At 41.2% G+C, this 288,358-nt stretch overlaps 5 protein-coding genes and 1 long non-coding RNA gene across 10 annotated transcripts; 3 read left to right on the top strand and 3 right to left on the bottom strand.

The window, feature by feature from the left end:
- The first annotated feature begins 45,780 nt into the window (after positions 1 to 45,780).
- On the top strand, positions 45,781 to 47,486 carry LOC118785650 (transcription factor Sox-1a). The gene has a single exon (XM_036540472.1). It carries the CDS (start codon positions 46,021 to 46,023, stop codon positions 47,044 to 47,046), a length of 1,026 nt encoding a protein of 341 aa, XP_036396365.1. The 5' UTR covers positions 45,781 to 46,020; the 3' UTR covers positions 47,047 to 47,486.
- A 47,988-nt stretch (positions 47,487 to 95,474) lies between these two features.
- LOC118785582 (probable phospholipid-transporting ATPase IH) lies at positions 95,475 to 156,657 on the bottom strand. Of its 2 annotated transcripts, none has more exons than XM_036540361.1 (31): positions 156,210 to 156,657; positions 127,868 to 127,990; positions 127,345 to 127,434; positions 127,098 to 127,178; positions 124,835 to 124,942; positions 123,096 to 123,224; positions 121,854 to 121,957; positions 121,450 to 121,500; positions 120,435 to 120,499; positions 119,652 to 119,733; positions 119,097 to 119,247; positions 118,800 to 118,997; positions 117,954 to 118,127; positions 116,316 to 116,482; positions 116,081 to 116,152; positions 114,617 to 114,690; positions 114,163 to 114,266; positions 112,498 to 112,679; positions 111,791 to 112,042; positions 110,957 to 111,131; positions 110,534 to 110,636; positions 110,181 to 110,326; positions 109,392 to 109,451; positions 108,753 to 108,880; positions 107,833 to 107,968; positions 107,255 to 107,278; positions 104,914 to 104,979; positions 104,687 to 104,790; positions 103,794 to 103,959; positions 98,780 to 98,886; positions 95,475 to 98,083 (listed from the first exon to the last, which is right to left on the bottom strand). In XM_036540361.1, exons 1-31 carry the CDS (start codon positions 156,246 to 156,248, stop codon positions 98,032 to 98,034), a joined length of 3,513 nt encoding a protein of 1,170 aa, XP_036396254.1. In that variant the 5' UTR covers positions 156,249 to 156,657; the 3' UTR covers positions 95,475 to 98,031. The 2 variants fall into 2 exon arrangements, with proteins under 2 accessions (XP_036396254.1, XP_036396255.1); XM_036540362.1 differs by lacking the exon at positions 95,475 to 98,083 and adding an exon at positions 102,709 to 102,797 and having other exon boundaries at positions 98,810 to 98,886.
- An 8,189-nt stretch (positions 156,658 to 164,846) lies between these two features.
- Positions 164,847 to 169,146, top strand: si:zfos-905g2.1. The gene is made up of 8 exons (XM_036540852.1): positions 164,847 to 165,503; positions 166,187 to 166,293; positions 166,628 to 166,829; positions 167,126 to 167,304; positions 168,090 to 168,152; positions 168,395 to 168,499; positions 168,598 to 168,877; positions 169,088 to 169,146. Exons 1-8 carry the CDS (start codon positions 165,194 to 165,196, stop codon positions 169,144 to 169,146), a joined length of 1,305 nt encoding a protein of 434 aa, XP_036396745.1. The 5' UTR covers positions 164,847 to 165,193.
- Positions 169,147 to 169,894: 748 nt separating this feature from the next.
- On the top strand, positions 169,895 to 171,718 carry LOC118785337. The gene is made up of 3 exons (XR_005005283.1): positions 169,895 to 170,094; positions 170,265 to 170,380; positions 171,156 to 171,718. It is a non-coding gene; the product is annotated as an uncharacterized LOC118785337 (long non-coding RNA).
- Positions 171,719 to 172,029: 311 nt separating this feature from the next.
- Positions 172,030 to 179,502, bottom strand: zgc:113423 (uncharacterized protein LOC569178 homolog). Of its 2 annotated transcripts, none has more exons than XM_036541233.1 (12): positions 179,401 to 179,502; positions 177,657 to 177,821; positions 177,338 to 177,462; positions 177,075 to 177,155; positions 176,591 to 176,662; positions 176,365 to 176,469; positions 175,573 to 175,933; positions 175,130 to 175,342; positions 174,592 to 174,713; positions 174,222 to 174,459; positions 173,125 to 173,328; positions 172,030 to 172,435 (listed from the first exon to the last, which is right to left on the bottom strand). In XM_036541233.1, the coding sequence occupies exons 1-12, from the start codon at positions 179,411 to 179,413 to the stop codon at positions 172,293 to 172,295; spliced, it is 1,842 nt and encodes a 613-aa protein (XP_036397126.1). In that variant the 5' UTR covers positions 179,414 to 179,502; the 3' UTR covers positions 172,030 to 172,292. The 2 variants fall into 2 exon arrangements, with proteins under 2 accessions (XP_036397126.1, XP_036397127.1); XM_036541234.1 differs by having other exon boundaries at positions 176,591 to 176,659.
- Positions 179,503 to 187,040: 7,538 nt separating this feature from the next.
- Positions 187,041 to 280,135, bottom strand: nhsa (Nance-Horan syndrome a (congenital cataracts and dental anomalies)). 3 transcript variants are annotated; one of them, XM_036540991.1, is made up of 10 exons: positions 279,663 to 280,135; positions 201,262 to 201,414; positions 199,744 to 199,880; positions 199,504 to 199,551; positions 197,741 to 197,785; positions 193,958 to 194,153; positions 192,893 to 193,024; positions 189,457 to 192,498; positions 188,394 to 188,520; positions 187,041 to 188,258 (listed from the first exon to the last, which is right to left on the bottom strand). In XM_036540991.1, the coding sequence occupies exons 1-10, from the start codon at positions 279,940 to 279,942 to the stop codon at positions 187,640 to 187,642; spliced, it is 4,779 nt and encodes a 1,592-aa protein (XP_036396884.1). In that variant the 5' UTR covers positions 279,943 to 280,135; the 3' UTR covers positions 187,041 to 187,639. The 3 variants fall into 3 exon arrangements, with proteins under 3 accessions (XP_036396884.1, XP_036396885.1, XP_036396886.1); XM_036540992.1 differs by having other exon boundaries at positions 199,504 to 199,548; XM_036540993.1 differs by lacking the exons at positions 197,741 to 197,785; positions 199,504 to 199,551 and adding an exon at positions 196,817 to 196,879.
- Positions 280,136 to 288,358: the final 8,223 nt, after the last annotated feature.

Here is a 288,358-nt window from a genome sequence, read left to right as displayed (position 1 = left end):
TGACTGCAGTAAAGTAATTTGTCACTCCACAGAACAATCTGTAGCAGAGATGTTCTGGTGGAATCCTGGGCAGTCTGTATGTTTGTGTGTGCTTGTGTCTGTGTGTGTGTTGTATGTTCATGTGTACATGTGTGTTTGTTCATTGTGCCAAAGGTTATTCCCATTTCCTGTGCTCCTGGCTGGTCTCCTGAAAGGTCAGGGGTTAAAATGATACAAAGGCGGTCCCTTTTCATGGTCCATTCGTCTGACAGAAAATACCTGCAGCTCCATCTTCCGCACCAGCAAATCTCTGGCCCCGCTTGGCTGATACAACTCCAGGATGCCCCTGAGCTCTCTCTGAGAAGATTCTGTCTGCACCTAATGCCCTGAGCTACACAACTAGAAATCAAACGAACAGCTTTTTATCAGTTATTGTTACTTTACAATTACAGAATTCAACATTGCATAATGTCTACTACTTAGAGTTGGAAATAATATATCCAATTTTATTAACAGCACCAGATTAAAAATTGGTCAATAAATGTATTTTTAAAAAATAAAACCACAGGGGGAGACAGAAAAAAGAGTCTTTAATCCTTGTATGGATGTGCAAAATACAAAACAAATGCACATGTGACAAATACTTTTGGGTAAGTAAATGAACATATGGAAAATGTATTAATACAGAATACAAATTGCTCTTTCGGTTTTGTAAACATAACTTTTAAATAATCCTTGACACACTTGTACAAATATTTTAAATGTAGGTGATGTGCAGGACTACTGTACTGAATTATTGTAAACATCGGGTGCAGTGGTAACCCTCTTACTAGGTGCTATTACAGTGTAACAGCGCTATAATTAAAAACAGAAATAAGACATCAGAGAGTAACCTACTAACCTGGCAGTCCTTCTCACCAGTTTATCAATATCCACTGTTACCTGTAGTGGTTCCATGAGCACTAGGATTACACAAGGGTGGTACATTACAGGGAAATAGCTCCAACAGCTGGCAAAATGAGGCATTTCAGTCCTCATGCCCAGCCAGCCTAATGGGAACCACCTGGCTTCCATTTGCCTTGCCAGCCAGCCTGTGAGAACCTGCTTCTCTGCTTGTTTAGTGTGTGGAGAGAGTGGGAGAGAAGTGTTGTTCAGCTGTATGGATTTTTACCTGGGCTGCCTGTAGTCTTTAGCCTCTACTTCTGTTTTCTAAGTTTTGTTTTGCCCATTGGTTTGGTTGCACCAGTAAATGCTTAGGGGCCTAGTTAATAGTATGAGATAAAGAGGCATTAAGTTAAGCTGCCCAGTGTCCAGGTTTCATTTCATTTTTTCCCATTAAGTATTTTGTAAAATAGAGGTAAATTATATAATATATCTTCACTCAGTTTTACCACTTTGGTCTTCATGTACCTTCTGTACCAGGTGGCAAACCACACACCCTTTCTTAATAAAAAAAACTCTTGCATGGTGTCTGAGAAAGGTGCTCAGGTCTAAGTTTCAACACTTTCAGATACCTGACTGTGTATATAATCATAACTTCCTCTTGCTGGAAAACTGTAGCACAATTATTGAAAGTTACATGTCAAGTCTTGACATTCTGAATGCCCATACAGACCTCTAATGGGTCCCCTAAATAAATGGCCCAAACCTCTAGCTAGATACCTACCTTTGAGTGTTTGAGTTATACTTAGGGATATTTTAACTAATTTGTGATATCTATCATATTGTCAGTTTGGCTAGGTGCTATTAGGTTAGTTGGCTGGTTGAATGGAGTTGCTTTGGTTGCTATAATCCAAGGAATCTCGGTATACTGAGTTAGTTAAAGCTAGAATTTTCTAGTAGCAAGGTAGCTAAAATATATTATTAGATAGTTTTGATCACCAGAGGTAAAAACTCGTGTTGTCTATGGCTAGCTACATGGATAGCTAGCATCTCATTTAGCTAGCAAGAATTTTCATCATCATATTTTTGGCTGAATTCTACTCTATTGATTCTTTGTTCTGCCTTGGTTCATGTCTTCACCCTGCATCAGACAAAAATGCTAAATGTTTTTCTTTTTTCCTTTTTTCTTTGCATTACAATGAAAGCACAACAACCTTCTACCATGTCAGTTCAGCACACTTCCATTTTTACCCCTTAGTTCCAGAGCTCAGTGACACGAATATCTGATTGCATTTAGAATTTTGCAGAAAAAAAAAACGTGGCCATATTTTCAGAGAGAGGGTTGTGCATTCTATGTGGATTTGAATGTCCTTCCTCTGATTGGCCAGCCACATGTATAAATTTCCATGTAAGCAGAGTAAATGCAGCTATCCTCAGCATAATGGCTGCTGTGTGCATGTTGTGAGAGAATTTTTTGTTAATCTTTAAACAGCTCAATAACATCACAAAATGATGTGTGACACAGCTCATGCTTCTTCTGAAGAAATATGAACACAGGAAGAAATAACAATAAAATAAGGTCATCCTCCTGAACATGTTTGAGATTTAACTCCCAGTTACATGACAGAATTTAACAAACATTCACGGTAACATGACATGGATGTTCATCCATGGACGTGTATACATATTTTACATATGCAGCAATAAAGTTAAATTTTACAGACAGCACAAATATTTCTCCTTCATTATGCACACAACCCAAAGGAGTCCCATTACTTAAACAGAGAGGTTCGGCCTTTCAAAGAGGATTTGTACAGTTGATAGAGCTCCAGTGGATTTCTGCTTACCAAACTAGAACATCTCATCTCTACAACACAAGTTTCATCAGCATTCTTGTTTTTCCTCCTTTTTTCTTTCTGTCCTAGGGCTATTTATGTGCTATTATTTTCTGCCGACACTGAGGCATATGGACCAAGCTTGACGCAATCATGAGCACACAGGTGGTTCCCGGGAGAGTGAACAAGAGGGTCTGCTCCTGACGCCTGATAATCATCCGCCGAAAATGAGAGAGAGTGAAATTCTATGCAGACTAATGTGTTCTATACAATTACTGGATTAATAATTTTATTCTATTACGGCTTCGCCAAGACAGAGGGAGAGGACATCGGCTAGGAGATCTGCAGTTGTAGTATATTTCTAAATGCCAGGCAAAAGAGTGAGCAAGGGGTCAGGAAACTTAATTATACCATAACTAGATAGAAATTGCCAAATGATAAAAAGAAACATCCAGACAGATTCAGGAGGAAATTACAGCTTTAATGATATTGCAGAATGCCCATTTTTTTCATACAATTCTGAGGAGAGACACAATCTTGGCTCCTCAATAATAATAATATATAGATATAAAAAAATTACATATTTTACGAAAGCCAGTCACTTCCCATTGTATTTTATGTTACCACTGAGCAGGGATGAGAATATGTAATGACATTATCAAGGGAATTTTTTTTCCCAGCTTGATGGAATTCCATGAACAGATATATGTATTCGTTATATTTTCCTGCCCTTTTCTTTCCCTCTTTGTGTGTATAAACAGATGGAGTCTGACGAATCTGATTTGATGCTGCCCCAGCTTACTGAGGGGAAAAAAGTCCAGACCAAGGTTTCATATAAATACAACAGTGTTCCTGTTTAGTTACAAGTGGTTATAATAATATAGTTATCAGTCATTTTCAGTTTTAATTAACCTCAGCACAGTTATTTTCTGATTTTAACATTTTCCCTGGGTTTTAATTTGGGATATTCAAAATATTACAAGCAATCCGGGCTTAAACTAAAATTTCATAGGTTAAAAAAATAATTTAGCAGTTTTGAAGTAGAAATACATTATCACATTTTTATAAACTGCATGTTTGCCATTTATAGTAAAAGCCAATAAAACCCTATGTGACCCATTGCCCTCAAACCTGTCAAATCATATTAGACTAAAAGCTATAAACGGCAAGTCTTTGGGCTGAATTCAACACAAGTGCAGCTCTTGTGGTCATGTGACTGATGACGTGTGGTCAAAAAAGAATGACGTCAATGAGAGCCGACCCTGTGACAGAGTTAATCGTTGCGAAGGCAGGGACACCATGCTGGTCGCTGTCTCAAAACAGCAGTCGCAACCCAAAAGCAAAGTTTCAAAACCAGGGGTGTGTAATTGCTCCCAGAGTGTTTTTAATAATGATCTCTGCGTCTCTTCAAATGTACATCTGAGAATGGGGAAAAAAGTGACATTTTAATGCAAAGCCCCAGGAGACGAGGGGGTTGATTTTGTATTCATGCAATGCAGATTAATCAAGTGGCCTGCATTACCCAGAGCTAGCTGCCACTCTCTCTGCCAATCTGCATATCTGCATATTACTGCTGGGCCCCGGCTGTAATTTCCTACAGGAGAAGATAATGATCACCTTGTTTAAACAGAGAGGGGCCTTTGTCACTACAGTGCTGATATTTCATACAGGGCGAGGTGGCAGGGAACTGCTGATTAACGGCAGACCAAGCAAATTCTACACTCATTACCTATGGGGGTGTTGGGGGGGGTTAGATTTATAGATTTATTTGATTTAATTTTGGTTATTACTATGACAAGCCATCTGTGAAATGCAATTCATGCCACAGAGAGGGTGAGGATAGCTCCTGACCCTAAAAAAAGTTGCAAGGGAAATAATGATATGAAATTATGAGATACAGGTGAACTTCTTTATGCAAACTCCATTTTGAACCTAGGAAATTTTTACTCAATACCCATGACAGTCATTTTATATAGGATAGTGTCTGAATCAAAGTGCCTTCTGAGGAACTTTACCTTAACTGTGAAACTGCAATAAAGGAAATGATTAATTTGCTCTGCCCGTTTCAATTCATTTCTAACAGGGCACCAGCGCAGGAGATGGAAAGGCAAATGTTGCACACACCGTGGCTCCGGTTTTCTGACTTTGTGGAGAGTGGCAGACAAAGGCAGCTTGCCACATTTCAGAGGAGTTTCACATTTCATCTCTGTGGCTGTCCCTCAGGTTGCGGGGAATGTGGAAACAAAATTGTTTTTGTCACAGAGCAGTCCCATAAGCCCCCCCTCTTGCATGCGAAAATTGCTTTCTTAATTAAACCCCATCAGCAGGGAAATGTTGTTTGTGAAAGGAGGGTGGGCCACTGTTGGCAGACTGAGAGAAGTTCTTTTTTTATTCCTATGACAGACAGACACCCATTTCTCCCCATCCTGCACCAGCCTGCCCTAGGGAGCTGGAAACAGGTGCTGAATTTGTGCCCTGTAGTGGTTTGTGTTTCTGTTTGTCACTGTCTGAGGGGGTATTGCTATTTTGACTTTGTTTTACAAGACTGGGACTGCAGGAGCATACCCCATGCTTTCTGTCCCTGCCTTCCTTCCCCTTCACTGCAGAAGTCCCAGGAAAGTGGAAAGTGGGGGCTATGAACTTTTGCGGGTTAAGGGAAAGGTGGACCTGGGAGAAAAACTCACAAACCCTCTGTTGCTTGTACCCACCCTTCTTTTTAAACTTCATGACAAGTATCAAAATGAGATTCATTGATCATTTTTACACTTTCCCACAATTACTCATGGTATTTAAAGTTATTTTTTCACTCCCTAGTTACATTGATGTGCATGAGTACTCAAAAGGTGCGGGTTGATTTTTATGGTTTTCAGACTACCTCATGCACCCTGAAGTGCAATGAACCTCACACTATTGAAAAGGTGGAATACTTTCTGATACAGAAAATGTTGCCTTGGCTGCAGTGATGGATGTTAATGAATGTGTACATTCCTCCTGGGATAATGTTTTCTGTGCATTTTGGTGCTGCTGTCCTTGTGCTTACAACTGTGTTGTACCAGTTCCAGGTTTGGGTACAAGGAAAACCACCATGATGAGAGAAGGCCTACACACAAGAGTTGTTTTGATAGATTACGCTGTTTCTTCACCATCTTCCTTGCCAAACCACTTATTAAATTTACACATTAGAGCAAACATAGTTATAATACATAGGTATTTCATGGACATGGATCCAAAATTAATTAGTTCTGATGTACCCCTGAAATTTGGCACATTCCACAAACTGCATAAGTGAACAGAATGTTTAGAAGGTTGTACATAAATGCTGAATATGTGAGCATGAGTTGCTGTTAAGCAAATCAACAACATCAAATGTCTAGATCATGCTTTTTCTTGGTTCCAGTAAGGTCATACTCTGTATGATCTAATGCCTGACTGGCTTCAGTATTGGGATTATAGGCCTTATCTAATGTAATTAATCCGGCTTCAATGTTCGTGCTTTTCAAAACACCACTGGCTGACAGATTTTTGTTTTTGTGGCCCTCCTCTACATGCATTTGGTCTCAGTTTCTTCACAATGTCCTCTATCGTTGTAGACATCGCTTCATGGATGCTTGTTTAATGTGTCAGAAAAATATATAGTGGCCTGGTATCACCACTCACTTACCTGCTTTCTTTCATTTAGCTTCTCTGCACTTGCCATTATCATCATTAATATTGTGATCCTGTGATGTACTTCTAATGGGTGAGAGTGAGTGCAGCTGTAGACCTTATCCTCTGAGAGGAGATCAGTATGAGAAGAACACTTGCATTTAAGTGACCTCCATTGGAAAATACATTTTAACATAGACTTCATAATTCATGTACTGAATTTTTAACCAAAATGTACACTGTATATCACCATTCACAACAGAAGCTGTGACAAAATGTTTGTGTACAGTTTAGATTTTTTCAGAGAACTACACTTGATTCCTTTTTAAATGACCTCTGAACAAGGAAACTGGTGGCATTTTTTTTTCTCAGATTCCATATTTATTCACCTGTTGTGGGGTAACAGTTCTGTGTTCTGGGTGTTCTGGGCAGTTGGTCTGTGGGCTGTTTTGCAATGAATTAAAAGGCCAACATAGAAAAGAGAAATCAATGACAAGTCCAGCGTGTCATTTGAGTGCGTTTCCTCACGGCAGTTGAAGTGAAGGGGAGTGACAGCTGTCTCTTTGTTGTCTGGGTCTCTGGAGGTAACTATGGCCTTGACCAGGATTTTAGGATGCAAGCACAGCCACACTGCTCCACAGGGGGACAAAACCCACCTGGGTCTGAGCTATTGTCATTGCTATGGTGATAAAAAAAAATGCAGCCAAGAATTGCTGAACTGACTTAACTGAAGCCTGACAGGACTGGCATGACATTTCAGTAACAATGAAAAAAAATCTTTGCCACTTCGAACCCCATAGAGTTTGGACTAACTTTCATATACCTTGTCTGTACAAAAGAGTGAATATTATAATTTTGGTTAGGTTGGTGACCATTCCATTTTTTAAGGTTGTGAGACATTAATGGATTTAAGTAAGCTTGACGCAACATTAGTTTTTAATAATTAATGAATTGAATTTCAATTCATTTCCTGAATTTACCAAATTGAAATGAACCCTCTCTTAGCTCTCTTAAATACAAAACCTAATGAAGATGGTAATTGCTGATAACTTGGATCTGGTAGAAGATGCTTCCTACACAGCTTAGTTAACAAACTGGGTTCTTTGTACTCAAACATCAGCTCAGGTTTCAGGATTACTAATAAAAATATGATGTAAGAATAAAATCAGTATAATATTTGGATGTTAGGACACTTTCTCAAACATAGCAGATATACCAATCAGTCCCATGAAGGCTATTTTCATGCGTAAATGCTAGCTTCAAAGAATGACTTCCCAATTCCATTGAGAGGGATTTGGAAACAGGTTGTACCCACATGCTGAGACTTGATTAAATCCACCCAATCAATAATTAAATCACAGCAGTGGGTGACAGGGGTCTATTATTGCTTATTGAGTTGATCTGGGTTCAACCTGGGACTTTCTCCCCTGTGACTCCAAATGGGAACACATTATATCACAGAGTGCAGGGGACACCCGTCGCCAATGGAATCATCTTGCAGTTCAACAGGCCCAGACAGTGCTGTTTTGACAGATGCTACATCCTCTTCTCATGCAAAAAAGCTTTGATTTAACTGATTCTGTCAAATTAGTTGAAAAACAGAAGAGGCTCCAACCAGGCCCTATAATACAGGCATTTCCTTTTGGCTGCTGGTAAGATGTACTAGAGCAAATCTGCTTTTTAAAGTTTGATAGTTTGAAAATATGCAGTGGTGGAGGGCATGAAAATAATTTCACCCTTATATTGCTGACCAATTGTTTGCACAGTGAGGTATCTGTTAAATGTATTTCACTGCATGCTTGTATAATCTGTAGTGCTACAGGCAGTTTTATATTCATTCCTAACATCCTGACCTACACTGTTCTGGTTTATGACAATCCACCTCTATGACATTTGTAAGAATGCCATAATTAATTGTTTCATGACATAAAATAAGATTCATAGAGAGACTGGGCAGTGGAGGCAAGAGAAAAAAGAAAGAGAAATAAGTAAAAGTAAAAAAAAAACCCTCATATTATATCATATTGTATCTTGTCTTATTTAGGTTATATATATTGATATTCTGTACGTGTATACACTTTTGCTTGTCCTGTAAATAAAGGCATATCGCATATCTTCATTGTTCATCCAATAATAAAATAATAATAAAAAAATATCTGTAAGCGATGGTGAGAAGCTAAATGCAAGTTTCAAGTGCAGAAGTAAGATACTGACAGAATGTTTTTTAGAATGTTTTTTTTCTTATGGGTGTTTTTTTTTTGTTGGTGGTATTTACTGTCAGTATAAGTAAATTCTTGTACGTTGATCATGCAATTTTTGTTTACATATTGACACTTTCTAGCTGCCATTGGCACGCTGATTTCTATGGTTGTCCTTTCTACAGGATTATTTCCTGCTTTATGGGTAATAAAAAGTTGTAAATTCTATTTTGCAGGAACATTTTAAAGAAATAAATGTATTTCTCATCTCATCTAATCCCAGATCTGAAAAGATATTTGTCATTTTTCCAAATATAGCATATAGGAATGTTTTCAGTTTTGCATGCAGAGATGAAATAATTTTTAAATGTGATTTTTTTTCTCCCATATGGCATGGATGACAGCATTATATATGTCTGTACAAGAGAGTGGGAGAGGGAGATGAAAGTAATTTGCCACGTGTTGAGAGATCATGAACCGAAGTGAATGAACCTAGGTATACTTAAATGTACAGTACAGATGTTCAGTTGTTGATTACAGGAGTCCTACTCTGGCACAGATTATTCATTCATCCATTATTTTCTTGTCATGCATTATGCTCTTGTGCTGTGTACGTATGACAAGGAGAAAAGGAGAGGGAGGAGGATGGTAATAACGCCATAAGGATCTGACAGGAGTGCAGTGCGGCTGGTTCACATGTCAGGGGGTGAAAGCAGGATGATTTCGATTTTAAAAATGAATAACAATGTAAGGGGTGAAAAAGGACGCCCATTTCTAAACTGTATTTTTTTTTACACATATACAGAGGTGACAAGACCAGTGGAATTAGTTCAATTAAAAGCACTAATTGCTTCACTAATTCCCCACTAATTTCACTCCTAGGGCATTGGGAGATGATGGTATAATAGCAGGAGATTCACGTTTAACCTTTTATTCTTCATGCTGATTACCTTATAATATGTAACCAACTCCACCCTGTGTCTTTACTGTGAGAGGCATTGCAAATGTTTTAACTCCAGTGCACTACACACAGTACACAGTAGCTTCAAGGTATGCTGCTCTTTGTTGAAGTCTCCTGCTAACTCTCATGAAATTCAGAATAAAATACTTAAACTTGACAATGAACTATTTTGTGATTAAACAGATTATTGTTATGTCTTTCAACAAAACAAAAGGCAATACTTGAACAGATTCATGTCTTGTGGTGTTCTGTTACTATGAAGTATCAGCATTGTCCATGCTTTGCACCTCTGCTCACCTGTTCAGTCAAATTTTAGCATGTAAATGAAGTTTTGCTTCAGCACTGTTACACCTATACCTGCAAAAAATATGTGGATATAATGTGGTATGGTCTGCATATCACATTCCTAGAAAAATCTTGATGAAAGTCTTCATGTACTCCATTCGATATAGTGGCAGAAGCCCAAAATGATCCACAATTTGATCAAGCATTGCAATAAATCCCTCAATGTTTGTGTTTCAATGGACAATGGTTTGCTTTTTCTTTGTACATGTAAGTGTGCACTTTTCTTCAGTCAAAGAGTGCAAGACATAATGTGATGATGTACTTTGATTAATAAGATGTATGATATGTCCTTGAGTTCTCCCATCCTAACAGAGAGAACACTGGACTCTCTCTCTGGAGTCTTATTGTTGCTTTTTTCACTTTAAAATTTCCATATGGCTGATAATTTTACTATACGACTTTGGCTTACTGTGCGAATGAACAATAAAATGTACACTGTGGCAGAATGGCCTTGGATGCATCTCCACTATGAAAAGAAAATACAGTCGCAGCACAAATTACTTCTGAATCCAAGATAAATAAATCAAGAAAAAAAAATCACAAACAATGTCATATAACTCCTCCTGAAACTGTATGTGTAGATTTCCTAAATTCTTGCACATAGCATGCCCTAAGAACTCACAGGCAAACCTAAAGAGAAAGAATAAAATTAATATGATGATGTTATTCTGCCAGCTGGGAACAATGTTCTAAGATTTTAGTTATTTAAGTATCAACCCACAGAAAACATTGCTGATTCCTCTGCTACATTATGTACATGAAGTGCTATTTTGTGATTGGCCTCTTGGTGTATAAGACACATTCAAAGCCATTTTAATTCATAATTGGCATTTTAACAGACTGGCCCCTTTGGGTTTTGAGTCTCAAACTGATTGATGTCGATCTGATGGGGTCCCAGTTAAACTAATCTGGTGGAGGATACTGGGAAAGGGTGGGCATATCACTTTTTCATGAATCAATCAATGAATGGTAATTGGACATGTCTAGTGTAAATTAGCTCTATATAAAGAGAGGATAATCAATCAGGAGTCAAGTTGTAGTGAGAGCCTTATTTTAAGTGAGAGAAGCTCTACTTGCTCAATTTCAGATTGATCTTCATACGACCATGTGATTGGACAAGTTGTCATGTGACACCTTTGCTAAGTTGCATTGGAAAGGCACGCTATTTTGTACATTTTGTAGGCACTGCAGACATTAAGCAAATGTCCTTGTGTAAGAGGTTTCTACAGCTTATTTATGAATTTCACCATATGAATTTTGTGCACAATTATGAATATATAAACTTAAAATTGCTAATGGTCTGGTCTGCTAGAGTAGTGAGAAAAGTACAGGCTGCTGAAAAAGAAACTGCCAGCCCAGGTATTGTATTCATCACAGTATACTCATTTTGCAGAATCACAATTAAGGACTCTTGACTCTGTGTTATGCACCAATCTGTAAAGAATATTGTAATATTTTGTAATATTATGTTATATATAGTATAACATAATATTGCAAAAATATTGTAATATTGTAGTCACTACTAATACTGTAGTCCTCTGCAGGTTCCTCTCACCTGGACAACATGGAACACTGTAATGCTGTTGAGCCTAGATCTACAGATTGATCAGTTTGTCAGGCCTGTGTGGTTCACATTTACATACATTCATTTGACAGACACTTATCCAGGGTGAGTTACAAAAGTTCATTGAATAAGGCTCAGCATGTAGCCATATAGATACTTTATCACTGGTGCCAGACTTGTAATATATTGCCATTGTGAGAAACATTGGCACATCCACAATAAGTGCTGTCATAAAGCATACAAATATGTAATACTATTGTTATTTTCAACCACCACGATTGGGGGCCAGAGTAGAGAAGGGATCTAATTGAGATGAGCAACCCTGCACAGGAGGGCAAAGCACAATGGATTAGCAGTCCATCACCTTAACCACTCAGTCACGTTGTATGCTGGTTGGGTAGTGTTTTTGTGTCTTTCCCTCGGCTGTCACAAACAAAGTGTACAAAGTACATCTTGATCATCATTTGATTGTCCAGCCCAGAGAATCCAATTGAAGACTTTGGGATCCTAGTTTTAGACAAGTGAACATGCAGCTATATGAATGTGTCAGAAGAAGTATGAAATGCCCAACCTGAAACTGCAGATAAGAATTGCCACGGTTCTCTGGATAAGGACATCTACCAATGAAACAAATAATACCAAATGAAGGAAATTATGTATTTGCTCACATTCAGCCGGTGTCACATGTCTCTGCCTTTATTCGCAACAGCTGTGACTCGCTGTATAATTGTTTTTGTGCTGCTAATTGTCAGACCTTAATTAGCTTTGTGGAGCGAGGTGAATGATCCAGTTCTGCTGGGGTTTTAGGGTTTTTTTTTTTTTTTTTCATTTGGTTCCACAATGCCAGGAGCAGCCGTGGCCTCAACACAAAATGTAAATCTGCCGTCCTGTCTGCCATTGTGTGCCCAAACCTTGGAGAAGAGGAGAGCAAGAGCTTAAATGCAAATCTAAGTTTCATTGTGTTCCCAGTTCAAATCAAGGTCATTGAGGTTTCATTCAAAGCCCTTGTCTGTAATTCTTTTCAGACTTTTTTTTTATTAGGCACTTTCTACGTGAGATCAACTATCCAGCTCTGATGGGCTCCTTGATTCAAGCAGTTAAGAAGTTGTTGCCAGAATTTAATGCAGTGGAATAAGTTTTTCTTTTCAATTTTGTGGATCATGAAAAAAAAATGTAGCTTTTCTTTTCTCCTTTTTTATAAGTTGTGGTTCACATTTTATTGTGTCTCTAAGATACTTTAAAGCTCTCAGGAGCATTCAAATAAAAGGAGAGGCCACTGATATGGCAAGGCAGTTGTGCTTGTGACTCAAGGTTAGGGGTTTATAGGTACTATTTATTAGGGAACTAAATACAACAATGTTTACAGGAGAAATGTAAGAATGAACCTGCCCTGGCGGGAGATTTTCAGTATAATGAAGCAGATAACAAATAAACACATTGTAATCTTACAGTTCAACCAGAGGGAAAGGTGGAGAGTAAAAAAACTTGATGACACACATTTAATAGTTGAATCTAATGAAAAGGGCAGCTTTCAGGGGAGGATCTCCAATTGTGTAACAGCATGTCATTGTGGAATATAACATTAAAATAAATTCATGAAAAATTTGGACATTTTAGTTGATTTGAAAATGGAAATCTCAAATGAGACTTCAAGAAAAGCTAACACTTCAACCACTTCAGTGAAATCAAATATACAGTGCGAAACAAAATAAAACTGATCACTTCACAAAACAACATTTTGCACAGACACTAGTAGATTTACTTTGTCTTAGAATATACATGATGGCTGGCCTATTTGTGCAACATCAGTGAAAATGCTGACAAGGATCTTAAGGCTTTATTCAAAGTTTATTCTGAAGGACATCCAAATACTTAAAAGAAAGGAAATAGCATAATTTTCACAAAGACCTCTGAAGATCATTGCCCCCCCTTCCAACCCCCACCCCATAGTAGTAACATCTGAGCATAGTAAGAATATAAAGAGTCCAATATGAAGGCTCTTTCCCAGGAGATCATGGACAGGTTCACTCAACTAATGGGTGATGGGCAGTGAATGGCAGGCTTGCTCTGAAAACGTAGCCTACCACTGGTGAACAGATATGAAAACACCCTGGCTTTCAAGTGAGGGCTAAGGTCCCATTTTTTTCAGACCCTGCACCTTGCTGAGACAGTCCTTTCAGCATGTCAGACCCATGGTCACATTTTAATTTTTATCTTACCTGCAATTTCTGGCTTTGTTTGTGTTGATCTTCACCTCTTCTTCATTTTGATTTTTTCCTTTCTTTTTTCTTTTATCCTCTAACAGTATTTCCTCTTGCTCCAAATCTCCTATTCAGATTTCCATTTCACAGTACTTTTCATGATAACTCTGACACATTATGTAATTGCTGCATTTCTAGCCAACAACAATTGTATTCTCTCTAGTTATCTTATAATTCCAACAGTCAAGTATTAAGATTACTGTTGTTGATACCACTAATGGAAACTACAGCTAGCGACGATTTAATTGTTTGTTAATAGCCTTGCTATTTCAGATAGTAAATGAGAAAGTCAGTCAACCAGTCTAGGTGCATTTTCCTTTGTTACACAACACAAATCAAATTGTAATGATCAAGGGAACACAGTGGCAGTTGCTGAAAAATGGACTTTCAGGCCTCTCTTTTGAAAAATGACAGCTGACGATGAGTTCCTAGACATGATGTTTTGCTAAGAAATGTGTTGTTCCAAAGACATATATATGTATATACAACATTACAGATAAATTGTATAGTGCAGAAAAGGGGAAATTTAGAGGTTCCCTTGCTGCTACTTGGATGGTTATCATTAGGCTAGACAATTGGGCAAAGTCTGGGAATGCCAGCTTCTTTTCTTAGGATTAGTATACGTTTATTTATTTATTTTGCCCCAAATGAAACAATCCCAAGCATGCTCTTTTTTCACAATTTCATCTTATCTTAAAACTGGATTTCTGTTTGACTACACAGGGCATAACTTAGCAGAACAATTGGAGAAACATGGCTACTGCATTTAAAGCACAAAAAGATGATGTCAGATCATAGTCTCTTGTAGCAGGGTGGCGATCAGCAGTCAGATCCTGCCTTGAGGCACTGCAGAAGCACTTCACCACAGGCTTTGTGGTGGGAGCATAGGAGCTGTCCAGTACTGAATGGCTGCAGACAACATGCTCAAAAACATCTTTCTGTGTAATGCCATATGGGCTGTCAGTGAGGGCTGCATGAGCATGTGAGCTGCTCAATGCTAACTAAAATAACAACTCCCCCCATCTCTCTCTCTCCCTCTCTCTCTCTCTCTCTCTCTCTCTCTCTCTCTCTCTCTCTCTCTCTCTCTCTCTCTCTCTCTCTCTCTCCCTACTTCAGTGACAGAGAATCCAGACACCTGCAAAGCATTCTTGGTGACCAACCTCAACACAACTTCACTAGTTACTGAGTGACCTTCCCCCTTGTCCTTCACAGCCACTCAGGACCAACCAACTGCTGAGACCTAGTTGCATTCTTCATTGCTGGATACTAACTCAGTAAATCTATTAAAGCAGTGTACCACCAGTGATGGTTGTTACTGCTCTGTCTGTACCTCCATGTGCATTGTATGCATTGTAGCCCACAGCCTTGTAACACTGAGATTTTATACATTTCATTTAATTTAATCTCATTTCATTTCCAACCAACCAGCTCAATAAGCTGTAAACACTAAATGGGTACACTGAATATGTCCAAATAAATTCACCATGGGATTATTTTGGGAAAATGTTTAAACTAACATTTAAACATTAACATTAACACTGTATTGGATACCTCGATTTTAGAGGGCACTTAAGACAAGGGCACAGCCCCTAATAGGTCTGTGTACAAATAAGGCAACATGAAACTTTGGTGCTGTTAGGAAACAGTGTCTGTACTAATTGCTTGATGCCATGCTGCCGCCCAGCCAGAAATGCATCATCCTCAATTGCACTGCAGACAGATTTACAAAAGTAGTTTTCAAAGTGTTTTGAGGTTGAAAGAAGAGGTGGTGCCATTAATTTATCCAGATCATCGCACCCTGTAAATTAGCAGTGATAGATGGTATTGCTACCTGCAAATGTAATTGACCATACAGTAGCAGCCAGTCCTAACCCTAACAAAGTAATCGAACATTTCTGCCTTACCTTGTAATCAGAAATTTTTTCTTCATTAAATAACTATTTTGCATAATTATTTTCCAGGTTCTTCCTTTTTACCTGAGTTACAACTCCACACTAACAGAATGAAGGACGTGCAGGGGGTGTTTCCGAAGTAAGCAGGATCCTTCCTCTTTCTATGGTGCTGTAACACTCATATTTATGTATTTGGACCAAAGTGGAGAATGCTGCTCTTTACGTGCTGTGTATAAGCACCCTTTTTTGTTGTTGTGTGTCCTACTGCAAACTGTCTGTCTGCCTGTCTTCATTTCTAAAAAAAAAAAAAAGACAAACTACATAAATATCACCATTATCAATTACCACACCACCTGCCCCTACCTCAATTACTGCATGAATTCCAATGGCTGTGTGTCTTTGTTCAGCGCTGCTGGGCTGGGTAATAATAATAACAGCAGAGATGTTCACATTTAGCGTTCACTCCATTTGTAGAGAGGTGTAGAAAAACCCTCAGTGTTCTTTTCAAATTGATAACTATGATCAAAGGTTATGCCGCACTCCTGTCGGGGGAGTGGGGGGATACATATGAATTAGGAAGGCTGCTGGACCGACTATTACAGCTTCATTACTCCTGGAGGAGGTTAGCGTCCTCATGAAAAAAACAACATGCGTTTAACCCCCAGAGCAGCTTGGCTGGAGCGCTCAGCACAGAGAGGGATCAGAGAAGGCCATGGACAGTGCATTTTATGGACAGTTTTCCTTCAGAAACAGGGCTGTTTTACTGTTTTAAAAAATGCAATAGATCTCTTTTATCGAAACTAAAAAAGGCACCGACAAGGGTTATCCCTTGATCAAACATCTCTGTTTTTCCTGTAAAGCTAGCAATGCTGAAACCACTCAGCGTGGTCTCTATCTTATTCAAAGGTATACTACTCCTCAACATTTTACATATACCAGTACTTAACAAAACTGTTCTTATTCCCTGAGTTAGCTATCATTGTTGTTTAGGCTGCTGGGGCTAAATTGCCTCTAGCTCAACTGGTAAAAACTTTAGTAACTGGGTTGAGTGGCAAGAACAAGGATTTGGATCTCACTCACAGAGGCACAAACCACTTTTTATTACACCTGCTCTTAAATTGTTTACTTATTTACATTACTTTATTGTCTTTTGTCTTTATCCTGAGAGACTTACATAGATGCAGGTTACATTTTTATCCATTTATATGGCTGGATATTTACTGAGGCAATTGTGTGTTAAGTATCTTGCCCAAGGGTACAACAGCAGTGCCCCAGCAGGGAATTGAACCGGCAACCTTACGATTACAAGCCCTGCTCCTTACCAATACGACGCACCGCTGCTTACTTGACTACAGAGTGATTTCACAGGTAAATGGCTTAACCTAAACTGTGTGCGAAAACTATGAACGCTCTTAAATGAATGCCATGTTGTTCTGCCTCGTGGTAACAGTATGCAGTTGGTATGGTTGTCACAGGAGTTTCACACCCTTGCCCCTGAAGCCCTCACCCCCCTCCCTCTGTTCCCCATCACCCTTAAGTAGCTCCGCCACCTCTCAAACAGGCCCTTCTCCAGCCTTTAGCTCTCTGATTGTAGAATTCTGTGCCCAAGGACATGTGCCATTCAGACGCCTTGTCAAGATTCACACCCCAGCTCCAGATGTCTCTGAATGCCAGGGCTTTCAATTAACGTTTTGATCATGTGAGGCACCTTGAGCGCTAGCACACTGAAAAGAAGCAGGGAATCGGTTTTCTATGGCACAGAACCATGCAGTGAATGGAAGGGGGATTTGCAAAGGCGATGATGAGGTCTTCAAAGTTTCTTTGTCTTCTGCTCCTTTTCATACCTTCGGTTTCTATTTCCTTGTTTGTTTTATGCCGTTTTCTTTGAGCATTTGCCCTGTGGTTCTGTGTCAATACATGTAATCAACAACTGTGAATAAATAAATGATCTACAGGACAAAAGTCAAGTAGAAAAGATATTTCACTGAAATATGCTGCTGGCACTGTATGCCTTTGTCATGCTGCTCTGTGGATGAACTGATGTTTGCAGTCAACCCATAAAGTAGAATAATTTACAGTCTGATATTTCTGTTGGTGGTGACAGATTCCCATGTTTTGTGTATTTTTTCCCAATTTGGCCATTTTCAGAAGTTATTTTCATGCATGGGCATGCACAATCCTCAAATACCTGTACAAGAAACTATAATAAACAACCTGTATTAATATTCACCACTGAAATGGTTTGATGGAGTATTGATGGAGTATGGATGGAGTACATTTACTTGGGAGATGAGATATAAATAAAGGAGGGAGCTGGAGAAAGGTGAACATCTACTATGACAGTTTTCAAATCAGCTAAAGAAGTTGAGTTCAGTTTGATTCCTGGAGCACTTCAACAACGAGAAAGCAAAGGTTTCAGGACGTCTATGTGAAGCCACAACGACAACAGGCTCTTACAGATTTATTTTGACCAAAGGATCACTTTCCTTCCAATCCCTACATATTTATAAATCTGTTCCACAACATTTTGCATTTTCTTTTCAACTCCAAATTAAAGGTATGGGAATGAGCCAGACCTTTTATCTGCAGGCTAATAAACATGGAGTAATGCTCGAAATGAGGGCCAGGGTGTCCGGGAGCTGGGAGCCGGTATTCTTCTCCCCCGCGCCAACACCTGGCCAAATTATTCATAAATTCAATGAGGCCACTTTGAAAGCAGCAGTTCAAAGGCTTATGGGAATAGCGGGACAAGGTTTTCAAAAAATAAAGTGCACTTCAGCGCTGGCCTCAGCAGGCAGAACCATTTCCAGGGAGAGATGGTGGTGGGGTGGGGAGTACTGTGCTGGCCCCTGTGATTTCTCTACTCCCCTTGTTTATTTTCCTCTGAAGAGTGGCAACGTCAGGAATAACAGCAGCAGTGTTCGCTGTTCCTCCCTGCCTCATTTTGACTGAACGTCTCCTGTTTCTCCACATAACTCATTAGCTTCATTTAAGTTCCTCTTTGAAGATTGTGTTTTGTCATTGGCAGCCTACAGCACAGGACCTGGAGATAATCATGGTGGGCTTGAATGACACTGTCAGACCAGTTCAGTGGTCCTTATCAAAGGCTTCTCTGTGGCTGGATTAATAGGTCTGTTGATTCACTGTGTTTAGGTGGGACTTTGTCATTGCAGATAACAAAAAGATTCCTTAGTTCATTTTAACTCAGTGGATTACTAGAAGGCCTCCTAGTTCTGTATTCAGTGTGGTTCTTATTCCTGAAGTGCAGTGTTAATCACTACCTAGGGGAGCTATGCTTTGCATGTTGCTTATCAATTTGTGACATCATTTAGCCAATACACATTTGAAAACGATTTTGGCCATTTAGATATTTAAGTCTGTTCAATCCTTGCAAGAGAGACAGACAGAGAGGGGGAGAGGCAGAGGGGTGAAGCAACTGTCCTGTGTCCCTCCTCCCAGCAGGTGAGAACTGTGTTCCTGTTTAATACTCCTAGTCGATGTTTTTAGAACATCAGCTAACGATAAATGTCATCATAGTTTAGCCCCATCAGACTAGACAGGGCCAGTGACCTGGGGTGTGTATTTGTCTTTGATTCCCGCCCTGTCTACTCACATGTGAATAGTATTTCATCAAGGAGTGGGACAGGAGAGCAATTGTCATGGCAATTTGTTCCGGCTGGTGTGATGTCATAGTTGACAGGCATGTGGATGTAGCCCTACACTGGCCTCCTGCGACTCAGAGGCAAACACATGCACCCTCAGGGACCAACACAGGCCAGATAGCAAATTAAAACAATCATCAGGGTTAATGAGGCGTCGCCCACAGATCAGCAGGCGCTAATGAGCTCCAGTCATCGCTCTTACAGCAAATATAATCACCAGGATCGCATTGCCACAGGTCCCTCTGAAATCAGATGAATGTTTTATATTGTCTCAATTATGCCATCAATGAATCATGAAAGACAAACTACAAATTCTTAACTACATGATTGTAACACCATTTATTATTTATCTGTGAAAAGCAAATAGAAAAAAAACAGTAATTTTTCTTATTTGATGTTTGAAAAAATACGCATATATTTTCAATGTTATTTAATGAAAACTATAAATTATCATCAAATTATCTCTAACTTTTTATTGTTACTCAAACTTTTTATGTTGTATTATATTATATTATTGTTATTTTATCCATCTCCAATTTTCTCAAGTCAATCTGCCCCGGAGCCCACCAGTTTGAGTGTCTTGTACCAATTATGGCTCATTCAACAGGTATTCAGACCCAGCAGTTATTCAGTATGTCAATATATGTGTGTGTGCTTTTATGGTTCAGCCCTTATTATGATTTCCTTATAAATCCCCTTATAAATCAAAAATGCTACTCACAAGGTACCTGACTATCAAACAGTTCAGACTTGAAATATGTATCTGATATTTTGATAAATGGCCTACAGCTTTTCAGAAGCAATTCAAGTTGCAGTGAATAGCAGCAGTGCCTACTTGGAATTCAAACATGTCTCTGGTTACTAATGCCTCTGGTCTAATTCCTGAAGTACTACATGCTATTAGCTTGGATGTGGATTTTTTTTCAGTTTTTATTGCAATGATTCACATGAAGAGCTAGAAATGGTTTGTGGAGGTCTGCTTTGGCCAATCAGCCATTAAGATGAATAACCACAGTTACTTTGCCTCAGATGCACTCTGACAAACCTTCTAATCTGACAAAGAACTAAAATACACATTGATGTTTTAGGATGTATTTTGAATAAGGAGGGAGTGCATAAATAAACATTTCTGAGTGAAGTAAATTTCCATAATAAATTCCAATTAACACAACAGCTATGTATCAATCAATGATGGCCTGCTAATCTCAACATCTCATTACATGGCTGCACAAAACGCTGTATATATTATCATAAAATATAGTGTTTAATACCATAAATCATTCATAACAAACATGATGGAAATTAAACATTATATGTACTGAATTGAGAAAGGAATAAAATGTAGAAGACGTGCAATCAGGATGATAACGTGGATGAATTAAAAAAAAAAAAAAACAGAGGGAAACGTTTCCCCTTTTCTTCTCTACCTGCTTGAAAGTGACAGCGGCCCAGCAGGTAAGCACCAATCGCATTATCTGTCAGGGTTCCGCCGCATGTCAGCTCACCCCCTCCAACCCCCACCCCCCACCCCCACCCATCTCCTTCCCCCTTCCCTTCCCGCATTGTGTTTGTCTATCTGATCCCTTGGCCTTTTGTTGCTCTTTCAAAGCCCCGATCCGACAGTCATTATTTCCCCCTTTATCTTCTTCTCCTTCCCCCCTGATTAGGGTGGTTGGATTTGACAGTTGCCCTGCGCGGAGATCCTATCCATTACAGTGTCATCGCAAGCTGCTGCCGTTTCACCCGAGGTGTAGTCTCAACAGTAGATTCTCCACAAAAATCAGCAACACCCCCCCCCCCCCCCCCACCTTCCCCTTCTCTGGCTAATTACCCTGGCCTCTGAATTAATTAAATATGCGTTCGGAACAGCGGGGAGGAGGGCTAATTAATCTTGTCTTGTAATTGCAGGGCTCAAACGTACAGTTTTTATGGGGTCCAAATAAATGTTGGGGGGGTATGACGTGTTTGTGTCAGATTGGTCAATAGTAATCGGTCCCAGTGAATTTTGATAAATTGCCTAACTTTTTCCAAGGACAATGCTTACTTATTAAAAGCAGTATTTTTGTTAGAGGGAAAGCAATCTATATTATATAGATATAGGTGATATTCAGATAATGTAAATGAAATATATGTGTCATTACTACTGTGCTGTGCACAGTAGGTTGTATGTCATATGTGGGCTTAATTTTTACAGACCCCCAGACAGTCAATTTCTTTTAAAATTTATCTGTATATTACATTATGTACCCTACATTTATACTGCAAGAGCTTCCCCACAACAAATGAATGAAAAAGCATAAAGAAATCAAATGTGTGTTCTTCCAGTGGGCTCAGGTAGAAACTCATCAGCAGATTCCTTTTCTAGATTAGGTGGACATGTGTCTGATCTTCTGTGCTCCACCTTATAGCGCTGATCATTTTTCAAAAGCACTGCCAGTTGTGTCAGGTATATTGGTGTGATAGGGGTTTGGGTTATCCTAGTCTCCAGAGTTACTATGAGAGGCAATAGGATGATAGCCTAGATGGTGTGCTGCATTCTGAAGGTCCTTTCACAGCTGGTTAGCATTAACAAAACCACCCCTGACATAATGGGATACGACTGGGACAATCCACTGAAGGGACAGAAACACAGCCCTCTTTTCCTCCTGTTGCCAGCACAGTATGGTGAATGTTCCCTCAAGGCCCTTCTCATCCTCACATGTGTACTGGTAATTCTCCCCTTTCACCACACTGGTTTTGTTCTATGCACCAGCATCCCATTTCACAAATGATAACAGTCTTTATTTATTTGTTGACCAGATGTCTTCATCCAGGCAAACCCATTTTCTTGCATTATACATATTATCCATTTTCCCTGTCCTGTGTTAAAGACCTGTTCGCTTACAAAAGATATCATTAGATTACCTGATTATTGATTAGATTATATGATTATTTAATATCAGCATCTATCCTGAGCTTGATTTTTTTCTTTTTTTACTGTTTTTCTGGAAAGAGTCAAACATATGAGTGATGTTTTCTGAAGGTTTTGAAGACATTGTCAGGCATATTCAACCAAACACTTTCACTGTGTTTCCATACCACCCTATATGCAGTTCAAGTGAAGACTCCTATTCTAAGAACCACTCAAGGCCATGCTGCAATCAAGATTTGCACCTATGATCTAATGGCCCCATGAATCCAAAGCCCTAAGCACTGAAAGATAACAGACTGGATGACACTGGAAAAAATACATGGTGATTGCCACATGCACATGTCAATGAATTGGATTGTTAAAGCAAACCAACATTCATATTGACTGAATACACAGAGTGGTGTCTACAAGGAAATGAATGTCAGGGATAAAGGTGTATGCTGTCAGTATATTTTCTACTTTTTAATGGACTTTTCTCCTGATTTTAGAACACACATTAACAAGGACAACAAGATCCTATGTGAACTCTGAGAGGTATTCTTTTTGTGTTTATTTTGCAACAGGCAGTATGTTGGCAGTTGACACGCAAGGCTATCTGGGGAGAATTTTGTTATGACTTGAATTTATACTGAGTCGGTGTTTTGCATGGTTTTGTTTGGCTATCGGCTTCTGTGCTCTCTGAATGGTCCATGATAAGCGATATGGGGCCCCCCATGAATGCCTCATTGTGTTTCAGGCTTGTTGGTGGGGGTGTGGTGTGAGATGCACAATGTTTGTGGAAACCAACATTTGCTGATGTCCATCCATTCTGGAAAAAAACTCATCCTGCCTCTGCTCAGAACAGGATTTAGGGCTTCTATTTATTTCACTATGCACACATTTGTATTAAGTGTATAAATGTAAGGTACAGTAGTGCTCATTTTATAACAAGGAGTGAAAAGAAGAGACAGAACAATGAAGAGAGAAAGAACATGGGACTATACAGGAAAAAGTATTAATACAGTACTGCAAAGCCTGTGTGCATGTCCACATTACTCATAATTTTTTTGTACTGCAATTGTACAGACATGTCTTCCCTTTATCTCATTATCTCGAGATAACGAGCTTTGTTATCTCGTGATAACGAAATAATTAAGTCGTGATCTCGAGATAACGGCATAAAAAATATTTGCAAGAACGGCCGTTCTCGGCTTCCGTATGAATGTTATTTTCTACATATAAGCTTTTTTACCGAAGAGAATATATTCGGACCATTAAAGCAAACAAAATTTTCTGAGCCTGAAATAGGACACGTAAATTTAGCGTTACCACAACAGCTTTAATTCAAAATTGTAAAACAAAATTATAATAATAATAGCTTAATAATAATAATAATAATACAATTATTATACGATTTTATATTACAGTGCTCAAATTAAAAGTGCTTCCCTTTTTCTTAAATGCTATTAAAAATGAATAATGCAACTTCAATAAAAGCTGGTCGAGTAGCAAGATGTTATGTTACAACTTTGTCCAAGTCATCATCATAGAATCTGACCAAGACATTGAGAATTCTGTCCATGTCGCGGTTTGTCGACTCATAAACGTTCAGTGAATACATCTGTTTTGACAGCTTGTGCGATAAACATTGCCTAATGTGGCAGGCAATGCCGTGAGTGGATAGGTAGCTGGCCTGTGTATTTGACACGCTTAGTTTGGAGAGTGCAGTTCTGTCCTGTGAGAATGTTTTGCACAGGTCAACTAGCGCTGGCGCTATCCTGAAAGACAGACCGCTACAAATGCAGCCTACAAAAGCGGACTTTATGATTGCACACGCGGTCCTGGATGGATCAAGAGGCAGCAGCTACAGTGACCACAGCTCCCGGCAACGTTGAAGAAGAGCCCGAACAGCTGCTTTGTATGAGGGTTCTGTATCATGCCGAGACAATGGCTGCCTACATCCTAATACTCATAACTGCCATGCTATATAGTACGCAAAAAGCAGTACGTCACAATCCGTAGGGTATTCGAATACTCAGTAGGCATTTAATAGTAGTCGAACAGTACCCGGATGACCTACTACATCCGTTGAAATTTTGAAGAATGCAAACGTACTACACTACGCTATCCCATAAGTCAGCTGGAGCCCGAATAACCGAAGAAGTAGAATTCCCTGGGAAAAAGAGAACGACGATGCCGGTGTAGTCAACTTAGTTAAGCTAACAAATCAATTGGCTTGTTACGTAACATTGCCTTTTCGTTTTACCTCAGGTTGACAGTCAGCTAAGTAAGCAGACTGATTTTTAAAACAAGTAAACATGCAAACATCCAGGTCAAAGGACAGGTAAGATGGCGGCGGAGTACGTCCGAATTGTGTCCTTACTACTCACTCGCATACTCATAGAACGTACTACAGTAACGGTCGGGTAGTAGGTTCTTAACCGACGTTAGTACATACTGTGTATTCTGATGCAGCCCGCGTCAGTAATAGTTTTTAATAGAATTGCGTTCCGGTTTGGTATAGCTAGTAATAACTCATTGCCTGATTTAAAATCTCTGCACGCCGGATTTCCGGCCTGGTGCTGGAGATCTTTAACCCGTGTCGGATGATAACCACTTTGTAATCATCAAAATTTTGACGAGTAACTGTAATTTAATTACATATTTTTTTTCTCAGTAACTGTAACGGATTACAATTACATTTATTTTGTAATTTAATTACGTAACGCCGTTACATGTAACTAGTTACTCCCCAACACTGTTGGTGTGCCACACCCACATGCAACTCCCTGGGCTGCCCAAACCACTGCCTGACAGACACATGGACAGTGTAGGATGTGGAATGCTCAAATTTTCAGCTGCATCTCTTTGGTTGGTTCTAAGAAGACTGTCCTAAGAGTCAGGGGGGCAGTATTTGTCTGTGGCAGAAGGTACTTCCTTTTTCCAGCTATGTAGACAGGCATCCAAACATAGCAATCCACATCCATTTTTGAGTACGTGGTATAGCATGGTGTGCACTTGTTTTGAATTATGAATAGGTTTGCCATGCTTAGTGTGTGCCATTGCACTGGATTAAGTATTTTACATGTTGTAACATACATTACATGTTCTTCGTTCTTATAAATGGAATATTCCAAAGGTGATAGGAAAGGAACAGCTCTTTCCTAGTGTAGATGATTGTGTGCTTTTAACTCTGTAATTCCTATTAAACCAGTGCACTGTATGTATGAAACAGGATTTTAATGTTTAAAAGTTAGATCTCAGTTTTAGCTGGAGAGATGTTGAAGGTAAAGAAGGCACAGATGTACGCACATGTTGTACTTTGTCAGTGATGGTAACTGTCCCACCCTGTACTGTCATTATATCTGTGCTGTTTGTTCAGAAACAAATCTTTGTCCACGTTGTCTGTGATGCTTGACTTTTGGTAAATAATTTGCATGTTGTTGGCTCTGACTGCACTCTGCCAGGCCCCCCGAGAGGACAAAAACAACGTAACCCAAGCCCTATAATGGGCGCAAATGCAGAGAATAAAGCGTGCCTCTGTTCCCACATGCCATCCAGATCCCAGTGGACATTTGTTTACTCTGGGAGCACAATGGGAATCATAGTCCCTTCCACTATGTCTTTTATTGGAGTGTTCTGGGCCTGAATGTACAGCCGGACCTGCCTGGGTGAGTGAGCTCTGTGAATATTGCCTAGACTCTCTGCTTTGTTCAGCATTATTCCCCACAATAGATATCACTCTTTGGGACTCATTTCAAAATAGAGAATCAAAATAGTCATTCTTTTTTGTCATGCCACCCCACATTCCCCCGCGCCCCATTCATCCTCCTTGATTATACGGACAAATTAAATAAACCGCTCGATTGCCCAAGAGGCTGGGGTGAGCAGGGGATAGCCAGTCTGCCGGAGAGGCGAACAGGGCAGGCAGCTGGCTGGATTGTTGCCTTTTTCCCCTTTCCGCTGCTTCTCAGTCTCTGGATTTCAGTTTTTGGGAGAGTTTTACAGGGGATAGACAATAAGGGAAGCCGGTGAGATACAGCAGCAGCTGAGGGGAATTTTGCTGTGTCTCTTACAGCGGGGAAGCTCAGAGGACCTCCTCTGTATCCCCCAAAAAACCCAACAGGTACCCATTTTTCACTTTGATTAGAGATGGTTTATTCACGCGAGGGTTTGGAGTGCACATTTGCAAAGTGTGGCCCTTCCAGGAGAAATTCTTAAGTGTTTCTGCATTGCTGAAATTGATCCAGGTGAGGCTGACAAATTCTCCCCGTATCATGGGAAGGGTCAGTGCTCATAGGAGGACAGATTAAGGGAGACGCTCTTGTCATGGTTAATCAGATCAGTTGCTTAAAGCTGAACAGTTTGGGACAGGCTTCAGATCAAGATCCGGTCAAGATGATATGATTGATAAATAAATAGAACTGAGAGGATTGGGGTGTTTTTCTTCAGTGATCTGTCGGTTTGTGTTTAATGAATCTTGGTAGTAGACATTACTTATATTTAAAGATGTTTGCAGTGAGGTTTAAGATTGTGTTTACATCTAATTGTGTTTAAATGTGGAAATATGATTGCTGTCCTTTTTCGTTGTACTGGTTATTTTTGATGTAATTTCATATTCATGTTATTATCTTATGATTAGAATATATCTTTGCTTCCTGTATTATCATGTGAAATAAAACAGGATTCAACAAATATTCTGCAAAAGAGGGTGCTCCTGCAATAATGGAATCTGAACGAAAGAGCAAAGTCATTACCTTGGTTTATAATAAATAAATGTGTTTCCCTGAAATGTACTGAAGCAAATTTAAACATTAATGGTTTCTTTAATTTGCATAAAAATAGTATATTACTGTCTGGAGTCCTGGACGATACCGGTTATTAATTTGTAGAGCACATCCCTTGTGGTTTTAAACACATTGCTAACTTTTGTACAATAATTACTGGCCTTATCTACAATTGCCAGTTTTCAGTCTCTTCTTTAATTTGTTTAGCCTTTTCCTTCTCTTTTTAAATTCAAAATACATTTTGGACATGTATTGCAACAATTTGGAAGAAGAAAGCAGTGAATGGAGGCACGCTGTTTTAGTGAAGCGGGCTTCTCCTTTCGAAATAATGAGGAGGGTTCTGGTTTAAGGAGCTGCCAGGAGGTTACTTGCTGCCTTTGTATCTTCTAAAGGCATCTTAGAAGCAGCAAGAGTCGCTCATGAAAAAAAAAAATACAGGCGGTAAAGAAAGGGGGAGGTAAAGGGCAGGTGGAGGGTAGGGGCTTTGAAGGCTCTGGCCTCCTAGGACGAGTGACCTCATTCAGAATGCGGGAAATTGGAAGCATGGGGCGCAGAGCGCTGTCCAGCCAGGTCACACTGGCTAGACCCTCACACACAGTCCCGCTGTGGCCAGGCCTGAGCCAGGAGAACTGGCAACTGCTGCACTGCACTTTTTAATGCCCTGAAAAGAAAAGCCTGCAGACTCACACGTCTGAGACCTTTACCTCCGTCGTCTCAAAAGAGGAGGGGAAGATGAGGGGAGCAGAAGAGCAAGATCGCCACTAAATAGCCCAGGGGAGATCCTGAAAACCCAGAGGTCAAGAGGGCAGGTGTCTGTGGTGGCCCCTGTGGAGAGGGCAAAGATTGCGGGGTCAGTAGCGCATGGTGCTGCTTGCCTTTTTAGCTAAACAGCTTCCTGTGTGTGCTGTGGCCATGTCAGATCTAATTTGCAGTGTGTTGTTCTGATTGGTTTTGCCTGTGCCTGTCAGGAGGGGGTTAAATCACATTGCAAGATGTAGACATTATCATCAGATTGCTGCTGGAAGGATACTAAATGACAACTTAATAGCCAGCTGATTTTTTCACACAAGTGAAGGTAAAAAGTGCACTTTTCAATAATAGTTTGGAATTTGGCATGTGTATTCATTTAGGTCAACATTATGTTTGCCTTCAGGATTGGAGATTTTTTCTAAATTGTTTAGGCTATGCATTAAAGCCATTAAGAGTGCCTACCTGTTCTGTTTCCCAAGATGAATCAATCGGAGGATCTTTTTTGTTTTCTTTTTCTTTTTTGTTTAGTTTTTTCCTGTCCTATCTTTTTAAACACAGATCTTTTACTTAGGGCAGAGGAAAGGAAGGGTTTTCCCATGTTGGCTTGTGAGACATTAGTGTAAGATGCTGGCTAGGTAGTTTCATGGTGTGGCAACATAATGTAGCGGCAGGTAGGTATATATGTATATTTCTATGCCGTCTTTGCTTTAGTAAACACACACTATACTGAAAGCTGGTTCAGAAATGTATGTAAATAAAATGCTGACCGTTTTAAAATGCCTGTAAATGGTCAGGCCCCCAAAGAAATGAAATGGTTGGACAACTAGAGCAGAACGGGTTGAGAGAATCCTGTCTTATCTGTTTATAAATGGGGGTGGGGGGGTTCACGAAAGTTTCTGGATTAGAGGAATGTAATATTCAGTCTGAAATTCCTATGATAATAAGCCATGCTGTAGGTGGACTGGCTGGCTGTGAACATGCATATAGAACTGTGTCATTGCCCCAGAGATAACAGAGGGTCATTTATGAATGGTTCCACAAAACTGCTGTGCTTGCATAAAGACCATTCCATAAATATTATGAAGCAGCAGTGACTGGTGTTTACTGAAAACTGCATCCATGAAACTCTTCCCTATGCTGTATGCATGCTGTACATTTATATATCCATGGGTAGTGGATAGTCTAGGTGAGACAATATGTATGCTTGTGAACAATAAACCATTAAAACATCTGCACAGCATAATTCAGGTTATTGCACAGGATTAGATGAGAATGTTTGTTGTTTTATTCTTGGGATCACACTGCCCTAGGGCAGCTGTCACATTGGCGCTTCATGGTACGCTGGGCCTGAATGGGACTCTTCCTATCAAAACCGGGCATCCCCCCCGTGATATCATCTTCGGCACTGATCTGAAAGGCTCATTAATTATGGCCACAGTGTGTTCCTACAGGCTGGTATTTCATTTAATTAGTCCGGCCGGGCTCTCCACTTGCCCATGTTGTAGGTATTGTCGGCGTGTTCCGGCGCTAACGCAATTACCGATCGCTTTTAGATAAACTGGAATATGATTAAGGCTGGGTTGACTGTATCATAAGCCTTATTAGTTTCATTTGAAACCTTGAGATAAGCGGGAAACTTTCATTCGCAGTGTAATGGGATTACACTTATTAGCCATAGGGCGCGTGACCCCTGTGCGGGGATTAGGGGAGCACAGAGAGGATTATGAACCAGCCGCACTGCACCAATGTGCCTCACACAGCAAATGCAGATACAGGCTCTCCCTTCATCCATAATGGCCATTGAATATACCTCTGTGGTGAGACTGAAAAGTAATGTGCCTTTTTATTCAGTTTATGTCAAAACATTGCGAATTACATGTAAATCTGTCTCTCCTGCCTTATTTTTTGGTAATTTTCTAGACTTGGTTCCAACAGTAATGTGGTCCATTAAATAGCATTCTTTCCCCCTCTAAATAGAGTTTCATAAAAAGCAAAGTTTTAGTTTCTGCATGTGAATGACTCTCTGCTGCTGCACTTCTCTAATTGAGACAAGCAGGAGAAAGTGAGGTAACATCCAGGTCCCGGTAGCCAAAGCCAGCTAAAACTGAACTTTGAGTGTCCTTTCGAAACATCCTCCAGTGTTGCAACACTACTCGGAAGAACCTCGCGAGTGCGTCAGCAGACTAATAGAAGCTGCAAAGTGCATCTGCTAACGAGCCTAAACAGCAAAGTGGTTAACGAGCGGACCTCGTCTCAGCAGCCGGCACATAGCAACCATTGTGCCTGGCTGAGTGCAAAGAGCTTCTTTCATAGCTTCTGACCCAGGGCAACAAGATGGGTGCATTAAAACACATTCGTGATTTGGCCCTCCTGTAATACCCATTAGTGTTACGAACTATTACTTCAGTAATGAATGACACAGTCCCTAATTATAAATGTACTTCGAAATGCTGACATTATTAAAGGCAAAAAGCTGACAGACCCATTAACAGTAGTCCTCTAAGTGACCTGCCTGTGAATTGTTAAGACCATTACATTCATTATATACGAATCAAAAAAGTTGTTGCGATCAATTGATCAATGCACCGATGCTAAAAAAATCTAATCTTAATTGCTAAGTTCATAGAAAAGAATGATTTTGTACTTACGTATTTTTATATAATATGTACGCAGCATAGTAAAATATTTCCCGTCGGGATTAGAGCACCCTATCAGATTTAAATATGTGGTTTGTAATCTTTACATTTGATTATTTTTAATATAAATGTTGTTTTATCTGTTATACAGAAGAGGAAGTGTTTTTATACACATGGGTATTGGATATTGTTATTTAGTCAACGTTGTATCCCACTGCCAATAATGTCCGGTCTGTGTTTACGATGAGACAGCTCAAGTCCTTATCTTTTTGAGTGTGACCATGGAGGATTACAGGTCATAATCCTCACCAGTGAACAGGCTTAGGATCTCACGAGAGCTCCCTGCAGTTTTTACTCCAGAGTTAAAACAGCATTGGTAAATTTGGTTTCCTTGGTTGATTAATTCACTCAGAATAAGTTTTGAAAATTCCCAGAAATTTCAACCAACACAAACTAGTGATTCCTGTTTTATGCATGGATTTTGAATTTAACACATGGTCACCAGTGTTTATTAATATGTCTGTTTCCTATTAAGTGTGCGATTGCATCTTTCTGTCAAAACAGTTACAAGGTGTTGGGGAAGTTTGTCATCCACACTTGCACTAAACCTGCTGTAAAAACTGCCTACCAGGTTCCCGAGTAGCTCAGCTGGAATGGTCTTGACTGCAGGATGAACCTTATAGCCTGGGTTTGAAACAGAGAACTGGCAATGACCAGCTGCATAAGAAGGATGCGCAAATACAGGCTGTTTGCGTGTATTTGTGCATCCATGTGTGCATGTGTGGTGGTGTTCACGTGTAGGTGTGAGCGTGTACTAGCAAGTGTCTGTGACCGTATATACATACATTTGTGTGTGCGTGGAGGTGGTATACGTGTAAGTGCCTGTTTGTGGTTTGGTGTTTCTATGAGGTGTGGTGTGTGTGTGTGTATGTATTTATGTATTAATATGTATGCAGGTGTGTTCATAAAGTTTGTAGAATACATTCACACTGCAATGAAGGAGCATACACCGTATTAATACATGGCTTAATCCTCTGTCATCATTCTGCAAGCAAGAGAAAGCTCCATGTGGACTCCACTGTGGTGGGTTGGAAAGAAAGTAGATCAGGATAGATTGAATGCTCCTTATCTCCCATCAAATATGAGTGGTTCTCAGCATCACTGGCCAATGACACTGTAAAGACCTTCAAAAAGCCAAATGCCACTTAATGCCTATTCTCTGTAAGATGGTCTGAGATAATTGTTCCCTTTTAAGTGAGCATGAACGATTGTAAAATTATCCTGTCAATTATTGTTTTATTTAATAGAATAACACTCATCTAACATTTCATCTAAATGTAGGAATCCTGCTTGTTGCATCACTACATGACTCAAATGTCTTTGTTCATCAGGAATGTGTGTCCTTAATGAGTTGGTATTACTCATCGAGCCCAAATTTTAAGACCAAAACTGCCCCAATGCTGACACAAATTTTTGGCCTTGGGATCCATTTAGCTTACAGGCTGCATGGAGAACACTCAACTTTGGCATTTTCTTTTTTATCCCATCATAATTACATAGGGACAACATGCTATGAAGCATTTCACCAGACTTTAGAGTCAGCTATTTTAAGTAATGGTTTCATGTAAACACATAAGTAACCTTAACTTATACATTTACACTTAAAATATCCACCCCACCTGACCTGAGCCAAACCTCTGGGATCAGATCCTTTCAAGCTCAGGTTGGGTTTCAGGCCCCCAGTTGATCAATTTACATGCATCACATTCTCTTATGGCAGGGTTTCACATATTACAAATAAATAAAAAAATACATAAATGAAACAAGTCATAGAAGGACTTCAAAACAACTCTCATATGTTTGACCCACAGTCAATATTTTGATGACTATCTAACAAAATTGAATTACTTTTTAATGTTCTAACTATCTGCCTCCTGTTTTGAACCATTTATTGTTCATTAATAAGTAATAATACTGGATATTACTACTGTCCACATGAGCAGATAAACACTAATGGCACAGAAGATGCCATCAAGTAAAATAATGCACTTTTATGTAATCAATTCTTATCAGTGGTTGACTGATTTAAAGATCCACTCTGGGATGAACTAGTTTACAGAAGCTACAGAATGCGTTTTCTGTCCTGATTGTCGTAATCACTATCTTGGGGCATCACGCTATTAAAGTGTGAATCCCATACCTGCTAACTCCCATTTATGTTGAAACTGTCACTGTCATTACTGCTCTTACGAACAACAAAATTGAGAAAAGTCAAAAGCCTCACGAGTAGCTTTAATAATGTTAGCACCCACAGAGCATGTTGCTTTAGGAGCTATAGGTCGTGGTACAGCACTGTGTGTGAGAGGTCGTTGATTCAGAGATTACACAGTAAACAGCAGGGCACGTGACAGGCCTCTCATTCTCTTTCTCTCTCTCTCTTCCTCTCACCACCACACGTCCACACCTCCCAGTGTGGATAGCCACCATGTGTTTATCTGTGGGTTCTTTGATCCAGTCACAAGTGTAGCTGGTAATTTCACCCCTGTGTTTGGGTCCTGCTTGGCTACATCAGTTTTGTAGCTTTGAGAGAAAGCCTTTGAAGTGTAGAATGACCTCAGATATATAGATTGATATAGGTGAAGGTAATTCTGTGTATTCCTTCATCTTTTGGTTGGTGAGAACAATAGGAAGTGGAAGATGTCACCATGTTTTGTTCATTTGCCAAAATGCTGCAGTATATTAGCTTGCCCTAGGGTAGCAGTGTGGTGTTGTGGTAAGAATGAGGGCTCATAACTAAAAAAGAAGGTTGCTGGTTTGATTCCCCATTAGGGCACTGCTGTTGTACCCTTTGGCTAGGCATTTAACCCACAATTGCCTCAGTAAATATTTACATTTATTTATTTAGCAGATGCTTTTATCCAAAAGATATCCAGCTGTATAAATGGATAAAATTGTAACCTATGTAAGTCACTCTGGATAAGAGTGACTCCTAAATGGCTGTAATGTAATGTGATGCCCTGTACAGTAGTTAAACTTGTACATGTGAAAGTGTGTTTTAAACACATACTGTGCAATCACAAACATATGTTGCGGGTTTTCACAAAGGAGCTCACGTTATTTTCTTTTGCTCTGCATTCATGATCATTTGTTAGATCATTCCAGAATAGACTGATGTATCTACTACCATCTTTGTGGTACCCTTTCTGGTTTGTCATTGGCCTTTTAGGATAAGGAAATGTACCATTTGCACATAAGTAACCCTCAACCCTGAATGCAAACTAGCATTGACTCAAGCTTTCAGTCATCCTTCACATTATCTTGTTTGAGGAGAAACAAGATAGTCCTTGGCCAACTGAAATGCAGAAGCAGTCCCTCTTCAATATGTAGATACATCATGTATGATGTGTATCTTTTTCCAGGTAAGGTGATTCACATATACATTGATAACATGTGCTGTGCCTTAGCAGTATTCTACTAACTTGATAGAAGGTTCTCCATATTTTCCATTACGGTGTCCTTACCTTTAGTCCTGCACTTCCCGGGGTGGCACTTTAATTTAATTCATATTACTACATGTTGTTTTTCCTGTCGGTGGCATAAAGCTTAAAGCACAGCATAATTCATCTAAACATGGAACACACTTCTCATCTGGATTTGCAATATCCACTTTTGCATCTAATGTAATGATTTTACATAGCCTCCAAGCATTCGAAGAGAACAGCAGCTCAGCCTGTATTGTTCCTTTCACCATACAAATGATGTGTATATCTACAGCTTTAACAAAACTTGCAAACACAGCTTAAACACTGACACATGTCCTATAGGTGTATTGCATTTCTTACCATAAATCCTCTTTTAGAGGAGTTACAACTGTGGTTTAAAAAAAAAAAAAAAGGTATGAAAAAGTTACCCTCTAGTTAGTCAGTTCAGCTGGGAATTGATACAGCATAAATGACCCATAAAACTAAATACTCAAACATCCGGTACAGAAAAAGGCAAGCAGGTTTGGGTTTGCACTGAAGGTTCCCCCAAACTCAGGGTTTCAGCAGGCCCCTGAGAAGGTAGAGCCCATGACAGCAGTCTCCACGACCAGCTCTGCCCTGAAGGAAATGTTTAATCAAAGCCCCATTGTGCTTTCCTCCTTCTGCGTTCTAATGGGCAGGGCGGTGCGCGTGTTTGATTTAAGGTCCCCTTGAACCGTTTGTTAAATCTCGTGTAGAGGAGGCCTTCTCTGAAGAGGACAAGAAGATTTATGCCTGTTTGAATCCCAGGTCTGAATGAAATGCGGGACCCTCTGCTTTAATCCGTTTTTCCCCCCTCTTCTAGTAACGCTTTCAGGCCTGACACCGTGTACCCTCTCTTTCCACTACAAAGGGGCAGAGGCGCAGAGGCACCAAAGCGGGGACCCTGCGATAGCACTCTCTGACAGGAACAAAGCATCATACATGTTGACTAAATGTACTCCCTCTCAATTTACTTAAATGTATTTATTTATTTATTTATTTTTTTATGACCACTCACTACAGGCCTGATTTATCCTCTCACTTCGTGTGACAGGAGAAAGGAACACTTAACTGCTTGCTAAAATGTGTTACGCAGCATAAGGGACAAACCACAAAGCAGGAGGATCGGTTGATTTTCTTTCTTATGTCAATATCTTTTTTCAGGTTAGGGTTACTGTAGTTGTCAGTGCTCCGCCTCCTTAGCTGTGGTGTTTTTGTTTTCCTTGTCCATGTGCTTTTGTTTTCCTTGTGTTCTAGCCCTGCCCCGCTCCCTGCCCGGTCTCCACCCGCCTGATTGCCTGCACACCTGCTTACCATCCCCTCGTCAACCCTGCCCTTTATCTTCCCTGCATGTCCCTGTCCTCTTGCTAGTTCGTTACAGAGTTTTCTTACCTGTTTTGTTCCCGCCGTTGCTCCTGCCTGTTCGTTTTCCTTGGTCTTCGATCCTGTCTGTGCCCGACCTGGTTTTCTGCCTGACTCTTTTGCCTTGTTTGCCTGGTTCCTGACTCTGCCTGACTCCACGATCGCCTTCCCCGGAATTGCCCTCGGACTGCCTGCCTGGTTTAGACCCTGCCTGTTATCGTTTTTCGCTGCGCTGTTACCTCCTTCGAATAAAGTCGCATGGAAACTGAAACTTGCGTGGTCCACTCCTGAGTCCTTGCCTGAGCCGTGACAGTAGTTGTGGTACGCATGACTCAGACCCGTCACTCTCTGGTTGGAGGTCCAGTGTTCTGAGTGTTGATGCCGAATTACTTGCAACACAAGAGGGGCCAGAACAGTAGATGGCTCTACGTTTGATTGCTGGCGATGTACAGCTGTGGCTGTGGCTCCACTTTTCTAAGGAGCAGACAGAATAAATCTCAGTGGTCCAGCAGACTTCATCTGAATATGCTGCAGTGACACTGAAGACAATGTGAAGCATTCACTCTCCCATAACTGAGACATGTCCAAACCAAATACTTCATACAGTTTTTCAAGATTTCTGTGTCAAGGCCCAGGAGGCATTGGAAGCATCAAGAATAAAGGATGTTTTGAACAATCCCATTTGAAGCGAGAGCTGTATGGTAACATGAGCTTTATCCAACTACCCATACAATGGAAATTGAATTATAGGATGTGTGTGTTGTTTTTTGTTTGTTGATTTGTTTTTGCAAAAAAGACCCAGTTTTATTCACTTGTCAAAGCACTAAGACTAATACCGGACAATATAATGTATTTGACAATATACTATATAACTGTATGGGCGTAATGATTAATATCAATGGGTGGAATAGGAAAACTGTTTATCAGGAGCCACAGTTAATTACAACATTTACCACTTTATTAAAAAAAAAAAAAAAGAATTTTGAGAGAATCCACTGATTCAAGTGCAGGTAAAGAGTTGACCAGGGTTCTTTGTTATACCATTATTCTCGGGGAATACTTGTTTGTTGGTTCCGTGTTCACACAGAAATTATACACAGGCTCAGACAGGAAACATCAGAAAGATTTCTGTACTTAGTGCACTGTTGTGCCCAGAAGCAGAACGGCAGTGTCCCACCAAACGTTAACCTGTGGCCTCTGCTCATGAGTTCACTGACCTACTCACCACTGCAAACTGCTGCAGTTGGTCAGTGCAGACTGCAGAAATGCCACAAGCATTTTGCCACACATGAAGACTGGACATGACAGCCTCATTTTACATCTTTTTCAAATCATTGGGAGTGCTGTCACCTATAGGTAGAGTGAAAGGCTTACTGCAAGGTGGTTGCCCATTCATGTTTCTTGTCATCTTTTCCATTTTCCAGACACCTAAAATTCTTACAGTAAGCAGTTTGTATTCCCCTGGAACATTGTGTGATAATTGCTGTCTGGGGCAGCACTTTATAAGCTAATTATGTATAGAGTTACCTTTACCTGGCTTGCATTGAGAGGTGCTTCCCTTTAGAGAAAAAAAAATAATAATAGCCATCTGAAATCTCAATCACTTCTCTGTTTGAAAAGCTCCATGGTTTGGAGGGGGGTCAGGTTTATCCCACTCAGTACACAAGGGCAGGAGGGAGAAGCTATTTTCTCCAAACCCGATTCAGACACTTACATTGATCCTGCGCAAAAAAGGTGCACCTGTTTTTTTTCTTTTTCACTTTACAGCCATTGATAGGGTGTATGATAACACTGATGTTGTGTTTTTAGACCGAAAGATGATTGAGGTATGTCTCTGGATAGGACCTGAAGTCAATGTATCTGTGTTCTGTGGCAGTCATGACTAGTGTGTGTGTCTGTGTCTGTGTCTGTGTGTCCGTGTCCGTGTCTGTGGTTGTCTGTGTGTTTCAAGCCATTCTAGAAAGAAGGCACTTTAAACAATACTGATCGGCATGAATAAGGGCAATGACCATCATTTGTGATCAGAAGAGATAGTTCTTTGCTGGTCTGTAAGGTTTGTATAAATTTGTGTTTCCAACTGCAAATATGACATCTGTTACGCGGAGTACTGTTCTCAACCTTTCCTGAGCTGCTTCGTGGCAAACAGCACAAACAGAGACAGGCTGTCAAAGCCATGTGGCTGTCAGCTGTGCTCTTCTGTTCACTAAAATGCAGACTGCAGCTTTCGGGCCTTGTTTACCTTTGGTCTGTGGGTAAATCCATAACAGTTTTAATCTACTGCACAGATAAAACAAAATAGTAGAGTGTATTTGGTAGTGTCTGCTTGAAGCTTTGACCACCCCCCCAAAAAAAAAAAAAAATAAATAAAAATAACCGGCAATGTAAATTGTTGTAATAGGGCATTAGGCCACCATGAGCTACCAGAATAGCTTCAGCGCATATTGGCAGAGATTCTACAAGTGTCCGGAACTCCACTGAAGGGATGCAGCACCATTCTTCCATGAGAGATTACATAATGGGGTGTTTTCATAGTTATGGAAAATGCTGTCCCAGGTGCCACTCCAGTATCTCCCATAAGTGTTCACTAGAGTTGAAATCTGCTGACTGAGACTGCCATGGAATATGGTTGACATCAATTTCATGCTCATCAAATTTTTCTTCAACAAAGGCTGAATGTAGCTTTATATTTATTGTCGTTTACCTTGCCCTCTAAGGGGCTGAGTGGACCTAAACCGTGCCAAGAGAATGCACCCCATAACATAACAGAGCTGCCAGATCCCTTCACCATGGAAAACAAGATCTTGATCTTGTAGGATTCTTTTGGTGTGTACAATGCATGCATTCGTCTTCTTGTTGAGAACAGGGTGAAGGATAACCAAATGATTTTTTCCACTGCTCTGTAGACCACTACCTGTATTCTTTGTACTGCTGTGCTCAAAAATATATGTATTCCTCTTGTGTGAAGTTCTCAATAGACTGTTCTTGATGAAAACTGCCTGCTCATGTCCTAGAATGGTATTTGCAGTCAGCTGATTGAGTTTCTCATCCATTTTTCCCTGCAACTTGAACCAATGCTCAGACATTACAGTCAAAGGTGTTTGCACTATTGACCACAGTTTCACCTTGTTGATGATGTCTTTCGCTCCGTCCTCCATGCCAACAGTAACGTGGCTACTGTTACATTAAGTTGAGTTGTCATCTTCACTGAAGCTCCTGCCAAACATGGTCATCACCCCTCTCTCAGAGTAACCGAGATCTCTTCTTTTTGCCATGGTAGCCAAAATAATTTGCAGCTGTGCCTGTCTGACATTTTTATACAAGACTTGATATTGGGATGGGATGCTAATTGCTCGGTTAACCACACCTGTATGGAATCACCTGCTTTCATTACACTTTGTATTCCTCATTTTCGCAAGTGTTTCCCTTATTTTAGCAGCTACCTATAGATAGATGGATGGATACTGTGCCCACATACATTGGCAAATTTAACTGAACTTTCTTGAAAACACTGCATACACTTAGAGCAAAACTGACAAATGAATGAAGAGTGTTGAGGTGATTGAGATGTGAACTCCATACTAATATTGCCGACGATGTTGGATTTTGAAATATTAAAGGAGGAGACGTGCTGCCGGTAGGCTCCACCCCTGTCTCCTGGGAGCATTGCAGCTGCTTTCAAACCAACTTTTCAATTCTATTCATCCGCCATGAGGGGACAAAAAGTGCCTATTTATTAAAATATTTGTTTTGTATTGTTCAAAGTCACACAAAGGCACTTCATTGTGTAGGAAGGGGCCCTTTTTATACCGGGAGAAACAATAACATGAAATTGTCTTTTAAATCTATCGATAATACCTTTCAGTTCTCTTTCTTTCCCTTTCACTGTGTGTTGAATAACTGGCGGCATCGGAAGCTGAGCACTACTGGCCTTGGTGCACTTAGCCGGTAGAGTCTGGTCGAGATGGTGGGTTTACAAGATGCGCTTTGCTAAATGTCTTTTTAGGGATATACAGTAGCAGTAGCGAGTAATGTGAATGTGTGTTGGGGAGGGCAGCGGTGTGTGGTGTGGGGGGGTTGGGGGGTGGGGGTTCCGCAATTGAAGGACAATGGAACTCGCGTAAGTCTGCACGACCTGAAATACAATTATTAGCCTCTTCTGTAAATGTAGCCTACTTTTCTGTCAGTCTGTCTCGGGGGGCATTGCAAATCGGGACGCTTTTGAGCGTAAGGTTCAAATTCGGGAATTAGCTTCTAACTTAATTTAGTTGAGTTCGAGTTTGTGTGTTTGCGTCCATGCATGCATTTACGAAAATAAACAACGAACAAAACGGTTAGTGTTTATAAAGATGTTCCTTCTGGAAACACTGTCAGGCGCTTAGTTGTGTGTGCGTGCGAGTGTGTGTAGCCAGCCTGTGTTTGTAAAAGGAGTAACAGTCGGAAGCATTAATTCGCTTTGTGTTGTGTTTTGTGTAAGGATTAGACTCGTCCTTGGTTTCACTGAAAGCGTGAGCACGTGTTGTACATCCTTACAGTAACGCAGCTTATAATAAGTCTTCTAACCACGCGGTTCTGGTTAGGGTTTTTAGTGTAACCCTCGACATATGAGTTGTTGCTTTTTTCATAACTGGTGAATCTTTCTGCATGCATATATCATGGAAACATTGTATTATGTTTTCGCAAACCAATGTTCATGTTTTTAATATCCTTAGTTAGAATTTGGTTCAACTCAAACGGCATGTTAATCATATGTCAATCAGTGTAACATGTGGCGTACGTATCGATGTAAAAGACTATGTTAAGGATATCGTCGAGCAACGCTGAATTTGTCTTATCTTTGCTTGCTTTTAAACTCATGCAATATGTATGGAACACTACTACGCCACGGATAAAGGCACCATCAGTAAAACGCGTCCGGCGACTCAGTTGTACTTAACTTCTCAATAGCGAGGGAAGACGTGGTCTCTAGCTCTGCGTCTCTGCGTTCTATTTCCCGCTGCATATGAAATTAGTTAAGTGTTTTGAAAGACTTCTTTGTCGCCATTTTCATTTTATTGATCTGTTGTGAAATTGTATAAAAGTTTTCAAAAGCACTCAAATTTGGTACTGCCGAGTCTGACCACTGAATGAATAGGTTTGTCTATCAACGGCGACTGTGAAAATGCGGAGAAACCGACCGACAGATTTAGCCCTGCTGATGTCTTTGACTCACAGGTCACACGATATCTACACGAGTCAATTAACATAGTAAACCTCAGTAATAATAAATAGGTAGACAGTGAGCAAAGATATGCAGAGACAATGTGAACAGCATGGGATCACCCACGTGGATGTGATTAATTGACCACTTCAGAAGTCTGCATCTGCAATATCCTTGTGCTGGGGTCGTTAAAGTAGCCTATATAAATTCTGAAAATGCTATGCTTAATGTGTTTACACCAATTAAAGAATACGTCTAGCTGAACATTTTTAATATCATAGTACAATCTGTGTATAGAGTTCTGATATTCAGGCAGTGTGCCTGTTTGATTAGCTGCAGGCATAGATATGTATCTCAAGCCCGTAACTCTTATGTGTTCTGAATATAATGTGAATGTACAAATTGGAATTAATTGTCCCACCCTCCGGCCCTCCCCGATAATGTTTACGACGCGCACTGCCAAGCAACCGCCGGCACCTGTCAGATGGTAAGCATTATAAAAAACGGGGCCTTCTCAAAAGTTCAAGAGACACTCTGCATTTACTTTAGAGGGATATGGGATGTGAGAATCACCAGATAAGGGTTTTAGAACAGGCAACTAGCGTCCGTGGCTGAACTGAACCCCAGAAAACGCGCTTGCAATTCATTTACTATAAAGCTGTATCCTGGAAACGGAAAATCATCTAAAATCTTCCCAGTTCTCTCTTTTGCTTCTCCTGGCTGTGTTGCTTGTCTTTTGAAATGCTAATCATTTCAAAAAATATGAAGTGGTTATGGTCGATTAACGCAACCGATGAATCTGTGTTAAAATACTTCATCACTATTTATTCCTTGTAAATAGACAATTTGTTAACTAGTAAATGAAATTATTTCGTAAAATCATTACAATTACAGTAACACTTCCATTGAAATGTGGCCGTTTTCACTGGAAACCCATAAAACAAACATCGAAGCTCCAGTGCTCAGTAGTGTTACGTGACACCTGGTAAAAGAAACAAATGCAGAATGTTTGTAGGCACAGTGATATAATTTAGGGGGCTTGCTGAAATTATTGTGGTGAAACATGAAAAGCAGCGAGAATGTCGCATGCGACAGTCACTACTGGAAATGGAGTTTAGAAGGTCCTGGCTGTTGTTCCCGATCGAAGGGGGAGGGGATAACGGCAGCGACCCTTGCACTCTACGCGTGCACGAACACTAAATGCATAGTATTACGCCGGATTCAGAGAACTGGATGACATTTCTAAGCGCGTCCTGCCCTGAAAGGACCGTGTAAATAAGTAAACAAACGTGTACGTGGATAAGCAGACACTAAATGTTCCGAGGAAGGGCAACAAATTAGCAGTGATGTTTAAATCCCGAGGGCCCTGTTTCCTGTCTTTCAATTTAAGAGAAAATTAATACATTGTATGTTTACTTTTAAACATCTATAACAAATCAACGCAAAACAGTATTTATTGGTAAATGTAATCTCTGTTTCTATTTTCAGTCTGATACAAATGTAAATAAAAGTGTTAAGGGGAATTATGATCAGTATTATCATCACCATCATCTTCACCATCGTCAACATCTTGAGGGATTTCAGTTTAGACATTGTCCCAAATGAGTTTCATCCGAACAGTATAGATGCAAGCTTTTACTATATTAAAGAAGTGTTATACATTTTCAGTACGACAGTAAATTTTTGTCACCTTGGCTGAAACCGTCTGCTTGGAAAATGAATAAATGTTGTGGAGTAAATGCGAATGTATGCATTATGTTTAAACTATATCACCCCACGGATGCAAAGCTGCTTCAGATTGTATAGTAAAACTTGGTAAGACCCAGAAAGTGCGCAATAGTAGGAACATTTAAAATAGAGGTTATTCATTCATGTCATGTTATTGTATAATTGAAATGTATCTATTTTAAGAACATAAAGCACACAACAGTGATTTTAATTAAAAACATTACCCATATATTTTCCAGCGCTGGCACTATGAAAGCAATTAATCATTTTCGATAAAAGCGGACGTGCTCTTATTCATTCAGGCTTCATAGTGCCGACAATTTCTGAGCATAATATCAAATTTAGATAAATATGGCATTGTTATTAATAAGCAACTGCTCTCCGTGGATAAATGAACTGTGATCACTGGGCATCGGTTCACGGAAACTCAAGTGCAGTTCAGCTTTGCTTTGATATTTTCTATTTATATTCAAGAAGAAGAAGAAAAAAACTAACCTCTCTGTGGCCAAACGGCACCTGCACGTTTTTAGGTAAATTAAATTTTTATATGTACACTAATCTTCTGAAACTGTCTTTTTTGCCCAGAAACTGCTGGGAAAAAATAAATAATGGTTAGCAATACACGCCTGGTATCCGAAGATGATTTCAATTTGTAACATAAAAATCGGATGCTCTGCTGTGTCATTATAATCAAGTTTAAGTAAGTTTAAAGTTAAAATAAGTTTACTCGACACACAGCGACAGTAAAGTAATTATTTAGAGTTGTACGTCCATGACACGTCAATAATAATTGTTATTATCAGGTCTATACCTTGATGGACGAAGCTCCATTTTATCCTTCATCTTTGAGAAAGCACGAATACCCTGCGTGAATATTAACGAGTATGTGATCGCTAGATGGTAACCAAATTATAAAATTCAACGGAGCTTGTACTGAATTAACTGTATAGGCTAATTCCATATAGTATTAGCATTACCCTAATTAAAAGTTATAAACTGTGATGTAATGATTAAATCGTTTGTTATGCAGTAGGAAAGTAATGCTGTGTTGTCCCTTCAATTAGTTGTTGATTGGGGTTTAGGGGGGAGATCAGCTGTGAAATCTGAATTATACGTATGAACGTTTCTCACAGGGTGAGCTGCGATTTCCACATTTAGCGCTCTTTTACAGGCTTTCAGACCAAATTAATTTGTCTTCGTTGGAAAAATCTACTAGTTTGACCTACCGACAGAAGTGGAGAGCATTTATTGTTTTTCTTATTACGACTTTGGCCACCTGAGATGGATAATGAGGAAACCATCGTAAATAGTCTTCACCGGGGTATTTTTCACTCATTGGTACAGACGCATATTAATTTTTGTACGGTACTTGAATGGTCTGAATCTCCTTGATTTTTTTTTTTTTTTGAAAAAGTTGTAGACTGTAGTTCAATAGACGTTTGCATATTCTTGTATTCGCTCGTTTATTTTCGTGATGTAATTGCCTCCTTTATGATTCGCCAAGATGAGGCTTGTTGAGACAAATCCGCCCTTTGCTTGTTGAGGTTTTAGTATTAGCTTTGGTCTTTCAATTGTGGGGCGCTGTCTTTCAGCACCAAGCCTTGCACTCACACCGTTTTCGCCTCCGGTAGACGGCGATAACAGTTTGCTGTGTGGTGCAATAGCCGCAAAATGATTCCTTTGATATTCCACTTCCAAATGATACTTTTACCCCTCTTATTAACTAGCCTCCTGACGGTATCAAATGGCTTGCTTGGGGAAAATTCTGGCTACGGCTGGCATGCGATTGAGCGTGAGCAGAGCTCTTCGGAAAGACTGGTGTCTTTAGGATAAAACAATCAGAGACTTCCAATGTTACAGGTAATAGAGGAACTGTTATGTTTAAAAATAATACATATACAAAAAATACATTATCTATTTGCCTTGCTAGATGCGATGTAATAGGCCTACTCATTTGGGGTATATTTTTAAAACAAGGTTTTCGTTTTGTTACAATAATCCCCGAGTGTGACATGTCAAAACAGCAAGGACATTCTTTCATTTTAGAATGCTAAAACTTTTAAACATGTACATAGTTTGTACATGTCCACGCGTAAAATAAGGGTGCGCCTAGTATTAAACAGTCTGTTGCACTTTCTGTGTGCGTTCCGTCGTTTACTGTGTGTAAATATAATTTGTACCTACATATAAAATAGATACATATTACATGTGCCTTCGCGCAGAAAAAGTCACTTCAAACGACAGTCCGTTTGGTTAGCAGAATTATGTGCAGGGAACAGATCTACACTTTCACCGTCCCATTCAATGGTTGTCCATAGTCGGACAGGACAAAGAGGGCTCGGCTGGCACGTGCTGTGGGCGTCAGTCACCTGTTTCTTAGCAACCGTCACAACAAGAAAGCAGCGGTTGCTGCATTTTTAAGGCTTTCGTTGATTTCGAGTAGTGGAAAATAGCCTATCGGTCGTCGATAGCGGATTAAAACGACTATACTTAATGCAGGACGATTGTATAATAACGCATGCTAAGATTCGGTACATCAAAAATACAGGCTAACATACAGTTAATTTTTTAAACAGCTAGACTGGTTAACTAGTCGAATATAGCCTATAGATGACCAATGCTAAATTTAGGCAATCTAAATTACCCAGCTTGTTAACTGACGTTTTCTTTTTCTTCTTAGAACCTCAAATTTAGCAAGATAAGCGCCGGTGTCTACTGGAATTAAAATGAACATGTAAAAATACTGTTAAACTAGAGGCTACCAAGTCTATGATGAAAGTGTACGCCAAGCAGGTTGTCTTTTTGCAATCCCTAAAAACGCGCCTTGTTGTATGAATAAAACAAACATGTATGAACAGCCTGCGTAGACAACTAGTTTGCAAGTAAAACGAAAGCAAGACTAACATTCGCTGTAGTATGTGTTTTAGCCACGTAGCCGACATGTTCTGATGTAGGCCTATCTCTTAGGTAGGCTATATACTCTGTTATTGCAAACAGATTTTCTTTTACCAAGGTATGATATTAAATCACTTGCCTACAGTTTGAACGTAATTAATATTTTTTTGAATACAGTAGCCTATCATTATAGATAAAGCATTATTGTATTAACGGATTCAAAATCATGGCAATTTGTCTTACTGTGGTTTAATTATAGGATATACAGGATACACTGTAATATTTAATAAATGTGTCAGATCTTAGGAATGTGATGAATACGATCGGTGTACTAGCTTCGTTGGTTTGCCACCCTTTCGCTAAATCTCCATAATTTCTTCCTCAGAAATTCATTTCTCGTTCACAACTCAGTAGAATGTAACTATAGCTTATGCGTTTCCAGTCGTAAGTCTACAACTGCAGCATTTCCTACCTGTAGCTATTCAGTTAAGTGTATCTGTGAAAATACAGCGTGGAAGTAATTGTTTCATAAATTTCTTTATTGCATTGCATTTGTAAAACATTAGTGTCTTGCTTGCTATACTTGGAAGGGAAAAACTTCTAACTCTTTTATTACTATTTACCTTCCGTGTGAGAGGCCGAAATGAACCCATTCACACTCCGCCTTCTGGTTGGTTCTCACCTCTCTATCTACGTCACCTGACCAAAGCCATGCAAATCACATCATTTCTAAAACGCCATTGGCCGCCTCCAGCGCATTTAATCGCTGCCAAAGCGCGTCTCATGGCTGCTGCACTATTAACTTCTGTACACCGTTAGAGAAAGTAGCTGAAAGACGTTTTTTCATCACGTTTGGATGTCAAAAATAAGTGGAGAGGAAAAAAGTGCCCAAGAGAGAACGTCCAAAGAAGACTCGTTGTCATTCTGGATTACATTACTTTTTTGCTCTTTTTTTCTATGAGGCTTGATCGTTTGGGCCAGTAAAGCCAGACTTGAGCCCCGAAACTGAATGTTTCTCTGCATTGGTTGAAAAGTTAAAGCCAGGTGAATGTATAGCATGATGATGGAAACGGACCTGCACTCCCCAGGACCGCAAACGAATACAAATTCGGGGCAAACGTTGCCAAACAATGGGAACAAAGCAAACCAAGAGAGAGTCAAAAGACCGATGAACGCCTTTATGGTGTGGTCTCGCGGTCAGCGGCGGAAGATGGCTCAGGAGAATCCCAAAATGCACAACTCCGAAATTAGCAAGAGGCTGGGCGCCGAGTGGAAAGTTATGTCGGAGGCGGAAAAGAGACCCTTCATTGATGAGGCGAAGAGGTTGCGGGCCATGCACATGAAAGAACACCCGGATTACAAGTACAGACCCAGGAGGAAGACCAAGACGCTGCTCAAAAAGGACAAATACTCTTTAGCCGGGGGTCTGCTTACCGGGGGTGGCAGTGGAGGTGGAGTTGGTCTTGGGGTCGGAATGAGTCCAGCAGGGGTCGGACAGAGGTTAGAGAGTCCCGGGGGTCACGGCGGCACGGCTGGTGCCGGCTATGCACACATTAATGGCTGGGCAAACGGTGCCTACTCGGGGCAGGTGGCGGCAGCGGCAGCAGCGGCGGCGATGATGCAAGAAGCGCAGCTAGCCTACAGTCAGCACCCGGGCAGCGGGTCGCACCATCACCACGTGCACCACCACCCGCACAACCCCCAGCCCATGCACCGGTACGACATGACCGCCCTCCAGTATAGCCCCATCTCGAACTCTCAGACTTACATTAGCGCCTCTCCGTCGGGGTACGGGGGGATCTCCTACACGCAGCACCAGAACTCGAGTGTCGCCTCCTCAGGTGCCATCGGCACCCTGGGGTCGCTGGTGAAATCGGAACCGAGTGTAAGCCCTCCCGTCACCAGTCATTCTAGAGCGCCGTGTCCGGGGGACTTGAGAGAAATGATAAGCATGTATTTACCCACGGGAGAGGCAGGTGACCCGTCTGTTCAAAGCAGGCTTCATACATTACCACAACATTACCAGAGCACTACAACAGGGGTAAACGGAACAGTTCCATTGACACATATTTAAAAAACGAGACAAAAAATACAAACGGCAACGAGCATAAAGAAACACGTAACCAAATATTTACCTCTTTTTTTAGGTCATCACTTACCTACCTTTTGTACAGAATGTTTTGGTGTTCATGTAAATTGAAGGTTAATATTGTTCGGATCGCCTTTTAGAGACAGAAACGATATTACATAGAACGCATTTTTAGAATGGATTGTTCTATGTTGTCCACATCTGAGCGCTAAATGTTAAATTTTAATTCACTCAATTGACGACAATGCCAAGTTTTGAAAATAATTACAATGATAATAATAATAGGCCTGCGGTTTACCTGTGAGTTCAGTCTACCGATTCTCCTCGATTTTTGTGCGAATCAACCAGTTTTAAAAGCTATTAACATACCATATGTAACCATGTACTTTGAATAAACATGAAAATGTTTTTACAAGTTTATACAATTTTCCCCTTTCCCTTTTCCACATACGTTTGTAAACGTAAGTTTCTGTATCTGAATTTAATTTTTTGTTGTAATATTTCTTGCAAATTGTATATATTTTTGAAATTCTAGAGGTTGTCAAGAGACTGCAACTGTAAATAGTTTACTAAATGAATTTCTGCCAGAAAAGAACGAAATCCTGACATTGCGGTGAATTATGAGTTAAATAAATTTTACATATATGTTGCCCTGGTTCCGAAAAAGGCTGTTATACGTTTCATTATTTGTGTTATCTTGTGTTACATGAATACAGAGTCGGCTCATTTTATGGTAATGTGGATTATAAATCAAATAGCTCATTTGATTTTGTTCAGTTGGCAAAGATACCCTACCCACGCATCCGGTAGTGTTTATTGTCACATTTACTATATATGTTGACCCGATTCTGTGCGGTTAAAGTGACGACAAACTTTAATCTTAGCCTACATGGGGCGCGTATAAACCTTACAAATGGCAGATACGTGTAAATACTAGGTTAATTAGTAATGATCGACATAATTATTCGTTACAGAATCACGACGGCTTGATCCTTTGGTTCAGTGTGAATAGGTAGGCCTCCACAAGTGAGAAGAATCCCACTGAAAAGTATTGCGGAAAAAGTCCAATATGTATTTTTAAAAGTTTGCTGAAGCCTGATTTTCTTCTCATGTAGTTATAATATAGAAGTTGTATTGAAATGTCAGATATTAATATTGAAGTCTGATTGAGGTAAAAGCCTCACGTCGCCGCAATTCCAATTCCGAGATGAGCAAATACATGCATATTTCAGTTATTTATTTGTATTGGTTTCTTTATGTAGATTCGTATAGTTTTGTTGTATTTATAAAGCTACATGACGATCATCTGTCTTTATTTTAAAATGTCAAGCTAGCACTTTTGTGTCTCTTGCGGTTAGATGTAGTATATTATTATTATTATCATTATTATTAATAATAATAATGATGATGGTAATAATAATAATAATAATAATAAACTTACCGTTTACGGTTAAATGTTGTTTTAAAATGTTTGAAAGTTCTTAATGAACACGACAATTATGATAGTAGCTTTAAAGATCATCGATGCAGTTCTGCTGGAATGGGGATTTTTTTTTTTCAAGTAGATTTTTGACCTTGTCAATTTACAATTTAAAAACGTCCTTGTCTTGGGAGTGTGCAAACCGGAAAATAACAGGAAAGGATCAAGACCTACTTTCATACCTTCTGAGTTTAATTGTCGGAGTGCGAAATTTCGAGACCTTTTCAATACATTTTTTTTCTTTTGAAAAATTTACAATATCAAATCGTACTGTCTGCGAGAGTAGTCCTGTCTTGTGCATACTTAAGCAAAAGATATACCTTAACCATTTGCGAAGAATTACAGTAGCCTACTTCTGACTAATTGAAGGGCTGTGCAAGCGTTTGATATTTTGCTAATTCCGTGTACTTTCCTTTGAAATGTGAATTTTGTTTGTAAAGTTCGTTTTTACCAAATCTATGCAATGAAACTGAAACAGACAACGTGTTTTTATTAGTTTTGTAGGAGAACTCAATTGATTTTCTAAGTCCAGATTTCTCCGTTGGGGAGCGTGATAACAAGGCCCTGCCATGTTAATTGCTAAGGAATTTTAGGTTTTAAATTCACTTTATAAGTGTATTGAATGAGAAGATTAGCCTGAGGTAGGATTAGATACACGATTGTATCTAAAATTCTGAACATCAGAAAGGCAGGGAATAAACAGTGCATATCAAACAATTTCTGTGTTCTACATTTTCCTGCATTTTCTTGTTCGATTGGAATTTTAGAAAAGGATAGGGATATCCATGCCATTCTGTTCCTTTTGCAATGCTTCCGTGGAGTAAGACTGGAATACATGCAATAATTAGCGATTCATTAGTATTTCTTAAAAGATGCACAAAAACACGATTTGCGGAATGTGAATGTGCATACAACAATGAACATACAACTATGACGTCCCCTTATAGATCTGAGCAGTTTTTAGAATCCATATTTTAAGCAAGGCCTAGGACTGAAATGATGGGAAAAGTCCGCAGGTCCCATGATTTTTGAAGAAAAATTATGAAATTGACCCCTGCTCTTATTTTATTCATGGCCGCCATCCACTGTTGAAAGAGAAAGGCTTAGTGCTTGTGAGAGTGGTGAAAGTTTACTATATGATAATGAATGAATGAAACTTTGGAACGAAGAAAGCTGTCTGCTTGTTTGGGAACTACATGTCAAAGTTTCATGCCCCAGGCTTGATCTCTGCACAAAGAATGTCCAATCGAAAACGGAGTGCGGCAGATGCAAAGAAAATCAGATTATTAACTGTTCAGTGGACTCTATACTGATATAACCAGAGCTGCATCGTACGGGTATTATTATTTTAATCCTTTCCTTTTAAAGAATTTCAATTTATAATTTATAGAAGTTACATGTTAGTGAAACACCTTACTGTGCAAAATGTGTTTTTCATTGCGTTGTCCTATATGTTTTCTGTAAAATATATGGAATTCTACGGCTGAATAAGGAGGTCGTCAAGAAAATTTCGGTCGTGTTAGCTGTCAGGAGGGATTAAGATGAATGAGACGCGTAGTGGAGAGTGTTTTTTGTGTCGGGGAGAATGGGATTAGAGAGCAGAAGGACTAACCCCAGGGTCAGCGGCAAGTCAAAGTCTTTCACAATTACACCGGAACAGTGATGTCATCCCCCGAGCTCTCCAGCAACAAGTGCTACAACGAGGCTTCTGGGTCCTGGCTCCTGAAGTGCTTGTTTCCTTGGTAGTTACATGCACACGACACTGTTTTATCATTAATTATTGAGATCAATCTCGTGGTAGAAAAACAGTGGCGGGGCTTTGGTCATAGACGTAAGCATGAACGCTTACTCACATAATGTCCATATGTGCGGTAAAAACAGTAAAAAAAAATCCTAACTGAATTCATTGAAGCTGTTTATCGACCACTAAACAGCCTCCAGTGAGTACAGACAGGATTTATTTACTACGTAAACGATCAGTTTTGCCATGTTCTGAAAGAAAGAATAGGAGTCAAGACTGTTGTTTAGAACAATAGTTTATTTGTAGCAGTGTATTTTTTAGCGGTTGCGCCAAAAGAGCTATTGATTTTAATTTACCGTTTCTACTTAAGTATTGTGAAATTCAACAGCATGCACATACTTCCCACTCTGCTTGGGCCAATGAAATGAAAAGGAAATGCCACCAGTATTTCAGATTAATTGATGAAATTCACGATTATCCGAAGAACACCCCTTAAGATGTTAAACGAACCGTTTCACTCAAATGCTTGTCAGTCTTGCCGTGCCGTTTGATATCGTTCTTAAACAAGATACCAGAGGCTGCTGAGGCAGGAATTATTTTCTCTAATGTAGTATGTCTGAAGTTGCAAATGCGGGAAAATATACGGTGTAGAGAAATGATGGAATTGGGTGTTGGAGCTCTGAGATTGCTATTCAAACGAATTGCCTGATACAAATGTACGCCTTCCCCTGTAACTGCTAATTACATGATGCCAGAGCTGGTTGTCTTAGTTAAAGCAAGGTCAAATCTGCACTTGTATCACAACTGATACAACGTTAATTTATTTGTTTTGTTACATATTTTTAAATAAATCCCTAACAGTAATGTAAGCGGAAAATAGTGAAATGCCACGATTTTAATGTTTTAACTGTTTCTCTACTATACATATGCGCATAATTATAGAAACAATGTATGTAAAACATCATGAGAGTACGTTATAAATAACGTATTAGCAGAAATAACTTGGACTGGCACCAGCTAAACGTGCTCATGGTCAGACGACCAATATAAAATGTATTTTCTACGTGAGAGTATCTGTCCATACTTTCCCACATACCTATCCGAGAAGGTTACCCGTCCAGCCGCTATTGTGTCTAATTCGCAGACATAACGCTACACGGATTTGCACTGAAAAACACAAAGGCGGAGCAAGTCATGGCACTTTGCCAAATAAAGGGGAAACGTTATGGTAAATTTCACCAAAATCATTTAGTTCTTTATAAAAGTGGGAAAGTGGGAGGGTACGCTCCCCTTATCTTGCAGGTGCCGATATATTCAGCACTAAGAAGCCATCACCGTTGGCTCCTATTTGCTATTTGTAAACCCCGGTCTCTTACACTCGGTGTCCTAAATGTGGATAATTAGCATCAGTTTATCACGCCTCTGCATATTTTCTCCTCTCCTCGAAAAAACGCAGGCTGCCATTGGTTGCCATTCTGTCAGAGAAGATTACAGAGACAGATTGCACAGAACGAATGTGCTGAACGAGATTAGAGAGGAATAGAAATAACAACTGGGCCAATAAATTCCTCGCGAGGCCCTTATCGTGCAATTACACGTTGACATGTTTAACAATCTTGCACCCTCTTAATCCACCGCCCTTCCAAGAGCTGGAATGCTGTACCGCCTGTATCCGATGTGCATTTTGCAGCCATGCAAACATTAAAATCTTGGTTTAAATTCGGAGTTTGCGTGAAGGGAGACCATCAACAACAGTAAGGATAGAGAACTTATCTTTTCTGTAAATATTACTGGGACATGTTCTAAGGCAGTGAGGATACTATAATTGTGAAACTGCTATTTAACTGATTATTAATTCAAGTTAAAACCAGTCATATTTTAACAACATCTTTTTACTGCGGAGATTTTGCTAGATGAGGTTGCGTGCATCAGTTTTTGAACGCCTTCTGAAAGCGCCTTTGAAAAATACCGAAGCAGTAGGAAGTTGTTAAAAGAGTGCGGTACAACAAACTCCACATTTAGTATCCATTAAACGAAAAACAGTAAAATGATAATAGTGCATTTGGCAATAAATAAATAAATAATAAAAATAAAACAAATGTAACAACGTAAAAGGAAATGGTATGGACAACCCCAACAGTCCTCAACTTGGCAAAAGTTTTTGGACTGTCTATCCAATGAGAGACGAGAGACATTGTTTCCTTGCAGTCGTCATTTGTTAGAGTTCTTCTTGAACTTTTTTCTCTGCCCTCCGCAGCGGGTCCGCGGCTGCGAGGCCTGTGTCGGAGTGATTGTGAGCCACTCTGCTGGAATTTGGCAGGGCCGGGTCTTGGAGAGTAGCCTCATGCTGACTGCCATTCAGCGGGCCAGCTCGCTGTGAGGTTGGGAAGTTTCTCTGAGCTGCGCACTCAATGGCTTCTCAAAGCCGATTACAAGCCTCAGAGAATTCCTGAAGGGACCGAGAAGCGACGCAGGTGCAAGGGAGCCGAAGGAACCCTTCACAACAGTGACAAAATGGGACAAGCAGGGGAAAAACCGGGACCACACAAAACCAAGCGCTCCCCGGGAAGCGCTGGGGCCTTTGGGAAATAAAAGGAAAAGGAGCAAGATGGAGGAAGGGAGATACCTTTGTGAATGACCGACCTCTTGGAAATAAATGGGGGCAAAGCATTGTCAATGCAAAATTAGAAACAAATGGCTCATTACTCTGTAAAGTTCGTATTCACTTTTCTGAATTACAGCACTAATACTGGCAAACGAATTGCCGTATAACATTAACCAATAATTGAAAAAGCATGCATAATTATTTGCTATACATAACGCAAATATAAACATTTACATATCGACGGTCGGACCTGACCTTCCTATCTGAATGCGGATTAATTTCCTTGTACAATGATGTAAAAGATGTGTGCCTACATGAAATGAAATACATAAGTGCAGCTGTTTGTTACACAGCCTTGCAACAGGAGAGTTTGGCTTTCACCGTGGTTTAATTTTTAAAATATTGGCAACTCAAACGGCAGCTGGGTTTCCCCTCTCAGAATGTAACGTTTATTCTGGAGTTATTTTGCTGTTCTCAGAACTTGTTATGAATCATTGAAAACCTTTCTTACTGATGAAGACCCAATGTCTTTATTTTACCATGAACTTCGAAGGGCATATCTAACAAAATGCAATTGAGAAGTAATATCAAAGTTGAAACTAGAATGTTGGTTCACCGGACTGTTTACACAAATACTAATAGTTTTGAAAAGGCCAAGGAGTTCATAATTATGCAGTGTCCGAAAAACACTATTATTACGGTTACCAAAAACAAACAAAAATGACTTTATCACTGATTTTATTGACATGCAACGTAGTCGATACCCGAGTTTTATTCTAATTGCGCAGCTAAAAATCACTTTGCTATAGTCTGATTCCTTTAGGCCTACCAACAAACGTGCTTGCGCCAGATTTCGCCAGTTTATAACTATCAATTACTTGGGAAAAACAGAGGATCCCAGAGGAGCAGTAATCTGTCAGCCAGCAGTCTCATTTCCGCTACAGTGAATATTAATAGCTGCTAGGAATGCGTGAAGAGTTAAGTGTGCTTGGCAATTCGTTCTTCCTCGTTCACCAGAGGACACAGTGACTTTATTAACTCGCCAAACGATAACTTTTTATTCACATGTTCCTTGGTTTTGTGCAAACAAATGCCCACATCAACTCTTCATTTGTTGAGACCAGACTTTGTACCGTTGACGCCTAATTATCTGTACAGATATATTTCCATTCAGGGTAGTGACCATTCTACCAAAACGCGTTAGACATGCAAGGTAAAGAACGATGAATTTAAAGTCAATCTGACATTTTTTAAACTTTGTTTGGTGGACCTATTCACCTTTGTAATGTTCATCGTCGTGTTTGCGTCAAATCTAAATTTCCACGATCCTCCCATACGAAAAGTAGCAGTCTTATTTCCCTTCGTCTCTGTACTACTTTAAGTTAATGCAGTCTCCCTGGAAAGCTAACAGCGGATAATTGTCTTCATTGTCCCCAACGGTCTCAATCACAGTCAGTTAAAACTTGTGTCCGAATGGTGGGCGGGGTACTTTTTATTGACGAACATATGGTTAGTTCATCCATAATTAATGTTGTATCTTTCCCCCTTTAAGGATCATTGGAAGACCTGACATGGATTATCATATTACACTGAAATTGCTGGAGAGTTCAGTAGTTACAGGGAGCCGTGTTCTTTGCTAACAGGTGTCCTGTAGAGAGGGGGCAATGGGGCAGTAAACGGCTTTAAAAACTGTCAGCAGCGTCCAGTGTATGATTTTTTTTCTAGTTCCCATGCACGTTCTCTCTAATAGAATTTCCCTAATCCATCTCCTCTCCGCCCTACCTGAGCCCTGTCAACCCAGCTATTTCGGGTGATTAGAGAACAACGGAGGTTCCCTGGACTGGCCATGGTAGTCAATCAACCAGAATAGACTATGCAAATGGAGGAGAAAGGCGAGGAAATGGCAAACAGTGGTCTCAATTGTCTGGCAGATTTCACAGCACCATGCAGCTGCACCGCTACAGTTGTCCGGGACACTCCTTCGACCCTGGCTTGACGCTGTCAGATGATCGGGGACAAAAGCATGATAAGCAAATTCGTCCGACTGAATTAACCGCCTTCATTAATATAGATATGGAATTTTAAAGCGTAATGTAACAGTATAATTTGGCCGTTTTGTTTGGCTGTGGGAAAATGTTTAAAATAGAAGCTATAGTAAAAGTTGTGCACACGTTTCTAACTGCGTCATTTTAGGCGATTGAATTTATTGGACTGTGTATGTGTTTCATTTTCATACAAAACGCATTGCCTCCACGGAATGACTCTCGGCTTCTGTTCTTGGTCGATTGTCTTTCAGTATTATACAGACTTTTACTTCATAAACAGTAGAACCATACTAATGCTCGCGCAACATCCGATATTATGAAATTACATGTCCCAGAGGCACAATTACCTATCTGCCACGAAAACAGTCCATTCTGTACGATGTAGACCTATTTGCATTTATGTTATACGCCGAGAATATCATGATGTATGATATTTACTTTGTGGTGCGTGTTTGCGTCCTAGCATTCTTTCTGATAATTTTCTAAAGATTACTTCTTCCGATTTAAGGAGCTGTCCAGGTGCTGAAGTGCATTTAAAGCTAACGCATGAAAAATGCGACCCCATAGTTCTAGAAACTGTTAAAGGGCACATTGGGTTCTGCTGCTAAAAATCGACACTCAGTAGAATGTTTAGCAGGATTTAACACACGATTTTTAAGTCCCTGCTCCAAACCCCGTTCGATTACATAGAAGGCGGAGTGGATCGACGCGAGAACTTTGGCAGTTGACTTGTTGAGTAAGGGTGCAGTGTAGGGTAATGTATACATAGCCACAAACAAAATTCTAACAGCAATTAGACGTTGATTGTGCTTACGTATTTCATCTTAACACAAGCATGAATTTGTAGGTAAATCCACTCGCCTTGCACACCAGGCTACCATGCGTTCCGCATTGGACGCAAAGACAAAGCTGTTTTGGGAAAGAATCTGGCCTCTATGTATAGTACAGATATATTTACGCGATTTATTTGACTGTGGGGATTTTAAATATTGGCATGATGTAGAAAGAGATGCAGCTGTATAGTGAATAAACTGTTATTCTGACATATTCCTTCTCCTCCTGCTGTAAGGATTTAATGTTTTATATAATAATGCGTAAAACAATCAGAATCTGAATAGTTGTTCTGTGTCGTTTTGATGTTCGTGTTGACTATGTAGAATTAACAGGGAATATGTTACATACCGATGAACTCTAACGACAAGAAAACCCCTTGCTTTTGCAATTTTGACTTCATCCACATTTATAGGGATTTCATATTACCAAATGTGTTGGTAATGGTAAAGATCCTCTTTATTGTCTTTTATGTTTCGGATGTGCTATACCTAATGTAGAAGAGTTAAAGCTTTTCCGGTGCTTTGACTATATTGCAGTGTTCTCAATTTGTGCAGTCCTTCTGGAATTCCCATTTCGGATAATGTGATGTTCAGATGTTGTGCAGCTCTCTCTCTCTCTCTCTCTCCAAAAAGAAGTGTGAGTTTTGTGATACAGAGGAAGATATTTTTCCCTCGTTTGATGACTGCTCAAATGGATCTGGTGGAAATAATGAAACAATGAAAAGGCTGGATACGTTAAGCTTACATATTGCTCTTGAGTCTTTGCTTATTTTTTTGTTTAAATACAGGAAAGAGGAAAAAACAACTGTGTATTTCTGAAATGGTGAAATTGCCACAGATAAATCTAACAAGGCCTAAGAGACAGGGAGTCTCTGGTATTGTTTTAATTTTTAGACAATGACAGTGATCAGACTGAAACTAGTACATGCCTTGTACAGATAAAAATGTACAAAATAATAAAAATGAATTATACTGAAATGGACCGTAAACAATTCAGTTTGTCAAACAGATGAGAATGGAAACCTATTACTACGTTTATAAGAGGTTTAGCAATGTCTTTTCTGGGTTTCCATTTTTTTGATGTAGTTTTGGTTTGTTTTCTTTCACTGAATTCTGCAGTGTATATACAGTATGTATATACAATACTCTCTGAAAATCATAACCGTTGGACAGATCAAAACTGGTAATTTTTATATTTTTCTTACATCAGTCCTCTTTCTCTTTTCATTACCAGAAAATCCACCTATGTTGTCTCCTACATAATCCTGTTAGTTGTGTCATTAAACATTCAACAAAGGAAAGATTTGTGGTGTATAAAAGTTGATTAATGCTCTTATTCTTGTCACCAATGAAACCGTTATTCAGCAAAGAATGGGCCTATTTTTCAATAAACACTGCTATATAAATTATCCCACAAGTGTGTCCTTGTTCAGCAGCCCTAAAGCAAGATGCAGTGTTTATAGAACAATTAGAGATGAAGTTATTGTTTGTTGATTTATCATGGTGCTTTGACAGTGGAATGACTGCATTCAGGTGCATGAAATATTAATGAACAAATAATGATAGCAGCCAATGAGTTTATATCCATTTTACTGACATATGAAGGCTTTGTTCATGGCAATATAATTTTAAATGGCCCAATCAGTTAACACTAGAAAATTATTATTCCAAGGAAAATTGTTTCATTTAATTTGCTCATCAGCCAAAGAATTTGCTGGATGACAGTCTTGAGCGGCAAATAGCTATCGTGTCCTATCTGGCATGACCCCTCCTGGGGAAAAACGTTTGCACAACGGAAGAAACAAAATACATTTTCATTGCGAATGTTCTCTTGTCCTCGGAGTCCTGCTGTTTGCTGTGATCTTTGTTTGATTGAAAGCTGTGATTGTGTTATCATGCCCAGCCACTCTGCATAGAAAGAAAACAACAACAGGTACTGTACAGGGATTGTGGCTACTTTGGCAGATCCTCGATTAGTAGTGAAGAGACAGTGGGGCCTTGTGAACCCTAAAACGGGTAGTAGAGTCATCGCTTTTTGTCACTGGGTCACTGATATGGGCCAATCGTTATCGTTATGTTTTGCGATAGAGTACATTTTTTGATTGGCTCATCGGAGTCACTGAATGATATCACATGGTAGCCCCACATATTATGGGCTTCATGAAGCCTCACTCTCCTGTCATTACTGATTAGGTCCTTTCTCCCTCTAGTGGTTAAACAAAGGAGCTTGCATTAGTCTGGGGGAGCTGCACAATGGGTCAGTAAATGAGAGGGATGCTTTCCTTTCTGGAGCTGATTAGTCACAGACAAAAACAATGATAAAGGAATTTTATGTTGATAGGTCAATCATCAATTTTCCTTTCCAGCTGTCTTTGTTAATTTAGTTGGCAGAAACAGTCTGCTTCGGAAGATGACAATGCACACATGCACGCTCACCCATGTGAGCACACAGTCTTGGTGCTATTGTGATATTTGAAGGATAGTCAGCTGCAGCTCCGAGACTCTTGACAGTAACAGCGCATCAAGTAGAGACTAATTATGCGAAGAATACAGGATGCAAACATTACATTTTAATGGGAGGGTTCTTTTCTCTTTTACTGTATGTGGCACAGAGAGTCTTGGGTACTCACCTCCCCAGTCCTGCTCCTGTGCTTTGCTTTGTTTTCTGTGGTATAAGTTTTCGTTCATTTGAGCAATTATACTCAAACAACTCACTGCTGTATGCTAATGTCTGCAGGCAGGCAGGCTGTGGAGGTAGTTTTGCAACAAAAAAATCTATTTGTTACTGTTCAAGCACATGTCACAAATATAACTCCAGCAGAACTGTCAGCTGTAAGATATGAGTGGATACTGTACCTCTTCTTCCTTGCCCACGGGAAAGTGCATCATCCAGGCATCCTGTCTGTCGTTCCATCTACTTTTTTTGTGCATACAGAAATGTCTTGTTAAAAAGAGATTGCCAGAAAGTGGGGTTTGTTAGGTAAGATATGTTGTTCAGTTGCCCTGTGAAGTATTGGAATTCACAGGGTCATTCTACCAGTCTGTAACAGCAAATAAGCTGCCTATGGTAATATCCCAGCATATTTCTTTTTTCCAATTGTCAGAGGATTTTGGACCATGCCTTGAAGGCGCATTGACTGTGTAATTGGTGATTAGCCAGTGGGTCAAACCTCAATTTTTTTCTCTATATCCCTCTGCCTTTGCATCCTTAGAATCTGTCTGTGTAGCTGCCAAAAATTAAAAGGTCACAAATTAACGTCAATTATGTTGTCGACTATGTAATTCTATATATATATATATATATATATATATATATATATATACACATATTTTTTTTTACAAGGAAGCCGGCAGAAAGCACAGATGTTAGGCTGGCTGGGGTACCCGGGGGATGGCTAATTAACACATCATAATCCCCTCACCCGCAGGTTAAAGCAGGGGGACAACCTCCAGGATTGCGATGCCAGTTGATGCCCACACAGTGCCGATTAGCTCCACAAGTGCCAGTCCCAACTGCCAGGCATTGTCACTGCGCTGGGCATGGGCACGGACATGCAGTCGCCTGATGGTGGCTACATGCACAGAGTCCCAGAGATTTCTGCTGAGAAATGATCCACAGAGTTGAGTGACCCCTATTGTGCTTCCTTGCATGAGCTAGACAGTTCAGTGGTCAGGGTATGACATGCTGAGGCATAATTGAGTCAGTCACATTGTACTATTAACCCGAATCAGTCCAGGCAAGAAGGTTTTGTAAGGTTTTTTTTTTTTTTTTTTTACAATATTTTCTTGCAAGTGTATATCCTGTGATTTTTTTAACAGTATGAAAAACATGATTAAGTTAATTATTCATACAGTTGGAATGGTTGTTCCAAGTCTCCACAGATTTTCCTCTGCAGGTAAATGGGAACAGTGATGATAAATAACTATGTGCATAGGGGGCCATTCCCTCTCTGCGTGTGTCATGCAGCCCACCTGACCTCCAGCTGTTCTTGTCAGGGCACAGGCATGGACTCAAATGCAGACCAGGCGTATTCAGGTTCCAAGCAGCTTTATTCGAATCACAGGGCAAGTTCGTGGTGGCAGTACAGGAAGGGTAAAAAACCAGGAAGGCAGTCTGAGCTGGGATCAAAACAGGAACAGGCTGGGTCAAAACCAGGAAGGCAGGCAGATCAGACAACCAAGCCAGGACGGCAGGCAGGGATGAGGTAGGAAGTCAGGCAGAAGTCGGTACGGGATCAACAACGCGAGTAACAAGGTGGGAACGTAACAGAGGAAACACTGAGACGAACTGGCAACAAGACAGAGACAAGCAGGGAATATAAAGGGCTGGGGCTGATGAGGAGATGGGATGTAGGTGGGCAGGCAGGCAGGCAGGTGGAGGTGATCAGGAAATCAGGTGGGCGGGGACAGGCCGGAGAGCAGGGCAGGGCTGGAACACAAGGGAACTGCAAACAAAAGCACATGGTCGACACTGACAGGGAGAAACACCAAAACAACAGCTAGGGGGCCGAAGTACTGACAGTTCTTTTCAGCTGCTCCAGAACAGCATGACCCAGTTCATAGGTAGTGATAAAAAGATATTCAGTCATAGCCAACACTATGTACTTTGCACTCTTCAGACTGCTTGACCTTTCAATTTTGCTGAAAAAAAAAAATCACTGGCCACATGAATAAGCGGAAAACACAGACACACACATACACACACATGCACACACACAACACCTCTTTACTACAATTGTTCTTTTGTTTCATTAATTTTTGGGGATGTTTCACAAACAGAAGAAATATTTTATGATACCCAATGGCTTCACATCAAATGATGATGAAATGTTATTGTACATGTTTTCTTCTGTGTATATGTGTGTATGTGTGTATGTGTGTATGTGTGTGTGTGTGTGTGTGTGTGTGTGTGTGTGTGTGTGCATGCTTGCACATCTGTGCTGTTTTCCTGTGCCACTCAGCACATGTTGGCTTTGGATATCCCTTAATGTGTGTGAGCGTATGTTTGAAAGAGTTTTTGCAGGAAGAGCATGTATGTGAAGGGGAGGTGGTATGCAGAATTTGCTTAAGCAGAGAGGCGTGCTCATCAGCAATAGTCTGACTGAAGATTTCCGCCAACACCCACCTCCACTCACCGCCTGCCTTGATCCACTTTCATAGTGATTATTACAGTGGCCACAGCGAGGGAATCACTGTCGTGACAAATGCGCCATGGATCCGGGATTAAAACCCGGCAAGCGGTAAATTCAGGAGGTGTGTGTGCTTTCTCATTATTGCTTCATAATCAGACTCTGTGCACACATGTTTCAGCTTAGCATAAGTTCCTCTGACTTACGCTTGTCTTCTTTTAAACTCCCACTCTTTCTGTTATTTATATATTTATTGCTTTGTGGTTTTGAAGGATCAACTATGCTGCTTGTCAGGAGATATTCTTGTGTTAGGCCTATAAAAATAGCATACTGTCTGTCAGAGAAAAAAAAAAAAACAAATCAACAAAGGAAGGAAAAGTATCACATCCAGAAAGCAATTGCCTACACATTACACAGGGCAAAAAATAATAACTCTTGCCATTAACAGCAACTCAAATCACCACCAGTCATCAGATCTGTGTAAAACATATCATAGCTGTTTTATGAAACAGCTATGGGATGCTGAAAATACCTAGCTGATAACTATTTCTTTGTGGAGTCATCAACAAAGAGCAGCAGATGAACTCTGAGGGGATGCTAACACTAACATTCTAGTTGTTCTAGCATTGTAATTGGCACTACTTTGTAAATGTCAGGAGCATGCTTCACTGAAGTCTTCACCATATTTGTTTTTCTTGATTTAAAATGTTTTTTCCGTGTTGGCTGTACTAATCTGATTGAGCATGCTACTCCATTTCCAATTTCCCCCAGTTCCACCCTTTTGATTTGCATTTTAATATTTAGAGACATTGATTTTGGCTTCATCTTTAGCCCAGCAAGGCCAGTCATTCATAGGACATTGACATTTGCTTTGCAGTTACAGAATAACTGGCATTCCTGAGAAAGTATAAAGGGAGAAGGTGGGAAGTGCAGACCTCTTTACTGGTTAGTAAAGAGGTCTTATAAACTAACAATCCTGTTTAAGTTTTAAAAATCAAGTGCTTCCTGCATTAATGTTTGTTCCAGGTAATGACATTTCCTTCAAAAACACACATTTCCTCCATTGTAGTTCTGATAAATGGGATCTCAAAAAGACTCCAAGTTTCTGTAGGGACATATTATTAAGTGATACCTTAAGATGTGGGTTGGGGACTCATTATTAGCAGGCAACCTGCAGATCCCCACGACAGACAAATACAGAATTCCCCAGTAACCCTGCTGAATTTCAAAACACTTCAATTTCCTGTAACTTCTAAAAGCATGAAATTATTTGACTATATTATTTGCTTATAAGCAAAAAATAATATTATATGTCTAATGAAACTGTACTAAGTTCTATTCTATTCTTATGATGACTGTTTTTTTAGTTCAGTTTTATGTTGTGGGGTAAAAAATTACTCCACTTGGTTATTATTGTCCACAAAATATGTTGGTCATTTAAGGGTTAATCCAGGTACTCCTGTAATGCATTTGACATGTTACAGAGATGTATGTTTTTGTTATGTTTTTGAAAAAGGGCACTTTTTATATAAGCTTGGCTTCTAGAAATTCAACACATTCCAGTGACCACGTGGCAATTCAAATGGCAAGTGTCACTTAAGTAGCATTTTTTATGGTATGAAGAAAAAAATATTTGGGTATTTTCTGTAGTAGCTACTTTTTAAAGTATTTGCAAGGTCACATCACATCATTTTTTCTAAGTGGTACAGGGAGAATGACATACTTTACTTGAACTTTTTTAAACTACAGTATGTCATTGCTGACAGTCCTTAACAGTAGTGCTAGGCAGAAAAGGGATCGTTTTGATATGAAATGACACAGACAGAAGAAGGACAATGCAGCTCAGGCCGATGAGCTGCTCTGTCTACCTCTGTGTGTTTTCAGAGATGAATGATTCTTTGGATCATTAAATGATGTCTCACAGTCACACTGTTGTCTATGTGTGTTTCTGTGTGCTTGGGTGTGCTGCCTGCTGTGGTTCTGTGTATGATCTGAATCAAAGTATGCGTGTAAAGCTAGAAGAACCAAATCAATAATCAACACTCTTCTAGAAAAAAAAAAAAGTTAATGAAGAGCTAACCTAATACACTTGACTGACTCACCAAAACCAAAATGAAAAGAAGGATCCTGAGTTGTTCTATGAAGAGCAATATCACTGTCATCAGGGATGACTGATATTGGCTGTAAGTGGTGGCTGGAGACCATTTTGTACCACTCCTACATTACAGATAACACAGCATCCATTACGATCATCTGGTACTTGAGGGAGTTATAAGAGTTTCCCTGGCAATGTGACTGACAGGCATTACTGCCAAACCGATGTTGGCCAGTAGTGATTTCCACAAGCCAAGGGGTTGCTCTCCAGATGAGAACCTGCAAGAATTATTATATTATTGCAATCTGCATATTATGTTTCAGAAGATAAAATAAAGACTGTACTCAAAGCTGTGTAATTCTCACTAGCATTTAGTAAACAGATACTCGGAGCCAGAATACAGTCGACACAATATAGCACTGCATCTAAGGATTTTTTTTTTCAGTGAAACATGCAGAGTAGCAATCAGAGCAAACAAATTCCAACTCATGCTGTCTGACAGGAAGTTTCAAGTGGCATCTGTTTTCTTTTGGTTCATGTGTTGATTTAACAGATGGCAACCTATATGGCTTTTATTCAAAATGTTTAATCTATTTGATTTAAATTTCTTAGAGTTTATTTTAAACCCACAAAATTCTAAACCTTTTTACTTCATTTTAAACCACCCAAACTTTAACCTGAACTGTTATGATGTAGGTGTCCTTTGATGGTTTGCAGCCTTATTGTCATTTTTTAATAAAAAAAAATGGCTGTCTGCTCAAGTTAATAAATTAGCCAAGTGTTTTTGTTGTGTGCCATAAGCATTGCTCCATACCATGAGTCAGGACTGAAAGGCAGGTGAGCTCTTCAAATAATTCATTCAGATCAGAACTAGGTTTTCTATTCATGTTAGTAGAATTCATGCTGATATTAGACAAGCAGAAATCAATTTTTCATACACTTTTCAGCTAATATGCATGGGTATTTATGGCCATAGTGTGATCTTAAGATGAGACCCTTGCTTGTTCTGGATAGCGAGGAACAGATTGTAGCTTTTCATATGGTACAGAGGTTGGAGAGAATCATTTAGCAAGACTAGTGTTTGCACCATAATAAAATGTGCTGTCCAAGGTCACTTGCTTGTGTTTCTGCAGTCCCACACTCCAGTAGTTCAGCAGTCTCAGTGTTTTGTGTTTTCAGAATCATTTAAAAACTTTTTGCCATGTAGAAATTACAACAAGAATAAAAGAGGTATAGATTTATTTTATACAGTTGTATAGGAGTTAAATAAAACCACTACAAGAAGAAAATCAATGAGGGATCTAATTCAACATCTAAAATCTGGTTCCATTTAAGAGCAGTTCAGCATCAATTATGATAGTTATTGTGTTGATTCATTGGATTTGAATTTTTATTATAAGTGAACATATTGTTCACTCTTTGCCAGTAAAACACAAAAAAATTGATCACATTTTTTATTTGCAACAGTGCAGTGGGTAACTCATTCAAATGACTTTGCAAAGGCTGTCTCTGTCAGATTATCTCAGAATAAGGAAGACAGCTAACAGTCGCTAAATGGCTTACTCTCAGACAATAAGAAATGAGGTCTGTCAGCCATAAAGTCATTGATGTTTAACGTGACATCCACTGTGCCAAAATGTTTCTTCTTTACCTTCATCCATTCCAAGGATTTAAAATACATTTCTCTGCTCTTTCAACACATCCATATGGTTGAGAAGTACAAGATAATACAAGAGAGGACTAAGTATCACAGAGGGTGCATATTAGCTTATGAGGCAGGAGGTCCACAGAGTTAAACCCCAGGCAATAAGAAGAGGCAGGCCCAAAATGTTGACTGAACTCACTGATGTGAGTCCAGATCCTTGAACTTAATGTTTTGTTTAGCAAAATAGTTTGGTGGAGTTACCAAAATGTGAAATCTATGAAGCAAGGTAGCACCCGCCCAAGTGTCTGTGAAGCATAATAAACCGTTGACAATGGCACTTTCTCCTGCTCTAACTGTTCAGCGGTCTACAAAATAAAGGGATTTATTTCATCTTCAGGGGCCCTTTGTCTTCACTTAAGAAGAATAAACAAATAGGTTTACATTTGTTGTGCTATCCCACACCTATCAAAAGGATGGACCTGGATAGGAACACCCAGAAGTGGGAGAGGCCCCTTATTGAGGCCTTTCCTACACACAGGCAAAAGTGTTTAGTCAGTGTTTGTGTATAATTTCACTTGAAGATTAAGGCACTCAGGATTTCTGCACTCTATCACCACTTGCCACTGCTCATTCATTCAGTAGATGGTTTATGTCCAGGGCAGCTACCATTACACATTACATGGCTGACTTTTAGCTACTGGAAATTTAGCAATGCCTCCCCCTAGATCCTGGACAACACCCCCATGTACTCATAACGTTTCCTTCAAGGACAAGGTTTGAGGTCACAAAGCCAGCATGAACCTGACAGAGAGGGTTTTGAGAATTACAGAGGAAGTCAGGACAAAAGACCAAGAACATCCTCCATTTAACGGAGGATAGTAAGATGAGGAGGTGACGTTATTAAGAGGATCTTCATATGTAACATGGCAGCATGGCTTTTGAGAACCATTTTGTTTCACAGCCACAGAGCATTTTAAATTCTTGGAAAAACATCTGAAGATGTATTAGTGTGCCTTCCTCCCTTTTCCGCATGTGCTAAAGTGAAGTACAAGGTTTTTTTTCCCCGTCTTCAAATTCTAAAGGTACTTTGGGAGCGGATTAGCTCTTGTAGGCACAGATGAGCAAGGCTTGCTGATTTTCTACCAAGAAAAGAAGTAAGGGAGTGAGAGAGTATAAACAAGAGAAACAGCAATACCAAGTTGTACAAACAAGACCTGAGGGAGACATGGCAAGTACCTCCAAACAATAATTATCCCTGAGGGAGGAAATTTAACTTCTGCTTCACTGCTGGGGACAGGACTGTCACTTTAACTGCATGTGTGCAGTGTTCTCTTTCTCTCTTTCCCTATCTAAATTCACAAATAATATATTTAATTAGCTTTAAATAAGGGCAAACGCAAATGCAAAAAAAAAAAAAAAAATTGAACCTGAAAAGATGATTATAAAATAATGGTAATGACTTCTTTACTCTCTTAGCAACTGCCTGGTGACTGCACTTCAACAGTTCCAGGCACGCACACGTTTCCCAAATATTCCCTAAATACCAACAGGTAATTGTGATTCTATTGTTTTATGATGGAAATACAATTGATCATTTTGAGATTGTTGTGTGATTGTTGTTACTATGATACAGTGGATGTTATTACAGTGTTTATATTGGTAAATACAGAAGGTATTGAAATCTGTATAATTACTCTTTACTAATTTACTTTTAATACAAAAAAAAAACAGATAGCCTCATACTGTATCCAAGGGTGAAAGTGAGCTGTTAAAGCGCCCTGACTCCTGCATTATAGCCATTGCTTATCTAAGTTGATTTTGAGTTGCATGCTTATCGACAGAAAGCAGGCAAATATGCACACCAACCCCACAAAAACTTAACGTCTGAACAGCGCCCTGAGGAGAACATTTGAATTTGTTTGGGAATCCAATCTAATGGGGGCAGTAGGAGCATTCAACGGACCGTTTTCCCAGGGTAGGCTCTAGAGTACAGTGACGGAGACCGATTCTAGCCACAAATTGGATCATTTATGATGCAGATAGACCAGCTCTGATCTGCTGTGATTATTTTTGTTTCAAGATTAGTTTGTTTGATTAGCAGTATTGTGATGTATTTTGATTTTGTGTTCTAGGGAATATTGTATCATAGTATACTTGGCTTCTGTCAGATTGATTGCACAAGTTAACTTGTGGTACAGCTCTAATTGTGTTATGCTCACACTCACTGGTCTGGGAGTGTTGTTAACCTGGTCTGACACTGTTGCTTATTAAATTGAATGGATACACTTATGTTCTATTGTCCTGGAAGTTTCTCTGGATAAGAGTGTCTGCTAAATGCATGTAATGTAATGTAATGTAATGTAACGTAACTATACATTAAATATTCACCTCCACCATACAGTCCTGGGGAGACAGGGCAAACAGCAAACCTGGCACAGAGGTAAATGTGTGCTATTAACTCATCCAAACAACATTTTGGTCAATGAGTCTCCAGAGGCACTGCACAGCTTTCTTCCTCATGAATACACAATCTTCTTCCATCACATCTGAAAACAGCCGCATGTCAGTCATTCAGATGTGCACAATGCACTAAAGTTTAGTTTCCTGCCACGTCCTCTGTGACACCCACTCCGTAACAATTTCCTTACTGTCCTATCATTTTTAATTATAACACCAAGCAGCACAGGACCCGGAAAAATCAATTACCAACACGATCCGTTGTGCTTTGGGAGCGTCTTTGAGACATCACATTTCATATTTCTGTGAAGAAAAAAAAAATCAATTATACCTGAGTGACTCATAAGAATGCAAAATCTCAATTCTTTAATAACCTCAGGGTCTGTGAGAATAAGCAAAAGCCAGATTGACCCACCATGTCTTTTCTTCAAGGGCAACTTTTATTTCTGTAACTTTATCATTTTTAATTTATATTTTTTCCTGGCCTTAAAGATATTTATGATTTTAAATTAACCTAATTTGTTTAAAGAAGTTGAGTCTACATATATGATGACAACAATATAAGATATGAACTGAAATATTTGCATTTGCAAAGGTAGCAGCAATGCTGGCTTTATTGTTGTTGATGATGATGGTGGTGATGGTGATGATGATGTGGATTATTATTATTATTGAAGTTGTTCTTGTTAAGGAGGCAACAGCAAAAGACAGGGGGTTTTATCTCATCATTAAGACTATTTTATCTGCTGTATTGGATTTCAGTCCATACTGGATTTTTAAAATCAAACATCACCTTCTCTTTCATGCTTCAAACTCAAAAAAGCTCAAAACTGAAAATACAGAGCTCTGCTTTATTTAATCTACAATATCAACAAAAATGGTATAGTCATTATTTACATTTACATTTACATTTATTTATTTAGCAAATTATACTCAGGAACAGTACAGTCAGAACAACTGTATCACTTTATGTCCCTCATTACCTGACACAATGCCATTATTTATTTTGTTTAGGTGAACCAATGGTTGGGCTGGTCTGAAATATGGTACGTTTGTTCATTTTGTGCAAACTGTCCAAAGATTGTTCATTACAAGTCCGCACATTTACTAGTATGGCTGCTGAAAATATATACCTAAAAGTCCCAAAATTACAAAGGCATAGACTATAACATTTTGCCATATAGACTGACAACATGCTTGAAAACTCTGCAGACAGGCTTATAAGAAACATTATGAAAATCATGATGGTGGCCAACGTGTTGGTTCTATGAAATTTGAAATTTGATACAACTTATACAAAATTTCATGGTGATCAATGGATAAACATACATGAGGTTTGAACAAATCTGCTTATTGTTTTTTGTTGACTCACATAGCATTTAAACCTGATGTTCTGGTCAACTGCTAATTGAAGTGTCACTTAGAACACAATTTATTTAGATCAGTTAGAACTTTTACAGTAATTAGAAGTTTTCTATTAAATAATTGGCTTCCAGTGAAAATCAAATTGCAGGTATAAAGTCATGCCTGAAATTATAACCAGCCGACATGGAAATTAAAAGACAGGAATCAAGATTGTACAGATGGATTTGTCAGCACACCAAATTCTGTGCTAGTCAATCACATGGTCACCATGCTGGACTGTCCTGTCCATGCAGAACATGCTATTCAGCCCTGGTTGTCTTCTTCCTGGACTACTGCAACTTCCTCCTTGCTGGCCTCCCTGCATGTGCAATCAGACCCCTGCAGCTCACCTAGAATGCTTCTGCTCGTCTGGTTCACCATCTCCCCAGATTCTCCCATGCCTCTCTGCTCATGAAGTCCTTCCACCGGCTACCAGTAATGGTTCGCATTGATTTCAGTGTGGTGGTGATCTGCTACCTGGTGGTGATCTGCTCCCCCTTAACTTCAATCCATTAGTTGACCAAACACACTCGCCAGGTCACTCCATTCTGCAACTTCAAGATGTCTGGCTTTTCCTCCCCCAAATGTCCCAGTCATGTCCTTTGTCTGTTTTTATCTTACTGTGGTGGAACAAACTGCCCATTGGAGGTCAGAACAGTAGACCCCACTTCTTCAGACTCTACCTTAGTTTCTCTACCAAAGCATAATTCACCTTTCCTTATTTCTGAGGATTTACTTTAGGGTATGCACTGCACTTATGTATCATAGTGTGTATGTACGAGTGATCACAGCAATGTGTGTACAGGGCGTAAACAGGTTCACACACGGTCAGTTGTGTCCTATATGTATCTTTCATGCCACTTTATCAGAGGCACTCTATACACATTCTTTGTATAGAATAGAATGTCTGCTAAACAGCAAGACACTGGTATGTAAATATTAAAGAGCAAATGACAAGACTGGTTCCACCCCACCTGCACTAAAGACCCAGGGTGTTGTTCATTTTATTGCATTGTCCTTTTTAATTAATGTGTACCTGTATATAGTCATGTAGTTTGATGTGAAGTTAAATTGGAAGCTGGTACAGGTATTACTAAGTGTATTTCAGTATTACAAGTACAGAAATATTTCAGTATGAAGTAATGGTGTGTGGAGTGACTCAAGCAACGATGTTGATTTCCTGTGTCTATAAAGAAGACATTAAAAGACTAAAAAGCCTAAGAATCTGAAAGGCTTAATCTCGAGCATTAAGCATACACTTCGAATGAGAGGAGTAAAAAAAGAAAACATAGTTCGTGCCTTCAATATATGTTGGCCAATCTATATCTATATATAGATTTGCCCTCCTCGGAGGAAGTACACGGCCAAGTCAATAAGTGCAGCTCCATTTTACAGTAAGAGTTTAGCCATGCCCCCACCCTCTTCGCTGCTGAGGAAAAATGAGAAAGTGATCACACAGGCAGCGTAACAATGGGCTCCCACAGAGATGCTCTGCCCGGCTCTCCACTGCTGGGAGGAATGGAGGCAGCAGCGGCATTATTCTCTGCCCTCAGTATTTGCAGCCAAGCCAGCCCCCCCTCCGCTCGCCCGGGCCTCTAAGTGCAGACTAAGGGAATAACTGACATTTCCAAAGTTGTGACCTTTGTTTTTACATCGACTGAAGCAAACATTTAGGGAGGGGGGGAACCCCCATCAACACTCCGTCGGCTAAAATGTAGAATGGCCGAGTCTCCTCTTTAAAAAGTACCCGCTCTGCAATTCTCTGTTTTCCTTCCCAAGGACTCTGCAGGTCTGCCTTCACTACAGCCAAGGTATCAAAGGCGGCATGGCAACCATGCTCTCGGGAGTTCTTGAGGTGCAAATAAATGAGAGGCATGTTATTTATTCTTTTTTAGTTTGGTGCTGATGAAGTGAAGCTTCGCGTGTTTTTTTTCTCAGGGATTTACATTTACTTCTCAGTCTATGCAAACATGTAGTTTTGTTCTTTTCTCACTAAAAATTAACTGTTAATTATTTTTATTTGAATGAACTGTTAATTTAATACTGTTCCGGGTGCTGATATCGTGTGACAGGTATTTTTATTCATTGGTATTCAGATTTTCAAATAAACAGTTTTTCCTCCTTGCTCAAATCTGAAGAAAGCTCAGACCAAAAGAGAACCTCATGTTAGCATATATGTAGTGACATAGCCCTTAAACAGAGCATACTATTTACTTAAATAGTAGACAAACATTTCACCTGTTGAAGAAGATGTAGATGTCTGTGATATAAAGAAGCATGAGTCAGGGGCCCTGAAGGAGCTGAATAATGAGGGAGTGTGGGAAAAGTCTGTGCTGCTACACTGGTTTTAATTTGGTGTGAGCTATTAATTAGCTGTTAATCAAATGCTGAACAATTGTTCAGCAAGCCTCTACTTTATTTGTAAAAACATATTTCCCTTAACATCATAAAAATGTCCTCATTTATGATACAGAAGAAATCCTGTGTGATGAATGAATACATGTGTAATGGGTTTGACACATTCAATACTGAATGGATTACACCATTGGAAAAAAACTGGGAGATGGCAGAAGCTCCTCTGGATAATTACACAAATTTCACATTTTCATTTTTTTTTTTTTTGTAAGGATAGAGAAATATAATAACATTCCAGTAAAAATACTAATGAAAAGTGTGAAATGGTAAAATAAGTCCCTACCCTATCCTTCCTCTTTGGTCCTGGCAGTGCACTTGCTTTTAAAGTGGATAGGCCCAATCTGTCCTGTGGCTCAGTACCATCTGGAAATGATCGACGTACATTAATTTGAATAATTCCACTACTCCAGTGTAAACTAATGGGAAAATGCCACTGTGAAAGTTCCTCATGAAACTTTGATGAAACTTGCTTTTTTTCCTCTACAGAGTTGCTGTGCCGCAGTGAGTCAACACCTGTGTGAACAGGCAAGGAGGAGAAAATGCAGAAAGTTCTTAAAATGTCAGAGTAGCTAGCAGCATAGCACAGCAGCTGTGGCCAGATGTCTAACTAGCATTGAGCCTGTGACTTGTAGCCTGGATAATAACATCCTGACTGCCCCTGAGTGTCAGGAGATGAACCTGCCACTGTTCCTGTGGCTGCTCACCACATGTGTGGTTGCATCATAAAGCAACCACGAATTAGACAGCTAATTTAACATATTTACGACAGATTTCATCCTCTGTTAACAATGATTAAAAAGTTTTTTCCCCCCACATGAGTTGGCTGGCAACAGTTATGTAAGATTAGCTTGATAACTTAGGCCTACGCTTCGGATATGGCTGATGGATGTTCATGGAGCTTCTTTTTTGGCTAAAATGTGAGCAAGTTAATGGTGGCATGCTAGCTATGTTAGTTTAATTGTGCTTGCTGTGAGGAAATACCATTATTTATTTGCGCATTAAGTTAATGAAGACAAGTAACATGGAAAAGTCTAGGCTTTCAAATATGCACATTATTTATATTATTATTTGGTGGAAACTCCTTATTTCATATAATAAGTAAATGCAATGGTGCTGTGTTAGAATGTATTTGCAAAAATGTATGCCTTGTTTTGGTAAACTAAAGCAGTTTCTCACTCATCAGTCTTTTGAAACAAGTTAGGCTTTGTCTGGTAGAGCCTGTTGTGATGAAACATGATGACAGATTACCATTAATTGACAGATTTCATCCTCTGTTAACAATGATTAATTGATAATCACCTTTAATTGATTAATTGACAAACACCTAACCACCAGATAGTCCTAGGCCAGAAATGCATGTCATTTGCATCCCTAGTCCTGATATTTACTTCATCTGGATTGGCTGGAAGTGCGCATTTGCTGTTCCACTGACATGTCCATATTGTCAAAAGATTAGTGGATCTGTGCAGTGCACAAGAACAGATGCCTGTAAACAAACAGATTGTTTATGTAGATAAATTATACTTTTCTGGAACACTTTTCTGAAGACTGCCTCTGCTTTTAAAAATAGAGACTAATTCAGAAACTCTTCACAGAATGGTGAATGCAAAGGCAAATGAAGCTAAATGACATGTTAGAATTCAATTGTTTTCTTCGTGACTGTCATAATTTTTCCTTCACTTCAGCATTCACTTGTTGAGACTTTTTTTTTTTTAAAAAGACCATCCTGCAGCTCCCCTTTTCTGTACCCCCTTCCCTTTGGCACTTCCTTGGTTCTGTCAGGCAGAACATAATTGAGTCTGAGTTTGACAGAATAAAGGTGAAGCAGAAAAGCTGTGAGCTCTCACACGGCAGCAGGGGTGTAGGGGTCGGCTCCAGCTCTTCTCTGATGTGCATCAGCTGTGGGTGTGGTGTGGCATGTGGGTGGGGCTTAAGGGTAGCCCAGGGACGGACAGTGAGGGAGTGATTGACTGGAAAAAGAAAATGCAATGTTGTGACCAACATCAGTAGAAAAAATGCAGCGGCGTCAGCCTACGCCAATCATCCATTCACCTGTCGCTCCCCAGGCAGCAGGGTGGGATGGAGAAGTGAGAGAGGGAGGAGCGAAGCAGTGCATTCCATCACTGCGACAAAAGCAGGGGGAATTTCTCCTGCATTCTTTTACACTTCATGCATGTGTGGAGCCCCTGTCCCATCATCCTCACCATGCAACAAGAAGCATTAGAGTCCCCAGTAAAAATGATTTCAGAAGCAGAATCTGAGGAAGCAGACAGCAGAAGAGATCACCCCTCACAAAGGGCGAGTTGTCAAAAACTGTGGGAAAGTGGAGAGGAGAAGAGGGCAGATTGGATTTTGACTGATAAGAATTTGAGACTCTGTTCCATCAACAAGCAGTACCCCCCTCAGCAGACAGAGAGTACATGTTTAATTCACTGTCTGACTGATTCCATGCTCTATGGAAGCTCCCTCACTTCCTGGTTTGTATTGAGAGGTACTCTCACCTCATCTTGAGATATTTTATTTTTTCATGAATTTTGATCACATGTGTTAAGCAGCTTTCATATACACGGGATGACAGGAGGTCTTGCTGCTTGTGTAACACTTTAGGGAGATCGTAGCATGGATTAATATGTTGACTTTTTGGTTGTGATGTTCACATTTTATTGTAGTTCTTTAATTAGTCTATATAAATTATGGCAATGTTGGCTGTGGCATTGTCATATTGACACCTTTTTTGTAAATGTAACATAATAATTTGCATATGTCCTGATGTTCATACGGCCTTTTTACATGCATATACATACCTTGGCATAATGTAAATGGAAGAGCAAATCCTTTAAGTAAAACTCTACCTGTGTCTGTATATGCAGTGTAGTGTTGAAATCATTCACACCAGATACAGGAGATAGACACGCTATTATCTAACAACATAGTCATCTTGTAATACAACACCTTTTAAAAGGATCTATGGCAGTCATACAACAACTTAATGCAGTGTATGTATATCTGGGCGGTTCAATCTGCTGTAAAACATATAGACAATCAGATATGTAGAAAGAGAAATAAAGTGAGAGGGAAAGAAAATATGACACTGGAGAGACATGGTCGATATTGACTGAGATGCGGGACAGGCTGGGCAGGTGAATAAGGAAAATGTAGATTGTCAGATTTTCTTGTGGAAGGGAAAAAGACGATCATTACAGCAGCTTCTTTTTTATTCATTTGATAGATTGCAATCAGTACAAGCCTCCAGATTCTCCATTAGTTTGGCCTCATTTTGTTCCTTTTAACCTTAAAGTTCTCTAGCCCTAGCTTTTAGTGTGACAGGCAGTAAGGACCTGGAGAGGGCTTGTAATAGTCCATTCACAGCTGGGTGCAGCTGCACCAGGTGAGAGACTCTGGAACACTGTTATCGGGACATATATTGGTAAAGAAAATCATCGATCTAAGGCCACGGTAACCTCAGCTTACCGCAGTCAACTTGACAGCTCCCTGGCTATGGGAAAGAGCTCCGGAAAGTTCTGAGTATTTTTGGTCCTCTTATGTGTATTTCTTTAGTTTTCTTCCTCTCCCACATGTAATCATTGAAACACACATATGTATTGGTATCACCCACAGTTGGGTACAAGGGTACCAAATGTAAGATATGGTATTGAAGTTCCTCAGTTTATCTTACATGTAACATTCATACTGTTCTTCATTAAATGTGCAGTTTTCCAACTGCCTTACATGTGCCATCATCCCTACAAATGACAATGTCATAAATCTATGTTTTGATGACGCTGGTGCTGAACCTGCTGAGATGTTCAGCTCCAGCTATGGACTGGTGGCATATTGTCCCATGTTGCATACATACTGCCATGATGTAAGATCAATCAGCACTACTTAGCCAGGATGCATCAGTTGAGATTCCCTTCCAAACCTCCAAATCAAAGCTGTCCTCTTGAGACCATTGTTCTGGCCACTGACATTCCAGAATAGAGCCAGTGTATAAATTATGAACTGATTGATTAATTACGATACAATACGATTAGTAGCCCTATCAGATCAGGCCATGTTACAGATTGTTTTGTAATTCCTGCTTTCACTAAAGGATCTAAAAATGTTCATCTTAACAGAGTGTGGGTCCCATCTTATGTCTGTAAAAATAGATCCGTTAGATTAATCATTAAAGCCAAGTATCTGAGAAAGACAAAATCCATTTCTCATGAAAGTGCAGCATGACAGTGGTTATCAGTCTTTTTCCTGGAATGCTGGAGAGACTTCTGTTTTGTATGAAACCTTTACTACTTATTTGGATCAATCATTATGCTAAAATAATGTAATGATGCAGGTGACCATTACCCCAGAGTACTCAGTATTTTCCTAACAAACATGTGGAACACCAGGGAAACCACAGCATAGCCCTGGATATATGGGTTATTTGATGTGAGGTCACCTTCCTAGCCTTAGAGGGCAATTTTTCCAATTGTGTTCTCCCACTGTGGATATCTCGTCATTGGTGGCAAATGATATAGCTTGGCCTTAAACCTGGGTCTGAGCTGTAGGACTCGGTGCGCATGTAGCAAGTTTTAACCAGCGGAGCCTCTACATATGTATACAGTATGTGAATGGCTATTTGTCTCTCTATGAAGAAAAATGATAGCTCTTGGGATCTCAACAGTTTGTTGTGAAGACTGGATGCAATCTCAGAAACATTGTTTCTGTAGGGCTTGTTTCGCTTAGGATAGCTTGCTAGGGGTTTTATCGTTGGATATCAGTAGCTTGCTTACTATTGTAGTGTGGCTTTACGATGATGGATATTTAGGTAGCCAACTAATTGTCTTATGTAAAGGTGATGTAAAGGTGATGTGAGCATTCTGTTCCCAGCTCTTTAATGACAAACTAAAGAAACAGATGAAGTACCTCAATGTTCATGACCCGCAGCCAGTGTCTTGGATCCACAATGTTATCTGTAATGGCTAGTAAGTCCAATAAAGAAGACGTTGCTAACACAGTGAGTGTGAGTGACTGAATCCCTCACTTACAAAGGGACCATGGTGCAATGCAGCAACCACAGCTCCTGTTGCTTGTGTTCCCCCATTCACCTCTTTGTGCTGGGAGTCAAGAGGCATTCTGGTATTCTGTCATGCACCTACACACCGGCTGCAGTGTAGCATGGCTGTAATTGTAACCCATGTAACCTCTGACGCTCTGGATAAGAGCATCTACTAAATGACAATAATGTAATGTAATGTATACATCTACCTGCACAGAGGCACACATGGACACAGACATTTATACACTAGCACAATCATATACACACACTCAAATGTCATTGTACACACAACCACACATCCACTTGTGCCTTACAGCCCATGAATTACAGCAAACAAAATAGTTTCTCAGTAATGTGGGAATATTTTTTACACATTATTGTTGACCAACAAAATCAAACCAAACAGACTTCTGTGAGCGTGATGAGTACATTCTGATGGCACGTCCTCCTTAGTTGCTGTGTTCTTTCCAGGTTTCCCTCATGAATCCCTTCTCCTTTTCATCACAGTGATGTGAAGATGATTGATACTCATCGCTTCCCACAGAAGGGGGGCCTCTCTATCAGTGACAGGGGAGCGAGATGATCAGCGTACAGATGAAAAGATACCACTAATCCCTTAATAAGCCTGTGGTGGAACACCACTAAGTCCCCCTGTGTGAAACACGATCTGCAGAGTAATTCAATGAGTGGGAGTGAGGAGACCAGAACGGAGGACGCAAACAAACAAAACCATGTCTTCATGTCTAACTGACTTTTCTGGAGTAAAATTGCAGTTAATGAGCTTTTGTCTCATAAGTGGTCCTAAAAGTCTTCCAGGTGCCACATATCTATCCTGTATGTCTGGCTTAGGTCTTTAGGGTTATTAATACCCCTGTGTAAAACCCGTCTGATTCATTCTCATTGTTCACCAAATTCCCCAGTTCACTTGAATGGAGCCTGTTTTGTATCTTACTGTCCATCACGCAGGAAGGAGGAAACTTTCTTAGATCTTGGGTTGAGTGACAGGGGGAGGAGAACTGGTATTTCACCAGCTGGGATGCACCCTTACATCCACCTGTACTCTGCCACCCATCCCCCAGCTCAGACAGCCTGACAGAGAAACAGCACCATCAGGGACAGATGGAAATCACTACTGCACTTGATTTACAGATAAACACCCCCCTCTTTGTCTACCACAACTGAGAAGAGAAGCAAGGTGAACCTTTGGAAAGATAGCACCACAGGTAAGAAAATGAACATCTACCACAAAGCCAAAAGCCCCTTTAAGCAGAAATGGGTGTGTTTTTGCCCATGGCCTGCTGGACAGTATGCTTTGATGCCGGGGCTCTTGGGACCTTCACATCAGTCCAGAGTGAAAGGCATGTCAAAGAGTCTTGCTCTTGACTGTCCGTTAATCCGATGCACTGACCTGGGGTGGCAATACTTGGCTGCCCTGGCTGCTGTCAGTTAAGACTTCAATCTAAATGTATTTTGAATGCAGACCTTTCACATATTGTTTGTCTGCCTCCATGATTTATTGAGATTTCCAGCATTCGTAGCATGATACTGAGAGATTAGCTCATTTTGAAAAACCATGAGACTCATGACTAATTCTTGGGAGTTGGCAGTACTGCAACATAGGTGTGCAAATAAAAGTCATTGCTCATTCATGACATGAATATTTTTGGAAAGGTAGGAGGAGGACTGGTAATTAACCAAGTGTACTGACTGTGACTGTCATTCCAAACTTGGATGTTAATTCAGTGTCATTTCATTGTTGAGTTCACCATCCCTTTTACAAGATGAACTCTTAGGCACTGGCAACTAACCATCAGTAGGGGGGCATGCTCATCAATAGGTGACACAGCAGCTTTGTTAAGGCTCAAAAGACGGCGAGGAATGTAAGTGCAGTTTTTGTGCCAAATACTGTTCACTGTGTATGGTAATAAGCGGTTTTCCACCATCATGGTATTTGCTACAGTGCAGTATAGTTCTACAAAAGAATGATTGATATATATATATATATATACACACACACACACACACACACATACACACACACACATATCCAACAATTGTAGCAGTAAGAGAGTTTTACTTATTCAGTAAAATAAACACAATTTACCTTGTCTCAACTGTATAAAAAACCTACATAAGAAAAATTCTCATTCTACAGATGAAAACACCTCCACTTTACATTAACCTCTGCTAAAACAGAACAAACAAGGATGGTGAAGGTTAGGAAACAGTGTCACTTTGTCCGGCATCTAATAACTCCTATTATCCAGGGTTCTGTTTGGTGACTGCAGGCTCAATGAAGAAGGCATCCCTTTTATATTGCTCTTGCTATTTTCTGTCAACAAAGGGGTAAAAAACTCTTAAACACTGTGTACAGAGCTGCCATCAGAGTGCAGGCCCAGCGGTGTCAGCTGAGCAGATCTGAGCCCCATAGCCTTGTACCCAGTGCATTATGTGCCTGGGTACTGCCTTGTTATATTCTGAAGCCCCTTTGACCCACCATGCTCCCCACCTACCCCTGTGCCCTTTTCACTCCATTTCTGGGTGAAGGATTTCTACCCAAAAAAAAAACTTTGCCAAAAGCTAAATGTCCTCCATGAAATGGCCTTTCCCAGATAAAGCACAGATACAGCTAGGCAGGGGGGCTCACAAGGGTGTTTGATGGACACATCCAGATATACGTCAGTTACAATGGGTGTAGGGGGAGCTACCCGTGACCCTCTGAGCACCTGGTAATTAAAATTGCTAATCAGAAGCAATTACCCCGACAAGCTTCCCCTGGCTGGCCAAGTGGTGTGACCCTCTCCTTGTGAGGAGAAGAAAAGAGAAGAATGTCGCCTATCTCTCAACGAGCATGTGGGAGGAGAAAGCTCCCCTATGCATTCCCGTCCTGAAGAGGGGGGGGAAAGGGGATGCTGACAAAAGAGCCGAACATCTGCTGGAGGGCGATGGAGTGTGCCAAGTCCGCCGAGCCAGGTGCCGTGGAGAAACGCTCGCACGGCAAAGGTACTCCCCCTCACGGAGTAAATACGCTCTCCCGATCAGCTGTCGTTTTTGTTTAGCACCTCCTGACATGGAGGAGGGCATACACTAATTAAAAACTTTTCTTTAGAAATCCTTTAAACCAAAATTAAGTGAATATATACGTTGCTGTTTGAGGGGCAATTTGTTTGAGAGGCGGCCTGAAAAGCTGCTGACGGTTGCTCCCGCTGTTCAGCCCCGAGCTGGAGCCGGATGACCTGGCTCAATTAGCTGTGTAATGAGCTCGAGCTAGGAGGCCCCGCGTGAGAGTTTTCCCCCGTTTCCCACAGACTGGACGACAGCAGCACTTTAACCTCGCACTGAAAGACGCAGACAGGAAGAAAAGCGACTCCCGCACAATACCCCCTCGGCTCGGTAACGTATTTCACAGGCTAATTAGGTGCACCCCGTTTCCATAGACACCCTGAGTCGGACAGATACGGTGCCTTTGGAGATGAGGGAAAAAAAAACAACGATAGTGAAATTGGTATTGTTGTTGATTATCTTATTCTTTCTGTTATAATTGATATATTCACTGTGGATGACCCATCTGACCTATTATTATTATCCATACAAATCCGCATCTGAACATGATGGAGCATATGAACTTGAATTAGTATATGAAATCCAATGGCCTGATCTGTTCCCAACAGCTTCAGTTTGAAGTCCCCCTCCCTTCGTTTCTTTTCTTAAAAAAAAAAAAAAAAAAAAAAAAAAAACTAGAAGTACTGCTCAAGAAATTTAATCCCAAGAACAATTTTGCTTTCTATTAGCAGTGGCAAATCAAGAATACAACAGCCTAAACATGTCTATTTAAACATGATGTTATGTTCATAATATTAACATTAAAACATTTTAGCTCGCAATTAATTAAATGACAAATGTTGAAGGCGAAAAATACTATAATCTTCCATTCAGTAGCACAGGCAAAAATTTTATGGAATGTCTAGACATGGCTGTTTCTTTACAGCACAGAGATGTTCAGATGTGTTTATGTTTCCAGACCAATGTTAATGTTCCTGAATCTCTATGCCACTGATAAAAATGAGGATTAGCATACTGATTATAGAGATGGAATCCAGGAATTTGCAGGTCAATTTTTCATTCAATTTATCAGTCAACAAATTAGCATAATAAACAAAACATGATTACAATGTTCGGAAATGAAGCCTGGTTCTTCTGTATTCATAATCCTGTCTGGAAACGCAATGTCAGTGTTCTTGTTTGCATTTCGGTGCATGCCCTGGTGTATGTAGCACATTTTTTATAATGAATTTTATATTGCTGTAATTATTTACTGTTTGACAGCAAGCGAGGAAAGTATAAGGTACGTGACTGAGATATTCATGTGGAATCAGGTGAGGCTGTCATTGGAGAATGGGTGGTGAGTGTGGGGGTTACGTTTCTGACAACCAAAAAGAAACCTGGACCATTTTTGACCAGGTGTTTGATTGGTTCAATCAGTCACCTACAATGACAGATGAAATGAATAGTGTGATTTGCCTGTTGTGAGGAGGTTTGAGGCTCTACATCCTGGGAAATGTATCACAGAAGGATCATTAACAGTAATCCACAGATCATTCACCAAAACATGACATAGCCTAAAGAGGATGAACTTTCCCAAAATCCACATTCTGCCATTATATATCAGAATTTCCATCAAAGTTGGATGCTGGTTCCATGAATTGTCATTTGCACAACATCTGCTGCACAATCTCCCAGCTTTTCATTTTCCCATGCTTTCAGTCACAGCGGTACTACTGCCACTTAAAAAAATGGATATGCAAGCGCGGTCTATGCAAATTTTTCCCTCAGCACCTGTAGTTTCCAATTACTAAAGAGGTATTGTGCAAGGTGTCCAAATTTTCGGTTATGAGGGGGAGGATATGAAATTACCGAACCGCTGTGCTGGAAATTGAAAACAGAAAAGCTGTCAAGACAGGGTATTCAGTTAGACTGAGCCTTCTCTAACTCAGCTGCCTTTTCAAAGAGGGAGCAATTTCAGCCTGCGCCTCTGTGTCTTGTGCTGAGAGGTGGGGAACATGGATATGGTTGCCAGGCTTCTCTGAATTTTCTAAAGATCAGAGTGCACTGCTTTTATTTATTTATTTAATTTTTTGGACACAGCATTTTCTGGCCCTAACTTCTGCCAAACTAGGGAACAACCTCGGGGGATAACTAATGTTCTTCTTAAAAATACAAATAGCAAAATGAACAGAGCTGAACATCTGCGCTCAAGTCTCATGCATAGAGGATTGTGCCTTAGACTCGCACTTGGTAATCTCATGGATTCTGAGGGTTAATTTCTTTCTTTCTTTGTCTTTATGTAGGGTTGAACTTGCTGCTGTTGGTCTGCTACTGTTGTTCTTTGCTGATTGATTGACTGTTCTTGCCCAATGTGCAAAATGAGAGCTTTTCGGAAGGAGAGACAATGCACGTCACAGTCAGGCAATGCATAAAAGATGATGTCACCTTCACTCCCCCTGTGCTCTGTATGAGGTCAGTGTCCTCCTCCTGCTATATGGGCTGGTTCCCAATCCAGAAAGGTACCACTCCACTAAATTCTCCCCTTCTGCTCCTCTGCTTCCCATCCTTGTCACCTGCTGTTGGTTGGTTATGCTCTCCTGGCTAGATTGCTGATCTTTCCTCAGTTACAAGTGATGTCTTGGCAGGCCAAACATGGGTCATCTCACAGTCATGACTTTCACTGTGGACTAAAGCCAAACTCTAATTTCTACATTCTCTAAATTAATAGCCCTACTTGTATTTTGCTGGCATATTTTTCCTTGTCAAACTCTCCTCTGGAGCAGTTCAAGGCTTCTGTGTTTGTGTGTGCTCTATATTGTGCCGATTACAAATTCATTTTAGTTAAGGTTATGTGTCTACAATATACAGGAAAATTAATCAGATTTTCTCATAAGTACTACTTTTGTTATGGTTTTATAAACAGAGGGGGGATTTTATACTTTGTCTCTTACAATAACTAGCTAATTTAGTAATCAGATAACTTACAGACGAGAGTTTTTTTCTGTTTATACACACTCCATTGTGCTCTGAACCCCTTTGAACAGGTTTGAAACTGGCTATGTCATCTGTTAACAGTGACGGGGAGCCCACAATCGCAGGATAAACTGGCTTCATTCTGCCAGGACATAGAAGCGGGAAGGCTGGCCGGGGCTTCCTAATTTATCTGCTGTAGTGCTCTCTAATGGCTCATGAGCTACCTGTGAAGTCCTTTGGAGACATCAGTGGGGATGTGCCCATCCTCCAATTGACATCTGCCCTGCTGTGGTGCCCTGGAGGATTTTCAGTGTAAAAAATAGCTGTTGGCTGTGTCTGAGTGTACTGGAGGGTACAATCCACCTTGCTTCAGCACTCCTACATGAGAACAGAGGGTGTGTGGAGATGCAAGCTTAATGTAATACAATTGGTGATTCCAAATTTGGTGAAAAGGAGGGACAGCATTAAAAAATACAAAGAAAGACTGTACCCTTTTAATACCATCTCTCCCATTCAGAGCAAATACGTAACATTAAGTAGCGTATGACTTTAGCAGGGCTCTTTATTATCCCATTGGGTCAGATAAAATTTTATTTTATGTCTCTTTCTAAATGACAGCAAAGTCAACTACAGAAGGTACTTCCGGTGCTACTTTCACGTTGTTCAAGTTGTCATAGGCGTAAATTAAAGGTACATTTTACACTGATGGGTGTTAATACATGAAATAGTTGCAATCAAGGTTCATAGTGGAAGCTTTTATCTTTAGAGTCTGACACAGTGTTGGATACTCAGTATACTACAGGCAAGATGACAAGCCTAGCTGGGTTAAGTGGTCTGCTCTCATCATGAAACTTATTATTTTCATATGTTATGCAAAAGTATAATTTATTATCCTTAGGCTGGTAACCTCCTGTGAGAATTTCAGCTGACAAGAGACAAGAGCCTCCACCTTCTCCAGACCACAAGTCTCACACACTGCTCTTTGCTGACCTTGAGGTTTTTAGATTGCTGTGGTCTGAATTACAACAAATACTTATTCCATTTGAACTGCAATCTCAAAAAACTACATATGTCCTGCTAACTACTTTCAAATCTCTGAAAAAAGTACGCCTGATTCATGACTTCCCTTTCTTTAAAAAATGGATTGATGTAAAAATAAGCTTCAGACATAATTTATAATTAAACTAGTGTATTTTTTAATTAAAGAGAGTAAATAGGCATGATTTAGCTCCCAGCACTTGGAACCCGTTCAAATAAGATGTTAAATTGGGTAACTTAATTGGATTAGGAGAGTTACGGATTTTAAGAAAGCACTTAGCAACACACGGACTCCCCTCTTGATTGGAGATACATTGAATGATGTAATTATGTATTCATTTCCTCCTGTGTTTTAGCTGGCCTCAATTATTTCCACACAAGTAAGTGTCATACCCACCAAAGGGGCTTTTATAATCATCCTGTCTCCCTTAGCTCTTATTTATAAGGTGGCCCTGTGGTATCGTGGTTGTTTGGGAATGTCCACTATATATACATATAATATAGTGAATGTTTTTCAATGTATTATCCATGAATTCAATCTAATTAATCCAATATCAATAATTAGGGTCTTTATACATGAGAAATTTGTGACAGAGGGCAATGCTTTTCTGTTATTTACAGCAGCAACAGTGCTGAAGTTGCTAAATAAATCACGGCCTTGTGGGTTTGGGTCTTACATATGTCATTTAGTGTACAGTGCTTCAATGACAACAAAACCATCCAGTGTGGAATTGTCAGGCTTCAGTCATGCACGTCTTACAATTAAGGATATGAAAAGAGGAGAAAATGCGAATGGAGCCACACATCGAGAGGGTGCGCCCAGACCGCGTAATGGAATTTCTGCCCAATTTACTCTATTCAGATGGAGGTTAAGGGTGTTTTATTTTTCTTTGCCACCCTGATTTGAGTTATAATAAGGCCTCCAGATGACTGCCGTCCCTTGGAATCTAGAAATGAGCGGGGACACGGACATGAGCGCACAGATGTCATTGTCATCTCCCCTGACCAGAAATGCGGCCACACCACTCCAATACTGGAGGCCGGGCTGGTCAGAGGCCTTTTCTGCTGTGCCCATGAACGTGATTCATTTATGGTAAAATCACATCGAATCAGTGGCTTTTGTGGTAAGAATGTGTACCTGAAGGTTATACGTTCACAGTGGTATCCTCTGCCCCTCTGTTTGAATAGGCCTGCGAATAAGGCTGACAGAAAAACTGTATGGTCATGTTAAAGGGGCGTACATTAGCCTACTAGACAAACTAACGCCACAGGGTAAGCTCTGACCCCATGTGCACTGTAATGAGCCAGCACATTGCAATTTACGTGGCGCCAGTTGGCACAGATATAACGCATGTATGTCGAGCAAACTGCTAAGGACAGCGGCCACAAACAAATGATCTGTTTTAATCGAGCCATGAAACATAAAATAAAAGACAATTCAGCTGGACCACGACTGTGAACAAACAAATAAAACTGATCAACAGCTACATTCCAATAAGCTCAAAAACACGCCTGGTTAACAGAAGTATCTTGCAATTTTAAAAACCTTTTGCGGTCACTCGGCTCCCCCAACGCTTCTTATCTGTGGGCTTCAGCTCATATCGACGCAATAACGATACCTGTAAACCCGGTCCGCACAATGTTTACTGAACCTTCAAGACTTGCTTTAAGTCAATAATAAGCGAGCAGCATAGCAGACACAAAGAGACGTAAAAAGAAAGAGTGTAATGACTCAAAAACAATCTTGGCAAATAACAGAGCAATTTCAGCGCTAATAGAAGCGTTTCACACCTGAATAATTCTGCTCACTCCATTAAACATACTCAATGCTGGCCCCGCTTGAAGATTACAACTTTCAGAAGTCAACGAAGAGACGCCCTCATGGATGCGGCTGCTGTGCTCATTACGATTAATTACTTTAATTCATTGAAACTGTAAATAATACCGTCTACCGCTGAGAGTGCTCCGCAGAGCATGTTTGACGACAGGACACACATGCACGAAATTCATGCGACGGTTGCACTGTCATTATTTGTGTGGAAACCATTTATTATACCCCTCTCCATTACTTAGGCGACGTCTTAATTTATGTATCTGTTATAAAGTTTTACATCTCAATGCATCTGACATCATCTGCACAACAATGAAATGAGGCAAAAGTAACAGGTGGAAAAAATACGTTGTTTAGGCTACCCCTGAAATTAGCCGGCTTCCTCTCCGGCGAAGTTGCAAAAGGTGCTTGGAAGTTGCTGTTCCATACCTGACAGCATGCGATATCTGATTATTTAGTAACTAGTTATTTGTCTTTGTCTGTGGGAAAAAAAAAAACTTTGACCAGGTAATTAAAGCAATTGTTTATGTTATTTCCACATTTTCATATTGGTCTTTCTAACTGCCCAACCGCATGTTGCGTAACCTGCGCAGTGAAGTTTCCTCATAGTATGTGTGAAAAATAAAACATAAAATTAGTCGCCAGCTAATTTCTTCCTCTTTATTGTGGCTTCTGGTACCGCAGCAATCCAGATTTTTGCCGATAATATTTGTATAAACGAGGTAACTGCAGCCTTTGTATAATGGTGGCACAATCTTAAAAAAAAAATCTAATGTTGGTTGATGGTTATGAGGATTGAAAATGAAACTTTTTAAACCTAATAACAACAACACTGTAGCTTCGTTTGTTATTGGCAGTTACTTAATGGTCATTTTAAAACCTTGACATTTAACGTTTTCCTCACTATATGCATGTGCGATCAGTCATTTTTTTCGCATGAGGAGTCCCACAGAGCCTTGGAGGATAAACCTGTCTCCACTGACATCATCTGAGGAGCTCAGTGATGCCTGAGTTATAGGATGCCAGAGACTGGTGAGTTGAGGGTACCCTGCCAACAAATCCACTGCTAATGCTTCCACAGACTGAAGCTCCCTCTCATTGTCAGTTGACGCAGTTGGGTCCTAACCTGGGTCATGCACTTAGCGTACACTTGGAATGACCAGATAACCTGACTGAGCCACTCAGAATCTGTATTAGAACAACAGGTCATGTGTGTGCAGCTCTTTTTAGTGAATGTAAGTAAATTTTTAGTCTCATTTACTTAGTCAAATAGCAATGCAACATATCTAACTGATAATGTAGTGGACTAATTTCTTTGCCATAATGGAGACATTTAATCAATAAAGGTTGTAGTCAACTATGTCTCTCTTCTGAGACTGATTTGATTTGATTGTGATGAGACTGAGATTTGATGGGCATTTAAAATTAGCATATGGATCCATTTTATAAAAGCAATAATACACTTGAGGGTGTGCATCATTGTGATTATTGGCACTCTGTGATGCCAACTCAGCTTTGCCTCATACTACATCACCTTCGTGCCAATAATTGCAATAACTCACACCCTCTTGTGTATTAAAGCTTTTTCAAACATGAGGAAATCTGGCAGGGACATTTCAAGGATGTCTGAATTGTAACATCTTACTTCTGTCAACTTGTTGACTTGCAGTGTAGACATTGCCTCGTGGTTTCTTGGTAACTACTAGGTAATGATCTTAAAATAACTTGATGAGATGGTACAGCTGTCTTTTAAATCCACGTTATCATACCTTTTTTCCCCTCCTGCTCTTCTGTAAACTTGCCTCAGTAGTGTCTCTGGTGCCTCAGTTTTTTCTGACAGCTCCATTAATCACAGTAAACAGTCTTTACTCTACTCTGTCTGTATTCTGCCAATCCATGGTGTGGATTGTTATGACAGCCCTGTGCACTTTATGGTCCTGTCTGAATAACCACCAAACCAAATAATGACATAGTAGCTGACAAAATACAGCACACAACTGGGACAAATGTTTTTATTATCAGCAATAAATATCTTAGATCCCGAGATTGCCTTGGTCTTATTTTAAATAAGCAATCAGTATCTTAAAAGAACCAGCAATTATTCATATTCATTTGCTAAATTCCCAAGTAGTTAATGGTTATTATTGTGGAATTTACATTTTTATGTTACTGGAAAGAGCAGGAGGTGTGATGTTACAATCTACTTTTTCATGTGGCAAAGATACTTTTGCTTGAAATGGCTTTCTTATCCCTTTCTATAGCTACTACAGTATGTTGAAAATCCCAGGTCATAGTTTTATTCTCAACATGGAAGCACAATCTTTTGGAGTGTATATGAGCCTCATTAAGAGATGATAATCAAAATAGTAACCCTGATAACCCTGAAAAGATGTGTTATGTTTCCAGAGATTTGAATTAAAAATATAAAATGAGTAAAAAAATTCACTATGTCTATGTGAGTCTGTAAAATCAGTTGAAGTAAAAAAAAATGTCGAATATATAGGACAAAAATATGGTGTGTTTGTGATTATTAATATGATCCCAATTAGGAGGTTTTTTTCCACATTTAGTGACGTAGTCTTCAGGACATCATCATTGACCCACCCTTCACAAAAGCTGTAATATGCAAGCCTTAGGGATGACATAGTTCAACTGTATCCTTGTTTCAGTAATGAAAGAAACATCTTCAAAAAACTGCACACAATTAATATCTGTAATATTGTACCGGCGATGTAATTCGTTGATTTGTGCTACTTAATTGTGCATCCCAGTTACCATGGTAACCCGACAAAATCAATACAATAATGGCACGAGAACCCCATTTATAAACAATGTTATTGTATGGTATAAAGAAGATCTAGACAGGGAGCTTTAAATGGCATCCAACAGTGATGTCACAAATTTCACAATAAATCCATGTGTTTCTTTATATCCTTTTTGCATGTGTGTGAAAATGCCATATCGTTATGAAAAAAAATATGAACATGTCATAGCAATTAGAATAAAATAATAATGTTCCAGTTGATAAACAGTGTATTAGTTGAAAATTTTAATAAAATTGATTCAATTTAAAGACAAACCACATTATATTTATCTTGATCCCAAACCTCTGGTACTACCATCAGCTACAGTTAACTGCATTATCAGGCCATCTACAGATATTCTAAATTCCCTGACCATAGCTGTGTGTGATTGTAACCCTGGACTGTAACCCACCTTCTCATGGGATTGCACTGTGGTGCTGTAGAATCTCCCGCACACTCTCTCTCCAACCGCTATTGACCCCTCTTCATAATCAGATACACTGTGTTTCCTCAGCCTGGAGTGCCACTTCAGTTTGCCTTTTGATAAACTGCTATAAAGTCTGATTAAATGTCAGATAAACATTGTTTCAATAGCACATTGTCTATGCGGTGTGTTCTTATCATACGGCAGAAGGGAAGACAGCAGTGTTTCTCTTGGGGAGACTCAGCATTGTCTGTGCAATGTGTCCAGAACAGAAGTCAACAGTGTAACTCTGAGAGAGATTAAACATTGTCTATGTCATTCTGTTAGAACAGAAAGACAGCGGTGTTTCCCTTGGGTGCAAATTAAATCTCCTTGCAATGAACAGTTATCATAGACTGATTTGGATTTTGCAATCCTCAAAATAGGGGAAAAAATGGTATGGTGCATAGTGGCAAAGTCCTGCATTTGTGTTTCTTTCATAACATTAAGAGGTCAGTGCTTGCTAAAAATTAATTAAAAATATATATGTTTTAAATGCCTTAAAGCATTATTGTTTACCTAAATTGAATAGCTTCCCCCCCCATTTGAATCCAGCATCTCTGTTTTTCCCTTTTTTGGAATCGCTAGTGTTCATTACACTCCTCTCACTGTGGCAGCCTCTACACTCTTGCAGGAGTGATGAGGCAAGATGAATGCAATCCTACTTCACACTGCAAGTCACACAGTACACTGCAGTTACTCCTTAGCTACACCACAGCATCACTCAGGCAACTCAGTGGCCCCTGACGACTCACAGGGTGCCTGAGAGAAGTGAGAAGAGGAAATACTGGCTGACCTATCCAGCCCTTTTGCCAGCAAAACAAAACTAATTTGTTCTGATGCTGTGGGCTTCCAGTGACTGTCAGCATATGATACAGCTGGTTGCGCACATGGGGCATAGGGCCCTGTTTGTACTGAAAGTAAGCGCCTTGCCAACTGAGCCACTTGGGAGCTCTATAAATAGAGTTAAGGACAATGGGCAATGTTGTTCAATTGAATCTGGACCCTTGAAAACAGATTTATCTGTCTCTGTAGGATCTACAGTGTGACTAATCCAAGGGTCATTCTTTGACCTTATGTGTCATAATAGGTATCTTGTGGAGCTGATCTCTGCCTTGTGCAATAGAAGGGTAAGGGACAAAAGCAGCAAAAGTCAGGAAGAGTCATTCTCCAGCCTGTCTTCATTTATTTCCCCAGTGCTCATTGCTGCTGTGTAATCACTGCAACCGGAGTTAAAATATAAATAGGCAGTTTGCATAAGCGCACACACACCATGCATGCACACACAAACACACACAGGCCAGTGTGCAGATCCTAGTGTGATGCAAGGCAGCTGAATTAAAAATGGCAAGGTTAGTGTCACTCTTCTTTGGCGAACATGCTCAGGTTGTTATTTCCCTGGTTTCCAAGTGTCTCCATTTGCTCTACAGGGGGCTTTTGTTGTTGCCCCCACTACAGAGGGAGGGTGGAAAAAAACAGGACTTGGCAACAGCAGCTCCCCTTCTCCCTCTTCAGCTTTCAGTTCTCCCCACAATCCTATTTCATGGTGCCAGGCAGGCGTTCATCAGAATCTCGGCAACGTACACCATCTTCTGTGGCACATTAAAGCCTACCCCTCACTTTCCAAGGTTATTTTCTAAGGACGCTCTCTCACTATCCAATCCTGTTTAATAAATATACTTCACATTTCAACAACTGGTAACTGGAGCCCCTCTCTGTGACAGCAAGTATAACTGATGAAAACAGCCATAGTGCACCTCCAGGCCTTGTAGTTAGTGCCAAACTTTGCTCAACTGCCTATAGGTCAAATCCCCAGCTGTCATGACAAAGATTTTAACGTTGGTACCCATTGCCCATCTGCTTGACATTCAATACTAGCAGGGGAGAATTAGGGGGTGAAGGTCCTGTGTACACTGGAGTCATGTCTATTGAGTCTATGTGCACATCAGTCACTTCACACAACAGAAAACGGAGATGTTCTCTGACGGTGTGTTCTTTATTGCAATGGTACATATATGATGTTATTGTGATAACAGATGTTTTTGACTTGAATGCATATTGCAAACATCTGTGTACAACTTAATGTGTTAAATGGGGTCTGGACCTTTCGCAGCTCCACTGGCTCTGGATGATTAATCCCTAGTCCACTGATCCTGTCCTCTCTCCCACGTGAAATAATTTCTGTATTACATCTTGAAGTTGGAATAGAAATCACATAACATTGCAAATCAGCCGGTTGCAAAATGCTAAAAGCCTGTCTATAGAAATGCTCATCGTCCTCTCCACAAGAGCACAGCATATCACGCACTAGTAATTGGCACAGCTGTACCAGCCGTGCCATGAACCAATGAAAAGTGGGAGTATACTGACCCCTAGTGTCAGAGCAGTAAAAATGCATCCTGACTCCATATCTGTGATCTTTGCAGGTTTACAGGGCAAAAGGTCTCATGTGACCATAACAGTTAATTGCAGCACATTAGTACGTCAGGCTTTTAATGTTGTGAAATTAACACAGCTCAGCTCATATTTCTCTGTTTTTCTGTATCTGTGGGAGACAGCTGGGATAAATTCCAATCACATTATCATAAAGTGGAGGACCTTTCATGAAGATAACAAATGCTAATTAATCCTATTCACAAATTTCCAGTTCACAGCTACCCCTCCTAAATTGTATCACAGCTGCACTTCTCCAGTAAACCAAAACAGTCTTGAAGGTTTAAGGAGTTACAAATCTCTTTACCATGCCCTTAATTTCCCTTTCAGAAAAGGGCACCAGACAGCTTAACATCGACTACTTGGTTGCACTGTCTCAAAAATTTAAATAACTGTGTTATAACCACAAATTATGACGTGGGACTCACAGGTGGTTTGAATGATATGAAGATGACTGTGCTAGCTTACTCATCTGGGTGTATGTTTTTGAACAGCCGTGCTTGAAACATGTTATGTATAGGTTTACATATACATAACCTTTTGCCATTTTCCTCTGTTGTTCATTGTAATTTCTTATTACAAGGAATGGATGTTTCAAATATGAGTACAGGGGATGTGGATAGCATAGTGGGTAAAAGATAATCAGAATCAATGGAACCAACTTAAGAGGTGCAGAGGTTCATAGCCCAGTATAAACAAATAAATGAATAAATGAATAAATAAATGTGCAGGAAATAGCAGGAACTGACCATCTAAAATTAAGCGAGAATATCTGGCCTAATTTTCTGGGGGAAGATGAGAGAATGTGTGAAGTGGGATCTTTTGACAAAATTATCTTACTGAGGTCAGTACTAGCAACCTACTTAAATTTGCTAGAACTGCTAGCACAAAAGTCGATGATGAAGCAGACTTGTAGTTATTAGAAAATGTAACAAGATTTAAACAGAATCCAGACACCAGACAAATCAAATTCACCAAGTGTCAAATTCCATATATAGGCAATTTACAGTAGGATTATTTTGGCAGATGCCTAAATGTGTGCTCAATGAGAAACAGACCACACTCTGATAATAGCTGTAATAGCTAACCCAATTCTATCTGCATTTAGAGATTCTGCCGGGTTGACAGAAAGGAAATTCTCTGCTGTGATACAGGTAAAAAGTACTGTATATAAATGAGAGGAGGTTGTATTGATGTTATGCAATGGTTTTATAACATTATAAAGTTCTCAAAAAAGCACAGAGGGGACTCCTAGTTGGCTCAGTGAGAAAGCTGCTCCTCTTGAATCCCCCATGAGGGTCAGGACAGTGGAATCACTGGCCATCTTCTGACAGACTTCAGACCTATCTCTTCAGTTGGCATCTCGGTTCCACCTCAATCCCCACCCCTTAACACCTGCTATTTGTATTACTTGCTGCTTATTTTACATGTTACGCATTTTGGATTATGTGATCTAGTGACAGTGATGTATGGTAGTATACTTGGCTTCCCTTGTCTGGTCAGGTTGCACAAGTTAACTTGTGGTAGGGTTTAAATGGTGTTATGCTCATACTCACTAGACTGGGAGTGCAGTTTAGCCTGGTCTTATGCTGTTGCTCATTCAACTTGAATGGATGCACGTCGTTCTTTAGTGATGGATGTTGCTCTGGATAAGAGTGTCTGCTAAATGAATGAATGTCAATGTAAATGAATATAATGTAATGTAATGATTGCTGGTAGAATTCCATAGCCCAGGCTTGGTCTTAGCCATGTCATGGGGACTGGGAAACAAGGAGAGGCACTGGGAGTCCACAGTGCCCGGATAAAATTTAATTGTCTTACCTCTGTTGGGGAAAGGGGTGGATAGGTTGGATAGGGCTTTCTTGTCTCACCACCTTCAGACATGCTGCAATGTGTCAGGTCCCTGCAAGGTGCTCAGATGATGTCCCTGGAGTAGTCCCTATCCTCCAAGGAGCACCCACTTCACTGAAATGCACTGTATGCAATGTACTATATGACTTGTAGTGGGAAAAACATCCATTGCATGTGTTCAAGTGTATCAAAAAATTGCATTTGTCTCCCTCCAGTGCTCTTGAGATAGGGCACCTATACAACTGGTGATTCCAGACCAGGATTGTGTGAATGGGAAACACGTACAGACAAGGGTATACTAGGTATCAAACTTACTGTATAAACCTAATCCCTTCAGACCCAGCAAATAATAATCTGTCGACTGAAGTTTTAACATTTTGAAAAGGGGATTTATGAATTGGATTACACAAGGTAGAACAAGACAGCATAGGTGGAAATTATGTTAAAGGTCAATTTAACTAGAATGTATTTTTCCACACAGACAGTTCTTAACACATGAAGTTTAAAGGTTTAAAGGTTTAAAAGGTATATGGTTTAAGACTTAAAGGTTCCATTTTCTACTGTGAATCTTGGTTAAAACCAAGCTTCCCAAGAGGGAATGGATGTGCTCTAGACTATGGAAAGTATAACAGGCCTAGTTGGGCTGAAAGACCAACCAATGAACGTTCCTATGTTCTAACACAATGTAGTCTGGAGAAAAATGACCCAACTTAAAGAAAAAAACACATACTACAGCCACCCTATGGCTTTTAAGATTAAGAGAAATTTCTGTAAATAATTCACCAAAATACATTGTCATACCATTTAAACTGAAAAAACAGCCTCATTTTTTGTATTAAAAGCATATTTATTTAATTTAGCAAATTCACCTCAACATTACTACAGGAAAGCTGAAAAAATGCACAGATATCTACATCTGTTAAAAACTGCATAAAAAAAACTAAAAAAAAAAAACTGTACAATAATTAACTGTGTATATACATTCATACACATACACAGAGGATATATATCCTCTTGAACATAAAGTGGTATACATCTGAAAATATTCTGAACTGAGCAAAACTGGACCTATGCATTGATAAACCAGTACATGTTCTAAGTATCAAGCATGGCCTAGGATCGGCCCCAGTGTGTTACTCCATTAAGAGCCAGTAAAGTCAGATATTAAGACAACTTATATCTAAGACAAACACATCACTTGCAGATGTAGTGAGTGTCCTTAAAAATAACTTGTACAATAATCCTCACAGAATTACACATATCCTTTAGAAACAGTGCATGTCAATGATCTTCTTTCTTAAAATGAACCAACAAAAATACAGCATTTTAAAGCTAGTTTATATCTCTGTAGAGTTTCTTCTTATTTCTAATTATTTTCTTCCTGCATCTAAGTTTTGGTTGTTATGAAATTGTAAAAAGAAAATATTCTAAATAAACATGAAAGTAAAATATCATTTTATCACCCGGATACAAAAGTAGCTAAACAAAGTTGTCAAAGATTTTACAAAATACTTACAACAGTTAATGTTTTACATTAGACTCCAAGATACAGCAGTCTTGAAACAATCAATACACATACAAGAAAAGTCAGTATTTGGTGATCATTTGCAGCCAGTCTTTGATAAAGACAAAAGTACTGATAGAATGAATTTAGTGCTTTGTCCGTCTTTTGTCAGATATTAATAGCCAGAAGATCAATTTCTCATATGACAATATTTGAGAGAGCAATATTGTTGAAAAGTATATATTTAAAATACATAAATTAAGTTAGACTGGGTTCAAATTTAATTTTGGTGCTTTTGTCATCATAATCATCATCATCATCTTTGTCATCATCATCATCATTATCACCATCAGATATAGTATATGCAGTATTCAGCAAAATGTTCTCTGAATGCATTCATTATTCTGACCTTTGTTTTCAGACACATTATTACAGAATTAATACACTGAATACACATGCCCTAATTCTTTAAGGTTTATGATGCTGTGTTGGGGAGCATGGAACTGGACCTTTAAGCAAAAGCAAGAGCAAGCTGGAACCCGGGGAAGGATTAATATTCATAGATATTATACAGACACAATTTAGAACAAATCTCAAATACAGGGCTTTAAATACCACATACACAGCCGTGAATAAGTGATGGGGTGCAGTAGGAATTTATTGTGGTATGCATCGCTATAACTTGTGTCAATGTGTAATCATGTTTTAAATCGTGCAAATCAAATCTTTACAAGAAACAATATACAGTATACAACTGGAAAGCATTTCAGTTGTGGTGAGCTTCATTTAGACTCTCCACTACAGAATTTTCTTTTGCTAAAAGCTGCACAGATTCACTGATCTTTATAGTATATGGATGCTAATCTGTGTCCACTATCAGTGCATTCAGTGAATATAAACATATGATATCAAAGTCTGAATTTTGTGTATTTGCTGAGCATGAGCATATACGATTTTACACTAAGCCCATTTTGGAAATTTACGAAAACTGAAGTATGGAATCACCAGCCAGATTCAGAGCTCTAAATGAATTATACTGGCCAGGAATGCAAGGCCAGGAATATTTCTGCTTCAGATGTGTGGAGAATTGTGTTGGTACCTATGGCAAGAGCTTGGATCATACTCAAGTAATTCAAGCCATACATTGTATTATGTTTCAGTATGTTTCCACATAATTATCCATGTTTTCTTTAACACAGCAACATGGTAAAAACTTTCCATTTTTGTTCCCAGTGTCTTGCTTTCATTACATATGGTGTACCTTATGGTAACAGGAGAGATTAGAAACCCATGGGGATAATATATTGCATGGTAAACACCAACCATGGGAGAAAGTGAGCTATAAGTTAGCAGATGATAAGATGTATTCAAATCCAGTCAAAAACATTCAACTAGTTAGTACATTACAACTGTTTTGGAAACTTTGAAAACTTACTACACAGAGTTATGGGTTTTCATTCACAAGGTTCGTAAATTCAAGTTATTTTATTCATAAGTATAACAGATTGAGAATATTGTTAAACCTATAACACAGATGATTTTTATATTAAAAAAAATACATTTAAATGTTTTGATTGTGGTGTTTTCACATGATTTAAGTCTTGAACATGGACACACCTTTCATATTCTCTAAACAAATTTTAGTGGAACTTACAAGACTTGCAAACAAAAAAAAATTAGGTGTTTACTTACGCAAATTATAAGCTCTCTAAGCTCTGGAAAAGCTGTGACACATCTCAGCCAGACAAAGATACTGACACCATCACAGACATAAAAAGGGTTCATACATCACAACTGATAGCTATATTCATATAGATTCTCTCTCTAAAAATTCATTTTACAAATGACAAAGAAGCAAAGCAACTTCTAAGCATCTCACTTAATGGCCACAACACGGACAGTACCACAAGGCACCTTCTCTTAAGCCACTAAGAATGTCTACAAAAAACCCTGGTCTTCGAGGTGCAGCCATCCATATTTCCCTGACTCTGTTGTACATTCTCTTGTGCTGTAGCTGCACTATGCCAGCAGGAGGCATGAGTGAGCAGATGAGGGGAGGTAGTGAGTTTGGTGAGGACAGATGGCTTGACAGCCATGCAATCTGATCCTCACAAGCGATGCTTATTTAAGGAGGGGAGTGAATGAGAGAAAAAGAAAAAAAAAGGGTAAACATGACAGAGTGACTCATAGACAGACTCCAAGAGCTGCTGTTACTGGTGAGGAGGACTCAATATGTATGAGAGATTTGAAATGAGACTGCAGGGTCACGGCCTCATAGTTTAACAGCTTATACCATGTGGGCATGATCAGAAACAAACACTGGGAAAAGACACTGTAGATAATCTAATAAAGTAAAAAAAAAATACATTCTAGAAATACAAGCCGTTATGCTGCAGTCCAAATAGATTCTGTATTTCTTTTTCAGAGTTCATCTTCCTGTATAGGTGTGTTGCTTTAGAACCTAGGTTTGCAACCAACTGCTCAATTCTCAGATGAGATAAAGCTGCTGTACCCTTGAGCTGTGTATTTAGCCAGAATTGCTTCAGTAAATATGCAGCTATATCTATTTTTACATAGCATGAGGAAGGTCAGCTGCAGTATCATAGCTGATGCAGTCTGTAAAGAGTATTTTTATGAATTCAATTCAATCAGGTTTTGGGGAAATGTGGAAATAGCTCAGAAACTATGACAGAACACTGAGTAATGAATTACATAGAGGTAGTCTCATACTGGTAAAAGCATGCTTCTGAGAATGTGTAAAATATTCAGAAATGAACCTTTTTAATGAGAAATTTAGTGGACTATATGAACACATAGGCAATGGCAGAACAGGAAATGTGGTGATGGATGATACAGAGGGTGAGATTAAATCTGACCATTACATGTTTTGCACATAGCTTTTTGAGTAACAAATTCTGTCAAAAGTGATTTATTTAATAACAACACCACATTTATGTAGCCCAATCACATCTACCCCTAAATAATATAACATTTGACTCAATTTGTTACTAAAAGTTTTGGACAACATGCATGGATATTACATCTGAATCTGAATCTGGGCCAGAGTCATGGAAACAATGTGGACCTGAACCTCTCTACACTCCACAATAATCGGATGTCACACGATGCTCAGCTATGCTGTAACACCCCTCATTCCAATGTGAGTGTACTGCACACTGTACGTATTTGCTGATGAGGAAGCAGATTGATTAAGGCATGATGATTTGGGCCTACAACACTTTCACTCTACCACTTCCAGTATAAGGCTCAAACACAAGTGTTTGTCATCCTTTGGCTCCAAACTACTGTATAATACAAACAAAACAATGTAGCATTAAGGCAGACTAGAAATTTGCAGACACACTTTGCTACTACTTTGCTTGAGACATCCAGCTTGATGCAGCCAGGGTCAGAGACACTCACTGGGATTGCAGAACACAGAAGCACGTCACACAACAACACTCTGGCTGCCATGGTGACACAAATCAAAAACTGTAGAATCCTGAAAGGCCGGACAATCTCAATTTGTTACCAGCCTTTCAACGGTCCAAAGAAAGCTGCAGGAGGTGTGCTGTGAGTGTAGGATGCATTATTAAGCAGTGCAGTGTGTATAAGATACATTATTGAGTGTACTACATTAACAATGTAAGGCTCTTTCAGCTTCAACCTCTGGAATAAAGCTGATCATTTTATCAGTGTCCACTACATGCAGAGCGTGATGAAAAATATTCATGTCAGATATGATCACTGATAACTTTGGAATTTAGTGATTTGGCCATTTAAAACAAACTTTTCAACTTAATCTAAGGAATTGGAAACAAAATAAAAGTAAAATAGTATATATTTACAGTTTTGTTGACCCTATGACCCTCTGTTAACCATATGTACCCTGTTTTGAATAACAACTTAGTGTGCTGGGCATTGTCAATCAACAGGTACAAAACAAAGAGTAAAGGGATTTAATCATGTTCTTCACCTGGCAATCCAGTCAAAGCACAACTTTCTACTCTAACTAAAGGGGCTCACAGAAGCACACAAGCATGTACGCAAACACATAGCACCTATTCAGAACGGTCTAGCATGGGGAGTCCACTGGCTTGGCCTGGCCACTTACAATGAAAGCAGATAAGACAACAGCATCCTATGGTGTATTCCTCGACAAGAGATTTGCACAGAGGCAACACCAGTTTGTTCTACAGAACAGCAGGAAAGAGGGAGAAAAAGACAGAGTAAAAAAAGGAAAAACAAAGAGAAAAAGAAAAGGCCAGTCAGTGAACACACGCAGACAACTTTCAGTCAACAACACACATTCACACGCATTTCACTATTTCTCTTTTGTTCTATTAAGTATCCATTTGATCAGAAATCTCTTTTGCTTGCAATGGTAGTTTCAAGTAACAATATCTGTAGGGGAAGACAGAGCAAAGGGGTCTACACATGGCAATGGATGGGTATCAAGGGGGTGGTGGGGAGTGGGAATAGGGCACAGACTCACTGTAGGTGGGTGGAGTCACACAGAACATCCAATGGGCTTTGAGACATACCCCCCTCCCCTCCCCCTGGGCCTGGTTCACCAGCATCTCAACTGGAACCAAGTTGCACAAGCTCCAGGGTTAGCATAACCAAAAGATCACTAAAGTGAATTAATTTTGTGGGTGTGTTTGTGTGGGTGTAGTGTGTGTTTCAATGTGTATATTTCTTTAAAGGCATAGGTAACAGTATGCAAAGTATCAGATTATAATGAAGTCTCAGGCCCCGCCCCACAGTAGGCATAGCCTACCCCAGAGTGATGGACATTCTCCCCGAACCCGAGGAAGGAGCTAAAAGTGCGGTAGTTGGCGCCACCCCCCCAGTGGGTGTACATCAGCTTTTTGGAAAGGTGCTCAGACCTTCTAGGGTTGCCGTTGGGGGTGTTGTCTCTCTTGCGTTCGGGAGCGTGCAGAGTGGACAGGGGAGGAAATTCCGACAGGTTTCCCTGGTACAGCTTATCGGCATTCTGCGGGAGCAAGGTGATAGATTGAAGGAGAGAGAAGAAGAAGCATGGTTATCACTGGGAGGGCACTACATTCACAGGCCTAGACATGCTTCAGCACAGTGTCAGAGAGCACGGCTAGGAAAACCCCTCAGATATCAGGTCGGTATCACAGAGAGAAATGGATGCTCCACATTATGTTTTGCAGCACACATGCATGTTAACACACCATGAAAACCAGTACTGCTCATTCCCAGAGTTTGCCTTCCTTGTATCTGTCTTAACCTCAACAAGCCATTTGATATAGTTCTTCAAGAAAACAATTTAATTTTTTGATTCTTCAATTCAGTATGAAAAAGAGATTCATGTGATCTTGTTTTGACATTATTCACATTACGGTTGCACATCAGAACTGACAGGACTAGACTGAATTCTGTAAAGCAAAGAACAGGCTACCTAGAACTGGAATGTAAGCATAAGTTGTTTTTACCCAGATACTCAACTTCACTAGAAAGAGTTTTACACAAGGGAACTGCTCCTAACCGTTCTGATGTCACTTGCTGTTCTGGAGCACCTTTCCTGCAAGGTTATAGTGGCGGACGTGTTTGTGTGTTTCTGTATGTCTGTGAGGTTAGAAAATATGCTCACACTTATCTGAGTCTTGCCTCTGGCAGGGTGCTTTGCTGGGACGGTCCTTTCTCAAAACCCTTCCCCATCAAAATCATTTAATGCAATACCATTCCCACCACTAGAGAGCAGCATCTACTTTTGTTTAATGTTGATGAGTCAGAATTATGACTCCTGTGGCATTATAATTTCTTATAACAGTTGTACTGTACTAGCTGATGTGCACAACTTCTGTGTTTAATACAACTTGATAAATCATTTTGATCTTGTATCTTGAGTTTTTTTTTTTTTATTTTTTTTTTTACCAAAAACGCTACCTTTTAAAATAAATTCAAGTTATTATACTCTAAATTAGTATAACCAAGGAAATTCAACTGGGAATGAATAGACTTTGATATGTATCATCTCACATGACACCGTCCATGCCCAATCTCCCACCCACAACCCCCATCCAGCATTGTGTCCGTCTGTCGTAAGAGAGCAGAGCCCTGTCATCCATCACCCATGCCAGAAAAAGAAAGCAAAACAAATGCAGAAACAGGAACAGGAAACAGGGATGGGTGTTAAGAGTAAGGTGTGTGTGTGTGTGTGTGTGTACACTTATCTGTGTGCTTATACATACCCCCCAACACACAAATAAACTTGCAACCCAAAGCCTCACAGCAGCACAGCACACCAGCATTGGAGGTGCAGGAAACAGCCCCTCCTTGCCTGCAGTATTTACCATGGTACAGCTAGGCATCGGACAAGGACTGAGCCCCATCCAGGAGTGCGTCCCGACTGTAAATGAGAACCCTTTCCAAGTTTCTACCTGCCCGCTTCCTCTGCGAAAGGCAAGGGTAGAGGCACTCAGATCACTGTTACATTTCACATTTTAGGATCCCTGGTTTGACTAGCTGTGTGCATTAGGACTGGGCAACTGCTGTTTGCGATGATGGTCGCTAAAGGATGCTCTCCATCTACCCACTAAATTTAAAGGGTCCTCTCAGCAGCTCTGATAAATAATTAGGAGTTTGCTTTATGATTATTGTTCATTGTATAGGTTTAACTGAAGCTTGAAATAAATTATAAGACGTCTACAAAAAAACTTGAAATGTTTAAAATGATGCCCCAAGGGACTTGTGAAGCTCAAAGAAAATTAATGGCCATTCCAATGCTGACTGATAAATGCTTGCATACCAAACCAAAAGCCATCCAGTGTTCTCACAGAATAACCCTGGTTTCTAATATCTCTGACACGCTAGCTTCTTGATACATGGTGAGAGAAAGAATGGACCAATCACCATCCGTCAAATACGGACATCATCATTTCCACTTCAAAAAAGGGATATAAGAGTGACCTATAAAGCACTTTGGATGTTTTCTATATGCTGTGACATCAAAGACCTATAAGATCAAATGTCTCACAGCTGATAGGAGAACCTGATCAACAGTCATATACTGAGATGAAGCCCTCTCATTTCTGCAGTTGTCTGATCCTGTCTGTTTCCTGTTACAAAAGATCTGACACCACCTGTAAGTTTTGAGATAATTTCTTTCTTTGCCTGTCTTCTTTGTCATCATCAATATTTTCTTCTGTGATTTCACACTGTCTGAATGGATTTTTCACAGGAAAAAAATGAATTATCCTACCAAAGGTTAGTCTGACAGATATAAAAAGAGACAGTCCCACACCATTTTTAAAAAAGTATCAATAGAGGACATGGTATTGATACTATTACATAGAATAATGTACTGCTCCTGAAAATAAAAAGGCAGTAATTGCTCAGAAAAATCTTATAAACACAATAAAAAACAGGAAGCAGTGACATTTAAATGTTGTATGACTGACACCACACCTGGAACAATGACCCTGCCCACAAGCTTCACAGTTATAAACAGCAGTTATTGGCATATCTAACATGGACTTTTTAAACACAAGATGGAAATCTGCTCAGAGAATGACATCTCATACTGGACCATCATCAATATGATAGCATGCTGTGCAGAAGAGTGTTGGCAAATAATTATCAACGATCATCCTACTAATGATCATCCTACATCTTACTAAATAATCAAAATATCTGAAAATGATTGAGCCATCAGTAAAAAGGGAGTTGCTTATCATTTATCTTTATCTTTAAGCACAGTTATTAAAAATGGGATCCATTGCCCTTAATGGGACATGCCCAGCTCAGTTACTTGAGAAATATGTACATCTTGAGAGGCACTGCTGCTGCATCCAGAGCAGACTAGTGCACACTGGCACAGAGCCACTTGGCTGCAGTGACTCCTATTTCCCTAATAATTGCTTCTCAGTCCTAAATGCCCTAGTGAAACCTGCAGAATGACAGGAGGCTATTGGAAGACATAAGAAAGAGAGAAGGAGGAGACTGTTCTGACTTACATGCACTATATAACTTGCTCTGGGGAAGAGTGCTAAATGACTATGTGGAAAATGGAAAGGGAGCCTGTTTTTCTTTTTTTTTATTGGTAAGAAAGACACAGATCAAGTGTGTTCCAACGTAAGATGTCACCTTCAGCAGTTCTGATGTAGAGACATTTATACACAGACGCATACATACACCCAAGCAAGCATCATCTCCCAGCATACAACACAGTAGCACAGGACAGGACCAGGATGAGAATGAAGAACACCATGGGGCACTGATATACATGGGCCAATACAGAGAACTGCCATTAACTAGTGCTGACTACTGATTATCAATATTATCATTACCAACAGCACCAGCATCATTAACTGGCTTGGTAACTCTCCACTTATCATTTTAAAAATGGAATTTCTTCATACTAACTCACTTGATTGTCACTAATGATGACCTTTATCCATTAGAATACAACTTTTGCACACATAGCTCATACAATAAGAATTATCAAGAGTCTTGTTGAAAATATTTTAACGCATTCCCTTTTCTATACTGAAGATACTGACAATATGTTGCACTGAAATGTGCAAAAGGCATCAACTCCTCCAGTAAATACCACAACAAATGCCAATATGCAACAAACCCTCACAAATTTAAAGGTACAATACAGTAATTTGAAGAACTGTCAGCAACTCCCCCAAACTAACAGGGATCTCAAGAACAACCAGAAATATTGTAACATGGGGAACCATCTACCGGAGGAGGATATCTAATGAAATGGCCATCTGTGGAGTGTCCCATGGTGAATGGTGATCACAGGCATGCCACCATGCAGAAAGGTTTAAAGATTCACCTCCTGTTCTCTCAGAAACTTATACTGCTCGAAGTCTGTGATAGCATAAAGATGGTGGACTGCTCAACAGTAAGGCACTGTCGCTTTGTCTGCCATTTCCCGGGAGACAGAGCCAGCCGTGGGCATGAGAAGAGGTCAGGGTTTACAGACACACAGAAAAGAGGTGGGATGTAGCCAGGGATCGGTCGAAGGAGTGAGGGGAGAGGAGAGAGACAAGCAGTAAAAACGATTAACAGATACTCAGCTTTTCTCATGCGCACACAGATCTAAAACATCCTGTATCTGCATAACTTAGAAATACTTTTCTTCCTTTCAAAATGCTGATAGAAAAGTCAACAGAAATGTCTCATTATTAAAAAGCAAATCAACTAGATTTTTGCTGTATACTGAATAATGACAAGCATTCCGGAAGGCCCCAGAATTGTTTTGAAGAATCTGCCTAATTAATGCCTGACTGATTTGTTTCTTATCTGATGGTTTGATTATTTCTCCAGCAAGGTAGAAAATTTAAGATGTTAATACATTTTACATTGATACTCTGGGAATCTTCTTTTGTGAGAGACATCAGTGTTAACTTTTCAGTAAAACGAAAAGGGAAGGGGAGGTTCATAGGGTCATGCTATTATCAAAACAGCAAACAGGGAAGGATCTATCTCTAGGTAAATTTAAGACTCTCAGAATAACAAAGGCTTCTGGGAGATGTTTTGAAACAGATTGTTAGGATTTTCAAAAAGAAACAGTTTGCAACAGCAGTGCAGCAAATTGCTATCCTTAAGTAGCCTTTCTTGTTCACTTTATAAGGTCATTTTTGTCATATCTCCTTTTGTAAGCATTACTAAAAATGTCAATGTACTTCATTTTCTGTATATACAGGTCCTTTCCAATTGACAATGGTAGTCAATTACTACAGCATAAACAAAAAACAATTTTTTATTTGTCATGACATTCATTTCAAATAGATAAACAAAAAAAACATCTTCATCTATTGCCAAGTCATTCCAGAATTAAAGAAATCTGAACTTGCCAGGCTTCCACTAAGGTGTACACCTTAAAAATTAACGGAAGCATGAAGGTTATGCTCTTACCTGGATGCGCTCAGTGGTGGTTGGCCACAGGGCCCTGAAGAGGACCTTCTTGACCACGTCCGGCAACAAGCTGACCGTGATGAGCAGGATGATGCTCAGCCAGGCCGGCCCGCTGGACAGCATCTGCATGAACACGTAGTACATCCTCTGGTAGTTCAGGAAAGGCCTGTTGGTGAGCCAGCCAGGAGAGCAGTGAAACCAGGTGACAAAATCTGATAATATCTGCATTCTCTGCATTTTGTTGCTGGGGCTACAGGTAGTGTGGTGGGTAGAGCACTGCACCCTGGTCCTGAAGGTTTGACACACCAGGGGTGTTACAGCTGTTGCAGCTTGTACAACAAACGTGAAATAAGAGGTTTTTGAATCTCAGAGAGCACAGCTAGGCAACATGGTGATCCAGGTCACCAGGTAAGAAGTGTAAGTAGCTGCCAAAAATACTTTGTAATCTTGTAAACTGTCAAACTTTGTAAACTTCTGACTGTATTCACCTTGATAACCCTGATAAGAAAGTTGACTTCAAAACATGAGATGTTAATTAGTCTGCTCACAGTAGAGATTATGCATCAGGTTAAAACAGATTACAAACAATTACTGAGGACAATTATGGCACAGAAAAAGCCTTCTCCTCTGGGACAAAGAATTTGGTATAGTGTTGATTTGGTATAGTGACCCTCAAGAGGGAGAGTACTCATAACCGGTCCACATACTATTCATTTATTCCAATTGAGCTGAGAATGCCAGTTGAAAATAATGCTCATGTAGCATGTCTGGATAGGTGACTAAATTTCAGGCAACTTTGAAATCCATAAGCAAACCTCTACTGGGATCTGTAACAACTGCATAAATTTCATAAGTAAGGACACTGAAATACCATATATCTAGGAGGGACATACCAAATTATGCCTCCCCATAGCAGAGAGAAAATCACATAGAAAAGTAATGACCCCCAGATGACAAAGTGATTGATCCATGTCCAGTAGTGCGTGTCCAAGGCGAGCTACAACAGAGAAGCCAAGTATGAGGAGATGTCGATGCCATATTGACAAGCAATGACTGTCCAAAGCAAGAACTTGAATGTTAATTTATTGATAGAACATTACTTTTTCCAAATGTGATTTACCTTTAGTGTCACTGTAAAAACCAACACAGTGAAGACCAGAGTCCCAAAAGTCCAGTTCCCAAACATCTGCAAGAAATTAGTGGCTATGAGTAAGCGTAAGTGTACCATTATTATCTGCTTGTTACAAAAATCAAATCTCTTCTGGATGGACAAATAAACACAAACCAACAATGCAACAAAAAAAAGTCTATCTCATCCAAAGCTGTATAGCAATTGGTTTTCACTTAATGTTTAGTACTCTTGCTTCCTTTGGTAAATGAATTCCAAAGCTGGTTAATACAAGCAAAAATACAATTTTCAATCTCTCCTGTTGATTGCAGCACTCTAAAAGTCAACAGCACCGTAAGGTTGGGACTTTAGCCTGATGAGTTCCAATCATAAACTTGCTTGTGCAGCCACAGGTTCTATCATTGCTGGAAGGCGGAATTTTGCTTGCAGTTTTTGTGAATTTATGCATCCCTTGCTGGTTATAACTGCCAAGCTAATGTCAGGCCTGATATTGCAGTCTTTTATGGATAGAAGTGAAAGCTAGAGCAAATGTGAGAAACATCTACAATTATAGAGGCAGAGGTGACAGCACACCTATCCTTATACACTCAAGATTATTGATGTCTTGTGGGTGAATGGCTACCAAACTATATTTATTGTCAGAGAGGAAAAAAATTCTTAGCTGGAAAGGCTAGGATGATGGATGTAGGCAATAGGTTTTGCATCACTTACTCCCTCTGTCTGAATACTTAGCTTGCAGACAGAGAGAAATGGGGGGACTTTCAAAGCAACAAACCCTTGAGTAGGTGACCGCACGCCTGAAGATCCAGGGGTCACTAACTGCATAGAAAGTCAGCTGAACTGGTATTGCTCATCTGAAGGACAGGCAACTCTAAAATCAGCAGGCCATCCCCTTCAACTTTCCCCTTTTAGTCTTAAAATGGTCATTTCCACCAGTTATTTCAGAGAGAGCTCCTTTATCTCCAGCTCCTGTTCCAGCCTCAGTTAAAAGGTCTTGCAATTGCTTCCTCAGTGTGCTCGGTTCTCCATCAGATTCGATCCAGCTGGAAATGCTGGAAACACTCAGATCTATGCTTTCTGCAACTCTGGAGCTCTGCAGTTCTTCCAGCTTTAAAGCAGTGGTGTCCAGCAGAGCTTGAACAAACCCACTGGCAGATTACTTTCCTTTTTGTCCCTTACATTAATGATCAACATCCCCTTCGACCAGGAAATGCCATGAGTCACATGAGTGTCATTTGAAATGATGAAATCCATGAGGTCAATGCATGCAACATACCCATATGTAAATGTAACAGGGATGTTGATCTTCTGTTTAATGAAAATGCCTTTAATGAACAAATAAAAAGAATGACCCACCTTTACAAGATCATCCAGTTTTCAAGGTTTTTAAACAAACCAGTTTTTACTTTAATACAGCCTCGAAGGCAAATGAAATTTGCCTGAAGGAGTTAAAAACAGTATTGAGAAGGCATGAATCCATTTTAGGACTGTGAAACCTGTGACCAGTAAAATGTTTCACACCTTCATGGTGAGCTGTTTTTAGCTGCATCTCTGCTCTCATCTTGTTTGAATGGCATTACACAACACCTGAGATCTGGATTCAGATATCATTTCAAATGTTTCAGTTACATATAATCCAGATATGCTGAATCCTTATTTTCAGTCATTTTAGCAAATTTTACTTTAAAAAGCACCTAGAATGTTTTTTTTATGAAAAGGAAGTGCTGAATTCAAAATTTGTTTACCATTTATTTAATATTTTCAATTGAAAACTTCCCTTGCATGTAATATCAGAATGCTTATTTGAATTTACAACAAGCATATAATTTACAATAAACACAAATTATCTGTAAATGTTAAATAATAAAAGCAGGATCAAGACTTTTTCTGGAATCAAGGTGCCTTTTAGAGATGAACCGGGTGCTTAGTGAAATATAGAACCAAAATTTACATTAAGCAATGGAAGCTCCACATTCTGGTCTCAAATTGTCTTTTGCATTTAAAGATTGAGTAGAGATGACATCCTTTAGCTCAACACAATCGGTTACCATTACTGTCGAACCCATGGCAACCACTACTGCAATCAAAACAGACAAGGACAACACGTAGTTCTATATTACGTATGCTGCACAATGGAACAGGAAGGTATGGATTCCTACAGTATGTAAGCCTGTGGTGGAAGGGGGGGTAGTGGGATGTTGATGGTTAAATAAAGCATAAAAAGGTCAATGTGAATTGAAGTGGCAATGCACTGCGGAGGTGGAGGGAAGAGGGGGACGTGAGGGTGAAACAGTGAAACGAAAAACGAAAACAGGGTGACAGAGAGTCTTACCATTTGCGTGTTGGTAGTCATTAGCTGAGGAAAGGAATAGAAGCAGAAAAAGCAAAAGAAAAATTAAGGAAGGATAACAAGGAAAACAAGAAAAAAAAAGAAAAAATGGGACAAGAAAGTAAAGAAAATTAGGATGTTAAACTGAAAAACAGACAAAAAACAGCAATCAAAAAGGTTAATATGATATAAATAACCAATACAACAAAAGATGCCTGTAATTCAACATGCTGCCGTATTGCAGATATGAATGTAGATTGTGTGGCCCTGTTTTTATGCACGGAGATACACAGTTGAGTCTCCAGCTTGGGATCCTAAGTTGATTTAAATGAATCCTGGGGAGGATGCATGTTATCAAGGTTCTTCCAGCACTTTTCCAATACATAACAGCCCCTGTACTGGTGCCCTCTTCACCACCCTTATCTTCAGTGGAGAGAACTATCATAAAAAGTTAGTTCAATGTGGCCTGCAGTTACTCGCAGAAATCATGAATAAGTACCAAACATCTTTTCTAGACTGGAGAACACACAACAACAAGCTCTCAGCTTTCACGCTGATGGCTGTGATGATAAAGGCCTTACCTGTCCATTGCTGGTAAAGGTGGTGTTGTCGAACAGGAAGTAAGCACCAAAGAAGAACACGACCGCGTCAAACACCCCCAGGAACGTCCAGTAGATAAAAATCCGCCAGCGCAGGAGGGAGTTCTTTGCAATGTCCCTATGGTGGAGAAAAGAGAGATCAGAAAAATGACCAGACTCCTCAAGGTAGCTGAAACCATAAACTAATCATAATCATATATGTATTGATACATGTACTGTACTCTGCTTGCCACAACACAGCCATGCATCAGGTGATTAAACTAATCAAGGATTTTGCTGAAGGCCACAACAACCATTATTTCCTTTTTCCTTGGTGATCTGAGATATCCATAGTCCATGAATAACACCCCTTTCATTAAACATGAACACTTTTTTCACTCTAATAAACTAAGATTATTGTAAATAAATGTGAAAATCTCTTCTTACGGTTAAGACAATGACCAGGCAAGGAAGGAGCTGAAATATTACTACTGGCAATGCAGATGGCCCTTCCTTGGGTTTTTCCTGCACCAATGTCTGGCAGGCATTAGGAAGGGCATTGAAAACACCACTCTGTCTTTACCTGACACATCTCTGTGGTGCTGCATCTACTGCTGGTGGAGAGGGACATGGAGGACAGCACAGTGACCCTTGGGCCTCACTATCACTAACTGTTACTGTTCCCTTTATCAAAGGAGGACAGCTGGGTAAAATTAAGTGTCCAGTTGGAGAGGGAGTTGAATTTCGCCTCGGGCGAGGCCAAGCAAAGCACTTTCCACCTTGAAAATGTTCATGTGAGGCACAATGTAACATAACCTTTTCCTTCTTACCAGACCAGAAAGGTGGCGGGATGCAGATCTGTTCTTGGTGTACTATATACTTGCACCAATGGAATATAGGAGGTCATCATCTCAAGACCTCACCTGTACAGGGATGGGTCTCTCTTCAGGATATCCATATTGATGTGCTGCTCCATGAGGCTGTACAGCAGGATGGGCAGAGAGGTGAAGCTGATATTGTACAGGGTGAGATATGCTGTGTCATACAGGGGCTGGGGAGACAGAGGACAAGAAGAATCGTGTGATTATCTCAATACATGGCAATACTACACAATGCAGTTCATGTTCTGTTCAGGGTCTAATTAAATTAGACTGCTAATATTTCGGTTACCAATGACATGTCTGGGACATTCTAATTTAGCAGAAACCAGACACCGTTCTGGCGTGCAGAACAAGCAGCCGGAATTGTCACTTGTGGTTTAAGGTTATGTTGAGGTTGTGTTGCAGCCTACTTAATCTGAGGCCAGAAGAGAAACCTTGCAAATTTTCAACAAGTGGTTTAAAAATCTATGATTACATCCCAGTATTCGACTACTTCAAATACTGTAAACATGAGGGCTTCTGGCATTTGGAAACTTCAACTGTGCTAAATGTGACTATGTGTCTGCTTCCATGTTTCCGCACTTCATATTGTGGGCTGGTGCATGTTTATGTGTGTGTATGTATATGTGTGTACACCTATGTGTAAGTGCATTGATGTGAGTGCATTTATTAGCCACATACCTGCTGTGAGAAGCCACAGAAGAACTGGTACAGGAACTGGGGGAAGATGAAACAGACATTCTGGAAAGTAGAAAAATGGAAGTTACAGCTTTTGCATGAGCCACTACACCATGGTCACTGAAGAGTAAAGAACTGTGCTTCAGGTATACAGACTATCTAATCTTCATGAATTTACTGTCTGAAATGGAATTTTAAAATGAACAGCCATGTGAATGAGGGAGTACTACAGCTAAATTTATAATTAAAATTAGATCAATCTACATTTCTCTAACCTGAATAGTCTAGAATAGTCTAAAGCAATGGAGTTATATGCCTTCATGTCATACTGCTGATTACTGATACATTTTCAGCACTTGGCACTGTCATAACTACATTAAATACCCTTGTTCCCCAATCACTCATCATTAGGCTAATTTGAAAAAGCTTTACCACACAGAAAATTAATGGTGATATCATGTCACTATCTGATACCATTAACCAATATAAAATTAAGTCATTTCATTGTTTCTTTCACAGATCTGTGGACAAGCCCACCCTGCTATTAATTTAGCAGTAAAATTAACTGAAGGCTTCCTGAGGTGTGAAGAGACTTATTTTCAGTTGAGTTCCATCTTCAAGGCCTGCTACTGCCTGCTCTCAATCTGTGCCCAACTCTACAGTGAAATAGTGTGCCATCATGCCAAAGAGTTGCAGAGATAACACAGCAAAGGGTCAATATAGAGTCTTCAGCTACTGTCATCCCCAGAACACACTGGGAGTTTTCCACAGCCAATAAGAAAGCACACTCACCTTGTAGAAGAAGTACTGCACCAGCTCAGAGATTCTAATGTAGTAGTAGTGACCGTGAACCAGCAGCATCTTCTTCAAGTGTTTGAATTTCGGAATTGCATAGTCACTATTCCTGGCAGCCTGACGACCCTCTTTACCCATAATGCCTAGGGAAAGGAAGTGAGTCATGAAGCCATGTGTGAGACATAGGGGGCTGACAAAGTTTTGTGTGTCTTTGTGTGAAACACTGTTTGTGATCCAAAGTTGACACAGAAGTCAGAACAAATGATCCATATACTTTTGTCTCTTTTGTCTAACCCCAAAAGGCTACGCAAAACTTGACACAGACATAATACAGACATAGCAGAACTGACCAATGCCCACATGGGCCTCCAGGATCATGCTGACATCATTTGCTCCATCCCCGATGGCCAGGGTGATGGGGCGCTCCTTTGAGGTCTTGATTAGTTTTACAATCTGAAAGGATAGACACCTTTATGGCATGAAAGATTCCTCAAAGACTCCTTTCTCATTAGAATGGAAAAGGCCAGGTAATGATACAGAAATGCTGGGCACTCATAACAGGAAAGTGGGGAAAAACATTCTCTTGATTTTGTCATGGTTTACCAAATGGTTAATGATCTGGTTTGGGTGGAATGAAATGGGGGTAATTCCTGTAGAAGTCCCTGTGGCACTGATGCTCCAGTCCAATGATAGAGACTTGTGCAATCTGCTCTTGCACGCCACTGTGAAAGCAAGCAACCAACCGACATCCACAAGAAGTGTTGATGTCACACCTGAGCTTTCTGCAGGGGTGCCATGCGGCAGCAGAGCACGGCGCTACAGTTGCGGCAGATCTCCAGGAAGATCTCCTTGTAGTTCCCCGAGCTGTCACCCTGGGCCGGCTTCATCACTGCGGACAGCGTGGCCCCATCGATGATCAGTCCATAGTCATGGAAGTTGTTAGAGAGGCTGGGAAAATGCAGGAGGGTTGAATTGTGCTGGTCAAATGTCCATGAGAACAGACATCATTCACACAGAAGAACATACGGCAGAAGACAGGCAGTGGGCACCCTGATAGTGAGTAGTTGTCATCTACCAGCATCGGTAACACTTGTGTAAACATAGCCCAAGAATGCAAGAAAGATTTTTAAGTTTGCTTAGTAGTACAGAGCTTAAAACCTTCCAATAATGCTACTGCAACATTATGAGAAAGTTTTTGTCAGCTGAATGTACACAGAGGCATCCATACAATTATAATGCTTCTGCGTTACAACAGTGCAATAATGCTACTGCAGCTATACACGCACTACTATTGTGACGCTGTAAACGGTCGTCACTGCCTGCATTAATAAACTGAGAGACCAAGAAATTCTGAAGGCATGAGCAGACTCTTTGTAAGGCATACAAATAATCTCTGAAATGTTATTTACGCCTAAGCATTCACAGGTTGCTCTGACGTTGTAATAATGTTCTGAAATTTTTTATACGCTGACCAGGAGAGAGATCTGCAGGTACCGTAAAAAAAGGTATTAGCCATCTGCAAAGTGCTGATAAGAGACATGGCCAGCTTTAGCGTTCAGCTGCTAGGGTAACCCTGTGTGTGGGCTGCGGTGCGGGCAGGTGCGGACCTCGAGAAGGTGTCGCGGGTCATGCCGCCGCGCTGCCTCAGGACGGTCCGGCTGAGGTCGAACAGCACGTCGTGCAAGCTCTGCTCCTCCGTGCGCTTGGTAGTGAGCTCCAGGATCTGCGTGCTGCGGCGGAACAGCTTGCTGGCGTAGCAGGTGGCGGCCGCCGTCTCCATCTTGTCCCCCGTCAGGACCCACACCTTTATCCCCGCCTTGTGCAGTGATTCGATGGTGTCTGCCGCGTTGTCCTGCAGCCTGGGGAGGTGAATCATTCAAACAATCAAGCAAACCAACAATCAATCAATCACATTGGAGGCAACTGTCTTACAGGACACATTAGGAAAAAACGGCACAGAGCTATTCGAAATATGACAGAATATTACAACAAACAAAAGAAAAGATATCTATCTATAAAGGCACAGACACACTCAAACACATGAAAATGTAATAAAAGGCATCCATAAAGTGAGAGGAAAAGAAAAACAAAGCTATGGATTATGAACCTTTTGTTATATTTTAGGTTATATGGTTATATCCAGCATTATAAAACTAATCCACCCTAAAAGTTAAGGTCTGTCTCAATGCTTTAGCATAAAAGTGGAGGGTGTAATTAGGGTTCCTGTAGTTGTTTTTGATAATTTTCCCCTATTTGCAGCCCCCAAAACATAAAGGGACAATGACAGGCTGGTTCCTCTCTGGGCTGGGCATACCTGTCCTCCACGGCTGTGGCGCCCAACAGAATGAAGTCCCTCTCGATGATGTCGTAGGCCTCTGCTAGCCGCTTGTCCCGGTCCTGCAGGGCCAGCTTGGCACTGCTGAGCCGGTGACAGACTTCCTCATACTCTGTCTGAGTCAGCGTCTTGTAGGCCACACAAAGCGTCCGTAAGCCCTCCTGCAGAGAGCAAGTCCCATAATCAGAGTAACATAACAATAAAACCTTGACCAAAACGTATATCTCAAGTATATTTGGTGTAAAACTGATGTAGCTACAGTGTATGATTTTTACTGTTATCATTCTGTGCCATTTGTGCTTTTTGATGTTTTTTTTTGTACTCTTTCTTACTATTCGTAAGTAAATCATTGTGTATTTCTGGAAAATGTAAAACAAACATGACATTACTGTGCTTAGTAATAGCCAATTTATTGATTGATTTATTGACTGATTGATTGATTGTTGAAACCATACGTTAAATGAAACTGTAAACTGTAACGGTTTGATACATTTTACATTGTCAGAGGGTGACTGGGCCTTTTGAGACTTTTGTGCAGAGTGACAGCATAATGCTGTGCAGTATTGTACAGAGAGTGCATATAATCAGGCTTACTCTCAGAGGTAGGCAAATTTGTCAAAGACACTGTACCGCGTGCCTCTCCATTTCCCATCAGTTATGTGCTGTTAAACATTACTATATCATGTGGCATTAAACTCAGATGTGGCATGTACTTTGTTCTGTCATTCCAGGAGCAAAAAACTTCTCACCATCTGATTTCCTGGCAAGTTACCCCACCCCTCCTGCTGGGGGGGGGGGGGGGTTGGGGGGGGGGGCAGATAGGGAAAAGCAGACTGGTGCATTCCACTTTAACCACAGGAATGTGCTGTCCGGGGGCGTACTCAGAAGTGGGTCAGCACTGGTGCCAATGGCAACCCGAGGGCACCCAAGAATGATGTCACCTGGCACTCTGCCTGCCCCATTCACGCAGTGTTCATGAGACAGGGCGCCAGGCTTAAGCAGTATGAGCACCAGTGCAACTTTACCAAAGGCTCAGAGGTTTTAATCTTGAATGGGGTGGTGCTTTTGGGCTCTGTAACCAGAGGCTTCACCCAAACTCCTCCAATAAAACCAAATTTAACCTGCATTTCATCTCTCTCTTCATTTCACCTGTGGAGGTTTACTGACCTTTATGTACCTTGTACCTGTTGTTTTTGCATGTTTTTGTTGGCTTGCATGCCTGTTTAGATCCATTAAATGAATTTCAACTACACTGATGTTGTAAGTATACACTTGCTTTGATGCCATTCAATCCAGCAGCATGCATATCTCATTTATTTGATTCCAGGTCTCAAGTAAAGCCACATCAGAATAAATAGGCCACAAGAATACAATAGAATAAAAATACATTGAATAGAACATAACTTCATCACCTCATTAGGGAAAAAATATAGCTTACAGCAGCACAAATAAAACACTGCTGCTGGTGACACAATTGTCAGGAAAGCGCCTCCGTATTTAATCATGTGCAGAATGTGAATATGAAAACACTGTGAGTCACTATATGCAGTGCGATCTGCCAAATGCCGACAGACAGTGAAAAACAGTGAAGCGGGATGAACTGGAGGCCGTACAGCCAGGCAAAACTCTGATCTCCATCCTCACCACAGCATTGTGCTCCACCCGTGCCCGGATCTGATCCACCTTGCCTGAGATCACCCTGGGGAAGATGGAGGAGTCGGCGCCTTTGCAGAACAGATAGTACTCCCCTGCAACAAGGAGATGCACATCACACACGGTCGCTGTAATCTTCATCATCATGCATGCTCATTAGTGTGCAGTCTGCTTGATGACCCACTTACACAGATTCCGACTATGCCCGAGAGTATCCGCAGGCCTACAAACCCTGTTTATACGGGTGTGGTCTTCTGTGGAGGACTTCCACTTGCCTGGGCCTGTGCCAGTTCATCAGTATGTTTAATTTATGTGACTGTATACCATTCTGTCTAGGTGCTGGTTTTGCCTGAGCGTGTCCCACTCTATCCAGGTACTGTTTGTGAATGTGTTTTTGAGTGCTGTTAGAGGCTTTATTTGCTGCCCTGGGATTGAGGTGTATTACCTGAGCTGGATCGTACAATCACACTCATTCTCCTCCGGACGGAATCAAAGTTCAGCACCTCCAGCAGTTCGAACCTGGGGACCGAAATCAGAACCTACATCACAGGCCTGTAGCGGGGCAGCCTGAGGCTGAGCCTCAATCCACAGGTTATCTATTTCTTTATGTGCACAAATTTTGTTATATTACACATTCACTCACACACACACACACACACATATATTCACAATCTTTCTCAGAGCATACTCTCCACCACGTTACTTAATTTGCACCCTGCAGTAGATAAAACCCTCCCCACCACTGCCAACCTCCTACCAAAGTCTCTTCCCACCTTCTTGGTGGCAATAGCTCCTCTGCTGTGTCACCCCACCCCAGCACTCCACCATTTGTGGAAACAAAATTATTCCTTGCTTATAAAACACTGACAGCCCTGTCCCCTAGATAACATTGAGAAAATGAGGTCAGCTCATCTAATTACTTGTGAAATATATTTTGGAAAAAAAATCCAAAACTGCCGACTCCATGCTCATGAATGTCCCACTCAAAATGCATGAGTAATGTGTCCTCTTTTTAAACGAAGGCATTTGAGGCGAGAGCAGAAGAGACACAGCAAATTGACTGCACCCAGCATGTTCAGACGCATCTTTGACCCACACACCGCTGCAGCATCTTGATGCTCACTAATGTGCTGTGGGAGAAGGTGGGCCCCCTCATTACCCATCAGCCCTCTATGGCTGATCCCTTGAAGGAAGCCACAGGATGAGATAAGAGCACCCGCACTTCTGCAGAGTGAGATCGCAAACTGATTCACAGCTGTTATCAGTCCATAAACTCTGCCCTTGAGGGCCAGGTTTTGTCTCTGTACAGGCAGTAATTGGCTCCGTTCCCAACCGGCACACCCACCCACAGAGCAGGGCATGGAATGGAACAGTCAGCACTAGAGAGACAGGCACGAGTGTCCCTTCAGGCTATGCTTTAATCACAACATCAGCAATGAACAAGTCAATGCATTTTACAACTCAAACCATTCCATGCAATGGGAATGGTTACTAATGGTAATAACCATAATCTCTGTTTTCCTGTTTGTTTATCTACCAGTCTACCAACCTACCAATCTATCTATCTATCAAAATATCCTAAGAATTGCCTCAGAGCATTTCAGATTAGTTATCTGAGAACATGTTAATTAGCAAGTCTTTGAAAAACATGTCAGAGATATATACAGAGTGGCCTAAAAAGTCAGATCATTGTAAATAGCTAATTCATACTAGAGATCAATTAATCTTATTATTATACTTGGGGAATTGTAATTTTAGTTGGAACAAAAACCAGCATGGATAAGGGATTCTCAGGACAGGGATGTCTGGGCAGCCTTGCTCTGTAGAACACTGTTATACATGCTGATAAAAGGGCAACAAAACCCCTTCACATAAAAGCATTTCAAAGACTTTCAAAGGGCTAACATACCTCTCCATCTCATCTTCCCTGTTAAGGATTTCCATGTGGCTGTCCTTCAGACGCAGGTAGGTGAAGCCCAGTCTGGCGGGAACAGAGGGGGAACAGCATGTAAACCAAACAGCATGTGAGACATCCAGCAGAGAACAAAACCTTACATTGAGGTTCACCCCGCAACACAAGGTTAATAAAACCAGAGCAGATTTCAGTCACAGCGTGAGTGGGTTGGAGGAGCAGTGGGCCACACCTCTTCATGCCCTCTACCAGGGCCACCTCGTCGGGGGATGAGGAGATGTAGAAGGAGGTGGCTTTGCCCTGGTGGATTCCCCTCTTGATGCTGTCGACCGTCTCCTCCTCTTTCACCTGCACAGTGTGACAGAGGCAGAGAGCCCGGAAGAAGAGTTCCTCCTGCTCCTGAGGAGGGACACAGAGAGATGGCAATACAGAGACAATGTTACAGAGAGAACTATCACCCAACAGAGAGGAGTGCACATTGGATACAGTCATGTACACTCTGAACTAACAGATAGGGCTGCACACATTATACATACTCTTAGCTAACGCACAGCAATGCCCAGAGAGAATATCTCACACACCGATATGCAGTAATGATTTTACCAATTTTACCTCACTGTGTTGTACATTACAATTATATCCAAGAAAACAGCTATGTTACAACACTGACTGAACCACGTTACAACACCGATGTTCATGCCATGTTAGTGCAGAGCATCATCCTAACAGCAAGTAAAGAGTTTAGCAGCTTTTATATCCTGCCAGCGTCACAGACCAACAGGGACACCAAGTCCTCATGAGCAGGCCTCTGAGCTGTGCGAGCTCCTACCCTTAGCCTCACTAAAGCACAGCAGGAGGGACAGTTATTCCGGGTTTGTTACCCAGAGACGTCAAGCTGAGGACATACCTGTGCAATACTGAACATCATAAACAGCAACATGCACAGCACTGAACAATCTGCTAACACCAAATAAACACAAAAAGAATTCAGCAAAGAACACACAGGAGTGACGAATCCCCATCAATGCAAAACAAGATAAGTCACATTCAGCGCTGCACCGAAGTGCATGTGGAATTAAAGTACGGAAAACCACAGATAACCACAGAATGTGTTATCACGAGATTATTGTGACGCTATGCAGACATCACACCATTAGCTGCAACCACACAGGCTATGCCATCAAACCTCACACCCACACACCATATACTGCTGAGAGCCCTAGAAACTGACTGCTTTACATAGCCTAGCCTTAATTCCGTATGTGAGGAGTGGGCCTTTCATTCCATAAAATGATTACAAATTGTGTTTAATTAGTACATTCTCAGCAAGGGGAAAAGGATTTGCTTCCACAAACCTTTCTTTTCGATATAAAAACATCACCAGGGAAACATGGATCTCATTTCTAATTTGCAGGCTCTCTGAAAGCTGGTTTCCATTTTCTGCACTAATTTGGCATCCACCAGGCTGATTCTATTATCTGCCACATGCTGCATTAATTCTCTCCCAGGGGGGAATGAGGCTAGCTATAAATCATAGAGAGCACAGAGGATTAACATTTGAACTGTTCATGAGGAGCATGTATAGAGAAAGCCTTAATCCTGCACTATATGCAGTGAATGAATTGAAAATGCATAGTGCTTCCATTATTAGTCAACATTTCAACTTCAGTACTGACACTGAAAAGAGATTGCACGGGCCTTCGATTAATTTTATTTGTATTTCTGTATTATCTGTTTTGTTGAACACATGATGACCTTAGTGAAGAGCTGCTGGTTTTATTTCACACGTGGAAGTCCATCACAAGCCTAATCACCATCTATGGTGTTAAGGTATATCAGACATCCAGTCCATCAGGTGGCGCTCTCATACCTTCCCACCCTCTCCAGGTGAGGAGTCGATCATGTCGATGCCGGATGCACTGGGCAGGATCTGCCCGTTGCAGATGGCATGAGGAACATAGACATGGCCGTCCACACAGCACTCAATGAACTCCATGTTGTTTTCTGTCAGAGTTCCCGTCTTATCTGTGAAGACATACTCCACCTGGGGGGACCAGCAGAGGGTTGTGGGAGATAAAGAAAGGCAAACTATGGTTTAGCACAGCATATTTTCTTAGCCCTTTCAAATGCTTTCTCTTCCAATCATTAACCCAATGAGTCGTGCCCTGTCGTTGTTTGATATTGTTTGAAGTTTTGGACTCCTCTCAGTTTTACGTAGGTTACTCAGGATCTGTAATAACAATCCAGAGTATATCTGAATATATTGCAGCTATCAATAGTAGGAGATTAAGTCTTCTTTCTATTCAGTCCTGTTTTTTACTGACATCTGATTCAACACCATGTATGCTCCACATTGCTGGTAAATGGAAAAAATACAAAATGTTTCTACCTGTTGAAATGATTGAGCAGAGATGAAATTATTCCACTTCAGAAATTATTCAGTTGAGAATGATGTAAGCTCATATAGCTACTATTTGCAGCTTTCTGATTCTGGGGGTTAACTGAGTACATTGGCTAAATAGCTAATCAGATGTATCATGGCTACCAGCTGATCTGATTAAGCAATTTGATGTTCTGTGAAACTAAGTGCGTCCCCATAACTGGAGCAGCAGAATATCTGTAGCAAATCTGAATGACTTTGTCTCAAATCTCAGCTTTCAAGGTGTCATATTACTTCAGTAATCAGTTTACAGCTGGATTTCTCATGTCCATTTACCTGTCCCAGTTCTTCATTGAGGTCAGACGTGTTGACCAGCGCCCCCTCACCCAGCTCCTCGTCAAACATCTCGTCGTCCCAGGTGATGAAGTAGGACCCTAGGAACTTCTGCATCTCCACGGTGACGTACATGGACACAGGGATGATGTAGTTGAAAAGCACCATGAAGGCCAGGAAGTCCGTGAAGGCTCTGATCAGCTGAGGGCAGGAATCAGGAAACAGATGCAGTCAGAGGGGAGGAGGGCGGGACTGCAAACAATAGCACCAAGAATCATGGAAAATGTAAGACTGACTCACCACATGCCGCTGCCGTTCCACTTCTGTTTTCTGGTTGTACCAGGGCTCATCCCGGTTAGGGTCTGCCTGCCACAAGTACTTCAATGCAGTGTTGATTAGGGCCTTGCTGATCAGGATGCACAGGTAAACAATCAAGTAGGCATTCATGGACCTGCAGGGGGAAGCGCACACTGATTGGAAGCAGAAGCAGGGGGAGCACAGGACAGTGACCTGACTCATTGAAACAGGAAGAATTACAAGGACAGAAAAGGAAACCCACAACAGCTTGCAATTACACTATGCCTGGAGAGCTGGACAAGCTAAAGGAAACAGGAAGCGGCCAGAGGAAACAAAGAGTGATTACAGGGAACACATATGAACAAATACAAGCTCCTGAATGAGATCACCCATGTGTCACAAGTTAAAACTTCGAGATACTGTAACCAAGGAGACTCAGGCACTCAGGCAACCTGTCACGCCAAAGCATCTGTCAGAACTGTCAGGTAGCTCTACTGTGGCATGACAGCAGACAGGAAACACTGGCAGGGCGGTAAGATCAGTGCTGCTGAGGCTTACTTTTCCACAGCAGAGCGTTTCTGTGATTTAGACTGGTAGTTGAGGGCCATCTTGGTCTCCATGCCTGTATATATGGCAACAGCTATAAAAGGAAGAGCAGTGTTAGTTGATTCCCTGTTACCTGGCCCAAACAACACGTACATTCAGTCTCCATATATTAACGTCATTGACTTACAATTAAATGCAGATTTCATTTTTTCCCCTCACAAAGCAGTTTGCAAAGTCCACAGATCAACAAAACATATCCATTCATCAATTAAAAATTAGTTTTACTTTAATACAAACTTTTACACACGTGAAATTTAAATACAATTGTTGATTCAAACCAGGGTTTACTACAAATTCAGTGGTCCAGAAAATTACAGACTGACAGATAGAATGCAAATATTTCTCCTTTCATCATGACTGATATGAAAACAAGAATGTTCAGAATAACTTATCTTGGAAGTTTTGCCCTAATAATAGCCAAACTGCTTCTTGTTTGCCCTTGTTTTTCTTAAAATACAAAAAAACTCAACCTGTATATAATAGGAGACACATAATTAAGTTTTTTCATGAGAAAAGGTGTAGGAAAATGTTCTCCCATGTCCTCTCATGTACTGAACCAGTCCTATCCAGTAACAACAGCCATTAGCGTTTTCATTTCTGTCATATAGGGATCACCAGCTCCTTTAAATGATACATTATGAGGAGTGATTTGGTGTGAAAGAGTTATCGTTCTGCTTGTTATACAGCTCAAAATTGTAACTGCGAATGAGCATGTTAGGGGAAACAATGCATTACCGTAAATGTATTCTGTGTTTTTCAGCGTCGCACCACGGAGAAGAAGGTTTTCTGCTCCTAACGGCCTGAAGTCATAAAAAAGGTTTTATTTCCACGGAAATTAGTATATGCTCCTCTCATATAAACCTCATGGACACAAGTCTAAAAATCCAGACTCAACTCAATATTCAACAACAAACCTTTACACCTCATTATTGAAGCAACAGCAACAGCATACAGCAACAATATATCCCTGACTGACTTGAGGCATTCACAGTCCTCCTAACTGCACCATAAAATAAGATCCATTTGCAGGCATGTGAGACCTATACCACGCTAAGGTGAATGGAGATTAGGTTTCAATAAGCTCTAAGGGGCTCCCCTGCAGGAGACTGCGATGGAACCATAGGATTTGCTCAAGTGGTGTGTAATGAACTTGTTTTCAGCTTTTTAGCAACAGGGGGAAAAAAGTATCTATCTACAGGGCATGCTGGAGGATTAAGATAAATGACTATTGATGAACAGACCTCTAGGATCTGGATTTAAGTACAATTTGGGCTGGGATTGCATTAACACCCTATACTATTGCACAAAGCAGAAGCAGACATTCCCTGTCTCAGGCAAGAACAAGCTAATCCCGCTCTCCAGGCTCTAGATGACTTTAGATGTTCATTATGACTGTGGTCTTAATTATTCAGTCATACTCATCAAACATGTAGGTGGAGGGAAATGACTTAAATCCCAGAACAGGATTCCTTTATTTATTAACTTATGTTTAATAATAAAACAGGTTCACAAAAAACAGGACTAATGACATCAGCACATCTCAGTGGTACAGGGATATGTGAGAGCAATCAGAGGAAAACAGGAGAAGAAAACAGAAACATAATGAAGTTAAGAATACATGATCTTTTTCCACTTAAGTATACCTCTTTAATCATCTTTAATTCTTTAGTGAAACACACCAGCACAAAGAAGGATGAATTTAAAGTCAGCTCCTGTCTGGAGCAATTGAGAAAAGGCAGAAGGGGTTTACCTCACAGTGGGCTCATTTCTGTCCCGATAAATGTTGATCCGGCCAACAAATCTGAAGGCAGACAAAAGGTACATTTTCAGCTGGACTTCCAATGTGGGTGTGCATACGAGAGAGAGAGACAGTGATAGATATGTTCTTCTCTGTGCTCCAGATTCTGTGTGTAAATATGAACACGTGAGAGGGCACGTTCATGTGTGTATGTAATGTGTGAGTGTTAATGCCTTAAGCCAGCTTGCACTTTCCATTACTAGGATAACAAATGCACACAGGCCTGAACAGAGAGGTACAAGCTTAGCTGTAATTGTCAGGAGTGCGGCCAACTGTCCTCAATGACAAACTGTGACCCATTTCATTCACGGTCACCTCTCCATGCTGGTGTTCTCTGTGGTGTCCCTGTCACTCACTTGTATAGGTCAGGCTGCGGTTGTTCACATTCGATAGTGGCCTGCAAGGTGTCCACCTCCTGCTCCATGTTAAAGGCCTTTGTGTCCTGCACAGCATAGTAGGTCTTTGTGGAGTGAGGAGGACATGAGCAAAGAGAGAAAGAGGAAGAGAAGAAGAGAGAGAAGAGAAATAAATATATGAATCATTCTCAGGTTGTTCTGACACCTGAAGTTAGCAGGGCACATGATATTTAGATGCAGATAGGCCCTCGTAATATGCTTTAATGTTACAGAGAAAGAAAACACAACAAAAGGCACTGTTAATTGGTCTATTGATCTTGGTCACATGCAGAGTGCTCACTGCTTGCCCCTTCAGGCTATGACAGGCAACAATATACTGGGTGACTTGTGAGTCCTTCTCCTGCACATTTGTTCTGGGTCTGTTGCTCCGTCTCTACCTCTAATTCACTCTGTGCCTCAGTTTCCCCTCTCATTCTCTCAGATTTAAACTCAAATTCACATAATTGCATTATTATCATGTTGGAAACAGTTTCAATACTGATGAATCTATGAGTAAAACAAACCAGCTCTCTCTCTCTCTTTATCTGTCTGTGTTCTTCAGTCTCTCCCTCCCCCTGTTTCTCTCTCTTTCCCTGATCTGTGTGAATCTGTCTGACTCTATGAATCAGTGACTGCTCAGGCATTGTTGCCATTGGGAACTATGGAACTGCTGTACTTTTAGTAGATGGGGGAACACAAGACTTAGTACTTTACTCTCCAACTGGGGGAGGTCCTATACATCATTGCTTCAGCATACCCACTCAGAACAGAAAGGGCTATAAAATGGTACCTCTCTGTAAGGTACAACCAGCCAAGTCTAGACTTTACCACCCACTCTTCCTCCTGAATACAAGAGAGGGGTGACTCACTGTTACTCATCAAACTCATTGCATTGTTCATTAGGTAGCTCCATGATAAGAAGGATGCTGCCTCTGTGTTTTATGAAAAACTCCAATGTCTTTTAACTGTCATTGCTAAAATGCAGAGGTGTTATTACTGCTGCCACAGTCACCATGAAATCAGTTCTGTCAGTTCTAAATAATGTCTTGCCACATCAACTTTTTTTGCCTTGCTCAAAACTGAACTGGGACAAAAAAAAAAACATAAAATCAATTTGGCAAGGTATGAGAAAAAAAAAACTCTGCTTCTCTCAACAGAATAACTCATAGAAACGCAAAGCATGAAAGTAGGGCACTCTTTTACCTTGTGACTGGATTCCCCGTCCAAGCTGGCTGTTGTGACAAAACTGGTGCCATCCTCCCGACTGGTGGACAGGAGGATGAGGTCGCAGGGGAATGTCTCATCCTCCTTCACCAGGACAATGTCACCCACCTGAGGTGACACAAATGCATGGAGTTATCACACACATATAAAGAGTAGGGACCTACGGGGGACAGGACAGTGGAATCACTGGCCATCTTCCGCCGCAGACTGAAGACCCACCTCTTCAGATTGCATCTCAGTTGCAACTCAATCCCCACCCCCTATCACCTGCTACTTTGTATTACTTGCTGGTTGTTTTACCTGTAGTATCTAATGACTGTGATAACTGTGTTAACTTGTGGTAGGGCTCACTGGTCTGAGAGTGTTGTTAGCCTGGTCTGACACTTATGCTCATTCAACTTGAATGGATACACTTCCACCCTTTTGTGCTGGAAGTCACTCTGGATAAGAGTGTCTGCTAAATGAATGTAATGTAATGTAATGTACAGAGATGAAGCTTTGTAGTTTTTTTCCTGTACCATAGTAGCAAAGTTACAGGAAACATATTACAGGAAACATTTCTCTCTGAAAACAAGTTTATTACACATTGGTGGATTGATATGTTATGGAGATTTCTCAGTAAAACATTTAGAAGATTGCAATCATATTCATATTTCAAGGAGACTTAAAAAAAATCTATTATTACTTGCCCTTTGCCCCTTCCTCCCCATCAGCATATAAACCCCAGCCAAGCAGAGAGAATTCATCTCATTTGCCTTGTCCTGCTATATTCCATTTGCACAGGATCTTGTGTTGCATAACAGATTATGAAAGCCTGGTGGCTTAGCGGAGACTAAGTATTAACTCACGGTGGCAAAACACACGGCTCATGTTCTTTTCTCCATTTTAGCACATTTCACTTGCCAGACACACTGCATATCTCTGAATCTTCTATTTGATTAGCTTTTAGCTAATTCCCTCAAAATAGCACATCTACCACCAGCTGGAAACAATACAGTACCTAAAATTATGCAAAGCAGATGTGTAAGAGGATTCACAAAAGTAAAACAGGTTCATGGTGATGGGTGCAACAACACAGCATGTCCAGAGAGCAGAGAGACCTGCAGTGCATATACACAGAGGAATCATTCTGAGACTTTTATGAGGGGTCATCAAGATTATAGTTATGGTTGGCAAGGGCCCTTTAACTTTTAATTGAGAGGAACAGACTGATACATACATGATGGGGAGATCTTCAAGTCAATTAATTTGTTTCAATGTAAGGGAATACAAAGTGTAGTTCTTCATAAATTACTCTTAAAAGAGCCTAGCAACACTGAATAAAATGTCAAAAAGTATCCCAAAAAACCCACCAGCAGGGTTCCTCTCTGTTGTAAGCACTGTCCCCTTCAAAAGACCCCTCTTTCATTGTTATAAGGCCTGTCTCAGCTGTAAGCACTGTCTCTCTCAGATGTAAGCACCGTCTTTTTCTGCTGTAAGTGCTGCCTCTCTCAGCTGTAGGGCCTGTATCTATCTGTGGTAAGTGCTGCCTCTCTCAGCTGTAAGGCCTGTATCTATCTGTGGTAAGTGCTGCCTCTCTCAGCTGTAGGGCCTGTATCTATCTGTGGTAAGTGCTGTCTTTCCCAGCTGTAAACCCTGTCTCCCGCAGCTCTAAGCTGCGTTTCACTCAGCTCTAAGTGGTGTCTCTGTCAGCTCTAAGCGGCGTCTCTGGCTCTTACCCGAAGCTTGCGGCTCTGCTTCCTTACCACCTTGCCTTGCTGGATGATGTGGACGGGACACTGGTTGATGGCATTGTCTGCTTTGTGCCGGAGCCAGTCCTCATAGCCCTGAGGATGAAGAGAGGGGACAGGTGGGGAAGAGGGAATGGAAGAGAGGACATGTGAAGGACAGGAAACAGATGACAGAGGAACAGGAGGAAAGAGGCCATGTAATGGGTGGGGGTGACAGGGAGGGGCATTTAGGGAGACGGGACAGAACAGAAGAGATTTTGGGTATGGTAAATGGGAGACAAGATAAGAAAGAGAAGGTAAAAGAGAGAAGAGATGGGCAGAGATGGAGGCAGGGCACATGAGAATGTATTCAGAGGTGTTTGCTCTCTTTCACACAGGCTGAGTGTGATAACCAGCCCTTGCAGAAAACGGCTGATTTACAGCTGGGTAATTCTTCAACTTCTCTTACAACACAGTGACCTATTTTTTCTTTGCTATGATTTATGATCGAAGTTGGCTCTGGCCTTATTACCCAGGAGTGCCCTATATTTCATTAACATTATCACATCTGTCTCAGCTGGTTGCCTGTCATTTGCCACATAAAGTTATACTCTGAAAATATAATATAAACAAATAAACATTTTAATTTCACAAAGTAGTCATTTCACTGCTTCCTTAGGAAAGTATATGCCAGAAATTGTATGCGTGTGTGTGTGTTTGTGTGTGTGTGTGTGTGTGTGTGTGTGTGTGTGTGCGTGTGTGTGTGCTTGCGTGTGTTTGTGCCAGTCAGGTCACCATCTCTGGAATTAGGAGTGAAGCCATGCCAAAATCAATACTGATCCATTATTCTGATCCAAAATCTACACTGACATTGAAAGACAGCAACATAAATTAGGTCCATCCAAGTCAATCCAAACAAAAACTAAACTCATCATTCAACTCTAAAAGTACAAAACCACACTGAGATGAAATCTCTTTCCACACGACCACAAACACTTCACTTGCTCACACATAAAATCACATAATTGCCTCAATACAATGTCCACATACAAGCTAACAACTCCCCACCTCTTCATACATGCAAATGGCCACGTTTCCTCACTCATGACCTCCACATTACATTATATTACATTATTGTCATTTAGGAGACATTCTTATCCAGAGCAACTGAAATTGGTTACAATTTTATCCATTTATACAGCTGGATATTTACTGAGACAATTCTGGTACCTTGCCCAAGGGTACAGCAGCAGGGCCCCATCAGGGAATCGAACTGGCAGTTGTAACCTTTCAGTTACAAGCCCTGCTCCTTACCACTATGCTACACTGCTGCCCCTGCTTCTTACCACTATGCTACACTGCTGCCCACTACCTCACAATTTCTTCCCCAACTGACTGTGACCACAACCTTGTCATCTGTCCACGCATGGACTCATCAGCACCAGCTCACTGCTTATCAAAACATGCAGCTAATGAAGCCAAATGTGACCATACGCTCAACATGTGACCTCCTTCAAACATGGCATCTCTGTACTGTTGAGTGCAACAGAAACAGTGGACAATAAGTGTGACAGCGTCTTGTCACTGTCTGCGCACAGCACAGTTCATTAAGCATGGGGACCCTGTTGTGAAAGCTCCAATCACTGTGTCTGACATATGCACGCACAGAAACACTAGAAGCAGTACCAAGGAAGGCACTGTCAGTTCCTTCAAGGGAGGCACTATTCCACATGCAGCACTGCAGTGGTTACTAGGTTACTACCACCTGCACTCCAAAATGAAAACTTCCACAGGACATCTGTGTGGCAGCTTTTTAAATGCGGCCTTCAGAATGGTGGGCAATGAGGTTCAGAACAGGTTAGATGGTGCTGGACACTTATTCATTTATTATAGAATCTCATGAAGGAGTTATGTTGCTTGAGATGTGGCTCCCCTGGGGTCATCAAATGTGTCTCCATAGCCTGGGATTCTAGTTCCCTGTCCATATGACAGAGTGGCACTTCAGGTGGAGCCCCCTCTGATAGAGCACTCAATGGGTCATGAATGCTCTTTGCTCCAGAACAGGATACAGGATCTGGATCAAAGCTCCGCAAATCAGGACACACTCCTCATCTCCAAGGGCCTCCTCCCTGCTACACATGCAGCCATCTGCAGAATCCCCCTCCTGTGAGTGTGAGTGTGTGTGTGTGTGTGTGTGTGTGTGTGTGTATGAGTGAGTGATTGAGTGACTGAGTGTAAGGGAGTGTGTTAGGCAATGTTGGTGGCATGTCACCTGTTTGATGGCAGTGACAGTGATGACGAAGAAGAGGGGCAGTCCGCTGGTGATGGGACTTGTGGGTGTGTCGATGATGAGCTACGTGGGAAGGAAAGAAGCGGGGACAGAGGGAGAAGCATTGTTACTGACTCTGAAGACTTCAGCTCAAACAAGTACAGCAGCATTAATGTACTGAAGAAAGAACTGATCTCATGTGAACAACAGCTACCTCAACATCTGAACAATGATAGCTGAACAAAGATACCTGAACAAGAAATATGATGAGGAAGTAGAAATTTGCTATTCTCCTGAACTGCTCAAAGAGATTCTTCGGTACAAAATTCCAGAAGGTATACTGTGAGACAGAAACACAGAGATAATATGGTTAATCTGACAGTTTCTAAGAGGTTGAACACCTGGAGACATCTCCACATACAAACTCTCACAGAATGAAGGCAAGTGCAGTTCAATCACACCCAGATTGTCAGCTGGTCATCCACCTCATTAAAAATGATTTCTCATACCAATGGGCAAATGAAAGAAATAAAAATTCCCACCACCATTGCTTATTATATCATACGGTCTTTAACAGTGCGGTGGTGGCATAAATTGATATCACCTACTATACAGTGATTGTTGTTTATTTATAATAGAGGTATTAGCAGAACAGAAGTGTGTTACTGAGGACAAAGTTAACAGAACTCTACTGAATATATGCTGACAAGATCCCTCCCACATCTCCATCAGCACTGCCTGTTTGTGATGATATCAGACCACTCTGCACTCACCTTGGAGGAGACAATCCTGTTGTCAGGGTATCTTTGAGGGATGTATGCCTCTGCTCCAGGGGGAGGCTGTCGGTGACCGACGTACACTGTCCTGTTGTCCACCCAGTTCTCTTCTCCAGCACACTGCCAAAAAGAGGAGGACGGTACCGAGGTGAACCTCAAGGTAAGGATCAGGGGTGTCAGAAGACAACAGTTAAAAATCATGAGAACTTTTGTCTGGCATGTATGAAAAAATGGGCTGTCATGTCCTCAATCAATAAATGTTTATTGACTACATGAAGAAACAGTACAGTGGAATGGATTGAAACAGTGCATGTTGTTTTATTTCCAACAGAAAAGAGAGAAGGAGAAAGTCTGTGCGTGAGAGAGAGAGAACAGGGGATGACAGCCAGGAGAATGAGAGAGAAAGAGACATGAGAGAAAGAGAAATGAGGGAAAGAGACAAAAGGGAAGGTGAGACAGAGAGCAGACAAAATGGGGGAGGGTGAAGAAGAGATATAATTGAAGGAACGATAGAAAGAGATATGGAGGTATGAATCAGGAGACAGTCAGAATAGAAACTGTACAGAATCAAGAATGGAACAGAGCCATTCTATCTCTATGTGCCCTCTGGCAGAGATAAAGGCTCCCACACAATCACAGACAAATCTCAACATACAGATTGTGCTCCGCTCCGCTTTAATGTGGTGTAGTAGGTCAACTTTTACATTTACATCTATGCATTTGACAGATGCTCTTATTCAGAGCGACTTAAAGTGCATTCAACAGTGTTAGGCAATTAAACAGAGAGATGTATTTATTCACTTGTGAAACATTTGTATGACTGCCTGATCATTAGGATCACCTCCACTGATCCGCACACTTCGCTGTGTGCATTCAAAACATGTGCATAACGTGTCCACTATTGCACAGTTCTAGTAGTTATCAGCGGAAAGTATGTAATTAGGCAGTAGCTGGAAATTAAAGTAGAGTTACTCGGGTGAAGGGCTCCTGAGATACATGCCTCTGTAGCATTTGCCCACAGCTTTTATTGTGGGCCATTTAATGTTGACAGAAGATGGACAGTGCTAAATAAAGAAAGCATTGTCTGAGGACTGAGATAGTTATTGCTGTATCTAGAGTGTGCCTGGAACTCATGAGTAGCCTTGTAGATAGCCTTTCTGGCTGTTTTCCAATTGGTATGAGGAATACAGAAGCATTACAATACATGAGAATTCTTAAAGAGATAAGCAAGCCACAACTAAACAGCCACCTTCACTGAAAGCTGCAAAGACACTGTTGCTCTTTGCATAGATGAAGCCCTCCTACGGTCACTCCATACAGAGCACAGGCTCTCTGGAACTCCTGCATCACAGATCCTCGCCTACAGGGTTATCAGTGACTCCATGTGAGAGAGGGGTCAGCGTGGCAGCTGCAGGATCCAGCATTGACCCCAAGCCCCGTTTCAACCTCCACCCACTGCAGCAGAGATTACATCAGAGCAAGACGCATGTTTAGCGATTATGCAATTGCATAACAACTGCGACTGTTTACTCGCTGAGCTTTACATACAAATCCAGAGATGATGTTAGAGCAAAGCAATACCAGGACGAGTGCTGCAAAATGGGGAATAAACCATAGTCTGCTATAGTAACGTACAACAGCTGTCACACCATGGCTTTGTGGAGAAGTGGAACCCTCGCTTGTGTTTCACAGAGAGATTTGACTCCCAACCATGAAAAATAAATAAATAAATAATACACCTGCAGAAGACCCACACTGCAGCTGTCTCCAGGGACTACTAGCATTGTCCGCATCAGCATAAAGGTAAAAGGACAGAGTTTACTATGGTACAATATGCCATGCTGCTATTCCAATCTTTGTTACATAACCACACGGGTCTGTACTCATCAGAGAATCATAGCATCATGACAGACATTTCTGGGATGGAGTCCAATGAGGCTTTATCGTATAACATTATAATCAATACATGTTTGAGAAATTAAACTGGGGATTAGGAAGGGATGTGGCTGATATCTCCTTTTTTTACCTCTCCGTTCCTCCTTCTCCTTCTGTGACATTCCCACCTCCGGTGAGGAAGCTTAATGCCCTGTGGGTGTAACAGCTGGTCTGTGGAGTTCTGGGAGAGCTGAGCCCTCTCAATCAGCCCTAATCCTCTGTGCTGCAAGGCCCTGAGACTCCCATGCAGCACCACCAGGCTGCTGCTGCTATGCATTGTTGGAGGAGCGCTTGCCACTTTAAGAGATGGGAAGAGGATGCTGGCAGCACCACGCGCCAGTTGAAGTGACTGGCACCAGTTTGCCCACCTCCGAGTATCACTCTGACCGGCACACACTCAAGCTCCCCTCCACCATGCTTACTTGCTCCCTGGCAGCTGGCTACCGCAAGCACGTTGCACCGCGTCCCCTCCCCTGCGCGGTAATGGGGACTGACAGTAATCCGTGGAGAGTGAATGGGATTGGGTTTTTCGGGAACTCAATGGCCCAGTTTTCTCTACCGGGCTCAGGGTTAACTTGTGAAGCTTGGGGTGAGGTTACTAAGGTACACAGTGGGCTGATCCACCAGAGAGCGGAGACCCGGTGAGACACCAGAGATGATGATGGGAAGACCAGAGAATGTTTACTTACAGGGTCTTTTGGGGGGGGGGGGGGGGGGTTAAATGAATAACTAACATTATAGCAAACATTTATCAAACACTGCACAGAATGACCAAGTGCAGGTGTGGGACATTTCGGAAGCTGAATTCAGACCAGAAGACCACCACTCTCTCATCTCTGCATTCCTAATGACAATGGTCTCTGACAGAAGACAGAATGCAGGTCTGTACAGCTATCCTCAGCTAATTGGAAACCATCATCAACTCCACCCCAATGCATTATTCATATCTGTGCATTTCTTTGGCAGACACACTTATACAGAATGACTTACAAGGCTTGTCATGGCCAGATACATTAAGCACAAGACACATGCAGCACATATAACAAGAACATGAGCAAATACCAGCCATAAACATGGTAAAAGAGAATGAACTTGAAATATAGTGCTAAAACATCAGCACTTAACAGTGACTGTTTTAGCATTTAGCAAACAGTGCTGAACAATAATCATTCAAGGGCAAAATACCTGCATCATAAATATGCATAGACCGTGATAATGATATCATTAGCATCACTTTCTATCATAATGTTTACATGGTATCAAATGATCCATGAAACCAAGGTTACCTTATATCATGCAAGTGACAAAGATCCTGAGAAGCCCCATATAACACATTTAACTACCTAATAATGATTAACTATAATAGGAATTGGGAAATACAGTGAAATACAACACATACTTGTCTATTGCATAATGCTCTTCTAACAATATCTGTGACTGTCCACACTGTCTGTTGTAAAATCCTGCAGATTTGCCTCTAGAGGAATGCCCCATCACTATCATGTCCATCCATGCCCTTCCCTCTCTCCATGACAGTCTGTTCTTCTGTTTTTCTGCCACAGCTTCACAGTTCGGGATGAAGCCAGAATATCCCTGACCGGCTCATTGTTTGGGCTCCCATTTGCTGAACTACCCCATGAATATCCTATTGTTTCAGACCCCTTCGGCGAGGGAGTCACCGTCCACCAGCAGACGTGACGACACTGCTGTCCATCCAAGAGCCAAGTTCTAGTGGACGCCACAAGCCAGTCAAGCGCAGGGTTCCCACAGCAAAGCATCTCAATGTAACATACATATTTCAAAACAGCATCTAAATGTATCAGACAAATACTTTTAGAAAGATATTTTAGCTGATTATCTAAAGGCTACAGACAAACTATTGCATAGGTCAATGATGTATTTTTTTCATGAAAAAGATCTCTTTGTTCTGCTCCTTAAACTGAGATGCCAGAGCAGAATGCATCATAAGCCTCACATATTGGTCATTTTTCATTGATGACCCAGTAAGGCGCTCATGGGAAGAGTAAAGGAGAACAGCTTGGCTGACTTGAAGCACTGCCAGTTCTGACACCCACGCACATCCATACTGGGCCCAGCTTCTCTAACAGAGACTAGTGCTCATTCCAGGAAGCATCTATGACAGGCTTACAGAATTCTAGGAAAGCAAATGTCTTCTACCCTACTGTAATCGAAACTTGTGTAGTTTTTTTAAAAAGAATAATTGAATACTTTAATTGTATAATGTTGTAAGGTAATGTAATATTACTATATATTAATATACAATTGCTATGTCTCCTCTTAAGTTCTACACACATTAAGGGAGCTGGTCCCTCACACCACCCAGAAGAAAGCAGATACCAGTATCCTCCATGATTTTGATGACAGCTTACTACATACAATGGACCTGCTATGAGGCAGATCATTGACTACACCAGATCAGTGTAGCACGGCTTCCACAGCAAAGATCACCTGCAACAATTTATTAACAACAGTTTTGATTGTGTTGTGTGTCCATGTCAGTATCATGCCACTTGAGGGACCTTACTCAGGTAGGTTGGAGAGTCAGAACAACTGAAATCAAACTAAGATGAGCAGTCATGTAGCATGTGTTGGCAAAGTGGAGGCAAAGTGAAATAGAATGTGACTGTATTTTCTTAAGTCCAACCCTTGGCGTGGAAGGTACACAATGTTGAAACCCAAGCAACACAGATATCATTACTGATACGATTATTATCATTAAGGTAGCTGAGAATCACAATAACAAGTTTTCTGCCTCCTGCAGAGACAGTCAACACACAACATATGGACAGAGAATCCAACAGCCACCCCGGAGAAGGTAATGGTCAGAAATAATCCCTAAAGCCAATAATGCCGAGAGTCAATCCACCTGATCAGCTTCTGTGAGCCACAGGGTGTCTGGGATGGATATGTCATGCTGGATAACTAAGAACCAGTGCTGTCCACCAAATAATCCAGAGGGCACCAACGGATACTGAGACAATAGAGACATGGATTAATGGACAAAAATGCAAAGTTACAGCTACCCATCCTTGTGACTGACAAAAAGAATCAAGCCAAAAGCACCAAATCAAAGACAACATATAGACCAGAGTAGCTAATCTGAAAATGACTACTAGTGCTCATGTTGGTTTCTGGAACAAGGAACTGTTATAATACTGCAACTGTGAGCAATATAACTTTGAATCTGCACCTTATCAGTGAGATCAGGCACAATTAGGATTATTATTTAATAACCACATGCATTTCAAAGACTCAACCCACAAAAATAACCCTAAAAATAAATTACCCTGACCCTGTTACCCTGACCAGTACTCCTGGTCATTAGTAACGTAACACATTTCCTCTGGTTTAAACCATACAGATTATTGTTTGACAGATATTAAAAAAAAAAAAAAAAAGTGCAACGATACTGCTTTACATGATCGTATGTAATCAAATGCCAAGGAAATCAAAGCAGCTCTATGTAGCTATGCCACCTGCCACCAGACAAATTCTTCACTTGAGGATGTCACAGAAAGGTCACACTATAGTCATGGCACCTAAACTACTCTACAATTTGACACCATAAACTTAAGGTAGAAATCAAGTTGGTGGTTTCTGTAGCTGTTTCTGTTTTTTTTTTTTTCTAGCATGACCAGAAAGTGAAACTGGATGGTGTTATATCTGCTAATAACTGTACTTGAAAAATCTTTCCCCTACTTTCTTTGGAAGACAAAAATGAAGATCAACCACATTTTGTTAAACATGGGGAAACTGAGATTGACTTAAACTGGGGAACACTGCAAGTATTATGTTGTTTCACTTTAAATACATTTGATTCCCTCTCAACCCATGTCTGTGGAGGGAGGGGAGGAGCTTAGCACTGGAGAGGACATCTGTCATTGGGAGAGGGGAAAGCATTGCAGTTGACAGTGACTGTAACCTGTAACTTGGACTCCACATTCCTCTATGCACACTCCATGATTTCAGATCGCAATGCTCCAGTGCCGTGGTCAGGCTAAACCAAGAATGCACAGTCCACCCTGCCAGCTCCTTTTCATAGCTATGCATCCCTGTATCACATACAACAGTGGGGCTCACATGGCATATCTTCTGTCTCTATTACATACAAACATTATAGGTGAAAATATTATGGCATTATTTTTGTGCTTAACATATGCCCTTACACTAGGTTGCCTAACAAAGGTGTTGTGTATAGTATAGGCTGTTTACAGCACTACATAGGCAATGAAATAATTGGGCACTGAAATAGTTTGGGGTAACACACCTTGCTCAAATGTTCCAATGAGATTTTGCATTTACAACCATCGAGTTACAGTACAAGCCTTGTTCCGGAAACACTACTCCATACAAAGGTTGAACCAACCTTTAGGTATGTAGCCTTCATTTCCAGGACATGACTGACAGTTACAAGGTTTGCATGAACTGGCTGAGAGGCCAGGAGCCAGAGAGCTCTATTCTCTGTCCATGGTTCAATGAGCAGGCATTCGGTGGCTTGATAAAAATACACGTCATGCATGCCGAAGCCTCTTGGATTTGGGTGCAGTCCACAGAGGGAGTGGAACTCTATGGCATACCGAGAGGAAGACAGACAGACCAGGGATTAGGAAAAAGGGCAAGAAACAAAGTGGAAGAGAGAGAGGGGAGCAAGAGCAGGAGAGAAGTAGACACAGATATAGGGTTTGTGGCTCTTTTTCCACAGCCACACTAATAGCACTGATGACAAGAAGAGATATGGCTCACTGCATAACCAAGTAAGTCTAAACCTGCAGGCTCCGCTGCGGCGTCTGGCTGAAGAGGCAGGGACAGAGTGACTGTTTATCCAAAGCTAAACGCATCCGCTTGTCTAAAGATAACTGCAAGTCACTGATGGGTAGGGCATAGGATCAGATGATCGAGCAGTCAAATCCAGGGCCAATCCCTGGTATTGTACCTTTCAGTCTAGGGACGTCCCCTCAATTGCAGTGAAAATCTAGCGGCAATAACACATTATGGACTGAACATAAGCGGCCTAAGCCCTCACAGAAAAAGTCAAAATGGATTAAATAATGTACTGTGAAGCCACATACACTCAACATATTTCTCTGAACACAAGACCCTATCCTATACAAAAACTGAGGGACACATTTAAATAAGAATGACGCTTTTTTGCTTCTTAAACAGTTCAGGTTTTTATAAGAATAAATTTGACATTCACACAAATTAATGATGAATGCAAATGTTACATTGAATAGATGCTGTGCTCACATCAGAGGGAAAGTCTTGAATGAGAGGGAGAGAGACTGCTTGGCAAAGAGATTGTTTGGCATTTCAGTCAAGATGCCAAGACATTTATCTCTACTTAACATGTTTCCATTGTTTGTTGTGATATTTCTGCACATTGATCAAAAAACCCTCATTCTTACCACAACATAATGCATTCCTTCTGTCCAGCATGTATTTGCAGGTTGGCACTAATATACTTTGCATCTTTGTTACTCCATGTATATTTGTTGCTTCTTGCTATATTTCTACAGGAAACAGTTTAAAGAAAACAGTTTCTTGTTGACAAACAATGTTATTGAAGGGTTATTTTTCATTGGCTGCAGCCTGTCCCTCACAGCTTGTAAAACCAGACACTGAACATAATTTGGATAAATCGCTGACAGGCCTGCTATAATTTCACTAGCAGCTTCTACTGTTCAGATTCCACTGTTATTTGGTAAAACTAAAATTTCAGCAGCACGTGCCAAACTCTAACAAGAACTTCAGTAAAACCTGCCTAAATCATAATGTGAGTACTTAGTTAACTATCTTTCTTGGCTGAATTCCCCTTTGCAACCTCCATAAATCGACTGTGAACATCAAACTGCAATAGTTATGACAGGAAACGTTATAAGAATCCTACTGTAAAAATCATGAGCTCTGAAGCCTAAGGTCGGACAGGGGCACAGTAGCATATGCTGATTGAGAATGCAGTCAACACACACCGATAAGACATAACAGCCTCTCTCTGGGGTAACAGACTTTGTTTACATACAGAGAGGAACATCCAAAAAAGCATGTTAAGATTGGTAGATTTCCAAACAAGCTCAGTAGAAGGATAAAGACCCTCATTAATATTTGGCACATTAACTAATATTATGAGTGATACTTGGCTTTTTTCTGTGACGTGTTTTGCTCCCTCAGATAGCCTCACTAAAGAATCCGTTGATCCACAGGGTGCTAAGCTCAGTCTTCTTCCAAATTGATTAGCTTTCAGCATTCAGCCTTTCTCCCCACAAAGCAATACATCATGCACTGTCTGCACTTAATCAAATAAAAGTAATGCTGTTTAGTCAGAGGACAGCCAGCTAAAAGCAACACTATACTATTTTCAGTCATAATTGTTCTGGGTCTGGACACCGTACCCAAGCGTATTTATAGCTAGGGAAGGAAAACAGCATTGAAAATAATAATAGAAAAATCAATACTGTCTTCTGTATTTGACCAAAGTTGCTGTTTTCACTGCCATGGTCATTTATAGAAACACCCGAAACATCACATTCTCCGGTTACATCAAGCCCTGCATTGATACTGAAGCACTCTTCTCTGTGAGTGGGGAGTCAGCTGAAGGTGCCATATGGCCTGCCCACTCCTTCACCTGGTGTTCATCTCTAAATATCCCTGCTTTTTGCATGCCTTTTAAATACAAAGCCCCCCCCCTTGGCTTGCTGTGAACGCATCAGCTGATATAATCATTTCTAAATTTACAGTTTTTGAAGTAATGACTAATCTGTTCTCAATATGTTCTAGGGGTAGTAGCATTCAGCTGACGTTTTGCACAATCGCACCTAACAGAAGGTCTACTAGAGGAGGAAGGCAATAGGTATCACTTTTGTCCAGTGAGGTCATCACTTCATGTGGGGTATTACAATAAGGCTATGAAGAGCCATACAAGAATAGGTTTGCTGCCAATATCATATCTCTGGGGCTGGCAAACATCTTTCTGGGCATCCACAGGTCAAACAAGGAACGCGCTAGAAGGAAAGAGAACTGTAGGAACACACAAATCATAAAACACGTGGCAAATAAATCCCTCTATGTTTCTCGTCTCCCTGCCTTTCCAACCGTTGATCAATTCCTCTTACCATTGCCGCTTAGCCATTTGGCAGCAAAGCAACAACAGTAAGGGGAATTAATCAACAGTTACACTGCTGATGCACTCTGAGAAATTACTGCTACTGTCTACCTGATCAGCTGTTACTTGCTACAAACTACACAGAAAATGGCAACAACTGATTTTAGTGCCATTTTGACCATTCTCTAAAACAGCATGAGTAGTTTGCTTCACAGCAACTGTTCATTTAACGTGCACATTTGATTGAAACTAAAAATTGATTTTGAGTTTTGGGACCAAGCACAAACCAATTAAACAGCCTAGCTGCTTTATGAATGCTTCTCTCGTTTCTTGGTCTCTCAGAGGACCACACTATTCATTTTAATAACCAGCTAGTCAAATGCCAGCAGTCAGTTCAGGTATCTGCGAGTCGCTCACAGCCACATTATCCCAGTGCCTGTGCCATGACTCACAATGGTGCTCTGTCACAGGGGGTTGGCTGGGTCAGTTAAAGCCAGAGCTGTGCCCTCCATCTGTCAGCACTTCACACTGTCTGCAATCAAACTGCACAAACTGCCCTGTGGGACAGGCTTTGCCACATTCGCCACATCAACGTGAAGCCATGCGCCACCGCCACCACCACCACCCACACAGCCGTGCCACGGCCAGCTGTTTGCAGAGAGCATCCAATCAGATTAAACTCTCCACAGCACTCATGACAGACAGTAAGGAGTATGCATTCTCTTGACTGTCCATCTTTTCTAATATCATGGTCTGAACATGCGTGGTAGCACTATTAAATTAATGTAAAAAGAGACAGCACTGATAGAATTTTTTTACCCATTTTAAGAAGGTATTCAGCCATTTCGAACTGCTGAACAGTTTATTATAGCTGGAAAAAAATTACTTCTTTCACCTTTCAAGAACGAGGTAAGTTACACCACATGACCCAGAGCAAGGAGAGTCGTCATGACATTACAAAAGGTACTCCCTAGATCAGGGGTTCAACCTTTCAGCCCTCTAGACCACATAACACACATTCCAGAAAGAAAGAGCTTTCAACCTCCACACCCATGAATTCTTCCCAAAAATATCAGCCTGCCTGACTCAACACTCCCAAAAGCCTTCCCAGTAGCCCACTTCACTTCAGGAGCAGAGAGGGTATAAGAATGCCTGTGATTCTGGGTTCTGAGGCTCGTTCACGTGAGCTCTGCTGGTGCTTATCATCTGTCGCTCCTGGAAAAGGAGGAGTTGTGCACAGAATCAGCTTTCAAAACACGGTGGCAGGGAGTCTGTGTATACAAGGATGTTATGGGAGTGACCGATAGAATGAGTAGGGTGGATGCAGATGCAGATGATATTAACTAATCTCTTAAAACCCAGAGTGCTGCCCGTGAACTCAATCTAGATGAGCATGTGAGCCTGCCGGTCCTTTAGAGTGGGCAGGGCTTTCAGTGTCACGTTTTGAAAATGTGACTAAGCTCCGCATAGCAAGGCACAGCTTTACAGAATGAGGTTATCAATCTGCCCTGTCCCTCTTGAACGTGGTGGTGTACAACTGAGAGAGACAATGCAGTAAAACTGTGGGACACCATAAGGAATGGATGAAGTGAAAAACAGCTCCATTCTACAAAAGACCCCCTAGCTCTAAAAGTTCTGTTAGTCCCACAAGCACCTCACAAAACCCTATTGGCTCTGACCTGAGAAAGTACACTTAAAGGCTTTGGGCATCAGAACTTCACAGCTGGTATTTGTCATTAATTTCACATTAGTGGGTCTGAGTCCCTTAATGAGCTACCTAATATAACCTATTTTTGCCCTCTTCCTACCCTAGACATTTCTGCAGAATATTCAGGTACATGTGGTTCTAGAAAACTCAGAGAAAGTCTCTTTACCCTCAAGCAACAGACAACCTGCCACCAACCTTCAACTGGCCCTGGTTACCCAAGGCAGAATCCTTAACATGACGTAGATTGGCTGAAGTTGCAACTGTGGAAAATATCTGTGTTTGTCTGGTCTTGGTCCCCGACTTGGTGACACACTACCTGTTGTTTGTTCCACTGTTCCACTCCTCCACCTGAACCTCAGTCCCTTAACCTGGACTAACCTGGTGGAAAATTACAGACTTCACAGAAAGCTACAATGAGGTTAGTTAGTATAATGAGCCCATTTCTGATTTGTAATTTTTCCATTCAAGATTTTAGGATCTGATCTCTATATATGTTATTAGAAAGAGCCACAGCTGGGACAGTCATTCGATTTAAATGGATTTTCTCAACAATGTAGGACTCAATGCAGAGGTCAGGGACAGAGATGAGTTAAGGTGCTGTGTTCCACAAACACTGACAGACTGTTACTCAGTACAAATGTAGAACCAGCTTCATAATTACATCAGTCTGTAGTCCATCCGGCAGTATTAATGTCATTATCTTCCGTACCATGGAGGAAATGCACAGAACAGGAGGTACACAGACTCATAATATGCGTCACCATTACTTTCATCACCATGATCCTCATCTACAGCTGCTGCTACATTCCCACCCCAGCTCCTCACACTAAATTCATAGCTGACAGCACAGATCAGAATTGGTTTCCCCAATCCATCCATATTAAATAGTCACAGTAATACCAGGCTTGAGAGACATGACACGTGTGTTGGACTTTTTGTTCGGAGTCACATGCATCTCCAAAACAGGGAGCAAACTGACTGAAATGACTGAAAACATTCATCCAATGTGATGGACCATTCCAGCCAGACAACCTCTTCTTGAGAAAAATCGATTAAACAGCTACTAGGCCATGAGACCTCTCATGCATGAAGAATACAAGCTTCCTCAATGTAAAGCACAATGCAAATCTCTTGTCCTTAAACAATATTGACAGTTACTTTACAACTCCATAATTTAAAGGTTCACGATCCCACACATTTACAGTTAGCCAAGAAAAGACATTCACTGTTGGAAGTCTGATTGCTTCCCTCTTGGCTTTTGCATATAGCAATTAGCCTAATCAGATTTAGCAGGCACCTTAATCCTACATAAATTGCTATGCTTTAGGTGGAAAGAACAACAGGTTGATGCAATGCTTTGGTTCATGGGGAATACATGTTTTTTCCATTCCTTCAAATACTTTGCTGAGGTGTTTGGCAACAGCATAAGATGTCATCACAAGAGCCTCCACGACACACTACTCATTCAGAGCAGCCCCACCTCGTCCCACATGGTACACAGCCCCAATCAGGCCAACAGCTCTGTTGATCCCCTAGTATATCTGTGTTACATAACATCCTGGCTGCGCCAGTTCCTGGTTTCCAATCAGTCCAACGCAAGCTTATCCAAAAGTGCGTTCTGGATCCATCCCTCACGCTAGAGCATCAAGTGTGGGAATGCCATGCCACATCAATGCTCCCACCCCTTCTTAACAGTGCCCTTTTAAAGTCCTACTCACACACTCATCTTCCCACACCATAAAACCACACTTATCAAACCTCATCCTCACACTCATCACCCCAGCGTTAATACCACAGGGATGCAAGTACATATTCCTTTGGACTTGTAAAGACAGTTCCGAGCTTCCGCACTTTTCTGTCCTTCGCTTCTTCAGCTACAGGCAAGGCTTTACATTAATACCGCACTAATCACCCCACACCTTAATACTATTGTTTTCGACCCCCTTACCAACACCCACAGACCCCTCCCCCTCAGTCTAACAGTGTAATCAGGCTTAATGAGGTCCTGTAAGGCCTCAGGGGATGTCATTCCCATTGATGGAGAGTGTAGTCCTAATGTGATTTTAACATTATGCAACTACTAATCCAGCTGTGCCACTATTTTCCTCCTCCTCTTCACGACATCAGGTTTTTACAACCACAGTAAACAGACGAAGGAAAAAAAAAAACATTTTTGTTTCCCCCAATATACTGCAAAAAAGAAAATCATGTCCTTGAGTCAATTCTGAGTGTCACTCAAAAACAAAAAAGCCATTATTTCTGTTACTAACTCTTGGTTGGGAAATTTGCCTATCATTCCCAAAACCTAGGGAGAAACATGCACATAGCAGATAATAAGGCAAGGTGTTCACTCATAGAACACAATGTTATAAGCATAACTTTCCATTGGCAAAACAGCTAAATACACAGCTGCACTATCCTGTGTACATCTTATTATGTTACATTAAATTTCACTGATTGAATGAACTTTGAAGGTAGATAATGAGGGATTTGAGGGATTTTGGTAGGAAATGAGAAGACACGTAAACTGGTATGGGCAATCAGCTGCTTGGTATACAAAGAGCAAGTATCTTTCTGAATGAGAGGGCAACAGAACCTTGCACCTGCGAAAATAATATTATTAATAAATTATCAAGAGCTTCTAATAGCTATTTAAACAAGCCCTGGCTTTACTATCAGTGAACCGTCATTCTGAATGATGTGTATGTGAATGTGCATGGATATTGAAGCAGAAACTGATATTGTGTGTATTTGTGTTTAAAGCGCCAATGCAATGGTTCAAAAGTGAAACCAAAGATAGAATAATAAGTACAACAAGGATTATGATTTATCATTTGTTACTGTAATAGCACAAGATATTGTACATCTTACTTAGAAATGCATGCTTGATATTCTCTCTCCACTCATTTTTAGCGAATCACTACATTCTGAGTTTCCTCACTATGTATTTCTGTGATCAATCATCATTTATCCCTGTGGCTTCATTAATAGCCCTTAAATCTTGAAAATCACCACTGGGTGGCAAGAACAAGAACATCAAGCTTGAATTTCCCTTTAATGAAGATTTTTGGAGGAGTGAAACAGGACTCTATTGGAGGGATATCAATAAGATCAGACAAGCAATAGTTTTGTAACAAAGTGCACCATCAGGCCTCCCACACACCATTCACTCAGGCCAGCATGAGAGAGAGATATGCGAGGCTCTCAGGTTGCATACTTGCTATTGTAATGGCAGCCTCCCTGTGTTCTAATTCAGGACACACTCCTGCTAATTTTGGCTGTGAGGTCCCATGCAACTACAAAACCTCTTGATCACATTAGTCATATACTCCACCGAGACAATGTGTGTACGTGTACAACAACAGCAGGTACGTCCTCTGATTTTTGGTGCTCCGAGTGGTGAGTACATTCCAGTCTGTCCTTAACGAATCACGACAGCCAGGTGGAAGAAATATACAGCCAGAGTCACCTCAAGAGTCTCAGGTGGCACAGTTACACTTATGAGCAGGGGGCAAAATCTGTGTTGCCTCTGCCCTCAAAGCTGTCCAGCACCAATAAATAATACCCCGCCCACGGGCTAAGAGAGGCAAACTGCACTGCAAAGCTCTCACTCAGCACTCAGTGATTGCTCACAGTGCTCGGCTCCCCATCTTAGTTTGGTTTGACTAAATTGTGACTCAACAGTCAATGGGAGAGAGGACCAAATTAACAAAGTGAGAAGTGAACTGCATGTCTACCAACATCACTAACTGTCTTTTTCCCAGGACATTAACACAAGATTCAATGACATCTCACAGCATCACGTGTGGTATAATGAGTACCAGTCTCCATATGCCGCCCTATCTACTCTGCTCAGATCACAGCAATATGCACCCTGAGGTGTGAACAGGTCACAGGATGACAGGTTAGGTCACAGTCCGATCACAACCTTCATGTTATTGTAGAAATGGAGTGAACCTGAGGGTAATGGTGTGGAAATAGAATGACCCAAGGGAACTGTATGCCTGCCTGGTGTGTAGCGGTGGAAGCAGTCTAATTACCCTGGTTATCCTTAATTAGTGTCTACTGGGGGAAAGCTAATCTGGTGACTCACTTACTCTTGGGCATCATAATGCACATTCATCTATCTATTTGTAGCACAGATAAATAGCCACTTCAGAAAAGAGGAATTTTTTGTCATCTTCTGAGTGTGAATTCTGTTTGCAGACCTGTGCTTTTGCTATCCTGCAACACACAGATTTATCATGTTTGGTTTTGTTTTTACTTGTATTTTCAAACTGTTTCCCCTTGATCCTGACCCGACTTCTCTTCTCACAGACGTTCTATAAAGACCTGGAGCATTTCATTGTGACTGTACCAATCAAAGTATTGTTCTGTATTGTGCAGAATATTTGTGGGCTCATTGTGTGCCATTTCTTTATTTCACAGAAGTGAACTTTTCCAGGGAAAACATTACCAGAATACTCTGCATATCAACACAGAATGCAGATGGATTTTTAACAAAACAGCTCAGGCCAAGCAAATCTCACTTCACTTGAGGTGTTTTTTTTGCAGCAATTCGATTTGATTTGAAGCAATTTTGAGCTGCCTTAATGATAAGGATACATTGATCCACAGTTTCCTCAAACTCCTCAGCATAAGCTGTAGGTTCCTCAGCATACGCTATAGGTCCGCCCACTTGATTTCCCGATTGCAGCCCTGTCACATGCTCCCTTGCTGACTTACTGTAAGTCCCTGTTTGCTCCTGGGGTGCAGGCTTCCCATTTCCCCAATTGGAAGGATGCAGGTCACTCCAGACTCACAGAGAGGAAGACAGAATGCTGATACAAGTTTGCATTCACAGCATTTCTAAGAGCTCTATCGTTCATCGCGCTGACTATATGGTCTCTTGCGCACCTCAAGCAGTGCAGTAGTTCATTATAGACTGATTTTTTTCCAGTGCTGGCATCACTGATAACAGCATGATTACTATTCCTGTATTAAATGAAGTTGTCCTTAACCTTGATTTACACTTAAAAGCAAGTGGTCCATTATTCCGTCACACACCCAGTTCAGGAGTTCAGCCATCACAAATATTTACAAAAATGGTTTTATTGACCTAATTAACATTTCACATTAATGTGGCAAAGTTAAAGGCAGAGGTGGATACAGTACAGAGGAAAGAAACATACAAGCATCTTTACACTGCTTTCATGCACTTCTCCATTTTCAGCAGCTGCATTATCTTGAAAAAGGTCAAAGTGAGCCCGGGCCAAACCCAGCTGGCATGGGGGAGCATCATTCCCTGGATGGGACACCGATTTATTACAGGGCACACACACACACACACACACACACACACACACACAGTGTGTCCTACGCCTATGGATAGAAACCTAAGTACCAACAGGAGCCCCACTAGACAAGTTGCAAACCCAGATTGAGAAGGAAGGGAGCTAACAGCAGTATCCACTTTGACACAATGCCACCAATATTACTTCCACGCATATTAATGATGATACAGAGGTTTGCCTGCCAGCTCCAGCCCCAGAGGTGTCAAATCAGACATGAGTTATTCAAGTGATGTTACTCACACCAGAAGAGTCAGCTAAGTTGTTAGCTTAGCATAGCTCTGAAGGGCACCTGGATCCCAGTACAGGTAAACACGCACAAGCATGAGGGTACAAGGGAAAGAAAGCACAAGGAGTCAGAAGAGGAGCTGACCTGCAGGACATGTTACTGAATTCAGTATCAACTCCACTAAAGGTCGGTCTGAAACAGAGATGTGTCTATTTCAGATGGTGTCCTTGTCAAAGAGGCACTGAAACTTTTTTCCTTCGCCAGCCCAACACAGACAGTGCCAAGATTCAGAGACAGAGGTCGAGGGCACCATGGCCCACAGTCATCCAGAGAGCCAATTACCAGGGGATTGAGACCTAATCTCCATCAAAGCTTAGCTTTGCTGTCAGCCTCTGATCCTGGTTCAGTCAGAACAGAGCAGTTGAGTTTCAGATTCTGAGCTTACTAGTTTGCTTCTCTACAACGGTATTTTTTCAAGCGGGTTAGGGTTATGGAAAGAGTGAGACAACATCTAGCGTCCTCTAGGCCCTCATGTGATCTGCATCTCGGCTTCACTGTGTGTAATGTCAATGGGGCACATACAGGCTCTAGCAAGAGCAATCTGTCTGCACCATTGTGTTGACACCTGACATCAGCTGTGTCATCTCCTGGGTAGTACCCTGGCACTCTGGCAGGAATCAAGTCAGTAAAGCTCTGAGTAAAATAAAGGCAAAGTAAAGGCCCACAAGAGGGCACAACCCACACTTCAAGTTTCAAGTTTCAAAATACTACCTTAACTATTTAAGAAGGTTTTTCATGGGACCTGATCACACTAAATGGTCTTCTCACAAACCTAAGATGCCTGTCACACAGTCCACATATAACAAACCCTGCAGGAACCTACAGGGACACTGAAGCAAAAAATAAAACACCCTACATGCAAAAAACTGTGGCAGAGATTTAGCAAATGTTTCCATCAACTGTGGACACCCTGAATAAATTCACCACTGCATGACATGCAGAGAAAAATTACTCAGCAAGAACCCACTTTCCTTAAATAATTCCAACAAAGTTTCATTCTGGGTATCTTTCAATAACCTGATTGTAAAACAAGGAACCAAGAGGGACTTGATTATAAGGCTATGAATAGGGCTTTGGACTATTGAGGGGATTCTTTGGAAGGCCTGTTAACCTGTAAATACAGAGTCAGAATTCACTGCTGGCACCTTATAAAAGGCTCCTGGCCAGGGAAAATGGTAAGGTTCATGTAAGACATATTTTATTAAAAGTATCATTTTTGTCCCTCATCATTTTCAGGAACTAGAGTTTGAGGTAGACATAATAGACTCAAGAGCAGAGCACAGTCTGCCCATTTCAAAGTCATTCAGTAGTGCTTCTCCTTGCCTTTATTGATGCCTAATCTACCAGGATGTTTTACTATGGCATAAGGATGTCTGCTGGACCCCTACTTTTTATAAGTCTGCTCTCAAAATTTCAAAGATTCTTTCTGTTCACAGGTTTTTCATGAATGTTTCTCTGTGTAGGCGTGTTCTAACAAAGCAGAAAAATAATGATGCAGTGTTTTTAATAATGAGATAAATCACTTCCAGGTCCATCACTTGTCTCTCTTTCATGTCTCACTCGGTAATGATCAGGAGATTTTCACTTCTTTTCCTGTCAATATAATACAATTACACAATAAAGTTTGATTTTAAAAGGCACAGTGACAGACACACACAGTACAACAACAGCCATTTAAATATGCAATTTACGAGATCACACTCATGTCTGTCATAATGATAAAAAGGCTGAAACATGAATAAGTTGGAAATGTTGGAGAGAGGAACTGCTACTTAAGAATACTGATTAACCGAGATTAGAATCAGAGGATTGAGGTACTGTGCTATCATAAACTAATCATATTGTCTCTGTGATAAAGGGGAATTTCCATTTGTCAAGTGTGGACCAGAGGCATCAGAAGTGACATCCAGATGTCTTCATTAAACAGACTTCAGCTCATCATTAGTAACAGTAATATTTGTCAGACAAAGATGCTGTGTATTGAGCATCACTCACACTGAATGCATTATGTATGGCTGACATCAAGAGTCAGTGGTGATTGATAATTTTAAGACCTGCACATCATTTGGTCAAGTATGTGAAGACATTTTTCTTGTGCTCCTTTCAAATTTTCAATCCTCATGTCCAAATACAAAATCAAGGTGATAAACTATCTTCCAGAGCTTAACATCTCTGCTCTTCTTTTTAATCATGAACTGACGTCTTAATTGTGATCATCAACCAACCTCCCTCCTGCTTAACGTGGTTTCTCCAACCAGCCTCTCGCTTCTGGTTTCTAATATATAGGAATAATTTAAAAAATCAAGACTATACAGTCTCAAATATTCAAACATTTCAGGAATCACATATACATAGTATAATTTATATTTTTATAAAGAAAGATCAGTTCAGTTTTTCCTCCCTTTCCCCTCCCTTATCAGCTTAGACACAGCACTCACAGAACAAGGAAAACTTCCCTGATGGAAGCTAATTTTAACCCTTCCCCTGTCACCCCACCCAGCCAGGATGGGCAGTGGGACTTCATTACACCCACATTCAATACCCGCCCCAGTCATTTAAGAAGCTCTGCAGAGGTTTGGGGTGTAGGCCTATTAATCTTTCTGCTTTCTGATGTTACACAGGGTTGGCAACAGTGCCATTACCCTTTCTGCTGATACAAACAAGTTATAGCTCTGCTTTTTGTTTCTGGCCTTGGTGAGGTTTCCTGTCAGGCATGAAATTAGCCTACCAAAAGTGCAGGAACAAAGCCCCCTCTCAGAGAGTCTTTTTCCCATCCAGTGACATTTGATAACGGGACAGTTTTCAGACTGAGTGAAGCTACATGCTTGCATCACAATCTTTACACTGTCCTGTAATGAGCAGGCCTGCATTACAACTAACTGCTTCATTACAATAAACTACTACTTTTAAATCTGAATCTTCCTCTGTGCACACATGCTCGCACATTCAGCAATCTGGAGACAGCACTGTCATTAAACCACCTTTTCCTCTTTTTCTGGTAAAATAAAGGTTAAGAGAAATAATAATAAATGTCACAACTCAGCTTGAAAAGTGTTATTAATTACCATTGAAATGGAGTGATGACTTGTACAGTCTGGACTTTCAATGGAATAATATGTCAGCTCTTTCCAAAAAAAGAAAAGAAAAAAAAACAAAACCATCTAGAGAGTGGTATTCTGTTATTGCAAACCAGGAATTATCAGATGGGCAAGCACAGCTGTAGTAAAATATCAAAGGATGTATTTAGGTTATCTTTGAGAACAGGAAGAGCTTATTTACTGGAAAAAGCATGTAAAAAAATGCCTTCCTGAGCGTGTAAAACTGAAGTCCATTTGTATCTCACTTCAGAGTAAAACTACCGTAAAACAACCAGATAGGACATTCCAGCTAGATAATGGTGAAGTGTCTGGAGCTACAGGGTAGGCCACAGCCAAAAGCCACTGATGTTGTACTAGCGTAAAGGACTGTCCAATGGATAACAGTTGAAGGGTGTAAGCAGGTCCCACAGGGCAGTGAGATGAAATGATTCAGGAGGTACACAAACAGTGATGTCCCACAATGCACTCTGGCTTCGGCATGGACGGCTGTTAGTCAGACCAGGAAGAGGGGAAGGGGCACTTCGGGTAAGGCAGCGGCGCTCAGGGGCGTGTTCACATTAGTCACCAGGAAAGGCTTCACTGTTCTGTCTGTGAATCATTTGTTCTAAGCTGCCGACACTACTCTGGGCACTCAATCTCACTTTAACAGCTCAAGTAACCCCTTCAAGTACTGGGTCGGAGAATAAGATCTCAGAAGATGCTGACAACACACACTCCTGTTCACAGAATACACACAGTGCTAACAAACTACAATGTTGTCATTCAGAACAGGCTGACACTCAGATATTTTAATTTCTCTAAAGTCAGATTGATTCATAGATCATTGACAGAAGCAGTGAATGAAGATGAGACAAACAGATACTCCCTTACCCAAGGTAGCACAGTTTTCAGATATTCCCATGTCCTTTGTATACTGCTGCACTTTAAAGTTTTAAGAGTTTTAAGAGGCGAAGTTATAGATGATCGGGGTATCTCAACAACTTTCTCTGTTTAAGCTTAGTAAAGCTGAGCATCCCTTCTTCCAAGTCTCTATTATGGCTGGACTACCATATTGTATCATTACTTCAGGGCCATTGTAATTCTGCCTTCCTCAGCAGTCTAACAAACCTCATTAAAGAGGCTCAACCAGAAAGGAACATTAGCAAATTCAAAAGCATACCCACCTCCAATCTTGTATTCTCTGGCCAGTTAAATCAGGTCCATGCATTATGTAGCACTTCCTCCAAAACAAAACTGAGCGTGAAACTGTGCAACATTATGAGAACATTGACGTAACAGCTGTGCAACACAGCACAGTCACCATGGACACCAATACAATAACAAGGGGGAGAAGATTCCGACCTGTATTAATAATTGAATGCTCCTTTTGTTTTGGACAGACCTTCAGAGCTCTTGTACAGTGTATGTATGGGCTTAAATGTGATTAGAATACACTGAATTGTTCAATGTTTATTCAATGCATCTGTAGGTTTCTGTCCTCATTAAAGGATTATCTCTTTTCTCACTGTCAACATCTTATAATTACTCTCTTTGGCCAAAATGCCATACATATCTTATTTAATGTAGCCTAATATGCAAACAAAGACAAATGTCAAGAAAGAAAAACATATCCCAAGCATGTGAACCTCACCTGTATGTTCAGACCCTATTTTTTGTGTAGCATCCCTCACAGAGGGATGAGCTACCGCTGCATGTTATTTGTTTCAACATGGCAAATCCTTGTGAGAATTCACAACAGTGTGATGGAGGACAAAGTCATTGGCACACTCTTCCTTGATTGAAATCTGAAATGAAACTGACCATCTTTGAGATATACTTGCAGACACACAAAAGGACACAACATATAAGCAGACAGACAAGGACAACTAGAATTGAACTTTTCAAACTTTCAAAGATTTTCAAATATAATTTGATAACATTTAAACCAGCAAATGGACTTTTGTCAAAATCCATAACTATTCTTGATTTGACTGATTTTGACAGGCTAGATATGAAATTTATTTTCATTTGGTCCACAAACTACAGAGATGGCAAACACTTAGAAACCTTCATGTGCTCTTACTTCTACAGGCTGCAAACTGAAATACAGCTGACAAATTCTGACCCTCCAATACTGCAAGGCACAGATGTTACTGTGCAGCACCCCAGCAGAACCACAGTTACCACACCACACAAGATCTACAGACACTTAAGGTGCTTATAGCTTTTATGTGGTCAGTCTGAAATCACGCCAAATCTCTGCAAACCCAAATGCATAGAAAAACCACTTTAAAAGCCATCTGTCTGAAATTGGCAGGGACCCTCAATGGCAGAGATGCATTCTTGCGCTACATTCTGCGGTTCCTCTGAGACCAGAGTAGTCTTGTCTTGTCTGCTTTATTATCATTTATGTGCTACGCAGATCCCTTAATCCAAGGCAATTTACATCCCTTAAATTTTGCAGGTTGCCGTGACCACAGCAGGACACTGTACACCAACGTAATTTCGGTTAGGTAAACTAAAGGGTGCATTGCTCAAGTGAAGTGGCATTGCTCTTCCCTGGGAACTGAAACTTCTGGTTACTTGCCCATTTGCTTAACCACTGCATTATACTGCCTGCCCTGACAGAGCCTTGTGATTCAGGAAGTTATACCACTCTGCATGTGTGTTTTGTGGGGTGGGGTGGGATGGGAAAAGAGGAGAAAACTTTATATTTATGGATGCACTGGGACTGTCAAATTATTTCTGGGAAAAAACGGCATTCCCATGAAGAGTGAATCCTCACTGTTGTTTCCATGACATAATTTATTTTGCTTTAATACTCGCCAAGGCCTGGTTGCACTGTTGAAAGGCAATTATTTGAAATTACTGAAGCATTCACAATGTAATTGCCCTTAACTTTGTTACCTCAGCAGAAACAGAAACCTACTGATACAAGAGATGAAACAGCCTGATTAAAACAGAGCAAGTGAACTACGCCTCAGATATAGACATGGCTACATAATGGTACTGCAATGCATTCAAGGAAAGTGGTTAGGTTTAAAATATCAGTAATGAGTAGGCTTCAAAAAGAGACATCAGATATACTTCATCTATATTTGTAAAATTCAGGTTGTTGCTAAAAGCAAAGCTACCATCGGACGTGCAATTTGTTCATTTTCAGAAAACTGACCACCCTTTTGAAGGACAGCTGATGAGATGTCTTGATGGTGCCTATGAGATGAGAGTTTTAATCTTTAAGCAATATTCACACTATAATCCCACAATATCTCTTTCTCTATAAAATCTCAGCCATCATTTTCACTGCAACTTGTGCCTGGTACCACACAAAGATCATGGGTGGAAGAAATGGAAAGGATTGAGGTAAACCAGGTTTTTCTCATTCTTCAAAGAAACCAGCATAAGACAGCTTCACCGCTCCCTGTTACACTGATGCGAGGAAAACAGCACCAACAGCTGTAGCATGCAGGCCAATCAATCTGCTGTAGAAACAAATAGTAGGGGAAATACCCAAAAGCAACAGAATGTATCCTTTTTTGTAAACGAAGAGCAACAAATCGACATTTACCACCTTCTTACTTTAACTCAGTTAAGCAATTGACAAATAATATACAGGTAGACATATACCCCCTTCAGAACAGTCACATTAAATATATGCTTGCTAATTAGCTGTGCTCTAAATTGAGATCATGCATGAATATAAATATTTTAATCATTTTCTCTGAGCTTCATACATAATATTGTAAGAAGCAAATATAGCAGGTAAAAATAACATAGCAGTTTTCATTACAGACAAATAATTCACACTCAAGCAATCACATGTCATCACAGAAGAGACACATCAGGAAGGAAAAGCACTCATCCATGCATACTCCATTAGCTGACCATTAAGCTACCACCACGTGTGTGCATGGCTGGCGATATGAGGCAGACCTAACACTGCTGCTGAGAGAGATTGTAGGGCTGCGAATATGCCTGAGTAGCCTTGGTTTAGTGGGGATGCAGTGGGGCTGTCTATCCAAAACAATATAGACACGGAAAGAAGTAACTAAGTAACTGTAAGCATATGACAAGGGCGTTGAGCCATCCATAGCAGTTTGCTCTCTGCTGTCCATCTGGAGACAGAGGCCAAATTGCTTGCAGTTTTCATCTGACAGGAAGTGCACCACAAAGACACTTCCTATCTAGGCCTGGGGACTGGTTGTTAATGCAGCCAGTAAACAGAGTCAATTACAGCTTTAGTCTGGAAAGCCTCATACAGAATATACATGGTATTGTGTACCTCCTATCGTTATGATGAACATCAGACGATGCCCTTTTCCGCACCCATTATTCATAATCAAAGCAATTCCTTGTGCAGCCAGCCACATTTTACATTAAATTCATTAATGGGCACCAAAACTGCAATATGTTTGCTGGTCTGTGGCTGGGTGGTGACATATTCACCCACAAGATCAGCATACATAACCAAATCCTGTTGATGGCAAAGTTTTTATTCGTTACAGGGCATCTGGATTCTCATGCACACAGTGTGTTTGCAACTGGTGGTGAACTTTTTAATGTATTAGGAATTATTTCCTCATCTGCTGGCAGAATCTTTGTACAACAATAACTTTGAGAAAATCCCAAAGTACCATGCTTTGATTTTAAATTATTCAATTGTATATTTTTGTCCTTTGGAGGAGAAAGGACACATCTCAATTTCCATGTGCATCTGAGGGGATATAACTTTCATCAGTACAGAGAGAGGCTCATGATGGATAAAGATGAAACTCAGAGACTAGACACTGGGACAGCTGGATAAAGCATCTGCAAAACCAAAAGGAAAACTCCCCAAGTCAATGACCTTTTAATGACCACCTCTGGGTTTGCATGTAGGCTCATGTATTTGTACGCAAACCCTGCCTTCGATGATACGCCAGAATTCCACACATTCCTTCCCAAATACAAAGTCCTCCCTCACAGCATAACTCTGAACAATGGCAGAGGTATATTAAAGGGAAAATGGGTACACTGCATATAAATAGTGGGACACAAGCATGCATTACAAAAAACACAAGTTGATTTTTGAAAGATAGCATAACTAAGTATCAGTGCATCTTTGACTGGAAGCTCACACAATCATTGCACAGGATAGCCACAGGCATCACTCACCATAACCCAGCACTGGCCATGCCCCCAGCCGCTTAACATTTGCTGAATATGGGCACTGAACTGAAGAATACCTTCATTAACAAGCCTTCAATAGTCCGTTCTGTTCTGTTTGTTTCCTTACACACTGTTTACCAGGAATGTCTTTATCACTTTTTCCTGGGGTGTAAGTTAGGGAATAATGTTCCAGTTTTCCCAACTGGCCATGGTCTTTTGATTCCCTTGGGAAGACCAATTTAGTTGAACACTCTGTGGCAGTATCACCGTAAAAATGATCAACAAGATGGAGAAACAGACATATTAAATCTGTCTGTCTAGATCTCAATCAGTACAGAGGGACAGGGCTCCCCTCCTGTTATGTTTGGCTTTCCAAAATGAGCAAAGCCCCTGAGACCAGAGGCAGCTCTCCACTTAATGAAGACACATGCACATATGGTCAAAAAAGGCCGTCGCCTGAAAGAGGCCTTAGTTAGAGTGATTTACTGTCATCTCATTCAAAGACTGTCAACACCCCCCCCCCCCCCCCCCCCCCCCCCCCCACACACACACACACACACACACACACACACACACCCACACCACCTTCACATGTCCCCGCTCCACTTGTCTCTTCTGCTATTACTGCACATTAGGTCACACTAAGATGAGTAGATATTGTACATGTCATTATTTTGTACCAATACATGCAAATGCAATGCTTTGGCTAATGTAACTTGACTGTTCCAATAAATACGTACCATAATTTGATCATTTAATTTTTTCAATAATATACTCACAAATGTTTGAATATTGTCATGTTTTTTTTTTTTTCCAAAGACCAACTTTTCCAAAATTTGCATGAAAGAAGGAAAAACATGGTCCCTATTGCATAATTGTAAAGACCTTATGTTAGAAAAGACTAAAGTATGCAAGGAAGACGCTGGTGCTTATACACTTATTAAAAAATTGTTTTGTGGATCACATAACAAAAGTGGTGTTCATTTTTATGTAGATATAAATGTGTTGTAGATCTCAGCAAAATGAGCCACAGAATAAAAGCATTATTTATGACAGTTCATAAGAAAACTACAGCTGACATCTTTGGTTAAGAAAACCCATTCACAGTATTATGTAGTTGCAATAACTTGTTGGTGTTGTTTGCCCTCTCCCCTTCAATAGCTTCTGTAAGGGCTGTCTGCCAAACAACCAGACATATGGTGTCAGCAAGTCTGTTTGATGGCAAATAGATATAAACAAGATATGGCCTTCACAGGTGATACTTTAAACATCCTCTTTCTGTTTGGTAATCATGTCTCTCATCATTCTGTTTTTGAGCTCTAAGTGAATGAAAAGTAACCTAGACACAGTTTCCAACACCAAAACTCTCATGTTCGTAATGTGACCACATCAGATAGATGCATTTACATCCCTCTTATTCCTGCAAGAAAGACCGATTTTACTAACGTATAAATGAAGGAAAAAAAAAAACAAAAAACAGTTACAGTCCTATTGGGAAGGGAAAGTTGGGGAAACAGACCAAATAAAACATCCCACAGCTATAGGATGTGGGGAAAAAGAGTAAGCTGACATGAACCTGGTGAAAAATGTACAATAAACTGAAAAAAAAACAAAAACAAAACAAAACAATATCTTCCTTTGCATAATAGTGGTCAAAGAATATCCTGCAGTCTACTGTGTGCAAGGCATCTTATTTCAATAGCTGAAGTCGTATCAATGTGCACTGACTGTTTCATATCAATGCAGTACCATGTAAAAAAGTAAAAGAGTTCTTGGCTCCACACAACAAATATAAAAAGTTATGGAAAAAGAAAAACATCAGGGATCTGATCCAATGCTTTATAGCCCTGTCCCACAGCCCCATGAGTTGTACAGTACAGCGCCAGACAGCAGACTAGATGGCATGCCACTACAGTATTGATTACACTAGACCTACATAAAATGAAGGGATTATGTAATGCAATATATGATGGAACCATTTCCAACAACATTTGTCAACAAGTCTCAGATAGTGATGTGCAGCATGTTAAATCTGAGTAGAGGAGGAGGAATAGTACAGGAGCAGCTATATTCATGTTTAAAAGGGGTGTGAGATGTAAGCATCATCGCTTGATGAAGACATGCTTAGTTTCAAGTTAGAGATACTTTTTAAGGGAAAGTACAAATACCTTCACTACCCCCATACACAAACACACACTTGTTGTGATTTGAATATCTTAGTGGGGCAGGACAATCTCAGAACGCCATCATGTCCACATCTTATCCTTGCTGTTCTGCTCTTTTTTTACGATACCATAGTCTGTCCCTGCTGAGGCTGTGGCTCCATGTTACATACTGTCACTCAATTGCTGTACCCTCTTCCCTCTTGCGCTAACAATTGTCCTCTATAACCCCCCCCACACACACACACACATACACACAGAGAGGCAACCCTCCCTGCATCAATTGATGAACAGCCGAAGATTGATTAGGAAGACCATCCCTCCCTCAGACACTGTTCTATCAGAAGATTCTATGTAGAACCAGCCACATCCTACAGATGGCTTTCTCCCCAACAACAATCTCTAGGTTACTGTAACGAACTGAAGGATATTTTCATTAGCAAGCCTTCACACCCTCTCTATTCCCCATTCTTCTATTCTGTTGTCTTCTAGGAATTTCCTCAAGGTACCTTTTCCAGGGTTCGAAGAATAATTTTCCAGTTTCTCCCAACTGACACTGAGTTTTTTAGTTTCAACTCCCTCTGGAGAACAGTCAGTCCAGTGCTTTTTCACATTAGGATTACAATCATGCTTTTACATAAACACATTTTTATTGATCAATTTACTAATTTATTGGCACATATTCCATAATTCCTGGCTATACCTGGATAAGGTCTTCAGAAAGGGTGAACATTTATGTAATCCCCTTTGACAAATATTTTGTCTTGTACTTTGTTACTGAGATTCCTCTGATACATAACGAAGGCTATATTCAACAAACAGAGTAGGGTGCTACTAGTGGACTGTTGACACCCATTATGCCATGTTACGTTATCCATAAAGGGCAAGATGATGGTTACTCGTCACCGGTGATGAAACGTAAGGCGTCCGCTTGCTACCCTATTCGTCCAGGGATATTACTTCTGTTTATAACTACTGGAAATGCGACCAAACATCTGCATCTTCATGTCATGCTTAAATGGTACATATTCCTCAGAAATGCGTTTTATTCAAATTCTCGAAATTATTAGTTTCAAATGATGAACTAATCTGATAAACAGACAGTGTGCGTATCTGCGTTTGGAAGCTGGCGTATCAACAAATAAATAACCTAAATGTCATATGAGGCCACCATTCATCTAGGTTTTTTTTAGCATCGGAGCAAAATTTTTGATGAAAGAGGCCGTAAATCAAGAGACACGAACTCTCTCACCAAACAGTGAAAGGTTACTGTAAACTACGGTCATTGTTTAAATGTCCCTGGCTGGACTCGCGCTTTCCGCATTCATTTAAACACAAAGTGGACGCAGTACTGTTTCAAGTGCGGGAAGCAGATGCCGGCATACTACGAAATGCAATACGATTAAACTCGCTTACAAAAACAGCAACAGACCCCCTACACAGCAAGCCGCTATGTAATCCAAAAACTGTGCAACATCGATCTGCAAAAGGTGTATCCAGCCAACAAGTTCAAATAATGACAACACGCATTCAGTGAAACTACAACATCGTCTTGTCGCTCTTTACTTACATATCTGCTGATGAGATTCCGAAGCACACTAAAATCCATGCTTCTTGACAGGTTCTAGTCGATCTTCTTATTTTCTGCCCTTGAATCTGCTCTGATGGTTTACAGCGCTAGCTAATTTTTATTGCTGTACTAACATCCATGCTGGTCGGATATTCTCTCTTTGTGCGTAAGAAGCAGCTGTCCTACCCGTTTTTCTTTTTTTTTTTGTAATTTTATACTTAATTGTCACCTATGAAGAGGTAACAGCAGCGTGCAAAAGCGGGTTCATGGTTTTTATGTGTTTCCTCGTGAAGGATACATTCTTATTCTAGAAAGCAAATACCGGGGATTGTTATTCGTTTGCGAGGCACTACTATTCTTTCTTGCCGGGTACTCCTTTTAATATTATTTATTTTCCCGTCTTCGCTCACCTTCGCCGTGCCCACTACTCTCCTCAATCCCCGTTGTAGGCAAGGAGGCAGCTTTTCTTATCGCACGTCACCGGAGCCTTTGGCGCTTGCGCACTCAAATGTCACACCCACTTGCCCAGGGGTGCGCTAAATGTTGCGTCGGAGCAATTCGAGGACCTCCAGTCCGAACAAGTCACTTTCACTTAGTTCAAAGCAACCAAAGGCATTTCGGTGTACCGTAATGCCGTTCTCGGACTTCTCTTTGTTGAGGACAAAGGCGGACTGGTCAAACTCGATCACATGCGTAACGGATACAATCTAAGTGCGTTTCTCACTCCATGTTTTTTGTGCCTCATATGCATGTAGCAGGAGCTGTCCGCTGTCAGAGTGATGAGAAGTAGCAAAACACGAAAAGTTAGATGATTAGATGGTTATTTTACACTCTACAGACGGACACACAGACAGATGGGTAAAGAGATAGATACAATTTGCTACAAACTTTTTGAATGTTTATCTTAAGAACTTTTCTTGCTAACTTACCTGATATGGATGAAATAAATGTCTTTGAAATGTATTAAGGTGTCTCATGCATTCTACTTGCAAGTTTCCCTTACCATGTCTCTGTATTGCTACTATATTATCAAATCAGCTGTCTACTAAACATTAAAACTGAATAATGCTGAAATATACACCTAAATGAGGTGGTGCAGTGTCATAGAATGGATCACTGTGAAAATTACCCTAGACTGCAACTGCACATTATAATTATTGACTGTTGTGTGGAAAATCCAGATACAATGAAGACAAAAGTTATTCTCAATGACAGCTCTTCAGAGCATAATTAGAAATACTAGCTCATAGCCATTAGCTCAAATAGTTTAATATAGCATTTACATGCATCAGACATAGATATCGGCTTATGTGGACTCAGAATGTTCATGACAAAATACATCTTGGGTAGCCAGACAGTAAGGCATTGCAGTAATCTAGTTATGAGGAAACAAAAGCTTATACAGGTTTTTCCTGCATCTTCAATTGATAGTAATGGATCGAAAGGGTCTTACAATGTTTCTAAGGTAAAACAAGGGCACACTGGTTACCTTTTTATATGAGATTCAAGATAGTGATCAGGGTTCATATTGAGAGTCTCTAAAGTCTTGAATATTAATGCTCCTGAACTCTCACGCCAAGTCTGCTACTCTGACTTGGGAGGAGCGCTGAGCTCTCAAGGGCACATGATGGGCAACATTACTCAGACACTTTGAAGGGTTTACTGTAAGTGTCCTGCCTTTCAGTTCATGGCATGTGTGTTTCCTTATCATTCTCTTGATTGACTCACATAAATAATGGCCTTGTTTTGAAAAGCTGCCTGTAAGGGAGAGCTCCCTGTCACTTCAAGTTAGGTTGGACATCATATTCCTTTGAACGAACAGTCAAGCTGACACACTGCCTCCCTCTGGTCAGACACAAACACTGCACCAAATATTACAGTAAATCCTGTGCAGTTATGATTTGTAAACTTGTAACAACTGCATTACAGGGTGAAGGGAGCAATTGTTGGCCATTTTGGCAGCTGAGGGAAAGGAAAGACATCTAGTTCTGCAACCAGGCATAGATATATGCAGGGGAAACTAAGATTTCTACCTGTATAACATTACATGTGCTGTAAATAACAGAATAAATATGACATTTCTAAAATAATCACAAAAGTGATACTTTTTACTGTAAAATATTACTGTCAAATAAATAAAATACTGACTAAAAATTAATGTCCATTCCATCATATGTAAAAACTGAGCAACATGTTGCTGATGCATGAAAAATTTGGATGGACATTTTTAAATATACAATGCTTATCAAGACATTGCATATACAATGCATATCCAGAGTCTAGTACTCTAAACTGCCATTTAAGCCTAGAGTGTTTTGTAACCCAGTCCATAACTGAGTGTCCCTCTGCTCATGGAGCCTTATGGAGGATGAAAAGGGGTAAGAGTGGACAGAGTGCCTGATGCTCCTTGTATGGCCTAACAATGTCAGAGTCTGACTCTGAGCCCCAGTGGCCCTGATGGACTACTGCCAAGGTCAGCACTTCTTGACGAGCCATCCAGCTCAAGCACTCTTTATCTAATCAGGATAACCACTAATGAGTTTATATCCAGGGTCTTAACTGGAGCGATGCAGCAGCGGTATCTTAATATGAGGCACAAGAGCTGTGTATGTTTTCAATGTTTTCTGTCGTCAGGTTAAGGGCTTCAGCTCGTTCACTCGACTTAAAAGAGTTTTCACCCCATGAGACCCCATGAGTCAGGGACAATGTAGTGAATCTCTGGTTGTTTTATGTTTACCCTTATTTCACTAGTGTCTCCAGGTTTTCATAAAGGAAGGTCAGGAAGGTGGACAGTTTGCCTGGCTGTCTTAGTAGGTGTGTCTTTTCCAGGCAAGGCAAAGGTATGGGGAGGCAGAGACAGATATGAAGAAGAATGAGTGGGCGGTAATGGGAAGCTGAGTGATGGCTCCTTTCTGTCTCCTCCATCCTCTCCATAAGCCTGCCATCAATCTCCCTCTCCCCATGTTGCTCAGAATTGGCCCGTTGTATCTCATTTGATGAGTCTGTACTGCCTCATTCCTGCTGGCCAGACAATGCTGAATCACAAGGAGCCAAGAGTTGTGTCTGCCTTCATTGCCCAGGACATAGCAGCCATTATGGCTCTGGCAGTGGCATCACAGAGTTTATGTAGACAGATATAGCTTGCTAATTTGCTGAAATGCTGCATTTTAAGCATTTGTTTTGTCTTTCAAGGGCAAATAACTTTAAGGTCCTGGATTCTATCTACTCTAAGGTGTAACAACAACCACATGAAAAAGAAAGTTCCATACTGAATTGATCAATTTCCTTTCTGGATTTATTAACTTATATGTTTCAGTGTAACACGTTTTGAAACAGGTTTCAAAAAGTTGATCTGACCTTGATCAATTTGATCCAACACTGTTGTTTACTGAAAAATGGAATGAAGTAAATCCAATCACAGTAAATATGGATTGAAAAAGGCAGGTTTACAAATCCAAGTTCACATTTTTTTCCAAGTGTCAGCCAGTCCCTGATGACAGCTAAACTCTAATCTAATTGCATTCACATGATGCTTGTAAAACTGTCTTGTATTCAGAATGTTGCCAATGTTTTACTACAAAGTTCAGAAGTAATATATCTTTTATTTGTTTATTGTTTTTTGTGCACCATCATGATGAAGGTAATACAATAACTTGTCATTTTGTCCTTCTCATTATATGACAAATCTATGTCAATTAAAATGTGAAGGTAACTTAAGTAGTTCAGGACTGTTGTTTTCTTTTAGCTATTTTAGTCAGCTAACTAGCATATTATGCAGGAAGCATATTAATTCCTGTATATGTGCAAACAAAAGTAAAACCTTTAACATTACATCATAAATTAAAATGTTATACAAGAATGTGAGTGACATTTGTGCTCCCTCTGCCCAGCTACACACACTAGCGACATTTCTATGAGCATCACATTTTACAATAGATTTTACAAAGTATGTATACAATAAGTGCATAATAAAGGCAGACATGGAGTGATAACTTGTTTGGAGGTGTGTGTGATAGTCTGCTTGTAGGGTAGCAGCCCTGGCCTCAAAACTTGTGGAATGTGTGGAATAATGTTATGACAGCTTCTGAATATGCTTCACTGCATTTATGGCTGATGCAATGCAATGAAATTTTTTTTAAAAGTTAATATTATGCAGTTTAATTTATTGTCTATCTAATACTGTATGATACCACTACTTCATAACAAAATTTGCACCATTGCTTATGGCCAGATTTCAAGAATTAGTTAGCAGGCTTACGTACATGAAACACTTCACATTTATTTCCTCTGAGTTTAGTATATTAAACAACTACTGCATCAATGTTCAAGATTATTGAAAGAGAATTTATGTGGTCTGAAATATGAGTCTTGGGAGGGACTAGATTCTAGAACAGGGTCTGCATACTGTTTATCCTGCATGTTTTGTAATTGTACAGGTATGTGCATGAACACTATGATGGATCATACAGAAGTCAAGCATGGTAAAAAAAATGTACCTTCCCTACCCAAGCCTGACCAGTGTTTGTAATACAGGTGAAAAGGAGCAGGAACAGGTGCCAGAAGAATGTAATTGATTTGTTTGGCAAGGTGGATTTTTTTTTTTTCCATTAGCCTCACTGGCGTCTGTATATTGACAAGGCCTACATTTACTGTTTCCCCACTACCAATCAATGCGGCACATTGACCAAGAGCTTTTACCATTCCTTGTTGTCTTTATTGAGAATGGAACAGCAAGCACCCCTCATGAGGTAACATTTCAGGTAAAGACTGAGGGTGTGCAAGACCAGAAAGTACCAAGTAAATGGACTGGAAAAACTGGAATTCCTTGCTGCTAAAGCATGTGTAAGCCAAGCAGCACCACCTTCCGGGCTGAGAGACCTTCTCCAACACCTGAGCAACCTGTCTCGATGGACACTGAGCATCCATCCACCTCTGGATATAAGGCTGAATGTTTCAGAAGGCTGAAATAAAATGGAGAGCGAATTGTGGAATCTGTCACCACTCACAAAAGAAGTCACATCATAGTAGGTGTTTGCACTACCTGTACCACTGACTCCATTTTAAAACCAGACATTGTTAACAGACCACTAATACTATTGCCAAGCTCCAGTGATGGCAGTGACATGGAGGTTTTGAGAAGGCCTCGGTTGTATGCCATCCATCAGATCTCCACCAGCCACAATTTCAGTTTGAGGATGTTCCTGACCCATTGCCTTATACAAACAGAGACTGTGTTTTACAAAACGTCCTTGTAAGGGAGAGCTGCCTGCCACTGTCAAAGTGGACTCAACATCTTTGTCATTCTCACATACTGTTATGCTTGTTCATCACCCCTACTGCATTAAATACAGTGCTCTAAAAAATCTTGGACATTAATAATTGCCATAAAATACTACAGTAACAAACACCTGTCTAAAATAAAGCTCTCATTTCCCCTTGTGCGATGATAAAAACTCTTCCTCTTTCTTCCTCTTTGAAGACAGGGGCAGTTATGATACACATGTTCCTATCAGTTCATTATTGTAGTGGATCAGGTTGGCACTTGGATGCAGTTTTAATGAGCTCATTTGTTATAACACAACATCAAAACTAGTCTGGGGCAGGTAAGGAGCATGCACAAAACAAATGAATTTTCATTAATTTCATTGCTCTCAGAGGTTTCACTTCTGTGCAATTAAACTTCTAACTTAAGTTAGGGGGTTCAATTTTTCTGGAAGGGATTGATCTGCAGTGACTGAGTTCATTAAAGAAACAACATGAAAACATTGCCACTTCAGTATCAAAAGGAAACTTCACCAACTGTGTCACCATCCGTTCATAAAGTCCTGCCTAAATTCCCTCCATTTTCATCAGCCTTAACATCAGTCATGGAAAGTGAGCCTGTGCAAATCAGGAATGAATAAAGTGTTTTTGTGTCCGCTCTGGCAAAAGTGAGGACGTTTTTTTTTGTGTCTACCTTTGACAGGTGTTGATCTATAATTGAACGAACCACTTTCCAAGGTAGTTAAAGCTAAAGACAACTGAAATGGCCAGATGCGCAATGCAAACTGCTCAAGGGCGTTCAAGGTGAACTTCACTGCATGCTGCCCATAGCTCATCCAGCTTGCTAGCAGTGTTCACCGAAAATACATATATGTGTACTCTCACAAAGTGAAATGCAATTACTGCGATTAAAAAGCTACTGTGAAAGTTCTTGTTTAGAAAACTAGACATAGATCTCACTTTTCTTACTCTTCCCCTCTCTCCCCTTCTCTCTTTTTTCTGTGTTCTCTCGCCCATCTCTCACTCCAGTCTCTGCTGCAGCAAGTGCGGGCTGTCTTTGACCAGATGTTTAAGTTCCAAGCTGCAATGTTTCACTATACTCCGGAGGAGCTGCGGTTGAAGTTGCCTTTTGAAGAGAGGACAGCACAGCAGAAGGAATGGCAAATCACCCAGAACTAGGCTGCAAGAAGTCACTCCTTAGAGAATGCTGTCACATCAAGGTAACCCCGGGTCCCTGCTATGTTCAGCCTGCTGAGTTTTGGGACACTGGGCTTGGGATAGTGAATGACTAGGGTCAATTCATCAGAGCTACAGTAGCTCATCATTTCTAGGACAGGCCGTCTTTTTCCTCCTCTTGAGTGACATGCCATCTGGAAAACAGCCAATGAGCCGGAGGTTTTTTGGGGGTTTTTTGGGTGTTGTTTTTCTGCAGCCATATATTTTATATATTTACTATGCCTGTTAAGAACTAACATAATTATGTCAAAGACATGTCATTCATTTTGTAGGTAGATGGGATAGTGACAAGGACATTTATGAGTAATGTGCTGTAAAGGAAAGGACTCTATGACAACGAACTTTTGGCAGAATGAGGTGCTTCATGTGGCTTTTTACAGCAAGGGCATTTGACCATTCAGTAAAGCTGTGATTTTGTTGCCAAGCCACTGAATACAGACCCCGCAAATTTAAGAGTCCTGAAATTTTTAAAAGCCCAACTACACAGATGGCTTTTGCAACTAGAGGAAAAGGCAGCAGAGCACAGTATGCTATGGATTGCATGATATGTTGCAGCTTCAGCAGGGAAAGACTATGGCAACATACAAAAGAGATAAAAAACAAGGATGAAGGCATTATATATCTATTATTTTACACACACTGCCACCCTCTGGTTATGGAGCTTAAAACACACTTCAGGATTAAGCAAAAGGTGGTTTTGAATTCAGACTAATCAAGCAGTTCAATTCTATATACCGCATTTCTATATTCTAATATGTTTTGAGTTAATCTGGCATGTAGTCCAACTCCAATTCATGTTTTTTTTTTTTCTTATCTCTTTCCCTCCCATCCTTTATAAGTTAAAAAAAAAAAAAAAAGTTTAAAGCGCAGGTGCGTGTTAAACTAAACTGATTGCTGTGTAACAACACGCATGGGTTCAGCTGATTCGCAGTTAAACTGTCTAGAAACCGGAAGTTGGAGATCTACCCAGAACCAGAGCCCGTCTATATAGATATTCTCTGCCAGAACATAGAGTTAACAAGAATGCCACTTAATTTAGGATTCCTTGCGAGTTCGATCCTCGATGTAATATAAATATTATAGGCTATCGTAAAAGTTATTAGGCTTTATTTTTTCTTATACGATTAACTTCACATCCGCCAAAGTTTATTTCCCTGCAAAAAATAAATAAATAATAATAATTTCCCTGGATCCTGTCGTCATTGGCGTGTCTGAAAGGGAACTAAAGTTAAAACTTTACTGTAACCCTCGATTTATAAGCATTTTGGTCTGGATCGTGTTTGAATTATTACATTACTCAGGAACGTGCATAGGCATTTGTTTTGGATAATAGTGGCTGTGAAATAAATGTTCGATCGCTAAATTGTTATATATATATATATATAATGTAATAAAACATTACTACAGTTTGTGTGTAGGATGTGATGTAGTTTTCATTCTGCAAATAAGATTGTTTAGTCTCTCCTTAAACCACCTCAGTGTCAGGTTTAAGCAAATACGCACAAAAAGTGACCTCTAGTGGCTATGAAATTTCTTGAAGACACAGCAACTGAGATCAAGCTAAACCTCAGCAGTAGGTTAAAACACAGGTACCGATGGCACAGCAATGGGGCTTAAAAAGCCACGTGACTTCTTCCACAACATGCGCGTTTAAAACCGTGTTAAAACTCAAAACCGCAGCTAAGCTAACGACAGAGCAATTGCCCCTTTGACTCGCAATTTTTTTTGACCCGCAAGCATAACTTTTTGACTCACAAGCAAAGAGGACTGATTCGCAATCAAAAAACACAAACTTGATTTTTGATTACAGTGCGAGAAATTTCCTATCAAAACTGTCCTTTATGCTTGCGTTAAAAGACACAAGAATAACTTCATACAATCTCTGTATATTTAATGAGATTAAATGGCATATAAATTAACGTTTGTAAATAATAGGTCAGACCGCCGGGTCATTGTGGGTAATTACGAAACCCGAAAAAGACTGAGTAGCTGGCAACAACAGGGTCCTGCACACTGGTTGTGCAAGGGTTAATACAAGCAGTCCCTTCATGCCCCTCGGTGATACTGAAAAACAAGCGGTCACGCCGAGGATAGCCAATCGTGTCGTTTTTTTTTTTTGGTCAAAGGAAGTTAGTAAATGTTCAAACTTATTGCAATCGTTGATTCACATATTTCAAGACGATTAGATTGCCGTAATATTTCTCGCTGGATCTACCGTCTTATGTGGGACTAGTTTGGTGCAGAAATATCTACTGGTGTGCGCTTTAGACGCTAATTATTTCAGAATAGTTGTAAAAATCCATTAGCCACAGGTTACCTGCAACGCACGGGACGCTCGTCTTCACTGTCGGCGTGCTATGTTATTCACGTCTGAAACTGTTTAATATCGATCTTCTGAGTGAGTAGCAACGTTAACCAACACGCATGCAATCCGATAGTTTGCAAAAGGCGAACCAGTGTAATCAACTCGGAATTACAAAGTCACAATGAAGCCAGACTTCAGTCCAGGGAATGGCAAAAGCCTTTCCGAAAGTACTACCAAGCCCGCGCCCTCTGAGTACACCGGACATGAAGAAGATGTGGACCTGCCTTTTGTAATTGTAAAACTTGAGGACGAGGAGAGCACTACGCAGTCGGATTCAGATGAATGGATGCGCCCCGTAGAATCTACAGAAGAAGCAGAAGATGATCAAAACGATACAGATGACACCGAAATCTCGGAAGAGATAACGCACCATTCAGATGGTGTCTTTCTAAGAGATCATGGTCCAGGAGAACAGACACTGGACAAAGATGGTGATGTATCTGACTCTTCACTCGCACATGGTATGGTTTGAGCTGGCCGATTTATTTTCTACCGCTTGTAAAGTCACGTGAACTATAATAATACTGACATTATTTCACAAATCCAGAATAGGGAAGACTAAACCTTTCAGCGTTCTCAGTCTAATTGAGGTGTGGATCTAGCGTACGAGAATGGGATAAGATGTACTCAGTTTGAAATATGACCAAAGCTAAAACGATAAGGTTTCAGTAAAACGTGGAAAAACCTGTGCACTTTTGTTTTTGTACTTACTCCCCTTGTTCTGTACGTGGCGCAGCATTGTTGAGTCCCCATCCTTATTGACCTAGCACCATTGCTGATATGATGACTGATTCTGACGCGAAGTTTCAATAAAGTTTCAATAAATATTCGCCAGTTTCGTAAAATTGGACTATAATACCGTTTCTATGTAGAAATGACAGTCACACCAAAGACAAAACTATTTATGAATCGTCTGAAATGGATCAACCTGCAAGATCTTAAAAAGGTTGACTAGAAAATTAAACGTGCACAATAATATGCATAACTTTAAAGTAAACGAGCATAAAAAACGTAACACGAAGTGTAGCCTAGTTTGGGCGTAACTGCTTGTGATGCAGATTTTTATTGATCTCAAGTTTAACAGCATAACTATTTGTTATTTCGTATGACACAGGTTACCAAGAACATGCCAGGGTCCGTAAGAAGAGACTTTCTTTACGAATAAAATGTGTTCAGAGGCAAGCAAGAAGGCAAAAAACGAAGAGCATGTTAAATGGCAGGGTAAGTATGTGTACTAGTGTAAGAGTACAGATACAAGAGACGTTTGCCATCAACAGATTCGTGGTGTCAGGTATTCAGGCATCACTCTCTATATGCAGACCATAATTGCATAAATTTATGTTTACTGAAACTGCAGAGTACCACACACTAACACTTAAGCTCTTAAGTTTATTTTGCATAGTACATGTGTGCATTGTATTAAAATAAACATCAATCATCTTTTTTGCGTTCTTTTGTGTACATGTCGGGACAGAATCCTCCAAAGCTTCATTTATCCTTTATTCTTATGGTAACATGGAATTTTGTCATGCTATATTCATCGCATCTGTTGCAGGGCAAGAGGCCTGTGGGCAAGAAATGCAAGAAGCCCTTCTCTAAAATCCAGGGCTTTGCAAAGCTGGCATTCATGGAGTCCCAAAGGAGAGAGACACCAACAAAGAAACCCACTGAAAAAGAATTCCTTGTGAGCTCACTGAACACAGAAGAACTGGAAGAAAGTACGATGGAGACGGATTACTCCCATGCTGCTGACAAACGTAAGTCTCACTCTTATCATTGTCCAATGAGGGTTCCAGCCCTGAAATCAATGTCTCCGTGAACAATCCTTTGGTTATAATCAGGAAATTGCAGCATTTTTCTCCTTTGATGACAGCCTCTCAAAAATTGCAGAAGAGTCACAATATTGAAAACAATGCTGTGTCTTCACTCAAAAAAAAAGAAAAAAAAAAACTATGGTGCTGAGGTTTTCACTGAATTTAAAGTTGATGCCCCTTGTGTCTGTGCAGTACCAAGTTTCTTAATCTTAAACCTCTGATGTTGTGTCTTGTGTCAGACCCTTCTCAGATCAGTGATGTACATCACCCATCTGCCGGAAGTCAAGGCTGTTGGAAACAAGGAGTAGACTTGCCGGTCACTAGCGTCTCAGCTCCCTACAACAGACTGAAGTCTGACCAAGTAATCAGCCCACAGCAGGCCACAGAACCACCTCTCTTTGTCACTAAAGACGGTGCTGTGAGTGTCATTTTCATGTAACTTTGTACCATTTTAATAACCAAGCCAGTACTCACCATAAGGCCATAAAGCTAGGTCTGAGACATAAAACTGCAAACCAAGTCATTAATGCTTCACAGTCTGAGAAAAATGATGGTGTACATATCAAACACCATCTAATTTACAGTGAAAATTTTCTTCCTATTACCAAACATTCCATCACCAGAACCACTTTTCAAGATGCCCCCTTGAAGTCTTTCACAAAATCATGTCAAATAGAATTTGACTCTCACCTGTGACATTTTCTGTTCCAGAAATGTTAATTAAAAGCATTCATGAAAAACTATAACAACAGATGTAGCTACCTTGTCCGATTTACTTCTCTCTATCCCTGTTTAACATTGCCCCCAATCTACATGTTGTTCATGATTTTAAGGTAAAACTTTCTTCCTACGTCGTAATGTTCCTCAAAATATACAGCTATTTCCATCAAAATGGGAAAAGGGGCAGAGGGGTTTTCAAGGTGCCTCATAATTTCCTTTAGCAAGGGGCTTGTTTGAGATTTATTTGGTAGACATCTTGACAGTTTTTTTTTCGCTGAAGGGTCAGAGATGATGAATGAAGCCACAACGCTACAAAACATCTGAATGTTTGGTCACAGTGATTGTTATCACCTCTTAGGATTCAGCTTCAGCTGGATTGTGCGTATAGGCGGTTCCACTTTAAATTGATGTGGCATTCAATTCTGATGATAAGAACTAGTTTCTTTTATATACTTTGTTAATTAATGTCTTTCAAATTGCCAGGAAAATGCAAAATGCAATGAGAAGCAGGAGGGTGTACTGTCTGAAGTCCTGAATTATTGCAAGGTAAGTTACAATTTCAGGGTATGAGAGGTACAGAATCTTTCCTGGCTTTATAATGTCCTTGCATTCCATAGTTCCGGCTTTCTTCTTCAATCTATCTATATAAAGTAAGTTAAACCTATCTGTACAGTTAACTTATAGTCATGTAATCAACAATGACTAGAAACACATTCTATTGATCTCAGATATATGTATTTTATATGTGACAGTAAACTGGTTAAACATTTTTGGCTCTGTTCTGTCAGTTCATGTGGACATCCATCCAGAGGCTTGAGCAGAAAGTTGACAGCCTTCAGTCAAATCTTTCAAGCATGCAGGCATTGCAAATGAGTCTTCAACATCCTTTTAAGGTGACTTCTGTTGAGAAGATCATAAGAAACATTTGCATTATTTATACATATATACTCATATACACTCATTCAGGAATTATTCTTTGTCCTTTTCTCAGGAGTCAGCGTCCCAGCGTCCCCCGCCCAGTACAACAAGCTATTCACCGTGGGCCGTAACCCCACCCCCCATCACCTTAAGGTTCACAAGGAGTCGACTCGAGCCTGGGAGAGGTCCCTCTCATGGGCTTGCACAGGAAGACAGGCCCTCCTTTTTCTATCATCACTATGTGCCTCCCAGCATCCGTCGCCCCCCCTTCCTCCTTTCTCGAAATACTGCAGGTTGCCCCCGTGATCCTCCTCAGTGTCACTTACAGGCCAGGGCTGTGGGCAGAGGAAGGGGTAGGGGTAGGGGTAGGGGTAGGGGTAGGGGCAGAGGCAGGGGCAGGGGCAGGGGCAGGGGCAGGGGTGTGAGTGGGGGGATACAAGATGGCCTATCACAGAGCGCACCTGATGAGGTGAGCCAATCTGCAAGTGTGTCCACAAAACCCCATCAACCTCCTGGAGCTCTATCTGTACGGCCCGTTTCCATGGTCTGCACACCGGGTGAAGAATCTGTGATGGGGAAAGATACCAAGGCCTCTGCAGAGGATCAACAGCTAGGCAAGTAAAATTGTTGTTAGTGTTGCTATAACCCCTAGGGAGTAAATGTGAAAAGTCTACTCAAATTCAGAATGAACATTCAGTATGAACACACTGTTATAAAGCCCCTAAACAGGTGTAAATGCCTGAACATGAGATGCATTTTAGTATATTCTGTCAGGCAGATTTACTCCCAGTGAAAGTATTTTTAGTAATAGAAAGCGCATCTATATGAATTGTGAATTGCAAAGGAAATAAATGAAAACAAAAACATATTCAAAGAGATACCATGAAGTAACACCACTCTAGACACTAAAGCATAAATATAATTTAATAACTATTACCTCTGTTAGCTAAAGGGTAAAATATAATCCCATAAACATTTTGGCATGATAACTACAAAATAAAGTATTAGATTCACTAATCCTATCAACAACTACTTTTCAGATTTCAATTTTTTGGTCTTCTGGCTACATTTCTACATTATTTGTTTCTGGAAGGCTTCGTTACACTCTGATTGCATCTCTAATTCTTGATTGACAAGAATTTGAGTGAATTTAATGTGGAATAAACTGCCTTGTGCTCTAGCCATCAAATAATTTGTGTTATCAGAAGTCTGTAAAGCAAGGTATTGAAACATGTCCATTTTAAAAAACGGGGAAAACAAGGGATGGAATTGGGATGGCACTGAATGAAAGAAATCAAACTTGAATGAATGTTAATCTGAAACTCCTAATCAATGCCATCTTTACCACTGGTGTTCTCCCTGGCAGTGCTGATTGGCAGACCTGTGCGGAATGTGCGAATCCATACCTCTGAGTATCTGAAGGCATTCAAAGAGAGCGAGCCCAGGAAGGCTGTGGCCTTGATCCTGCAGGCTGTCTTCCCCACCAGTGTACTCGCATGTAGTGGTGTCATTGGCGACGTGGCCAGGGGCATACAGCAGCTCGATCCCAATAAAGTTGAAGCCATAAGAGGTGAGCGTTGTCTTGCAATCACTTCCTGTTAGCGAGTAGTACTTATTAATGCTTTATGCTTATTAGTTCATTCAACCCCTCTGAACAGTACCCTCTTAAAATTTTGAAAACTCGTTGCCCAAGAAGTGGACTCGAATGAGTGATCATGTTTTTTTTTGCTTGCATTTTAGAATGGCTTGCAGAAATGTTCCCACGCCACGACCTAGGTGTGAAAGGGGCAGACTGGGCTGATTGTTTGGGGGTCATTAATAACGTGATGAAGGGGCTGCGTAGTATGAAGAGATAAGTACGTACTTTTGAATTTAAATGAAACACTGTATGTAACACAAGAAGTTGGATACTGTGCAAATGACAACCAAAAAAACTAATTTAATGACACAGGTCTACACTCAGTTGCTGAGTGCAAGTGCAGTTTACAAACTGTAAAAAAACAAAATAGGTGTGTTTTCACTTTTAGTGTTGACACATACACGACTTGCTCCACACAGATTTTGTGAATGGTTATTACCCAATGGCAATTTGAAATATCTCATTAATCACTGCACAGGGAGTTTGAAGAGGACTTTCATTATAACTTAAAGTGGGGCCCATATCGTGGTGCGATTATCCCTTATACTCAAATTCCTTTGCTGTCAACCTCTACACACGTAATGAAACTAGTGCCTCAGCAAGGTGGCTTCTGTTGTTATGTTACAGCTGCCTGTATGCATATCAGTCTGCCAAGATGTCAGCACTGCACATAAGCATGTTTACCCTGACCAAATTCTTATTTACGTGTGCAAGTGCCTGACTGTATCTGCCACTTGCTTGTTAAACTTGCAATGAATGCTGAGGTGCTATCAAAGTCTAGCAGGGAATGAAGCACTATGTTAACTGAACCCTTTTTCTCACACTAACTGTAGGTGATTTGCAGGAAGTTAAACAGAATTTGCCAGCTCATGCTTATCCAGCTCAAGTTTTTATAAAGACAGTATTTCCTGTTTTGCAACTGCATGATAAATCTAAGGTGTTGACATGAACGTCTTGACGCAGAGTTAATTCTGATGGCTCTTTTATTTGAGGTTCAAATGAAAACTGGACAAGATCTGACCAATGCAAGATGACTACTAAGAGGGACACACCTCAACAGCAGCATATCTTCCTATGACAACTCTGCCAGAGATTCAGGAGAATGAAAACAGTGACATGGGACACCTGGGAGTGGAAAAAAAGAAAACCTCTTCTCTCTACGTGGGCAATGCCTGCAGATTAGAATAAGTTATTCCTTACTGGTAGTAGTTAGACAAGGCTAACACAAATCAGTTGTTACATTTAAAGAAATACCTTGCTAATGGAATTAATGGATACCATGATGAGCAGTTCTGTGTTGCCATTTTAACAACCATTTTCACTTTGTTGTGTCAGCAGGGCAGAACAGGCTGCTTTTAGATTACTAATTTTGTTTTCACTTATGGAGGGACAATTTGCTGGAAAGTCTTTACAGCATACATTTGCATTACAGTGTTTTACAACCAGAAATTTTCTTGCTCTTTCATTAAATTTTTCTTAATAAAATTCTGTACCTTTTGAAGAATTTGCTATGCTTTTTCGATCTTCAAAACACATTTAAAATGGTAAGAACCCATTTTCCTCTTTCCTGAAGATAACTTAAAAGAAATTAAAAATATATATTAATTCCATTAATCCATAGAAATAAATACTTTACAAGTAATGTGTAACATTTGTTTGTCCAATACTTTTTGCTGTCCAATATTAATATTCTGCATTCTACAAATATGGACTTTTTCTTATGCTTATGAACTGTCTGTCTTTATTGGAAATGTTGGGACAGTTCTACATTGAAATAATAGGATTTCCTATATCTCACACTACTTTTTGTCTCTTCGCTGAAATTAATTGCATCTGAAATCATCTAATTAAACAAATGACGTGGGCAATGGGAATGGTTAGAAACAGTCCGGCGATCTCCCACACAGACCTCAGTCATCTCCTTCTACACTGTATTTGAAAGGGTCCTGTGGGAAGGAAGAAGTGCTAGGTTTTGCAGCTCTTGGAGCTGGTCTCAAGTTTAGTCGAGTAAACGCAGTGCTGAAGTGGATCTGCCCGGCCTCGGCCGGTTCACAGTGCTCATCTCATCACTGTCAGCGCTGGCTGACGCTGCGCAGGCCGCCCTGCGTCTCGGGTCTCCGCGCGCGGTCTCAGCGGCGTTTCTTTCGGCTCTTCCCCTTCTTCAGTTCATGTCTGAACTTGCGGATGGTGCTGTTGATGGCTCCCACGCAAGCCTTCCAGTCCTGGCCGCTCTCCTCCAGAAGCAGCCAGGGGAAACGCTCCTTCAAGTGTTCTGAAAGGACACGGGGGAGGTCAGGGTTTTACATTCACGTGTTAACGCTGCATTTAATTTTAAACGCACAGCAACCTGTGAATGTTAACAGGATTAATGGAATTCATATTGACCCAAATGGGAATGAGATTCTTTCTGAGATGCAATTTCTAGTTTTAAGGTATTAAGTACAAAAAGTACTATTCCATTTCTAAATGCATCTCCAGTTGAAAATATTTTCTTTCTTCCATACAGCCCTTTTCCAGAATGATAAAAGATAGCTCATCAGAGATTTGGCTGGTTTTCATTTCCTACATTAAGTCAGAGACCATCTCTCATGGAGAAATAGTAAAAATGCACTCAGTATATCCTTGATATACTTAGTTTTTGACACTGTCTCATAATTATTTAGCAGCGATGTTCCCATGTTCAGTAGGGACAAGATCACCAAGAGCAAAGCAGTGCTGACATCGCTGACACAAAGCATTTATTGCCGTTACACTTCGGAGTTAAATACCTACATTGTACTACCATACACAAAACCTAACAAACCCAAACCCAGATGATGTGGGGAGACATGAGAATGGTCACAAATTGAAAATGGTCAGCAGAACAATAATACTGTGAGAATACAGAATTTAAAAACGGGTAAAAGTAATTTCAAGGTAATTCAGAAAAGCAAACACGCAAAATGCAGGGTTCCACCTTACCTCTGAGCGCGCTGATCTTGTTCTGGTCCAGGGCTTGGATGCCATGCTCTCGGTTTCCATACACATTGCTCTTGACCAGCACATGCTCAGGGAAGAGGTACTTGATGAGGTAGCGTGCGACAAGCTCAGGGCGGGCACGCAAGCGGGCTGTGAACATTGCATACCGCGGCACCTTTACTTGTCTGCTGGGCGGCCCCAGATATTCTGTGGTCAAGGAGCAAATGTTCCAGTTAGAACCATGTATCACTCAATCCTGAGATTAGACATCACTTCAGAGGAGTATTCTACCTGTTTCATCCCAGCTTCCATATCTTAACTGGATTTTTAGTACACAGGCAAACCAAAGGTCTAATGAAGTTTATCGACTGGTGATACATTCATGGGCTGGTCATACTCCCTAATAGTTATAAAGTAACAATAATTCTACTTATGAGTAGAGTCAAAATCATTTTAGTAAGGAACAGAAAATCTAGACCTTAACTCAATGTCACATGCTGCCACCTGTCCGCTCTTATATTTTGTTGTTGTTTCATTCCCATCCCCCCACCCCTCCTTTTCACCCTGATTTTGGAAACATGAGAAATGAGGCTCACTTCAGGGCTCTCAGGTCTCCTTTGTGCCTTGAACGTGAAGTTAATGTTACCTCTCAGACTGGCCCCCATGCAAATACTAGCATAAAAACAGTTTATAGTTGACTTGAACTTACTGTGATCTAGACAGCAATTTGCATATTGGACCTTGTTGTAGCTACAGGTTTGTTACTATTTACACATCTCATTGTGAACTATGAACTACTGACAGCTAGCCTCACAGCATGGTCACATTAATTAACCTGGATCATAATATTTAACACAGGATTGTATAAAAATACTGTACATGTAAATACACTTTCTTCCATGTTTTAAGAACTTGACAGCTAGCCACAGACATCAATTAAGTAAAACAAGTCTGCTTTTCTTAGGTCCAGTTTATCCACTTATTTGTAAATCTGCTTTCAAGCATCAACAGCCTCAGGGTGTCAAATTATCTCAGTTGGAGAGAAGTGATTCTCGTAAGGGGAGTACGTTGTATAATTATTTTTAAGGATAAAGACATACCATACACATCATCTTTGTTGGCCTCCTCACTCTCTTCAATGGGCCCAGAGCTGTTTTCTGCTGCCTCCTGCTTGCTGATGGAGCTGGTTGTGGTCTTGGTCCTGCGGGAAGTGGAAGGAACATCTCCCTCGCTGTCTGATAGCTCCACATCGATCTCCGCTGTGGCACTCGCAGCCGCAGGGTCAGGGTCACTGTCCTCATCTGGTGCTGGCTCTTTCCCATTTTCGTTCTGGCCCTTCTACTTTTCAAGAACAAGACAGGATGGGAGAGAGTGATCAGATCAGTTAGAAGTGGTCACGAATGGAAAATAACTTTTTCACGGTAAAATTTGCAAAGACGTAGTGACAAGCATTTCTGTGGTGTCGCTGACCTTGTGTTTTTTGGCTTCAAAGCGAAGATATCTGGCTGTGGAGTTTATGATGGAAACACAAGTTTTCCAGTCTTTTCCATTTTCTTTCAGGTCAAACGTGGGAAATGTTTTAGCAAGCCACTCTGGAAAATAGTAATCAAAATCTGTAGTAGCATATTTTACAAGAACATTTGCATGAAGTGCTGCACAGACTCTCTTTTCCAGAGAGCATCAAAAAAAAACACAAAACTCTGAGCGAAACACTGGAAAATTATTCCCCACAAAAAGGCGGTCAAGAGACACTTCTGGAAAAAGTGAAATAGAAATGTGAATGCTTGTTGATGAAACTGTCCATCACATCACCACAGTACACTTCAACTCCTTTACAAATTATTTTTCTGTAAATTATTCGCTCAAATTAGAGCTGAATGAATACACTTTGCAGACAATCACTGTGGTTTCCCTTAATATTGTGGCTTCACACCAGTTCTATCTTGATACCATGTGGGGAAACATGGATGTGAAGATGTAGAGTGTTTTGCGCACTCTCCCCAATTACCTCTCATGGCGGCGATCTTGTTGGGGTCCAGTTTCTTCAGGCCACGGACAGAGTCGCCCATGATATTGCTGGAGGTGAGGGTCTCCAGGGGGAAGACGCTGCGCAGCAGGGAACGGACGACACTCCGCGGGCTCTTCAGAGCCACCGCCTTCTGCAGAGCGCTACTGGGGATCTTCACCTTTCGCTTGGGGTCCCCTAACCACTCCAAAGGCACTGTGGGACAGGCATCAGAAACAGGGCAAACACCTTCATCTCTTATTCTATTCTGCACAAATCCGCCATTACCTCACATGCCTTTTGCGAGAGGCAACAGCACTATCAAATACACAGTGCACTGGTCACTCAACCTACAGCTTGTTCACTCTCCTTTTCCCAACCCGTAATACTATTATACACTACTTCTTTCACACTGTCATGTATTTAGATAGACGTGTTGTCAGTACCTGTCTTATGTGAGCTGGGGCTGGTGGTGAGCAGACTCTTACGCGCGGTTTTGGCCACAGAGCCCCCAGCAGATGGAGCGCTCCTCTTCAGGGTCTCGGTGGTGGCCTTACCAGGGGGCAACGGCTGGGTAGTGAGGTGGGCTCTCACTATGCTCTGGGCCAGCTGGCTGGGCTGTCCCTGGGGCGCGAGCTGTGGGGGGCTCGGGACCCCTGGGGCAGGAGAAAGGGGAGGAGGCTTCTTCCCCTCCCCCTGGAGAGGAGGCGGAGGGGAGCACACACGGACCAGCTGGGGCATCGGCAGCCCAGAGTCTGACACCGAGGAGCCATGCTGCATTCCGCCAGTGTTCAGTAGCTGGGCCTTCTGGAACATCAAAGACAGGGATTATTTCGTCAGTTGCGTTCATGTGCTAGTCAAAGTAAACACTGAATTCAATGTTCAATGAATCCAGGTATTCTTCTCTGACCACACCATACCACATAGGGATGTCTTCTGTTAGAAGGTCAATGGTATATCTTACAATTAATATTGTATCTAAAAGAAGCTTTGAATGTAATTTTAATGCTCCTTGAAAAATAAAACATATGTGAAATTGAACCCCATGGAAAGCAGAATTTAGGTTTACCAAATCAACAGGCCTGACAAATCTTACTAATGATTGGGTTTTACTTGGGTGACGTGTTACTCTACCATCCTAGGAACATTGACAGATACCCAATTCATTCTGCGGATTGTTTTTTCACCTGAATTCTTCGTTTTGCCCAGAGAGATGGGATGTTTCAGCCAGTCCATACCTGTGGGAAGAGTGCAGGACTCAGGTGCACGGCTTGCACATTGGTTACTTTGGCTTGAAGCTGATCAAACTTCTGGTCAAGTTTCTGGATGGCCTCATACATGACCTGAACAATAGACCATAAAAAAAGTTGAGTTTCTGTGTCAAAACTTTGCGCACTGCTAGCATCACATAGTATGTCCCCTCAAAACAATGCAAACACTTCTGAAGAGGTTGAAGGGACCTACCTGGCAGTAGGTTAGTATTTCTCCCAGTGTCCTTTGGTGGTCAATGCTGTATAATTCCTCTGCACCTGCCTGCTACACAAAAGAAATCTCTTCACTTTGAAGCAAAGTGCCTGCATTTATCCCACATCAAAGGGTCAAAATTGCACGATTAACTTTAACCTGTATTACACAAATATTGCAGATCCACTGTTTTGAAATTAAACTGCGTCTACACTTTAAAATTTCAGATATATTAATATTACCAAAAATGTAATTAGGGATTTTGCTGGGGTACACAGCAGGCCATGTAACCTGCAGGTTGCCAGATTTACTCCAAGCTGGGACACAGCTGTTTGTAACCTTGTGCCTTTTGGTATGATAATGAAAATATCAAGTGGTATAAATGGATGAAATGTTAATTGTACAAAACAGTCTGGATAAAAGCATCTGCTTAGTAAACATGCTGTAATGCAATGGGACTGGTGACAGAGGAGCTAATACTGACCTCATACTGGGGCAGGCAGTCATACTCCATCTCAGCACCTGAAACATCCTCCATCTGAGGCTCCTCCTCCATCTCTGAGACCTGGAGTGACAGTGAAATCCACTAAATACAGATGAAATGGCCCAAAAACTACTTTTCTGTTTTTACTTTATGTGACATCTTAAAATGGAGGAAATCAACAATGTGGCGGCACTGCAACTACAGAAGAAAGGGGAACATCAAAAAGTGACCCAGATTCACAGAGCTCCTCCAGCTGTACCTACCACGCTGCCACTTAGTGACCCAGAGCCTCTCCATCTCCTGGGGCTATAACCTCTTCCCTCCATCTCTGGCATGCTGTGTCGTCCTTCTGGTTTGGACACTGGCTCCACTGAGTCACATAGGCCATCTTTTGTTAATCAGAGAAACCAATGTAATCAAATGTCTCAACTGGATCTCAACGCAGTTCTAAACTTCTGCTGGTTTAAACAGATGGTGTGTGCACCGATCAGAATGTGTGAATTTAACAAAGGACATAATCTCGTTGAATTTTTATGAAGGGGATGCATATATTTAGTTTTTACTCTACTGCTGGAAACTCACCATATGTCATCTGCATATTGAGGGGCTTAGGGACGTCTGTGCGGCAAAATGGGTCCCGGCCACTTGCAATATCACATGGTTCTTCTGTGACAATGCGGCTCTGTTGGTCTTCCACCAGGATCTGATCATAGTCCTCCTCAACTTTAATCCTCACAGGAACTGGGTCTAAAATAAAACATACAAACTCAAAGCATACCCTACATTACTCAATATTCAATTTAATGGCAGCTTCCAGTACTCCAAAGAGAGCAGCCTAGTTATCTGTCACATGGATGCTTACATTCTCCATACAAGATAAATATTACACTTTTCAATTCAATTATCTATTAAATCTGCAGACTGAAACGAGGACAACTCGCATTGTATCGGTGAAACTGGTTACATATACTCCAACAAATAACCCATGTATTTTCTGGATTAAAATCTATGTATTTGTGAACAGTCTTAATTTGCTCTGCACAATCCTGTTAAGATTAAAGCATAACATTTTTACATTTACAGCGAGTAATCAGAAGCTTAGTATTTCACATCTGATGTCAGTTAAAATGTTCCTAATTCGCCTCTGTTTCGTGTGTTCCATTCAGATAGCGGACACGCCCCCCGGACCCACCCAAGTGAATTTAACTATAAACTGGTCATTTTCCATAAGTGCCTAAAAGAGTGGCAGGTTTTTAAGACAGCTCCCTCATTAAAATAAATAAGCTCTCCGGAGAACACCATCTACATTATTATAGTATCTAACAGGTGTATAGAATTTAACAGTTTAACTATTGGATTTGGAATAGGCTACAGACAAATCGACAGCAAACGCTGGAGTTTATTTGTTTAGACTTTAAATCTTTAAAATCCGCGTCTTGGTGTATATCCGTAGATTGTGGCGGTTCGGTTTATATAACAATACAAATTTGACGATGAAGAGAAAAAATTATTATGAAATAGGATATAGGTGGGTTTGCTGATGACAACGCTCAACGTCACTCGAACAAAGGGCTGCGCAGTCATGACGCTGGCACAAGCCTAGCAGAACAGCAGGTAGCGGGAGGATAGATTATGATGTTGATTTTATGATGCATAAAAATATATATTAAACAGAGACAGAACACCGGAGATCATATATGTTATGAACCAATGTGGGCAGTCCCTTGTTAGTATCGGTTACGAAAATGCATGTACCTACATTTCGTTCCACAATTACTCGGTGACGGAAGTGGAACGTTCAAGGTGCTGCAGCCAGTTAGACCTACTGAACGTGGAACGTCGAGAACGTTCCTACAGCTTGTTTGATAGCTAACGTTAGCCTGCAAATTACATGCACCGAACATGTATATTATTTAATTTGTAATCAACAGTGTGGCTTAGTACCAAGCGAGCTAGCTGTTGTATATTTGTCTCTTTTCACGAAATATTATCACACCAGAGATGTATTCAGCACAAAATACACTTCGCTAGCTGCATACATCAGTGTGCATGGGTTCTTTCCAAGTTTGCATACCCCTGCGAACTGTAACTGGGTAACTAGTTCCCCCAACGCTTTTGCAAGCTAGCTGTCAATGTAATCCAGCAAGCTCTATGCATATGGAACGGTGTAACGCGCCACATAACGTTATCAGAAAAGCTAAAGGACGTCACAAAACGCTTTCTCCCCCCACACAATAACAGACACAACGCGCCGATTATCTTGCGCGAATTTACACCATTGCACGCAAACTAAAACGCCAAAAAAAACAACACTGGGCGCTCGTACCGTTTGTTGACATGACCGTTGTTCGCCAGTTCTTTGTTGTTTCCTTTCACAATCAAGTCAAGTGGGTCCGTGGGGCTGTTCCAGTGATCCCGTGACAGACTCCTCCCGTTCCGCACGCACGTTCTGCGTCTGCGCATTAGGCCTATTGCACTTGGAATCCTGAGAGGCGTTCTCTGTTTACAATGTCCAGCAAAGCATAGGAGCAGACGTTCTGACAGCGTTTTCAATACACGCAACGTTCTTTTGATCCACCTATCCCATTGTAACCAACGGAATGTCCGTGCATGGTATGAAACTGGAGACATCTCACCTTAGTGTTAATGCGTTGTCATGAGCCGCTACCCCCCTGAACAGGACTAATGTGTTCAGTGTTTCCATCACCCATCATAAATGCCATTATACAATATTTCAGGTGAGGTAATGTTATATTTGTCTTTTAATTTAGAAAGCAATGATTGGGTGACATGCCTGCTTAACTAGAGATGCTATTATATTTGTCATTTACTTGGCAGATGTTTTCATACAACACTATCATGACAAGATAGACTAAATATATATCAAAAAGCAACCATAGTTAATTTAGGCAGCGAGCAACATTGAGAGTTAAATTGTATCACAAAAATCAAAATCGTTGCATGATATTAGCCGTTGAAGTGGTGTTGGCAGATATTTTTGTTATTATGTGTGAACCTCAATTTTGGAAATAAATAAGAAAGCAGTCTGGAAAAAAAAGAATTATATCTAAAATGTCATTGTTTTCAATGTACTTTTATTGTGACTTACTGTATGTTTAGAGAAGAATAATGCCAGTCAAAGACAATGCATTCAATTAACTGCCTTGCTACAGTAGATATGTAACATAAATGCATCAACCCAACAATAGTTAGGAACAATAGGGTAACATTGTAGTATAGCAAGCAAGCCAGTTAACTGTCAAATACTCAGCTAGGTAACCTGATAACAATATGGATGTCATAAATTGATGTCTTAATATGTATACATGCTGGCTAAATATACTGTATCAAAAACATGGATAGCTGCAGCCGGTTTGCTTTTTGTCAGAGAGCAGGACTGCAGCAGACACACCCATTCACAGAACTTATTAGCCTACTTTGTGGTTTGTACACTGGGTGACTACTTTGGTTGTTGGATGTTATGCTAGTTCTTAATTGCAGAACATGATTGTAGGATGGATGAATACAATGCTGTCTTTCTAGATATTCAACACACGATACTCCTTAAAGATCAATTTAGAATTGATGCTGTAGCATAAGGAGTGGATGGCACTTGATACCCTAGCATGGCAACTAGCTGGCAGTGGGGTCACCCAACCCTTTAAGCAGCTGACTAAGGAATATGTCCTTCCGTCGCCGCCAATGGGATGTGTAGAATGCCATCCTGGCTGTTGGAACCTAGATGAACCCTACTGGTCCAAAACAGCAGGTGAAATGGCTCAAATGTTCGCTCTATTGGCGGCTTCTGGAAGCAGAGCAGGCCGTTAAGGGGAGAAGACATGTCTGTCTGGAGTGTCAGGGATTCCTTAGCCCTAGGTCCACACAGCCTCCCTGTAGCTCTCAACAGACTTAGCCAGTAATATGGTACCAACAACTGGGAGGTATATTTCTGGTCCAGGCTGATCCAAGCCCTTGAACTAATGTAACTCATCAGTGATTAGCCTCCCTGTCAGCCTCACCATCACTCTTCAGTTCATTTGGCGCATGGATATGGTATGAGAGAAGTCCTCTCTCAGATTAGTCTTGAGATGGAAACAGGGAACACTTATCAAAGCACTCCTCTGGTCAGGGCCTATTATGTTACCAAGAGGCAGCAACTGGCAGTGGTCAGTACAGTCTGAGACTTCCACACTTACTTGTATAGCCCTTCTTGATGCCTTATGACCCATCATGCATCATTGTGCTGGCTTGACTTTTAAGAATCGGAGTGGCAAATAGCTAGTTAAATGGAACAACTACAGGCCTTTCACTTAAAAAGTGCACACAGAAAAGGACAGTTGGATGGAAATGCAGACACACTGTCAAGTTGTCATACAATAGAGGCATGCAAACACTGCCTGGAAATTGATTCCAGAGAATGATTTGGCTCAAGCCCAGGGAAGGTGAGTGTACCACCCACTACCAGTTGCTTAGCTATAAATGGTAAGCATACCGATAGCAAGATTGTAGCTGGTGTGACTATCAATGCTAGTTGGGCTGACAGCAAAGAGCTAGTTAGCTTAACAACTAGGGCTGGTAATTGCACATCTAGCTTGACCACTGGTGGTAACAACAGCAACACTGCTACTATAAGCAGAGTTGGAGCGATTTCAAAAAATGGGTGATAATAGGTGCAAAAAAAAAAACAAAAAGCCTCAATGGGGCTTGCTCATTTTGCCACTCTTAGGAACACTGCAACTCATCAGGTACCCATGGGTTGTTCTTATGAAGCTGCACTTTTCATCTAATCCAATTTCTCATCCTACCTGCTTTCAAGAAATTCTTTTGGGTGAGCTGGTATAGAAATAGCCTCAGTCATGCCCAAAATAATGTCAAATAAGAATGCTGGTTTAGGATCATGGTTTCAGTATTTTACCAAGAAACATTGGGATCCTTGAGGTAGATACAAGATATAAATGCCTCCTTTGACTTGTTCTCTAGAATGTTTTGTCAGTAGTAAGCCAGTGAGAGGAATATGAGCTTTGCTTCTCATATATGAGCTTTGTGCCAGCTTTTCTTTTTTTTTTTTACTCCAAGCCTACTCAAGGCAAGGTTATATGGTATGGATTCTCAGTTTCTCACAGCCTCCTTTTGCCACCACCCCAAGACTGCTACTAAAGTAGATAACTCCCTTGAAAGAATCTGAGGAATAACATCATAAAGTGACACAATATTTATTTATGTGATGATCACACAGTTAGGTTTTTTTTTTTCAATGCAGTCACATTTATTGGCCTTTCTATGCACAATTACAAAGCAGCCAGATGCCCTGGCAGATGGTTTCAAGAAGATTTACCATGGAATTTTCACAATGTTTACTAAAAAATAAATACAAGACTTAAAGTGTTGCACAGCTCAAAAATATACAAAGGCTTGGAATTAATGTAAACCTTGAAAACATTTTACAAAAGAAACATCTTTGCAACAATTTAAAAAGGTCCTATTTACAAATTTGTACAAAAATACAAAACCGATGCATGTCCATTAACTTGTAGCTTTCAGCCTGAATGAAATGCATCTAGTACCGAACCAGTTACACTGTAACCTCTTTTTTTGTCTGTTTGTTTTATTATTTTTTACACAAGTAACCAAAAACCTTTTAATGTTGCTTATACCTGTACACATCAGAAACTTTTTTGGCAAAAGCATTTCTTAAAGACCCCCCCACCCCCTATCCCAACCCACTTTATTTACGAACCATGTAGAATCATTAATGGAAACTCAAACAGTCTTAAAGAAATTCTACATAAATATAAATAACTTCAGGTACAGCAAGAAAAAAATGAGGAAATTTCACAAACCACTATATCAGTGCAAATGTGTAGATTTTTTTTTCTTTTTTTTTTTTTAAACGCTGCAGATAGTTCACAGAATCCTTTCCCATTGTGTACCCTGTTAAAAGGAGGCAATTAACAACAGTCCTAAGATGAAGAGCTTTTTCTCAATGCGAACCTTTTCTCAGCTTTCTGTAGTGGTGTTGAGATATAGCGATAAAGGGACACAGATATACAATCCCTTAGTGTTTTTATTATTAGGTCTGAACAGTTGGTGTACTACTTTTGTGTTGTTTGATACATCTGTGGAGAAAATATGGCTACATTAGTACTGTAATTTCATTATGTCACTAGTGAGTAAGTGAGTTCATGTAGCACCTCTAAACGTAATATTTGTTCAAGGATTCCACTGAACACTAGCTGTGCTCTGAAGAGAACAGACACATGAAAGTGTGACAAATGTCTGATATGAGCAATGTATTATTGGTCCTAAATGGCAACAAAGTGAAGTGTAGCTGCACGCATTTGAGATTCAGAGCACTTCTAGAGTTACTAAAGTTTGATTTCATATTGTATCATATTCATTGTAGCTTAGGTGACAGGACAGTAAGTTCACATCATCTCTGAGCGGTTCATATCAGTCAGTTTTTCTTTCATAAGGGTGATATGCTCTCTGATATGACATCTGCTCAACCAGTGTCAATTTAAATAAAGCTTTATTATCATTATTATCATTCTTACTAGATAATCTTCATAAACAAAATAAGTCTCTGGATAAAATATCTTGTCATTAAAATATCTTCGGTGATTTTTCTTTAAATGTTGTAATCTCATATAAAGAGCTTTATAGATTTACTAGGTCTATAGTTATTTGCCAAATACTAGTAAGAGACTAGGTAAATTCTCAAAATGTTCTCTCATTATGCCAATGTGTCTTCAAGAGTTTTATGAGTAATAAAAATAAATGAGCAAATTTAACTTCAATGTTTTGTTATGTGTAAAGAAGATGAAGAGAAGCCAGCTGTGACATAACAGGTCATTCTCCTAAAACACATTAATTCAGTTGAAAGAAATGAAAATAATCTAGAGGCTTATGTAATTAACAGCAGGCGATTTTGCAACTTGTACCATTACACTGTAAATACCATTTTCTCCCTGACCTTGCTCCCTGTAATAGGTTCTGAAATCAAACCTCTGCCTATTTTGCTTTACCACAATTAGACCCTATAAATGACAGCTACATTATATGTCAAGGAAAAAAAAATCTAAAATGACTACAAAGCGCAGCCAAGACATACATGGCATCTCGAACTCTCAGCCATAAATCCACTCCTGCAGAACACCACACGTTAGTCCCAGGAAATGGCTCTGTAAAGTACTGGTTGATGGATTTTGCTGTTGGACTTCAACTGAGAATAAATTCAGAGCGATGCTATAGCTACCGAATGGCAACCATTGCGGGTCTCAGAAAAAGGATAAAAGTTCGATGCCACTCCAAACTGACACTTATCTTCTGTTCCTCAGCAGCACTTTCCACTTTCCCCTTTCCACATTTCATATCCACATCAAAGTCAACACAAGCTACAAAATGTCCTCTTTACTCCTCTCTTTCTCTTCATCCACTTCCATTGTACGCTCACCCTCCTTGATACTTTTTATTTCCCCCAGACTCCACCATTGCCTCAAACTTGAGACTTGGCCCATTCCATTCCTCCCACTCCGCCACATACCACTTCCCTCATATTCCTAAAAATATCCCATAAAAGATTGTCACGTTAATTCACTAAACAGATTACAGTTAATTAAAAATATCAACCTTTGTTAAGATATTGAACATACCGATACAAATTCAAGTGATTTGAAAACAACTATATTCTTTCTCTTACATTTCATTTTCAAAGCTCTATAGTTTATCTTTTATTGCATGCTGTTGATAAAAAGAATTGTAAACATAAAATGGAAATTGAACACACCTCACCACGTGCTGGTCACAGCATATACTGCTGTCCATTACTGGGTTCAATAAATTTAAAATCTAGTGTCTTCACAGCTTTTTACCCCTTGCCTGCACAGTGATAATCCTGCAATTCTGTCTGCTTTCTCTGAATGTCTGCTATTTTCATATATCAATTATCATTGCCAAGAATTAGATTCACCTGAAAGTGAACACCACTAGTTCCAGATTAAGTGATTTATCATCACAGAGGTATTCACAGAATACATTGGGTCATTTCATGGTTCTCTAGTTTTCCCCAAGCACTCATAAAACATCTAGCTAGTAACGCTGATCAGCAGTGTTAGCCTTTGCAAATTCTAATATCTTTGTTAAGAAAATAGTTAAGGCTCTCCTGAACCTTAGACACTACTAGCATAGGCTCCATGTTTGCTCCTTGAGTCATACTAAAAGGAAGCTGAACTAAAACTTGCACTTACAACAGTGGATTTGCTTTGACTATAAACTGTTTTGGGGTTTCCAAGCTACTACACAACTGGAAGTTGTCCACCCTGTCAACAGTAAATGCTAGGCTTCATCTTCATGTGTCAATGTAGAGAAATATTTGTTTTTACTACCATACAAGCTTGTATCATTTAAATGTATATTGATCTCCTGATATATTTTCATATTTTGTATTCATTATATGTATACATAGCTAATGGAATTTATAATATAAGATCTTGCCAAGGGATACTCGAGGAGTTTAGATCAAGTGCAAAGGAGTTGGAAGTGGCAATAAAGAAAGCACAATTTTAAACTTCCAGCCAGTTAAATGGCCCCCTTGTAATGAAGGAACATGACTCATTAGTAATTATTGATGATATTCAGAAACACCTGTATAGCTATGTAGAATATCAAATCCCCTGTATGCTAAGTCCTCCTGTACAGAAAGGCCACAGTTTAAGATTGTCCCTGGTATGCCTGACATAGACAGGTCAGTGTGACAGATACCACAATTATGTTTCCCTTCTTATGTCACTGCCTGGAGCCCTGGTGTTTACAGAACATTTTTCTACAGTACTTTCTCTCTTTTCTCTCTCTAGTATAGTAAGGGTGGGCGACCTGAATACTGAAGAATTCCAGCATTAAAAATACTGCTTACTTGCTTGACATATGGTGGTGCAATAGACCAGCAAATACCACTACACAAGATATTTTGATAAAATACTAGAAACAGTAACAGTGCATAAAATTTGGAATTCAAAGCCGACATGCCACAAAACAGCCGGCTTATGACATCACCATTCCTCCACACACAACTGAAGAAACTACCAGAGCTTTCAGTGGGAGAGCCACTCAGCGATGTAACCTTGCTCAGTTAAAGAAAAACCAATGAGTCTGTTATAATGACTGCCAATGATATGCTGGCAATAAAAATTTCACTGAAGGTGAGGGCTTTAGCATAGTGTTTCAGCTTGCCCCAATTCAGTTAAAATGATTCTGATATTTCCAGGCAGACTCTCCAGTGGTTTTATCTCTGCAGATGCATGTTCTCCATTAGCAGGTATTATATATCTTGCCAACATTTATTTCATCAGGCAGCAAGGAGCCTTGTAATGCAGTCATTTTGGAAGCCTTCTTTGGGAAGGTGTCTCCTGGCACATCCATATGTATTAAGTTAAACACTGTTGTCCCTTACTATATCCCTTACAGTTTTTTTAGATTTAATGTGTCGGTTTTGTTTTTCATTGAATGTTGTTTGGAACTTCAAACAGCAATCAATGTGATGCGTCACAGACTTTTCAGATTTTGTCATGTTCAACCCATGGGAAATTGCTTTCTGTCAGAGAGAGAGATTGCTGCATTTCCATGTAAAAGGTATTCTATGCATTTAAATTACTTTAATTTTGAACATTTAATTTGAATAACCCAAAATTTTCCTGTTTATATTTAGTGTGGCCACAAGCATGATTTAAATGGTAATTAAAACAGAATATAAATATATTTGTTAGAGGAATGATTCTGAGTGAAGCACATTTGTACTGAGTATAACTTGTAAGCATATAAGTGTTTCTCATTAATAGTTATGTTTACAATTAGTATGTTTCTGGAATTTTTTGTAGCCAAATTTAATCATTATTGTTACTATTTTTTTTCTCTTTAGAAGTGTACTCACTCATTTTTACTACCATGTAGTCAAGAATAACAATGGCTGGCAATGCCCATCCCTAATATATATACATAACCACGTGTTTGCCTATCTGGCTTTTTGCAAGGCTACCACAAGGTTCTCTTAAAGTAACATAGCCCTCTGTCATGACTGTTGTAACACCCAAAAATGTATAGCTTATACAATTTCATTCTGACATTGCAAGCATTAAATCTGGATATGATCCCCCGTCCTCTGACTTAAGAGTTTTAAACGTGCTCATTTCATTACGAAGATATTAGACAGTGATGAATCATATATTTCCCTAAAAGGACAAAAGCCTTTCAAAGAAAACACATATGAATGAAAAATGGTAATGGCAAATCCAATGAATAATACAATGAGACATCGGCCAGCTATCTCCTTGATTTAGTGTAAGTGATTTGCTCCTGTGTTTCCCCCTTTGTTACAAAAATGTATACAAATTAAGCAAAATGTGCTTCTTATTTTTCTTGTTTCTCTTGTCAAACACATTTTAAAAATAGGTAACAACAATTCCAATGACACCACTGTCTCCGATCCATAGGTTTTTCATTTGTGTGGGTTTTTTGTGTTTTTCTCTCTTTTTTTTTCATTTTATAATAAAAGAAGAAGACCCGCGCCTGTTCTAGGAGGAGCCCTGCGAGGAGCGGTCGTCGTGTGGGCTGCCGTCCGAGTTCTCCGTCTCGCCCTCAGAGATGGCCTGCATGGGTGCCGTGTAAAGCCTGCTACGCGTGCTGTAGCGGCTACTGTTGGCCGCCGGCGGGATCCGCGATCGCCCCTGCCGGGAGGAGGCAGACATGGAGAAGAGTTTTGGGGAGAAGCCCTCTGTGTTAGCCTTTGGGAAGGGGCCGGGGAGGCTCTCCATGCCCGATGGGGACTGCTGCAGGGGGGACAGCAGCTCCTCAGTTTGCCGGGGCACTTCGCCGGCTGCCAGGTCCCCCGGAGCCTTGGGCGTAATGGGGCTTTTCAGGATCTCAGTGGCTGACATGCGGTAGCTGGAATCGGTGCGGCTGCCCTTCTTCAGCAGCAGCAGCTTGAACTCCTCGTTGGAGGTGCTGGACTTTTTGGCGCTTCTGTAAATGGGCCCCGGAGCTCGCTGGGAGCTGGTTGGGGTGCCTGGGGTCAGAGGGGTGCTTGGCAAGGTTGCCGGGGCAGTAGGTGGGGTACTTCCTGATGCAGCACTCAGCCGGTTCCTCACAATCAACTCGCCCGAGTCCTTTCTGCCCAGCACTTTCCTTTTGGATCTACGACAGTAAAACCCATTGGTGTTGAATGAATAGCATTCCGATGAATGACATTTGAAAGTAATGGTTTATATTACATTGCTACCTGAAGTAGTTTGACTTGACAATAATAACAGAACAGAGGAACCAGCTTACCTGTGAATCATAGCAAACAGGTCCTCAGTTGTGCGCAGCTTATTAGGTGACAGGAAGACGCTGTCATCCTCAGTTTTTGTCTCATCAGTTAAAGGAGAGGTGAGTGAGCTGTCACTGGGAGTTGACTCTGGAAGACAGAAGAGGTAAAAAGCATTGAAATATTTATTGATATAGTAGAGCCCTACTTATTTGCTAAAATCAGTTCAATTTAAATATCTTTATCTTCAATATTAACCACTACTACAGGATTGAAAATTATTGACAGTATTTTTCCTGCAATGTGTAGCCAAGAAATGGAATTGCAGCAAAAATGTTTTTGAAAGATGAAAGGCTGACGTCATTCAATTTTATATCATCTTGCAGTGTTTAATAGTCTCTTCACATTGCCCAGTCCCAGTCTACTGATTGTGCGGTAGCCCCAGTGCACTGACAAACTCAAAACACATCTGTGTTCTGATGCTAAATCAGAATAAAATGCATGGATGTATCCTGTTCTTGTAGGAATTTTGGCATAGTGCATTTTAATGATAATACATAGAACTTGCCATTACTTTCTAAAATTTAGGACTTTAATAACACTCAATGAAACAAGGGGCCATTCACAATTTTCAGCCCTTAAAACCAAGGCTGAGGGGTAATAATAGCCTAGCAACTCACATTATCTCTGTCAGTCAGGCTGATGATTGTTTGAACTGTTCTTTGAGACATTCAACATGACTAGCTAATTATTTGCTACAGTCAATGTGTTAACCTTTTTGCTACTGACAAAGATACCACATATTAGTACATATTAGTAAAGTATAAAGAGTAGTAAATGGTTAGCTTGTCAAGCAGATGTTATCTAACACATGTCAGATTTGCTTCAGATTTTGATAATATCTTGCTAATATGACTTTGTCTTAGTGCAATAGTAAAGACAACACAATTTCCCTGACACCAAAGGAAGAAGTTTATGAGTCAAATTCACTGAAAATAAACTAATGGCATCTTTGTCACAATAACGGAAAGTGTGATGTGATAAATGCTAAGTGATATATGCAAAATGAGGAAAGTAGCTCCCCACCTTTGCTGAAGTAATCCTCTGTGTCTGGTGTTGATCCTTCTTCCTGGCTTTCCTGTGAGGCACTTCTGGTAGGAACCCCTGATGTCTCATATTCTTCCTCTCTGCTACCTGCATTGCTGATTGTATAAGCTTGCAATGTTTCTGATTGATTCGTAATTACAGGCACTTTGTCAAGACTGCTGTTCGGTCCCGTGTTAGACGTCTTTGCTACACTGCTTTGAGCAGGGGGGGAACCTACTTTTGTCAGACACAACATGGAGACATCAGTTTCCAGCTCAGGTGGTTGACTGCACTCCTTCTCCAGGCTGTCACTCAAAGTGCTTTGCTTTTGTTCCACCTCCTCTTTGAGGCATGTTGCATCTTCTGTCAACACTCCACAATCTGGGCCTCTGTGAAGCTCGTTTCCAGGGCATTGAACCTCAGTGTGCAGAGGTGGTCTTGGCGACAAGTCTTCTTCCACGGTCATCGAGTCTGAGGGCATTCTGAATGCCGTCATAGCCCAAAAGGGTCCTGGACCGTGTCTGTCCGGCCTGTGCCTTGAACTCTCCTGATATGCTATATCCCTTGTGGTGAGTCCGTCACCTTGGGGAAACAGTGTTTCACAGTACTCCTGAGAAGCGGGATCCTGGGATCTGTGGCCTGCAGGTTTCTTGGACTCTGGTGATTTGTTACTGGAGAGTTGGGTGACGACAGCTGTGGTGGGACACTTGGGCCTCGTGGCAGGATCGGCACTGGGCTGGTCCTGGCCTGCTTCACTGGGCTTGCTGATGGATCGCAACCGGACAGAGCGAAGCACAGTGGGTGTGATGGCCATGGGTGCTGAGCCAGGAGCTTCAGGATTTGCTACAGTGGCCGCTGCATGGGCTTCTGCTGCTGCTGCTGCTTTCTGCTTGTTCTGATGAAGTATGTGCATCTGGTTTCTGTGGGCTGAAGGCTTGCTGATAACATTGTGAAGAGCACTTAGGTCGAGATGGGTTGGAGGTATAATTGGTAGCTCAAGGTCTTTCTTGGACGAGGCAACTCCTTCCCTGGAGGTGACCTGCTGCTGTAGGGAAGAGAGAGAGGACTTTCTCTCAGGGACTTTGGGCTTCCTTTTGCCACTTGTTGGGGATAAAGGCCCTGGGAAGAAAGCGGAGGGGAAGGAAGATGTCGGTGTTTCTGACTGGCTGGAGTAACCACTGGAGGGTGATGCTAAGCCTGCTAGCTTCTCTGGGGAGGCTAACTTGAACTCATTTTCCACAGAAGGAAGAGAAGGCGTGGTGGCTCTGGATCCCGACTGGGAGGTCTGTGATTCTGAGCTCTCCGGTGACTTGATGCATTCGATGACAGTTGTACCCGTAGCAGTGCTGGAGTTGGACAATGATCGGTAAGGATCATTGGATTTCAAGTCATTGAGAAGCCAAAGATCTGCATAGTCTGACTGTACAGCACCTTCGTCCTTAAAGGAGTGTGTATCTGTGGAACCGAACAGATTTGAGTCAGTCATCTCATCAGCAGTCTCCACACCCCAGGCCTGCACTGGCTCCTCATCTAAACTCGGGTTCTCCAGCTGACCTGGGGATCCAGCCAAATCCAGCTGCAGCTTAATTTCCCTGGAAGACAATGGCAGGTGCTGCCCGCTATTTATCTTTGGTTCGTTCTTATCAGGAACGTTTGTGCCACTGCTTGATTTCTTCAACGACGAACTACGTTTTGGTGGGGCTGGCTTCACCTTTGGTTTTTTCAGGGAAAGACAATGTCTTCCCAGTGTCATGTGATCTCTGTAATCTGGCTGACGGTATCTGCCCATGCGAGGTGCAACATTTATGCACTGGCCACAGTCAGAGTCCGTGGCTGCATAGTTATAGAGGTAGCTTCTGCTACCTTTGAGACCACAGTCAAAGTGCATGGAGGTATAGTAGCCTTCTGTGTCTATGGAGTAGTGTGAGCTGGAGTCTGCCTTCTCAGATGGTGGCTTATCTGTGAAGCTCTCATATGTGGCCATGCTTGTGAAGCTGGGACACTCCAGGCCACCCTCATCTTCTCTGGTGTGTGGTGGGCTGAAGTCCTGGTGGCAGGACTTGTTGTGCTGATGGTGCAGGTAGTTCCATTCACCTTCGCTTGCAGTGCTGATGTTTGGATCGTCCAGTAGATCGGTCACAGTGGAGGTAAAGGAGCTTGCCCTGTGTCCTCGAACCTGTGGACGGTCGGTCTCAGCCTGGTAAGGGTCAATTGTAAAGCCAGTGGGGTCGTCGCTGGTATGAGGAGCTGTGTTGAGCGACAGCTCTGAATCACAGTGTGAAGATCCAGTCAGTGGAGGGGAGGCAGCAGGTGGAATGGTCTCCGATGTCTGGGAAGGGCATGTCGAGCTGCTCCCACTCCAGTTCCCACTGGAGGACTGATGGTCCTCCTTGTGGTCTACCTGCGTGCCCAGCACTCCTGTGGTGGATACAGAATGGATGGGGCTGCTGAAGGTATCAGAGCTGGAGGAGATCTCACAGCTGCCCATGTCGGCTTTTCGAGGCAGCCGGGACCGCCCCCTCTCAGCCCAGGCGTGGTCTGGGCTGCTAGCGTGCTGCTTGCACTTCAGGCCGACCAGCTCATGATCTGGCGCGGCCTGGTCGTCCGTGCTCTCCTCTTCGTCCTTCAGGATCCGCTCCCCTCCGGGGCCTGGAAGGAACTCCTCTGCCTCGTAGGGGGACAGCTCTTCGTCGTCCTCGTCACTGTCGTCGGGGTCCTCGTCTACGAGCCGGCCCCCTTCACGGGGCAGGCTGCGGGAGCGCAGGCGGCCTCCGACGGCGGCGGCAAACATGGCATCAGAACTGTCTGGCAGAGAAGTGATGTTGCCAGTGGAGTGGGAGAGTGAGGCTGGGATACCCTGGCCCCTCTGGGCTCGGATTCGCCTTCGTGAGGGAGCAGTGATCAGGAAGTCCTCTGTCTGGCACCCAGAGTCCTTAGTGTTCAGACGGCCACTGAGTGAAAGCTCCTTATGGCCCAAGGAAAAGTCAGGATTGGTGTGTACAATCACATTCCTTTCTCTTGCCACTGGAGATTCGTCAGAGTCTGCGGGATAAATGTCATTTAAAAATAAATAAACACATAAAGACGTATCATTTGGTTCACAGAAATGCTTTTCAATTAATGACTTTCATAGATCAATAATGTCATTAAAATATATAGTTATAATATATAGATACTGTAAAGGAAAAAAATGAAACGGGACTATCAGAAAACTGATTACCAATTACACTATTTACACACTTAATGTAAACATTATTGATATTATTAATATCTCTCAGAAATACAATTTCAGTTTTGTGCCAACTTTTAAAATGTGACCAAATAACACACAAATACTATGTGAAGCAGCCGTGTAGCTGGTCCACAGATACCTAACCCACAGCTAGCAACATTAGTTCAGTTATGACCTAGTACAGTAGAAAATTTAGCAGTGTACCTAAGTCTTGCTGCACTCTTCTGGGAATACCAGAGATGGTTTTTCGTCTTCTCAGCTTCCGCCGTCTCTGAAGCACCGACTGAGAATGAACAAGCGAGCAGCGGACACTGGCCTCTCTGTCAAATCCAACCCCTGCAAGCCAGACGGCATGTGAGAGAGACTCTGATGCGACTGCAAACTCACCCCCTGTCCTCCCATTCAGGCCCCTGAGAAAGCCTTAATTCTAATTCCATCACACCTTAATTCTTTTCAATAAATACTTGTCAGTTACTGGTTGGGAAAAAATGTTTAATTGTTTTCTAAAGAAACTACAACATTGATTGATTGATTGATTGATTTGACTGTTTTTTTTTCCTTCACAAGATAGTCCAGAACATAGGCAAAACTGGTAAAATCAGACACAGACATCTGAAGCTTGTATAATGGCAGGTAAAGAAAGCATCATGTATTTATACCATTTTTACTGGGTCAGTATTAAAGCCTAAATTTCAGTCAGCACCTCAGCGGCTACTGTACTGCTGACCACCAGAGAGCACCATTGTCTTGTATGAGGAAATAAACACAGTGGGGGCAGAGAAGTGTCATAGTGGCCACTGCCTGGTCATCTCACAAAAACAAATTCTGCAGAACTAGGAAACATAGCCACATGCATAACACGGGCACAGTGAACAGACATGTAACACATGGTATGCTGAGGGATGCTGAAAGCAACCTCCCAAAACGATAAATAGCTATTTCAGTGCACGGACAAGGAAGGTTCGCTTTATGATTTCAAGTGAAATGCACAACAAAATGAACAGTTTTATATGTTGTACATCGGAAATTATATACCTGAAAGGTAGCTTGGGTGCTCCATAAATTCTGAGTACCATAATTTCATCCAGTGCTTAGATTTGTTCCTGGACCTCACTATGTAGCACAACTTCCTTGTAAATTGGAATTATCTCTTATTCATTATACAGAAATATCTCTATTTATATCCTCAACTGGTGTTCTTTATTTTTTATGAGTAACAAAATAAACAAGTAAAGGAGGAGGAAAAGAGTGAAAAGGCAGTCAGTTTACCAGTGACGTTAATGGGAATGATGCAGGAGGCAATCACTTGGGACTCAGTTTTCATTCTCTCCTCTGGGGTGGGGAGGGGGAGCGCTTTGGACCAGTTAGTCTGCTTGTCCAGGGTGGAGGGGATATTAGGCACGGGACACTTGGGCCTATGACCTAGTGTCACCACTTCTGTGTCAGGGTCTGTTTGAGGGGCGGCCTAGAACAGACGGGACATTAATGCTGTTAGATCCATGTGATTAGTGTTACTGTTTATGCTGATGTGTATGAACAAGAAGCTGTGGAGAAACAGATGATATACAGCAAATGACAAGTTAAATTACAAATGGCAGATTACATTGACATACACATTGAATGAAATGTTGAATTCAAAAGAACAGTGCAGTTCATACAGTGCTGTATTATAATCTTTAGGAGGTTAATAACGCAGTTAGTAAAGCATGCTGACTTGGACTTCTTGTTCCATAAATTAATGAGACATTCCCATTGCATACTGTGCCATTTTCATACAACAAATCACATCATTTGAAAGAAAGGAAAATGAAAGGTTTAAAAAAATCGAGTCAGTTAAGTAAACAAGCATACAGCAAGAGGCAAACAGTAAGCATTCTGAGAGGTGGAATAACACAAAATATTCTCTATGGAATATAGTTAGACAAAGCTCCTTAAAACATTACAGTTGTGTAATCAGCAATTATTTACATTTTAAAATATCAAACCTGCCATGTTCATAACTACAGTATGTCGCATCAGTCATTTGACGTCCACCAACACAATGCTGAATGCTAAATCTCTGAGACACAATTATAAATTCAATCAAGTATTACAGTGAAAGTAGCTGGAGTCAGTTCCACAACTGAATGACATCAATATTTACATGTAAATATATACAGCAGAAAATGTAATGTATACAGCATGTAAAAGCAGTGCGGAAATTCCAGTAATCTGTAACTTGAACTCCACTTAAACAAATTAGAATCTTCACAGGTGGCAAGGATGAAATACCTGGTGTACTTGTAGCTTGTCATGTTATAAGGGTATAAATGCTGCATTCAACTTAACATCACACTCTCCCTCTGCAGTGCTTATCACCTTCACGGTAGCACTATATAGTGCATGCATTTGCTTAACACACAAACATTTCAATTACAAATACACAAAAGGCATGTGTTCATGCAAAGAAAAAAGGCAAATTTAACAATAATTGCACAGTGTATGGCTGTGTGTCTTAATTGCACCATTTGCATGCAGACAGTATGTCACCAGTTATGTGACTGCATTGTGTAACTGTTTCATCCCCCCTAAAAATCCCTTTTGCACACCCTATCTTTCCTACGACAGATTTGAGGAGACAGAACAGCAATAACCAGCAACTATTCAGCAGCATTGCATAACAATTGCTCACTGACTGTTGACCCTCTGATAATGCATTATTCCAAAAAAGCGCACTTACCTTTCCATGTCTACAAAAAATGACATGCACATAAAAGAATGACCGAAATGCATGTAAAGCTATGACTGAAAAGCACATAAAGCTACGATGCAAATGCACATAAACCTATGACTGAATTGAACATAAAACCATGATGAAAATACACGTAAACCTATGACTGAAATGCACATAAACCTACGGCAGTGCAACAAGCGGAACCTGTCCCCACCACCCCAAGCCTGAAGTGAGCTCAAATTTAGAACCCTACAGCCTTTTGTATTCCATTTCCCAGCAGACAAGCAAAGCCGTGACAAAACACATGTCACAAAAGGATTCAGTTTCCAAGGAGACTCTCCTAGTAGGAAAAGAAAGTTTTATGGATGCAAAAATCTGAGAGGGCACTCATCCGATGCATCTTCAGAATAGCAATGGTACATTTGGTTAAGGTTATGCGGAATGGGGTGAGAAGGTACAGAAAGAAGGGGAGGAGGAGGAGGAGTGGAGGGGAGAAACAGCAAAGGGAGAGAAAGAGAGAGAGAATCACACTGGTGTTTGTGATTTTGTCATTGGCTTCCTGCCAGGAGCTATTTTGATCAGATAAAGGACAGCTATCCTGGCCAAAGAATGCCATTCATTAAGTCTGTAAAGTCACACAGGAGCCCAGAAAGCCAGAATGCTTTTAGGTGATAACAGCTTTACTTGTAAAATTAGGAGAGGGGACATCATGGCTGTCTAGAGATAGAATCAGATTGTCTAGTATTCAAACGAATGATAAAATGTTGATTGAACACAGGTTAGATATATTGGTTGTTCCTTTTTTCAACAAAGTATTTTTTTTTTTAGCACATTGCACAAAAGGCAAACTCCTATAGTATACTACTATATGGCTTTTTGACTCCTCATATGGCTTTTTGCTTGCGTTGTTGCGTTGCCAAATAAATAAATGTAAATGTAAAATGTCACTAGTTGAAGTAAAACTTGGGATGAAAGGGTTACAACAGATAATGCCATCATCATGTTGGCCAATTAATAATTAAGGAATGATTAATAATAAATATGAAATAAATTCACATGAACACCGCTGGGGAAAAAAAAACAACTGTATTGCAGTAGAAGAATTTCAGTTGACTTTTTATACCCATTGTAACATTTACATTTACATTCAGTACTCATTACTCATTACATTCAGTACTCATATGCATGCGTTATCCCCACAGTTCATAGCTGAAGCCTCAATGTACTTGCTAGACTGTAGACAGAGATGCAGTTAAGCACAATTAGTAACAGCAAAGTTTAGAAGAGAAAGCAAAGGTTACAACTGGCAATGCAGCTACAGTCCAGGCAACTGAAGGAGGAGAACCACAGTCAGTTTCACACAGTGTTATGTACCGCCAAAGCAGGGGGAGGGGTGGGGGGGTGTGGGCAAATACCTTTCTGCTCCAGGGGGTAAAGTGGCAGCATTCAGTGGGGGAAGAGGAGCGGGTTCTCTCGGACTACAAACACAAAAAAGGAAAACATAAACCAAATAAAGCAACAGCAACGAAAAAAGACAACAGGTTTAATAATGTGAAAATAATGGAACTGAGACTGAAATCATATCAAAAAGCTGGTTCAAATTACCAACACCAAGGGAAAAAAAAAGTTTGCTGCTAGTGGGACAGGGGTAAGGTAGAACTGGACGAGGGGTGCCCTCATCAGAATTTGCTGAACAATGCCTTCGCATCTGCAGACAAGCCGTTACATTGTATCCTGCTAAAAAAACCCCTTGGCACGTTAACATCAGTGCTGGAATAAAGACAATGACTCCTTAGTGCATTATGCAGACAATGATGCTGGCCTTGTCAGGATGCCAAGCTGTCAGGTTTGAAGCAGACCTGAGGTTAGAGGAACAGTGGAGATGGAGTGGAGAGTCATCCCAGTTGTAGAACCCCTGATCTCAGATCAGTCATTCTACATCTCTTTCATCTTAAGAGTCAATTTACAATCATTTCAAGATAGAAGGTAATCAATAGTTAAAAACACAAAGAAAATAAACAGTTCATTGCTGGAGAGAAACAAAAGTTAGCATGACCCCTTCCTGTAAGAAAAAACATTCATAAAAATGCAATGGTAAAAACAGTGATTTCTACTTAGATCCTTCCCTTCGGAATCCTCTGTGCGCACAATATAATCTCAGTGGCAGAAGAGCAGCCTTATCACTTCTTGTTTTGAAACATGTAACAGATGATTGGTTGAAAAAGCATGGATGCAGCAGCCATTACATATGAGAGGAACCACAACACCACTGAGACAAAGGGATGTGAGGCAATGCCAGGTGAACTCAAACACTTGTGTGATTGATGACAGCCGTTTACCTTTCTCTGTGTTTGCTGAGGCTCTACATCCCTAACAGGCCTCTCCTGCAGCCCAGGAGGAAAACACAGGGAGTCAGGACAACAGAGAGCCGCTTAGCGAACTGGCAATTAAGTATCAACACTGAGAGATCAGATTCATATGAAAACATTCAAGTGGCTTATGATGATCAAAAGATACAGCAGTTTTATCTCTTATTACTTGAATGTCCTTCTCAGGCATAAATAAATAAATAAATAGACATGCATTTTGGAACAAATTACAAATGTACTTTCCTAAAACACATACTGTAGTATATATTTGTGCCTGGTGGATTGCCTAATAATTTCTCATTGCCTGCAGCCTGGACCCTGTAAACCAGTCAATTTGGTGGTGGTGCATGTAGTGCGGTGTGTTGGTTTGACAGTATGTGCGAAAGGCAACAAAGCTGAATGCTGAAAATTGAACTCTTGGCGACAGGCAGCTTTCTCTTGCAGGCAGCTTTTCAAACATGGCCCCTGTTCCCGTAAACCAGTCAGGGGAATGAGACAGGAACACACAACCAGCTTCACTGTCACCATCAATATCTTATGAGGCCCACTATGAACACACATCACTGTTCCTTTGCCTCCTTGAATGTGTTCAAAATCTGATCACCCAACTCTTAAACGGATCAACTTAAATTGCATGATTTATTTTTAATGGAATGACTTCACCTCCATTTACATTGGCCACAGGCACACACACTTAGAGGTATTCAGTCCAAATGTTACTGTTTTCCTTGCCTGTTATTTTGCTACAATGTACATATGTTGTTATTGGCTAAATATGACAAAAGTTATCTAAACCAGAGGGACTAATATTAAGAACTCTAAGATTCTGTATGATGAATCACCAACAAAAAATGTTATAATAAGAAAACTCCTGACAAACAGTACTAAATTAATTGTTGTCTCATGCAAGGTTCCATTAAAAAAGACTTTTAGTTCTTAGTTCATCTCTTTAGTTCTTTTAGTTTAGTTCTGAAGCAGCTACAATTCACCAGGTATGGATTCCTGAAGATCTACAGGTATACATTGAAAATCAAATCAAATAAAACGTCTGCCAAAATTTTATCAAATTAATGTCCTTTCCAATTAGATTCAGATCAAATAATAAATCAACCAGTTTTCAGTTTTATTTTGGTTAAGCAAAGTACAATCCCTTTGCTTCTGAAGGTCATCAACGGCCATGGCCACATATGAAGGATTAATGTTACTGTTGGAGGCATTGCCTTGAAGACAGAGGTTATTACAGTGCCTACAAGCATGACTGTGTTCTGCTTGACATCAGAATAGGAGTTTGTCTCATTAACGGTTCAAGGGAGGGATTGACGTCTGGAGATTACAAGCTTCCTGCCTCACTCAGTTAAGCACTGATCTGCTTGGCTATTGACTGTCTCCGGTACAACGTTTTCTGCTGATATGCCATGCACGAAATGAGGGAGAAGGCCAAAACCTACAATGCCATCAAAGTAGCTCTTTTACTTTGAACTATTTACATACAGATTGCATTGTTAGCAACAACAAGCAAAAGCAGAATGTGACCGTTAACTCCAACTGATTTACTTTAGACTTATTTCTCACTGTGCAATGAAGCCAGACTTGATTTTATTTGATTTGATACATTTAAAATACAATGCTACCACAAGGTGGACACACTTCATCTAAAAAGAAATCCCAAAAAGAGAAGGAAAAAAAAGAACATATCCATTCACAAACTTGACTCATACATTTAAATAATTTACCTTCCTTGGCACATGTTGATATTCTATGTCTCTCCCTTGTCTCTCCTGCTGCAGCACGGACAGCATTTTAGAAACAGACCACACATTTCAGTAAAGAAACGCAATTCAGACAGATAAACAACATTGCAATCCAGCATGCTAAACAGCAACAGCACTGATTCATCCAATCTACTGCACTGCGAGGAGACATTGCTATAAGCTCTGTGCGGTGCTGCCGGCGGGTACGAGGCACACCCTTACCGTTCGAGGGTGTCTGCTCCTCTGCTCGCGTCGCCTCAGAGTACGGGGCGAAGGGAAGGTGGGCATGGGGGGCGCCACTGAGACAGAAATGGTGACCCGCCGCTCTCGGCTGCTCGCCCGCTGCCGCTGCTGTTGATCTGTCACACCAGAACACAGAACTGTTACTTGGAACTGTTCCCCATGAGCATTTCTAACAGACCTGAATTCCTCATTAGAGACTTTTTGCTTTCTAAGAGTTAACCTGATGTCTTCCATCACAGCTGCTTGTACTTGAAGAAAGATCATGGATAGCATGTTTTAAATCAAAATCAAATAATTACATTTCTAGCAGCTTTTGTGAGCTTGCTTTGATGCTTCAGACTCAGCGCATACTTTATAAAGTAAATTAAGAAAAAAGTAAATTAGAAGGCAGTCAAAGCCTCCATGGGAAATTGCAAATAATATCAGGTAGGAATATCAGGAATATCATAACACCAATTAACAGGTCTAGTGGATGTATTTTAAATTTTTAAGGCTGTTTCAGTGGTGTTAGATCCCCATTGATATGTTTACATTTTTTTCATACACTAGGGGGCAGTGTCCTCCTTAATTTCAGATATTTAAATATACAGTATATATACACACACACACACACAATTTGTGGGCTTCACTTGTCCAGCTTTTGGAATTCTGTTTTATTTATTTATTTATTTATTTATTTTTTACTTTTGTAGGCATCAGCCAACTGACAGGGAACCTAATAACAATTAAATAAAATATCTTAAAATAAAATTTCCTGGGGAACATCTGTTTCATGTCAGATATCCTCCAACATAACATAGGCTTAAATGCTGTAATAGTAACATTCCAGGGGCTATCAATTATGTAATACTGCATTGCCCTTTTGATACAATATCACAGTTCTTACATCTGACACTTATGTTCTGTTATATTCTGTCACTCCTGTGATGACACTGCAATACCTACTTTTGTGATCATGTCAGTTTCGAGTAGATATCGCTTATTGGCAAAATGCTGTCAGGGATTGTGGTCACTGCTGTTCACCTATTGCGTGCGCCTATTCTGTGGGTGCCACACCTGAATTCATGATCGAGTGAGGCTGGTCCAAGTTGGATTCTGCCAGGGGAATGGGTGTCATTAACAGGAACTGACAGTTGACAGCGATTTAAAGGTGGTTAAGATGACTGTGATATGAGCATTAAGGTATTTAATTATCTGTCTGCGATGAATGTAAAAGGGTGTTGAAAGTACCGGATGGGAAACAGTGGCATCAGTAACGGGCTGTTGACAGTTTTATTGAGAATGGGTGACAGTGGTGTAAATATGGGTGGTTGAAAAAAAATAACTAGTGATGTCAGATGGGATGCTGGAAAGGATGTCATTGGTATCCTTGGAATATACATTGGGAGAGACAGTGGATTCAGTGGAATAGTCAAAACTGTTGGAAGGGGTCGAAAAGTATCAGTGGCAGCGACTGATTGATTAAAGGGGCTGATTGGTGTAAGGAATGGGTCTCACCCCGGTTCAGGGCACGCAGGTTCTGCTTGGCGTGCTTGTGCAGCTCCTCCACGCACGGTGGCCGGGTGGAAGGGAGGAACACGTTGCGCTGCTGATGCCATGGGGCCTGGTAGTGCGTCGTCAGCTTGCTCTCAACATCGAGGTTGGACACCGCTGTGCAGGGAGAAAAGAGGGGCTCTCGTTAGTCGCGCGGCTCTCGTTCTGAATCGAGACTCCCACGCTGTCATGTGAGCCTATAGTCTCCCCGAGATGCAAGACTGCAGCTGTCTGAAGTTTGTATAATCTGTACAGGAGAAAAATGGTGTGAAGTGTGAAGTGAAGTTTGTTGAGAAGCACCAGCAGGTGAAGCTTATTGAGAAGTACGAAAATTCTCACTAGTACAGCTACTTGGAGATTAGAGACCACATTTGTTCTGTTATAGACCTATGTGCAGGCCTTAAGTAATAATAAGATCTGGCCAAATAACTTGACATTGACAACGTGAATAAACCACTTTGAACCACTGTTCATACCAAGAGCAGGATGGATTCCCAATGCCTTTTACACACATTACAAGTTTGGAAAATCACAAGCAAGGGTACTACAATGTGTCACCATTTCAGACTCATGCAATAATTTCCAAGTCATTCAGTACAACTGTTGGCAATAAAAATTAATTTGTCAAGCATGCTCGTAAGGCCAATTATTGTCACTCACAGCCATCTGACATGCTACATGATCTAGGTGTAAAGCTGAGGACCAGTTTCAGGGAGCATGTAGTGAATTTCAGCAAGAATCATAGAAAACCTGTAGTAAACCCACAGCAGCAACTGCAAGAGCTAAATGTGGGCTAAAATCATAACATGAGTACTTGGCTTCATCCACTTTAACACAGGTGAGCCCATATTACATACAAGCTCAGTAAAGTTCCTGTCATATTGCACAGCTTCAGAGAGCTGTTTTACTACACTGATGTTCTAATTTATATGTAAAGAAACTTGATTTCTCCACAAAAAACTGACTGCAATCTGGCAAGCAAAACTTGGAGAATACAGCCACAATATGCAATTAAATATACAGAAACCGAGGGGAAAAAAAAACTTAAGGAACATGAAAAAGGTCTTAAAACTGGGACAGCTTTCATCCTGGGTTTAAGTTATCCACAACTGCTGCTTAAGGGGCCAACAGTTAGAAAAAGCACACAGCAGAGTTTCAGAAATTAACATTCCGCAATCAGTGTCTGCCATAATCTCTCCCTCCCATGTCACTCGCTTTTATGTATTACATTATGCTTGTATAGTATATGTTAAAAAAGCATGCTGTGTTGCTGTGGTTCTTCAGTGAAATTAAATACCGCCTCCCAGAATGGTGAGATTGATTGGCTACTCCACAGACATATGAGATGGGAAAGCTGGGCCAGTTGCACACTGCAGACCCATCCTTATTTACAGTTGGCGGACGGGTCAGATGCTTTGATTAAACCCAGACCCAGCTTGTGTGTGACGTCTAATTATATGTTTCAATACCCAGACATATGGTCCTAGTGCAGTGTGACTCACTTCAGGATTGTAACAACACCTGCAGCTTTTAACATGCCCAATCTCAACCACTGATGATATCTGAGATACATTAACATTCAAAACCAAATCACAGACCAAAACCAAATACTTCTCAGATCCTACGACATTGGCAAGGCAATTCCTAGGCCAGCGCGCTGTAGCCAGGAGAAACACTAGAGTTTCAGTGCAGCAACAGTTGATTTTTGTTTAGTTGAAAAAATAAAGTCATATCTCATTTTAGTCAGTGGTGTTTTCCACACCACTAGATATGACCATGCCTTTACAGGAGAACATAAGAGTGAGGTCAGAGATCAGCATCTCAAAGGCAAACAAGTCAAATTATGAGACCTCCCCAAGTCTCTAGTGGAGCCTTCACCGGTCTGTTTGATTGACACTTTCTGGTTGAGCACAGGCTTAGGCCTGATGTGATGGGATGGATTTGAGTCTGTCTCTGAGCTTCCCCTCCGCTCCACTGAAATCTGTAGTAATGAGAGGGTTCTAGTATCTGAAAGTGCAGTATTAAAAAAATGAAGACAGCAACATTTGTCAATTTCTTGCTTTACATCATCAGGAAATGTTAAAAAAACACTCTGACCTCTACTAAGCACTTTATCATTCTCTTGAGTATGTAAGCTATGTTTCTCTCCATTAAAAAATGATTTACACAACCTGACAAAGCTGTGCATAATAAAATAAATCTTTGTAAATGTATCAAAGGCTATAAAACATCCTACAAAACAACACTGGAATTGCGATATAAGGACGCAATGTCAAATGAATGATTTCGATACTGTGTTCAATGAACCAATCCCTTTCCCTTTTGTAAGCATACAAAATAGCAGTCCTGGATCTCTCCTCTCAATGCCATCTGATTTTGATACTGTGAGGAAAAACAGTACACTACTTTCCAAAATCTTCTCTGGTCTGGAGAGCAAGCCTACAACCAGATGACGTTTACAACAGCTTCAAACCAAAGAAAGCATACAACCAAATGACATTAACAACCGATTCAAACCAGAGAAAATTCCCTCACCTCCTCTGCAAGCTGCCAGTGTACTGAGGTACGCCTAATTATCCCAGGTTAATTTCCCCACACCAGCATCCGCAGAGGCTCTGCTGCACTGACCCCAATTTCCAGTAAAGATGCCTTACCTGGTGCATCCTCCCTCCTCCCTCTACTCCTACTCCTACTCCTACTCCTCTTCCTCCTCCTCCTCCTCTTCCTCCACTTCAGACTGAAGGGGGTCTGCTTCTGCTGCGAGTTACCCATCTCTCCCCAGGCTGAACAGCGTGGGGCTATAGGCAGGGTTGCATTACTGCCAGACTGCAACCGGACTGTGATGGAGCAGAGCAGTGTTCTGCGGCTGAGCTGGTCTCACCCCCCCTTTCCCTCCTGCAGCTGGGTGCGGAGTCAGCACCGCAGAAGCAGCGTCAGCCTTTGCCAGCAGCCCCCCCGACAACTCAGGACTAATGCTTACCCACACCAAAACCACAGAGGGCAGAGCTACTGCTCAACTTCCCACAGACCACACAGAGGAGACAGCTTCTGATGATCTGCTCCAAAACCAGAGGCAGAAGAGCCTGTGGCTCATCTCCTCTAAGACCAGAGGCAGAAGAGCTGCTCCTGATCTCCTCTAAGACCAGAGCTGCTGATCTTCCCCGGGGCTAAAGAGGGGACAGCTTCTGCTCATCTTCCAAAATGTTAGTGAGGAAGGCTACTGCTCATCTTCATAAACACTGGAGAAACCTCATGCTGATCTTCCCCAATATCACAGACAGGAGACAGCTCCAGTCTAGCAGTCCTCACTGGAAGAGCAGTGAAGACACCCCCCAACACACACACACAGACACACAAAACGCAGACCAATTTGGGGACTTGGAAAAAAGGAGAACCTGGGAAACACACATAATCCCTTCCTGTAGCATCACAATAACCTAATTGTTTTCAGTTTATTTTTGCATCACTGAGCCCTTCACCACACAACGTTCTACAACTGAAACACAATGGACATCCCTGGACTTTTGTGTCAATCTGAAAGACTTCATGGCAACTCATGTGCAACCGGCCACAGGTTTTGTTCTTACACACAGGACAATTACATGACTATTCAGGCGTGTCAGCTCCATTTGTTACTATACGAATGCTCTGGCTTCTTAGTTAACCCTTCAGCCATTAAGTTTCTATCTTGAAGCAGATTTGTTAATGTGGAAATTGTCATCGCAGTGGATTTGATTCACTTTCATATAAAGGAAGATCTCATGAAGATCTTGGCTCCCCTAATGCAACAAGAAACTGAGCGGCAGAAATGAAAAAATATGGTGTCAGACATGTAGTGATATAATGCAGCTGGACTACTCCTATCCACACAGCTGTGGTGCATACAGTGGAGTATTTTCTCTCTGCTGCTACAAAATGATTGGTATTCATCTAGTGATGCATGCTCACACACACACACACACACACACACACACACACACACACACGTATGTATATGCATGCTTTGCTTAGTGATTGATTTATTGGTTGATTTAAAATATCAAAATGCAAGCATATATCAACACAGACATCTGAATTTCAGTGGTGAGTCTCCGATATGAATTCAGCCCACACACATGCCCCGAGCTGACCCTAGGTCACCAGAACTTCCTGCCTTTTGGCCAAACTAATTGTGGGGCTGAACTTGTGCCTTGACATACAAGGGTCACTTCTGAGTCAGGGATGGAATGTGACATGCCAATCAGCTAGTGGAAGTAGCCTGTACAAAACATCTGCGTATCTAACGCGTAAACACTGGTCCATTTTAAACCACATTTGATTGAAACCAGACGAGGGAATGAAGCATCCTATGAGGGAATATTCCAAGAATGCATCACACAATCAATAGCAATAAAAAAGATTAAGAAGTAATAAACCAAAAATACTAACATTTCCATAAAGACATTATAAGGACAGTGCAGACAAAAAACTGTGATACAGCAGAATGGCATGTAAAGGAAGTGTGCATTGTACGTGGTTAACATCATCCACTGAAGTATTAAGAATTTCAAACAAACATTTCGCAATCAAATTACTGTTTACAAAAATAATAAGGAGGAAAAATATTAAAATAAAGAAGTATCAACCAATACTATTACAATAACAGTGTGTCTATTACAATGTAATCGTTATAATTACAATGCAGACACTAGAACAATCCATCAGCTGTTTTTTTTAAGTGCAATCCAACACAGTCACACTCCACAGAGTGTGAAGTGAAAGTGTGCCTAGACCAGAAGCCACTGGGAAAGTTCCAGAACACATCTGGAAATTACGATGGGGAAGCGGGGCAGCGTAAACCACAGCATTACGCACAGTGTTCACCACAGACCATGCCCCCCTTTACTACCTCCATAACACGGCAATCCTGGGGACTGCCGGACGTAGTTTGCCTGCACTCAATTTCTGTTTGCACTGCAGCGGTAGTGCGTCTCCTCTCTCTGTCACATTCCCAGTAATGTACCCACTGGGGTCTGGCTCTGCTGGTAGGCTCTGTGTTCCTTTGTTGTGGCTCCAGAAAACTCTTTCTGAGAGAGAGCAATTTGCTTCCATCTGTTGCCAGAGTTCAGGACTCAGCATGCTGTAACCCCCCCCTCCCCCCACCTTTTCCCTGTGGGAGATTTCACTCATCCCCTGATCAAAAGCATTCGCCACCAGGTACGGTACCTACAAGCAGCCGTGCCTCTGAGGCCCAGCTGATGAAATGACACCCTTTCACTTCCCCAGAGACAAAACCCCCATTGTGTTCTGAGAAAGAAAAGAAATATCAGGAGAGATAATGTAAACCAGACATCTGCACCGCAAGGCTTGACTGCTCTATCCCTGTTTGAGAATGTGTGCACTGCGATTCAAAGTCCACGATGATTCTAAAACTAATAACAGTTCTGTGGATCCTCTATTTGACCCTTTCCAGCTGAGACTCACACACACATCTGAGTACACATACACACAAACACACAAACACAGACAGGGGTTTTGAGGGGCTGTGACCACAGCAGAGGACCACAAGACAGGATGAACTCACTCTCCTCCTCAACCACAGAGCTAGTTTGCCCTGATAATGTAGAAACCAGCTGTAAATACAGGTGTTCAGGGCCACTGGAGAAAGATCAAAGGTGAGATCAAATGGATAACAGTGCTCACCGTCACCTGGCAGCGTCTGTCTCCATACTGACAGTTGGAGACGCACCAGAGCCATAAACCCCCAGCATGACGGGAATTCTATCTATAATCAAGTGTATTCCGCCCTGGGAAACGGACTCTGCCACTACAGTGAAGGATAGAGTGATAGACCCTGGCAGGACTAGTCCTGCAATTCTGTGGTGCCACTGGCCTTTCTCTCTACCTGATCCCTGCTGAACAAAACTGGGAGCATGAGAGCAGAGAGCCAAAAATCTGCATTTTTAAATACTGAAATCGGCAGGATTCATCTCAGTGATTCTGCACATGCAGTTTCAGCAGACTCAGTCCTTGCATCTAACTGATACGCCACACACATTCTGAAGTCTGTCTTGTTTTTTGCATTACAGTTCACACACTTATTTCAAAAGCCAGATCATGAATCAAGCACTTTTAAACTAACAACAGCACATCCTGCCTTACTTACTTGCTCCCTTTTTGTAATTATCTCTTACTCTGAGCATTAACCGAATGACTTCAAAAAGGAACAATACACACAATATAAAATTTCAGGTCACCTATAAGTAAGTTCTATTATAAATGTAATCTTCATCTCAGAATATACTGGTACACTATATGCTGCCCTGCACCCTGTTCTGACTGCTGCACAGATTGGGCTGGACTCTGATGCTTGCTAGTTTATCTTCGGGGCACTCCCCAGTCAGTCAGTGTAGATTGAGAGCACCGGCAAGGGGGGGGGGACTTGTCTCTCACAGCTGGCACTCTGTAATTACATCTAAAATCTACTGATAACACAACCTCACAACGAAGGAGAGCGAAGCATTTCCTCGATGAGTCTCTCATCTCCCTCAAATAGGTCAATGTCAGTGTCGGTTCCACAGAATAATGCTAAACACACAATAGCAACGTGCCTGCAATCTATTTGCCTTGTCTGTGTTGCTGAAAACTGCTGTGCAAGATTATTTTTCACACCTCTTGATGTTTCCTTCTCACCAGTTATGTTTGTGTAAAGATAGTGTTTTCCTCCCAATCGAAGATGATGGTTCTAGGTTCTGAGACATTAAAGCCGTTGCATTCTTGGGGCATGACCACAGTTTGCAGTTAAATGTATTATCATTCATTTCATCCTCACCCTCTTCAACTACTAGGAGCCATAGTAGCCCTAAAAGCAGTAAGGGGAGTTGTTGTAGTTTTCCTATCTACTATTAAGTCACCCTGGTTAACAATAACTGTATATAGCTCATGAAATTAGTTAAACAGAAAAATAATTTACATTACTAATAGCAAGAGAACCAGCAGTGACAGCAGCAATGGTAGCAGCATTACTATTACATTAAATTACATCTTGTTTTCAATTTGAATCATGACTGGCTTAGACCTCCCACATCTGCCACAGGACATTTCTGGAGAGCAGCCAGTTCAGTTACATAAATGTGTGTCTAACACGTATCCTGGCCTTTACCCTTCTCTAGCTATCTGCATCCATCATGCACAGCTCAGTCTAATGCTCCAGTCATGGTGCCGGTTCTCACATAGGCACAGGTATGAGAAACCACCATAATATCCCTTCAAAGTGAAAACCTGCATCAGGGGACCAATGTAGAGCATTGCTGACTTTGCAGGGGGGCCTCAGGTTGGACAGGGGGTGCTGGACCAATCAGTGGTGTGGAGAGGGGATTGTGTGAGTTTGGCCTCCTACTGGGCCTGAACCATGAGCTTTTGATCTGGAGCAGCCAAAAGTCACCCTGATCTCAGATCAGTTCAGCTTACAGTAAACTGAATACACAGGTAGAAAACTAGCATCTGTAGATGGACTCAGGTCATTTAGAATGAAGTCTCACTCGCTTTTAGGTTTTTTAAGCTTTTAAGTTTTGAAGATTATAACGGAACAACACAGCAACATAATGGTCTGCTGTGAAAATAGACAGCCACTCTGTGGTCACGAAGACACTTGCTTGTGCGTGTGTTATTGCTTCAGTGTTCATTTTTAGTAACAGCAACAAGCTGAATCGCTGGACCAGCTCTGTAAAAAGAGAGGCAGGACTACTCAACACAAACTAAATATGAGGAGTGTGGGGCAGATGGCCTCGACCAAGAAACCTCTGATAGGTGCTCCGATGTTTCGAGAAGACAGGATGCCACTAGGGTCTCATGAAAGAAGCCTGTAACACACCTAAGAGCATTTTGCATCCCTGGGGTTCTGTCAGTTAGCAGTGTTTGTTTACTTAGTCCATGCTTTGTGTACTTCAGCAGGTAGACCACTCCGCTATAGTCTCTCTCCCACATATCCAGGCAGGCAGTGATGTCACTGACAAAGGAACGAGTTGGAGAGAGGCAGGCTGTTTTGTGGGCATAGCCCCATGCCCTGTGAAGAAATAACCTTGGAGAGCAGGGGCGATGCAGGGGGCTGCAAGAGCCAGGATGTTGTCTCTGTGGGTCACAGCTGGGACAGTGTAGCAGAATATTGTGTTGTTACACTAATACATCACCATTTGGACCAGGAGACTGAACCAGCAACTCTCTGCAAGATGTGCTAAGTAAAATTTGAGTAAAGTAAGGAATTTCATCTGAATTTATTTTGCTGTTGCACTAGCTTCCTTCAGCTGATTTTTTTTGCAGAAATGAAGTTACCGTCATTAAAGTAAAACAGAGCTAAACATCTCTCCAGCTATCTATGTGCAGTTAATCTTTAAAAATCTCAGCACGCACAGCAGATTATGTTGTCTGAGCATCATCTATCAAATTAAAAACACACAGCATTAGCTGAAAGGAACACAATGTGAAAAGTATAACCTGAAGCATGGTTCCACTTAATCACCCGCCATGGTGAGACGTATTTGGTGGTGTATTTGATGATGCTTGTCATAACCTTCCCTGTTTGGACACAACAGCCCCAGGTCTCCCCAGCCAGGCAGAGAGGGTACATCAGCCCCCTCTCCTGCCCAGTCGAGCATGTGAGGGTTAGATTGAGGACAACCCCCTGCAGATTTCACCAGTCGCATTCTCCGCCCATCCTCACAGCAGCCCAGAAACAACATGGACACTTCGGAGGGGCACTTCTCTTGTTAAAAGCATTCCTGATGTGCTTTTGGGATACTTTCGGATCTGTGACACTTAAAGTGGCTCTATCCTCTCAGCATTCCATCAATAAAGCATTTTAAACTTTCAGCCACGAGTAAGTGGAAGTTGCCTGCCATGAGGCTGTTAAAAAAAGAAAACAAGCAATCACACCAACCTTGCTTCACTTCCCTGTGACCTCCTCTGTGAATTAGGCAAACACATCCCTCAGATATCCTTTAGCCTCAGTGTCAGTGTTTCTGTCCCTTCAAAATACATACAAAATGTCAGGTGGTCCCAGACCTGCTGGGGTTAACATCGCCCAGTGCTGCTTTATAGACAGGGCACAGGGGCACCAGGTGGTAAAAAAGGGATAGGCCTGCAAGATTGCCAGAAGAAGCAGACCACGCTCTTAAAAGCAAAAATAATGCTGACATTCCCCAGCGTCCCAGATCTAATCCCACTGATATATGTGTTGGCAACTAGGAAGAGACTGCAGACAGACAGAGGACAGGGCACTTCCTCTCTCTATCTCTATCTCAGAAAGTGTGACATGCCACCACCACACCAGGTCCTGTGTGACATCACCATGCCTCCTCCAGGTGGTGGCCACAGGGGAACACTATTCATCTCCATGGAAACTGACCAAAACTAAGTATTAATTTAGCAGATGTGCAATAAGTAAGGCTCAGCTTGGTCACCCTCTCCTCCTGAGCCTCACAGCAGGGGATAAAAGTTATCTTCAGACTGCTTCAGCCCTGTAATTACTTGCAACTGGTTCAGACAGGGGATGAGCTAAACCGAAGTCATTTGCCCTGTGTTTGGGGAAGACGTCTAAATAAGATGTAATTACAGATGCTAGCTATTACTTTAGCACGTATTCAACTTCAATTTATCATCGGCAATATATTGGCTCTCTTGCACTTCCCCCATCCATTATCACAAGTGCCTGAAGTGACATTTCATGATATTTGCTGCACAGCCATGCGACTTACTGGAAATAATCAACAGCACCCTGTATCTTGCAGGACATTTATGTTTCATAAGTTTGAAAGCAGATATGTGACAGATGAGCAAATTAAACTGAAGCAAGTGTTCCAACAGGGATGAAATATGGTATAGAACTCGACTGCAGTGATGAACCTCACATTACACAGCCTCAGTCATGATTCATATTTAAAGGAGGGAGAGTAGATTCTGTGAGCTCTGTCTAACCCCACTCTCCTGCAGTCCTGGCTGTGGCATAAAAACTGACTCTGAAGCCTTTACCAGGAAATGACCACTCCAACAATCCTTTTAGAAAGCTTCCCAAAATAAAATCAACACAAAGCCAAACTAAGAAGATACTGAGTGTTATTCTAGGTAATAAGCAACAGTAAAACACCAAATTAATTTTTATACCAATCAAACCCCACCCCTGAAAATAAGCTATGTCAAAATGAGTGGTAATAACAGGAATTATTTTGTTCTGTGCTAAATGCCTGCAATTGATTTAAGTTCCATGCCAAAAATAATCTATACAGCTTTTCTTGTACAAAATTAAGGATACTCTCTTCTTTATATTTCTGCAACACAAACCAACTACACACTTGTGCATACTAAAAATATTTGTATACAGTGGCAGCATATATACAACCTGACCACTGCAAATATCAGCTTTGAAAAATATGCACACAGAAGAAACCAACAATGCAATACAATCCCTTAGAGGAATGTAAGTAATGAAAAATGAGAGCAGATGTTTAATCTCTGGCATTCCAGCCCAGGAGAAAAGGGCAGCCATACCTTCTGATTGAAACCTTAGTGGGACACAGCAGCCCAAGGCCATGGTTACGCCAACCTCCCACCCGTGCTGATCAGAGGAAGTGGAGCATCCCTAACTCACGCTCACAAAAAATGGCCTCTCCAGTTTCATTCAAGCAGTCGGGGTCTCCTCTGTGATGCCTTCCACTCGCGCACTCCTCCTCGCTGCAGCCTGTGTGACTGGCAGCTCCTCTGCAACATCTGCAGGCCTGATCTCCCCCCTCCACTAACCCCCCCCCCCAGGGTTCTGGGTGCTGGGTGCTGATGGTTCAGCCCTCCGGCTGCCCTGTGATCTCCTGTGAGCTCACGGAATGCATGAGTGTTAATCCATGCTGGAAAAGCACTGAGAGCTGCTTAACTATTCCCCACTGTCTGCCTGAGAGTTGTGTGTTGTTATGTGCGTGCATGTGTGTGTGTTTGTCAGATCAAGTATGGGTTTCCAAGGTTGTTTATGTGTGTATGCATATGTGTACTTGTGTGTATGTGAGAGGAGAGAGAGAGAGATTTTATGTGTATATGTGTATTGACTCCAGACACAGCATTCTGCCTCCTACAGTTATCTCTTTGTCATACCAGATAGTCTCTTCTTACATTCCTGGACTGGCTGTTAAATGGGTTGATTCCTGATCATATTGCTAAAAAAGCCTAAAGCTAATTCACATTAGCCTGAATAAATGTTCCAGTGTGTGCAATTGTAAAAAGGAGTTATCAATATGAACAACATTACTAAAAGACAATGATACTAGATCACATCCACCAAAGCTATCTGGTGTGTTTGTTCAAGTTTGAACCTGCTGTGCAGGTTCACAGAGACATAAATAAATGCAAATCAATCCATAAAAATTCAACATTGCAGCATACCTCTGAAGTTAGCAAATCACACTAAGCACTGTTGCATTATTAATATTCCGTTTTCAACACCCCAGAATCAAGTGAAATTTGTGTTGACAGCACCCCGCTAATATCTGCCAGCTCACGTGAGTTAATTAGCAGCAGAACCTTAACACAATAATGAACAATGAGGTCACCAAGTGAATTTTGTGAGGCCTCCAATTACGTGAGGAAATGTCACATTGAACTAAGATCTCCGGAATGTTAAATTGTTCTCAAGGGGATTACATAGCACGTTTACAATGGGACATGTGTCCATGTAAGGGTGAAAGGGATGGCGGTTGTGTGACTTCTTATGAATTTCAATAATACCACCTAGACATAGTTGTGTTGCCTTGGGACAGAAGCCTGGAAACCAGTAAGTCAGGGCTCTTCTTTGTTTTAAAGAATGGTATGTCAATCGATGAATATAGAAACCATGTTCCTGCAACTTGGCTACCATTGGATGCATGACACATGACACTCAGGGTAAAGCACACCTGCCCGGTGCTCAGGGTTCGAAATGGATGCTGTCATGTTCCTTGTCATGTTGACAATGACCAAAAGCCCAGACTGGCAAAACAAATGGTCTCTACAGGAATGGAGCCATGCCATTGCTACTCCTTGTGCTTTTGCATAGGGCTCCTCCATGATGTGATGAGCTTAATGTACAACTGCTGAATCTGAACTGGGTGAAAAGAGGAGAAAAGGCATGAAGAAAAATCCAAAAATAAACAACATTCTCAATGAAATCACATTGTTTTGAGGATAGGCGAATGTGTATAATGACACAAAAAGTATTACCTAGCTGAGTATGACTAATCACTGAAAAATTCCAAAGAATATTGATGCACTTTGGATCATGTAAAGTGTCACAGCTCAATCACCAACAAAATATTAATCCCTCAGCACCGCAAGAAGCAGAGAGCGGAAAAGAATTCCTTCAGTTTTGGAAAAAAGGATGCTTTTAAAGACCCTTTTTAAAAGACAGGGCATACTGACTGTGTATAGGCCCAGATCCTGAGAGGAATGAATAGTACTGCTATGTCCTTTTAATTCTGGCTAACCTGCTGCCCTCCCTGTCAGCTGCCTTGGCTTCACACTCTCCAGTAGATGAGCCTTTGGCTGTGGCTGTAAGAGCAGGGCCATAATGCGTTTGCAAACATGGACAGCTCGGCGGGGCCGCTACACTGCCAGGTCCAAGAACTGTCAGGTGCCCATTAATAACTCAGTGCCTGTGCTTGGGTATGTACTGGGATGTGTCCACCGATAACAGCCCCATGTCTGACAGGAGGAAACACATTCTGGCTGTGAATGTCTGTGTGTATGTCAATGTGTGTATGCTTGTGTGTGTGCATGTGTACATGTGTCCGTGTGCCTCTATTATAGTTACAGTACTCTTTCCGCACCTTATCACTGGAGTGGGTCTGGGGAAGCACAATCCTGACATGGTTATACAAGTGCAGCTGTCTGTAGCACTCGAGTCAAATCAGACTAAACAGTTCGCTTGAAACAGCTAAAATAAATAACACAAACCAAAACAGATGGCGATTATATCAGTTAAAATATTATTTTATGCATATAATATGAATTTACATTTCAGTCTGTGCATACTGAATGTTATGTCTAATACCGTCCACAGCTGTGTAAAATGTTTTAGCTCCCAGCAGTTTAGATTTCAGAAGCGAAGTCAAGACAGTGTTGCTTGTGATCTTCTAAACATCGAATTACTGTTTTAACATGAGGAGGCCACACATCTTGTCTGTGGGTTCTTTGCTCTTCAATGGATCTGTACTAAAATTGTATCCCCTTCTGACTCTTCTCCAAAATCACAGCCTTCAGACTAATGTACCCCTTCCTTAGACTAGTACCCCTTCCTTAGATCCATAAAAATACTTTTCACAGACATGAGGACAGTGAAGATTTGCACAGTACGATTTTTTTTTCTGTCATACCGACATGCTCTCCCTGTGACCTGGTAACAGGAGGGGATTATGGGAAAGCAGTCCTCCTCTCTGCGGCTTTCTGATCTAGAAGCTTCTGTGAGTAGGCCAGACAATGCTGGAGCATGGCCACCACTGGGTGGAATGTTCACGGATGAGCTGATGTGTTCCATCTACATTACTGTCTTCTCTCCCCCCTGCCCCCCCCCCCCCCCCTTCCCTCTCTGCTATTTTTTAAGAAAGTGCACTGTGGGTAATGATGTCCCTGAACAGTCTGTCTGCAGTGCACACATAAATGATTCATGCTCAGCTAGTGTTGTGGTCTGCTCTTCACTGTCTCTTCTAGGCAGCAGTGTCTACTAAAGTGTCCAAGCCACAGTTGCATGTGGAGGAACAAGCGTGAATGGTGTGCTATTGAGCAATGCCAGATGGTATTTTGCCACCATTGTCAGTGTGAAAATGGCTCAAGGGACATGCAGGGTCCTGTGATACAATCCCGATTATACTCCATTGCCCTGTCTCACGTTTTTATACACTCATGAGGATCATTATTTATTGTCATTTATTACTTCTGTGAAGTTTGGCAGGATGCTGTCCCTGGGTTTCCTAACTGACCAGCTGTGCTGGCAGGTAAATATATGTCCAACTGGCCTTAGCCACTCACCCACTCCCTGGGGTCGGACTTGAACACTCCCATTAGATTAACCCTGAACACAGCCCAGCACACTCCCATTGGTTCAGCCTTAAACATCCCGAACACCGACCTCCCTCCCTTCACTCATGACTCTTCCATTCCCACAGATATGGGTCGCAAATGGCTCTCTATACTTTACATGATTAATAAACTACATGAATAAAAGACAGTCACAGGTCATGCCCCTTGCTGTAAGGAACTATTATGCCATAGTTATTCTGTGGATATAGATAGTAAGGGTGGCCATTTGGTGAGAATGTACCTGCCTGTGATGCCAGTCTTCCACTCTGAGACTATAGAACAGAAAACACCATCTCTATGGCCTGGTGATAGAAACTTCAGCTTTCATTGCCTGAAGACACACCTGGTTCCAGGCTAAAGGGGAAAAATATCTCTTTGAAAAAGTCAGAGCTTCCAAAAATAACACCCCCTTGTGTTTTCTCCTGTAAAGTATATGGGCCAAACTTACTAAAGGTGTGCATGTGCACTGCAGGCGGTAAACCCATCGAACTCAACCCCTCAACCTACACCTTGGTGCACAGAATGTAGCTGACCCAAAAAGAAGAAGAAAAAAACAACACTAAGGACTGTGCTCTCTCTCCCTGCCCACCTGTTCCATTACTCCCTCCTGCTCTCCCTTTTCCTCTTCACCTGGTACCACTTCCCAGCCCCTCTCAAAAGCCTTGCTGAAGGGTCCCAGCTGCGCCCTTTAATCTGCGAGGAGGGGGTGGGACGGACCTCATGACCTGTCTGGAATGCACCAGCGGGAGGCGTCTACCTGTGAAATGAGCTATTGTTGTTCTTTCTGCACCCTCCAGGTACGCAGAATAGAAGGCAGCATGCTGTAATTAAACATTTAGGCCACTTCCTCGCCACATTTAATCACCTGCCATGATTTATTCATGACAGACGCCGTCCTTCATTGTTATTACCGGAGCTGCCCTGTCGGCTAACAATAGACTCCACTTTGCCTGTGAGAGCAGAGGCAGCCTGACTGGGGGCGTGCTGGAACTATTCCTGTGGAACTCTTCTGATTTAGGTGCAGTCCTTAAGCGTACGCAGAACTTTGTGACGACGGCAGTTTCCTGTTTTTCTAACAAGTGGCCAGGCTCAGAACTGGGGATGAACAGAATGAGTAAAAAGGCACCAAAGGCAGTTATAAGAACAAATAAAACCCAGGGAATGTGTTTGGTTTGGATATGCCAACGTTTGTAAATTAGACTTGGCCACTGGCTTGACATGTGCTTGATTCGGCCAACTATGCACTTTCCCTGGGGTTCATTTTCAAACACTTTATGATTCTTTTCAGGAAACCTCAACTTCAAGTTCCCAAGTTATGTTTAGTAGTAAAAATTTTTAAAAATCACCTTAGGTAAACTACCTATTTTTTCTGAGAACAGCCTTACATGTCCTTTCACTCACTGCTGCCTCGAATTGAGGCACTACAAGGTAGGTGATGAAGAAACTGTAGAAAGAAATCTCTTGACTCCTCTCAGACATTGAGCTTACTCATATGTAGACATCATCTCCATGCACACTGTTATTATTTTATGTTAAATATGGTGCATGTAACTTATGTCTAATATGTACTTGCTTGTACTTTGCCAGTAAATCCACCACTGAGCTGACTATGAAATACCTGAGCAGCTAGAAGTATAAATTATGCATTTTATACAACCCTAATTTAAGTTTGTCTGATCCATAACTTCTTGCTGGCAGTGATTCTGTTTAGTGCCCCATCAAGGTGACTGCATCTTAAAAGAACTTGGGCCAGTTTTGAAGCGATGTCAGTTTGCGCCATACTTGCAAAAGAAACAAGACTCCTTAAACATTGGTACTGAACTGGCAAACAAGGGAAGATATGGAATTAGTATCTATATCAGTGCAATCTTTAAGACTGATTGTATGTTTGATTTCTTGACTGTAAATATCCTGTTAACTTTCAGATTGCGAATTAAAAGCAGAATTTATGCTGTGACACAGGAAATGCTTTGTCCATACAGTACTGCTGTTCCACACATAGCCCAGGGTTTCTCCTTTTACTGTGTGGGCCACAAAGCACTACTTGCTAAAAGACCAGTAAAGAAAACTGAAGATATTCTTTTTTTGTTAGTGGTGAGTATCACCAGTAAGACAATCTAAACTAATGCTCCACATCACATTGGATTCTGCACGTTCTCTTGCAAACTGTATCATTTGCCTTATACAGAGATGCCATAATTGCTGGTCTAGGCTCTGTCCCTATCTGAATCCTCTGGCCAACAAAAAATCCTAGGAGAAACACTGTAAGTAATCATAAATCAGCATAAGTAATTAGGCTCTCAAAAGGCGCAGCAGAACTCCTTTCGAAGAGTTGGAGGAACACTTTAGAGCCAAGTACTGTGACCTCTAAAGGAGGATATTCCTGGGGGATGTGGGTTTACGAGTTGAATGTTTTATAGCACTAGTGCTGCATGGTGAGAGGTCGGCATATTCCCCATGCTGGCCCGCAACATGGGCCATCTGAGGCTCCATATAGACCGCCGTCTGGCAGACTGGCTGTCTGTTTCAACCTGCTGGGACACCCCAGCTTGGATTTACCCAGCTCTGCCCTCTATGAGTTTAAGCTAAACACGGAGCCCACCCACAGCCCTGCTTATTTGCTTTAGTAAATGTAATAATTATGCAGTGACACATTGATTGCCCCTCATCAAAACCTGGAGCGCAGCCTGTACCTCCAGACCTGCTATCTGACAGAATTTTGTTTTCTTGGCAAGGAGGGGAGGAAGGGGTGTTTGGAGTGGCTGCAAGCGTGGTGGTACTCCAAAACCAGAAGACACACACACAATGATTCCTCTCCCTAACACACAAACAGTCTATTAAGTCAGAGTGCTGAATACTGAGATAAACAGACAGAGCCAGTTTTGCCCTCCCTCCATTTCCTGCATCCTTGCCTTCCTGTAAAGCTGTCGGAGAGAAAATGGGTTAAAAAGGCAGTCAGCCACCTGATATGGTGAAACGTCCCAGCTAAGCCGGCCACGAGAGAGGAATGACACCATAAAAGACAGAAGACAGACTTATCAAACCCGAAAAGCAGAGCCTGAAATATTTACAACATTATGACAAGAAGTTTATTTACAGTGAATAAGGAGGATACACCTGTGAATAGTCAGCGAACTGTGGACAACTCCATGAAAGGTTTCAGTTTCTCACACACATGGACGTCCACAGAGACTGAGGGCCTGTCTGTGATCTTACAGCATAAAGGAAGGGTGGATGAAGACTGAGGGGGGCTAAGCTTTGAAAAGCGTTTGCAGTTGTTTTCTCAGTCCTTGTAAATTGTTGGTGCATAATCCTGACTGCAGGATGATGACTGAATTTGAAATAAATACCTTCCACATACAAGGTTCAAGTGTGAGGGAATAGACACCGGATTTCTGGGCAGTGAGGCTTGCTAACTCATAGGAAAGGACTTGGTTTGTTCCGGAAAGTATGAACACTGAGCATCTGCCAGACAGGAAACCATAAACAAAAACACCGCTCTTACGTAAGATCTGTGAGTAAGACCTTTTCCATCTGTTTTACTAGGCATTCTAAGAATATGTGACAACACAAACATTTTCTGGTACTGCATACAAAAGACACCTGTCCCCTTTCCAAACACACTGACAGTTCATCAATTTCCCTGATATCTTAGAAACACTGCCCTCTAGTGTTGGTTGCTAATATGAGGTGGTTGCTTTGCAGGCAAATGCATTTGGTCATTTTACACGTTATTCTGAACTCTCTGATTTTAAGAACAGCTGCAAATGTACAAAATATTTGCTTATACACAGGAGTATTAAAATAATAAGGCCTGTTTCCTGCAAGAGAAACATTTATGATACTGAAACACAAACATATGTTTAATCCCATTGCCTCCCAAGTAAAGGCCACATCAAACCAAACAAAAAAAAAAAAACAGCCACCCAACAAAAACGGGGCAGAGGGTCAATGGGGTGGTGGTTGCTTAAAAAGGGAAGCTTAAGAGCAAGAGAGACAGGTGTGTCTCAATATGACCAGGCGACTTCATTAAGAAGAAGACACCATAAACAGCAGGAGGGAGACGTTCTTCATTATGATCAGGTGCAACATATAGAGTGAGATGCTAAAGGGCAGGAAAGTGATATACAGCTCAATATAATCAGGTACAGGCTGAGTGCTGCAAGGAGTAGACATATTAAAAAGGAGGAGAGAGACATGTGTCTCCATGTGATCAGGTGCAGACTACACAACCCTCTGCTCCCCAGCCCCGACTCCTCGCCAAGATCTTCCCACAGGTGTCTGTATTCTTTCCTACAGCAGTGGAAAAAGACCTCCCCAAGCGTCCTCTGGTTCAAGCTATTCTGGTTTTACAGCTCATCAGCAACACTTACGTCACCAAAGATCCAGAGAGAGGGGGTCTATCTTTGACAAAAAAAAAAAAAAAATAGTCAGGTCTTAGGAAAACACCCACTAAGCTTGTCTGTGACAGACCTGTCTTCATTGTCTCATGTAAAGCTGTAACATTACCATTTGATGAAACGTGAGATTAAAAGGAGTAGCATTTTAAATACGGGCTGCTGTCAAGACAATAGGCAGAGACATCTATTCAGTGTGTGAAGTCAAGCACATTATTTGAGTCCTCTTTCTCTCTTTGCTGTCTATTTTTATTTAACTTGGTTTTGACAGCAGCCAAGGTAAACTTGGGTTGAGTATTTTCTCAACTGCCCTAACTTTTGCGCTGCCTTAGAATTCTCAAGCAAAAACCTTTGTGGTACATGTGGTTTCCATTGATGTCACCCTAGAATATTATCATAGTTCACCATACCACCATGACAACAAGGGCTGTTCTGGGTTAAATTGGACTTAAAGTTTAGATACCCAACAGATTCATAGGCTTTACAGTGTTAAATGTATCAATACAGTATGCTAGTTCAGATGTTAGCCCCTGTGATTCTCATAGGCAAGAGAAGCGTTGATCTTGTCCCCTTCAGCAGATTAGAAACTATGACTCTTCTGCTCAGACTACTGTGTAATTAAAGACATCAGTCTCAGGAGAAATGTAAGTACAATCCCTGACAAGTTGAGTTGCACTTACTAACACAGGACACAGCAAAAGTGTCAAGTCAAAGAAGACAAACTACAGTGTCACTAGTTTTGCTTGAAATAATCACACTCAGAAAATCCTTAGGAGTCTTTGAATTCTACAAGACACATTCTGAACACAACCTGAATCTGTCTCTTGTATCTACATAAACATAAATCTATGATATGATACATTACCCAAGAAAAGCAAGAAATTTTATAGATATATAGATCTATACAAGATATTTGCGTGAGCCCTGAGACTCTCTTCAGAAGTCTAGCACCTTCTTGCTTCTTATCCCTCTGTGGGTCTGAAGATACTGTCTGCCAGGTTCAGATGTGAGGGGGCCTGAGTCTGCATGTGCATAGAGAGGCCTTTAAAGTGTGCATACAGCCAAGGAGGGCATGGAAGAGGGGCGTGCCTCAAACAGCAAGTCCCAGAAGCCCATTGCTGCATAGGTGTCTGTACTGTTCAGGAATACCTGGGTCACTAGTCTCACAAAATGAGATGGTGTGACCTTTGACCCTCATGTTTTGTTCTGCCCGGCAGCCTGAAAAAGGTGGTTATGAGACGGGGCCCCCAGGGTAAGACTGTAAAATGAGCCACAGCGAGGAATTCAAGCTGAGACCTTACTGACAGCAAGGCCTCCCCTCACAAAACAGAAACACAGGGGAACCCCAAATGAGAAGTTGTATGCACAAGGCAAATCCAAAACTGAAAATTCAAAAGCATCACACACTGTCTGCCTGACTTAATCATTGCTGTGAAACTGTATGAATTTGTGAATATGCTGCAATGACAATGTTTGTTCCCTATAACAAGTCACACACAAGTACACAGCCACTCACTGGAGTGGAAACTGAAACTCCTTTATGGCATTGCAAGAAAATCACTGAAAATTCTTACGAGCTTCCACCTGCATGAATGCACTGCCAAGGAAAACATGAAGCGAAAAGAAAAACAAATTAATCTTGCATTGTTCTGTTACTTTGCCAAGCCACTTTTCCCCTCAAAGTTCTTTTTTTTTGCATTGATGTCACAAAATGATAATAGAAAGGGCTTGTAGCTCTCTTCTTCATATTTAAAGGATGCATGTGTACCAGTTGCCTAGACTTCTCACACAGGACATCTGAGCCATTTGAGAAAGTGCTCTTTGCCTACATGCACATACACTGCGTCATGTTGATCTGCATGAAACCAGATTTCTGAAAATCTAATTAGTATCATTTGCTGTGCTTTTTTCAGGCTTTCTGAATGCATTTCACCCATTGTCACAGCATTTGCTACCTCACAGTCACAAATATATTACATTACATTATATGCATTTAGCAGACACTCTTATTCAGAGCAACTTCCATCACAATAGTTAATTGTATTAGGCCAATACATTTAGGGACCAGCATGATGAAGCATACCAGGTTCTGTATTAAGGCTCCTCAGACAAGGACTGAGATGTGCCACTGAACTGCTTTTGGAACTTCAGACAAGAAAGAGTGGGTGAGCAGGCTAAGCAGCTGATAAATCCAGGGTTTTCCAACTTTTCCTACTGTCTTCCAAATTTGAAAACTTTTACTGTCATCTGATTGGCTGAGAACTGGTAGCATGTGTGACAGCACTACCCACCATTCCTGGTTTCTGTGAGCTCACAAGAGTTACATTATAGTAATTACAGGGCTGAAGTAGCACAGTTTCATATGCAGGGCTCCTAACAGAAAAGACAATGGAAAAGCATGCAGACCCAGAACGGTTGCCCTGATTCCATTTTCAACAATGCTTAAGCCCACAGAGATACTTGATTGAAGGAACTACTTTCTTCAATGGATCTTTATCATGGCAACTGGGAATGTGTACCGTTTGTCTCAGCTTTTAAGTATTAGTGGATAGTAATAGTGGACATCACAGTAATAAAAGTAAATGTACGTAAATATATAGAAATATTTATGTATCTGAAATACAATTATTGCAATTATTGCAACTTATTTTGTGCATTTAAGCATTTATTCATCATAATGTAATAATTGTATTTCATCATTCATGAACACACACACACACACACAGACACACACACACACACACACACACACACACACACACACACAATTTGCAATGATTTGTGCATTTCCTTCTGTAAATAATATATTTAATCACTATTTTAATAGTTACACAGATTTCTTACTGTTAAGAGCTGTTCAATAGTTAAAAGTAGATGATGATGTTTAATTTAGGCCATATTCTTCATATTATTTGTTGTTTAAGCACCCTTTCTTTTGTGAGAAAAAGGACAAGAATTAATTCTCGGGAGACTGAGAGAAATATATGGAACAACGGAAGCACAGTTGCAGAACAGAACACTCAGTGCAAGGCCGGGAGCTCTGACATGAGAGAGCACAACCACCCACACACCCCCTTGTGGCCACACTGTGACATAGCCTCTCAGGAGACCCCACAGCTGCCACTTTCACATGGGATCCTCCGTTTGCAAACAAACACAACAGAACAGCACATCTGGCAGATAGGAACATTTACAGGCCGGACATATTTAGGTCGTTCAGACTGTTCCTGCTTTTCCATTAGCTTACCAGGACTCTCGGTGGAAACAGACACCCTTGGAGACCGTCTAAGCCTTTTGTCTAAAGCTGCAGTGGACCAACAGAGATCGGATTGTTACGCAACCATTGCAGCAGGCTAATTGCAATTTTTCCTCACAGTTTCCACTGTAAAGACCTCAGATATGGGGGATTTTCCAGTTCACTGGTCCTTGTCCCTCTTTTTGTCACAATGTACATTGTATCCTGGACATGAAAAGCTCCAATCAGTATAGGGGGGTTGAAAACTTCCAAGCTTTATATAAGTAGAAACTCAAGACACTACCAGGTCTAGACATCTGCTATCTGCCAAGAATGCCCATTTCTTACTCTCTTGCCACAAACAATGTCATCTCTGTTCCTTCTGTGGTAACTGAAAGTCCTAAATTTACTGAATCACAACAAAAACCAAATCTACAGCAAATGTACAAAGCAGAGTCACAAAACAGATTGATCTTCAAAAGAATGGATGTAAACCAATTTCAAACTGTGGTTTTGAATGGTTTGGACACTGGGAAGGAACTTACTTATATCAAAATTTGACACATTACACTGAATGAAAACGACTCTAAAAGGGAAATCCAAGGATCCCAAATCCACAAGGGATTTTTCCTTGTGAGTGATTATGGGGTAGGGCAGCGATACAATCACATGGGCAGCTAGTGCCTTTAACCGGCTGGCATCTAAATATGGCAAACAAGAAGCTAGAGATCCACAAAGGATTGGGGCGGGGAGGTGGGGGATGTGTTTCATCCCTACACCCCCAAATGTCCCTGAAGAGTGGATATGATGCAATGCAACTGTACAGAACACAAAAGGGTCGTATCTCCCATCCCGCTGGCTCAACACAAATGGGTGCTGGCAGGAAGGGCAGTCAGGAAGGCAACCCACCAGTCATTCAACACGTACAATGGGGGGATCAGTCACTGGGAGGATGCAGGGGGGGCTTCCAGCACATTAACACCGTGGTGCGGGCTTCACCACACATCTGGTCCAATCAGGGCCTCAGCAAAATGCACAATAAGGGAGATGGGGGATAACAGTTGGACTAAGTGGATACGCTGGCCACGTTGGTGGTGCTTCAACCAACACAATAGGCCAATCTGGTTGAAAGTCTTTCCCTTTTGGGCCGGGTGGAAGCTGAATTCCAGAAGCACCGGGGTTACACTCGGCAGTGGAGCCACCATACACTCGTATGATCCAAACTGAAGCCCAAAAGGTCTGATTCAGATTCAGAGCGTTCATTTTCTGAGAGTTCTCACAAGAGGCCACACAAGTCCATGGGAAGGAGGCGGAATAGGGAGACAGGAAGCAGGAAACAGCTGCCAGAGGGCAGTGGTCAGACACCCACTGGGCCACGCTGGGACAGGAAGGCAGGGCGTGCCAGCATCTGTGCTATATTTGCCTTTACTTTATCTGTACCTATGCACTCAAATAGCCACACTCACTGAATCACAGTCACTAATAATGTAGTGATCAGAGTTGCTGCTTGCATTTACACCTGAGAGTTACCGAAACAGTTTGAGTTACTCAAAGTTAGCCTACAATAACATGAAAGTATTTTACTGGACATGCAATTAAAGGTGTATATTACACATCAGTCAGGTAAGATTCTGATTCAGAATGCCGTAGCCCTCCTGACGAATCACGTAAGATCAGATCCTTAGACAAAAGGCAAAGACACAGATGAAAAAAACTCCCTGGGCCCCACGTCCTTCCTATTGCTTTAATGCATGCTAATCAGCAGCATCCTCCCTCTGCAGCACATCCGAGATCCGATGCAATCTGCCCTTTGTTCTTCATCTGAGTCACTCATTGAATCTCCTGTTTTTCGGGATAGCACATTGGACAAACACATTTCTTTCAGTTCACTAGGAACAGCAGGTGACAATGCTGCGGTCTGACCCGTCTTTTTGGCCAGATTTTTTTTTCTGGGAGTGACACATATGAGGAAGTCTCTTCAGATTTACAGGCGGCTCAGAGGTTCTGATTCCATGTATGAGATAAAGTAGTCATGTGAAACTGACAAAGTGCATTATTTACTGTCTCTTGCCCCTGCTCCCTGGGGAAGGGGAGCATTTGTCAAAGGTGGAACAGCTAAGGAGAGAGCACACTGTACCAAAATCTGTACCAAGACAGTAATTTCACAATAAGTGGTGTGGGTAAACGGAAAGGGCTATGGAGCAGACACTGGAATGTACGGGATACGGTTCAGACAATGTAAAAAACCAGCTATACATTACATATACATATACGGGTGACAGTCTTTTGACAGATTTGGCTGAACCATCCAATTGAATGAAATACATGAATCCTCCACTACTCTCTTACTAATCCACCCTCACCATCCCAAGCCAATTTCCACAGAACTAGCCTCAAATAAAAAAAAGGCGTAGATGACATTGCAGCCAAAACCGCTCCTAAAACACAGCCCTCTCTTAGTTGGTTTCATCTCAGTGGCCAGAATAGAAGCCCAACTGTAAGCCTGGTATGTATGATTTCATGGTACATATATGGGATATGAGAGAGACAGGGAGATGAACAGTCCAATTTATCAAGCTTAAACCCACAAATGCGATTAAAAAAACCCATGTGTGACCATGTGGATACAGGCGGCATTGACTTTGCCTTCTATATCCCTGCAATTCAGAGTGGTTTTACAGTAAAACCAACCAAATGCTTACAGTGGTAAAATTCAGGTGAGAAAAATACCCCGGGGCTCTGACTTGGTCATATAAATCTGCCAGTTCAAGTGGTTCTTTTTTTTTTTTTTTGCATCTTTATGCAGCTGAAAATCTCTCACACGGGACCAGATGGCAGACAGAAACGCAGCACTGTTTGATTAGCTTAGGCCGTGTCATTTTTAGCTGAGCTGCGGTATTAGGCCAGGGCGGCCGCGTTGCGGAAAGCGCCGGAGCCCCCGGTGCTGATCCAGCACGCTCGCCTGTGAGTCAGAACCGCCGCAGCTGGGAGCAGCGTGGCCTCCATGTTCAGACCGCGACTCCAGCGGCCCGCTCGGAAGAGACGGGGGAGAGAGCGAGATTCTTCCAGCGCTTTTCCTCCGCTGTGCAATCCCGTTCTGAGATGTCACACGTCATTACATCGCCGTCAGGGGGTTGGGGGCTTGTGGAGGGGGAGGGGTTGGAGTGTGTATGCACGTGACGTAATATCGGAGCATCCTGACACTTCCTGTCAGGCATGTCAGAGATTGGCACAAGAAAGCCATCGCCTATGTTATTTTTAACTCTGTGTCTCCATGGAAACGAGCCTGTATGCCCCGGCAAGTGTGTGCCATGGATACAGAGGCTCATCCTTCCTTGATCTGAGGGGTGGGGCAGCCCAGGGCTCCCACTCCGAAAAGCTGATGGGCACAGCAGTCTCCCTTGCATTTTGGATGAATTAGGATGGGGGGCTGGGGGCACTGCAGTACAGAAGTGGGACATGGAAACCGTCAAGCTCCAAGGTAAGATGCTGCACTGACAGTTTTCAAACACGGCCCAGGTTTTGCAAGTTCCGCTCTCCAAAAACAAACAGAAAGGGAATGGTCCAATGGTAGCAACACATGGAAATGGTCAAGCACTACCACTACTAGCGAGGACTTTGAAAGCAATGAAGCCGCTTTGATATTTAACACCAACTACACTAATGCAATATGTTTAATAAAGACAGGGTGCTGTGGAACAGGCAATGTGCTGTACGATCCAAGACCCCAGCTTTAGAACTATAAGTCACTAACTACTTCCAAATGTTGGATATCAAAGACACAAGCTGTTGTTCAACAGCAAAGCATATGATGAGGGTGTTTCTACACAGGGGCTTAAGTTCGGATTCTCCATCTCTTGTAGAAACGTTGCTACCCTGTTCATTTTCAGTGAGATTCTATCAGATGAAGGGCCAACACAAAGCATGTGGATTCTTGTCTTGATAAAAACACTGGACATAGAGACCTGTGTTCATGAAACATTTCCTCAATAGTAGATGTCAGGCATGAAACATACACCTGAAAATATCAAGCTAATTATCAATATGTCAGACTGTGAGTGATGAACAAATTGACCCTGTTCATGTGTGTATTCTTTCAAATAGAATGTCATGTACTTACCTACAGGTGAGGAGAAGGTACAGGTATTGGGTCCAAAGAAGAGCACAGGTCCAGGAAGACATGAAAAAAAGAAAAAAAAAGAATTGTTAAAGGCGGGTGACATATAAATATAGTGTCCAGATATGATGTACTCTTTTCAGGATTCCCACAATACCATGTTTGCATTTCATTTTTAGTTCCAAGTTCTGACTATCCTTACAATCATTCCAGGATCAGCCAACCCAGTCATGAGTACAGATCCCAACCATTATGAGGAACAACTCATAATACTTTGACTGATTCGGCGTCAGTGTTCAGAGCCGAGTCCATCTGCACCTGATTGGCCAGCTGAAATAAGACACTTTCTTACACATGTGTGTATGCATGCATGAAGGTCTCACCACAGGTCATGTACATGTGAGGATTCAATCTGTACACAGAAGCCCCCCTGAAGGCACAGCAGAGTTAAAGCAACATTGAAATAGGGGGGTGATATGAACACGGGGCTGTTTTTCTCAGTGGCGTGTGACAGTGAAGTGCAGAAACACTAAAAACACCACCAGCTGCCAAACACTGTGTTCTCAGCATGCTTCAGAGAGAGCACTGGGACAAAGGCCTTAATGGCTAAGCTCTTCTGCTTTTTGAGCTGTAACCCAAAAAGCATCTGCAAAGTCACACTAAATACAAATGCATATGGCATTGTGGCTGTACACACAGAGGAACAGAAGCAGTAGTTTCTATTACTACTACTAGTTTCAACGCTTTGCATTACTATCACCATTTCCACGGTACACATTTCTGGCACAGGCCGCAATGGCTGGTCACTCAACAGGCTTTGTGCAGGATCCCTAATCACATGTTAACCTTAGGTTTAGAGTCCACACAGCACAAAAATCCTATGATGGAAATTCCATATTTGGGAAACACCCAGCAATCATATCAGCCGCAGGAGTTGCATTTGAATGACGGTGGCGTAGCAAGCGCATGCATGATATTTCCATTAAAAGGGCAACACAAACAGACGCTGAGAAAAAACCCTTTAACCTATACTCAGGCTGCAAACTCGAGCCCAAAGGCAGGTTTGATTAACATCATATAGACTATTAATTTACCTCTTGCACCTCCTGAACCAAACTGCATGTCGAGAAATGGAGAAAATCACTTACTGATCACTGCTTTTGGTGAAGACAATTTTTCCACCACTAAGATATTTGGTGAGAGACACAAGCTGTTCCAAAACATAGATCTTGAGAAGACAATGTCTGCAGCACAGAGATAACAGTCTGCCAATACATACTCTTTTCTAACCATTAAAAGAAAAGGAAAAGGTATCTTGCTATAGGAGATAAAAAAGAAGAGGAGAGACAGCTACCAATAGCCAACAGTCAGACTTGTTAGCAAGAGAATTTCCTCTGATTTCCTCTCAGCCAGATGCTTAGATGCTTTCACATCTAAACTTCCAGGGACAAAACACCAAAATATAGTGATATTTATATCTTTTGGGGTGATACCTCCCAGAATATTGGGGAGATATGCAACCAGGCAATTGAGGAAGTGGCATTACTTTTTTCTCATTTGATTTACAATTTGATATTAAAATGGATATGTGTGGTGATGCCACATGTTCAATGAGGCAACATTACTTCTAGCAAACACTATAGATTGACTTCTTTCTAATGCAGAGATCACACAATGTCAGACTCTGTCAAACCAAGAGGTTTTCTCTGTCATTTAATGACCATCACGTACACTAACGTAAGAAACTCGGCACAGTGTGCTGACAATCAGTCGTCTGCATCTGATAGCAAACATTAAACCTCCATGTGATTCTGCTTCTTTCCACGCAATGAGAAAGACAATATGGCAGCTATTCCCTCTCCTGCACCACCACAGGAGGAGCTTCTGTGGAAATAACTTCAGTACTAAAGCATCAGACAGGAGCACCATGATATTATTATTATAACAAATTTCTATGAAGAGATTCCATTTTTTGAAGTGGCATTTATATTTGCGGCTACAGAAATCCCCCCTTCAAGGCAAACCTGGCACAACTGAATATGTCAAATCTTGCCTCACCCACACACTTTTTAGACATCACTGTTTCTAAGCAGAGCAAGACTGAGTCTCTCTCTCTGTCTCCCTTTCTCTCCCTTTCTCCTTCTTCCCCCCTCTCTCTCTGTGTATTCCCCTCCTGCAGCCGCTAATCTACAGCGGCAGTATCTCCGTGGTGACGTATCCTGTTGTTACGCCACAGTTAGGAATTAGGAGCAGCAGCCAATAGCTCGCCGCTGTCAGACACACTGACTTGGATGCGGAGCGAGGCTCTTTCACGCTCGTCAGAGCCCTGGAGAATGTAGGTCACTCCTCTACTTACGAGAAAAGGAAGAAATCTCCCTTCAACAGAAATAGACCAAGGATGGAGATGGGAAAAGCTTGCATTAAAGCACTCCAAAAACGTACCTACTTTTCTTCTTGACAAATTAAAAATGAATCAAGCCCACAGAAATCACGAAAATGAATACTGTTATAATGGCTTTCTGAAATTGAAGCACCAATATAATGGCGAATCTGCACATGGTTGACCTCCATTTATGGACAGATTTATTCATATACATTTACAGCAATATATCCATCAAGCTTGCCAGCAGTTCTATTTTATATCACTAAATGGGGAAGCACTGGGACCCAATCTGTGAAGACAAGCTATATGGTATAGAATCAGCAAATGATGCTAGGATGCTTTCAACACATCCACACAACACAACACACAACATACATCCACACATCTGCACAACACAATAACAGAACAAAGGCAGTGTAAACAATCTCACAGGAATCATGGTTATTAGGTTTACTAAAAACTATTTTATTTTCAGACATTTGTTACCGGCACGACAGTAACGCAGCACAGTGCACTGTTTGGGCCGTTGCTCTGACAGAGAACGTGACAGAAAGGGCCTCTGGCAAACAGGAGGGGAAAAGTGGAGACAGAAATGCTTCTGTTACTCATAACGTCTCACTTGCTCCAACCGGAAAGACTTTGAGTGTTATGGTTCCCACTGACCTCTCTCACATGTTAGGGAGTAGCTGCTGTGATGTTCCTTCCCACCTCATTTTGTTCGGACAACTATGAATTTCTGAAGCATTTGTGGAAGGGCGGCATAGCTCGGTAAGGGGTTTGGGCGGGGCCCACCCACACAGCACGCAGCAGTCGGCCTCTGCAAACCAACCATGCGGTGGGGAGGGAAAAAAATGTTATCTCCCTCCCTGAAAACCTGTTTCTAATGTTCCCCAATGTCAAACAGATGGCCCTACTCGGCCGCTCCTGTCAGAGCGAAACCGCAGGGAAAACAGTACTGTGACCACGTCTGTGCAAAAAAAAAAAAAAAAAAAAAAAAAACTAATAACAGAAATCAGAGGTCCTTGGATCTACTGTTAAAATCCCTGGCTTTGGGTCTCTTTTGAAAGGCTTACATTATAAAATTAGGATCTGCCTCTCCAATGAATCCTTTAAGTGAGAGGTCTCACCAGCTATTCCCATGCTAAGCTCTCACCACTGCTCCTCCATTCTCACAGCTGCCAACTTATCCAGCTCTGTGCTGTGGAAGAAAAAATGTTCCGAATTCTAGGATGAGTTCCACAAGTAAACGCTAACCAGTATTTTGTGATGGTGCTTATGGGAAGTGAAGTCCGTTGTGGAGACTGAGGAGTACTTTGAAACTCCAACCAACTTTCCCCTATAAACACCTAAGTCTTAGCTCAACATTTGACATCTTCAATACTGTGCATTAGAACATATTACCAATGTTGGCAATATCAAAATGATGGGAAGCATAGTTATGGCCTGTATGATAAATGTGGCCTTGTCTCACCAGAGGTCCACCAGATTTTCCATGGAATGGGAGCATCAGTTGTTTCTTCTTATAGTGGCCTCTAGTATTCTGGTGGCTTTGGTTTCCTGTTTTGATGGATGATAATGATATGATGATGATGATGATGATGATGTGGATGATGACGACAATGATGATCATAACAATGGTAAAGAATTACCTTTATATAGTACCTTTCTTTTATCTCAAAGTGTTTTACAGTGTAAAAGAATGACACACCTTAACCACCATCAATATACAGGTAATGTTTTGAACTAGGTGTCCCAAGAGATCAGAGGACTGGAAAGGTAGTGATTCTGAAACATTGCCTGACTTGGGATGTCACCCATCACTGATAATAGAAGCTCTTAATGTGAGTAACGTGAGACTGTGAGCTGGAAACATTGCCAAGAATATTTCCTGTGATTTCACAGCAACTTTAACTCTGCAAAAAAAAAAAAAAACTGATTTGGGAAGCTTACATCCAAAATTGTAATGGGCCGCCAGACTTTCTTCCTGAATCACCTGTGGGAGCCATGAGTAAGTAATAAAAAACAGAGAGAGCCTCTAAATCTGCGTACACCACCCCTGCCGTCTGGGCCCAGAAAGAAGGAGGAAATAAAAACATTACATCTGATGGCCCTCGGCCACGAACGCCGAGCAACCCTCCCCTGCCGATCTGCCTGGGTCAGCTCATCAGTTCACAGTCAGCTCTGGGGAGACGGTGGACCCACCCATACTATAAACCATCCCCTGTTAGGCTACCACCCAAATTCAGGAAGAGAATCCATCTACACCTGAACAAACAGCTCTCCTTCTGTAAGATTTGACAGAATGACAGAATGCTGGAGCGCGCAAGAGGACAAGGTGATCGTGTGTCATTCCAATACACACACACACACACAAACAAATTTAGGGAAAGCCTCGTCTGAAGGGTTTCTGTGCAGCACGCACGACACTGTGTCGCATCTTAGGAAAATCCATTTGACTCTCTATTTCATTTCTCTTCCTCAGTAAAATGAGCAAATGCCTCTCTTGCTGACTGCAGGCAGGATTTAAAATACTTTTATTATTGTTTATTTGCTTAAGGGACACCCTTACCCAGGGCAACTTCCATAGCTCACACATCCATTTAAGCATTCCAATATTTGTTGAAACAATTCGGGATAATGACCTTTCTCAGGGGTACAAATGCAGTACCACACCTGACTATCAGACCAGCAATGTGCTCCTTACCACACTGTTACTACTCATACTTCCTGAGGCAAATTCCCCAATCTAACAGAGAGCTTGGGTGACAACACTGGATCAAACCGCAGCAAAAAGCTGCTTTCACTTACACCTGAACATTATCTTATTTCCTTTCATAATTTTACACGGTTTCGCCCTGTTTTGCTCATTTTGAATAAGCCACATTACATACGTAGCTCACCCCGAGAAACATATTGTTCTCATATGGAGTTCATTACGGCTCCATTCATGTTGAATATTAAAACTTGGAGGAATTTTTAAAGCTCTCGGGCTGGCAGGAAGGTGCTAGAATGAGCTGTGAATGTCCTAGGGGGTGAGATGGTTTCCAGCACATAACAAATTGTGTCACACTATGTCTTTTGATTTATTTCAGAGTTTGAATGTGATCACTCTGACCGCCCCACCCCCTATACCCCTCCCCTTTCCCTGAAGTAAGGGATGGGGTCATCAAAATTATAGAGGGAGATCCCTGAGTGAAAATTTTATGTCTGTCTCTGGAAAGATGTTTTGTGTTTTATGGGCCGAATGTATGGAATGTCATCTGTTTACCATTCCCAATATGAAAATGTTTCATTTGAGGCTTAACATACACATAATGATATGCTGTGCTATGTACTGTGGTCTCACTCATCATCAGGTCTCTAGTATCCCAGGAGTGACATTTCACTAATAGTGCAATACAACATAAGCCATAATTGTCACGCCACAGGCTGCGGGAAAATGCAAACTCCCCTGGGACATTCAGAATAATTTCCATCTTCATGAGTTGCCACTATCATCACACACGAACTTACCAATCGGAAGAGCTGTTTGTTGAAGAAATGCAATACACTTAATAACCAAAAGCCTTTCTAAAATTTTGACTTGGCATACATTTACACAGAGGATGTTACTCTGAAACTGTATATTTTTCTTTCTCCAAGCCCTATCTTGAAAATTGAGAATGAAAGAAAACATCCTGCAACCAACTGCTTGATCACTAAAATGAACACTGGCGGAGAAGCACTATTCACAGGGAAACTGCGTGAAAAAAAAAGCACAAACACGGCCTGTGTCTCAAGGACCTTAAGATGTTTGTTGTTCTCGGAAATGAAGAGCAGGCCCACTGCACCTGATTTTATTGGACTGTTAGATTTCACGGGGGCCAATAAAGGAGAGGAGTGGGCAGAGGAAGGAGGGGGTCCGAGCAGCTCACTGCTGCCTGCACCCGCCTGTTGCAGAGGGCAGTTAAGTCCGCTGGAGGCAGAAGAGGGTCGGCGCGCCAAAGGTGCGTCCGAGAGGGTTTACTTTGTTTTAGTTTTGTTTTTGCTTTCCTTTATCTCACCCTCGGCCCATCGCTCTGATCGCGGGGCTTTTTTTCCCTTATATAGATAAACTTCGCTCACCCACTCCGAGCTGTTATTCCACTCAGCGGAAACTTGGAAAAGGTCCCTACAGGCGCTCCCCACCCCTTCCATCCAGGATCCAACGTAAACCAGCTGTGTGGGGCCGTTCGGGAGACGGAGAGAGAGAGAGAGATTGCACCATCCCGCCCTCTCCCGCTTTGGCTTCTCTTCTCACATTTTATTTATGTTTCAAGCCATTCTTATTACGTTACGTTCACTCAAGCTCATCTTTGAAACTGAGGTTGTTGCTCCCTGTTGCAAAAAGAAAATAACTTGAAGAGAACAAATGGGACGAGTCACCCCTATTTCTCTCGCCTGGCCATTTATTTAGTCTGCGGTAGCTAGGGGCTTGTTTGAAAAGATCTGTAATCCAGTTAGTCGCCGTTCCCTTGCATTCCCAGGCTGTGTGGTTTCACAATAAATACTGTACAGGGTAAACCTGCACCTCTTCTGAGCATGTGCGCTGTCTGGTCAGCTGCCAAAGTGCCCTGCTCTACACATCTTCAGCACAGAGATCCCTGGACCCCTGCATAAATATACTGTATGAGACTGTCATTGTGTCCATGTTCCAGCCACCTGCGGTGAGTCAAACAGTGTGATTTCAAAACCAGGCTGGGACAGGGCTGGAACACCCATGATGCGGCCTGGAGGGCTGTGTTATAGAGGAGTGGTCTATACAGATCTTGAACCGCTCTGAGCTCCTGGACACTGCTTAGCGGCCCCAGGGTTTTCATGCACAGTGGCCTTAATGCTGCATTTTTATTATCATTCGTCTTAGATACGGTCCGTCGGCTGCCTACCGCTCTACTCATTTCTTCCACTCTAATTATTTTAATGGGAGCTCAAGTGCACAACAAGCCACTGGAGGAATCATTATCCTTTCATACGCAATGTCCCCAGCAGCCCCACCCCCCTTGTTAAAAGCAGACCCTGGGGTCACTATTGTGGAGAGTGACTTTAGACGGACTCAAAAGAAGGGAAAGCAGGGCCCATCATGCTCTACAGGATTGGAAGGGACCCCACCCCCCCCTCCCTCCCCAGCCCACTGAACAAAGTACAGCCCATCTGTGGAGCTATTGATAGTGAGGCCCTTTAGGTCAGGAAAGAAAATTCTAGAAACTCCTGGTGATGCACCTGCTTCTTACTAGTGCTTTCAACATGCTTTATTTGTTTGCACCTTCGGCCTCAAATCACAGTTCTTAAAAGATAATAAATATGAAAATGTGGACAAACAGTTCAATGCGAGTGTTATTTTTGTCAATACAAGCAAATTTTGTCTTTTTTTGAAGTAACCTGATTTATTCTGAGTCAAATTTTGATTAAAATTTATACATATGAAAAACTCAAGATTGTGTCAAGGTTTCTTCCAGTAACAGAATTTCATTAATATCTGCCATTTAATTGCAAACACCTATGAAGTGAGAGTCATTTAGGAGGTGGGATCAGAGGCTGTCTTGGGGAGCATGAGGCAGGCCACACTGGTGCAATGCCGCTGTCTGATCGATGTGACAGCAAGAGCAGGGCAGCTTATGGCCCCCCTCTGATCCCCCTGACACCACAATGGCCCTCGCTGCCCTCCCAGTGACCCTGGGATTGATGTTGCCTCTCACACCCTGCCTGAATCAGCATCGTCTTCCTATAATCCTTTTCACATCATCAGGGCAATCCATTACTGGAGACTGACTCATTAGGACGGGGCATCTGTGTGTATGCATGGGTGTGGGTTCTTGCCTGTGTGTGTGTGTGTGTGTGTGCAGACTGACAGAAAGTCTGGCACCACCTAGCACTTACTGCACACCACTGAAGTCCAACTCTTCCCATCTGATTCTGACATGATACATAACATGAGCTGGAAGTGGAACTAGCAGAGGAAAAACTGATCTCTACCAAAGGACATTTCATATTGCCATGACATAATCCATTCTTGAATGGCTGATCCTTGTATAATACATACAGATGAACTGTCCTTAAAATAACATGTACACGCTATGAAATGCTCAGATTTAATGAACTTGGATTTGGAGGGAGGTATGGTAGATTAAGTCTGGCTTTACTAGACTGACAACCTATCACAGAAAAAACTACACCAACATTCAACAAACCTGGCTGTAGTGAAGGGCGAGAGCAGTCACCCCACCCGCCATAGACCCGCGTTCGAGGCCGGGTGGGGTGACTGCTCTTGCCTTTCGCTACACTGGCAATGAAGACCTTTCAAGGCTTTATTTCTGGCAGTATTACAGGTAAAACCAAGACTTGGATCCTAATAATAAGCTACCCTTCTTTGCAGGTTTCATGTAGAAAGATTTAACAGAGAATGCAGTGAACTTCACATACACCTGTGGAGAAGCCACGTATAGCAGGAGACTGACCTGTATGTCATCCCTCCTATTTGGCAGGTGTCTGACCTTGATGACATCACTCCTCTTTAGTAGCCCAACAAGACTGACTCTGATGACATCACCATAAAACAGAAGCATGACAAGAGGATAAACCTGGTGACCTCACACCTGATTGGACAGGGCAATAAACCCTCCCTGTGCATTATTCTGGAATTTTCACCGTGGGCCACTCCCTTCTCAGCTGAGGATCAAAGAGCGGCACATCTAGCCTCTGGTCCTCACAATTACACATCAAAGAGGTTTGTCTGGGAGGAACCTCAGACAGCAGTGTCTAACGGATGTGATATAAATAGCAGCATGAGATGTGATACAGCCGCACTTTTTCTTTGTGCATGTTTGGACAGCCTTGGTTGTGTATGTTAATACATCCATGTAAAGGTCCAGTTCCTATTCTGTACTGGGGAATATATTTCTACCTGCACAATGCCGCACATGAAGGCCAAGCTGAGCCTCGTGACAACATGACCACTGGTCAGAAAAAGCTAGGTAAGAGTGGATAGCACAGAACAGAGCTACTATGCAGGGGAGGTGCTACTGTGTTCCTATTTTGTGTGAGGAGCACTCTCTCCCTTCATTACAAGGCTCTGAGAACCTCTCCAAGCACAGGGTTCTCTATCAGCACTTCACACTGTCACACAGTCATCTAGGACAGGGTGAGTCGCAATACTCACAATGCTGGCATGCACTGTCTAGTTTGTAACTGGGATAAGGTGATGGCCTCCTTATGGTGAAACCAGAAGCACATACACGCACACACAAACAAATACACGCTGTGTGTCCTACGGTTGTCATCACCTTCTGATCCCTTACATGCCTTCCCCCAAAATATACTGACAAAAATTCTGACTGCATGTAAAGTGTCTACATACACATTCCATTACAGACAAAGTTATGTTCCGTGCTGCTCTAACTATTTTTGAGTTTTTCCCCTCTGCACAACAATACAGCTTGCGGTAATTTCTCTTGTGTGGCATGCAGATTTTTTTCTGTGGGGTTGAAAACCAGAGCACCTTTGCAGACCAGACCATGGACAATCAGAATCACATGCTTTACATGACTCCAGCATGGAAATGAAATGTGACAATCACGGCTTAATCATCTTAAATGATATGTCACAGGTGTAAAATTTTGGTTTGAGAGCCCCCAAAAAACAGGATGGGAAAAGTTTGGTTTCACTTGGCTTAAAACACAGTAATGAATTGGTATTGGGGAAATTAATGAAATGAGTGAGGGGCAGCGGAAAACTTTTGTTTGTTAATGCACCTTCTCCATAGGGCTAGAAATCAAATGCCTTCAATTCACTTGTAATTCACATTAGCCCACATTCTGAGCACAAACAGATAAAGATTCCAATACTGTGGGTACAGTATATATGTATCAGCCCACTCATACAGGTTAAGGTAAAGGCCCACATCAGTGACCACAATCACATTGATAGACAGACCAACAGGCTGCTGGCATTCTCACCCCTCATCAGGCCCCCCCTCCGGTTTCCCACCATCACACTGGCTCCAGACGTCCCGCATGTCCCTGTGCCCCTGTGTCACAGCGGAGCCCCATCCAACCTTCCCAAGCCCCCCAGAGCTTGCACCCCTCCCACATCACAGCTGTTGCCCTTTTGTCTTTTCGCTATGCATGCCGGGAACCATGAAAGCAGAGTGTGTGTGAGCACATGAGAATGTGTAGCTGCCCTCAGCTGCAGTCACTAAGACATTTGCTCAGGTTCTGTCACTGTTTGTCCCATTTGGATCCTGGGCTTGTTTTATTTTGTGGCTTTAGATTTGGATGCGGGACACTAAAGTCACAATGTCCCTTTCCTACTGGCATTTTCACCCTTTTTATAGACATTTAAACATGAACGCTTAATGATTGCTTAATTTAATACTGCACAATAAGAGACTTGGATGACAATGCATCATCATCTCGTGATGATACATAGAGCATTGTAAGCATTGTTCATTCTTGTGACGGTGAAAAAAATATTCAGTCTTTATTACACAGAGGGGCATTGTGTCTGTTCACACTCAGACACAGTATCACCACAGCACACTGACAGGAATAAGCATGTAGGCTAGAGACCAATGGGTCAGCTCTGCATTGTTTGTGTGAGTGTTTTTGTTTTCCTCATACTCTTCCAGACAGGAGATATTGGGCCAATTCTCTGTTAACAGGCTGTCTGTGGCATTCTTTGAGCTTCCCTGTGTTCTGTTCTCCGGTCATGGTATGACTCTGGGAAGCACGGGCCCACCAAGGGCACTGGAGCATTCAAACTCTACGGTGAAGCCAAGCAAACATGATTTCATTGTCCTTGCCCTAGACTGCTCATCAGACTCCATCACTCCCCTGCTTATTAACCAATCCATCTCCATAGCAGCCTCCAAATTAATCTGTGCACCCAACCAATCCCACCTCCCCCACAATACAGTCTGCCCTAACGTCCTTCTGCGGTCTCACTACCCTGCCCTCTTTCTCGCTCTGGAACAGAACCTCTGTCCATGTGCCAAAAAGGAAGTTATCCTCATTTCTTAATCACATTGTTTTCCTGGCTTTGAAAGAAAGCATACGCCTCCCCCAGGGCTTGTAGCTTCAATATGACCCCTAAAAAGTGTGTGTTATTTCAAAACAAAGGAGTGCGGTTCAGGCATTGAGGCCTGCCGCCCACAGGCGGTTCTCATTTGGTAGACCCTTTGCAGATGCTATATATTTTATGTACCTTTCCTACTAACAGGCACTCTGGTCCGATTAAAATCTGAACTGGCAGGAAAAGCCCAGCCTGCCTGGCAACAGGGCTTCAGAGGCAGGGAAAGCGGTTCAATCCACAGAGAAATCCAGTCCATGATTTGCCTTCAGTCCTCCCACATTGTAAGCCCTACAACTTGTCTGAGAGGAAAACCACCAACAGGCTAAACTGTAGCAGGTTGTCCAGAGTGGCAAGAGACTGAATCTGGCTGCAATTACACTGAAATTAATTTAAAATGAGTCTTTTTAACAGGGCAGCTATAATTTAGACTAGCTTCCCACCTCAAAAACCTCTTTCAGTCCTGCAAACAACATCTGTCCAGACCTATAATGAAAATGGTACGTTTAGCCCCAATAAACTTGTCCTAGCTAATTACAGTCTGAGCAGATATTTATATTTGGTAGTCATTTTCAAAATTCCATGTATGTTGTGATGTTTTGTGATGTTATGATTTGAAACTCTACAAAAAAAAACAATAAATACATATACTCAACACATGTCTCATCATATGTGCATTTTCTGGCTATACAATGAGGGATGATTATGATGTAACCTGGAGGCACACAGAGGCACAACACAAACACTTTGTTTACACATCTCTACACATTTCCACCTCTCACTAATTCAGTTCAGACACATTCAGTCCTACATGCTTTGCTGCCTAGGTAAACAATTCATTGCTGAAATGAAGATCAGAGTCTTTGATGTGGCACCTCTTGTGATCAGGACTTCATTCACAGCTGAGCAGCTGGGTCAAAGGAGGGTGTGTCTGCATGCATATAAAGAGTCAATGGTGCATTTGATGTGAAGTACCATGTAGCTTACAGCAGCATGGCAGATCCCCGCACAAACATCATCTTATGCCCTGAAAGCCTTCAAGTGGTGTTGGCCGCTTTCCCATATGATGTAGTACTGACTGACTGCACCGCTCTCTTTAGGGCTAACTGTACCACTCAAGAAGAAACAGCTTGCAAATGAGTATGGATAGGGTGCATTTCTATCAACTGCTCTCCACTGTACTTTACCTTATGTGCACATCATGGACTTCTTGATTAATTTTCCTTTTAGGTAATCTGTTTTTTCCTATTCATTTTGTTGGGTTTAACTCCTTCTTTCAAATCAATGGCACTTGTTTCCTATATTGCTATGTATGCTTACATTTTATACCTGATTATGAGATGTCTTGGTTTTGTTGCACACTTTATTGTTTAGTATATAATAAAAACAAATCACAAAAAAATGAGACAGACACATATTCTTTGTTTCCTACTTTCTGTTTTTGCCGTTACTCTCCTGATTACACAACAGGGCTCATCATAGTCAACTTAGTGGGATGTTTTTCCTGTTAAAAAGAAAACCAAGGCTGGAGTGTTCTCCAGTACAACTTTCTGAAGCATATATAAAGGTTTTTTGTTGTCACTTCTCAAATCTTGTTTTTTGCATGTAAGCAAAGAACAGGAATGCTGTCATGTGCCTCGGCAGACTTGGAAAGCAGTTAGACACATGCTGACCTCGCTATTGTTAAGTGACTGCTTTGTGTGAAGCCTTCATGTGTGCCCTCTGCTCTGCGATGGGAGAGGTCTGGGAATGGGTGTGCTCACAAGCAAACCAACAATGCTTTAAAAAGGGGACAACAATAAGACTGCACATGCGAGCCGCTGCTCACACGGTCTCCGAAACCTTGAAAGACATGATTTTGAAGGGGAACCACAACAAGGACGTGGCACCTGCCCTCCATCTCTGGCCCCCGGATACAGAGCGCCACCACACCGGGTGACCCATTCACCCTGCTGGAGTCACGCTTGGGGTACAGACAAACAAGAACACACAAGCAGAGGCACTGGCTCTCTGCCGAAATGTGCTGCGTCGCCAAACCACGGTTGGGTTAGGTTGGCAGCCCTGTGTTGCACTTCATTTTCTTGCTGCATACAGCGCCGGGCTGTGTTTTATTTCCATAAGGCGGACACCGAAACCAAAAGATGAATAAATTTAAAAATGGCGTGGGAACAGTATTCTGCAGTTTCATCCCGCCGCTCTGACAGTGATTTTTGTAATGGCAATCACATCCAGTCTCCAGCCAGGCTGATGACATCACTCCAAACAGTTCATTTGTCATCCATCATAAACCTATAATAGAAATCAAATGGTGTTGCAAAAAACTTGGAGTTGAAAGCTACAGCCATGTGGGCTTTCTAATCATGTAGCTGAGGATTTAAAGTCATAAATAACAACTTGAATACAGGAAAGAATGAAATACTTACATCTCATTACGAAGACAGTGATGTAATCGCTGCCATAGTAAACCAGGAAGGAGACTCAGTGCAACCTTTACATATCCTGGCTTTCTGTCACATTACATTTCCACAAGGATTATGGACAATAACAAGGTAATTATAACTAAATCTTAAGCATTTAAGCAAGTCTACTACTTGCAAAGACAATGTATGGCTCAAAGCAAAGTCTTAACTATAATTATAGCCTATATGACATCCTAAAAAAAACTATAAAATTATTATTATTGTTGTTGTTAAGCAAATTTCAGAAAGAATTTCTTAAGAATTAAGTGAGCAAAGTTGCCTCGAACATTTACACAAAAGAGTAGATTGAATCCATGATTCAATTCTTCAAAGCTGTATACTTTGGGTACTCTATGTAGTAAGCAGTAGCTTAGCTAAAACTAACATAACCTTATAACATTAACACTTAACATTTCATATGCATGACATTATATTACATATTCATTTGAGCTTGAATTTCTTTTGATATTTACAGACCGAGTCAATGTCAATCACTAAATGTGTAGTTTCTGCAGTGTAATATTCAACAAAACACTTTACATGGGGTTTATTTTCTTATAGAACAGCTGTAGAAGCTCCATTGACATAACCTCCAAATATATGAAATGGTGCTAGACACAAACACAGATTAAAAACAGGGGGAGGGATTTAATTTGAATTTAATCCCCTCGATAAATCAAGAGATTTGAGAAAGGGAAAACTGGAATCATGTGTAACAATGAGTGTACACTATTTTTGTAAATTTGTTGTTTGTACTTTTGGTGGATTTCTAAAAAAGCATTTTATTTCACGCTGACTTCTTTGAAATGTGTATTATGTTTTTGTTTCGTTACTTTGTCTGGCACTCAGCATAAACGCCCAGCAATACAGAGAAAAATTTATGCAAATCAGGGGGAAAAAAAGCATTTGAATGAACTTGCTGCATCGGCATATGTGCAACTACGTCGGCACAACGCCACCCAAAAGTGCAGCAGATGCATCCGAACTCAGGGCATGATGGGAAAGAGTTTTGTTAAGAGCGCTGAGGCTTTGTTTGTGAGGGGTTTTGCATTGCATGGGAATAATAATGAAAGCAGAGCGTCTGGCTTTGTCTGGGCTGGCCTGGGACCAGTGGAGATTACTGGCTGGCAGGGGGAGTGCGAGGTTATGGGGAGAGGTCTCCTCAGACAGATTAGGGGAGAGCGGCAGAAGGTTATCGGGGGCCGCACCGTGTGGGGGTTGGGGGGGCAACACTGCTTCACTGTCATATGTCAGGAGAGACACAGAGTCCTCATTAGTTCCCCAGGAGACTGTGGGTTGGAGAGATGAAATCTCTCCTGGTGGGTTTTGGGGGTGGGTGCAGGAGGGGCAGGAGCGGCTCATCCAATCAGCCATCAGCGTATCAGTATCACTTCCAGCTGAGGACATGCCTTCAGTGAAATTGCTGTGCTCCACAGAAAGTGAATGATGAGCTGACTTGGCATACTGCCACTATTTGGATTTGAAAAAAAAGGTAAAAAATCTCTCAAATTCACATCATTATCTGCTCACACTTGTTGATGCATGAACTCTTTAAGGGTCAGACTTCCACCTACAACAAATGGACCACCAAGGGCCTAATCACTGTTTAGTCATATTGTTATTCCATAGTGCTAATAATTTCCACAAATTACAAGCTACAGCCATGACCTCACTAGTGACTCCCGGTTACAGTGCATCCATTCTTGTATCTCCCACCTCCTCATGGTATGTAGGGATTTCATTTGGAGGTGAAATATCTTGTGAGTAAGATTAGAGGTACCTACGACAATGAATAACCCAGTGAAAGTGCTTTGGGTGTCTTTGGCCCACTGACATGGGGTGTGCTTGGTATGTTCATCTGAATACTTTCTTGGGCATTCACTGACAAAAACTTCTCACCTTCCAGATCACCCAAAGCCAAATTCAGGCAAAAAATAGATTAGAACATTTTTGATAATAACTGTAAGGTTAACCACTGCTGATTTTTCAAGAAATGGCACTGTATGCACTTCACATGCAGGGCCACCGATGACATTTAAGACACAATGATGCCTGGCATAAATCACAATGTTTTCCTTGCCACTGACAGACTGGAAACAAAGTTTTAATCGACTAAATCCTGGTGGTTTGTTCAGCAGTGTTTAGTGCTCATGCCTGACTGGTTGTGGTTATGAGTAATCAGGACTCAGTGCTACCTTGGGGGCCTACCACTGTTTGCATTCAAAAAGGAGTGGATGTAAGAGAACTGAAGCTTTGATGGAAATACTAAAAGGGTGCTAAAATCTGGCACAAAAGCTTTAAAACAAAGGAAATGACCAGGCAGACTTGATAGAGGCTTAGCAGGACACAGGCATCTAACTGCCCTCGCTGCATTAATCAGGCACACTTTTATGGCACTGGCCCTGTGAAAACTGACACCACATACAGCTTTGTGCCTCCATGCAATGGTAGCACAATATAGCCCTGCCTTTCTTCAAGATGGGGGACTAGACCCTCACCCCTACCCCTCCCACCCACCAGTGAATCTATGGGGGGACCTGATCCCCATCCCCCGCTCCCAATCCCCCCAACACACACACCCACAACCATCCTCTCACCGTGGCCCGTGACCAACACAAGCCATGCGCCTGATGAGAGAGATGGGGATCGCTAAACACACAAACAACCTTTGTGGGGACTGAGAAAACAACAAGACATTTAGCTCCCTCGCGACGGCTTCAACATTAAACTGATGTCAATCACTAAGCACCCAAGGGAGACAAAAATAATTTGCAAGAGTGTGAATCATTTCCTATCAGGGATCCAACTGGCACACAATGAGAAAGAGCACTTTACAAATATATCTGGTCTAACACCCCAGTTGGTTATAGTGTTTGGCATTACATGTGGCTATGAACATAGTGTAAGATTTTTTAAAATAATTTTACCATATGTTGATCATCTGTTGTTCCCCTTGAGCTCTCTCCACCTTTAGAGGTTTGGAGATGTTTTTCAGATTGTAAACACCAAAATGACAAAAACATAATTTAAAATATGGCAAGTCCACTGCACAAACAGCTTGGCTTCCTCAAAAACAAGAAACAAGAAACAAAAGCCAACTGTCAATCTGGGTGCTGTGCCTGATGGCATACTTCTTCTCCTTTCAGAAAGTTTTAAACCTAACGCCAAAGGGTTGTCTTTGATCCTGGACCCTGCCAACTGCAGCTCTCTGTCATTCATCTCCCTCCTATATCTCAATCCTCAGTATTTCCTACAAATTTGTTGTAAAGAATGTTAATACAAATGGAATGCACAGACAAAAAAACCCAACAACATTCAGCTAAGCCAAGACAAGGTTGACAAAACACTCAGCCTTTCCACTGTTTGTACCTTCTTAGCGAGGGATCAGCAACAACAGCGCAAACAGCACAGACTGATTATGTAAAGACTCCGGCTGTTGTTCTCTTGTGAAAATATGGGTCATCCACCACGATGCCCCTGACTGAAAGTCTTTTGCAAAAGACATTGTATTCTGCCAAATGATGACCCAATAGCATCTCCCACAATGAGCCAGGTTTGCCCTGTTTGCCCTCATGTAGTTGTAGTGAAAATTTCCTCATTTTAAGAGGTGGTTCATTCCTCTAGCTAGGGTACTTGGTGTAAAAAGCATTGTTGAGGCAGTGCTAACAGTGGAATCACAGCGTGGAGAGTCGCCACACTTCAGCATTCTAGCAACCCTCCTTCTCCATTGCTAAAACAGTTAGCCCAACTACAACTTCTGCACAAATACCACCTCTAAAATTATTACCTCTCCTAATACAATTACCTAAGCTGTGATTACGAAATACTACTACTATATTAGCTAACAACAATGGGTAGTAATAATAACAATAGTATTAAGATTAAAATCAAATGCTAAAGCAGTACCTATACCAATTATTAAAACGGGGGTGAGCGATTGGCTCCAGTTTAACTAGACTGTCATTAAGTGCTGTCTCCAGATGCCAGACTAGTTAAAACAATGTCAGAAAAAGCAGTAATACAGAGGACTGTAAAATAAGTGCTGGCTGCTGGAAGTACCTAAAGAGCAGGATTCCAAACGCCTGAAACATTTATTTAGTTTTGAGCCTGCGCCATTGCTTGATGCACACAATTCACATCTCCTTTTTCTCCAAAGACCAAGAATAAACAATCAACAGGGCAGTAAAATCTGCAATAAACCCATTAGTGTCTTCCACTTAGCAGGGTAACGATTTTCCTTCGACACCTCAATAAATCTGGACTGCGACCGGCAGCTATGGTTCCGGATGGAAGTGTGAAATGAGTTTAAAAGCAATTTAGAAATAATTGCCCAGTGACATGGACCGGTTCGAGTTGCACTGCAGACATAAACAGACTGCAACACTCCACCACGTCCTCTGGATCTGGTGATTAAAGAAAGTCGGCTTCGGTCAGAAGAAACCTTTGATGTGCTCACTGTCATCACAAAGTATCTTGCAAACTGACAAAACACTGGGGTGAAACGACTGTCCATGTAACATGGTCGACGTGATCTGCAGTGTTCATCTGTTTCAATTTTTACCACTCCAAAAACATGTTGATTACATCATTTGTGTCTGTATTGCATCAAAAGAAACTTGTTCTTTATGCATAATGTTTTTAGAATAAAGTATATGGAGTTTTTGAATTTTTCAATTTAGTAAATCAGTAATGAATCGCCAAGGTGGGCTCCACTACCAACCTTGATAACCACTTAAGGCTGAAGGTGCCAGAATTCATTAATGAACAGAAACCAATTACCTTGACCTTATTGCTTTATAGAGGACTTCCTGTTGATATCTTTGACAATACAGAGAATGGGTTTCTTTTGAAAATTGACATAATTCTTCAATAATTTACTCATATTTATCCAAATGTGTATTTCATGGTATTCATGGCAGTGCTATTTCAATGCAGCCATCTTGGTTTTCTTCTGCTCAGCTACTATAATATTCCTGGCATCAAGGTTGTCCTTCACACCAATGAGTAGATCATAAAAATCCTTTTAATAGAGTCTGAGAGTGTAAGAGAGGCAGCAAGGACTTATTAACCAAGTGTAAATCTCACTGCAGAGAAATGGAATTCACAGCCACAACATGCTGGGTAAAATGAACATCTGTATGTTCTCACACTAAATGTCGGAAAAGAAAAACAAAAGATTGGGCTTACTGAAGGCCCTAAAGAAAGGCCTGCTAAAATGCTTCATTTTGCAAAAGCACTTTATTTCTTTTTGTTTTTTTTTCAGGTGGCAGTTTTTTGTGTTTGCTTTTATTTATTTATTTTTATCTGGAGGCCTAAGTTGAATGCCCTTCACTTAAATGAGATCATATGTTCACACTGCATCCTGGAACAATGCTCTCATAAGCAGCATTCTGACTTCGGTCTAGATTTAGCATACAAAACCCTGTGGGAGTTGCATCCAATTCCAAAGCACCACAATCCTCCGTGCTTCTCACCATGCTCCAGCAATCAATTTAGAGACTAGAATTTGCAGAGTTACTAATTGAGTTGTACAACATATTTACAGCCTGAAGACAACTGCTCCTGAGACTATTAAAACCAGTGAGAAAGCCAAGTTGACCATACGGTAAGACTTCCAAAAGCGTATGGTGAGAAAGTACCATTTCCAGTGGCCTTTGCCACTTGGGGCTACACCCCCCTCTTCTCAGCTCCAACAAGGACACCATCTCTCAAAAGAAGATCCTCTGCATTGTTTGTGCACAGTTCTATCCATATATTACATCATAAGGACGTGCCACCTGGCCCAAACCATTCCACATGTTGTTGCACCTGCTGACAGATTCTTTCCTAGCCAAATGAATGACCAGGGATGCTTCCAGAAAAAAAAAAAAAAATACAGACAATATTAAGCCATTAGTGCATACCTTTTTTCCAAAGATGAAAACAACCAATCATCTTACAGACAGTCTTGACTGCTTGAAAAAAAAATGGAGGATTAAAAAATAATTCTTTAAATGCCAAAGTAAACACATGAGATCAACAAGTCTGCAAGCAATTCTGATGATCAGGGAAAGGATTATTTGTAGCCTTCAAAAAGTCTGAAAATGTGGTGTGTTTCTGGCAATACACTATCAGAGAGAACAAGATTAGAATTTTTTGGCCTCATTTAATCTAAACATATGTCGATTATCTGGCTCGACAACCTAAGCAGAATCTGTTAATTGTATGCATGCCCAATCAAAGAAAACAACCGTGTAGGAATGCCAAGTCTACAGCAGACTCCACAGTCACACAAGAAGAGTTCCAGACTGTTATTTGTGGGAGCCTCATATCTGTGGTTAGACAGGAAGTGATGACAAGGCTCTGGACAAGTCAGGGCCAATACAGGAATTATCACAGCTCAATCAGTCCAGAAAACAGCAAGCTCGGTAAAAAAATAAAACAAAATAACGAAACAAAGAACATGAAAGCTATAAATGTAACAATGAGCACTCGCAACAGATCCGGTACATGGCATACATTAGGCTACAGGCGGAAATGATTCACAATAACTTAAAAGTTAATCTTTAACAGGCGTTTGGAGGAGTTTAGAAACAAAACAATGTCATTCATCCAGAACAGCTTTCCTGAAATCTGTTGAAGATTTCAGGAACTATTTGTTAGGATTTAACTACTATAGTTGAAACACCATGAACAGTCCCTGTCTGTTCTTTGAAAAATGATTGACCTCATAATTATCATTTACCTTGTATAACTACTGTATGTGGAGGGTGAAATTATTATTATTATTATTTTTTTTTTTTTCTGGAAAAGTCATTTAATAAAGAACACATAAGGGAGAGTGCATATTTGGATATATCTGTCACACAACAATTAAACTACCCGATCAAGACAGACTTATAGCTAATGGGTATATTGAACTGAACACATTCTGTTAGTTTCTAAAAGAACCACCCAAGGTACCTTTTAAATTTCACAATATATTACCTCCACAGAGTTTGGTGTTTTAATTTATTTCATACAGGCAGTTCAATCAACAAACCCATCTCATGGATGATTGATGTGAAACTTAAGATCTCCATTTATTGGATGTTTTTCAGAACTGAGGGAACCTAACCACTTAAAACGCTCTGTTCTGTGCTATGCAACCATGAGATGTTTCTATGGTATGATAATAGCTGATGGTGGAGTTATTATTGCAGGAAGAAAACAGTAAAACAACGGGTTTTTGAAATGTGGCTGTGCTTCACTGGGACTTCCAGCCACTGGTCATGTCTCATTACAGAAAGTCAAAGAGAGCTCCATCTTACATTGAGCGAAGAATCTGTTAGGATGTTTGCCTATCCAAGTTGGACTCAGAGGAAGGCAAACTACAGGGAAAAGACCCCAAAAAGCAACCCCAGTGCTTGCATTAGAGTACAGTATTTAAGAGGCACCTTTAAGTAGATATAGTAGTAGTATAAATATTATTAACCTACATGTGAAACATATCAAGACTATTGTTACCTGTTAGCATTACTTAGATTGTAGCTGCTACCAAAAAAAAGCCTATTTCCACTACAATGTTGAAGCTACATTTACTTTGTCATCACATACGTTTTATAATATGTCCAGCTTAGTGTGCTCCAGATCTTTTATTTTTATTATTTTATTGGCATTTGTTCAGTGCTGCAGATTTACAGCACAAAATCATTCTGTAATGCTGAATGCCCCACTTTGATTAGCAGTAACTGTACTGTATATTATGCTGTTTCGTGTGGGACATGTTCTAGATGTCTTAGTCCATTGAGCCTCAGATCTAACTAGGAGCAGTCCCTCAGAAATTACATTGTAATTAATTACAGTACTGCAACAGTAATTAGTAGACAATGAAAAAACATAGTTTCGTGGATCTTCCATTGTAGGGTGAATTGGGGGTAAAGGAGCTTTTATAAAAACACAGAATCTTTAAATGGGATGATTTTCCCTCCTTTACTGTTTTTGTTGTTTATCAATGACCTACATTTTACAAGGGATGCTGATGTTCACCTGACAACATGAGACCTCACCATCTTCATCTGCCTCTTTTCTCCTTTACCACAAACCTCAAAACCCCAACCCTCAACTATCTACCTTTCTGCCAGGGTGAATCTGACTCTTCTCAGCTGGAGCTGACTTTCTGTCACTGCATCACATGAGCACAACAGAGTTGTGGTCTGTTTTCCCCCTCACCAATCCCCAGTAGAGCAGCCACGCTCATGCCAGTGCCTGTCACATGATTGCGCTTGTCATGCTGGGGGAAAACTGTGCCACGAGGGCTCATTCTTGTCTTTTGTAAGACACAGTTCCCTTAATCATACACACTGACAAGGAGCAAGGAGGAAGACTTAATGAAATGGAAGTGACAGGATCGGTGCAGAAAAAAAAGAGGATTATTAAGGACCATCAATGAATATGCTACAGCTCACTTATTATCCATAATGAAATAGGTCCAATTTATGTTGCACTTCCTTATTTATAATCAATTAAAATAGTTATTACATGTCTGCTGTAATGACCATGACTACTGAACACTGAGCATGTATGTTTGTTGGACATTTTAAGGACAAACATTCTTATTTTCATATCTTTGCATCGCAGGGCCTCTTACCCAGGGTAACTTGTCATGCACGCATGTTTACTAAGACCATGTTTGCACACTCTTTATCCCATTTATGGACCAACATATGGGTATTAGCCAATAAAATCTGTATAATGTATTCCTATAAATGTGTTTCTTTTTCTTCACATGTTAAACGGACAACCCAAGAACACACACAAGGAAGATTATGTAAATAGGCACACAAATATGACCTTATTACTACAGTAGTAAATTTGTGTTACTATTTAAAAACCTTTCTTCGGGGTTGGCACAGGGCTGGAGGGATTCCTTTAAAAACAGGGGTTTTAAATAGTGTATTGTGGGGTGGTAATCATAACCTTTTCTCCTAAGAGGCAGGTGTTCCGCTTCAATTTCTCTGGCCTGGCGGATGTGTGATGATTCCTTCAGTGAGTGCCACGCCCAGTCCGATACCATGTGCAAAGTGGGTCAGCCCTTTCCAGAATGGTTATTAGTTTATGGACTCTCTTTGCCACACTGTAAGGTGCTTATTAAGGTAATCTGTCTGGAAAGGGGAGTTCCCTAAGCATTCCCAATCCTTCACCAGGACACAGTGGAAATATCCAGACTCCTCCATCTGCTTCTCCTCCTTTCCTTCGTGTATTTATCAAGACTGTGTCCTTTCGCTAATTATTTGTCTGCGCATCAGGCATACAAACTCTGTGACATATGCATCAATACAAAAATGAAGGGAACAGTTGTTTCTACCCTTTCATAAACATTTTGTATGCAAAATGTATATTTTACAGTAAATGCATTTAGCAAATGTGTTAAACTCTTTTTATGCTGTTCTGATAGTTTAACCTTGTTGGCTTATTTAAATTTGTCCTTTCCATAGTGGACTTTTTGCTTGCTCTGATAATTACTTTTCACATAGATCTTCTCACTGAACTTCAGCCCAGAGGAACAGAATACATTTTTCCAAAAGTTACATTCAAATACAGCAGTGCTTAGCAAGGCATAACAAGGCTCTGCACCCACTTGTCATTTATTACACAATGAGCTGAAGTTAGTCTAATATTGGCTAGCTCTGAACTGACCACCTTGTTTTTTATCCTCACTTCTCATCTCATCAGACCTTAAATAAATAGTTAAATGAAAAAGAAAAAGTGTATTAATTGTTTGTTATTTGTTAATTGGTAAATAAAGTTCAGCCAGACAAGTTTCAGACTGGTAAGTGAGTGGCTGTATTACTTCCTGGTGATTCTATAGCTGTCAATTAAAACAGCCATCGCCAAGAGATAATACACATAGAATCCCCATCAGGGGACTTTAAAAAACAATACTGCATGGGTAGCATAGCTTAAATGGACTGCTGTGGAGCTACAGATGGCTGGGGTGGAGCAGTGCAGCATATGGAGAGCTCAGGTGCACTTTCAGACAAAGCATTAACTGGATGTGATGTAGTTAACCTAAACACAGGAAAATCCACAGAGTAATGCCCTCTCAGACCCCACACTGAAAGAGTGAACATTGAATGAAATCCACAAAGAAAAGTCTACATTCAGAAATTTGGGAGCAATCCCAAATATAGTGAGCTGGCAAAACCCAGAAACGCAAAAGAGCTTGCCTATTTAAAATGATGGATTTAAATAACTTCCTTTGAATTATCACTGTAAAGCCCTGACTGAGTGCCAGTTCATTTTGGCTCAAAGTATGATTGCTGCCTTGGCTCTGTATAGCCCCAAAGACTCCTCAATTGTCTAGCACAAGATTGTGCTGGTGGATTGAATAGGATTTGAGCCGCTCTCAGCCCCCTGTCTCTGTCTCTGTCAGCCGCCCACTTTCAATAAGCCCCTCCCACAAAGAAGCCGGGGGGGGGGGGGGGCACAGGAGGGGAGTTGGAGACACGGAACGACCAGGCCCTCTAGTCATTGGTTGCAGATGATATTGATTATGTTCTGTTATTCTGCTCCGTCAGTATGGCGTCTCCTTTAATGTACTTCTGCTCCCCTTATGGCATTTCCCTCTTAAAATAAACAGAGTACGAACACTTTCAAAACATTTCACGATAAAAGCCTTCCTGCTTCAAACACTGCTCATCTCTTAAATAAAAAAAAAAAGCTTGCTCTTCTTCGTGTCTAATGAATGCAGAGGCTTATGTTTGCTATTGGAAAGACCGACAGGAGGTTTGCCAGGGATGTCGAGCTGGGAGATCTCTTCACCTCTAGCCCTGACCTTTTGTTCTCCATTGATGAAATATCATGGAGGCTGGGCACTGTCAATGCAACCCCAGGCACTCCTGAGGAGGGGCATGAAATCCTGTCTTTGGGCAAGAAATGCTGGTTTATGCTTCCTTCACAAAGTCGTGTGCTTGTGGCACTGGGCCAGATTTGTGGTGGGAGATCAATCTGTCTGTGGAAAGTATTACATAATACGGGTTTGTTCTCCAAATCCACGCTCGTGTTTGTTTTTAAACACATGCTTGTTGTTAAAGTCTAACAGTTCTAAATGTTTTTCATGCAATGCTGACGAACAAAATTACCCTTGTCTAAATTCTTTTAAACATTTCACAAATTAATGGTGACCTTAAACATTCACTTAGAAGCGCTAGCCCTTATCAAGCAAGTTATGTACAGCAAAATCCAATAATTCATATGGTATTTATAATGTGAAACAAATAAACAGCCATGGTACCTGCTCTGTGTGTGAATCTATTCACACAAAACATAACGACCACCATTACTAAGTGAGGGGAAAAACATAAGAACATTCTGGAGCAGCAAAGTCATTAACGTCATTGTTAAGTCTGTTGTGTTTAACCTGATTGTTCATCTAAAGGGGCAAGACACGGGTGGCTGCAAGTTACTCAGAATCACTCAAGCAGGACTTAACCATAGCATAAGTGTTACTATGGTAACCAATGTAACGTAAACAGGTAGGGATCTTTTTCTATTGGCAGACTGATATGCTTTTACGATGGTACTGCCAAATCCTCAGGGACAAATGGGTTTAGAATGGAGGCCATCAATCAGAGGGCAAGTTAACTCCATCAGTCCGCTGGAATCAAACGAGAGAGGGGCGCTCTGCCCTGCCAGAGAGCCTGTAGCCATATTGTGCTCTTCTCTGGAGGGTAAAGACTCATATTTAACTTGTTAGCAGGCAGCTGGTAGGCTTACTCACCATACAAAGGGAGAACACAAGACCCAGTGATCAGAATTAAAAGCCTTTTTCCCAGACATCATTCAGGCCTGCTCTCAATTAAACTTGTGTAATCGTCATCCACTCCCCTCTCTCCGATGGCCAAGTTTCTTTTTCTCTCCTCCTTGCTTGTAGCAAGTCCTTCCGCAGCCAAACACAAACAGCTATCCGTCTGTTGCCCTGACAGCATGGGGTTTTCCTGAAGGCTCTGAAGTGGTAATGAAAGTGTCAAACTGAGGCGTCATAAGTGGGGGGGCTGTTTTGAGACCAGCCACATGCATGGTGACAAGGATTTTTCCTGTCTGTTACACATCTATGCAAGTAATTGAAAAAGACGGTCATCTTGACAACTACAATGCTGTCAGTAAATTTACAAACTGCGTTTGTGTCGTGGTGGTGTATTATTTCTTGTTTGTTCCACTGGTTGCATTTTAGTCATTTAAAAAAAAGGTAGTTCTGGATGATGCTTTAAAAATTGAAATAATTCCACTCTGAACTGAATTTTAAAAGTAAAAACTATAATCATTTATTATTTGAGGCAGTGAAGAAATTATTTACCTGGCATAAAAACACAAGGGCATGAAGGCAAGCATTTAAATTGTTGTGGTGGTGAGACATATTTTGTCTCAACAAAGTTAGGTTGGGCAGGTCCCATGACGGATCGCTCAAACACAAAGAAGCTGCTTGGCCAGTTTCCAGACACTGCTAGTAATAGAATGTTCAGTTCCTGGGAAGGAGGATTTTTGATAAATGCTGAACTTTGGAAGATCAGGCAAAGGAAGGGGAAGAATATCATTATTTCTTAACAGTATCACTAATTTCCAGTGATTATCAGGACATCAGGACATCCAAAACTAGAGGCCCACCAAAACCTCCCCAGGCTCTAACACTTTGACACATATAATGTAAATGCAAACAGAAGAGAAAATGAAGCTGAGCATTAACAGCAACAGATCCTTGTGTCAGACAACTGTATTCCAACAACAGAAGCAATGAAGATGTACTGTTCTTTTTCTTGCCCTCCTGAGGCAGTTTCCAAATAATTTTGGGATTTCCAGCTAAGCCACCAGCATTGGAAGCTCAGATAAACCATTTCAATTAATAACAACAAAACCTCCACACATACACACTCAAAACACACACACAAACACACAAGCAAACATGTAAGTGTAGAAATACACACACAAACACAGACACAGAAACACATAGACACATACACAGTCAAAAGGACCCATCTCATTAAGTGCTTCCCCAGACCTGGCTGTGGTTTAACAGCATTCTTAGAGTGCGATGAAAACAGACGAAAGCCTCTGTTGGTAATGACAGACACCTTTCTGCTCGTTTGTGAAACACGCCCACAGATTGGGAGGCTTACCACGAAACGCTCAGCCAGCAGGCCAGGGAATATTTTCAGATTCAGCTGTCTGAGACTGGGAAACCCACACTGGGTCATAACACATTCTGGTACTTTCCACCAAGCAGAGCTCTGACTTTGTCACACAAACATTCTGCTTGGCAGATGTCCCCGTCCGGGATGACACAAACCTTACATTTTACATTTACAGAGCCAGATACTTACTGAAACATTCACTCCAATAATGTTCCACCTGCTGATTACATTTACAGTAGTCCTGTTCCGTACAGCTCCCTCTGCATTGCTCCCCAAAAATATTTCACCCCAGATGTACAGTTTCAGGGAGGCAGGTTTTACCAATAGAGTTGGAAAAATGTGACCTGCTATTCACCCTGAGACAAAGCTGGAGCCATGAACTCTCTACTTTCCTGTAAATGATTTAATATGAGGAAAACAAGACTTCCAAATTTCCCAGGCATTTAAACACAAATATGCATCAAGCCACATTAAAGAGATGAAATATCAAAGGTCTAGTAAGAAAGCAGTGGGTCCAGATAAACAAGCTTCCCTGTGTTTCTTTCCATCTGCTTTAAGGGCAGTGGATGTGGTCACAGAAACTGGGAATGGAGACTCCTTTTGACCTTAGCCTGGCTTGCACTGACTCACCCAAGCTGTGCGTGTGCCACTCTAATGTGTCCCAACATGGAAGATTGCATCTTTGAGTAACTGAGCTTCACCACATATCATGTGCTGCAGACCCAGTAATATTATTTGGAGGATTTTGATACTGCCTACAGTTGCTTATATTGCACAAGCTTGTTAATAAATGAGTGAGGCTGCTCATCAGATTTATGGATTTGCATATTAGTTGCACATGGAAGAAGAAATATTGAATCTTGTATTACTGTTCTTCCTACCTTGGAGTGACTACAACAATTTTTAATGTTTCAACATTTAATCATTCTCATCGTATGCAGAGTGGTCCTACACCACAGGAGGTAAATGTTTGTTAATTTGTTAATTATCAATAGTATGTGAACAGACTCATGCTACCTGGACAGGGGTAAGCATTGTTAAAAAGATGTTTTAGCTATTATATTTTATACAGGGTGAACTGGCCTACTGCTATTTGATATGGCAGGGCTTGGAGAGAGACTACTATCATACCTTGAATTGGATAACATACTATTGGGTCAATTCATAACAAAAAGCCTCCAACTCACCTCAGGTATCTACAGCAAATAGCAATCCCAAACCTTTTAACTAATTGCCGATAATTTCCTGACTATAAATTAATAGTCTTTGGTCTTTCCACACCAAAGTCATGTAATGCATGTAATGTTGAGGCTCGTCCATTGGTTAGACTGTGAGGCTACAGAAGGATTCCTACTACCAAGCAGCAAACAAAAAATCCCCTTAGGGTGTGCAATCAAAAGGGGAAAATTCACCTGGCGACTGCATGAGCAATGTAGAAGACAGCTGAAATGGATGGAACTACATTATTACTAAACCCAATGGAAATCCTCCATTGGTGTGTAAGGAGAATCAGTGGGGAGGTGGCTTTTGTGTGCCCCTTTAAAGTTCTGACTTAAGCAGTCTTTCAGAATTAAATTGAGTTAATGGGTATTACATACTTAGTACTGTGACAATCTTTATTGTTTTCAGGTGACAATATTAAAAAATAAGAGAAGACAAAGCTGGTCTTGTTTATTCTGCAAACAAGACCGTGGACCTCCTATAAAAACAGGAATTGTGATTGCCTGGTGAGCAATAAGGTCCACATTACCCTAACTACTATAATTAAGACAAATCTTGTGAGTGGGTGGCTGACATTCTGTGTGTGTGTGTTTGCCACTGTGTGGCCAAACAAAACATTCAAACTCAAAATTATTGGCTTAAAGAAGCACCTAGGGCTGTTCTCAAAAAATAGTAACAAATAACTACCTTAAAATGATCATTTAACACATACATTCAATGGAAGCTTGAAACTATTGCTACTTGATGTTTGCTGGAAAAAGTCAGCAAGTGTTTGAAATTGAACCCCAGGGAAAGTGTTTAGGTTGACACAGCTAGCCTATGGATCCTACAAAGCAGATTTATGAATGTTTAGAATGTCCAATCAAACACTTGGTGACATTAGGACAAGTACAGATAACTTACTCTCTAATGCAATACCTCTGCTGCGAAACAAAGCAGACACCTACTCAGCTGTCTGAGGCACAGGCTGCATGGGGCACTGTGCATTTCAATAACTGTTTTGTTGGGCTCTTAAACTATTTGCGTGTAATATAACCCATGTTGAAGAAAAAAAGATTTTTCAAGTTCATTCCTTTCTCCACGCAAGCGGTAATGTAAAAATGACATCATCCCTAACAACTTGAGGAGCTTCAGAAAGAGCTTCAAGCAGCCAAGATCCCCAGCAAGACGCTGTTATTTAATCCCCTTTGATAGCTCATGCATCATCTGACCACTGCGTCAAGCAGATGGTTCCATTTACAGTTTGAGCGTACCATGGTTTTGCACAATTTTACCATTTTTTATTCCAGGGCTGGCACTCCCTGGAAGGGCAAAACCTTGCAATAGATCTTTAGTAAGTGACCTAATCCTGCATTTTCAGCCTTAGGGAAAATTGGAACTACATTATTAAAGAGAGATATTTACTGTCACCATTTAAGCTACCATAAACTGAAAAATCATACTTGTAAACTGTTGGAATACTGTGTACAATCTAACATTGCACAATTTCACCCAGAACCAATTCCTTGGTTTTCAAGAGTAATTTCACACACATTTGCACAAACAGCCACTTAAAATGTCATTATTATATATTGCCTTTTAAATTCAATTCATTTCACAAACAAACTGTTATTGTTCATAAAGACTTCAAGCTTGACATGGTAAGAAATGCATTCAGTGACTGGGAGAGGGCAATAGCAGAGTTAACCTTGCCATTATCACTGCTGGATATGGTATCAAAAGGGATCAGAGAAGCCAGGGATTGTTCCCCTAATTTCAAAGCTCACAAGAAGAAACCTTTGATGTTTACCTGTGGAGTATACCTATAGACAACAGACTGCATATTCAACCTTCATGTGTCACTTTTTCTTAAGACAAGAAAGTGTACATTACAAAAAACAGCAGAAATTATACATGTCTTTGGAAATAAAGGTATCTGGAATTTGGACATTGATTAAAAGTTCTGCCATCAAATTCAGGCATTTTAACAACCATGAAACTCAAGCCTCATGATCCATGTGGTGCTGGTCTGGTTACAGCCAGGCTAGCGGCAGGGTTAATGAACTGTGTGATGACATTGTGTCAGACAAAAAAACTGTTGGCAAGAAGGCAATGATATAGGATTTTTTGGTTAACATTGCAGCCCTGTCATGTGTAGCTAACTATTTATCAATCATATGTTGTGTGTGTGTACGCACACACGCACGCACACACACGTATGTGTCAGCATGTGCAGCTGTACACTGATAAAATGCATCATTACAACAATATTCAAAATATAGCTGGGCTAGTGTTCTCCTTTAAATGTAAAACAGTGAGGATGGGTAGCTTCATACTTATCAAATGCATCATTCAAATACAGATTATTATTAAATACAAGTAATTCTAACTTATTTCTTTCTTATTACTACAATGCATATCATATGCAAAAGTAAATCTACAAACACACTTTTCTCCTGCTTGAGGCTCTTTGTGCAGCATCTATCACCTATCATCTATCAAGTAGCGCAATGGAAAAAGACTAGCCCACTTAGGTTCCAGTAGGGCTTGGCTCTGCATGGTTCTCTCAGTGGACATATAAATCAGGTACATTTGACAGTGGTGTGTTGTGCTATATTTCATCCACCATGCACAGATAAATGTATTATGGGTTTTCAATGGAGACTGTTTCTTCAAACTTCTCTCCACACAGGAAGACCCCAAAGAACAGGGAGTAATCCATTTTGTACTGAATTCAGTGTTACCAAGTGGGCAATACTGAAAGTGTCAAGGCCTGCTTGTAAAGAAGTAAAACTCTATTACTAGCCTTTTCCACTACATAATATAATCAGCTCTTTTGTGCTTAATACAAAGAACTGTTAGATTGCATTGTTTGTTGTGTACCAGTGCCTCTGGTCTCTCTGTGGCAAAAAGCTCTATTTTCCCGTTATTCCTTTCCAATAATACTTAGTGTGAGAAAAAAAAAGACATTCCATTTTGCTTATGGGAGATTCCAAAAGCCACACTACTTCGATAAGCCTTCCTTCTGGAAAGTACCCACAGTAAAACTACAGTCATGAAGATTATGCTGATGGGAGTATTGATGTCGTAAAAACATGCATCTGGCAAATGTTTCATTTTCTGCCTCTGTTGGTTTGATGTTTTCAGACCAATTGGTTGGCTGTGTGAAAAGCTAGGCCAGATCCTGTCTCCCTCACAAAAAACACAGGCGGATGCCCATAGTGACTCATTTTTCATTTTCAAGGCACCCAGAGTGCTGCTATTAAAAAAGCTAGGTATTACATCTCTACTTAAGGCAGACTATAATACAGATATGGAAGCGCATTGACTAATTAAAAAGTAACAGTTATAGCTGTTATGACAACATATACTTCACAGGTAAAAAAGGAACAGCCACTGTGGGTGGACTTTATTGTGCAACTGTGCAGCTGCTTACTACTGTAACCCCTTAACTCAACCCAGTAAATGACCATTGGTACTATTTTCCTTTTCAGCTCAACCCAGTAACATACGTTGCCCTTCTACATCAGAATAAATGATTATGATGTAAAAACCAATAGAACCTAATAATAAAGCAGTTTACAACAGACCAGTGAAAGTGTCTGATTGGACATACAAAGTCTTTCTAAATCAGCCTTGAAAGAGTCCTTGGTGCTTGCTGAGTCTGTCCAACTACATATTTACTCTGGTGTTTGTTTTCACATTCTTTTTCTTTTTCCAGAGCACTTCAAATTCATTTCAAGCTGCAATTAGATTTGCATGTTAAACGAAAACTACAACTGACAAGCAGGCCACTTTCCACATTGTGACATAGACCTTTGCAGATTCCTTCTGTTCAGTGAAAATGGAATGCTATGCTTTTCTGGACGTCCCACCTTTCATTTCACAGAATAGCAAAATTAGCTTGATCCCTATCCCTGCTCTTCTCTTCCATTAAATCACCCCTGAGAAAATCTGTTTTGAGATGCATTTCTGACTGAGGTAACGTCTCGGAAAACCCTGGATTTTCAGGCCTTCAGAGAATGTGTCCCCTCCTCTTGATTTATGGCTACATTTGATCTCCTGCAAAGTACTTTCAGAAAATTTCCCAGCTTTGCAAGAATGTTACTGCAATCAAGATTCCTAGAGTGTAGAATGTAGAGTGCCCAGTTGCATGTAAGGTTCCCGGTGCAGAAATAGTTTCTCATCCACATTAAAATACAAGACAGAATGACTGTCCAAATCTACTGTATGATATAAAATAAACCCTCAGTTTGCTTAATTATAACTAACTAATTAATTTGCTTATAATTATACATATACTAAGCATTTATAACTTTATCTTGTAAACTGCCAGTTGGTTTTTTTTTTTTTTTGCATGTCCAACTAAGCACTTTCACTTAAGTTCACTTTCACATCTTTATATCACCTGCCTTTCATTCAAATGGCTCAACTTTAAACTAAGGTCATAAGTGAAATATTGAATATTTGGAAGCATTCTAGTCACCTTTGTCTTCCTCACAGCTTCAGGCAACTCTTGTCCTTCAGAATAACCATTGTGCCCAGACAAAAAGAACACACATGGAAGCCTGCTCTGGAAATAAAGGGTTCTCCAGACGACTCTTGTGTGCCGTGCCGCACCTTTAAAAGGAGACGCATGGCAATATGAGGTGCCTGAATTGTCTCGCCTCGAAGGCCACAGCTAAGCCCCTGGGTCTTTTCCTCAGCGAACTCGTCTGAACTGTACTCATGTGTGTCTGGAGGCAGCATCATCACTGCCTAAGTCTGTGACGGATGTCTGGTTAGCAGGGGGCCGAAACTCGGGACTCAGCACTCTTGTCTCCGGTACCTTTCAGACTATTCTATTTTTACCACCCTCACTTTGGTTACGTGTATTGCCAGGGGAAAGAGAAAGAACACAGGGATACCCCTCCCTGCTTGTTACTTGTGGCAGACATTCCAGCTTTTTAAAAGAACGCTTGGCAATCAGTTGTTTACTTGCCAATTATGACTTTTATTTGATATATTACCAATGTGGCTGTCTGTACTTGTTATACATTTAATGGATTGTTCTGTTAAAACTGATGCTGCACGCCACCTTAGCAAGTGTATGTGTAGGCCAGCCCGCTGCTACCAACAGGATCTGAATTCACCTTGCATCACCAATCAATCTCTGGATTTATGTAGCAAACCTTAAACTAGAGGGTATTTTCATTTACAAAGCTTTAGTCTATTCAACTGTTTGTTTTTCCAGATGTGCCTCTGCGGTTTGTGTTTTATGGAATGTGCAAGTGCATCTGTGTGCAAGTCTGTGTGTTTAGGCAGATGATGCAACTGCATGCTGCAGTGTCACAACTGCACTGCACTTGCACATGACAACAGGACTCCTTCCACGTCAGTGTTAGGAGTCTGGCTTTGCACCTGGATTCATTCTGCAGTTCTGTCTGTGCCACATGATTTCTACATCCACCCAAAAAATAACCTTTGCTTTGACTACTGAAGATCACAAAACACTGACAAACAGAAATTCAACAGTCATCGGAGCAGGTTTAAACCAGCCAATTATCCTACAGGGATGGACAATGGAGAGGCATTTGTACCGGCAGCTGTCAGGCATTTTGTATCAGCAGCTGTTTTTCTGCCACTGTAGCATGGCACACCCTCCCCAGAACAGCAGCTGTGGGTGAGGTAGGCCAAACCTGGAATAAAGGAATGTGGATACAGGGACATTTCATGAGCTACAGGGCAAAAAAAACTGAGGGGCCTCAGTCCTATTCACACACTGGCCACAGCATATACTGCCAGAGGGGAACTAGGGATGTCAACTATATCAGAGGTGTCTGATGCTATTTGGAGCATTAAAAACATACCAGACTACAAAACCAACTTCCTCACAAAAGCTTAACTTTATATTATTGTAAATGGGATGTATTTAATTTCAGTCACTAGTTTGATATACATTATTTTGATATACATTAGTTTGATATACATTAAAGAATTGATCATGCTCAGACATTGGTTCTTGATGCATCTTAAATGTGGATTAGTTGATTTGTGTACTTCACCACATAGTGGCAATACTGTTGCTGACTACAAAATCAGTTATTACCTATAAGTTCATTCAAAGAACCAAAATGTGTGTATTCACAGCAGGGGTGTAGCCATGTGAAATAAAGGCTATACTTCAGCTGAGAGGACAGCCTCATTCACTGCTGTATGACTACTGACAAGAGCCTCAGATGATTAGTGGAGAGAAAGGCTGAACTTTGTAGGTCCCTTTGACCATCTCAGAGAATAGTTCAAATACATCGATTCATGAAGACAAGGCATGCAGACCCTCTCCCATGGGCTTTCCAAACAATCAGAGTCTTACACCACTGTGGGACTGAGGCAGGAGCTGACTGGCCCGGAAGAGGGAAACCCCCTCATCAGAAGGTACCGGCTAACAAAAAGACCCCTGTCTGCACAGATCCAGCCATCAAAGCCAACACTGCAGCATATGACATAGCCAGGATCCAGACTGCACACTGTGTGGCTGAGTAGACATGAGTATGACAGACACTTAATTGTGAAGTCACCACAGTCCTCCTACTACTGAAAAAACATATTTGAAGGAAGGAAAAAATCACAATGGAATGAAAAAGTGCAAGAAAATAACATTAGGTTCAACACTGCTTTTCTCACTCAGTTACTACATTTACAATGTCTTCAATAAGCATTAGCTTGTACATGGCCAATTTTGATGAATTCAGTGGCCTTGAGTTTCAAACATAGCCTTAAATCTTTCAGCCAATCAGAGCGGTCATCCTATGTGCTGCTGTGCTCAGCTGTGTTTGTTTCTGTGGGAGGTTAATTTGATTGGTGCAGTAAATGAAGTGTCTTTAGAAGCCTGCAGGAGTCATTTGAGGGATGCATCGCAGTGGTTACCCCAGGGGACCATTAAATGTCATGGCAATGATGTCTTCTGCTCCCAGTTTTTTAGAGCCAATAAAGTGGAACATAATAAGCAAAACTCTACTGCGCTACACAAGTGACCATCTTATCCTGCCTAACACCCAGCATTGTGGGAGGGTGTTGGCTGTCCAAGCTGTAACCCAGCTATTAGTGTCTTAGGATCATATTTACATGTGCAACCCCACAGCATGTATTCACATTCACTGGCCTGAGTGGTAAGAACTTCACAGGTATGTTATTACCTGTGTGCCACAATTCTGCCTGCACTATAAATCACCACTGACTTCTTCACTATGATCTCAGATCAAATGAAAGGCTGCAAAAGGGCAGATCCTATGAAGGAGAAGACAGGAAAAATGGAGGTCAAAGAGACACAATGTACAGAATGTACAGGGTCTCTCCTGCCATGACATATGGACATGCAAACACACAGCAGGACAATTGATATATGGGGGTATACTGTTCATACGAGCTGTTAATCACCTTGACAGTGACAGTATGTATGTGTAGCAAAAGTATCTGAGGAGAGTACATTACATTACATATTTGCTTAGCAGACATCTTCAGCATGGATGTACCATGACACACACAATGTGTATATATAGTGTGTGTATGTGAATGCGTGTGTGTGCGTGTGTGTGTGTGTGTGTGTGTGTGTATGTGTATGTGTATATATTACTGCACGAGAACTGAGCCTTGGAACTTTGGCTTCCAACTGCTTACCCATTGTGCCACACTAATACTCTCAAATGTGTTTGGTACATGCTAGAGCAGCAGGGGACAATGGCTCTTAAAATAGACATACCAGCGCTCGAAGAGAGAATGTGGGGAATAAAACATGCACAAGTTATGATTACACAAAATAACCCCCATTTCAGCTCAGGGTGGCTAACACTCAGGTTCCTCCAGGCCAGGTCCAGGTACATTTCCCTGTGACTAACATTATGTTAGACAGTGTGCCAGCATAATGCAGTTTCCAGGTCTGCTGGGTTTTGTAGAGAAGTGGTGAGCGGGGCTGCAGTTACTAGCTCGGCTCCATCGCGCTGCACATTACTCAGAAGTGCCTCATGGAGAGCTTTGATGTGTCTGCAGTGAAAATCAAAGTGCATTAAACATTAAAAGTGCTGTCAACACCCAGAAGTAGATCAACTGTGAGGGAAAAGTAGGGCAGAGAGACTGCAGAGAAGCAGTAAGCCATCAACTTTTCTGTATTCAGATCGTTTTGTTTTTTATTTCATTTTTATTCTTTAAATTTTTTCTATTCAGTACTGCTCAATTTACACCATTAGTAACTTTTTTTTTTCTTAATGGATATGTATCTAAAATGTTCAAATTCATGTTCATTGTTCATAAAAATGAACTCAAGTTCATAGGTCACCACTCCTTAAGATGTGCCCCACGAGAATACAAAATAAGGACAATGTGTTTGTTTGGATGGAGCAGTGGGTCAGGTTAACCTAGGCCAGTTGTACCTACAGATCCAATGTGAAAAACTACACATTATATGACTGATCCTACAACTGACAACATAGCTCGGCCTGGTATATATATATATATATATATATATATATATATATATGTATATATATATGTATTCCTGTCCTCATTTGTGCACAGCCTCATAGCTAGCATAAAGGATTTAATCTTGACGTGACCTAACCGTGATAGGGTTGATACTAATGAACTGCAAGTCTTGATATGATTCTCTCATTAGTTATTCTTACAGCCCTCCCATAAATGCATTTTAATCTTGCTACCTCCAGCTGTTCCCCCCATTATATTTCCATGCTGATCAGTCCACTTTCTGGTTTTTTACACATTTACATCCCTTTTTATGTTGTGAAGATAAACATTGCCTCCTGTTCTTAAAGCATTTGCCTCACAGGTCTGACTGCTGTACAAATTCTGACTAGGGAAACAGTCATTCATATTGCACTATATGAACAGGTATATGTTTGAACTGTCTGTACTGTATCTATGCGTAGTTATGTGTGTGAACTGCATGAGTTGTATATATGGATTGTTATATTTATAAATTGTATGTGCTATATACATGCATAGTTATATTTACAAAACTGTCTGGGCTGTATTCATGCTTTGTTATATGTATAAACTGTGTGTGCTGTAACATATGCTTGTATATTTTCCGATGGCTCCCTGCTCTGGAGCGATGTGGGGGGCCTTGGGCATCCCATGGAGTGAGGGGCGTGGATGCGGGTCCAAGGGACAGACTGCAGCTGTGGAGCCTGCACACCTGTCCCGATCCTCTTTATCTTTCTGCAATCACAGCTCTGAACATTAAACATGGCCATAAATGCACATGGAAGGCATTGGAGGATTTTATTATGAGGGATAATGGAAGCTTGCACACAAGGCCACCGGCCACGCTACACCTGAGATGCACCTTCCTTCTGTATACACAGGTGCTTCTCTGTCTGGAGGCCCCGGTGTGACAGCAGACCAATGCCTGCTGTTCGTTTTAAATTAAAGGGGGAGGACTTGTTTTTGCCAAATGCTCATCAGGGCGGGGCCAGAAGGGTCATGAGGGAGTCACACATCAAACCAGGTGTTATTTTAAGTTGTTTTTAAAACACCACTGGCCATGACTCCCGTCTCACGCTCATGTTATTTCCTTCCCTGTTTAATGCTCTTTCAGAGCACGTACCTTCTTATTTTTAACATTTTGTTTGGCCTTGGACACTGTGGTTCAAATTTGTTTCATACCTCCTCCACTCAAGTTCCTAAGCCGTAACATTTGTTTTTGATTTGTAATGTCTTTCAGACAGTCCCATGCATCGTTCAACCTGTATGAAAGCTCTCTTCTGTAAAGGCCCCATCTTCTGCAAAGCCACAGATGTCTCAGACTAGAAACTTGAACTCCTTCACTGTACTTTCATAAAACTCTTTCTCCTAATATTCAAGTCAATAACAGTCACTCTCCTTTTTCTTTTCAGATGTCACAGATCCCAAGAAATTATGAGATGCCAAAAAACAACTAAATGCATATAAAATAAAAGTCTGTTCAAATAAAAGCATACAATGAAAGCAGGAAGAAACAGAAGCAAATCGTTTCTGACATTTCAACTGGGTAGGAAAAAAAAACCAGACGAACGCATCCCATACAAAGAGAACTTCTGGCCTGCTAACGCCATTTCATAAATCAGGTCTGCGGAAATGCGAGCATTCAGGGAAGGGGAAAAAAAAGCACAGGGATAATGTTATTTAAAGATCCCGTGAGGATCGTTAAGGCTTTGTGCGAGGAGCACGTGTGTCTGGAGTGCCTTTGCGCTGGTGGGCGGGGCGCGGGCTCAGAGTCTGTCTGACTTCAGTTTTAGAGTTCTGAGCCCCGCTAAATGCATCTCGCCAGCCCATGCAGTGCCTCCACTTCAGAGGGGAAGCACCACAGAGGCTATGGGTGGAGCTAAGGTAAAATGCTGCAGGGCAGCTGATCCAGACTGACACATCTAGACAAGGAATCGCACATAGGGGGAACATGGGTCATTTTGTTCATTCAAGAGGCTGTGCAAGTATACACACATACCACAAAAGAGACACATGGGGCAATTCTGTGTGTAAATAAAAGCCAGGGAAACAGTTTGGTTGGACACACTAAGTGCTTACACTGTAAATCACCCTCATAAGAGTAGAGCTATGGCGATGAGCCATGACTTTGTGGTATGTTGTGAATCTGACTTGACCTTTAGCTCATTTTCAAATACTTGTTGCTCAGTTATTATTTTTAAGTAAAAAAATCAAAACCCGTATTCCTTTTTGATATACATGTTAAATTATAACTGCATAGTAAACAAGATTTTTCAGAAAACAAATGTAGTTGCCCTTTCACAGAATGAGGATTTAATAATAAGCACTGAGAGTATAACTGGTGAAAAATACTTTTTAATGCACTTCCCAACCAAACATGGAAATCTGTATAAACGGCCACAAGCTCTGCTTTCTCTGGAATGTCATCTGATGTCATCTTTGTGGCTCCTGGGTAAAGCCATAATAATTTAGCATAACTTGTATGGCAGTCTAGCTAATAGCCTTTTGCATTCCATAAATTCCTAAGCTTGGGTGTGACCAAAGAGTAAAATACTAGGTAACTGAGAGCATAACAAACTGATGACAAGATACAGCTGACACAAAACACACCATTCCAATTTTATGTAACACAACACATTGTCCAACAAAACAGGTGATGAATCAGGTTTTTCAAGAACATGACTAATCCAAACAACATTTTTAAGGAGATCTTTTTCTACTTATGCCTTGAATCTTCCTAACACTATTTCTAACACCTTAGGAAATACCATTTTACCCCCTGTATAATCAATGAATACCTACTACTTTGAGCAGTCCTTGAAACCAGTCAGCTCTATATACCGGTAACTTCTTTTGGCTTTCTTTACAATGCATTCTCCATACAACCACCAGGAGAAGCCATAAAATCTGACCCAGGCCACTCTTGCAGAGGTCTTGCAACCCCCACTCATTGTACATCATGTCAAAAGGTAATTCACCATCATTAACTAGCTAATTCGTTGTGGCTGACCAGGGGGGGTCTGCTTTGTTTGTTCTGTCTTTTTGGGGAGCAAGGCATGGTGGGATTTCGAGGTCAGAGGTAAAGGCAATCAAAGACCAGCTCCCCCTCCAACCCCCACCCTCCCGCCAATATTACCCTCTGGAATGTCATCTGTGCTCTTAACAAGTGCTTCTTGCCCTCAGGGACCCAGAGTGCAGCCATGCCCCGGGTCTTCAGGAGCTGACCTGCTCCTTCACGGACCCGTGCCGAAAACTCCAGTGCACTCGGGAGCACTCGTTCTCCCTCGTCTGGAAAATCAGAAGCTCCCATGGGAACACAAATGGCATGCACATGTCCTCCAGCTCAACCATTTGCTGGTAGAACACAGCCTGAACTTTCCATTTCGCCCTAATATCACCCTTTCAAACAAACACATGCGCCCACCCCCACTCATACCACCCCCACCAATCCCCACCATTCAAATTCACCCTAATTGCTCTGGTCATCTGTCCCATTCGGGATCCATGTGCAGCAGAAAGCCCAGAATGCTCCAGGAGGCAAAGCCGCTTTGTGGTTTCCCATTTTCTTCCACTCTCCGGCTGTTTTGTGACGCTTGACTTGAGCAAGCAGTTCACTGGAAACCACTTCAAGTAGGGGGGGGCAAGGTGGGCCAGCAAAGCACGAGGCACCTCACAACATGCAGAGCAGCTAACGGAGTCTATGGCGTGTCAATAATATGTAACTGTTTCTTCATCCCAACCCTCCTCGTTCAACTAATGAAACCTTTCCGGTACATCTTTCAATCAAATTGCCTATAGCCTAATAAGGATATAATGCAATTTCACATGTTCAACCCCATCTCGATTCATGCTATAAGGAATTTAATTACGGATGTGAAAGATGTCTACAACATGTATAAAAACAAATCTGAATCCATCATACAATTACTGCAATATTTCCACTGTCAACATGATTTCAATGGTGCTTCAATTGGAGCAAAATATTTGCAACTGATTTTAATTTCATGGATAGTAGATGGTCATAGATGACCTACAGACTTAGCACCACCACAGGTGCCAAGAAGAGTTTTAGGGAGATGATGCTACCTTCAAAAATATCCACACTTACAGAAAAATCCGTTGGCCCTTTCCAAGATCTCCTCTTTTTGCTTTTAATTTGAAAAACAAGGCTAGTTGCCAGCTAGTGAGAGGGAGCCTTTCAAATAGTTCTATAATTAGCAGCTGCGTTTCATCTGCATCAGGCTACCCAGTCCTGCACAAAGTACAGCATTTTCAGCCCTGGTGAGAGAGAGTCTTTCATATGGAGGACATGGGAACAAGAATGATGGCAAGCACGGGCGTAATTTGGTAGGGACGGTGGGGATATGTCTAATGACCTAAAATGCTGTGATTGTATTGATAATTTCTCATTTTGTTGTGTTCAAGAAAGTACTATATAGTCATAGTATATTGTGTAGAATTTCAGGAAATGCAATGAAAAATTCCTAAATTTTCTGGAGCAGGACCCCCAGACTCCCTGTCAAATTTATGTCCCCACCACTTTCCAAATCAAACCAACAGCTGGCACTTTAAGGGAGCCATTGGCAAGCCTTAAAGTCACTCTTCTGTACTGTGCCGAGAGAGAGAGAAGGAGTGAGGGAGAGAAAGGAAGAGGGTGAGAGAAAACTAAAACAATCAGGAACAAAAAGTGTCTTGAAAATGGGTTTGCCACAATACAGTTTAGCCCAGAGCAGTGTGCGCAGCAGTTGCATGTATGTCATTTACCAATGTCCCCATCTCTAGCTGGGTCCCCGAAAATCCTTCATATAATAAAGATATAGTCGCCAAACTACAACACTGTAAATTTAACACATTGCATTGCATTCATTCAGTAAAATCTTGTAATTTCTTCCCTTTTCCATTTTCCAGCTTTTTCACTTCATGAAACCTGCATGCGGGAAGTGGGAGTACTGCACTATCCTACACACAAACCTGCACTTTCAATATAAGTGGGTATCACCATACTTAGAAGAAGCTGAAACATGCTTTCTTGAGTATGCTGGGGCCTGTGTATAAGACATCTTTACAAAGCCACAGCTATGATTCATCAGAACGATTAGAGGGATACAAGTAAAAGTTTAAAACTTATATAAAATGTTATTCATGCAAAAATGAATAAACCAATACCATCCACTACATGCATTCTGTATGGATCTTTAGATAAGTGAATAATAAACAAACATTTGATTTACCCTCTATGACAGGATAAGCCCCTTTTGTTCTGATCAAACACAATGAAGCACATATAAGGAATTCTCATTTATGGTAGAACAACTGTTGGGGATAGGATGAGATGTCAGAGAATCCTGGATTAGGATTTAGCCCCCCAAAGGTCAATTTCTGTCCTCCTTTCGAATTTAGTAAGTATCAACTGATGTGATCTTGCTTCCAGCAACCCAGAAACTGATCACATGGATCAACAATTTGGAAGCCCAAGTGAGGAATGATCTGCAGATTTTAAGAGCCTTCAGAACATCTAAAAGCTATAAAAAACAAACAAGGAGGCTGAAAGCAGCACACACATTTACACCGCTAACTGAGAGGCTCCAAATCCAGACGAAGCACCACTGCAGAACTCCACTGTGGCACACAAGCTGCGTGACATGCCCATTTCTGCAGATCCTACTTCATCGGTATGCAGAGAAAAAAAGATGCTACCCTATCACAGACAGCTCTCTGCCATGAGGCCGCGCCCCCGTTGCCAGAAGCTACCAGGGTGATGTGCTGTCCTCAGCAACTTTACACCCAAGCTACACGAGCCCGAGTCTGTATAATGATTGTTACAACAGAATGGTTTACAACATTTTTTTTTTCCTCATCCCTCCTCTTCCTCCCTCTCCAGCAGCAAGGCAAGTATCAGAGAATGTGTGCCAGCAAATGAGAGGGGAGTTAAAGATGGGGGGTTGGGGGGGGATATTTAATGCAGAGGATGCTGAATATTACTCCAGGGGCTGTTTCAGATGGAATGGGGGAAAAAAAAAATCTAGTGCTGAGAAACTCTACAAAAGGTTAGGCTCTGCCTCGCTGTGGTCGCTGTTACTATGCAGAATTGGAGAGCAAGACCCAATCTCAGCGCTGTATGACAGATATGACCGCAGGAAAAAAAGCATTTCCCCAATTAACACATTAGTCCAGTAATGCGTATCGGCGTAACAGTATTCTTCAGCCTGACTCTCTCTCAAGGAAAATACACAGGCAGCCACGTTTTCTTTATGAACTAAAAGCAGTAAAAATTGTATTTCATTGTTTAGTAGAAATCTGGATTCTGGTTCTAAATTCCAATGCCTAACACATTTTGTTTTGTCCTTAAATTTCATTTAAAAAAAGTACTCTGAAGACAATGCAAACTGAAATTATAAATGTATAATGTATAAATATCAAATGGACACTCATATATTATGCATTCATGGTCTTAAGTTACACTAAAGTACCACTGAATTAATTTGACTTTACCATAAATTATTCATCATTTCAAAGTAAAAACAATCATTGTTGCATCTTAGGGATATCTTTTCAGAGTGTCTTCCAAGAAGAAAACATCCTGTAGCATGCAAGCTTTAAGGACTAAATTAAAACCCATTATTTCCGCCTTACATGACACAATGTTTGTTTTGCAAGGTACAAAGGAGGCACAAAGGATGTACAAGGGTACAAAGAAGGATGTTTCTCTTCAAAAAGTGCAATATCACAATAAAGAGAAGGATTTGATGAAGCCAATATTTCTACGCTTTGAGAACTGCAGTTCACAAAATGTATAATTTTCATATAATGTATTTCATAGTTTCCATATGATGCAAACATACTGCTGACCTCAGCTGTGTTCAGTGCCAAGTTGTATATCAGATGCTGTCATAAACTTGATGGGAATTCCAAAACACTGTGCATTTATATACTCTCAGCACAGAGGAGACACAACACCATCATTGCAAACAGCCTTAAAGTATGTAGCCAGACAGGAGTTTTTTTTATTCCAGAACATTAAGAATCTCCTCAGATGGTGAGATCCCAGCTCTTGGGCAAAAGCAAAGGTGTGATTTCTCCTTTTCATAATCTAGACAGCCCCCACTGAGAAGTGTGACACTGTCAATGCGCTGACTTGAAAGTGAAGGCTGAGACTTTACAGCTGTAGTTGGTCCATGTGTCGCTCCTTTTCACTTGATGAGTGGCCCTTTAAAGCAGCGTACTGCTTCGGAACATCCCCTAATTAAGGGGGCTTCCCTAATTAAGGGGGGTTGGCGGCAGCCTCGCTAATCTGCCTAACACACCCACTCATCTGTGTCAGCGGTCATGGCCTGCTCCCCAGGTGCGAAATTCAACATAATGCGTTTCCCTCTGATTTGACTTTAACCAGAATGTTTGGTAAGGGTCACATGGGCTCCAAATTTAAAAATAATCAAGAGGCTTGTGTTTCTCCCCTTTCCAAACCACACCCCTTCACAGGGAATTTTGACCATGACTTTTGCTCAATAACAACCAGAATTGCTCAACTCTGGGGTCCCATTATAGGTTCCAGAGTAGAGGACTGAGTCATGTTTCTGGGAAGGAGGCCCTTTTACAAAAAGACTCTTTTTGTTGTTAAATTTGAGGAACAGGCATTACACAGGCAGACTCATTTTTTCAGAGTGACTCAAAGGTATCAGTGAGCTGCAGTGTATTTTGGAAGGGGATGAAAACTATGCAAACACTGGGAAAAAAGGCACGTCCAAAACTGCAAATCCAAAAACAACCAGAACAGGATCCATGTTGCACCTGTTCACGGTCTGCCTCTTCTGTTGACCAGTGTCGCAGATTTCTAGTGCCTACTGAAGCACTTTGAATGTGCAATGGGAAAGAGGCTCTTAGAGGCAGATATTTCACATTCTCTTCCCAAACACTGTCTTTAAGTTAGGAGATTGTTTGTGCCCACTACGCTGAAATATGACACCAGAAGAGTCTCCTTTAATCCATGGAAAGGTCTTGCATGTCATGGGAAAAAGCTGAAGTGTTCATCACAATTCTCTACTCAGCCGCAGACACCACACACTAATGTCACCGACAACATTATGACCCCATGATACCCCTTCTCCAAATGTTATCGTGCCTGCAATTCACAAATAACAATGATTTTTTTTTTTCCAAGATTAAGAGTCCTCCTTGTGCCTCAAGGATCCCAGCGGTCAAATGCTCTGTGTTCTCATTCCTATGGCTTCTGCAGCTTTGGACATTCTGTTTGATGACATACTGTATAGATACACGGCATGTGTTAGTGTAGGCAGATGCCATTTTACACATTTTACTACGAGGAAGACCTTGTTTCTCAGGGCTCTGCCAAAGAGCTATTCCTGCATTGAGGAATGTACTGTGGACTGGGCGTGACAGAACAACCATCTAAGGCACTGCCAGCACGGCTCTGTTTATAGGTTTTAGCCAGGAACTTATTACAGCTCCACAGTTCCTCATAGCTAAAGATATAGCACTAGTTTTGGAACTCAATCGCATCTAGGGAGAGATTAGCAACAGGTCTTCTAATTTATGACCAGATATTCAGTTCTCATGTGTTTCCTGTTTTCAGTATTTCCTTGTTTAGGATATTCCTACAGGAGGTCCTAGCTATGGATGTTTGGCTTTAGAGTACTCCCCTTCAAGAACAAGTCAGGAAATCAGCACACTTTGAGGTTGAGAGACAGAACTTTCAATGTAAGGGACGAAGCTGACTGTCTCATTAAAATACAGATTATTTATGGCATAGCCTTGTAACAGGTAGCTTCCCTCAGTCACTTATTCAGGTGGTGCAATACCGTGAGGCTGGGTTGGTACTTTCAACATGTTTTACAACGTGTGCCACCAGTCTCCCTTACTGACCCCTAACCCCTCTGAGGACCTGGAATGCGGCATGCTGCCAGCCACGTGTAGCAAGAGGCAGCAGCGCAGAGGGGTTCTCGTTCTCCAAATGTTCTGGGTTTTCCTTATGCAATCAAGCCCATGGTAACCTTCACCTCTGGCCTCATCCACATGGTTGTGGTTCATTAGCACTAACAAGGGCACGCAGCTTATACAAATAAACTGAGGAAAAGTGTTCTGCCACCCCAAGGAGGGTGGTGTCAGTCTGGTGGTGCTCACAGCCGGCAGTCAGTCATGTGTTAGAGGGAAGACCCTGTCTAAACACCACAGAAGAGGGAGAGCCCCGGTGAGTACCAGGGGACTCCTTCACTCCTCCACTTGGAGCAGGCTCCAAGCATAGAGAGGGGTGGAATGGCAACCAAAGCTATTCAAATATTAAATGTCTATATGTTGGGCATCTAGACATTTAATGTAGCTGGTACAATTTGGTGCCTTACCAAACACACCAGTCAAACAGTGGTTGGACAAAACCATCCACATTAAAACAATCAGCTCACGTGCAAAAGAGCTCAACAAGTTCAAAGTATTTTCAGTGTGTTTCCGATTTATGCAAAACGCACAACTAAATGTTAATATATGGACTGCATTCACACATTCTGAGTTCAGTTAAAAAGATATCAAGTGAAAGACACTCAACATGTGAAAATGTCATGTCTTTCTGCTATTCTTGGACAACAATAAAAATAAAAATATGCGTCTTTGCAGTGCATCATCAGAGCGTCAGAGAGAGAGGCACTTTGTGGAAATGGAGGAGCAGTGGCGGCCTCTGTCTGAGAGAGATGAATAATTGATACTGCAATACAAGGTACTGGTGTTGGGTAAGGAGTGAACATAGGGAGAGCACTCTTGGCTCCGTCATGAAAGATTTACAATGCAGCATTTAAAAGGCATAAAACTAAGAGGCATGAAGTCATGACCTTCTTTTTATCCACCGATACACAGGAGAGGATGGCATCTTGCTCTGTTAGGGATCTCTCCATGCACTTCCTCAGTGGCGTTAATCCAAAGGCCCCACTATATTCGGTTGCCTCTCAGCCATTTGAAAGCCCCAGATACTCCATCCCACACAGTCTACTCTCCTTCACCTTTTTATTGGCTACCAAGTCCCACGCTCTTGGATTCGCTTCTTACAACCAAATCATACACAGCTTAAATCTTGCAAAAAGGCAGACTGCTAAAATGTTTTGGAAGTGAACCAAGTGGGCGTCAAATAACACCAGGAAAATGTATCCTATCCTTCACCTTCACCACGAGAGATTTAACGTATTGTTTCAAGAATGAAAAAAGGGTTCCCTTTATTTGATATTTGAAAGTGGCCGTGTCATTTGCCAACAATGTCCAGGATTCCACAGTGGAAGAAAAATATGGCTTCACCCACTGTGGACACTGTTATAGATTGGCCAGGGTTTCCTCATCTCACCACTCTCAGGCACCTTGCAATTCATCAGAGGCCTGCAAGTTACTCAGATGACATCAGTGGTGTAGCACCAATCCTCCAGTGAGCACCAATTCCACTGCAGGGTGGCATGTGAATTGTAGTTTAAAAAATAACTATTGTCTGCATGCAAGTGCATTGGAAGATTTTATTCATCTCGTTTCAACACTACTGCACAAGGACAGAGGTTGTCCCAATGAGACCAGCCTATAACATACAATCGGTGATTCCAAATACAGGGGCATATAAAAGGGGAAAAGCAGGAAAAAAAAATCTAAGTGCTAAAAGGGCAGGTTATCTATCCCTGATGCTGGGAGGAGAGGCCTAAGCCATTGTCAGACTCCTCACCTGATCGGGACATGCATTGTCCCTTGCTGTGGATGGATCTCTGCTGGCGTTTCCGCAGCGGGTTCTAGTGCAGCTGTCAGAGAGATTGCGGCTCTTCTGTCAGCACCACTGCCTAGAGATTTCAGCGTAGAGCGTTTGACCTACTTGTGTCAGCATCCCACCCAGCATCGGTGAAATTTGGAGTAATAACAGATCGCCGCTGGGAATAAGATCGTAAATCAGATGGGCCATGGACTGTTGCCTTTATACTGGCGCGGTGCTAAAGGTGACAGCGTGCGGGTGGAAAGGGTTCTTATCTTCATCAACTTCTTTTTAACACCCATTAGTGATATGCATTTTTTTCTACTCAAGATTTAAAGTGTGTAGCTGGTTCACAGATGGGTCGCACGTGCCCAAACCAAAAGCAGGAAAGCAATTCTTTTGTATGAAAATTTCAAGGCAGCAATAAAAATAACTGGCATTTATATTTGTATACATGTAAACATGCAACATGCCATCCCTAGGTCTGGCTCCGGTTTCAGCCAAGGGCAAACCAGGTCCTGTACACTCCAAAAAGACCACAGCAGCACAGCAACAGCTTCCCCTTTCAGTGACTGACTGATCAGCACGTCACAAAAAAACTCTGCTCTGATGGGCCACATTTGCACAATCTTACTTTGATTTGAATGCCACTGTCCAGGAACACCTCCAACATTCATTAAGATGAAAAAGGCAATTAGAACACAAAATTTAGGGGCATTTAAAAGAAAAAGGTATAAGGTATAAAATAAAAGGTGTGAATTTTTGCTGAGTGCAAGCCACTGGATTGCCGAATATTTTCATTGATTACTGCTGTGTACGCCCACGATGGTTCAGGTTTAAAGCAGTGTGCCTGTACTGTATTTCACTCCATTATCAATTTGCCTATAAGATGTACTCATCTAAGGCTATTCTATGCATTTCTATATATTAGCCATTCTAGACCAGCTCCTTAACCTATGTTACACCACTGCAAAATGTCTAGACTTTTCATTCCTTCATCAACTAAACAAAATGTACAATTAACTTTGAATACAGATATTCCCTTTAATGTCATAAAACATGGTGAACATGAAGTATTCACTTTGTCGTTTTGAGCAGTCACAGAGAAGTCTTCACAGTGATTTCAAACTTGCTGCTGTACTTGCATTTAAGATTTGAGGACAGAATATGCTTAATTAGAGGATATTACTGCATATTAAGCCTTAGTGTTCCTTTGAACAAACCAAAGAGCATGCTGCACATGCAGTTACTTTGAATGTTTTGGCTCCAGAGCCAGACACTGAAAATAGCAACTTCATACACAGAAGAGGCAACAATCAGACATCTTAATTACTAGATACAAGACAGCCCACATTCTTACAGCCAAAAGGATTTCAGAACCACAATTCCCCATATGTGAGAGAATATGCATGCATGACTGAATATGCATGGCATGTATTAAGCTTTAACACCATCCTGCTTGCTAGGGGGTAACGCTTCCTATTCCAAGCCACTGTCTACACTGAACACAAAGGAAGGGGAGATGGTGTTTTTCCCTCCAGTGTTGAGGAAAACCTGGTCCCTTAAGAATAAACTGTGTTTGCTTATTACATTAATTGGGTATTAATCATGCTTTAATATCTCTACATTTTATCTGCTACAAATTATTTTGAAAATGTGCTGTTGGAAGTGTGTTTGTGGTTATATAAAGTACTTGTCTATTGGATAACTTTTTGTTAATATCCATCCTTGACCAAATGTGGGACAAATAAGTTCTTAATTAAATAGTTCTTCCATTAATTGATGTAAAGCAAGGCTTGGGGAAAGACTCAGTCCTGCTTGAATCCCCATTGTGGCTGAAGAAGGCAGTGGAAAAGCAGTAGGCATGATCAAGCCTGGGAATGCCCTGGCCTGGCCTGGCCTGGCTGTGGAAATGAGGCTACTGAACCAGTCTTGTAGCAACAGATCTGTACTGTAGCTATACATGGTACACAAGGGCATACACACAGCATAACAAATTTAAGAAGGATAATACCCTTTAACATCAAGCTAAAGGACTGTCTGTGGATTACGCTGTGCACATTTACTTTTTGTGAATGTAAGGAGAAACACCACCCTTTTCGAATTATCACAACGAGGAATGATTCACGTAACGGCAATGCATTTATCAATCAACTCAATCAACTTTTATCTTGTATAGCATCTGTTACAATCAAATTGTCAAATGGTACTTAGCATAAAAAACCCAAGTGAGATTAAAACTAAAAAATTATTCCCTTACGCAATGCAAAAGATAAATAAATCACTATAAACTTATGGGTAAATATGGTGTTACATATATATAATGGGCCATGATGTCATGGTTATAGTTAATGAAATGTAAGTTAATAAAACAGCACAATTAAAAACATAATTCTAAATTACGGTGTTATAAGCAACTGCAGCAATGACACACTAATGCATGACCAAAATAACATGCTATCCTAATACTTGAACATGATACTTATATCTGATACTTACGAGGTAGCACTATCTAGCTTGAGGTGCAGACACATGCTTCAACTTCCCGATTTAAAAACCTCACGAGACATCATCTCAACCTAACACTTCAAGAAATTGTGACTGATTCACATGGTATGACAGCTACATTCCTGTAAAAAAATTCAAAAACTGTGCTCTGTTTTCAGGAATTTTATTTAAGCCCTGTTTTGGATGGTGTAGCTCAACACACTCTAAACCTGTGGGTGTGTCTCCACCTGATTAACCTTCCAGGAAAAGAGGGCACTGAGAAGAGACGTGATCTTTTTAAACCAGAAGGTACCTAAAGAGCCCCAGGGCTTGTTGACCTTTTGGGCAAGCAGAGGAAGTCATTCAGACCTTTCTAAGGTAGGCTCGAGGAACAAAAAATGCCAAAGATTGGCATCCAAAAACAATGTACTCCATCCCCTCTGAGATGTCAGGGTGCTGAAAGATGAATCTCTCTCATCCTCACTGGCATCTTTTGCTGCTCTGACTGTCTGTCTCGTGTGCCTTGGCAACACTGCCCGGCCTGGAGAGGAGTAAAACCAACACTACCCCTGACAATTTCACTGGCATTACAGAAGGAAGCCCTGGGACACACTCAGCCAATGAAGAAGGGCTGTATTGCCACACCACACCCCCTACTAAAAAAAGAAAAAGAAAAACATGTTTTTTTAAAAAAAAAAAAAAAAACCTTTTTAGAGGATGCTAAAAAGCAACCATATGAAAAGACATTATTCCTAAATTCACAGGGTTGACCTCCATGACTTTAATCTTTTGGTAAAATCCGGTATCTCATGTCGCCTTAACAAACATAGGAGGGTTCAAAACATGAGAGATCAACTGAACAGACTAAATGTCATAATCACTGGGAATATCCCCTTGGATCCTGATTTGTTTGAGGCCTCTAAATAATCACATCTAGTCTCTGAGCCTCCTCTCAGTCATATCTGAAAAAACAACAACTCTCAGTTGGATTTGAATGAAAACAACCCATCCCTTCAGCCCTTCTCTAGCACAGAAACACATTGCAGCCATGAATCCTCCTGCAGTTATCCTGAGACTGCAGTCAGGTCTGTGTGTCTCACAGCATACAGTACCGTCATCTGCACAAGCTCTAGTCTCTACTGCAATGGGGATGGAATGAACAAAAGGCATGGCAGAATATTCCTCAAAATTTCACTTATGTAACAACCCAAGGCTTACACCGAATCCACAGGGTTACTGAGCACAGATGGGAAAGTAGGGAGACAGAATCATATTTAAAGATGGTGTCAGTTTTCTTTACTCCCAGTGCTGTACAGTGCAGTATGTTTTCCGTTGCTGTGTGAAGCCTGGCTCAGACAGCAGTACGTTTGCTAAAACTGGGTTGTATGACAATTTCTGACTGTATTCCCGGACGACTTGCACTGTATGAATTCCGTGCACAGCAGAGAACATAAACAATCATACTTTTGGGAAAACATCTGACGTTGCATGTCATAGATTAGACTGTGTCGTCACAACAACCAAAAATGGAAATGAGCACAAATACATTTGACATGATTGGCGTGTGTGTGTATTCTAATTTGTATTGACCGTTTTGAGTCACTCTGATTTCGCATAGATTTCGCGATTCTTTTAAGAGGCAATGGGTTAATTGCGCCGTGGAGCCATGCTTATAGGCTCGCCAGTTCGAGAGACCGCGATTTAAATATTAAAGTGTAGAATGCAGCCTCTTCTGTAACCAGTCATTCAGTTTTTGTGGACAACCTGTATGTGTGCGTTGATTTCAGCCATCTCTGGATTCACAACGACAACGGCCACTTGTCCACTGAGGTCACATCCGAATTTCAAGACTGGCCTTTGAAAACGCACAGGTAGCTCCTATTTCCTATTACAAAAATGCCTTCCACTGCACAGTGAATGAATGAGCCACTACTACATTTTAAAATACCACACAAAATAACTGTTTTATTCGTTCACCATTTTACTGCAGTGCCAATTTCTCTATGGATTGAATATTAATACAACGGTGGTTCTTCGACGCCGCGTGCTGCACCATTCCAGACGCGAAAAAAAAAAAAAAACAGTTGTTGATGTATGTGACCATGAATTCAAATCAGGTGAGGAAGATATGTCGAGTTCGGACGCGGTTCCACACCTGCAGCATTAGCTATCACGTTTCCCCATATTAATGAGCACTGAGCGATCCGAAGCTGGACACCGGTGCCATCTCCGTTATCCATGCAAGCCTGGTCCCGGATAGATTCCAAACAGAAATTAATGACAATAAGGCATTATCATCATATTTGCATTACTGTATTTTCAGCCTTACACATAATAGTTTCATTTGTGGTCACTGGGACCAGTCATATTAAATCTAATGCTAATACGATGCAGGGGAAGAAATTCGTGTATTGACCAGTATATATTTTTGCCTGAAGGCTCACGGCAACAGCATTTTTCTTTGGCGAACCCAACCATGATTTAAATTCACTTAAAAATCTCAAAGCCATGTCACGCATGAAGCAGGTTTCCTTGTTTCCCGAATAGGACACACGGGGCACTCTTAAACGTTCTCCGTAAACCGGGTACTTACGCACTGCTTCTTGCTTCGGATCTAGCCCGCTGGTAGTCTGCTGGATTCTGCCTATTTTGTTTTGCAGAATCCAAACCCGCTGGTTCGTGGATATGATCTCGTCTTCCAGTTCCTGAAATAGGGAGCAGGCGTGCTTCGCCAGGTCAGAAAGCTGCCTAAGGGTCCGAGAAAGTGACACATTGTTGATCGAGCACAAATCCTCAAAAAGCAAACCCTCATCGTTGGGAATCGCGTGCCTGCACAGTAACTGAGGTTCCACAATCCTTTTGGCAAATGGCATTTTGCATGTAAAAAATAAAAAAACCGAATCCCCCCTAAAAAATAAAATCAGATCCAAGAAAACAGTCGTTCAGCTTCTTGACCCCCTCAATCCAAATGTCCCAAACTCAGGTTAAAATCCTCCATCCTTTCACGCTCCCGCGATTACGATCACACATAGCGAGAAGCAACGCAGCATTCCCTCTGACCAGGACTTTCGCTGCTGCTCTGAACATCAGTTGCTTATCGGTGCTATTTTTTCAATGCATGAAAGTAGAGGTGGATTTTTAAAACGGGCTTGCGAAAACCCGGAGTGGATAAACATACATTTTCTGGATCTGGAATGAGATCTGTTCATTCAGTAGACCGCGTGGAGTCAGTAAAGCGTCGATTCCCCCGTTCTTTTAAATGGCAATCAGGTGGCACGGCGAAGAAGTTTCAGGTATAGGAAGAAGCGAAAGTCCCGTGCCGCGTTCTGTCCATTAGGAGCCTTAACCTATTTAGTTAACTGTGGTATAAGTGACACAAAGGTTAAAAGTGTATCGCAATGATTAGGTTCTTAATGGAACACTAAGACATTCACGCTCAGACAAGCAGAAAACAACGTGTGCAAACATGAAATGCTAAATTAATGTGTCCATTTTATCTATATCCAGAAAATGTTAAAACAATCATAATATTTTCGGTAAATAAATATCACCGATGTGAACACCTGAATACATTTTGAAGTGAACGACATTAGTTACACCTCTCCCCTATTAGCTCTGCTCTCTTTACGTTATAAGACTTCAGTAAGAGGGTAAAATGAATTGAACATCTTTAACCAACCAGTCTGTACCCCATTAACCCAGTCTTTAGCTGTCCTGTGCTGCTTTGACGTCAGGTCTGTGAGCTGTTCTCCAGTTCATATTACTGACTGCGTTCGGCTAAATCATAGTCTACAGGTCTAGTCAGCTGAGGTGATGGCACAGACTCTTTCTGCATTATTTGATAATGTCTGCATCAGAACTGCTAAAACAGAGCAGAGAACTGAAGGTCCAGAAAGGTCCAGAACGGTCCTACCTTTTTATGAGTCTGTGTAGACCAGAGTAGCACCTGGTGCAGCTAAACTGATTTTTGTGCCTTCCTTGTGATGAAGAAAGATACCATTCGGTCATTAATTTATTCATTACCTTTAACTTTGATGCATTTGACTTTTTGAAGGACTTTTCCATTCTGTAGAGTGGATGGTCCATAAATTACAATGCATGTATACACATCCCTTTACAGAAAACCAAAATTTTAAATGCAGATGTCTTAAAGCTCCCTCTAGTGGTGAATTTACTAACTTCACCCAGTCTGGAGCCAACCACTGTAATGGGTCCAACAGCAGATATTCAGCCACTTCAGAATGATGTTGTGACATAACTGGTTGTATAGTGAGACTGAAGGCTAAGGGATGAACGTCTGGCGTTTTCCTAAACGGGTAGATCAAGACAGACATTCGTGGGAGCTGGCGAGACGACAATTACTACTTTCCAAGGAAATAGTTTAATCATTAGTGTAGGAAAGTAGGTCTTTGATCCAAATGAGCAAAAGCCCTTAGCATATTTATGAGTAAGAGAGAAGCCTGGCATGCACACAAGCACACACTTGCTTTTACCCGTATGCACAAACACATGCGTACAGTCAACAATACATATTTTTTCCAGATACATCAAACAAACAGTTGATCTCAATTATGCTTGCTTCACTTTTGGCTCTAAATTTACAATGACTACATTCAGGTCATAAAGCAGTCCATCAAATGAAATTCAGAAATGAATTCACAAAGCATTTGGTGGTATTCAAAGTTCAGTCAGATATATTACCCTGCCATGTTTTCCTCTGGATAGAGATATGGAGCTGCATACACATAACTGAGGTGACACAGACTGGGGACTAGGCATTGCAGCATGTGAGCTACCACCTGCGTAGGTGCAGAGTGAACATGTTGGGACATATGTGGTAATAGGGCTACTGATGAGAGGGCTGAATCTATGTGTGTGTGTTTGCATTTGCATGTGTGTGCATGTTTGTGTGTGTGCACACGCATGTGTGTACACACACACATGTGTGTATGTGTGTGTGTGCGTGTGTGTGTGTGTGTGTGTGAGGGGGCTGACTGCCAAGCTGTTGACTTGATTTCCCTCTCCTGTCATACAGCCGCCTGCTTCATTGAAATACAGTACAGAATGCTATGTATAGTTCAAGCCATATGACCATGACTAAAGACAGAATTAAATGCAGGCAGAGAACAGGGAAAAATACCTTTTTTGTGGCATTAACTTGGACTGTTCCCAGCAGCACATAAGTACACTATTATTTGATTAGTCCACAGTAACTCCGATCAGGCTTGGGATTTTGATTTTGAGATTCTGGTGCCAAGTTAAGCTGTGTACTGCATATAGAAGGAACTAGGCAGTACTGGATGGATGTCAGAATAAACAGTTCACATGCAATGTTCATCAGAAAGAATTACTCAGTCACAAATAAATTGGTTTCTATACTGCAGATGGTCTACTGAGAAAGCACTGTGCTCAAAATTAACATGAGATAACCAGATTGTCAAAAAAGAGCCACATCCTAAACATCTCTGTCTTGTCACATGTAGATAACGAATGATATGTGAAAAGAACTGACATCATAAACATCCACATTGCACGACAGAAAGAGTCATGTCATCACCAGTTATGTTGCATGAATGTTCACTATTTGTGCATCAGGGACTAGTGATTCAGTTTCAGTGGGACTCAAGGGGCATAGAGGCAAGTGTGTGAATGAGTTATGCTTCCCATTGTCAGAATAGACTCTTGGTTTGGTTTCTCAGATTCTCATGGGAGGTTAGAGAATGTTTGGATGCTCAGGACTTGCGAGCTGAGCAGCATGGCGGTGATCATGGGGTGGGTTATTCTGGGGTCCATCAGTCGAGGTGGGAGCATTACCCTGCCCTGGCATGCTGAATGGGGCATCAGCCAAATGGATGGCTGCATAACTCTTGATTCGGCCAAGCAGCCTGGCCCTCTTCTCTCAGAGTTTTGGGGTTTGGCTAGGAATGGCCACGGCAAGAGGACTCTTGGTTTTGTGTACACACGCGGGTGCGCAGTGTAACCGCCAGGCACAGGGTTCACCCCAGTGGCTATTTTTGGCGAGGACTGGATTATGTTCTGAGAATTCAGCCTCCTTGACCCTTGACCCTGTGCTGTTGTGTCTCAGTGATGGCACAGCTGCCTTTGAGAATTTACAGCCATGTGAATTTACAGTTGCAAGGCCAGGAGGAGCTTTGCATATTCTAATCCCCACTTCAAAATGTCTCCTAGAGCACCCCATTTAAGAACACTACACACTTTGAATAAAAACACTTACTTTCTAAAGGGATTTGCAAAATTGTAAGCAGCTGCTATCATTATTGAAAAACACAAACACAAGTGAGGAAATACAGTTTGAAGTCAGAGAGACCTGTTTTCAGGTGCAGGAGGAATTTAAAATGCCCATTTATATGAAGGGGCGCTTTAGCAATCTCACACAGAAAATTCTCCCAGAAACAGGCTGAACTGAGATTGAACCCTGGGAAATACGCCAGCAGGATATTGGTGCCTGTTAACGGTGTGCTGGCAGCAGAAATAAAGTGTGTGCGTGCTGGAGCATGTGACAAACAGCCCCTCTTCACAAATACGTCTGATTCCAAAGGGGTTGGGGGCCTGTACTGGAGAGGTCAAAATTAAATAGAAATTGCTTGACTTATTGGTCTGTGTGTTGTATGTGTGTGTGTGTGTGTGTGTGTGTGTGTGTGTGTGGTGGGCAAGGAGGATTTGTTTCAGCATGCATGTGTGTGTGTGTGACAAATTTTACAATGCCTCTCTTTGATTGCAGGACCGTGCTCACGATTAATACTGAGAGAAAATCGCACAGAGGCCCAGTTCCTCATTGTAGCTGCAAGGCTCCCGCTGACAAGCGAGCATGCGAGCATACCACCACGCCTCTGGGGTTCTTCTCTCCATGGACCCAGACACCAGCCCATAGCACAAGCTCTCTCTCTCTCTCTCTCTCCTTCTCTGCAGTGCTGTCCCTGGGTTCCCTGCTCTCCTGCTCCAGGCTGAGGAGTATGCTGTTTATTGTGGTGAAAGAAAAGGACCTCTGTGTTCACAGCAACTAGAAACCAGTGTTCCAGGCGCAAGACAATTCCTGCCACATCTGTACCCCCCAAACTATCCGTAACATTTTACTGGAGAATCAGTGGAGAGACAGAGAAGCAGAAATTGTTTTCAACACCATATAAAAACAACAAAAATGTATCAACAAACATAACAGAGTAAGAAAGCAGACATACATGTGACACATGCATGGTCATCTGAAAAGAATAAAATTCACATGTTGCCATTCATCTGTCAGGGTCATATGCCAACTGCATCATGGGATATGTGACCCCCTCTATTGAATTCTGTTTATTTAACATTTAGCCATAGTACAGTACTGCTGCTACCATTGCATATTGTATTTAATGCCATTTCATAAGGATTTTTACAAGTAGATAATTTCAACAAGATTGACCACTGGGCCAGTGGTAGTTGTGGACTTCCGCTCTGTCTTATACTGATAGTGGGCATTCTTGACTGAAAGGCAGTCACACAGACCAACAAAATACAGTTCTCAGCTGTATTCCACTAAAGCCTTTATCCAGACACAGCTGTGAAGGAATTAGCCAGGATAAAGTTTCAATAAAGCTTGTTTTATCAGTGAAACTTGTTGATTTAATAAAACCATCACTATTTTTCAAGAATGATTTCAGCCTGTCCCACTGTTCTGACTTGGATTCACATGCAAAATATGTAACAGACCCCATCACCTATGCTTGTTTTGAGAAGAGCTCAGATATACAGTCACATTAATCATAGTAATGTCTATCTGAAGGAAGATATTGGCATTCCTGGAGAAGTAATGAAAAAAAAAAAAAACAAAGTAGCTAGTGCTGAGCTAGGAGCTCTGTTCTGCTGCTAAAGTAAATACAATGTTCTGCCAACATGCTGCATTAACGCACATAGAGTAGAAGTGTCAGAGATTTGTTTCAAAGCCCTGTGAATTTATGAGTAGGCTGACAGTGCTCTTTTCCACTGGAGTTATGTCCTTTCATAATCTCTGGGAACAAAATAAAAAGCCTATTAAAATACGACGTACAGTGCCTTAATGTGTGTTATAACCGTGACATGAATTAAAAACACAGTTCGGCTTTTTAAACTTATTTTCCTGGCTGCATAAACGTGTAGGAAATGGTTGTTTTGAAATTTTGCTTCCCTAACTTTTTTACAACATGTAGTTGCATTTTAATGAAGAGCTCTGCCACCATTCTTTGCTTCCTGGGAAAATAGTTTTAGAATTTAGTGATACAAAGTGTGCTGTCGTAATTCTGATTCGCTCACTTAACAACGAATGGGCTTAACTCACTTACCTGGCATATCTGACATACAAGCATTAGTCACTTTCTCCATCCCAAATCTTTTTAAATCTTGTGGTTAGATATTTTTCCTCAGTGTGACCTAGCCTTAAATTTAGATTCCCAGGCCCATGTATAATCTCTCTCAGGTCTTTTTTTAACATGAGCTATCACTACACTTCAGCCTGCCAAACTTTCTTACTATACAAGCCCTATCCTCTTTCTGTTTGGCACTGGTGGCACAGCGGAAGTATCATTACTCGCGACAGATGAGACAGTGTGTGAGACTGCTCGCATGCTTTCTGGTACATGAAATCTGCCTGGCTGTTAAGGCTAAGGCCTCACCCTTGATCCACAAGGCCTTCTAACTCTGTAACATGAAACATTCACAGGAAACTTAAACATAATGTTTATTGGCACACTTTGACAACACCAGCACATCAGCAATGTTTCTGCCTTCAGCCTGATCTTTGGAGAGATAACATGAGCAGTGCAGGACAGTGGAGGCAATTGTCCACAAGCAGCTGAGGCTTCAAAATAGCTATTGGATCACTGTTACGCTATCACAGCAAATGTTTAATTTATACTTACCCAGAGATGATATATAGCACAGTAAGAATTATTACTGTAGCATCCAGGGGCACTGATCGCCTCCATGCTAAAAAAGACTAAAATAGTCTTCTTTGTTGGCTCAAGCTCTCTCAATACTGTTGTGTCTACATAAATCACAGAATGCTATATTACCTCTCCAAGGAACTGGAACTGCGGTGGCTTCTAAAGGGAGCTCAACATAAGATTTTACATAACACTCCACAGGACCATACATCACCTACCTTATTTGGCTATTAAAGTAGTATGCATTAGCATTGTTATAAAAAGTATATAGGTTTGCAGGTTTTATGCTTAAAAAATAGTTATTTTACCAGAATCAAGCAGTCCAGCTTGTATCAGTAACAGTTACAAGAAATTTGATTCTTTCCATGGATTATAGTAATTTAATTCAGTTCAGTTTGTTGAATCCTTGGTGATTTGCTCATTTTTTACTATCTAAGATTATGGTGCCAGACCACAGGAAGTAACAGAATGTGGTTTGGGCCACAACTTTGGACACGTTATGTACACATGGAAATAACATTGTTTTGTGAAGTCTAGTTATTTTTCAGTTGGTCTGCGTTGTAGCATACAATGTGCTTTAGAGGATGGTAAGTTACGTTTTGAATGAATCAGTACATTTTTTGAGCCTTGGACATAAAACAGCACTAATGTCCATCCCCAGAACATTTTTTTAACACAATAATGTTATCAAAGTATTTTGTTGAGCAGAGTAAAAACAAATTATTTTTAATATTGATTAAAAAGTTTCAACACAGTAACTATATGCATGTCATTTATAATCATCTAATTTCATAACATGCATGATTTACAACAAAAACATAGCGGAACATTGTTCATAAATATAATTGGTTCATTTTTTAAAACATGACAATGTTAAACATCTTAAAAATCAGACCACAGACACACCATCAGTGCAATAAGTGGTTTTGGCATCAGTGTTTAGGACAAATTCAGCTTACATTGCAATTGCATAATATCATAACTGATACAGAAGCTACTGTAACGTTGCTGCTATTTTTTGAGACTTTGGGATGGTTTCAGACCATACTTTGAAGTTCCACCCACTGGCTCTTGTCCATTAGAACGAACAAAGGAGACACTGAGCGTGTCTCTTTCAGTGCAGTCATCTGATTCTCCATAATGTCTCAGGGAGCCATATCAATCTGCTACTGATTCAATCATCTGAATCTCTTTTGCCATGTGAACTGACATCTTATTCAAACATCTGAGTCTTGTTTGTGATTCACAGAGCCATATTCCTGGCTACTCACTGAATCATTTACACCCTGCAAATGATGAAAAGTCACCGCTCACTCACTGGCTGTTTGCATCCGGGATAAGAAAGAAGATGGTAGAAGAAGGGAACATAAGCGATCTCTCCCAGGGAAAATTTTTAAGTATCAAGCGTAGTAGCTGAACTGCAGTGCAGGTTGAGAGCATTGATAGTTTATTTTCTAGAAAAACACTGTTGGGTTAGGCCAGGTGTTACAGATTCAAAATAATGATTTCAGTCAGCCTGGTGAATTGATTCTCATCATTCACTTAAATGATCTGTTCAAAAAGCAGTCATCACTTCTAAACTCCACACCTTTAATCGGTATGAGTCCACAGATTCAAAAAATTAAAGCAAGCCACTAATAGGCAGCACAATCATTGTTATTTTTTCCTATACACAAACACGATTGTAAAGAAGTATCAAAAATGGCCAAAAGCTAGTTTGCCCAGCACCACAATTTTGCATAGAAAAATCATAGACATCTGCACATACATAAGATTGCTTTTTATTGTCTCTTTCCCTTGCTCATATTTTAACTAGAATTTACATCTGCCATTTCTTTCCAAGAATTTCAGATTGTGTTTCCTTTACTCCCATCAACATGCATCAATCATTTCAATAATAATGATAATAATAATCACCTTAATTATTATACTCATTCTAATGTTGTAAATTAGTCAGGGGTCTTCAGAGAAGTTGATAATTTTCCAACTCTGAGTGAGTTAAGTGTTTGCCAGTAAGACTTAAATCCTCTGAAGATTCTTGCTTTTATTTTCAGTTGTCTTTTGAATTTCAAGGCTAGAAAGAAAAATATAAAAAAGATGTACAAGAAAAATAAATATGGGGTCAAGTGTTTTTCCAGGACAAACCATTGCTTGAGCTCTTTTTCTAATTTTAGGGTAGAAACATAAATATAGAATCTTTTCACTTTGATGGCATGAAATTCCACTGAAATAATGAATGTGAATGTTTCATGTTCCTATATAATATCACTCAACATACAATTTACATTTTTCCCAGGGGAGTTCATTTAAATCCAAAAGTAATCTTTTTTTTTGTCATGTCATTGTCACTTAGTATAAAACATGCTTTTTGCTG

This window comes from Megalops cyprinoides, chromosome 11 (genome assembly GCF_013368585.1).
Source record: "Megalops cyprinoides isolate fMegCyp1 chromosome 11, fMegCyp1.pri, whole genome shotgun sequence".
NCBI classification, from domain to species: Eukaryota; Metazoa; Chordata; class Actinopteri; order Elopiformes; family Megalopidae; genus Megalops; species Megalops cyprinoides.
This window is presented reverse-complemented; position numbering and strand designations above follow the sequence as displayed.

Bases quoted from the DNA above. Each gene is read 5' to 3' on its own strand.
- LOC118785650 (XM_036540472.1), top strand. From the start codon at position 46,021: ATGTATAGCATGATGATGGAAACGGACCTGCACTCCCCAGGACCGCAA.
- LOC118785582 (XM_036540361.1), bottom strand. From the start codon at position 156,248: ATGGATTTTAGTGTGCTTCGGAATCTCATCAGCAGATAT. The intron at 120,500-121,449 runs GTAAACCCCTTC...TTATGACTTCAG, and splicing joins AGAAATGAGCCCACTGTGAG to GCCGTTAGGAGCAGAAAACC. The intron at 98,084-98,779 runs GTCTGAGCACCT...GCTGTTCTGTAG, and splicing joins CCCAACGGCAACCCTAGAAG to AACAAACTGGTGTTGCCTCT.
- si:zfos-905g2.1 (XM_036540852.1), top strand. From the start codon at position 165,194: ATGAAGCCAGACTTCAGTCCAGGGAATGGCAAAAGCCTTTCCGAAAGT. The intron at 167,305-168,089 runs GTGAGTGTCATT...TCAAATTGCCAG, and splicing joins TTGTCACTAAAGACGGTGCT to GAAAATGCAAAATGCAATGA. The intron at 168,878-169,087 runs GTAGGGGTAGGG...CACCGGGTGAAG, and splicing joins GGCTGTGGGCAGAGGAAGGG to AATCTGTGATGGGGAAAGAT.
- zgc:113423 (XM_036541233.1), bottom strand. The intron at 174,714-175,129 runs GTAATTGGGGAG...ACTATTTTCCAG, and splicing joins CAAGATCGCCGCCATGAGAG to AGTGGCTTGCTAAAACATTT. The intron at 173,329-174,221 runs GTATGTCTTTAT...CCTTGACCACAG, and splicing joins CAACAAAGATGATGTGTATG to AATATCTGGGGCCGCCCAGC.
- nhsa (XM_036540991.1), bottom strand. From the start codon at position 279,942: ATGCCATTTGCCAAAAGGATTGTGGAACCTCAGTTACTGTGCAGGCAC. The intron at 199,881-201,261 runs GTGAGACCCATT...CTGGTGTGACAG, and splicing joins CCTGCGTGCCCTGAACCGGG to ATCAACAGCAGCGGCAGCGG. The intron at 197,786-199,503 runs GTAAATTATTTA...CCTGGGCTGCAG, and splicing joins ATCAACATGTGCCAAGGAAG to GAGAGGCCTGTTAGGGATGT.